This window comes from Choloepus didactylus, chromosome 4, assembly GCF_015220235.1.
Source record: "Choloepus didactylus isolate mChoDid1 chromosome 4, mChoDid1.pri, whole genome shotgun sequence".
Lineage (NCBI taxonomy): Eukaryota > Metazoa > Chordata > Mammalia > Pilosa > Megalonychidae > Choloepus > Choloepus didactylus.
Window position 1 is genome coordinate 56011150 of NC_051310.1, and position 288358 is coordinate 56299507.

General features: G+C 39.1%; 1 protein-coding gene across 1 annotated transcript; it reads right to left on the reverse strand.

The window, feature by feature from the left end:
• Positions 1-11098: 11098 nt before the first annotated feature.
• PELI2 (pellino E3 ubiquitin protein ligase family member 2) lies at positions 11099-202577 on the reverse strand. The gene is made up of 6 exons (XM_037832643.1): positions 202055-202577; positions 133297-133426; positions 36153-36254; positions 24517-24714; positions 17516-17704; positions 11099-11758 (listed from the first exon to the last, which is right to left on the reverse strand). The coding sequence occupies exons 1-6, from the start codon at positions 202129-202131 to the stop codon at positions 11192-11194; spliced, it is 1263 nt and encodes a 420-aa protein (XP_037688571.1). The 5' UTR covers positions 202132-202577; the 3' UTR covers positions 11099-11191.
• Between the last annotated feature and the right edge of the window lie 85781 nt (positions 202578-288358).

A 288358-nucleotide genomic window follows, 5' to 3' on the forward strand; every position in this document is an offset into this window, starting at 1 on the left:
TGAGAATCTGAGGATCACTGCTAAACTTTGACACTTGGGAAGAACATTTCAGAGTAAACACTACTCAAAAGCTCCAGTCTACATTGGCACACTATTCCTTCCTAAAAATGCTCATCTTTTCATAAGTTTATTGAAAGATCTTGTTAAACCAATGAAGAACTTAACCCAAAATATATATATGGGATAAATGTACATAATATGGGATAAATATATCTAAGGAAGGCAAATGTCATGAGATGAGAAAGGGCAATTCCTGCTGTTCAGGGACTGGAGTCGAAAGCAGGAAAATCCACTGTGCTGAACTGGATGAAGTCTTGGATTACATTTTCGTTGATAGCTAGTGGAGACTCTCCTTAAAATTTTTGCTGCCCTCTTCCTAGTCCCCTGTAGAATTGTCAAATCCTGCTTTAGGCACTTAGTTACTTGATTACATGCTGAAGTCCTGAAATTGTCACAGTTGTTGCTATTTTACCGCCTTGAATTTATGATTACCAGTTCACCCCCCTTGCATCTGCTTCAACTATTACTTTGGAAATGAGCAATAACAGGGGGATGGAAAGGGGAAACAGCCCAAACAGCTCTGTTGTACTGATGGGAGCTAAGAAAAGGAGCAACTCTTCACTTTGTGATTAGAATAGGAGCAACCGAGAACATTATATGTGCATATGTTTCTTCTGAGGAATGCCAAGTATTTTTAAAAAGAGAATCTTGACTCATCTCCCAGAAGCACAAGGTCACATGCTAAAAATAGTACTGTAGTTTATAACATCTAGATGCTCCACAGAGGGGTGGTGGGACATTTGCTTTTTAAATAGAGGGGTAACCCTATGGAAGGGATCCAGTGACCTCTCTGGAGGAGCCTGTCAGTTCAGGCAGATTTTCCCTTCACGTAACAGTAACAGCAGGGATGAAGGGTAGGGTATGTGTGGACATGGCGGGAGTGGTATTGTTTCAATAAGATTTCCCTTTTCTTTTCCTAACGGAAATCGTCGTCTACTCTGGTTTCCTCAAAGTCCTAGACAAGGTGATTTTAGGCAAGCAGCAAGCTTGTCAGACCCCTTTACAGATCCTGAACTCTTTTGGATTTTGATTTGGAGAAATCTTTTCCCTAGTTGCCTAACCTTTGCCCTGCCTCAGTATTGCCATGGCCTCAGAGGAAGGCCAAGCACCAAGAGAGTTCATTAAGGATGATAAAATACCTTCTCCATAGTCAGATGTCTGGGGTCTTGATAAGTCCCACAGTTGGGCCCGTTGTCTGTTTATGCACAAGGGATTGGATGCACTGACTGAGGATCCTCAGAGGGAAACTGAGCATCTCTCCTGGTGCCTGAACCACCCAAGCCTGGACCAGCTCTTTCCATGCACAATGGCTCCTTCAGAAGACAGAGGGAGAGGATGCATCTCCCACCAAAATAAATCCCAGTCAACCCCAAGTAAGTTGACAAGTGCCATTAAAATAAAGTTGATTTATGAAAACATTACTGAGAATCGCTGAATGCTTAGATTTAATATTTTTGTAAGAAGATAAAGTCCTAATTTTGAAATTAGAAAGAGGACAAGGATTAACCTTGGGTATGTAGTTGTCAAATCTTGAGGAGTTTCTGAACAGAGAACAACTTGGCTGAGCCCTGAAATAGAAGTTTAAAGTTGTTCTCTGCTATCTTCATTCCTCAACTTAGGAGGAAAAAAGGGTTTGATAAGCTGAACGGATCCTTTTTAAATTTTCAGAGGCTCCAGATGAAACACTGTAAATTGCACGTGCAGTATGTGGCATGTTAGACCACTTTTAGCAGGCTCCTGGAGACTGGAGCCAATTGTGAGTATGTTGTACACAGGACTCTGCCAACGTTAGTTCTTCACAAATTTTCTTTTTTTAAAATTCAGACCTGTAATAAAGAGTAGCACAGGTCTATCCACTCAGTACCTGCCTACACTTATATGCTGTGCAAAGATATCATACTACAGATGTTTTACACTTACTTTCCTATTAGGTGACTTTTGTCTGACTCAAATGGAATATAATTTTCAGTGCTCTAACTGAACAAATTTCTATTACTTTTCTTTCAAGTTTCTGGTTTAGATAAATTAAAAAATATTAGAACTGCAGGTGATCTGGTATTTTAAACAACTATGATCTTCTGTAAATTATGCATATGAATCAGGGTTTTCTTTCCCTATATAGTGCAAACTAAACCAAACACAGAGAATTGATATGATTGCACCTGTTTTCCCTAATTCTAGATTTTATGCTTTTTTCTCCTTAAAATAATGTTATACATTTCAGCTTATAAAATTTAGACTATTAAAACAATGCTTTTATCTATCTATATATAGGAAATCTTCATGAGACTTACTTTGATATTTTAAAAAGTGTCCCACACATACATCCACACATTGAAAACCATTGATTTAGTCCAATTTCATCATCTCCCAGGGTAGGGAAAACATGCAGGGAGGTGAAACAACTTGCCTAGATCACACAATAAATTAAAGGCCACACAATTACCAGAAACTGATGCCCAACTCAATGTTTTTCCCCTAACCACACTGGCTTTGAGTTTTCCAATTGAGCCATGTTGATTCAGACTCAAGTCATTGCTGAAAACTGCATTTTCTACAGCAGTCTTTCATCCTAAAACTTCAGGAGTGTCTAAGTGGAGAAATCAGACCTGTACAGAGATCTAGCTATTAAGAGTGGTAAATCAAAAACTTTCATCCATTGGTTGACTGTAGGGACTTGAAATTTAGCCAGTTTATTGGATTTCACAGCATAAGTTGTGGCAGTTTAAATGAATTTTTACTCTTACTCGATACATTAAACTAACAGGAGAACTGGCCAAGCAAACTGGTGCTTTCCATCAGCAACATCAGGTGATAATTCAGCTTGGTATCCATCCAATCCAAGAGGTGCACTGTTCCAAACAGAAAAAAATTCCAACCCAATTTCTGAAAGAATAAACTAGCTTTAATAAGTAGAATAGTGCTTCAAAGCTATATGAAAGAAATTAAATACATTTAAATTGAGAAAAATTTAGCAAATGAAAGGGTGGTATATATATATGTCAGTCTTAGATTCTCAAATATAGTTACTAGTATATTTGCTATGTATTTCTTTTCTTGAAATTAAATGATCATTGAATGGTCACCAGAAATGGCATATTAAGTTGTCTTAAGTCATAAAGGCTGTAAAATACAAAGCCATGCATAAGTAACAACAGTATTTCCCTTAAAAAATTAGGGTTTAGAACTACATGAATAGCAATGGCCAACCTTGGGCTCATGCTCATTTGTTTTCATTTGAAATAAACGTAATTTTGAGAATGTCTCAATAGATCTATAATGGCTAAAGTCAACCAATTTTAGCATTCCCCAAGAATTTAAAATACATTACATGGGAAAAGAGAGGGGAGTCTGTGGTCAAATAAATTTGGAATGTTGTAGATTCTTTTCCAAGGTTATAAGGTTATATGACCTTTTTTGCAGAGCATTTTCTGGGACTCAAGTTCGAAAGAATATACTTTGGGGAATATAACTGCAAGTGAAGAATATAAACAAGCATTTTTGAGCACTTACTATATTCCATAGTGCATATTTTAACTTCACAATTCTAAAGAGCACTATTATCACCTCTATTTTATAAAGAAGTACTTGCCAATACATTTAACCCAAAAATCTAAATAGCAGAGCATGTTCAAAAATAATGCAGAAACCAAACTCTGAAATTAAAAAAAATTTTTTCCCAAGTTGTGTTATAAATACATCACTAGATGGTAGGAACCCAAAGTCTGTGAAATGCGCTCTGATGTTATCTCTTTTCCTGACCCACAGCAAGTTTCCATCATACTTATGACAATTCTGAAAACTCAGCAAGCTCCCAGACTGATGTATCAGTCTCACCTTTAACACTGCCCTCCTTCAAACCAGCTTGAGAATTTCTGGAGGTTTTTCCCTTGTGGGTGGAAACGGCTACAGGCAGGAATTAAAGAAACCAATGGCAAGGGATAGGAACTGCAAGTTCAGAAAACAGTCATCGAGGTTGAAGAGTCAGGTCCTTTCATGTAGAATTATAGGGCAGGAAGGTAACTTGACTGGCCAGGCCATCTAAATCCATCCTAATGTGGGGCCACATACTTTGAGTTCCCAGGAAACCATGATGGGTCTGTCAAAACTAATGAGCACAGTGGAGATTTCAATAACTTGCCCAGCAGAGGCATACAATTAATACAGTCATTTAATTAAATAAGGATTTCCCAAAGGATGGGATATGGGTCACCTGCAGAGCCATCTGCTCTGTCTATCCAAGTGCAAATTCCTGGAGAGAACCAGGGAACTAGAACATCAACCTTGTGGATGATGCTACAGCATCTGCATTTTTTAAAGCAAACACCTTATTTTTTAAAGTTTACTCTGATGTAAACTCAGACTTGGACCTAGAGTTAGGTGAGAAAGAATCCATTATTCTTCTTTTAACTAAGAGGAATAACCTTAATATTTTTTTACTAGAACTTGTTTAGAAGATAAAAGAAGGAAGTAATGCTTAATAATAATCCATTTGGGCATTTAAATGTACACACCACAGTTGGTTATGAGTGTTCAGGGTGGCACAGCAATTTGAAAACAGTTTGTTGAGGCTTACAGCTCTGGCTGCCTTAAAACATGCCAAGACCATGGTCTCATTTTGCCAGCCTCGTATGCATTCTGTGCTCTTGGAGAGAGAACTTCCTTCTGCAGATGTTCACTGAGAAACCGTCTGCAGTCATACAACTCCACTTTTCACTCTGTGTGCAAAGCCACACTGAACATACATAGGAGTTTTGTAGGTTAAATAACTAGTTAAGTAATTGAAAGTAAGACCAGAATGAAATTGATGTCACAATCAAAAATTCCTTTTTAATTTTAGAAAGATAAAGCCCCCAATATGAACAGGGGTTATTTCTGGGTTGGTGGGATTATGACCAGCTTTTATTTTATTCTTGTTACTTCCCAGAGTTTTAATATTTTGCAATGACTCTATATTTTTTATTTTGATTATAAAAGAATTTCCATTTACAAAAGTATTTATTAAAGAAAGTAGATTTTAAGGCCTTTCAGAAAAAGTATTCAATGTTTTAATCCTAACAGAAAAAAAGGCAGTAGAGCCTTAAGAACATTAAGTTCTCCTCTCATCTTTTTGACAGGTTTATGTGTATGCTCTTTTTATCTATTGGCAAGAGGAAGCGTGATAGGAAGGAATGAGCTTAACTATGTTGTAAGATCTTGGAAAATATCACCAGGCAGGCGAAAACTGGAGAATTTTCAATCTTTTCATCTGAAGGATTAAGAAAAGATTTTGGTATTGTATTTTAATTCTAAGAGGCAAAATTTTCACATTCTAACTTCTTGTAATAAATTTTGAGATATAATCACATACCATAAAAATCACATACCTTTTAAAATGTCCAATTGGGTAGAGTTGGAAATCCACAACACAGAGGTATGCAACCATCACCACTGTCTAATTTTAGAACATTTTCATCTTCCCCCAAATAACCCCCAAACCAAGTAGCTCTTGTGAATAATGCTATGGAACATTCATGTACAAGTTTGTGTGTGGACATGTTTTCAATACTCTTGGGTAATTATCTAGGAGTGGAATTGCTGGGTCACATGGTAACTGTGTATTTAACCTTTTGGGTAACTGTCAAACCATGTCTCAAAGCATCTGCACTGTTTTACAATCTCACCAACAATGTATGAGGGTTCCAATTTTTTCACATCCTTGGCAACACTTGTCTTTTTTATTGCAGCTGTCTTAGTGGGTATGAAGTCATTCTCTTTTGTGGTTTTTATATTTCCCTGATGGCTAATGATTTTGAACATCTTTTCAATGTGCTTATTGGCCATTTGCCTATCTCTTTTCAAGACATGTCTTTTCAAATCTTTTGACCATTATTTTTAGTTTTGTTGTCTTTTTATTGTTGAGTTCCAACAATAAGGGACTGGATACAAGTCCCTTACTGTATATATGATTTCCAAATATTTTACTCCATTTTGTGGGCTGTCTTTCACTTTCTTGACTGTGTCCTTTGACATGCAAACATTTTTAATTTTGATGAAGCCCAAATTATCTATTTCTTCTTTTGGTGCCATATTTATGAAACCATTGCCCCTAATCCAAGGTTTTGAGGAGTTACTTCTATGCTTTCTTCTAAACATTTAATAGGTTTAGCTCTTACATTTATATCTAAGATCCATTTTAAGATAATTTTTTGTGTATGGTATGAGGCAGGAGTCCAATTTCATTCTTTTGCACGTGGATATCTAATTGTCACAGCTCCATTTGTTGAAGAGACTATTATTTCCCCATTCAATTGTCTTTGCACCCTGGTTGAATGGGATATCTTACAATTTTAACTGGATGTGTTTTTCTATAATAGCACATCTTACAATTCATGGCATTTTAGATTCAATAAAGTACGGAAAAAGTAACCACTGAAAAAAAGCCTAAACAAATGTGTATTTTCTTTTTTTTGGAAATTAATAATCTATTTCTCTCAATAATACTAAGATTCCTGAATATCAATTTGATGAGGAAAAAACTCATAAATGTTTGATGCATTCTCTTATGATAGCTACTTCAGTTTCTTAAGGCTTGAAGGCTTGTCACGCACAATTTTTATGTTGTTATAAGTGAAGACTGTCACAAAAGTAGCAATATGACCATTAACAATCATGAGGAAAATCCATTAATTTTACAAGCCAGGTTAAATTCTCCTAGAAGTTAGATTTATTTTACAGTGATGTAATGTCACAAGAAGTGGTAAGATAAGCACCAACAGAATTTCTCTAATAAAAAATTAAGGGAATTTTCAGAGTTCAGATATAAATAAGCATTTTACAGAATAGCTCAACTGCTTGGAATTAACTTGGAAATTTGAGAAAAGCAAAAATCAGTCTTCTTTTGTATCAACTTCCTATTGGATGTTCTTATGAACCCAGTGACAACCAGAGTCTGAAGACAACAACTCACAAATATACTGAGATCTGTTTAATAGTTTTTTGAAGATTTTCCCTGTAAAATGGCTTGTATTTCCACAGGTACAATAGTGAAAAGAAATAAACTTTTCAATTTGACATGAAATATAAAAGAACAGTTTTACAAATAAATCCACAAAAAATTTAACTGCTCATAACATTATACATGGTAAATATGATCACCTTCCCTTAACTTCTAGACTATTTCATACAGAGAAGCAATCTGTCATCTCAATTAAAAAGAAACAACTTCCCTTTCATGAGTTTATTTTTCTCTGTTTAGAAATGTGTTAAGTAGAACTGGAAAAATATCTGCTTTTCTCTATCTTCCTCTAGGTATTCTTCATGACAGCTATAATTCTTTTGAGAGGAAATAAGTTTTACTAAAAAGAAAATACTGAAGCTTCTTTTGTTTTTCAGCTTCAATTATACTTGCATTATTTTAAAAAGATCCTGAAGTTGTCTCTCTGGCCTTTGACTGGGCCTTAAAGGAACAACGACAACAGAGCTGTGCTCAATTTCCGGCTGCGTGAACGTGGAACTTCATACCCTCAGAGGTTAAAGCCTGGGGATACAAGATCGACAGCCAAGGGAATGGAGCTAGATTTGGCTTAAAATCAAGGTTCTGTGGTTTGTCTACCAGAAATTCCACTGTTATGAGGCAGGATTGCATGAAGATAACTAGTTTTTCCCCAGCCCAGTTGTGTGCTCATATACCCTTTCATGCAAATCCAAAAAACAGAATGGCTTTAAGAAGAAAAGATTAGCAAATTCATAGAACTGCAGGTAACAATTCTGTAATCTATGTTACACTTAAATTAAGAAGAAAACGTGCTCCTAAACCCTAAAAAGTGCCCAAATAACGAGTTACCAACTAACAGGGGTTTGAGTTTTTCTATGTAAGCAAAAATAAAAGGCATTGAAGCTTTCTGAAGAAAAAAGTTCCCCTCAACTTTCCTAATACAGTATATGTAATAACTTAAAATAACTTCCCTATTGATACCCGAAAATAAAATCTACTATAGTCACGTTCATGCCAGTTCCTGGCATATTTTTGCATCCAGATTCATTAGTCTCCTTAATGGAGCCCATCAGTTTTCCAATGGCTTTCTCCTTCCTTTAAACCCTACCCCTGAAATTCTATAACCAGTTTTATCGCGTGGCTTCCCTGAGGCACAAAGGTACCAAACTCTATAATTAACTATCGAGGAATGATAAATAAGCTCTCTATTTATATTAAAAGATTTTAATTCTTTTGGGCCACAGTTGGGGGGAAAAAAAACCCAGAAAGCATAATACTTAGTCTGCAGTGTGAACTGTAGCCCTTTTTACAAAAAGCTGAACCAAATAAGGAAATGTTCAGAGTTGCAGCATGCATGACCCAGCAGCACCGATTATTAATAATAAAAAATTCCAGACTAGAAAAATACTCAGAGTTTTACCCCATCCACTCTTTTTTTTTCTTTGTAGTGCACTGACAAGAAAAACTGAAAAAAAGATATCATCTACAGAAATACATCACTGTGGCCTTATTTTTGGAAACCTGCTCGCCAAGGCATCTTGCTCAGTCTGAGACCAGGATAATCGGTTGTCAATTTCCTATATATGCACACTAGGAAATTAGACTCACCCTTTAATGTGATGGTAAGCCAGACATAAAAACAGAAATAAATTTTGAGAAGTTGCCTTTTCTGAATTGTATCACACTACTTTAGTGAGCAAGAGCCCTTTATTCTTAAGAACTAGACTACTCACAGTTCTGAAAAAAAAAAACTCATCAGGTAAAATTATAAGGGTTCTTTCCAGAAGGGGCCAAGCTGAGCATGGTTTCCTTTTTGCAGACCTTCTGTAGTTCCTTAGATGGGGTGAAAGGGGACCTCACCTGGAAGCCAAAGGAAAAGATAAGGAGCCGATAGTGGGTAGTTGGTTGCTACCCCTTCCGGAAGCTTAGAACTTGTTACCAAAATTTCAACTCACGTTTAACTATCTCAGTTTACTAAAAGTCGGAAACTTTTCATGTTGGAAGATCTTTTTACTTTTGGGCATATGTTGCCTGAAGAATGACTAGAATTAGAGTCCTTGTAATGGGAAAATCATGATATCAGAGCAAAACTTTTTGGAAAAAATATTTCTTTTAGATAGGTAAAATTCAGCCTTTCTCAATGCAAGACCATTTAACTTACAGGATGCTATTAGGGTATCAAGAATACACACATCTCTAGCAATACAGTAAGAAAAGGGAACTTGTGCTTCCTTTACAGTTTTGTGAAGTCCAAAGAATCACAAAATGACAAAACACTACCAGTGAAAGCTAGTCATTGGAGACTTGATAAATCAAAAGGCATTAGACAGATTATTGTAGGCATTCCACTTATTCTTTTCTACTTTCTCTCTGCAGGTAGAGTAAGCTACACAGAATAAATAGAGTGAGTTATCACTAAGAAGACTGTTGGATTTTTCACATCATTATAAATGACCAAAAAAAATAAAAAATAAAAAAAAACAGAAAATACCTTATCCTATGAACTCCATTAAAAAATAAAGCTATTTTAAAACTGAGAGGCTGAACTTTTAAAATATTAAGCCAAATTAAGCAGCAGCAATCAAGAATAATATATCTTACCACTTTAAGGAAAATGGGTTAGAATAACTGAAACAATTTACTGGCAAAATATGAAAAGACCAATTCAAGTAGGAGTATAGTATATTAGAATCATAAATTATATTCCTTTACACGGTTAAAAAACTATAGCACAAATCTGCAATGGCTGATATTAAGAGCATGTACGTAGTCTAAATAAACACTTGTTGCATGTGGCAGGGATGTATTTTATCTCACCCAGCTTCTGACAGTCTCATTTCCTAAAGATCTTCAAATACTGGGAGTACCAAGCACAGAGAATGAGCATCCAAGAATTACTATTCAAAATGAAATGAAACTAACTGAGAGGGATGGTGGAGCTCATATGAAATTCCGATTTAATTATTCCTCAGTAAACACTCATTTGCTCTCTCAAAATCAGGAATTTCAAATTATCTCTGCAGATGTATCACTTGGTGTTGTGTATATCCAATGATCACATTTAAATTTAGTTTGATTTGCAAATATTTTCAAAACTTGCAGGGCTCCTTAAGCTACAAGTGAACATGACAGATGGCGGAAAGTGAGTGAACAAAAACGATTGTATCATTGTGATATGTTGCTTTTAGGCTAACAGAATCTTGGCTTTTTTAAGGAAAAGGAAACCCAAACACATTTACAAAACCCCAACAAGTGGTTTTAAAAAGTAATAGCTTATTTTTAATCACTCTTAAATCTTAAAAAATTTAGTATGCAAATAAATTTGATAGTATAGTACCTAGGCCATGTCTACTGCTGCAATATTAGCCTCACTTAATGAATTTTTAAGAACTGCTACATTTTAATCAACCAAACAGTTCTGGGCATGCAAGATGAGTATCAAGTTCAAACTGTACTAAGGAGAAATAAGAAAAGGCAGACTAAAAAAGTTAAGGAAAATTCTTTTGAAATGCCAAGGTTTTTGAAGAATGTGGGTATAAAGTAATTAAATTCCACCAAAGGAAAAAAAAATTAAAATATATGAATATTCCCTCCTAAATAATATGAGAAAAATAAACCAGAAAAAAACCCCAGATTCAAAACAACCACCTGGGCATAAGGCCTCCTGTCAATCAATAACATTTTATAGCGCCACCCCTTTGGTATCGGGTCATATTCTAGTCATTATCAAGTATTTCCAGACATTGTGTTTTTCAATTAACACCTACACCATGTAGCACTGAAGCCTGCACATTAAGAGCCAAGGACTTTCAAATAAGTTTCTTCTACATTTGCAAAATACGATTTAAAGGCTGTCCAAGTTTTTTAACTTGGTTAAAAACCCAAGGTTGAAATAAAAGCATAGCATTTAAAATCCAATTATTACAAAGATACCATGGTTTAATCAAGCAGACTTCAATGACTATGCCGCTGTTTCGAGCATGCAACACACCATGGATATCTGTTAAATTCCTGGCATGTTTCATCAGTGTCCCCTCTTTTTCCCCAGCCCCACCCCCTCCCCTTAATAAACATTATAAAAAGGTAAAATCTAGAATTAGTGGCAAAATCTTCACAGTAACTTGTTAATAAAGACGTAGATGGCTGTCGAGGGCATCAGTCAATTGGACCTTGGAAAATCAATTTGATGCAGTTTTGTTCCCCAACCAGCTGCGTTGCACAGAAAGGGCAGGCAGCGTGAAATGCATGAGTTCCATGAGGCAACGGAATCTGAGACCAGTATTTTGCAGACTTCTCTGAGCACACATGTCCACATGGGGTAAAAGCATGGGTTGGCGGTCCTGCGTCCACATAAAATCCTGCCTCACAGCCAAGCCAGAGAGGGACGTAGGGGCCCACAGTCCTGCACATGGGGCACTCCCTCTCGTTGGCCTCCGTGTCGCTCCGGTGGCCCCAGTTGTGGTACCCGTGCACGTGGCCGCAGCTGAGATACGCCCAGGGCTGCTTCTCCTCCACCACTTCTTTTCTGTTGATGCTGGGGAAGGCCAAGGTGTTGAGCCCCACAGGACACTGCGGCCGGGCGGCGTTGATCTCCTGCCGGAGAGCTTCTATGTGTTTCTGAGTTGGAGTATGAAAAAGGCCGTCTGCTGTTCTCCAGAGAAGAGTGGCCCCACACAGATCAATGAGGGAGCCGTCCTGCAGCACGTTGGTTTCACTTTCCACCTGCAACAAGGTTTCATAGACATGCCTTTTAACAGCAAAATTTGGCAAATCACTCCAACATTCTTCCTTCTCAAAGTCAACAAAAACCATCTTTGAAGAAAACACAGGATGCAGTTCAGTGTAAGTTGGGAGGCAGTCTAGCCCCATAATGACGGGACTGGGGAAGTGCTTTATCTTCCCTTAGCCTCCACAGTTTCCTCATTTGAAAAGTGGATTTAATACATCTAGGACATATGCTCAAAGCCCTAAGTACAGTGTATCTAGCTGTACGTGTTGAATTCATGTAATGATTATTTCAACGAACTTTACAAATCTCCTTAGATTTTGATTTTTCCTGCTTAGCTAAATAACACTCTTATTCATTGGTCTCATAAGAGATGGGAGATGTCCCAAGAGGACCCCCAGTGAAGGCTCAGACTCAAGCAAAGCCAATCCGGAGCCCCTTGCAGGGGTCTTGCAGTAATTACCACACTGTTCTAAAAGATTCCTGGTGATCTTAGCTTCAGATGCACCTTGAATCTATCTCTTGTCCTTCATTCCTAACGTCTGAAGCAGGAGCAGTCACTATTAACCTTCATTTCTAAAAGCCTGGCTGGGTGAGGGCACCATGCGCCTACACGTCTGGCAAGGACGTGGTTGGGGGAAGTCCGATCACTGCCTCCGTGTGCCCACAGGCTCTAAGCCCTGGGTACAAAGACCAATAAAACCTTTGTCCCATCCTAAAGAGACTTGTTCTTTAGTAATGGGGGCATGCATGCCTAGAGCTAGAAGCTAAAGTCAACAGACTACTGAAAGGGCTGTGTGAGGCCATACCACCAAACGGGTTAAGAACATAGACTCTGGAGCTGGCCAGTCTGGTCCTGAATCCTGGCTCTGTCACCTGGTAGGTGTGTGACCTTGGGCAGGTTACTTAAGCCCTCTGTGCCTTGATGACCTCTTCTGTAAAATGTTGACAAGGTTGTTTTGAGGATTAAATAAATTAATCCAAATAAAGTGCCTAGAACAATGTCTGCACATGGTAAGCACTATATAAATATGTGTTATCTTAACCTGATGATAGACAGAAATGGTTTCTAAAAGGGTTTTCCTTTAAGCAGAGGTTCAAAAAAAGATGTTGTCAAGAGTTGGTGGGTGGCAGAGGTACCAGTCTCTTAAAGAACATCAACCAGTTCAATTCTTCTAGCCCATAATGTCAATACCCCTTTAGTACAAAGAAGTGAGAATAGTCATTGCCCAGAGATACTGAAGATTGAAAGAATGATCAAATGAGAGGGAGGAGTTGTCACAGAGAAGTTAGGATTTAACAAATGATTATGACTACTGACTCATTATATAGGAACTTCTTTTTAGTTTCTGGTGTATTAGAATAGCCAGAGGAAATATCTGAAAATGTTGAACTGTAATCCAGTAGCCATGATCATTGATAATGGTTTTATAACTATATAGCTTTTATCTTGTGACTATGTGATTGTAAAAACCTTGGGACTGATTCCCCTTGATTCAGGGTATGGGTAGATAATAAAATAAAGACATGCATAAAAAAATAATAGGTTGGGAATACAGGGAAAAATACCCTCATGTCAACTATGGACAATATTTAATAGTACTACTGTAATAATCTCTCATCAATTGTAACAAATGTAACTACTGTTAAAAAATAGCAGAATTACAAAAATGTGCTGTCATCAATTGTAACAAATTTTCCACACCAATGCAAGTACATGGGAATCCTGTATTTCATGCATGATTGTTCTGTAAACCTACAACTTTTCTAAAAAGAAAAACAAAGAGTCAGTGGGTGGGATGGAAGGAAGACACTCCAGAAAGAAGCATGAAAAGGCCAAATGGTATGTGCACTGAGGGAACAACCAGGGCTTCAACAGAGAGCTGAGCAAGGCTGGAACACAGGGTGCTGGTGGGGCAGGGCAGGACACGGGCTGGAGAGGGAGGCTGGCCTCCTGCATCCAAGGGTGCCCATGGGGAGGTTTAGGCAACCATAAAAATACAGTTTTGCCTTTAAAAAAGGTCACTTCCAGAATTTTGGAGGATGGATTAGAGGGATATAAGAAAAGAGGTGAGGAAACAGCTGGGGTTCTCTAACTAGGCAAAAGAGGGCTGGTGCCCCTCAACAATGAGAGTCTCAGTGGCAACAGACAATAGGGACAAACAGGTATTAGATGTTAAGGGGGCACGCAATGGGCCTCAGCTCCTGATCTGAGCAGGAAAGACGTTCACATATCTGGCTTTCTTGTCTAGGGAGAATGGGACTTTTCACAGATAGGGAATATAAGAGAAAAGAGAATTGGGGAAAAGAGAGTAAGTTCAGTTTTGGTGTGGCATTATCTGCTGTGGTAATGCATAGAAAGCACGTGTGACTATAGCCTGGGAGACAGATGTGGCCTGGAGAAACATCTCTGGGATTTGTCAGTAACTAGGTGAAGCTATGGAAGTAGAGGAGACTTCCCAGGCAGCACCCATGCAGAGAGGACAAAGGACACCCCATTCATAAGGCACAGAAAAAGAACTCTGTAAAGGTGAGGGAGAGATAAGGGAAGAACTAAACATCTGGTCTCTCTCTGGCTCCCCAATGCCCTCAGACTCAAGCCCAAACGTCATTCATGACATGGTTACTCCTGGCTTCTCTAGCCGTTGCTTCTGCCTCTCTGACCTTGAGTGAGGACTTCCCCACCCTGAGCTGGAGGAAGTCCCCATCTAGAATGCACTGATTTGGATTGCTGCAGGTGTCTGCACCACTGGACCTGGCCTAGAACCCTCCAGCACAGCACAGCCCACCCCAGCTCTACCCCTTGGCTTGGCAAACTCCCACTCAATAGCCTCCTATAAATGATACAATAAATGCTACCATATGTTATCATTAACTAGGTAAATGAGCAGGACTCGATTTACAGTCTGTTCATCTACTGATGGTACGTTTGTGTCAACTTGGCTAGGCTATAGTATCCAGTTATTTAATCAAACACTAACCCAGACATTGCTGGGAAGGTATTTTGTAGATGGGGCGAACATCCACAACCGGTTGATTTTAAGTAAAGGAGATTATTCTCAATAATGTGGGTGGGTCTCACTGAATCGAGCAAAAGGCTTTAAAAGTCAACACTGAGGATTCCCTGAGGAAGAAGAAATTCTCCCTCAAGACTGCAGCATCAACCCCTACCTGAGTTTCCTGTCTGCTGGCCTGCCCTGTTACTACATGAGCCAATTCCTTGAAATAAATCTGTTAATACATATATACATAATACATGTAGCTATAGATACAGACGTGTATCTTATAAGTTTCTATTTCTCTGGAGAACTCTGACCAAGAACAACCTATTTACTAAATGGGGGTTAAGCTCCTACATTATTTACTTTAAGTGTAAAGTACCAAGTTTCCATCATTTGCTGTACTAATGAGAAAATACGGCGATTTGTTGTTAAGAACACATTAGCATGTTGATTTATATTAAATGTGGAGTATATCAATACAAAACCTCCTATTAACACTAGCTCCACTCAGTGAGGACAGGGGACATCTAATACTGTTATAACAAACAAACATTCTGGACTTTGAGCTGATCACTTTACTCCTAATATTTCTTGTGCTAGACTGCAAATGGAGAGTACTGCCAGAGACCGTCCTCCAGATCTAATCTCCAGATAGACATAATTTATACCAAATGCTACCAGCAACATGTACAGGACCCAAGGGTCATAAATTGAAACAGAAGCTCAGAGAATCAGTAGGCTTTTATCTCAGACAGAGACAAAATGTTTTTCAGAGGTTAACAACTGGGGATTGGAAGGATGATGTATCTGTTCAGCATCTCCCAGGAGCCCAAGAGGATACTGGCTGAAATCTTTATAACTGGTCAGTTCAATGTTACACAATCAAACATACAGCACAACTCTACTTAGATCTAAATGTAACTTACAGGGATTAACTTAATAATTAGTCTGTATTTCGTATAACCCATTAACTCATATTTACTCAGATATGATGCTCCAAGACCAGGCTTTACTATAAAACAGAGAGGCTATACCTGTATTTTTGGAGTTCTTTTTGGTAGTATGGTAAGATCCTCTGGCACACACAGCTGCCTGAGCTGGGTCACTACATAATAATCAGAGTGGGCATGGAACTCGGGCTGGGATGTGCTTATCTGGACAAACAAGCTCCCCATGGTTTCCAAGGTGCTGCTTTAGTTATACCCAGAGGCAAATGCTCTGCTGCAAACCACCTCCGATGAGAGCCAGGTGTGCCCCCACCTCCCACCCCCAGGCAGTACTGAGTGGTGACTAGGAGTCCACACTCTTCAAGCAGGGAGACCGGAATCTCAATCCCCAGCCGCCGCAGCGCCTTTGACTCTGTGACACTATTTAACCTCCCTATGCCGTATCTTCTTCACTTTTAGAATGCGGATGATTCCACTTCCCTGACAGGGCTGCTGTTCAGACTAGAGGGATTAATGCCTCTGAAATGTTCGCGCAGTGCCTGCAGCCAGCAATCGTTTGCTAACTTCTTACTGTTGCTATTGTAATGATTACAACCAGTCCATACAGTCTAGGTAAGTTTTGTGTAAAATTATCCAATGATTGGAAACAAAAAGTTATTTGGAAAAAAATGCTTTTACATTCCCTTCCCTATTTACAATCTCTTGAAAAGTGTTTAAACAAAGTTTATTGAATTTGCTTGGCCTTTCATAGAAAATGCTTCTCATATTTACTCAGATATGATGCTCCAAGACCAGGCTTGACTATAAAACAGAGAGGCTACACCTGTAGGTGAGTAACGGTATAAAATAGTAATAAAAATAACAATTCCCTAAAACCAAACATGCAGTAGAGAATAGCAAACCAGTTTAGCAAAACAGTTTCCCATATTCTTTTTCCATCTTAGCAATATTTGGTTATCATCGTTCTCTCTGAAAAATGCTAGATCCTACCTTCTATTTCCTGTAAGTTTTTCTATGTGGGTTTGGAAGAAGACATTTGCTCTCTTCTGTTCTAGCCTCTCCCTAACAATTGGCTAAAAATACAGGGTGTGGAAAATATACTAAGAACCTTTTAGTGACTGAGCCATATAATGGCAAGATCAGAAACCCAGTGCTTCCCATTTACGCTATGATAATTTCTCTCTGGAAGAAGAGAGGGTTAAAAGACCAACTGCTTTAAGGCATGGGAATAAGTGGGGATATTTACAGGAAAATATTAACATGCCAGGTTAATGAAGTACATGAATCATTTCAAGTAAAAAGCTGTAACTATGATTTTGGTGAAGAACATAGGCAATTCTGCACTAATTTTTTACTATGAACTCAAGAAAAAAAAAGCTAACATAAATATCTTTTAGTTCCAGGAAAGTCTAGAAATTAATTCTGTAATCCATATTTTAACTAACCAATCTTGGACTGCTCAGGATTTTTCCAAATTAGTAAAGTTCTACAATAAAAATCAGTTTATTTTTCTTCAAATGAATTAAGGTGGGATTTTGTGGTGAGGTATAAAATAAAAGATTATGCTCTTAAGGAGGTAAGGGGTAAAGGATATTTACTTCCACTATGTGAAAGCTTAATCATTAAAGAAAATAAGGCCATTTCCTTCTTACTTTTAGGTGCTTGTAGAAATTTCATTCTCCTTGGTCAATGGTACATAGCATCTGTACCTGTATAAAGGTTCAGAATTTCAGGGGAGGAAAATGATAGTCCTCAAGTTGTGTTTTTGCAGTTCAGTACATTCTGCAGAGCGAAGTCCACTCACCAGCTTTCCCCTTTGCTGGGCCGACCTGGTTTCTCGCAAGGTATAGACATCTCCGCAGACCGAGATCTCGCGCCAGACCCCAGGCTGGGACTCTTCAGTGAAGCCCCCTCTTGGATGCATCACCAGGACACCGTTTGTCGTGAGTCCATCCATGTGGCCATCAGGGTTTTTCCATTTTGCTGCCTTTTCCTGGAGAGCATGCCACGGAATAGAAAATGCATGCTAAGGCTATGTTCAAAATGAAGGGTTTCTAGAATCCCTTTAAAATACTGGGTAGGGGTAAGGAGGAGGAAAAAGTGATGAATTTTCATTTCCTATTTAAAGCTAGAGAATCAGGAAGTTAAAATGCAATTATTCTGACAGTACAAAAGAAGTGCTAAAATGGATGAATGATTTATCACTGGACTTTACATTCATCTAGGGAGTTACACACACACACACACACACACACACTAAAAAACTTGGTGCCTGAGCCTCTCCCTCAGAGATTCTTTTTAAAAACTCCCAAGTGAGTCCAAAAATCTGTGTTCTTCAGTTCTATTTGTGTAGCGCTTTCATTCTACCAAAAAAAAAAAATGCTTTATATGCCCTCATTATCTGGGAAATATACAGAAGGAAGGATAATCATTTAAAAAAAAACAATTTTTATTAATAGTACAAAATTTCAAAAAATGTCAAGTCAACAAGCTGTGGCATTGTACTTCCATACAAATCAACGTTTATATCCTCAAAGGTGGAAGGCACAAGCAGCAAGACAGACACTTGGTTGCCTGTACCATAGCAACTTCCCTCATCTTCCTTGGTGACAGAGCTAGGATACTGTTCACATGACTCAGGGATATATCCTGATTAGTGTAGACCAATTATACCAATCCCAGGCCCCTGCCCAAAGGATGGCTTAGCGGTGGGCATGTGACTGAGCTCTGGCTAATGAGACAGGATAAGGTCTTCTTGGAGGCTTCCAGGAAAGGTCTCTTTACTCTAAAAAGAGATGAGGAGCCAAGTGCCTCTGGCATATCTTCTTCCACTGGAAGTCGTCATGTTGCAGGGGATGTCTGGAAATGCAGGAGCCAGCTTTCACTATGAGCAGACCTCGCCTGAGGACGAAGCTCATGTGCAGAGGAAGGCAGAGGGCAAGACGGAAAGAACCTGGGTCCTTGGATGTAGCAGACGCACTGAAGGAGCTAACCCTGGAGCTGGCCTTCCTTGCATCTTCTTGTCATGTGGGACAATACAGTTTGATTGTAACATATAACACATATATAACATATATGTGTTATAATTCATGAAAGAACATTCTTACATTGAATGCTCCCTGCCTCCCTGCAAAAACTATCTTGATTCAAATGGGAACTATATTAAAACTGGATATTTACTAAATTTTTGGGTTTCAATTACATGGAAACTCCATGAGGATGGGGATTTTCAATGTTTTGTTCTTGTGATATCACATCTACAGTAACCAGTATGGAACACTCAGTAAAAATGTGCTGAATGAATGAATCACTAAAGTTTGCCTCTGGACCCTAATTATCCAGATATGGCCATTTCTCACTCCTCTGAAGTAAACCCTCTTAAGCCTACCATCAATATATAATATAGACTATTAATTTATGTATTTTTGATTATTGTTTTTAATTAGAGAAGTTGTAGGTTTACTTAAAGGTCATGTAAAAAACACAATGTTCTCATGTATCCCGTCCCCCCATTATTGAGACTTTGCGTTGATATGGTACCTTTGTTACAATAGATGAAAGAATATTAAAATATTCTTGTTCACTGTAGTCCATAGTTTGCATTAGTTGTACTTTTCCCAATATACCACCCTATTATCAACATCTTGGAATAGTGACATATATGTGTTATAATTCATGAAAGAACATTCTTACATTTGTACCATTAATCACAGTCATTGTCCACATCAGGGTTCACTGTGTTATACAGTCCCATGTTTTATCCTCTAACTTTCCTTCTAGTAACATATGTGACCCAAACTTCCCTTTTCGATCACATTCACACTCATAACTCAGCGCTGTTAATTATGCTCATAATAATGTGCTACCGTCACCATTATCCATTTCCAAAGATTTACAATCGACCTAATAAGAAATTCTGCAGAAATTAAGCATCAGCACCCCATTCTATACTCCCATCATATCTCCTGGTAACCTATATTCTAGAATCTAATTCTTTGAGTTTGCTTATTATAATTAGTTCATATCAGTGAGATCATACAGTATTTGTCCTTTTGTGTCTGGCTTATGCTTTGGAGTGCAACCTAATGTCCTCAAGGATCATCCATGTTGTTGCATGCATCAGGACTTCATTCTTTCTTACAGCTGAATAATATTCCATTGTATGCATATACCACATTTTGTTTATCCATTCACTGGTAGATGGACACTTGGGTGGCTTCCACCTTTTGGCAATTGTGAATAATGCTACTATGAACATTGGTGTGCAAATGTCTGTTCAAGTATCTGCTTTCAGTTCTTCTGGGTATATAATTAGTAGCAGGACTGCTCTAGATCATATGATAATTCTATACTTAGCTTCCTGAGGACCTGCCAAACTGTCTTCCACTGCAGCTGCACAATTTTACATTCCCACCAGCAGTTAATGAGTGTTCCTATTTCTCCACATCCTCTCCAACACTTGTAGTTTCCTGTTTTCTTAATAGTGGCTCTTCTAGTAGGTATGAAATGGTATTTCACTGTGGTTTTGATTTGCATTTCCCTAATAGCTAGTGATGTTGGGCATCTTTTCATGTGCTTTGTGGCCGTTTGTATTTCCTCTTTGGAAAAATGTCTATTCAAGTCTTTTGCCCATTGTTTCAGTTTGCTAATGCTGCCTTTTCTCAAAACACCAGAAATGGATTGGCTTTTATAAAGGGGGTTTATTTGGTTACAAAGTTACCATCTTAAGGCCAAAAAGTGTTCAAGGTAAGTCAACAACAATCAGGTACCTTCACTGGAGGATGGCCAATGGCGTCCAGAAAACCTCTCTAAGCTGAGAAGGTGTGTGGCTGGGAACTGCTGATCCCAGGTTGTGTTCTAGCTCCTCTCACAGTTCCTGTGGGTTCTTCAAAATGTCCCTCTTGGCTGAAGCAAGCTCGCTCCTTCTGTCTGAACTTATATAGTGCTCTAGTAAACTAATCCAGGCCCACACTGATTGGGCAGGGCCACGCCTCCATGGAAACACTCAATCAAAGAATTACAATCTAATCAACACTAATACATCTGCCCACACAAGATTGCATCAAAGATGATGGCACTTTGGGGGACACAATACATTCAAACTGGCACACCCATTTTTAAATGGGGTTGTCTTTGTATTGTGGAGTTGCAGAATTTCTTTATATATTCTAGATATTCAACGCTTATCAGCTATGTGGTTTCCAAAAACTTTCTCCCATTGAATAGGCTGTCTTTTTACTTTCTTGACAAAGTCCTTTGAAGCATAAAAGTTTTTAATTTTGAGGAGGTCCCATTTATCTATTCTTACTTGTGTTGCTTCTGCTTTGGGGGTAAAGTCTAAGAAACCATACCCTACTACAATATCTTGGAGATGCTTTTCTACATTTTCTTCTAGTTTTATGGTCCTGGCTTTTATTTTTAAATTTATATCCATTTTGAGTTAATTCTTGTAGCTAGTGTGAGATAGGGGTCCTCTTTCATTCTTTTACATACGGATATCCAGTCTTCCTCGCACCATTTGTTGAAGAAACTGCTCTGTCCCAGGTGAGTGGATTTGGTAGCCTTGTCAAATATCAATTGGCTACAGATCTAAGGGTCTATTTCTGAACTTTCATTTCAATTCCATTGGTCAATATACCTATCTTTATGCCAGTACCATGTTGTTTTGACCACTGTAGCTTTGTAATATGCTTTAAAGTCAGGATATGTGAATCTTCCAACTTCATTATTCTTTTTCAAGATGTTTTTGGCTATTCAGGGCTCCATACCCTTCCAAATAAATTTGATGATTGGCTTTTCCATTTCTGCAAAGTAGGCTGTTGGAATTTTGATTGTGATTGCACTGAATCTGTAAATCAATTTGGGTAGAATTGACAACTTAATGATATTTAGTCTTCCAATCCATGAACATGGATTATTTAGGTCTTCTTTGATTTCTTTTAGCAATGTTTTATAGTTTTCTGTGTACAAGTCCTTTAAATCCTTAGCTAAATCTATTTCTAGATACTTGATTTTTTTCTTGATTTCTTCCTCAGGTTGCATGTTACTAGTGTATGGAAACAATACTGACTTTTGCGTGTTGGTATTGTATACTGTTACTTTGCTGAACTCCTACATTAGCTCTAGTAACTTTGTTGTAGATTTTTCAGGATTTTCCATATACAGGATTATGTCATCTGCAAATAGTGAAGTCTTTCTTCCTTTCCAATTTGGATGCAGTTTATTTCTTTTTCTTGCCTAATTGCTCTAGCTAGAACTTCTAGCACAATGTTGAATAATAATGGTGACAGTGGGCATACTTGTCTTGTTCCAGTTCTTAAAGGGAAAGCTTTAAGTCTTTGACCATTGTGTATGATGTTAGCTGTGTTTTTCATATATGTCGTTTGTCACGTTGAGGAAGTTTTTTATTCCTATCTTTCAAAGTGTTTTTTCTGTGTCAGTCAAGATGATCATGTGGTTTTTCTGTAAACTTGTAAATTAACAAATTCCCATTATTAAAAGCCAACTGATTTCTGGTATATTGCATTCTAGCAGCTTTAGCAAACTAAAAGAGGTCCTTGGGTCCAAGGTGAGTCTCTTGTAGACAGCATATAGATGGATCAAACTTTTTTATCCATTCTGCCAATCACTGTCTTTTGACTGGGGAGTTTAATCTATTAACATGCAATGTTATTATTGCAAAGGCAATATTTACTTCAAACATTTTATCCTTTAGTTTTTATATGTCATAACTTATTTTTGCCTTTTTTTACCCTTTTAGTTACTGTTACTGATAATCTTCATTTCTCCACTCTCTTCCAACCTTCTTTCTTCTGTCTTTTCCTTTCAACTTGCAGAACCCCCTTTAGTATTTTTTGTAGATAGACCTCTTGTTGACAAACTCTCTCACAGTTTCTATTTATTTGTGAATATCGTAACCCACTCCCCTGATTTATAAAGGACAGTTTTGTTGGATAAAGAATTCTTGGTTGGCAATTTTTCTCTTTCAGTACCTTAAATATATTATATCATTGTCTTCTCGCACCTATGGTTTCTGATGAGAAACTGGCAGTTAATCTTATTGTGATTTCCTTGCATGTGATGAATCACTTTTCTCTTGCTGCTTTCAGGATTTCCTCTTTATCTTTGGCATTTGACATTCTGATTAGTATGAATCTTGGAGTAGGTCTATTAGTATTTATTTTGTTTGGACTTTGCACTCTTGGACCTATATATTTATGTCTTTCATAAGAGTGTACAAATTTTCAGCCATTATTTCCTTAAATATTCTTTCTGCCCCTTTTCTCTTAACCTGTCCTTCTGGGACAATCACGATGCATGTTTAATGCTGTCATTCATGCTCAAAATTTTCCATTCTCTTCTCTATCTGTTCTTCTGTCTGTAAGATTTTGATTATCCTATCTTCTATGTCACCTCTGAAGTTTTAGTTTATTCCTTTGACTGGGCCATATTGTCCTGTTTCTTAGTATAGCCTGTAATTTTTTGCTGGTATTTAGGCATCTGATTATCTTGATTTTACTCTGAGAGTCTGTTTCTCTCTCTTGCCTAGGGTTTTACTGTTGATTGACTTTGTGTCAAGGCTCTTCTTTGACACTGGGTCAACTTATTCTAAACCTTTAGAATTGCCTGTGTTTAACTGATCAGATTTTCTAGCTCTTCTTCTTCTGATTCTTCCCCTGGGTATACAGTATAATTTTTAAGCTTGCAACTATTTGTGAAATTGTTTCACCCACAGGAGAAAGCTTCCTTTCCTGTGTTTCTTCTTCAGGGATCTTGATCTGTACTGTTTGTTTGTATTTTACCTCTCTATATATATATATATATATTTTTTTTTTTTCCTCTCCTTTCGTTGCCTCTGGCTGCTTTTGCCAGGAGAGCAAATTCTGGGAGGATTGTCACCCTACAGAGGACTTTCCCAAGTCAGTATTTCTCAGCCTAAACAGGGCTAGGGACCCACAAAGGGGATGCAGACCAGTTCCAAAGAGCCCCAGGGAAAGGGCTAGGAAGACACCAAAAAGCCTTCTTGATGGCTGTGCTTTCTCACCTGCCCAGCAAATGCTGCTCTTTAGCAAACTGTTCCCCACTGCAGTAAGGAGGCCCTGTGTCTTTAAAGTTCCACTATTTTCACCCCTCTTGGGGATGGGGTTGAAACAATGGCTGCAGCAGTCCGAGGCAGGCTAAAACAGTGTTTCAGAGCTGGGACTCAGCGATCTAAACTTGCTGATTCAAAGTCATGTTCGGTACTCAGCTGTGTCCCCACCACATTCTTGGAGAAGAGGGCTTCCACATTCCTCTCTGTCCTCAACAGCCAGCCAGTGACCGGACCTGAGGCAGCTTGCCTCTGGTGTGGGTGATGGGTGCTGGCATCCTCCGCAGAGTGAGCCACTCACAGTTCTTTACTGCAGTTTCTCCACCTCCTCCTCCTGCTCTCCCCTGGGTGCTGTACAGTGCTCCTCTGGCCTCTTGAGTCCAAGAACAGTAATTTCAGACCATTGCTGCCTGTCCACTATCTTTTGGAGGAGGAGTGAATCCTGGGGCACTCTACTCCATCATCTTCCCTGGAACTCCAATATACATAATTTTTAAATAGGTACATGTTATAATTAATATAGTTTATATAACAACAAACATGGTTCAATTATTTTCAGAATTTTTAAAAAGTTTTTCAAACTGGCCATCTGAGGACTAAAATCTCAAAATCTAACAAGAGGCAGCATGCAAAGCAAATGTTTTGCCACATTAAATGTTCATCATCATAATCATGGCAGCTTTTCTTGTGACAATATACTTTTTAAAAGTACTTACTCCAAGAAATATATTTTTGGAAGAGTCAAATCCTGCTGCGAATATCCGTGCTGTGTAAGGTTCATTTCTGTCACAGACAATCCTGCAGGCAAACCTGGATATGGTGCTTTGTGTGATCTGGGCTTCATCGTTACTCTGACTGCCAGAAATGGTGTCTGTGACGACAAAGTCAATAGGGCTTTCTGTTGATCTGCCCACCTAAATAGATCAAATATACTCATGATTCACTTGAAAAATATCATATTGCCATATCTTTGCTCACATTCAATGAGCACTCAAAATTCCTTTAACATTCATTAACTCTGCTCTGAGGGTCAGAATTTAATGAAAAATTTTCAGTTGTTTTCTCTTTCCTGTTTAACTAAGGGAGATATTATGGTACCAATCATCAGATTTAAAATATTAAGAGAAGGTTCAATTTTCTATTCTGGGGGAAATATTATATCGCCCTCCAAACATCAGATTTTATCTCTTGGATCAGGTAGAAATATGACTTTCACAGCAAATCATTCTTTTTTCTTCTCCTGTTTCTGAGTGGGTAAAAGCAAGAAAGATTTTAAAAGAAGCTAACAAAGACTCACATTCTCTCCCTTGCCCAACTCCAGAGAATGGTTTTCCTCACTAAATAAATCAACGGTCACTCATAGCACCAAACAAGAAAAGGCCTAACCCTGACAGAAATAAAATGTTTATTACCACTGCTCCGCGCAAATGAGAATGATGTAAAGGGCTTATACCGGTCAGCCTAACATTTCGGATATAGTCAAATAAAAGATTTTCAAAAAGCTGGTCTTAACATTTCAGCTTTGTGTTTTTTTAAAAAACTCTCTTGGGAAAGTCTACAAAGTTGCCAAAAATATTATATTTGCTTACTTTCCTTGGTAGGTTTAAATGCTGCCAGAAAGCATATATTTCATTAGGAAATCTTAGTGTTTTAACAAAGCTTTTCAAATTCCATAAATCCAAAAAAGACAGGTACTGCTTTTACCTTTGAACTGAGGAGATTTAAGGATCTGTTTACAAATAAAGAAATCCTCAAATGGAATAGTAAAATATTTATGTAATGATGCTCTACAAATCTCTAACTGAAAAAAAGTCATCAATGTTATAAGTGCCAACGAGTCTTCTTAAATTAAAAGTCATTTATATGTAAAGGAATCATTTCTCACAACATATTAATGTTCTCTGCTTGCATTAGCGACTTTGATTCCAAAGGCCCCATGGGAGGAATGCACACAGAACCCCTGGGTGTGAGTACAGCAGGTTCCAAAAATGCCAGTTTCCCAGGTATCTTTATTTTGCTTTCAAAATTCAATCTAAAACATAAGCAACATAATACACTTTTTATCCCCTTGAATAAAAGTGAAAAAACATATTTTCTATCATTTAGCTCTGCTTCCTTCCTGGAACAATATTATTAAATTTCTTTTGTGAATTTCACAGATACATTCTCATGCATAGACTATCTCTGTAAAACCACAGACAAAAGACCTCTATTTTCTCCTATTTTTTGCAACCCTTAATTTCTTGCCCTAATGAAATGCTCTTGGAATAAACTAAACTGCTGGGTTCACTGAAACTATCAACTTGAATAGATGCATATTGCCTGAATATATGCATTTCAGGTTTAGAAAACATGGAACTTGTTAAAAAAATGCAACATGAAATCTAAATTAGAGGTATTAAAAAATCTTTTCATACAGTTCATCTTTCTAAAGTTACAAAATCTCTCTGCCACAGGATTCATTTAACGGCAGGGAGTATAGCCCCTTGGAGGCTCTACTCAGTCAGACTGCTCTCTTTAATTTTTTTTTTTTTTTTTTACAGATTTTTTAAATTTGAAAAGTAACAAATATTCAATGCAAAATACTTTACAAATACAGAAAAGTATACAGGAGAAAATAAAGGCTACCTTAAACTTGGGAAAAAAACAGTCCTGAACCTGTATTCTAATAAAATTTAGAAGTGAAATGTTAAAAGTTGTGAAATTGCCTAGTCATCCCACAAAACCTGAAGCCCCATGATGGCCCATCCTCTGCCCTAACTTTTGTCACCCTCCATGGGAAAGGGCAAAGACTTCTCAAGCTCTGTTAAAAGCTCAAAGTTAAAAACCTCCCTCTGCTACACTGTCACACAACTGCTCCTTCTTGCCTGCAGAGATTATTTTCATCTGGAAGGTCCACATTCTGAGTTCATCCCAAAGTATTACATTAATCTCCTGATGAATTAACTGAAATTGACCGTAAAACATGAAATTTTATTCCAACTGTAATATACTGCTAGGATCAATTATTTCAAGTTATGATTCTTATCTGACTGGTCATATAAGGTTTGCTTACCAATTCATTTCCATTTAAATCTAATCTGTAGAGTGCTAGCATAATTTTACATTTTAGGGCAAGAGTCTCATATTGCTTTTGCTAAGAAAAAATATAACCCACTTTCCTACTAGAAATCAATCAGTGTAGAAAACTTGGAACCTGTCCTTTCTTTTGACTATTTGTGCCGGTTTGGATACATTATGTCGCCTCCCCATCCCCAAAAGCCATGTTTTAATCCAATCTTGTGGGATATTTGGATTAGGTTGTTTCCATGGAGATGTGACTCACCCAACTATAGGTGATACTTTTGATTAGATTATTTCCATGGAGGTGTGGTCCTGCCCATTCAGCGTGAGTTTACTGGAGGGCTTTAAAAAGAACTGACACAGGCCCAGATGTTTGTTGATGCTTTGAGATGCTAACCCCGAGTTTGCTCCGGAGAAGCCAAGAGATGACAAAATGCCCCAAGAGCAGCTAAGAGAGATGTGTGGAGAGACACTTGGGAGCTGACAGAGATGCTCAGAGATGCTTGGAGTTGTGGTCAGGAGGATTTTTGGAGATGCTAAGCTAAGGATGCACAGGAGCTGAGAGAGGAGCTAAAACACAACCTGGACTAGCAGATGCCAGCCATGTGCCTTCCCAGCTGACAAAGGTGTTCTGGATGCCATCGGCCTTTCTTCAGTGAAGGTATCCTCTTGATGCCTTAGTTTGGACACTATGGTTGTAGAACTGGAAATCTGTAACCTAAAAAATCCCCTTCATAAAAAGCCAATCCATTTCTGGTACTTTGCATAATGTCAGCATTAGCAAACCAGAACAGATTTTGGTAACAGAGAAGTGGGGTGCTGCTGAGCTTGCAAACACTGAACATGCTGGGATGGCTTTTTAAATGATTAAATGGAAGATTCTGGAAGAATTATGAGACGTTTGATAGAAAAGGCCTAGATTGCTTTGAAGAGACTGTTGGTAGAAATATGGACCCTAAAGAAACTTCTGATGAAGTCTTAGACAGGAATGATGAATTTGTCAGTGCCAACTGGAAGAAAGGCGATCCGTGTTTTAAAGTGGCAGAGAATTAGGCAAAATTGAGTCCTGTTGTCAGATAGAAGGTAGAATTTGAAAGTGATGATCCAGGGTACTCAGCTGAAGAGATTTTGAACTAAATATGGAAAATGCAGCCGGGCTTCTCCTTGTGGCTTATAGTAAAATGCGAGAGGAAAGAGATAAACCTGAGAACTGAACTCTTGGGTATAAAGAAACCAGAAACTGATGGTCTGGAATACTCTGGGCTTCCAGAAAGTGAAACCCCAGAGGTTACAGCCCGAGGTGAAGATTTAATGAAACCTGGAAAACCAGCTAGCCATTTCAGTACAAGTTGGGATTGGAGATGGAGCTATCCAGGAAGGATTTGTGAAAAGTCCTGTTGTCTGATGGTTTTGACCCCTGTAAGCTGAATGCCAAGCCAACACATTTTTTTGGGAGATTTCTATAAACAGAACCAGTGCCAGTCTGGACTAAAAGGGATGGAAAAGGGACAGATTGAAGGAGAAATTTCTTCAAATACATAACATGGAAGCTGAGGTCTGGAGTCAAGAAACCTTGGGCCAGGAGAGCAGAGCAACCCATGCACATGGAAAGGGTTGAGTTTGCTCTGGAGGAAGAGGGTGGGCCTTCCGCCTCGATGCTCAGGAAAAGTAATGCCACCCCAGGCGCAGAGAGGATGAAGCACATTCCCCAGGGACTGGGGAGAGCCTGGCCACCACCCCTGTTCTGAAGGGGTTGAGTGTGTGCCCTGGAGTGGCAGAGTCTGGATAGTGCCCCGATGGCTAAGGAGGGTGGGGCCGAGAAGAGGGTGGTTTCCCCAATGCGTGGGTATGTTGGAGCACTCCCCCCAGCATTTGGAGAGAAACGGGTTGCTGCGAAGACCCTTGGAAAGGGTTGGACTCCTCCTTTCTCAAGCCCCAAGGATAAAATGTCATCAGATAGATGACTTTCAGACTTTGAAATCTAATGAATTATGCCCTGTGGGTTTTCAGAACTGTTTTGGTCCCGCGAACCCTGTTTTCCTTTCAGTTTCTCCTATGGCAATGAGAACGTTTATCCTATGACTATCCCTCCTTTGTATATTGGAAGCAGATAACTTGTTCTGAGTTTCACAGATCCACAGCCAGAAGGAAATTTTGCCTTAGGACAGACCATGCCTGTAAGTGATTTTGATAAGTCCTTATACTAACCTATCATTACTGAAATGATTTAATTTTTTATGATATTGTGATGGGATGAATCTATTTTGTATATGGAAAGAACATGTCTTATTGGGGTCCAGGGGGTGGAATGTGCAGGTTTGGATATATTATATCCCCCCAAAAGCCAAGTTTTAATCCAATCTTGTGGAATATTTGGATTAGGTTGTTTCCTTGGAGACGTGACTCACCCAACTGTGTGTGATACCTTTGATTAGATTATTTCTATGGAGGTGTGGTCCTGCCCATTCAGCATGAATCTTGCTTAGTTTACTGGCAGCCTTTAAAAAGAGCTGACACAGGCCCAGATGCTTCCTGACATTTTGAGATGGTAGCCCAGAGTTTGTTCCAGAGAAGCTAAGAGAAGACAAAATGCCCCAAGAGCTGCTGAGAGAGATGTTTGGAGAGATGCCTTGGAGCTGACAGAGATGCTCAGAGATGCATAATGTCAGTTACAGACATAAGGACTTTTGGAGATGCTAAGCTAAGGATGCACAGGAGCTGAGAGAGGAGCTGAAACACAACCTGGGACCAGCAGATGCCAGCCATGTGCCTTCTCAGCTGACAGAGGTATTCTGGATGCCACTAGCCATTCTTCAGTGAAGGTATCCTCTTGTTGATGCCTTAGTTTGGACACTTATTGCTTTGGAAATTTGGAAATTTCCAAATAAATCCCCTTCATAAAAGCTAATCCATTTCTGGTGTGTTGCATAATGGCAGCATTAGCAAACCAGAACACTACTGCATCAAATCTACATTACTATTTTAAAGCCTGTCATGTACACAAGGGAAGATGCTTTTGAATGTCATCTAATATTCACATAGTGCTGACATTCATATAATAGCTACAATGGGAACTTTATTCCTTACTATGGTCACTTACACACATAGTAAGGATAATTCAGCACTTGTAATATTATACATATGCAAGAAAAGTTTGGATATGCCAATAGAAGGTACTAAAACACCTGGAAGGTCCTCTCTTACCTTTTCCCCCACCAGTCTTACCAATCTCTGCACCTGAAACCTTATTTTCTGACTTCTCTCCTATGATATGGATGAAGTACTGCTGCCCCTAGCCAAGGCGAACCTCTACACTGATGCTTGGGATACCAATATTCTTCCCTTCTCAAGGATTCTGCTCCTGATATTGCCTTCTTTCCCCCCTAAACCACTGTTTTCTCCCTCTGTGTTGGATCACACCATCAGCACTTAAACACACTCTGGAGCAGTGCTTCTCAAACTCTCTGTGGTAAAGGACCAGTGTTTTTGTTTGAAAATTTCAATCTGATGCTGATGGACACCTAAAAAAATAGAATAAAAATGATCACCTGCTTGGATGTTTCAGCAATGCCAAATTGCTATAAAAGTTTCCAGAGACCTCCTCTCAGTTTCTATAGTCATCTCACTCTACAGTGGTAAGAACTATTTTGCTGCTCAGCAGACCACAGTTTGAGTGGCACTGCTCTCAACTTGTCCCCTGTCTTTAAAAATGCTGACCCTTGCCTGCAAGCAATGTCAAGCTATAGCACTATTTCTCTGACTCACTTAAAAGTGATACTTCTTGGAAAACCTGTCAATGGTCACTACCTCCATTTCCTCACCCCTCTCTCAACTTCTTTCCTCAGCCCACTCAACTGAGCTCCCCTCCCCATGACCCTACTGAAATCCATTCTTGCTAAGGTGATAGCAATCAATAACATGCTAAATCCATGGTTTATATTCAGCCAGGATATCCTGGTATGCCCATACCTGGTATTAAAATAATGAAACACTTCCAGGTTAGTTGGTAAATAGTTCCTTTCCTTTTTTTTTCTGTTACCTCCCTCGGAAATCTTATCAAGTCTCATTTATCAGCCAATGACACCCAGATTTACCTTGGGAAATACTGATCTCTCTCCTGAACTTCAGAATAGTACATCCCATCTCTACCTGAATGTCTAAAAACCATCTCAAATGTAATGACCCTAAACAGAACTTGGTCCCCAATCAAGCCCCAGACTTCCCTATTTGCTCAAGCTAAACATCAAAACCCAAGAATCATCCCCTCAATTCTTCTCTTTACTCCACACTCACAATTAACCCTCTGTAAAACCTGTCAACTCTACCTCAAAACACACCTTCCATCCTTCCACTCTGCCCCACTTTAGTTCCAGTTATCATCATCTCTTACTTGGATTACACTAGCTTCCAAACTGTCTCCCTGCTTTCATACTCGCCTCCTAGAATCTTTTCTACACAGTAGTTGGAATGATCTTTTAAGAATATAAATCAGATTATACCCCTCTCCTGCTTAAAATCTTCCAAAAGCTTCCTAAAACTCCTAGAATAAAACCCAAACTGTTTACCTGGCCTAAAAGGCCCTCCTGACCTAGCTTCTGCTTACCTCTCTAAGCTCATCCCACTCTACTTTCTTCCCTACGGTTGGAATGCTTTCCTCTGCCTGGAATGCTTGCTTATTTGTTGTCTGCCTCCTCTAGAGGCGGAGAGGGGAGCCTAACTGTCCATCCACAGAGACCAGCAGAGTATATGGCAAATCGCAGGTGCTCAAGAAATACCTATTAATGAATGGAGGATGATGACAGTGACCTTGAACCCTGTGAGATACACACGCACACACACCATGTACGATGTTTCAAGAAATAACTATTGAAAGAGTGAAGATATTCTTTAACATTTTTCTCTTAACTAAATAGACATTAAATACCTAAAACTACTATAAACTACATTAAAAATCAAACAAACAAAAATCAAAAACATAAGGCATCACAGCACCCAGGCTCAGAGCTGATGAACTGAGAATCCAAGGAGGAAAGACACTGTTCTGGCTTTGGGACCCAACAGGTCTCCCAGCCTCATGGTCAGAATGTATTTGGCATCACACTTCACCTCGGGGGTTTTCCAGGACATTCCGTCACTTCCTTTGATTCCCTTCATGAACTATTTTCTTCTCTTTTACTATCTCAATAGATAGACTTTTCAGTGTTTCCTTTCTTTATTTACCCTACTCTAGAAAAGGATTAATAAGATCTTATTCTGAATAAATTAACTCAGAATTTCTCACACTTAATCCCGCCTTTAAATTCAGATCTAGCTTTGATTATTTCTCAGATAATAGTATTTCTGAGTTTGGGGCCTACTATCTGATTCCACTAAGGGAAATTGGCACAGGGCCCTTTTTTGGTTTACTCTGTTATTCTGCATTTAAATGCTCAATTAACTTAGAAATCATTTTAATGGGTAATAACTAAATTGAACAACTTTCAACATTGAGGTCCGTAATTGAGAAATGTGAATGCCGCAGAGCTTTTTGCTCAGTGATTCTTGCGACTGATAGGTTCTGGACAGAAAAAAAAAATGCGTTAAAAGGAGGACAAATTAAAACAATCTTGGCTTTTCAAGACCTTCTAAGAACTAATTCTACTCTGCTTCAAGTAATCTAACATTAATTTTTCAGTTTGTCCAGATAGTCTTGAACAGAATCAGATTACTTTAGTAAAAATGACAAATATGCTTTCTTAATAAATCTATAAATTCTTATTTGAATTAAGATGCTTTATTTAGAGGTTAAGTTGAGAATGTGTAGAGAATGAAGAACTCAAGAGACCTAAATCTTAGTTTGGTCACTAAATGACTTCTCTGTCCTTAGTTTAAGCTACTTTTCCTTTTGCAGACCCAGATTTCTCAGCTTTGGAATGAAGAGGTTGCAGTTCTCAGAGAGTGTGGTCTGTGGCTCCCTGAGGGTCCCCACCTGCCCAGGTGTCCATGAAGACAAAAATGCTTTCATAATAATATGAAGTTGTCATTTGCCTTTCCCAGTGTTGATCTCTGCACTGATGGCGCTGATGCAATAATGGGTTAAACCCAACAACAACTGGCACCAGTGAAATGGTAGTTTCAGTTAGGAATGAAGGTGAGAGAGCAGATCTTGAATCATATTCTGTGATGAAATGGGATGTATACATCAAATACTTAGAACTAAATAACAGGAAGCTGAAAAAATCCAAGTAAATCTTTAATTCATTCTGTGTTTGCAGAGATGAGAAGAAGAAAATGAAAAATCTGAGTTGAATGTGATTTTACATAGTGAAGAATGCCCTATGTCACAACACATCACTATAGAATAATAGGCGAAATTTGGAAAACATACTAAGAAACAAAATTCTCCTTAAGGAAATTCAATGCCTCACACTTTAGTAATACATGACTTATCTATTACATGTGCCAGTTAATTCTAAGCAGTAAAAAACAAATCACTAACAGTAGTAAAATATTCTTTATTCACTTTTTTTAGTATAAAGAAGATTCTCTGGCTACCTACATGATACAGTGATTAAAAACTTTATAAATTTGAAATGCATGATTTTAGAAAATAGTAAAAAGAAGAAATCATTAGGAAATCCCACAAAAATATAAATATGGAAGTAAATGCATATAGTTATTTAGGAGGGGCTTTTCTTTAGCCGCATGAGAAAAAAACACATTTAGAAAAATTATATGATGGAATGGCATGGTGAGCAAAACCACTATTAACATTTTGTCCAACTACTATAAATCTTACTTTTGACTTCAAACTGCACTTAAATATCTATGTCTATGTCTAAATAGAGCTGTCACATTTTTTTCTAATAACTGACATATTCACATGGGTCAAAAGTAAAAAAAAAATGTAAAAAAGCATAGTAAAAAATCTCCCTGTTCAGTCCCCTTCCCTACAAAGGCAATTACATGATCAATTTTTACTAATTTTAATGTGTGTATTATTTAAATAATTTAATAATATTAACTCAATATTTTATAATAGTTAATACTATTCAATATTAATCATTTAATTTATTAATATTTAACACTAATTATTCTTAATTGAATGTAGTCCTATAGTCATAATAGGAATACTTAATATGTTTTGGAGCTCTTTCCATGTAGTATGTAGAGCTTTTCCTTGTTCTGTTTTATAGCCATGGAGGACTCTAATGCAAGGCTATGCCCAAATTTATCAAACTGATCCCCCACTGAAGGATACTTAGGTTGCTTCCAACTTTTGCTATGAAGCAGTAACTTTGTACAAATGTCATTTTGTGTGTATGTAAGGATATCTCTAGAGTAAATATCTAGAAAGCCTAAAAAGAGAACATAATTTTGCTATAGGCTGGTTCTTATCAGTGTGAGGTGCTGTGGTTTATGATAATCATTTGTTAGAATAGATATATATAGAATTTAATCTCTCTCTCTGGATAAAAATTACTGATACAAGCAGTTCAGGGCAGGCATGCACTTCATGGTGTTACAGAAAACAGGATGAAAGAGCTAGGGCATTTTTTTCTCAATCTCTTCTCTCATATATGTGTATGTGTGTGTGTGTGTATATATATACACATTTTTATATATAATATATATATTTATGCATGCATACAAAAAATAAATTATGTACTGGGCATCTGCCCTTTTCACTTATTTTTTTGTGAGCATTTTGCCATTTAATAATCATTTACTAGCTACGTGGTGTTTTGTGTTTGAATTGATGATACTGTAACCATTCTCACTGACTGCTGGAAGTGTAGATCTATTTCCAGTTTTTTCATTAGTTTATACAACATTGTAATGAACCTCTTTGTGGTTAAAGTTTTGTTCATGTTCCTAATTATTTATATAAAAAAATTCTTAAAGGGCAAATTACTGGGTCAACAGTCTAATTGATTAAATCCCTGGTGACACTGTAATTCTGCCTTGTAGAAATGAGGCACACAAATTCACGTGTCATCAACAGTAACCGATTCCATACAGTGCTTTATAACACTATATTAATTAATATTGTAAAATCAATATATAATAAAGATTATTTTATTAGGGCATTTTTGTATTTGTATATTATAATATTTTTACATATTTATAAATATGTAAACCTCAAATTTCTTTCTTTTTTTTTGAGCATTACACATTTTGTTCTTTGTCCACTTTTTTTTAAAGTGTGGGAAAAATGATTAGTGTGTTACAGGTTTCATTCTTTTGCCTACTAGATTTGTAGCCTATATTTTCCCTAATTTGTTTGCCTTTTAATTTTTTTGACATTTGGAAAGAAGCTAGAATATGTAAAGTAAAATCTATGAATAGTTTACTGCATGAGATTTCTTTATTTGCTGATGTGCTTAATCCTTCCCCACCCCAAGAATATGAACTCACCTAAATTTTGCTCTAGGACTTTTGTTCCTTCATTTTTACATTTATATCTACTTTCTCTAGCATTTATTATGCCATAGGCATGTTAGCATAGGTTAATAGTTTTTTGACATTTGTATCATTGCCATTTATTTAATAATTCACCTCTCCCCATGGAAATGAAAAGCCTTATCATTTCCAACTTGTGTTGGCTTTTTTCCTTTATTAGTTTTAATTTTACTTTTCTGTTGTTTTAAAGTTCCAAATATAAATCTTGTTTTTTAAAAAATTCATTAATTGATGATTTTTAGAATTACTCCCATTCTTCCTTCTTTTGATACATTTCTGGATTTGACACTTTATACCACTAAAACTATTCTTAAATCTTTTCTGCAGTTTTTTAACGACTGTCACTTTTTAAAAACAATTTTTTTCAGGTAAATGTTTAGTTTCTTGATTTTCATTCATTTTTTTTTTTTTTTAAATAATGAGAGCACTTAAGGCTATAAAGCTTCTGAGTGTGATCAGTCACATCTCATGAATTTTGCTATAAAATGTTTTCCTACTTATTTTTGAAAAGGCCTATAATAGTAGTTTTAATGTCCTCTTAGATATAAGTGCTATTTAGGAAGTATTTTGAACCTGTTGTCTTCTTAACATTGTTATTCTTGTTATAATCTCAATTTTTAATACATTGAGATCTGAGAACATAGTATTTAAAATTTCTTTTTGCAATTTAAGATTTTTTTTTGTGAGTCTTTCAAAAACCAAATAGAAATAATTTTTATATATTATCCTCACCTATTTCTTCCCAGACATTATCAAACACTACTGTATTGGAAGTTCTAATTACATATTTAAATATAAAACTGAAGGGAAAATGTGTTAAAATTTCCATTTTAAAAAATGACATTACCTGAAACATATCTGTATCTTTATCATGTGTGTACTCGACCACCACAGTCTGATTTCTTGACAAAGTGTAGGATATACTGTGTTGACCTTTGCAGCTGATAGCCTAATAATGAAATAAAAAAATATAAGAATTCATTAGAATTCCATTTCCACAACTTATTACAATTCTGGTTGTAATTAAAAGTCATCACTCTACCAGCAAAAAGCAACACAAGCCAGCACTGTTCTAACAAATAAAGCCTGTCCCTGTGCTCTGTGCCCTGAATCATAGAAGAGCCAATATTCAAAATTTGGGATCTGCCAAATATTCTAAGTGGATGGTATTTTATTAAAATCAAAGTTAATTTACTGGTTTGTAAGACTTGATTTAATATCTTCCAAAAACCATATTCTCTCTCCATTATTACCTTAACTCAGTGACAGAATTTTAGACCAATATAGTGTCTTATTTAAAATTCTAAAGTTTATTTTATACTATAATAGGTAAGCCAATAACATTTCAGTATAGTTTTTTTCCTGGGTGGTAAAGATTTTAATAAAAATACTGAGAAAGGAATCATCTTCAATTAAATAGGTTAATGATAATTTTTACACACTTTAGTAGTAATAAAATAATTATAATTCAAACCAGTAAGATTAAATATTCTGCATATTTTCATTGACAAATAATCATAATAAAAATGAACAGAAAATTGTAAATGTTTTATAAAGATTTCTAAATAATGATAATGGACTATTTTAGCCAAAGATAATCATACCTGGACTATGTTCTACATTTATTTAAGGTTTGTATACAGTCGTTGCTTAACCCAGATATTTACTGAATTAATAACCAAGGTAGACATTTTTCTTATTTCCTCCATAATGATATACTTGAACACAGTTTAATTTGTGGTCACATATTTTTAATATTTCAAAATTAACAAAGAAGTTGGTTTAAATTGCACTCCAATTTATTTCAATTACATTTTATCCTTTCTGTTTTAACCTAATTTATCTTCATTTCCATCCTTTTACATTAAGTACAATAAATAAAACTTTAATTGCCTTTTTATTAAATATTTATTGAATGACAACACTGTTATGAAGACCAAGAAAGTATTTAGAAGTAGCTGGGCATACATAGCATGTTAATGAAAATGTACTCTGAACCCTTTATATTTGACTAATATAACTGCTTAGAGCAACAAATAGTAAAACATTCCAAATCAACTTTGAAGTTAGCCTGGTTAATCTCATGGTTATTTAATAATCTACCCTGAGGAACTTCATGATTGAAATGTTTTATTGTGTATGCTTCACTGCCATAAATCTAAGTATTAGAAATAATACTTTATATCTCTCACATGGTTAGGAATAAAAGAAATACTTAAACTACTCAACTCCATTAACAATTACAATCTTAAATTTCCATTGGTTTAAGTAAGATAAATTCAAAGACATTGGTACATGCATGCTATTTCTTGAAAGTCAAATTTATAAAAAACTATTCCCAATTAAAGATAGGTTGTTTATCTTTGCAGTTGTGGAAAAAACCCACTTAAGAAAATAATTATTAAACTTAAACTTACAAAAAAAAAGAGCTAACATGTGCCAATGCAGAATACTTTCTAAACAGCTATACATTACTACTTTGTAAGTACAGTGTTTCTCAAACTTCCACCAAAGTAGCCTTACCTGCAGGAGAGTTACCTGAACTCATTGGGGAGGTTTGGGAGAACATTTAAAGTGAAGTTTTTCACGCCTAATATATTTTACCTTAAAATTCTTATAATTCTGTATTCTACTCAATAACATGCTTTTAAACATTTCTTCCAAATTTTCTAGGAAACCCATGCTCCAGGAAGACAACTGTGTTCACATGAGGCCTGGCCCAGCCCTGGGCACAGTGCCCTGGAGACAGTCCCCGGGCCACTTAGGGAAGCACCAGACAAAACCCTTCTACAGGCCCTAAATTGTTCTTGGACCCAGTGCTTCCAAGTTGCGGTATTCTAAATTTATTCTTGTGACCTATGTAACCCATGGAAAAGGCTATTTATAGGAAAACACTGCCACACCTGGGAACTGCCCATGGCAAAGAGGGGTAGGGCACAAAGATTTATGGCTGAACCCTGCCTTGCTCAATCCCCCAGGCAAGGAAGGAAATGCTAGTACTTTGAACTCTTCAATGCCTGATCCAGAACACCTTGAATGCTGAGCCCATTTTAAGAAAATTTATAATTTCAAACATCTGTCGGTTTTTTATGTTGCTAAATGTGAAAAGTCAGGGTTGGGCAAGGTGAATACTTCTGGGTTAGGAAAACACTTTATTGGGCCTTTTGGATTAAGTAAGAAAGTCCTAGCTATAGGCTATATTCTGGAAGCCCCTAGATTTCAGACAAGGAAGGGGGAAAAGAGATTCCATAAGGAGAAATAAGTCCCAAGAAGGTGATGAGTGGCCTTGGGGCAGCCCATAATGCACTCCCCTGCAGGAGGGTGGCTGGGAGCTCTGGGTCCTCCTGGCAGTGATTTCCCTCCTTCACACTCAGCCAGGAGAGGAGGCCTGGTGCCCTGCAGGGAGGGTAAGCAAGGTGATGAGCTGGCCCAAGAAGACAGATCTACGTCAGGACTGAGATCTGGAGCAAAGGGCAACAGCCAAAACCTGCACACTCAAGGCCGCCACTGGGATCCTCAGAAATAAATGGAGAGGGGAAGAAATTCCCTCAATTACATGAATTAGGGCTCACACCATCTTGTTTGCATATGTTAAAGTCTGGCGGGGTGGGGTGGTGCCCAGATTGGGGAAGGTAATCAAGAGAGTTTTTAAGCTTGTAATTAATTTTTGCTTTCTTTGCTGGGTCATACCTTAAACAGAAGCACATTAAGCTTCTTTGTTAGAAGTATCAATTTTCAACAGTATTTTCTTAACATTTAAAAAAGGATGTTCAGAAATACAGCTTCTAGTAAATTACAAATTCATTGACTTAAGCCAGTCATTTTAGGTATTTTGGAAGTAAAAAGTTCCACAAGACAAGTTGTTTTGAAATTACTTTCTGAAATGTCAGAAAGAAGAGTAAGGGAGGACCTTCTCTTGGCACTCACTATTCCTTATCTCAAGCACAATCACTGTAACATAATGCTGAGACTTTACTACACTCACTCAAATTTGGAAATAAGCCCTTTAAATGTGTAAAGAAAACCAGTCCAACCAGCTTGTCCAATAGGCAATATTGATTCCCTAAATTCATTTTGCTTGTGGTAAGACATTGCAGACCCTGCTATCCTGACACTGTGAGCACCTCTGGACTTGTTTACTCTTACAACCCAGCTCCAAGAACATGGTAAGCATTCGATGAATGTCTGATGAAAGAATGAAAGAATAGTTACAGATTCAGTGCTTCTTTCCTTGGGTCTTCCCTTTTCCTCCCCTACTTCTCATTAGCAAAGGTCCCACGGTCCCAGTAGTGACCCTGTCAGCTCAAATGTTTAGAGTCTACAAAAGCCACTTTAGATTAGTGTGAATTTTATCAGGCTAAAAACATACTATTAGAAAATAATAGGTACACAGAATAAAAGATTCCAACTTTCTCCAGCTTAAGAAGTGAAGCGTTTACTTTGCAATCCCAGATACTCAAACCAGGCCCTTTCTGAACCAGGGCATTTTCTCCTGAGCTGACAAGCTGATTTTCTTAGTTCTACCCTACTTGTTCTGCAGGCACAGCTCAGCTGAGTCATTCTCTGCATTCAGGAAACTAGTTAGAATTAGTTGTCCTGGTTCAGGTTAAACTAAATAATGGGAAGTTCTCTGATTCTCCCTACTCTAAAATAAATATGGGTTTCAATGTCTACAGAGTTTTCTTCCTTTTAAACACCCACATGTACACACATAAAGGTTCTTGTATAAATACATAATATGTCATTATACCCAGAAAGGCAATCCTGAAACGTGCATAATAGGGATGCATGTCTATAACAGTCAAAGAGCTTTCATTCAAATTTTAAAAGTATAAGGAAGTAATTAAATTTTTTATTTGTTAAGAAGCAGTAGGGGTAAGCTCTCAACCACAAAGTAAAAGGCAAAAAACAAACAAACAAACAAAAATGCACAGAAAAACTTACCAGTTTCTAGAAAATACTAATTTATTATAGCTATGATTTAACCCATTTAATTAAAGTTCTATAAGGCCACTAAGTGAGCCTGTATCAACTGTACAGGAAGAGAAAATGCAGTTCATCATTGTGGCAGACATGATTGGGTGCCTACCAACACCTTTCTCCCTGCTAGCTGAGTTGGCTTCCCACGAAAAAGCCTGATAATACCAATATTAGCTTTCCCAGTCTCCTCTGAAAGTAGCGTATGGAAATGTAACCCAATCCTAGCCAATGGGACTTAGGGGAAATCTGGTGTGGGGAGAAACAGGGAGAGGCTCCTTCCCTTCCCAGTCTTGAGAAAAGTGGGTTGGAACTAGGCAGCCCTCTTGCAGCATGAGAAGAAAGTCAAAAAACTCGGAAAAGCTGAATGAGAGCCCTGGAACCTTTGAGATGCTGAATCAAACCTGGAACTACATGACTCCAGATGTCTTCTTTGAGAAAAATGAGGGTTTTAGGCTACTTTTGGTTAGGTATCCTGTTACTTGGAGTCTAAAGCATCCTTACACTGTTTGGCCCAGACTCTCCCTGCTCCCAGTTTCCTATTTCAGCCAATGGCACAAACATATTCCCAGTCATTTACACTTGAAAAGCTTCCAGTCATTTCTGCACCCTCTCTCACCACTGTTGTCTATACACAATCAGCACTGTTACCCTCATAAGTAATCTGATAGGGAGTCAAAGCCAGGCTCACCGATTTCACTGAACGAAAGCAAAAAGCTAATACAAAGCACAGTAAACAATGTACAACATTTCATCCTTTCTCCTCAAATAAAAACTAGTTGTTGGGCAACCAGTACTTACACAACTGATTCACCTCCCAAAGCAGTTTTACAGTTTTATTATCAGCAACTTTGTAGCCCGTAACTGTCTGCTCTGGAGATTATTAAGTGGAATCTAATTCCCCTTCACTTGAATCTGGTATGGCCTTACTTGCTTGCCCAAGAGTATGCAGTGGAGGTGACAAACGGGACTTCTGAGGCCAGATCAGAAGCAGCCTTGCAGCCCTGTGGCTTCCACTTGACTCCCTGGTAACATTTACTCTTGGAGTCCTGAGCTGTCACAGAAGAAGTCTGACAACCTGGAGGCCACCATGCTACAAGAAGCCCAAGCCACATGGAGAGGCCCTGGAGGATAAAATGCCATGCTGGGAGAGGAAGCCCAAGGGAAACCAAGATACGAATATGTGAGGGAAGAAGCAAGTATGGAAGCGGACCCTCCAGTTCCAATTGCTCCAGTATCCACTGTGTGGATCAGAGGTGAACTGCCCAGCTGAGCCCTTCCCAACTTCCTGCCCCAAAAAATAGTGAACAAAATCAAAATTTTTTTTTTTGTATTTTGGGGGTAGGTGGCTACATAGCAAAAGACAACTAAAACAATCAGTTTTCAAAGCTTGTTGATTCCAGGGCATTTTTTTTTCTATTTTATGTGATTTATTGATTAAGAGATTACGGGTTATTTGTGTGTTCACTTTACCTATACCTAATGCCATAGTAGGTAGCATAGCACCTTTGCAAAGGGCAGAGTCTTTGTTTTAGAGGAAATTTAGTGTTCCTGAATGCATGATAAGAGGTTGTCTGTGGTTAGAGCAAATACATATTCTTATTGTGACTATCTTTACTTGTTGATGACTGAGAAGAAAATATCTTATTAATATTTAAAATGAATATTTGTAGACTAACTGTTCTAGTTTGCTAATGCTGCCAGAATGCAAAACACCAGAAATGGATCGGCTTTTATAAAGGGGATTTATTTGGTTACACAGTTACAGTCTTAAGGCCATAAAGTGTCCAAGGTAACAAATCAACAAATCAACAAATGGGTACCTTCATTGAAGAATGGCCAATGGTGTCTGGAAAACCTCTGTTAGATGGGAAGGCACGTGGCTGGGGTCTGCTCCAAAGTTCTGGTTTCAAAATGGCTTTCTCCCAGGACATTCCTCTCTAGACTGCATTTCCTCAAAAACGTCACTCTTAGTTGCATTTAGGGCATCTGTCCTCCCTTAGCTTCTCCAGAGCAACGGTCTGCTTTCAACAGCTGTCTTCAAACTGCCGTTCCTCTCTCAGTTTCTGGGTGTTCTTCAGAGTGTCCCTCTTGGCTGTAGCAAGCTCGCTCCTTCTGTCTGATCTTATATAATGTGCCAGTAATTTAATTCAGACCCACCCAATGGGCGGGCCAACACCTTCATGGAAATTATCCAATCAGAGTCATCACCCACAGTTGGGTGGGGCACATCTCCATGGAAACACTCAAAGAATTACAATCTAATTAACACTGATAGGTCTGCCCACACAAGATTACATCAAAGATAAAGGTGTTTGGGGGACATAATACATTCAAACTGGCACACTAATATATACAAAGAATTTTTAAACTGTTCAAAGCATTTGTCAGAGGAGGCAAAAGCCACCAAGTATGTCACATGGACATTTGTTAGTCCTTCCACATTTGGAGCAGGAATAGAGGGGATACCAGGAAGGCCAGTGAAGAAAATAACTAGTTGTATTAGAAGTTACGAAGCCACACTTTGGCAAATCACATGTATTACATATACCAATGAGAGGCATGTCTTACTAGAGTCTCCTCATTTAATGGAATACAATACTTGTGTGTGTGTGTGTGTGTGTGTGTGTGTGTGTGAGAGAGAGAGAGAGAGAGAGAGAATCTGAATTTCAAATGAAATGGAATTCTTTTTCTTCAAATCTATACCTATTTTTCTATTACTTTATTTTTCTTAGATCCAAGCCTTCTTGTCCAGATGCCCTGAGGATGCCAACTATTTAGACCTGTAGTTATTACTCCTGGGCCACACAGCAGTCCAACTAAATCAAATGAATGCATTTTTGGAAGCAGCAGTACCCTGTATCATCCTCTCTGCGGGTAGATATAATCAGTGTTTCTTTGCCTCTCCCAAGAGAGGGCAGGAGAGCAGGTGTGGCTTACATACATGAAGGAATCTTTTCCAGATAAATCCCAAGTTTGCACAGAGCTGCTCTGAAGTGTCACCTACATTACATTATCATCTCATTTTTTAAAGTTGAAATGTTTCATAACCATTTTAAGAAACAGTCAGCTTTGCATGATGTACCCAAATGTGGTGATACTCTATGATGCTGCTCACTGCTCACTGTCTGTTCCTGACAACAGAGCACATGGGGCTGGTTGTGCTCCAGGGCTGAGCACTCCTCTCTGCACTCTGCTGCTGCCCAAAGAAGCCAGAGATGCTCCAACAGCCCACTTGATGGAGACAGTCCTAGGAAATGTCCTGCACACTCTACTCAGGGGTCAAAGATCCCTTTGTCTTTTGAGTTCCACCAAAAAGCATAATACAAGCTTGTGTCGTCAATATGAGATCTAAATGATGTTGACAACACAGCACTCTTTCATAATGCACAGTAGTAAATATGGGCTCCCCTGCCAATTATTCTGCATATTTTAGGCAAATTTATTTTCAGCCATTGTAACTGTTAAGTCTAATTTGTAATTTAATATTTCAATCCACTATACAATTTAAACAAATAGCCATACAAAATGATTGCTGCAGAAAAGAACTGATGAAATTGGAAAAATAACTGTATTGACCTCTCACAGCCATTCTGGTTACTAAATGAAAGCATTCTATGATAGGGTATTTGCTGTAGAAACAACATTTTAATTAGTATGGGAAAACTTAATAATGGAATCTATTTTGGGGTAGGTCTGAATGAGTTTTCTGTGCATTATGCAGCATCCTGCAAATGACTGCTTAGTGACGTTAGTATCCCAAGGGCTGTATACATTGTGATGCCAGGGCAGTGGAAGGTGAGCATTAGGGGGTAGGCCAGGCATTTATGGAGCATATAATAGCTGCTCAATGAAATCACTGTCGGTGCATCTATACTTCCATGGCCCCACTGCAAAACCCACTGATAATCCAGTACATGGCTGAACAACAGACAGAGGGAGACAACGTTCAGGTCAAATTGGCTCTCTCATATGACTGACTAGTTTATTTTGCTGAGCTCCAACTTTACATGGACTTTGGGAAAGGAGAATAAGACCACAAGTGGACCCTGAGAGTCAAACCTGGCTAATGGATTTTGACATTGGAAAAACAATACACTGGACCAGGTTTGAATCCTTTTCAGACACTCACCAACTACAATCAAATTACATAACCTCACAGATTCTTCAGTTGTTACCTTTATAAATCTTCAACAAAGAGCATCAAAGCTAGTCTCACTGATTTCACTGTATTCAAAGCAGAGAGTATAATGCATAACATGACATTTTTTTTCCTCAAATACAAAGTAATGGTTGGGTAACCTGGATTTATCGTACCGCTTCTTACCCCAAGGGGTTTACCATCAGCTCCTCCTAGTCTATAACATATGCTTTGGAGAATAAAATTCTGTTTGGCTTTAAATACATGCTAGATATTGACTGTATTAATTAGAGATAACCCTGTATGACAAACATGTTTTTCCAGAACTAATGACTTTTATGTCAGGCTGACAAGTATAATTAGGCAATAAATCCTCAATCAGTCTCTTTCAAATTGCTACAGGGAAGATGAGGTCTCTGCCATCCTTGTCAATTTATGTATAAAATATGTATGAGTGCTATTTCCAAAGACAGGAGGTGGCTAAAGGAATTCAGAATTTATTTTGCATGAACACACTCTTTAAAATATTCTATCTTTCTAAGGAGTCATTTTTCAAACAAGTGCCCAAACCATGGCTACTCTGAGAAAGTCACAAAGTGCTAACTTGGATTTCATAAAAATCAACAGTACTTCGCAGCAAATCAAAATGATTAAGTCTTATTTGTTAGAGGCAATGGTTTTGAACTTGGCATTGGGTTACTCCTACTCCTGTCTGGGATCAGCTCACTCACCAAGCCAGTCAATAAACACAGAGCTGGACAGGGGCTAAGGCAGATGCGGTCGATCAGTTCAGCAAACACAGATGCTAGAAAGGGAAAGAATATTGGAGGAGAACCTGTTTCTAATTTGGGGTCATCTTCTAATTATGGTGGAGCTAGATTTGATGATGAAGTCACAAGAGATCACCTGACCCTAATATTAGTTAGGGTCACAGTTAGAGAGGGCAAAGTCATGTTTGTGTGCCTTGTAGAGATCTGTGCCCAAGAATTCTACCACTTAGAATTTGATAAAAATAAACAACAACCCTGGAAGACAAAAACTCCTGCCTTTTAACATCAGCCTTCAACTCAGACTGTATATTGTGTGATTCATAGTACAGATTGGGCTGGGTCCCAATACCCACTCCATTATCTCCTGGCTGTGGGACCCTGGGCAAGTAATTTAAGCACTTTGAGCTTAGGTTTCATCATCTGTACAAGTGTGGGTCTCATGTTTCCAGGAAGGTCATGGCTATCTAAGGTCAGAGATATTTCAGCTTCTCCTATGGGCTGCCCAGTTCATCACAAAGTACTGACATATGAAAGCAGTCAAGTTTACACGGGTTGTTTTATTGTGCTTTAGAACCTGTTAAACTAATCTAATGTGTTATCTCCACTTTTGTTTAGTTTCATCTCTTTTGAAAAATAGGGGGAAGTGAGGTTTTCTCACTTAGGACATGTATTTATACATAAACTTGTCTGCATTACGACAAGTGCATCATAAATGACTTTTTAAAGTTCTACCACCTTTTGGTCTCAGCTTACCAAGTACAAGCTTTAATGCAGACCCTGGAGACATTTCCTCAACCTAACTCTCTGCATGTCAGTGCCCAACAAAGCACGAGAGGAGGAAAGGGTATGGTCCCTACAGATTCATATCCCGGCAGTGCAAGGTAACACTCTGGAATCTCCCCCATCTCAGAAGTGCTGGCCACCCTGGGGTCTGACCCGGCAAGCAGGGCTGCAATTATTTCCAGGGTCATCTTGGTAAGTGTTGGAGAAAGTGATCCTGATGAGAGTATTCTACCAAACAGCACTGCATTTGCTTTTGAACATTTTATGGTTCTCAACACAACCAAGAAAGGGGATGGGGAGAAACAAAGAGGACACAATACACTTTCAAAATGCCAAGTGTTTCAGTGAAAATTAAAACAATGATGGAATGTCCCACTGCTAGACATCTTAAGACTAAGAGAGAGTGAAAATCTAATTGTAATTTCAAATAAGAAAAAGAATTGGTAAACTTTAGAGGGAGGTATTTAATTAGACAACACACATTGCTTTAAAGGATGTGTGTGAATCTGTCTGCTGTGATGTTCTTACATTTACTTCTCTAAATATTTAAGTATTTGTATAACATAAACTACTTGTCACAATGAGGAAAGGAAACAAAGCTAATTCAAAGAAGGAGCCCTAATAAATGTGAATCAGAAATAAACATAAAGTATCTTGCAAATGACCAAGTTGAGAAAATAAAATTCATTGTTCAACAACTCTATTTACATATTTCTCTTTTAATAATGCATTTATTGTGTAAAACAAGTTACACCTTAACTGTTCCTAAAGAGTACTGGAGAAGAAATACACAGGCATCCACCATAAAACCATGTGTTCCAGTGAATCAGTAGTAAATGCAAGCCCTAATTTGTTGCCATGAGCAGGCAAACTTCCAGATACTATAAACTGAATCTGACATAAATTGATTTTATACTAAGATACTCAAAGACCTGCCACATAATTATTTTAATATGTAGGCCAGTTTATCAGCTGTCAAAGCAATCCCTTGAGCAATGAAGAATAAAAAGACTGAAATTTACCCTTACCCAAAAATAAAACAAATTGCAAAACTCTATTGATTATTTATAATGTTAGCAGCAAAAATTTTCATTTAAAAGATGTTAAGGGGTAGGGACAGGGATGTTTTCAATTTTTTTCATTTTACTTGGATATATATATATTTTTTTTCCTGAAAACTTGCCCTTGATTTAAAATTTGTCCATCTGCAAAGAATCTCATTTTCTTTATGGAACACAACCAGTCCAATAAGGCCACATCCTAATTTTATAGAAACATAAAAATATTTACTCTCAAAAAGCCACCTTTGTCTTGGCAATTATTATTTTTAAGATGTTGAACCTACAGAATCATGCAAATTAACCCTACAATACAAAACTGTGAATAAGACAATGGATGATTTCCCTTGCAAGTATAAGGCAGTTAGTTCCAAAAACGTACCTGCAGCTACACCAAGTCATTCATAATGTTTCAGGTAAAGATTGACTATTACTTCTCAAGTCTCACTAAACTGAACTTCTTAAGAGCCCCTTATTATCTGTGTGTCCTTGGGCCATATTCTGAATCTATTCTTGTACTATAACTTGTACTACAACTACCTTGAAGGGCTGCTGAAAAACTCAGATGATCTTTCTAAAGTATCCAGAGTACAGTGTCCAGCACATAATAATTACAGTTATAGTCAGTTATTTTGGCTACTGTAACATTCATAATCTATAAGATACTTTAATACTTAATCTTGTAGTGTCCTCCAGGTTCTTGCTTGTTTATCATTTAAAGAATATTTTAAATTAGGCAACGTGTACAATGTAACAAATGTTACCAGTGAACAGTTGATCCTAATTACAGTCCTCCATCACAAAGAGAGCTACCATTACCAGTGTCTTGTGCATTTGTCTAGAGAAAAATCTCTGCATGTACTAGCAGATATATATATATATACACACACACACACATATATTTATATATATATTTAAAAAATAACAACATACTATACACAATGCTTTGCCCATTGTTCTTTCACTTAATATAACTTGCAGGATGGTCTATATAAGGTAGCTATAATTCTGTCTCGCTCTTTATGATATATGTATATAACCTGATTTATTTAATAAATCACTTTCGATGGACATTTAAATGGTTTTACAAGCAATGCTACAATACCCATGTATTAATTTTGCATATGGGGGATATTTTTGTAGGATGAATTCCTAGAAACGAGACTGCTGGATCAAATGGTACGTACACTTTTAATTTTTAAAGTTATTGTCAAACTACTTTTCATTGAAGTTATACCAGTTATAACAATTTATATTCTCATAAATTGTTTCCCCATACCCTCACAAAACACTAGGAGTGATTAAATGCTACGTTCTCTACCACCTGATTGGTGAAAATGCTCTCTCATTGTGCTTTTAATTATCATTTCTATTATTAGAGTGAGGCTGAATATGTTTAAAAATACTTAAGAGACATATCTTTTTCTTTACTGTGAACTGTTTGTATCTTTTGCCCATTAATCTTTTGGATTATTGGTCTTTTTTCTCATTTATTTACAGGCAGTCTTTATATATTAAAGAGATTACCCCACTGTTTGTGATATGAGTTGCAAATTCCACCACTCATTTGCATTTTAACTCTACTAAAGGTGTTTTGTTGCCACACAGATTATTTTGAGATCCATCCACGTTGTTCTGTTTATCAATAGGTCATTACTTGTTATTGCAGGGTAGAATTCCCACATGGGGATATGCCACAATTTGTTTATCCATTCACTTTTTAACTGATGGACATTGGGTTATTTTCAGTTTTTGGCTATTACAAAAAAGCTGCTATGAATATTCATGTACAAGTGTTTCTATAGACGTAAGCTTTCATTTCTGTTGGTGTATCAGTTTCAGGGCTGCTAAAGCAAATACCACAAAATGGACAGGTTTAACAACATGAATTTACTGGCTTACAGTTTTCAAAGGCTGTAAGGCTTGCTTCCTCCCAGGGTCGGTATGTTCTGGCTGGTTCCTTGGCTTTTCTGTCATGTGGCAATGCACATGGCTGCATCTTCTCCTTTCTCTTCTGGTTACCATTGACTTCTTCCAGTTTCTGGCTGCTTCCCATGGCTTCTCTTTCCATGTCCAAGTTCCTTTGCTTATAAGGACCTCAGCCATACTTGACTAAGGCCCACTCTCATTCAGTTTGGGATCACCTTAATTAATAACATCTTCAGAAGTCCTATTTACAAGTGTGTTCAAACTCACAGGACCAGGGGTTGGAACCTGAACATGCCTTTTCTGTGAGACATGATTCAAACCCCAATAGTTGGGTAAACAGCTAGAGTGGAATAGCTGGACATATGGTGGGTGTATGTTTAACTTTTTAAGGAACTGACAAATTGTTTTTCAAATTGATTTACCATCTTGCATCAGCAGTGAATATGAATCCCAGTTGCTCCACATCCTGCCAACCCTTGGTATTGTTAGTCTTCTTAATTTTAGCCATTCTCCTAGGTATGCAGTGATACCTCATTGTGGTTTTAATTTGTGTTTCCCTAATGACTAATGATATTGAAAATGTCTTCATTGTCCAATCTGCTATATGTATGTCTTCTTTGGTGAAGAGTCCAAATCTTCTGCTTTCTACTAAAAAATTGGGTTATTTTCTTAAATTATTGAGTTTCGTGAGTTATTTATATATTCTGATTACAAATCCTTTAACAGATATATGATCTGCAAATATTTTCTTCCAGTCTGTGGTTTTTCTTTTCATTCTCTGAGCTATGTTTTTTGAAGAGTAGATGGTCCTAATTTTGATGACATGTAATTTATAAATCTGTTGTTTTATGGATTATGCTTTTGGTTTTGTACCTAAGAAATCTCTGCCTAACCCAAAGTCACAAAGATTTTTCTATGTTTTTTTAAACGGAAGTTTTATATTTAGTCTATGATCCATTTTGAGCTAATTTTTACACATGACGAAATGTATGGACCCAAGTTTATATTTTTGCATATGGTGTCCAAATGGTCTAGCATCAACTGTTTAAAAGGCTACCCTTTCTCAATTGAATTGCACTTGGCACTTTTGTAAAAAATCAGGTGACCATATATGTGTGGGTCTATTTCTGGACCCTCTAGTCTATTGATCTATTTATCTGTCTTTACACCAATGGACACTTCCTTATTACTGTAGCGTTAAAGTAAGTCTTGAAATCATTGTGAGTTCTCCGACTCAGGTCTTCTTAAAAGTTGTTTTGGCCATTCTAAGTTCTTTGTATTTTCAAATAAACTTTAGAATCAGTTTGTCAATTTCCACAAAAAAAGTCTAATGGAACTTTAATTAGGATTGTGTTGAATTTACATATCAGTGTGAGGAGAATTGACATCAATATTGAGTCTTCTGATCCATAAACATGGTATATCATTTCATTTATTTAGGTCTTTGATTTTTCTCAGCAATGCTTTATAGTTTTCAATTCACAGGTCTTACACATCTTTAGTTAGATTTATTCCTAAGTATTTCATATTTTTGATGCTATTCTAAATGGTATTTTCTTTTATTTCAATTTCTGGCTTCAGTTGCCTTTTAAATAATGAGCTTATTTATCTTCTTAATTATATGATTACTTTGAAGGTTTTATATTTACACTCTGTGGTTACTTTATACACACAACTATAAAAATATGGCCATACCCATTAACTCTTTAATAAAAGCAATGATGAACAAAATATTTTCAATTTCTACCATTCTCCTTCGTCCACTTTTAACTGATTTTATAATATTTATTGTAGTTTGTTTCTTTAACCTTTAAATATACCTGTTTTAAATAGTTTTTTCTCCTATTTGTAAAATCTGATATTAGCATGCTTACATTACCGCTCACCTTTTATTCCCTTCCTTTCCCATCTTTTGTTAGTTTATTATTTCAACACTGCCTAATTTATAACATCTACATTCTACTCTGTGCCAATCATTTGAATCGAATCCAATGCTTAACTCCCAGTCCCTTTGCTATATGTTCTCCATTCACCTCTTGTTTGGCTGAAGTTTGTCTTCTGGTAGTTTCTTCATTAAGAGCTCATGAAAACCCTGAATCATGAGTTCCTGCATATTCATCAATAAACTTTTGGCTGTGTATTTAAAAGAATTTGGGGGTAAGTAAAGAAATCTTGCACTGCTAGATTATGAAATCTTTAAGCAAACAATCAGAGGATCTAGCACAGTGTAGAAACCTTATGATTAATCCCAGATGTAACAGATAACCAAAAAAAAAGGCTAAAAGATATTATACCAAAAAAAAGAAATGTCTTCCTCTGTGATTATTCTATATCAAAACTTCTACATTCTGGCTATATTTGGTGAGAATGTGATCCAAAACAATCAAGGAGATGAGATATTGACAAAAGACAATGAGACAACAGTGACAGACCAGGATATACCTTATCTGTGGAAAGAATATCAGATCAGGCACAAGACACTTAGTTTGAGGTTCAGTCCTTATACCAACTAACTGTGAGTCCTTAGGCACGTTACTAAAACCTTACAAATCTGGTAAAAGCAGATTTTCCATTGTAAGTATACATTCTATCCATGGTGAAGAATTATCTTTATTACCTCCTTCCTTGAGAAATTAAGGGCTGTAAGGCGAGAATACAGAGTAAAGGACATCTCAGAGAAAATAACCTGACATGAAAAATCTGTAGATAACCCATTAGCACATAAAAAAAAATCAATAGGAAAGGTAATATGGCTTAATATTGAATACATTGGGGATACAGATCTGATTTGGTCATTAAGTTAATAAGACTACTATTATTGATTGAAAGGTCTTTCCATGCAGTGACTAACAACATAATATTTATTCCTTGGGTGATGCTGTGGGAACAAACTCCTAGAACTGCAGCTAAAAATGACCAGGGTCAATGTTGTATTATTATTCTTGCTATCTAGCTAAGGCAAGACAGATGAAAAGACAGATTTGCTTTTATACTCTGCCTGCAAATTTCAGCTTAAAATAAACCTGCCCTGCCTCTAATCCTTTTTGGAGACAGTATATAAATAAATTCAACAAATAAAATAAACGTGTTGCTAGCTAGTGGATGCAGCCTGTGTTGAATGGTAAACGCTACAGACGTCACCCTATCAAAACAACTTTCAAGTAAATCTATGTGACCAGACCAGACAAGTCTCATTACTGGTACACAGAAAGTTAGCACTCTTCAATCAATATACTTATGTGATAAATTTAATTAGATTAGCAATCTACATGCATAAAATCCTCTGCTTGGATAACAACTCTAGCTAAAAATAAGGACCTCAAAAGATTAATGCAAACTAAGATCTATAGTTAACAGTAACATTGTAATATTCTTTCTGCTACTAATTTTTAGTTTAATTCCATTTGGTTATAGAATATACTTTGGATGATTTTGATTCTTTTAAATTTATTGAGACTTGTCTTATGGTCCAGAATATAGTCTCTCTTGGTAAATGTTCCATATGCACTTGAAAGTTCAGCTGGTTCAAAGTATTGTTCAAGTCTTCTACCAAGTACTGAAATCCCAACTATAATTGTGGATTTATCCTTTCTCTTTTCTGTTCCATTAGTTTTTCCTTATCTTAGGGAAGGTCTGTTATTAGGTGCATACACACTTAGGATTGCTATGTCCTCTTGATTAATTGGCCATTTTTTCATTATGAAATGTCACTCTTTATCAATAATAATATTCCTTTTTGTGAAGTTTATAGTGTCTGATGTTAATATACTCCCTCCAGCTTTCTTCTGATTAGTGCTTGTTCTAGTTTGCTAATGCTGCTGGAATGCAAAACACCAGAGATGGACTAGCTTTTATAAAAGGGGGTTTATTTGGTTACACAGTTACAGTCTTAAGGCCATAAAGTGTCCAAGGTAACACATCAGCGATCGCCTACCTTCACTGAAGGATGGCCAATGGGGTCCGGAAAACCTCTGTTAGCTGGGAAGGCACGTGGCTGGCGTCTGCTCCAAACCTCTGGTTTCAAAATGGCTTTCTCCCGGGACGTTCCTCTCTAGGCTGCAGTTCCTCAAAAATGTCACTCTTAGTTGCACTTGGGGTATTGGTCCTCTCTTAGCTTCTCTGGAGCAAGAGTCTGCTTTCTACAGCCATCTTCAAACTGTCTCTCATCTGCAGCTCCTGTGCTTTCTTCAAAGTGTCCCTCTTGGCTGTAGCTCCTCTTCAAAATGTCACTCACAGCTGCACTGAGTTCCTTCTGTTTGTCAGCCCATTTATATGGCTCCACTGATCAAGGCCCACCCTGAATGGGTGGGGCCACGTCTCCATGGAAATTATCTCATCAGAATTATCACCCACAGTTGGGTGGGGCACACTCCATGGAAACACTCAAAAAATTACAATCTAATTAACACTGATAGGTCTGCCCATACAAGATTACATCAAAGACAATGGCATTTGGGGGACATAACACATTCAAACCGGCACAGTGCTCATGTGAGATATCCGTCACCATCCTTTTCCTTTTAATCTATGTATGTCTTTATATTTAAAGTAGTTTCTTATAGATAGCATATATAGTTGGCTCTTACTTTTTTTATTAATCCAATCTAGCAATTTTTGGCTTTAACCTAGAATGTTTACCACTTACATTTAATGTGATTATTGATATGGTTGGGTTATATCTACCATCTTGTTATTAGGTTTCTCTTTGCCCCATCTGTTCCACATTCCCTTTTTCCTGCTTTTTTTTCAGATTAACTGAGTAGTTTAATAATTCCATTTTATCTTCACTATTGGCTTATTAGCTATACCTCTCTGTTTTACTTTTTAATTACTTTCTCCAGGGTTTACAAAATACACCTTTAATATATCACAGTAATTTCAAATACCAGTGTACACATGCAATGCAAGAAAACTTACAATTTCCTCCTTGACTCTTGATGTTACTGTCATACCTGCATTTTTATGTCTACTATAAACCTCATACATCATTATTTTTTCTTTAAACAGTCAATTATCTTTAGAAGAGATAAAAAATAATAAAAGATATGTCTTTTATATTTACTTTCATTTTAACCATATCCGGCAATCAGAACTTTGTATAAACCCAAATTTTCATTTGGTATCTATTTTCTTCTGCCTAAAAAAATTTCTTTCACATTTCTTTTTGTGCAAGTTTGCTGGTGATACCTGGTTTTAGCTTTTGTCTGAAAAAAAAGGTCTTTATTTCCCTTTCATTTTGAAAGATAGTTATGCTAGGTATAGAACCTAGTCTATTGATAAAAGTCAAACAATTCTCTCAAAAATGCTTCCCTGGCCTCAAAAGTATTTAAATGACATCAAGATTACAATATTATAGTAATATTCTTTCATCATTTGTAACAAATGTGCCACACTAATGCAAGGTGTTAGTAACAGGGTAGGTGTATGGGAATTCCGTATTTTCTGCATGCTTTTTCTGTAAACCTACAGAAACTTACTTCTCTAATTGTAAAAAGAAAAAAAAAAAAAAGATTCACCTACTCACAGGACTTTCAACAGCTGATGACCCACAGAAGGTGCACATGACTGAATCAATGTGCACCTTCTACTGGGACAGAGCAGTAAGGAGCACACTCCCCATCGTCAATCCTTTCCTCTCCGCCCTCTCCGAACTCCCACCGAACTGGACACCCAGGCCACATATTTTGTCAGCCATAGGCTGCCTAAAATGCTTTTTAGCTCTTGGTGTTATCTCTGTATTGCCTCCTCAAGGAGACATAAGCCCTGTATGTCCTTAAAGACATAGCTGGAGCCCCTGCTATGAGCCTAGCACCACGTTCAGTACTGGGGACATGAAGATTAAGTTAGGCACAGTTCTTGTCCCCAAGTTACTCACATAGGTTGTCTAACAGATTGCTCCATAAATATTTGTTGATTTGAACTGACTGTGGCTTGGAAGAGTTGGTAAAGGATTCCGGTCTGCTAATGCTGCCTTTTTGCAAAACACCAGAAATGGATCGCCTTTTATAAAAGGGGGTTTATTTGGCTACACAGTTACAGTCTTAAGGCTATAAAGTGTCCAAGATAAGGTGTCAACAATCGGGTACCTTCACTGGAGGATGGCCAATGGCGTCCAGAAAACCTGTTAGCTGGGAAGGTGTGTGGCTGGCGTCTGCTCCAGAGTTCTGGTTTCAAAATGGCTTTCTCCTGGGATGTTCCTCTCTAGGCTGCAGCTTCTCAAATATGTCACTCTTAGTGCTCTTGGGGTGTTTGTCCTCTCTTAGCTTCTCCAGAGCAAAAGTCTGCTTTCAAAGGCCGTCTTCAAAATGTCTCTGTAAACTGGAGCTCCTCTTTTGGCTCCGGTGTGTTCTTCAAAGTGTCCCTCTTGGCTGTAGCAAGCTCGCTTGTTCTGTCTGAGCTTATATAGTGCTCTAGTAAACTAATCAAGGCCCAGGATGAATGGGCAGGGCTACACCTCCATGTAAATCATCTAATCAGAGTTATCACCTACAGTTGGGTGGGTCACATCTCCATGGAAACACTCAAAGAATTACAATCTAATCAACACTAATATGTCTGCCCACATAAGATTGCATCAAAGATAATGGCGTTTTGGGGGACATAATACATTCAAACTGGCACAGATTCCGAGAGGAAATGGCACTTGAGCTGGCTGTCAAGGCATCAGAATTTAGACAGAGGGGAGGAAAAAAGTATATTAGGGGAGGGTGTCCACAGAGAATGACAATAACCAAACACTTGTGAGGAGGGCTAATGACAATTATGTAACATATGTTAACGATCCTAAACAAAACAGGTGGGCAATTAACAGCCCAGTGTATCTGGGCTTATTGCTTTCCCCCACCCCCACAGTGTCCGGCATAGAGTTCAATACTGTTTGAATTTTAGCAGACTTTAATTCCTTAAGCTTAATTCCCATATGTGAATTTCTGGAAAGTAAAAGACACCCATATCAATCTTCTGAAACCAATAAACATTTCTGAGCACTAAATAATCTATCTCCCTGGCAATATCACAGTTCTACCACCAGGGCTTAACTGATAAAACTATACAAACTTTAGTGTAAAAGGCCCACTAAAAGCTTAAATAATTATCATACGCATAAATAATTATCATACAGAAGTCCAGCTAAAAATTGGGAGAGAAGCCTGGGCATTTTATCTTTTGATTGACATTAACCATACTTGCCAAGTATTCACTCAAAGGAAAACTGATGTCCTCTTACAAAGTAGCATGGTAAACACAGACAACTAGCACACTGACTGTCCTTCACCACTGGCACTTAGGAAATGCTTGTGGATTTGATGCATCAACCAAGTCTAGGAATAACAAGTGGCAGCAACAACACTCTTGGGTCTCTACTCTTTATCCAACTCTGTTAGAGTCATCTCCAGCTTCTGATTCTCTCAATTGGCTCTCCACTGTCTACAGATTCCAGCCCAAATTCCATAGCTTGGCATTCAAGACTCTGTATTCTGGCCTCACATTGCCCTTTTAGTTCAATCCCCCAATATGTCCCAGCCACAAAATGACTTGTCTCTACTTTCCAAATCTTCCTGGTTCTTTCATGCCTCTGCACCTTGGCTCACTGCTCAGCCTGGATGACCCTTTCCACATTCACCGCTTAACAAAGTATTAAGCCCTGGTTAAAGACCACCTCTTCTGTGAATCTTCCCATGACTTTCCTGATCAGAACAAATCACTCCTTTTTTTCTGGGAAGTTATTTAATTTCTCTGCATTTCAATTCTTTCATCTAAAAAATGGGAATAATGATCTGTATTCTATTACTTCAGAGTTCTTGAGAGGTTCAAATGAGTTGATATACGTGGTTGTTCTAATCTCTAATATCTTGAAAAGTCAAAGAATGTTCAACACTAAACAATGTAAACAATGTTTAACAAAAAAGTTAAAATATTCACAAAACCTAATTTTCTCATTGTTTACTATATTCAATGAAGCCACATATTTAGTTGGCTCATATGACATGCTAACTGCATAATAAAAAGTTGCATAGAATACACTAAAAATTTTTGCACTCCATTTTACAATTCTTCAACTACTTTAAATGGTTTTAATTCAATATTCTGAAAGTATACTTTAATTGATTATATCAAACCCAATCTAGCTAAAATTTTCCAAATGGAGAGTCAACATTGGTGCCAGTCATGTTGCAGCTAGCCCACTGCAATCAAAATAGCACTCATACATTTTTTTTCAATAAAACTGAGGTCATTTTTAGATACTTTTCAGACATTTCCCAAACTAGAGACATCTGTTGTTTATATTTCAAGTTTCTCCAAATATAGAGTACAGTGTCATCCTTCCAGACTGCACAGGAAAATACTACTCAATAAATGATTACTCTCTCAAGATTCCATGAAGGCATCTAACAAAGTCTGTAGACACATTTTTATATATACAATGAATTAATTTGTTTAGAAGATAATTACCTTAAGTATATTTATATCTGCTTTAATGACTATACCTAAAGGATCAATTTCAAACTAACAGGATCCCTCTGGTGGCAACTGCAGAATTCTGTCCTAAACTCTGCTGAATACAAACTTTTAATCTATGGTTTTCAAGATGTCAAGGGGAGTAGGTTGATCACAATATAAAAATAACATGAATCAGAGATAGCAAATCTACTAGACAACAGAGTCAAAATCTAATAAAAAATACGTTACAAAAACAGGAGGAACCTAACAAGATTAAACATTTCTAAATGTGTAGATTCAAGCAATCAATTCTCAAGAATAAAGACATATGCACGAGATTGTTCCCTAAACTATTACTCCTAATAGCACGGAGACAACCTAAACATTCATCAATAAGGGAATAAGCTAAATAAATTAAATGGGTATAGTATATTTTGCAGCTGTAAAAAGAAAAAAATAGTGTATTTGTACATAATGATATGGCAGAATGTCCATGATAAATTTGGGGTGATAAAAGTAGGCTGAGGATATTATATAAAGATGGTTCCACTCTTGTTAAAAAAAATCCACAAGTTTGTGTGTTTATTTATATATACACATGATTATACATGTGTTTGTGTGCTTGTGTATATAGGAACAACCAACATTTGAGCTCTAACTATGTACCAGACATTATTCTACATGTGCTTTATATATATTAACTCATTCAATCCTTATAACAAGGCAGGCAACAAGTTCATATCTCCATTTTATTTAGGTGTAGAAAGTAGGTTGTGAAACAGGAAATGTACAAAGGCAATCACATATCATATGACCAGCATGGGAACTGGGATGGGCTAGGGTTTTCTTTACACATTTTTGTATAGTTTGGATGTTTCCAGAAAGCATGGAACACTTTCTTAATTCAAAAGAGAAAACCAGTAATACTAAGAAATCAACAATAAATTGCAGGATGAAGGAAATGGGCTGAGACAGTAGGTGTGAGGAAGGCTGTACAAATATGAGTCAATGGTGCAAAGAAATAATAAAAGTGAATAGTAAACACGGCTCTGTGACTTACTTGGTAAGTCACCTTGGGCAATTTACTTAACACCTGAGTCTTAGTTTCCTTATCAGTGTACTGAACATTGGCCAACCTGCAAAGTTATATGGATTAAAGAAAACAACACAAGACTGTGCCGAGCCCACACTTCCTGACACAGAGTTAGTCTGTCTCGCTACACACTACTTCTTAGAGAACAGAAAATTACTGCAGTCAATATAGGTAGACCACATTTGTCCTGAAGAGCACTCAAATGCAGAGACACAGAAGGGCCAGAAAAGAGAAGGGGATGGGAAACAGACAGAAGGAAGAACTGGAGCAATTTGCCCTAGAAATGATGCATTAGTAGCAGATTTTAAATAACTAATGGGCTACTAATATAAAAGAAGAATTTGATTGTTTTTTCTGCATGGCTTTGATGGAAAGAACCAAAACCAATAAATAAAAGTTACAGGGAAGGATTCAGGTACAAATATATAAACCTTGTAAGAGTTACAGCTGTTGAAAATGGGTGGTGTGTCTATGTTCCCAGTACTGGACTTGCCATCCTCCCCAAGTCATACCAAGCTTCACATTCTCTGCTCCCCCAACTAGGGAAAGTTCACCAGGAGAATGCAGTGAGTGTGTCACACAGGAGATCTGTGCTTCTTGAGGAAGGAGGAACTAGATTACTCCTCAAGTCTCCTATAACTTTAATAGGATCTATGACATTCAAATGATTTAGCAACTTAAAAAAAGTCTGTCATTTCAGTAAGTATTGATATTTTGATGAGTGAAATTGTCTGACTATTCTCATTTTTATAGACTGAGAAATAGTTTCCAAAGGAAGAAAATTTGCTTGTACCGAGTCACATAAATCTCAGACCAGAATACCAACTCTCCAGCCTCTTAGGCAGTATCTCTCAAACTTTCATCAACTATGAGTTCACTCAATGGGCATATGGTACACCTGCAGATGATTAACTGTAATCAATAATTTTTATATGTTCATAATTTTTAAATATCAATTAAGTGCAATATTTTTCAATTAAGTATTCCATATCAGTATAGTCTTTCACCTGGCCTCAGTGACATTTAGCTTGAGCCATCATCTGGCTCCATACACAGGCTTATTAATTTCAAGCACTTTAATTTAAATAATTTAGAAAAGCATACCTCATTATGCTGTACAGACTGCTGAGAAAGGCAGCCATGTCTTATTCTGGTGGGTACTACAGATATTTGCACCAAGAATGAACCCAGAGATTATTAAACACTTCTCTTGGTGTCCACCAGACACTAAGCCATCCTTAAGAGCTGGGAGATGGAATGTTTCAATTTGAGAGAAAGTGGAGGATGAATTCCTAATTCATTTTTTTTTTTGTTTGCATTTGGTTCAGATTTTTATATATGCCCAACCTGTCACTGCTTTCCTGATGAAAATCAGCAAGTACTGGTAGTCAAATTCTAAGTGATCAAGCCATCAACATCATCATCCAGTTTTAAAAATTTCTCATTATCTTATTTCTGTCATTAACCACGACGAGAAAGATTAAGTTAGAAAACATAAAAATACTTTTGCAATATGCCACCTGACTATGCCAACTGGTATTACAGAAATGGTCTTTACTGGCATCAGGTCCAGGAAGAAATATTTTATCTCACACCTTATTTGAAAAAGATTTTCCTCAACAGCTAGCAAAATTCAGCATGGAAAAGCTGAGATATTTACTTGCTGAGTATTTCTTCGTATAGCACAGTGGAGAACTACAAATTCAATGATGGAGTAGAGTCTGGATAAGTATCTGCAGAACAATCTCTTCCTTGCTGCACACTCAGCTGAGCCTCTGTCATTAGGAATGTCAAGAAACCTTTCAATTGACATTAGAGCTCACAAAATAAGCAACTAAAAATATCTTTCTGTAGCAAAGGTTTTTGGTGACAAAAAGAACAAAATGCCACTGAACACTTCCTTATAAATGCTATTCTGCATATCAGTGATTTCAACAAACTACAAAGTAAAAATGCTCTTCCATACTGCATACCATTGATATTATGCAGCATTCAACAGCAGCATTTGATAAAGGAATTTTGCCAAAAGCTTGTTCCCCTTTGCCACTGAGTATGTTTGCTCTCAGCTTTGAAGCTGGTTTTGCAAACTTTTCAGCAAATCTGCTTCTGCTATGATGAATGCAATTTTGAATGATGCCTCTGAGGTTCTGTTCTCTTCTGGACTGGCCCTTAGCAAAAAAAAAAAAAAAAAAAAAATCATCCATTTTACCCTGGAAAACATGTTTTTGTAGTTGATATGGGAAGACCCAACTGGTTTTACTAAGAGAGCCACTGTACTCTGTCTGAAAAATGACTCAAAAGCTTCGAGGGTTTCATCCCACTATTTGACAGTTTTATAATAGAGAAAGCACTGGAAACCATGGACAAATAAATCTCCTGTCAAGTAAAATCCAATTTTCAGAGAGCCACTGTGATACTTTCTATTTACAATGCATCTTTTTCTGTTACTTGAGTGAAATTAGCAACCTGGCAGATTCTCTGGTCTCTGAACATTAAGATTCAAATTCTATAATTACACTAGATTTCTGTTCACTATTTGTGTTTATGATGTTATTCTGAGCTGAAGTATTTATATTCCTATTTTTGTCACTTATTTTATGGTTCAATAAACCATTTCTGAATCACTGATCCATTTTTTGTGAACTGAATTAAAAAAAGCACAATCATAATGACATAAAATACAAAGGTAAACAATGGCACATGACAGTGTGCTCACAATATGTATGAAGGAGTTCACACATATTAACTGATTTACTCTTTACAACAACTCTTCTCGACACCCAGTTCCCTCTCAAATGAGGAGAAAACACATGTGCAAAGGTCAGTGCCTCTTAGGTGAAATGGATGCACCGAGGCACTCCTTGTTACTTAAGAATACAACAGTCACTAAGGAGCATGCTAAAACAAGCTTGCCCTAAGATGTTTTGGACAGCTGCATCTGGGACTGTACTGCAATAAAGCCATCCCTCCTCCCACAGAGGGTGGAATTTAGTTATAGAAGTCAACACCCATAAGGGCTTTGAAAGACCATACTCCTGAATGGTAGCTCTCCACCCTGTGCCTTAAGTCACACAAGAGTAGAAATCAAACAGACTTCCTTGGCAGGCTGGTTCAGTTTTATATAACCTACCCATTAATCTCTTTCATGATTTTTCATTTATATGTTATATTTTACTTTCTGTTTGCAAGGTGAGATTAGGCTTTCTCAGAGACTCCCCTCCCCTACCCTGTCAATCTAAAAGAATTTTTATTAAATTAATATTCATTGTTTTTATATTTATGGCTGTCTATAAAGGTTCACAGCTGAGTCTGTATGAATCTATTTCCTTTCTTAATACCTTTCTTTCTTCTGGAGTTAATGGTAACTTTATTTATATTTGCTTAGTTTTCTACTGTCCTGTCACTAATTAAGCCCTAAACCTTCTGACACAACCATAAAACTCATCTCTAGAGAAACCCATTCTCTCCGTGGTTCTTCCTGTCCCCACACTCCTCTCATGGAGGCATTACTTTCAGAATATTCTACCCTCCATCTGGTCAGGCTGATCTCTAGGATTGTTCTACAACATATGCCTTTTCACCATCTGGTGGACTCCCTTTGCTTTCTTCTTGCAATGCATCTTCTGTTTGCTGATCTCTTATCTTCTGCTTACTTTGCTATTTATTATTCCTAGGGTTAACTGAAGCCCAAATCACTAGAAAACTCTGTCAGTAAATGCAGTGCATAACTTTTCAAATCATCCTTGTCTCTTCCTTCTCTTACCCCCTTAGGTAGTGATTTACCAAGCCAGTCCATTCTACCTCCCACTCATTATAGGAATCCATCCTCTGCTCTCCATCTCTGCTGTCAGGAGCCCATCACCTCATCCTGGGTTACTCTACAGGCCTCCAAACTGGCCTCCCAACCAAGTCTTGTCCTCCATACTGCACCCAGACTGACTTTCCTAAAACATAAATCTGATCATGCCACATATCTGCTTAAACTACTTCTGCAGCACCTCAGAATTTGGAAATAACATTCCAAATCCTCAACAGAGTCTACAAGGCCTTCATGATCAGTCACAAGTGTCTAAATGGAAAAGGAACTGGAAGCACAGAGGGGTCAAGTGACTTTTGCTGTTACGTGGTTCACCAGTAGTGGAAGCAGAGTTTGAACCCAGCTTCTCACTTCCAAATTTCACCCCTTTCTGCTATTGATGAATTATTTCTTTTCTTACCTACTCTGTATTGTCTATCCTTGCCATTTCTATTAAGAAATGTAGCAAGATCTGATTACAGATGGAGAAACAAGGACTTAATTACCTTGCTGAACATCATGCAGTCACTAAGTGATACATCCCTGACTTGACCCTGAGCTCTGTCCTCTGCTTTTCACAGGCACACAGTGGGGGATGGGGAGACATCTGCAGAGCACTGAACCCCGAATTATAAGACCTGAGCTCTAGCCTGGATCCTCTACTTATTGTGTAAACATATTCAAGTTCTTTCACTTAACTGAAACTGAGTTTCTTGATTTATAAAATGGAAGTATGATACTGTCCTAAGTGACACATACATACACACACACAATAAACATAGTGCTTGCTCTGTCCCTCAGGACTGCTGTGAAGATCAAATAAGAAGAGAAACAGGAAAGTACTCTACAAACACATTGCTATTAGGATGAATAAAGGCAGGCTGAAAAGTTGAATTCTAGAGTGTGCTTAACCAAACAGAGCATAACAGTACTTTCCTATTTACTCTCTAATAAAGTCAGGTCTTGTCTGTCCAATAGGACTACCAAACTCATATAGCTCAAATCAAGTTGGACAGAGTAAGGTGTCCTCCTGTAAAGTCCATCAAGAATTTTTAAAAGCTGATATTCTCAGATATTCTCTTCTTGAAGATAATTTCCTTATTCTCCAATTTCAAAGAAAGAACACATAAATATCCTTAACATTTCTACAATATCTACAACTGATAAAAGCAAGTGTTTTGCAGGTTTGAAATTGTACATACCAAGGCAAGAGATGAACATCATTTGTGGTTTAGTAACTATTATTTTCATTATTTTAGCTTTTTTATGAAGATTAATTTATACTTTAAAATAATATGTCCAGGTCACTGGCAAAAATAAGCATTAAAAATCCTTTCTGAAAAATATGTAATAAGATGTAGAGCTAATTCATGCTTCCAATCAAAACCAATGAAAAACCCATTTTCCACTGTGGATTAAAAACAAAACATATTTAACATACTGCTTGGGTTGGTGTCATCATATCAAGCAAGTTTTCAGCTACCTTCCTAATTTGCAACTCTTCTAACCTCTTTTATGTCTAAGGAAAGGGTTTTTTCCTAGTGCACTGAACACAGGCTTTCATGTGAACCTTAAAATAACTTTAACCCATAAATCCTCCTGGCTCAACATCTTTGTCAAATGTACTCACAGGTGCTGACCATGTCACCCATCAGCTTGCAGGCACAGGATTTATGCCCCTGCACAACTTGTTTTATGAATCATCCTAATAATTAATTACACACCATATTCACTGCTTGAAGTTTAGACCAAATCTTGACATAAATGTTATCACAATAAGTATACAACCTAGTGAGCCCCACAGTCAAAAGTCAGGGAATAACAACAGGAAAAATTACTTAAGACCACAGAGGAGAAGAACAGAATCACTGTATAAATGGATTAAGAGGACTACACACCTTTGACTGCTATTACCATTGTTAGAACAGCCTTCTAACATATTTATGAGAATCTAAATTATACCTAAGAGATTTTTTGATATATTATGTACTAGAAGACTGCAATCAGCAGGAAATCTAATTAATACAGTCGATATAAATGGCAATTGACATCAAATGTTGGCTAAAATGGATTTTAAGAATTTTAATCTCTTTTCTTAAAGACAGTAAATGAAACTCCTCTCTAAAATATAATCTTTTAAAAGTGAATATAACTACAAGAGCCATGTTAATTCAGTAGATTGGTTATTATTAATTATAACTGAATAACTTCTGCAGATAGAACTGACTGACACGTTAAGATTAAGCAAAGCAATAGCCTTTTGAACCAACAAATTAGGAAGTTTTGAGATTCTAGATAATTTTCTACTCAAGGAAATTATTCAAATGGTATTGTATCAGGGACTCAATACGCCCATTCAAAAAAGAATCATATAAAAGCAATTCATTTACCTTTATCTTCATTTGTAAGGTGTGTTATTTTGAAGAAATATTATAACTACTATTTTCAAAACTTTTAGAAAATGTAAGTCAGACAAACTTATTTTTAAAACCCAAATGATAATAACAATTACAGTTAATTATTTAGCTGCAATTTGTGCTTAGAGCTTCTGATTCGGTAGGTCTAGGAAGAGATTTGTTTATAAAAAGCTCCCCAGGCTTTACAAAAAGCCATCAGAGTTGAGAGATCCACTGCACTTAATCTCTACAATATTCCTTAAAGGTAGTTTTCAATATCTTCACTCTATTGATGGCGAAACGATAACTTGCCCAAGGCCATAAAATAGTGAGAGTGAGTGAGACTGTAAACGAATATGTGCAGTGTAAAATGAGAAGGGGGCTAAAAGAAAACCAGGGAAACCAACACTCAAAGGGTAGAAAACAAAAAAGGACCTAATCAAAGGGACCAGGAAAATAGTTCCAGAGATTTTAAGAAAACCAGAAGAGAGCAAGTCATGATAAGGGAAAGAAAGTCTCAGGGGAATGGGCTAACAGTCTCAAATACCCAGAAGAGTTTATATAATAGAAAGAACAGCAGAGTGTCTATTATAGATCTTAAAGAGTGCAATTCCAAAGAAGTATTGGGAGAGGAAGCAAGATAGCGGTGGGGAAAGACTTTCTTAAAGAATTAGAGCAGTGAGCAGGAAAGAGGAGTTACTAGAAAGGGTGTGTGGTAGGTAGATTGTTTTCAAAGGTGGCTACAACAATTCCTGCCATGCTCCTCTGCAATATGACTTTGCTGATTCTCACTTGGAGAAGTGGCTCAGTTTCTCACTCACCTGATGTGTCCAATAAAATGTGATGGAAGTGATGCTATGCAAGTTCTGGAGTCTGGGCTTCAGAGGAAATGGTAGTTTCCACTTTAATCTCCCTGGATCCCTGCTCTAGACTGTTATGTCATGAAGAAGCCCAGAATGAAAGATCTCAGGGAGTGAGGCTCAGCTGTCCTGGCTGACCTGCCAGCCACATAAATAAATAAACCCAGCAAGACTAACAGAAGAACTACCCAGTCAATCCACCAAATTGAGAGAGAGGTTTGTTGTTTTAAACCTTTACAGTTTGTCACGCAGCAAGAGATAACCTACCCAGAAACTAGTACCTAGAAATGGGGAACTACCATAACAGAAACTTAAAACATTGGGCACTTGCTTTGGGACTGGTAGGGGGAAGAGATAGGAAGGGTTACGAGAAGCTGGAAGAGCAATGAGGAGACTGCAATAGAGTAGGAGAAAGGGCAACTGGAGGAACAATTGGCAAGACTGTTAACATAAGGTAACTTATTAGACAGAAAATATACTTAATGAACTAGTGGATCTGTCTAAGATTTCCAGGCACAGTACTGCAGGTGTCAGTTTTCTTTTTAAAGCTGTATATGATAAAGTATGGGAACAGAGATAAACCAAAGATAGAACTTGCAGTTTGCAAGTGGAATTTAGAGGAAATAAGAGGGGCTGTAGAACATCTTGGGTTATAAAATCAAATATTTCACATTCTTAGGTTTTCCAGCAGGCAAAAACATCTCAAAGTAAGAAATGGCCTCAAGGTAAAGACTGAATTAAAGGTGTGCCTATAAGACACTTCTGTAGGATCTCATAAAGATTTATGGTGATGCCTAGTAAACCCTCTCACTTGACAAAAGGGCCTCAAACAATCTCAGAAGTGTTGTCCCTCAACATTCAAAAATGCTTCAAGAAGAAAGAAGTCTATCTAGAGAAGAATTGTGGCTACAGCATTGCGGAAATGGGGTAAATATCAATAAGATTCATGAAAAACCCACAGTTTATAAGAGAATTGTACCAGGAAGAACACTGTCAAGTTGGCCTAAAGGGGACTGAGAAAATCCAAAATGTAATAAGGCCCCTGTGCCCCAACTTTCTATGATCAGGAAGCCAATTTAGAATGCTATCAGCTGCAGATACAGGCCATTTCTTATGGAAAAGGAAGGACGTCTTACAGAACAGGGCCAAGATCCCACAGGCTAGAGCAAAATGCCAACAACAAGAGATAAGGGAATAAAGCCAGGGAGCAGAACCAGGCTCTAATCACAGAACCTTCCCTGCTCCTGGAGTAGAGTCCTGAAAACATGTGCCTCACCGGAATTTTATTATGAGTTACTGATGGCTGTGCACTTCTTATTCCTTCCTTTTCTGAGTGGGATGTCTACTGCAGTTTTCCTGTTACTATCTCATCATTGTACCTTGTGTGTGTATGTGTGTTGGGGCATGTCTGGAGACCTGTAAACTCTCAAGAGGAGCTGAACCCAAGGAACCTCATCCACATCTGGTCTTAGTTGCCAGGCTGATGTGACAAATACCATGTAACGGGTTAGCTTAAACAATAGGAATTTATTGGCTCGTGGTTTTGAGGCTTAGAAGAGCCAGCCCTTATACAAGTTTGTTGCCAGAAATAACTTGAAATCTTAAAAATCCCATGTCGAGAGCACAGTTTCGAGTGGTCCTGGAGGTTGAGAGTACCTATAGTAACCTGGGAGAAGCACAGGCAATTCCTCACCGGAAGAACCTACCTTCCACTTTGGTCTCAGAGAATTCCCACAGATACGATGCCAAGAAATATGAACTCAAAGTAAAAAACTAAAAAAATACACACAAAAGCAAGGCACCATGAGTGACAGCCAGCAAAAACAACAGAGAGTAGAATTAGAAGTAAAAGCTTTAGCTACTGCATTTATCAAACACAGAATTGAGACTGAAGGCAAGAACATGCATATACGACCTGCAGAATACTCAAAGCTGGCTAGGATTCTGGATATGCTGAAATCTCATTCACTCTTCAGAAGCATCTTAATAATAGGGCCACTGTAAAAGGTACTATATGAAGCATAATTAAAACCAGAGATGTCTCCGCCTAGTATTTATCAGACTAAAGCTTACCACTGTACAAAGAACTGCAGCTGGAATGATGCTACGTAAGTACTTGTACATTTATGCCTATGTACATGTGTTAAGTCAATGCAAAGTATGTTTATTTCAAAACTTGCTAGATTGGTTAAAAGTTTAAAAAACTATTAACACTAGAGATTTAATCCTGTAATTCTATCAACCTTACAAGAATTGACTAATATAAAATTGCAACAAATGCAAAAAATTTTAAGTGATAAATGAACTCTACAGCAGATATTACCACTTGGAAACTGTAATGTTCTACTCTCAACCCATTCAGCACTTTCATTACAAAAAACAATTGAAGAAAAGGCAGGAAATGGTCTTATCGATATTGGTTCCAAGTCAAATACTCCAGCTTAACTGAATGTGAGATTAAATAAAAATTAAATATTGGGAAATTTTGCTATTAAATGGAGAGGTTAACTAAGGTTTAAGACACTAAACAAGTATCTTTATTTTCTTCGTTGACTCTTCATTGTCCTAAGTGTTCCTGAACTTTCGTGCTAAGATACATTTATGTAACATGTGTCAGGCAAAAACATCTAAGAATGGTACCACTCTCATTCCACTGGTTTCAATGACCTAATAAAAAGGTATCTGATGCTGCTAGAAAATCAGGCCCCTGGGATTTTCATTTGTTTCCTTCTCTAGAGAGACCTGTCAAGGTCTTAACCCTACTATTAATTTCATATTTGATAGTGGTGAATCAGAGGGCTTATAAAGCAGGCTTATCTGATGCAATATACATGGAAACAAATGTTATTAAAGTAGAGCGCCACACTTTTTAAAATGTTCACTTGAGTTTAAAGGAACATCCAGCTGCAGCTCCTAAAGCAACTGCTTCCAATATCCCACTAAATATCTAGAAAGATGCAGAACGGGTGGGGGGTTGGGGCTAGATTTCCACTACCAAAACAAAAAGCAAAACCAAATTCCAAGGACCAAGAGTTAAACTACTGCATGAATTTGATTCCTTCTAATCAAAAGTTAATGAAACTGAAACAAAAAACACAAAGCAAAGACCTAATCTCACCAACCAGAAATAGGATATGCTTCTGTGCCTGACTGTAAGCAGAACTGCTGCTCCGTTCAGTCTCTCCCACGGCTTACAAGCAGACATGGGATGTGCCAACAAGAAAACTGAGCAAGCAGCTCTCTTCTAGGGTAGCTAATTACATATTAGAAAGGCTAGGTTCATGAAGAAATGAAAACATCCATCTTCCATCCTTCCATAATATTGCAAGATTTAGATCGCCCATGAACAGGGATGCTCTACTTACAAGTACAACTTGTTCTACTACTGCCCTGAGTGGTCAGGCTTGAACTTCACACAGGTGATCACAGCAGGGCAGGCAGTCTGGTTCTAGGGCATTTAGCTCACAGGCGGCCAGTGGCTCAAGACCTAGCTTGAGAAGATGAAGCATCAGTGTTCATGGCAGATGAGAGAGGCCCAGCTGCAGGTGAATTCTCCCCAAGACTTCAGCAATATCTTTACAACCCCTGAACCTCTGCTCACCACACCCAACCTACCTCCAGTGAATTTCTTCTTGCAACATCAAAGAATCGTAACCAAAACATGGCAACCATCTCAGAATTGTGGCCTGTTTCTGTAGCCATCACAAATGCCAAGGGCATCATCAATTGACACAGCTTAGTTGGCATCAGAGTATTCTGTTCAAGTAAGGGGAGAGAAGGGCCAGAACAAACACTTAGGACCCACTAATATTCTCTTCAGTGAATGTGGGAAATTATCATCTGCTAGAAAGCAAAAACAAATATTCATGTTATCTTTCAGTAAAGAGAAGATAATTTATTTTGAGAACAGTCTCCTTAGAATCATGAGATAATTGTACAAAAATTCCAAAAGCAGTATGCTGTGTCAAAATTATCACAGCACTACTGAGGAGAGAGGATCATGTAATCAATTTGTACTGATCATAGGGTTTTCAGTCTGCCTTTAAGAGCAACATGCATGTTAAAAGATTTCTGCGGAAGTCATGGAATATTTGGGGGATGTACCTTGCACCATATTTATCATCATTTTTTTTCTTAAGGTCTTTGTATTACTAACAACTTCTGGGGTACGTAACATTTCATTCACTAAAACAATTTTTTTCAGGAGTTATAGGAAAGGTATGTTAACTATCAAACTTTGAGGTAGAGATTATCATTTTTTTCTGATATACTTTCCTAGAGTTTATCTTAGACTGTGAAACAAATAACATACCCACAGAAAAGTGAAGTGGTAGAAAGGAAAAAGCGTACATGCTAACCTTTACTGGGAAAATCACCCTTCCTTAACCCTGACATCAAATATGAACAATTAAAACTGCCTGTAAATACTCCACACCCATCAACTTTGATGGGCCCCCATTCATATGCTCTGCACACCCCAAGACATCTCCATTCTCCATTTCCTTCTTCACTTTCATTTCCAACTTCCCTAACCAGATGGCAGAAAGCACACACTTCCAGGTCAACTTTGCTGTTTTGTATTGCTTTGTTTTTAAATCTTAACTAAATGTGAATTTAGTAACTAATTTTTTTAAAATCCAGTTTTTAAAATTTAAGTATCTAATTCTGCATTTTCCTGTAAAACATAAAGTCATTGAGTATTTATTTTAGTCATTTATTTGCAAAAGCAGGATTAACTGTGAACAAAATACAAATGAATAAAAGATATTCAATTTAGGCATGCTTGGGGAAAATTTTGTAGGACTTTTTAATATACAGGAAAGATGAGAAGTCTAATTCTTCAGTTGTAGTTTTTTTTCCTTCCTATATGCATAGCTTACCCAGAAACCCCCAGAGTGGCATTAACAAGTGGCTGCACATGCTGAAAACAAGGGAATGAAGACCACTGCAAGAAAAGGCAGTATGATGAATGAGGATGTCCCTGTCACCCCTAAATTAAACAAACTGGAAATGTTTAAATATCAATTTTTAATAAAAACATTACATTTTACATGCAACTATTATTTTCTGTAGCAAATCTTGAAACAGTTCTTAATAAGGCAGGGGGCTTGAGAGCATGGCCTTCTTCGATTCAGATCCAATTATTAAAACATTGCACCACACATATTACAAGCAGTAAATTAGTGTGGACCCCCAGAAGCAACAATGAGGTAACCCCCTGCTTTCTACTTCCATCCTGAGCAATGGCACAGATCCACTCCACAAGTTGGATTTGCATTTCTACTGGGAATTTTAAGAACACTTAAGCTTTGTATAAATATTAAATCATGTATTTGCCCTTAAATTTTAATGAGACATTTTAAGGAGAAAAGTTAGTATCAGAGATTCAAATTATATTATAGATTCAAAAGAACTTATTCAGAGATAAAATTGAGGATAAAACCTGGGTGAGTTCTCAGTTTAGGAGTGGTTCTCAAGACTCCTGAATTAGAATCACCAAAGGGGAAGCTTTTCAAAAACCCCCATGCAAGTTCCCCACCCCCCAAACCTTGGATTCAACTGGTCTGGGGTTGGGCCAGGGCGTGTACTATGCAGAGGGGTTGAGACCCTCAGCTCTAGGGTAACAGAAGGAGTGCACAGGGCTCTAGCAGTCTTAATGGTTTATTCCAAAATGAAGGAGAAATAATGAAGAGAGAGCTCAACTCAGTAAAGACACACAGAAGCAAAGTCACACAGCAGCAACCAGACCACAGCTTTAAAGGATTTTGTCTCCTGCCTACATTAAAGCAACAGTGTCCCTAACCCACTGGTCTTCCTACTTCCACCCTTGTTTCCTTCAAATGTCCCACTCCTCCCACTCCTGAGAATGGGTGACTATCTCAGAACACTGAAAGGTCCTTAACTTCAGGTGAAAACGCAAAGCCTCCAGTGGCTCTGGCAGCATTCCCTAAGAGGCAGGGCCTGCATGGTTTGGGGTCTCAGCCTAGGCTCCCTGAATCCCCCCTGAACTGGGGTCAGAGCACCAGCGTCCATACCCGTGCAAGGAAATACATCAAACTTTTTTTTCCCCTATACGTAAGGCAAGTGACTTAAACTTTTTAATCAATTCTTATTTTTTTCATTCAGAGTTCCACAGTAACAACCAAATTGTTCACAGTGATTTAAAATGCTGAATGCAGCAATAACTAACACATGTGATTGTCTTTAAACAAACATCTAGCATATGACAACTTTTCCAGCATTACATACTCAGAGGTAAATGAACATGAATGTTTTCTTTAGAGAGGGGACAGAGAAATAAGTGAATGAAACTGTTACTTCACTACTACCAAAAATAATATTATTTAAGTTCTGAACTGTTTTTGTGGGTTGATAATGAAAACAAAATTCTGACAAACTACAGTGGGTGGAACTTGTCTATAGGCTCAGTTTCTAAAAGGAAATAGAGATACTTTTTTTATGCTGTGCAATTGTCTATCCTTACTGAACTGTGAACAGACGACCCTTTTCTGAAGAGCAGCAATTTTACCATTTAAGTTTCAGGGTAAACTATTAACTAGTTTTTAAAAAGCCATTAGAGGGCAAGGCCATGATGAACTTTCCAAGTTAGGCGATTCCAACTTAAAAAAACCTGTGCATAAATCAGAATACAGGGCAAAGGATGATAATGTCTATATTTTAAAACTTCAACTTCTGTGTGAGACCAAAGGAAGAGATATTTATTTTGTCCAAAATTTAAATTTTCTGTAGCATACTATCTAGAAAAAAAAAAGTTACTGTTTTATATAATTAATATTTGTTCATTTCAGAAAAACTGGAAAGTATAGCTAAGTTTTTTAAAATTTAAAATTAATTACATTTTCATACTATTTCGTATGTGTATTGCATAACTTGAATTTTTACTTCAAGTCTTATGAACATCTTTTTGTATTAATAAATATACTTCAAAAATGAAAAAAAAAAAAAAAAATACCTGTGCCGGCCACACTAAATCATAGTCAGCATGTGGTAGGACAGAAGATTTGAGGCAGCTTAAGTAAATGGATGGCAGAGCAGAGAGTCACTTTTTGCTAAAAGCACAAATCTCTACATTTGAAAGCAATATTAAATCATCTTATGAAAGCAAGTATACCTGAAGATAGAGCCCTTTGCATGAAACTAGTCTATTCAAATGGATATCTAGAGCCACCCAGACATTATTCCGGATATTTCTGAAGCAATCACTATTTCTAAACCAGAACTTTAAAGTACATACACACATTTGTCGACTCACTTTCCTTTCTCCAGATGTTAAAAGAACATGGGGAGACGGAAGAAGATGGCAGCATAGAGAGGAGTGGAAGCTAGTTTGTCCCCCTGGAACAACTAACAACCAGAAACAACTAGCAAATAATCTGTAATAACTGTGGGGTGACAAACATGACTGTCCACTCATCATACACTAGCCTGAACTGGGAGGAATGCCCTAGATCGCAGCATAAAATCTGTAAGTAAACTGCAGATCCAAGCCGGGAGTTTCCTCTCCCCATGGCCCAAACTGCAAAGCCTCAGGGTGCTAGAGAGCAGCACTCTCCAATCAAGTGAATACAGCTCAGCTGAGCTTCAACTGGGGTTTTAATTAACAAACGTGGACTGCTTGATACAAGCTACAAATCCCCAACAAGCAGACAGAGGCTTTGGGTGTCGACTGACCTTGGGGAGCCGGAGGGTCTGGCCCTGAAAGGGGCTTTCTGTCCCTGTTTCAGCTCAGTGGAGAAAGCCTCAGGCATTTTCAGTTCCCAGTGCTCTGACCCAGACAAGGGTGGAGACAGCACAGGCAGAGTCTATTCAAATGCTAATGACCTCTCCCTAGGGTGGGTATCTTCCCTAAGATGAAAGAGGTGGGGCCCAACTCTACTACCCACCTTCCATTCAGAACCAGACCCCAGAGCATGGGGGAAAACAGCCACAGGCCACACCTCCTTACACCAGTTGGGAGCTACAGGCTGACAGGCACCACCTGTCAGGCAGAAAAGCACAGTGACTTGAGGCCTCACAGGGTGTACCAATCTTCTAAGACACCCTCAGGGAAACTGAATACTATTCCTTCCTTATAAGACCTGAACCCATTCTGGCCTGGGAAAACCTGATTGGGGTAAGCAAGGAAACCAGATGCCTAGACAACAGAAAACTACAACCTACACTAAGAGAAACGAAGTTATGGCCCAGTCAAAAGAACAAACTTACACTTCAACTGAGATACAGGAATTGAAACAACTAATGCTAAATCAATTCAAAAAGTTTAGGGAAGATATGGCAAAAGAGATGAAAGATACAAAGAAAACACTGGGCAAACAAAGTAGAAACTGGAAGTTTGAAAAAACAACTGGCAGAATCTATGGAAATAAAAGGCACAACACAAAGAGATGAAAGACACAATGGAAACATACAACAGCATATCTCAAGAGACAAAAGAAAACACTCAGGAACTGGAGAACAAGACACCTGAAAGCCTACACACAAACAAACAGATAGAGAAAAAAATGGAAAAATACAAGCAACATCTCCGGGAACTTAAGGACAAAAGAAAATGTAGGAATGTACATGTCATTGGTGTCCCAGAAGGAGAAGAGAAGGGAAAAGGGGCAGAAGCAATAATAGAGGAAATGGTCAATGAAAATTTCCCATCTCCTATGACAGACATAAAATTATGGATCCAAGAAGTGCAGCGTACCCCAAACAGAATAGATCCAAATAGACCTACGCCAAGACACTTAATAATCAGATTATCAAACATCAAAGATAAAGAGAGAATCCTGAAAGCAGCAAGAGAAAAGTGATCTATCACATACAAAGGAAGCTTGATAGGACTATGTGTGGATTTCTCAATAGAAACCATGGAGGCAAGAAGGAAGTGGGATGATATATTTAAGATACTGAAAGAAAAAAACCACCAACCAAGAATCCTATATCCAGCAAAACTTTCCTTCAAATATGAGGGAGAGCTTAAAATACTCTCTGACAAACAGACAATGACAGAGTTTGTGAACAAGATACCTGCTCTACAGGAAACACTAAAGGAAGAACTGCAGATAGAAAGGAAAAGATAGGAGGTAGAGGTTTGGAGAACAACTTTGGGAGATAGTAGCACAGCAATGTTAGTACACTGAACAAAGATGACTGCGAGCATGGTTGAAAGAAGAAGGCTGGGACCATGTGGGACACCAGAAGGAAAGAGTAAAGATAAAGACTGGGACTGTATAACTCAGTGAAACCTAGGGTGCTCAATGATTGTAATAAAAGGTACAAACATGTTTTTACATGAGGTAGAACAAATGAATGTCAACATTGCAAGGTGTTAAAAGTAGGGTGGGATTTGGGGGGAAAATACAATCAATGCAAACTAGAGACTATTAAAAAAAAGAATATGGATGTTCCTCCATATTCCCACATAAGACCAATTTATATTGCCCCATTATTTTGTAGGCTGTATAAGTCAACTGCTCTCAAAAATGCACTCTATAAAGTGAATCAATCTGCATCATCCTTGTATATTTATATCTGCCAAAATGGGGGGTAGGTGGAGGGAAACGAGGTATTATGTGGTAAAAATGGAAAATTATTCTCCTTCTGGAATTTTTGCAAACATCTAATTCTTGTGACTTTAAAATGAATGATGTCTAAATAACAAAAAAGAATAAAAAAGCCCATTCTTCTCTTTCATCCTTCTGCAATTTCAGAAAGTTATACTAAACATGGTATTAAACTCTGTATCTGGCCCTCAATGCAACTAATAATAGTAAGTGATCAAACTTTTCTAGCATGAAAAGAAGAAAAATAATCAAAGTATGTATCCAATATATAAATAGGCTCTTTTACAACTAACTTTTCTTTTCCCTACATCCAATACATATCTGCTTCCACAATTTGCTTTCCTAATATGATGACTGTATCCAACCCACAATTTTAGCCTTTCTTGGCACATCTGTTTTTCAAAGACCAAGGGTCCCCACCTAGGGACTGAAGAACTCTCAGTGGCAGGGAATCAATCTGTCCCGGAGATCCCCAGAATGAGGGACATAAATCGGGGGGAGAGTGTCAAAGGTCCACCAAATTTCACACCATCCCTCCCATGTCTATAATCTATAACCTTAGGAGCCTAAAAATAAGCTATGACCCCATAATCTGCAGTTAGACAAACTAAGGCCAATGAAGGAAGTTACAGGTAAATGAAAGAAAGATTTCCCAGGCAGCAGCTGCTCTGGTGTGACGAGGCACAGGGACAAGACTGGGTTTTGCAGAGCACTCTTCATTTCTTTGGGTTTGGCCATAGGCTCTAGAGATGAAACATGAGCATCAGGGGTACTCACAAGACCAAACTGCCTTACCTGCCCTGAGCAGAGGTCCTCTGCAGCCCATTTCCCCCTCTACTCTGAAATGATTCCTTCAATTGCTTGCCAATTCCCAAACTACCATCTGGCCCTGTACCTGCTCCCTTCTACTACATTCATTCTCGGCCCCTTCTCCAGCCACACCTTCTCGGCTGCCATGTAGAGTTAGGACAGACTGTATAATGCAGAAGGGTGCACAGGGGGTTGAAATCTGGCTGCATCCCAAGAAAGGGAGGCCTTTTTCTATTTTTTCACAAAAGCACCCATCCTTTCAGCAAGTGTTGTGTCCAGGGGCAGTATCTGCCAGACAAGGCACGATTTTCTAATGTGTGTGGACTGGATGGGCTGGCTCTGCTCCCCACCCTCCTCAGAATCACTGTGAACAGACAAGATAATTATCCCATTGAAACAAATAATTTTCAAATTGCTTTTGATAGAAATATTTTTCATTTCAAGGCATGATATTACATTAGTGTGTATTTTCCCCTGGACAAAAAGTTCCTCCTTAGAAATCAAATAGAGTTGTTTTAACTTAAATACATGAATAAATAAAGCATTTTGGACAGTATCTGACACACAGTGAGCTCTGACTAAGTGTTAGATGTTATTACTATTACCTTTGTAAAGTGCTATTCAATGCTGGGTTTACCTAGAGACTCAGTACTTTTAATGGTGATGTGAGGGAAATGGAACTTAGACAAATCAAAGGAACAAAGGGCAGGTCTCTCCTGCTTTTGATTCATATCCAGCAAAAACAACTTCTGGAATTTTAAACCATTTACCAAAGTTGTAAAATGTATTTAATTAAGCCACATATATACAGACCAATGGAAATGACATCTTGCTATGGGGAGTAAATAAATTGACACAGATAACAGTTTCTAGTATACTATAGAGGGAGTTCAGTAAACTCTACAAAAAAAATGAGGCAAAAAAATTATTTAAAAAGGCTAGAACTAAAAATGGATAGTAGCCTGGGCCATTATTTGTAGAGGAAAATATACCCTAGAAAATGATACTTGTTATTCAAATCAATGACTTCTTGCTCTGTATTTTTATATGGGAGGGCAGAGGCAGGAAGTTAACATTTATAGAGTTCCTTCCATGGTGGCTACACGTTCTCAGGGTGTGTATGCTAGCTCACAACGATTCTATTAGCTGGGTACTATTACTTTTCTTTTACAAGAAAAGGTAACAAAGCAATAAAGGACATAATCACCCAAAGAAGGTTAAAATAAAATTTGAGTGCTTAAACCATCAACTATTTATAAAACTCATCTATTTAGAATCAGTCATTCACTGATGATTTCAGATAGCTGAAGCTTTCCATGATTAAAATCTTCCTTTGCTCCCCTACACAAAGGAAAGGGAAGACAGGAGAACTCTTAAAAATAGTATCTATAGCACCTATGGGTTTGTTCTTTAGTCTCATCCCTATAACCGTTAAAGGCCTTGTTATCTTGGCAGTTAGTCAAGGATATTGTAGAGAAGATACTCAATTGCAATTTGAGATCTGGCAAATAAAAGTTTTCTGCAGTTTGCTCAACAAAAATAAAATGATCTTATGAGCACCGTGGGTGCGTGGAGATTGGGGGACTGAAAATGTGTGTCTGTTCCCAGAGCTCTGCTTCCACTGCCGGGAGGTGAATCCCTGGGATCTGTTGCCAGCACAGCAGGTCCAAGGCAAGTTGAGCAGCAAATCCATTCTTGCTCCACATGCTCAGTGTGAGCGTCTCCCGTCTTCTCATCTTAACCTGCTCCTTCGTTCTTTAGTCCAGCCTCCTGCACAGTTCCTTTTAACTTCCTGTAGACAGAGTAAAGCATCAAGGACCCAGATTCTCTTTAGCTAGGCCTTTTCTCTCCTTGGTTGCCTCAAATAAGTGCCCCTCATGATGTCTGTTCTTTGGGGGATCAGATGCTACAAGTCTCAGGTACAGTCTATGAAAGGCAACTTGGGAAGCATGGCCAGTTTTGAGGGTGGAGGCATGCACTTTGTCTCAGCTCTGTTATTGCTGTACATGTCACAGAATCTCTTAAGACCCAACTGTCCATCTGATTTATAAACTAGGCATGTATGCTTCATCTCCTTCACAGCACTGTCATAAGGATAAAATAACGTGTTTCTGAAAACTCTGAATAAACCCAATGTCTGCATAACTTTATGTAGTTGTATATATGTCCCGAAATCCTCCTTACGGGAATTGTGGGGATTGCTCACCAAGGTTGGCACCATTTGGTGGGTTTCATCTTCCCTATTACCCATTTTCATGTACATTTCCTCTAGTTTGGCCTCATTTCAGCAGTGGGCCTCTACACATTGTCTACCTACAGACCTGGATTTTCATGATATACTACCACCCTGTCCTCTTCAAGTACGGCAGATTTTAAACCTGTCTCCCCCACCCCACTTTTTTTTTTCTTTTACATTGAAATGCTCTTAAAATTTTCAAATCAAAGAGCAGCCATACTGAATGATCATCTCATGATTTTAGCAAAATCAGCAAGCAGTACAGGAATCACTTTATGCAGCGCTGTCCTTTTATATAAATTGTTAAATAAATACCAAAACACATGGAAGGCGCTGCTTGGTTTTGGGATGTTTCCCCCGTGGTGAAAATTTTGACTGTTTTTCAGAAGAAAACTATAGATACATGCTGTTTCTTATAATTACGCTGCCTGAAAATTATCATTTTGTTTTCAGTTATTTTCCCCCAATACTAGCTTTCAGCCAGATTGTCCATCTGTGTGTCAAATAGTAAAACACCTCCTGCTGATGTGCCTTTGCACAAATGGAATTAATCTGATTCTGAAGCTGCAGAGAGTTGAACCACTATTCCCATGGCGTGCCCACTGCAGTCACACTGGCGCTGGTGACTGCGATGTGTCACGGGGAGTCAGCAGCTGGGACACGTCTGCTGTGTGCCTCTTGTCCAGAGCCTTATGAAGACAGCAGAAGCAAGGAACAAGCTCAGGCTCCATGTCTGCAGCCTGTAGATAAGAAACATGTTTGGTGAAACAGGAAAATTCCCAGTGTCTGTGGTTAACTTATTGTTTACCTGCAATCCTTGCTATATGATTCCCATGGCAGGCATTAATAGAGCAACAAAAGGTGTTCACAAAACACTTAAATTATCTGTTCTGGAGCCTGAGTTTTTTCATTGCTGAACTTCAAGGAGGCTGTATCCATTAAAGACATAACAAGGGAGACTTTCTGTAAGGATGTCAGCTGACTCAAATCCTTTGTGTACTGGGGCAAGTTGTAAACATGTAAAAATAAATAAATGAATCTAACTGAATAAACAGCATATGTCAGGTCAATTTTGAGTTGGCCAACTTAAGTGTAATTTTCCCCATTTAATTTTCTGCTTTTCAAGTGGCTACAGAAATGGAAATGGAATAATCAGCCAGTTAAGAATTGTCTATAAACAAGGCTGAACAGGTCTGGGAGTAGGGCTAGGGAGGCCTGGTAGGAGTGTGTGGTGGCTCAGAGCCCCCTCAATTTATCTGCTTGCTGAGCCTGACTGTTACCACCCATTCAGGGTTGATGGTGAGGTTGCTGCAAACAGGTGAGATATGACTGTAACCCCTGAGTGCTAAGGCATTTGTAAAACTAATCATCTTAGAGCTACTGAGAGAAGGAAGGATGATAAAAAAGTGGGGACCTGAACATTTAAAAGGAACCAGAGTATTATTAACTTTAGGCAAGTCAACATTAATAGAAAAATCTTTGGAAAACTAAGACAGAAGGATACCTAAAATGCCCTGTATTTAAAGATACCTTCACTTCCCAGGATTCTATTTACATTTAAAAAAAGAAAGGTGAAGAAAGAGAACAAGATATGGATCTGGCCATGCCCCGCAAAGTGTAAGGACCAGACATCTTGTAAAATCCTGGCAAAAGCAGCATGATGGTTTCATCTGCTGCTTTAATGTGTGCATGACATCACCAACCAGACCCCTTCTATTTACGATCTGCAAGAACTAAGCTCCCATACGGTCACAGTTAATTTTGACCATGTTTTCTGTGCCTGTGGATCTTAGCACATTCTACAGGCAAAGCCCAGTTTCAGACCAATAGCTCTCTTACTTTTTGTAGCTAGTCTGTAATCTTCTTGGTAAATTAAACATGACCCCGGCCCCCTCTTAGGATTTGCTTTTCTTAACGTATTACCCTCAAGGACAAAGCAGAATAACATTTCCATCTCCTGGGGAAAATAAAGGGCAACTTCTGGGAGGTAGAAGAATAGGCAGCAATAAATTAACCTTAAGAGTTTGGACAAAACATTAACTTGCATACACAACAGAAGGTTTCTACACAGTTCTCGAACACATCAAAATCAGCAACAATTAAAGAAGTAGCAACGTTAGCTTCTAACACCAATCATTTTTATTATCACAAGATCCACCTGGAACTCCCTGCTCTGCCTTAGGACCATGAAGGTATAAATAAGAAAATAAAATTATTGGCTTGGATTTTAAGCGTCAGACTAATTTTGCTTAATTGAATGTCAGAACAACAACAAAAAAATCTGTTCAAAAAAAAAAAAAAAATAGGTTACACTTTCTGAAGGTAGATATTCCAGAAAATAATGAGAGAGCCTGGCTACTTAACCTGTCAAAAGAAGGGACAGAATCAGTGAGCTTTTATTTTAGACTACAGACTATGGAGTCAGATGAACAGGGCTCAATATTCCAGCCTTGTCACTTACTCACTGCGCAAGACCGAGCAGGTTTCTTCTCTTGACCTTAATTTTTTTATCTACAAAACAGAGATAGTTAGAATATCCATCTGATAGAGAGGTTAGTGAGGAATTGTATGAGATAATATGTGAAAAGTGCTTAGCACAGTACTTGCCTGACAGAGGACCCTTAATAAATAGTAAGCTGATCTTTATTAGCGAGCTGAGCGAGCTTGAGTACACAAGTGATGTTTGCTAAAAGACAGGCATGATGGTAAAGACAACCACTGGTAAGAACTAAGCAGATAGTAAAGGCAAACCTACGAAGGAGAAATAACCCAGGAGAAAGAGAACTGAGAGATGCCTGCCAAAATACTAAAATCTCAAAGGTCAGAGAATGGCATCATAAATAACTTGTCTTTTTCTATTACATGTATCTTTTTTCCTCTAATGAAATATACCTGTAGTTTTCAGTATGGAGCAGAATAAAAGATTTAATACAAACTTCAAAAACTGCTGTGCATCTGAAATGCTTCCTGATGCCATGAGGGAAAGGAAAGAATGACACCAACCTCTGGTTTAGTCAAAAAGCGGCAGACTGTGGACTCTGGACCAGGTGGGACACCCTCCCCTCAAAGCCAGGAGGCCTCCTTTTACCTTAATTCGTAGAAAATGAGTCTCGTCTACAACGTTTACTGCCTATACAACCTTTGGTGATATTCAACTTAACACTTTAATTATCTTCTGTTTTCTAGCTGTTCTGCATGCTGATTTCTCTCCCAAAAGATTGGAAGCTGGGAGGGAGTGAAGCGGTAGCATGGGCGTGGGGTGTAGACCTTGCTGCAACACAAGCTGTGTAAACCTGGGCAAAAATGCTTCACCTCCCAAGGCCTCAGTTTCCTAATCTGTGAAGAAGGGAGACACACTGCTACTATTCCTGCCTCACAGGACTGTTATTACCATCAAATATGTGTGTGAAACTACAAAGGCTCAAAGGAATGCAAGGAGCTCTATCATTAGAAACAACAATCTCTTTGGAAACAGTTTTCTTAATGTAGTTAACATACTATCATGCCCTCAATGAATGCTCAATAAAAATACTTCTTGGACTGAAATGAGATGCTGACAAAGGACCGAGAAACTTAGAATATGTTTGGAAATTATTAAATTCCTAAATTATTATATAGGTAAGCAAAATTATTCTTGGGGACATTGTAACATGCATGTTAATCAGCCTCAGAAGAAGCAAGAGTTGTCAACAGCTCATGGCAGAGAGCCAACTGTCTGCCTGCTGGGTAAGTAAATGCCTAAAGAAACTGAATTAGCTTTTTCAGAGGAGCCAGAAGACTGAGGCATGATGACATGAATTCTGATAGCAATGGAGCTCTGAGCAGAGCCCCTGCCTGCAGAGTTTTGATTCCTTTCTTCCCTCTGAATTAGGTTAAAATGAATGCAATTGCAATTGGTTTATAACCACCTAGCAGTGTTCACTGAAAAACTATCACTGAAGATATGAAAACTCATAGACACTGCAACTGAGACAGAGAATTATACATTTGACAGAAATGATATAAATTCTGTGAAATATCTGCCTTTAGGGGCTACTATGTTTGCAGCATGAAACAGCATATGTCAAAAATTGTTGGGTATGAATATATGTATTTTACAAAATAACAGACCTGCTTGAATATCCAACAACCCTGTTCACACTCTGCTGAACAAGTAGCTTAATATGCCTTTATACTACACCTGAAAATGAATCTAAAGAATAAAATTGAGAATAGAGTAACTCCATATCTGGCTTAGAAGAAAGAAAAAAGAAAATAAAAACAAACCTTAACAGACAACACAAGCAAACCCAGCTTGAACAGCCTCTACTCCATTCCCCAGCCAAAAATCAACCTCAAATACATGAAACCTGAACCAAACAAAAGATGGATTATTTGATGGGTACATAAAAAACAAATGCACTAGCATTTGCATATGGTTTTTTATTTTTATTTTTCTATGATGTTGATTAACAAGGAAGCAAAATCAAATGCTACCTCAAAAGCCTAGAGATGCATCTTTGCAAAATAAATGCCAGATTAAGCACATTTCTGGGAAGTATTCACATGTATTTTCCACATAAGAATGAAATTATAGCATAAGAAACAATGCAGGATATCTTCCACAGCATCATAACAATGTGAAATGTGACTACAAAATATAAAGTCACATGATTTGTATAAGGCACTGCAGCATCATTACTTTGCAGTCACAGTATGTATGTTTTAAGGTACTGACTGACGCTCACAAATATTAGGGGACCTGAATTCCACAGCACTTTTGAGAGTGACAAGATCTGACAGGACTAAGTAAACAACAGTGAGTTCAATTAAAAATCTTATTTGCAAAACTAGGCTATATTTCAAGACTCTGATTATTTCTTAAGATCAGGTTAATTGTGAAATGCTCTTTTTCTCATGCATTCTGCTACTGAAATGTAGAGTTCAGTTAACGTAGTATTATAGTTTAACATTAAAAACGAATTTTCAACAACTGCTTTAAATTATTTTGTTTCTGATCACTTCTCTTTAGTCTTGGTTCATGAACTAATAATATCTTTAAAAAGCTATAAATAAAGTCTTAAACATAGAAAACAAGTATTATTTCCTTCTACTTCCCTATCGGGGAAACTCTAAATTGTGCTAAGAGAACACCAAGTATATTCACTAACCACACAATCAGCAACATTTCTCTTCAGCTGGAGGCTTTCTTGTGTGCCAGGTTTTGCTATAGTAAGAGCATAACAAGGGCAACTAGCCCCAAATGTCCCCTTCTGAACCCAATCCCCTTCTCCTGCTCTGGGAAAAGGATTTCACCTACAAGACTCGTTCACATCTATCACAATGGAATTATTTACTAACGAGTAAATAAACTTCTGAAGGTAGGAAAGGAAGCCATTACAACCACTAGGTCAGGGGACACCTGAGACAAACGGCATCTGGATCAGGGCTTCTTACCGAGCAGATGCTACAGCTCTGTGCTCTTCTGAAAGTCAACCTTGGTAGGGGAGCTCAGGGGGCAAGAACGAGAATTTTTTATATGAAAAGATAAAACACAGCACGGTAATACTTGAAAAAAAACCCCAAGTGCTTTAGAGTAGAATTTGAAAAAGAGCTTATGTGCAGAACCTAATGACATGAGAGAATGGATTTTTTTGTAGATTTCATATGCCGGCCCCCAAGAATGCTTCTGACACAAACTTAATTTCCTACAACAGTGCCTCTTTCCTCCTGTTTTTTCTTCAGCTGACTTTACTGCCTTGCTCTTCTTTGGGGATCTCTAACCAGACCAGTTCTCTGTCCCAAACAGTGAGCACCAGGGCTATTGACACATAACAGGCTCTTAATTCCACTGCTGTCAACTAAACGAAGGACCCCCAGCCAGCAAGCTGACTCCGGGTCTGTGATTTCCAAGTTCCACTGAATTACACCTCTGCTCCTGGAGGAAAACCAAAAAATGCATGCATTTGTAGGATTTTGAGTTTTGGAAGCATGGAAATCTCCTTTTAAAAAGGTGAACCTAGATAATTCGAAAACAAAACAAAACTAACTAAAGAGCTCTTTCGGTTGTATCCCCACCCAATCCCCCCTACTTGGAATTCGGTCATGCAGCAAACTTATTGACCAGTTGGAAATAATAAATACAACAATAAACATCTGTTTTATACTTTCATAAGTTAATTTCTCTAAAATTTTTATATAAGCCAAATGCCTTTCTAATTTATATTCACATCACTCCATGGAAGAAAGACACACTTCCTAGTAGATGTCAAGTACTACGATTAGAGCTGAAGACACAGACTCAAGAAAATATGTTCTCTACCCTAACAAGGCTGGAAAGCCTATCTGAAAATCTGTACAATACAAAATACCAGATTATCTGTAAGAGGAGCTTGCTAAGCACTACCCAAGTGTTTAACTCGGCCTGTGGATGCTGTGGGGAGGAGTGGCAAAAGCAGGGCAGGCTTTGCAGGAGGTGACAACGCTGTGACATCTTGACTGTGACAGCTACCTACCAACTGGAAAAAAATCATCTCTTGACCCTGTGACCACCTTCAGGGTGACCACAATCAGTCAACCACCAACAATAACTAACTGACATTGCCTCAGGACTGGGAGCTATGTTTTCCATGATTGGGAGGGGACAACGTACTCGACGGGTTATGGAGCAAATGCCTAAGATTTTATCTTCCCTTATTGTAGCTTCTCATTTGATTGTGTGGCAGGATAAATAATCATAGGCAGTCTAAAATGCTTCCAAACTGCTTATAAATCTTGCATATATAACACACTCAAAAGGTGTGAGCTGAACCCAAACACTCTTGGTAGTTACTTAGAACCAAATGAGCAATACCTACCACCAAAAAACATTAAAAGGTTATTTAAAGGCTCACGTTACAAATATGTGGAAGGAAAATTGCAAGGATGTTTCAGCCACAGGTCAGACAGAAAGAGCTGAGTCCTAGCCCTTCTACTGACCGATGTGGGGCTCCATGACTGAAGACTGACTCCAGGCACTGTCTGCCCGGCACTCCAAATTTTGCCATTTCTGTGGACAATTTTAACACACTTGGTGGCCAGATGAAACCTTAGCATTTCTGTTCTTTGACCTCATTCATTGCAAAGACTTTCACTGCATTCACCTTCGTGACTCCACTTACCCACTCTCAACACCATTCTCTGGGCCTTGTCACTGCTTTATGTCTGGAAACCTTGAAATTGAACCTATCTGATCACAAACTCCTAGTTCAGCTCCTTCACTTGGTAATCCCACAACATTGGTTTTTGCAAGTCATCAAATCCTCCAGGCCTCCAAACTTTCATCTTCTTCCTATTGGTCTCAAGCATCTTATTTGTCTTATTTTTATTTGAGAAACAGATGTACATAGTCTAAAAAGTCAAATCATTCTACCAGGCTTAAAATGCAATAAGGAAGCCCCTGCCCCACCTCTTCTTCAAGACTGACTTCCCCATCCCAGAGAAAATCATTTTCAATAGCCAATAAATGGCTGTTTCTTCTGTTCATTATTTTTGTAATTCTAAATAGCAAGCTTCCCAATTTCAGACACTATCCACTGACTAATCTCTTCCTCCCCTCTTCCTCCTCTGTGGCCCCGTCTCCACCATTCAACATTCAAATATTTTTCATTCTTCAAAAAGAGTTATACCACAACTTTTGGCTAAATCAATATTCACTGTTGACATTATTTTGACTGTTAACACTGATTAAACCTGAGCCCTGCAGCACACTATGATTCAATTTCCTTTACTTCAACCTTTTGTTTTTCCTGGAGATTTGCCTGTCCTTTGATTTGCTTAGTTTTGTTTGTATGTATCATTACTTAATTTCCAGACTCTCCCACAGAAGTATAAATCTCTCTCAATACAGTCATATGCATTAGGTAATCCATTAGCTTTGTATTTTTTCTTGGAGATTCCCTCTTATAAAATCTTCTGGTTCCTGCCCTAATCTGGAAAGGTTACTGTCTAGGTCTGCCCTACAGCTGTCATCCTGGGATCTCCTTCATCATCATGGGAAATACCATTGCCTCTCTCTTCTGTTAGATTTCCTGGATGCCATGTGTTGTGCTTCTCTTCAATTACTCCCTCACTTAGAGCACATTCTCTAAGTAAGTAACTTCATGAGAAAGAGCACAGAGCAGTTAAATTTGTACATCCTCTCATATTTGAAAACATCTATATTCTACTTCCATATCTGACTAATAGTTTGTCAGGAAATAGAATTTTAGTTTGGGGACCATTTTCATACCCAGTTTTGAAGACACTGCTTTGATGTGTTGCTGGTGAGAAAGCCATTGTCTCTGTAAGTCCTGGACCTCTCTATGTGATGTTTTTCTCTGGAAGTTATTAGGATTCCTTGTTTATCTGGGTTTTGAATTTTACAAAGATATGCCTTGATGTGGCTCTTTTTTTTCAATCACTATATTGGGCACTTTAGTGTGACCTTTCAATCTGGAGATTTATTTCAATTAGTTCTGGGATATTTTATTCCCTTATTCCTTTGATAACACCTTTCCTTACAGTTTGTTTCCTCTTTCTACAGCTCATATTAATTTGATGTTAGACTTCTGAGACTGATCCTCTAATTTTTTATTTTTTCTCCTCCTTAATTTCCATCACTTTATTTTTCTCTTCTACTTTCTAGGAGATATTTTTTCTTTTATTTTCCAAACCTTGGCTTGATTGGTTTTTTCCTGGCCCTCATATTATTTTCCCAAGATTTTATTGTGAAGAACTTTGAACCTACAAAAAAGTTTTTTAAAAGTACAACTTACATCTGTTTATCCTCTTTTTATATATACCATTTTTTTTGCCAAACCATTTGAAAAAACCTTGTATTTTACCCCTAAATATTTAAGAATGCTTCTAAGAAAAAGGATATTCACCCTACATAATCACAATAGTTATCATACTTAAGAAATTTAACATTAATATAATATCATCTAATATACAGTCCATATTTAAATTTCCCTAATTTTCTCAGTAATATCCTTCATCATTTGATCATTCCCCAATCCAGGCTCCAATCAAGAATCCTGTATTACAGCAACGTCCCAATTCTTTGAAAAGCAGTGGTAAACCTAAGAGTTAGTGATGACTTTCTCTGATCTTGGCTTCTCCAGCTGTTACAACAGTTTGGTGCACCTAATTCCATATATTAAATCCTATCCAGGAATAAATACATAGATCATTGGTTCTCAAACTTTTGGCTTTCAGGACTCCTTCATACACTCTGAAAGTTATTAAAAATCCCGAAAAGCTTCTGTTCATGTACACTATATCCACAGACAATTTTACTGTATTATAAATTAAAACTGAAAACTTTAAAATATTTAAGAATAACAATAGTAAACAGCAAAAATTAATACAACATATTTTATGAAAAATAACTCTTATTTTCTACAATGAAAAACAATTTACTGAGAAAGTAACACAGTCTGACTGGATTTTCATATCTGCTTCTTAAATGAATCTGTTACAATACATTGGTTTGGTTGAAATATATGAAGAAAATCCTGCCTCACAGGGTTATGTAGTTGGATAAGGGAGGAGCATTTTAATGCTCTTTTCACCTAATTATAGATAAGTCTTTTGTGATACTAGACCAAAAGTTGACAACTGGTAGTTTCTTAAACATTACTTGCGTTGTGGAATCTGAAACCACGTCAGTGAATGCTGACACATTTCATTATACGTAACAAGAAATTACATTTATTAGTATCATCCCCAAGCTCATTGGAAAAGTCTGTGAGTACTGTGAACTGTCAAGAATTGCTGGCAGATTCAAGTAGTTCAAAATCCTAATTTTTGCTTAAAATGCTGAATTTTAACACTGGCAACAAAATCTCTCCATCCTTTAGAAAATAGATGCCAAATACTCAACTCTGAATAATAATATGTATAAGTTATTCTTTTAAGTCAAAATCGTGTTCTATTTTAAAAGTCGCTAGTTCAGCTTGTAACTCAAATAATAGCACAAGTCCTTTTCTTAGAGACAACTGTCATACTTTGGTATACAATAAAAGTGCTTTTACTTCCCATTTCATTATGCATAATAAAAAGATGTGTGTACCAAGGGTCAAGATTTAATAAAATTAATGTTTACTGCTTCAACAAATAACACTAGCTTTTGTTGTTGTTTTTTTAAATTGAGGTGCTTTGTGGCAATGAAGAATAAAATGACTACAGTTTGTGTCATTGCTTGATTTCCACTAAGGAGCCTGAAGTTTTCCCCACCATTGCTTTTGTACCATTAGGACAAATGTTATGACAGTGAAAAAGTCAAATACTGTATTATTATGAAGACAATTTTGGCCTCGTGGACCCTCTAAGATAGTCTGGGGTCCTCTAGGGATCCACAAACCACACTTTGAGAACTAACAACTTCGAGTGATTCCTGTTTTCCTGACTAACACATAATGCATTAGATTACTCAGCAAGGCCATCTTCTGGCCTCTTGTAAGCCTGCCTACCAGCCTGCTACAAGACAAGTAGGAGAGGAGTGGTCTGCCCATACTTTTAAAGTACAGCTTCTTCCCTGTGAACTCAGTTCTACCTGCTGTCTCCAAGTTGGAAGCCTCTATGCTCAATCACAAGAATATCTTTGAAATGCTAGTAGAAGGGCAAGCAATTGGCTGTATGGTGAAGAAATCTAGGGATCTCATACATTTTTAAAAATGAGCCTATTGGAGGATCTCAGATGGCAGAATAGAGAGGAGTGGAGGCTAAGCAGCCCCCCGAAACAACTAAAAAAAAAACCAGAAACCACTAGTAAATAATCCGGAATAACTGCGGGGGGACAAACGTGACTGTCCACTCATCATACACCAACCTGAACTGGGAGGAATGCCCGAGATCACAGCACAAAATCTGTAAGTAAAAACTGTGGATCCACGTCGGGAGCCCCCTCCCCCCACAGCCTGAACTGCAAAGCCTCATGGTGCCAGAGAGAAGCTCTCTCCCAGCAAACAAATACAGCTCAGCTGAGCTCCAACTGGGGTTTTAATTAGTGAGTGTGAACTGCTCACTATGAGGTATGAATCCCCAACAAGCAGACAGAGGCTTTGGGTGACGACTGACCTTGGAGAACAGGAGGGTCGCCTCGGACTAGCTCTGAAGGGGACTGTTTCTTTTTCGGCTCAGTGGAGAAAGCCTCAGCCATTTTCAGTTCCCAGTGCTGTAACCCAGACCAGGGTGGAGACAGCACAGGCAGAGAGAGACCACTGAAATGCTAATGACCCCCAACTAGGTGGTCTATCTTTTCTAAGAGGAAAGGGGTGGGGCCCAGCTCTACTACCGCCTTCCATTCAGAACCAGACCCCAGAGCCTAGGGAAAAACAGCCACACCTCCTTACACCAGTCAAGAATTACAGGCTAACATGCGCCACCTGCTGGGCAGAAAAGCATATTGACCTGAGGCATCAGAGGGTGTACCAATTTTCTAAGACACACCTTCAGGGAAACCGGATAGTGAATAGTTCTTCTTTCTGGGACCTGAGCCCATTCTGGTCTGGGAAAACCTGATTGGGGTAACCAAGGAAACCATGCCTAAGTAACAGAAAACTACCACCTACACTAAGAAAAATGAAATTATGGCCCAGTCAAAGGAACAAACTTATACTTCAACTGTGATACAGGAATTGAAACAACTAATAATAAGTCAATTCAAAAAGTTTAGGGAAGATATGGTGAAAGAGCTGAACCGTACAATGAAAACACAGGAGGTACATAAGGTAGAAATTGAAAGCTTGAAAAACCAACTGGCAGAATCTATGGAAATGAAAGGCACAAAACAAGAGCTGAAAGACACACTGGAAACATACAAGCAGATCTCAAGAGGCAGAAGGAAACACTCAGGAGATGGAGAATAAGGCACCTGAAAGCCTACACACAAAAGAACAGATAGAGAGAAGAATGGAAAAACATGAGCAACAACTCTGGTAACTTAAAGACAAAACTAAAAGCAAGAATTTACATGTCATTGGTGTCCCAGAAGGACAAGAGAAGGGAAAAGGGGCAGAAGCAATAACAGAAGAAATCATCAATGAAAATTTCCCATCTCTAATGAAACACATAAAATTACAGATCCAAGAAGCACAGCGTACCCCATACAGAATAGATCCGAATAGGCCTATGCCAAGACATTTAATAATCAGATTATCAAATATCAAAGATAAAGAGAGAATCCTGAAAACAGCAAGAGAAAAGTGATCTATCACATACAAAGGAAGCTTGATAAGACTATGTGTGGATTTCTCAATAGAAACCATGGAGGCAAGAAGGAAGTGGGGTGATATATTTAAGATACTGAAAGAGAAAAACCACCAACCAAGAATCCTATATCCAGCAAAACTATCCTTTAGATATGAGGAATAGCTTAAAATATTCTCTGACAAACAGACAATGACAGAGTTTGTGAACAAGATACCTGCTCTACAGGAAACATTAAAGGAAGCACTGCAGACAGAAAGGAAAACACAGGAGTGAGAGGTCTGGAAAACAATTTTGGGAGATAGTAGCACAGCAATGTAAATACACTGGAAGAATGCTGGGCCCATGTGGGACACCAGAACAAAAGATGAATGATAAAGACTGGGACTGTGTAACTCAGGGAAACCTAGGGTGCTCAACGATTGTAATAAAAGGTACAAATATATTTTTACATGAGGTAGAACAAATGGATGTCAACACTGCAAGGTGTTAAAAATAGGGTGGGATTGGGGGGAAAATACAATCAATGCAAACTAGAGACTAGAATTAACAGAAACATTGTATTATGCTTCTTTTAATGTAACAAAGGCAATATACCAAAGCTAAATGCTTATCGGGGTGTAGGGAATAGGGGAAGGGTATGGGACTCCTGGCATTGGTGACGTTGTCTGACTCTTTATTCTACTTTAGGTTAATGCTCTCTTTCCTTTTGTCGTTTTCTAGCTATCAAGTTTTTTTTTATTTGTTTGTTTTTCTCTCTTTCTCTTTTTTCTTTTGCCTCTCTGCCTTCTTTGACTTCTCCTCCACCTTTGTGGAGGAAATGGAGATGTCCTTATATAGAGAGTGGTGGTGCTGAATACATAAATACGTGACTATACGGAGAACCAATGGTTGTTTACTGAGGACGCAATGTATAGTGTGTGAACAAAACCATCTTAAAAGAAATGGGTTGATGAAGAAACCTTGAGGGCACTATATTGAGTGAAATAAGACAGACACATAAAGGCAAATATTGCAGGGTCTCACTGATATGAACTAATTATAATATGTAAACTCATAGACATGAAATATAAGTTAATGAGGCTAAAGAATGGGGAGCGGTTGCTTATTAAGAGCAGAATGTTCAACGAGGGTGAACTTAAATGTTTGGAAATAGACAGGAGTGATGGTAGCATGTTATGAGAATAACTAACAGTGCTGAAAGGTATGTGAAGGTGATGGAAAGGGTAAGCTCAGAGTCATGCATGTCACCAGAAGGAAAGTTGGAGGTTAAAAGATGGGAATGTATAAAACAGTGAATCTTGTGGTGGACAATGTCCATAATTAACTATACAAATATTAGAAATCTCTCTCACAAACTAGAACAAATGTATGTTACTATAACTAGAAGTTATTAATAGAGGCATATAGGGAAAAAATATATACCTATTGCAAACTATATACTAGAGTTAGTAGTATTTTAACATTCTTTCATCAACCGTATCAAGTGTACTATACCAAAACTATGAATCAATAATGGAGGGGGGTGTGGTTAGGGGTATGGGAGGATCTGAGTTTCCTTTTCTTTTGTCTTTATTTCTTTTCTGGGATAGTAAAAATGTTCTAGAAATTTGAAAAAAAAATTAATTGTGTTGATGGATGCACAGCTGTATGGTGGTGCCATGGGCAACTGACTGCACACTTTGGATCTTTGGATAGTTGTATGGTATCTGAATAATCTCAATTAAAAAAAAATACAACAACAAAAAATGAGCCTATTGTCCACCATCTTTCTCACCACTTACCTTCAAAGGGACCCCAAATTCTTATGCAATGGTACCCTAAGTAGTTCTCTCTCTCTACACCCTCAAGTCAAATGGAAATAATTTGAGCTCCTGGAACAGATTTTCATGTCTCTGTCTAAACAGCCATTTCCCCTCATCTTCCCCTCAATTCATTTTTCAGATTTTTGGAGTCATCTCCTTTGGGAAGCCCTTCCTACCTCCCTGAGACTGGGTTAGGTTGCCCTCCTAGCACTTCCATAGCACCTGTACATTCTCTGCTTTCATAAGGAGCTCTTGAGACAATCCATTCCCACTGGTTCCTGACTCCCATCCTGGCAAGCGATGGAGAATGATTATTTCTTTGCTCATCAGACCAACTCCTAAATTGTTAAAGGTCTCTCTATAAAGCTGGCCGATGCAAGCTGATGACACAGCACTTTGAATTTAGGTACCAATGCCATGTCTGCCATGTAAGAGGTGTCTGACTTAAACTGCCTATATATCTGAAAAAGACTGGAGCTCTGTGTCTGCCTCGTGAGTCCCAGCCCTGAATAGCTGACAACCCCAATGTGACTGGCATTTGGATAAAGGTCTAGACTTCATCCAGAGAGAAGGTGTGGTGGCCATCTTTCCAGCACAGCCAAAGACAACAGGGTCCACTCCCTGTTGGGGCGGCTGCTCTGTACTACCAGACCTGCCAGTGCAGGTGCTCCTCTCTACCTCCTAGCCAGACAAGAAAAGCCTCAGCTCTCATGACAATTCCAAGCCACCTCTTTCAGCCTGCAGCTGGTGCTGAATCCCACCTGCAGTGACGGGACTCTATAGCTCTTACCTTCCTTCTTTGACCAGCAATACCACCACCCCTTTACCCACACTGGGTCTAGGTGACAGTATAGCTTAACTGTGCTTTATACACACTGTGTATGTCTCTGTGTTTCTGTGAAAATACCATCAGCTGAAGGAATATCAATCTGCTCTAGCCACCTCTAGAGAACTACAAAAACAGTCCCTTTTCCTAATACATCAAAGCAATATCAGTTTCAGGGACTTCTGATTTTCTTGCCACTATCTCCTATTAAACTATAAGTTTCTTGAGGGTAGAGAACATAATAACCCTAGTTATCAACCACAATAAATGAAACAATAGAAGGTGCTCAAAAAATGTTTTGACAGAATTAAAATGATAGACTGTATATAAAGTTCTTAGCACAGTAACTGGGATATAATCAGCAGTCAACTGTGGAAGCTATTCTGATTCTGATGATGTGATGACAATGACATACAGAGATTATACAGTAATTTTTTTGCTCTACTGGCCTTGTTGGCAATGTGCAAAGTATACTATTTATTAGGATCTAGTAATGTTAGCATCTAAGGGCAATGAGAAACAAAGCAGTTTATGAATATTAAAATCCTGTTTTGCTCTGCTCTTGGGTGGTAATTTTTGTTATTAATTTCTGCCGTCTCCCCATGATTCCATTGCAGACTTACAATTCAACAGTCATGTAATCACTGAAAACTAAGGGCTCTTATTTGATAACCTGTTGAGCACATTTTGATTAGGCACAGCCAACATGCTTTCAAGAACAGGAAGTCATTTTCACATAACATGTAGCAAATCCCTCTGAGGACAGTACCAACAAGTTTAATAAAAAGGATGCAGTGATCTTGGAATTTCAGAAAACGCTTGACAGAGTTCCGTATCAACGGTTAATAGCCAGTGAATGAGAGCCATATACTGAGAGGGAAATTGGTATTAGATTGATAAAACACTAAGCAGCAGGAAACAAAGAAAATGTTTAAGGAGGAAAGAGAAAAGTCAGAGACTACTGTGAAAACTGGTGATAAATTCCAAGATTTTTATGTTATTTTAAACATCTGAAGGGAAACCACTCTGAATGTATATTCTAGGAACAAAGAACTATTAGAAAACAAAGTGGCCTTTAATGGAATACTAGAAACAGAAACATTACACCTAGTACATGCAAAAATTCATTTACTGAACTCTGAAACAACTTACAGACAAGTGCAGTATGACCAAAGCAGTGATATTAAACTGGAAGGACACTGTTTCAAGGTTGACAAAGTATAATCCACTTGGCAAAGGGTAATGTTGCAATTTGGGGATAAGTAGAAGGGAGATGTTCATGAAGCATAACTTTTAAAAAAAATTTCCTTGAAAGTGAAATGAAACCTGCACTCTAATGTCACTTTTGTTTTTCTGATGAATTTTAGTAACAAGTCACAACTAATGTTTTAATCAAGCAAATGTACTGAAGTAATGTGAGGTACTGACGCTGTAATAGGCAGACAAGAAATTTCCTGAAGTTACCATTTGTTTTAATTAGGTCACCTTCCTACTGAAAATACCCTAGCAAATAAGGTGTGTCACTTCAGTACTCAACCTTTGCAGAAGATAGTAAGGTTATGAATAGCTACTGCACTTCCTGCTGGGGAACATTTGCTCTAAAGTTAACTGCTATTGGGTAGGTTATCTGTGGTCTTTTTGTGCATCAAATAATGGGTACTGATTAGTCCACAGGAAAAACAAGATCTAACTCTCCAATTACTCCCTTAAGCATGCATGATACTTCGAATAGCCTTTTAATCCAACTGCATTTAATTAACTGCTCCCTTGTCCCCACCTTCCTAATCCCCAGACCCAGTGCCCAGCACAGGGGCAGGTGTACACAAATGGGAGCTTCTGGAGCACAGGTACACCCCAACAGCTATCCAAGGGTCCTTGTATTAGCCCCCTCAGAGTGATGCTGTGCTGGGCGCAAACATCCACATCTTTGGCTCCAGGAGAATACTATTTGAAGGCTCAAAATTGTATTTACTCTCAAAACCACTCCATGCTTTACCTTTCAAAATATTCATTTTAATCTTCTAAAGTCACCGCCTTTCTTATGACCTTTCCTCCTTCTTCCTCTCGCAAAAGGAGAGGACGGTATGCGTCCTCGGGCCAGTCCCAGCTAAGCTCAGGCCACTTCCTCCTGACTACTCTAACACCCTTCACCCCCCACCTCAACCATATTTTTTATCCTACCCTCCCTTTATGCTCATGTACTTTAGCATTTAAATATGTTCAAGACTTTTCCATATTAAAAAAAAAAAAAGATATGAATAAACCCTTCCTTGGACTCTACTATCCTGCCAATAGCACATTCTTGTCTCCTGTTCACAAATTTTACACGTTTCCTACACTTGCTGCCTCTATTTCTTCCCCTCCCATCACCACACAGTCCATTCACTCTCGTTTGTACCATCACCACCCCCACGCTTCACATTCCACTGAAAGTTGAAGAGGGGAAGTTAATGCTCCCCATCCCTGTCCCCTACCCCACCCTGTCAAATACAGTGGACACTTTTCAGTCCTCTCTTTGCTTAACTTTTCCACAGTCTCTGAGCCTGCTGTCTATTTCCTGATCTCATAGCCCCCTCAGATCTTCTTCCCATCCTCTGGACATTTCCTCATGGAATCCTCCTTTTCTAACAGACCCTTCAGTGTTGGGAGTTCCTCTAGACCCAGCCTTCTCTTATCAGTCTAAAAGCTCTTTCCAGGAAAGCCCATTCTCTCCTTCTCCATCCTCTTTACACCAACAACTCAGTAGTCTTGCTCAAACCACACCTTGGAGCATCAGACCCACACATCCTATAGCCTTCATAACACCAGATACTGTAGGCCTCTGTTTTAGTCTGCTAGGCTGCTGAAAGCAATAAAACAGAAATGTGTTGGCTTTTATGAGGGGAATTTATTACAGTTCTGAGGCTGAGAAAAATGTCCAAATCAAGGCATCATCAAGGCGATGCTTTCCTCCTGATGACCGGCTGCTGGTGACCCTGGACTGCTTGCTCTGTCACATGGCAAGACACATGGCGGTGTCTGCTGGTCTCTTCCTTCTCTTCGCCTTTTGTTGCCTTCAGCTTCTTGTTTCCATGGTGTCCTCTCTCTCCTGTGACTTTTGCTCTCCGTATTCATTCCATTTATAAAGGACTCCAGTAAGAGGATTAAGACCCACTCTGGGCCATGCCTTACCTGAAATAACCTAATCAAAAAGTCCCACCTTCAACAGGTTCACATCCACAGGAATGGATTAAGAACAACATTTTCTGGGGTTCATTCTGCTTCAGACCATAACAGCCTCACCAATGCCTCAACTCCAACATGTCCAAAACTGAAATCATCTTCTCTTACTTTTTCCTGTGCTGGGATTTGTACCAACCATCCATTTCCTCAAGCCCAGAGCTCTCTTCCCTGCCACTTGATCTAAGCATTCATCCAAGGATCTTGAATAATCAACTATGTGAATATCACTCTAATCCTGTCCACTCTTTCTGTGTCCATTGCCCCAGCAATGAACATCATATCCTCCTGCCTGGATTGCTACACAGCTCCTAACTGCTCTCCAGACACTCATCAATCTTTGAAATCTTGGATCATTTCTACAATGCAAAAGTCACTGCCAAAGTGACTGTTTTAAAATGGAAATTTGATCCCATCGGTCCCCTGTTGAAAGTCCTTGAATGTCTGCCTCCTAGTCAAGGTTGATGAGGGCTCTTAGGAGCTCACCTGTCCAGTCTCTATGCCTAACCTCCCAGTTAGAGGACTCAACAGCATCCTCTCCTGCCACAAGGCCTTTACACAGGCCATTTCTTCATTCTACACTTCCACGTTCTCCTTACATCCAATTTCTTTAACACAGTTAACTCCTAATCTTTCTTCATGAGACTCAGGGGAATGGCCACATTCTCTTCAGAGTGGGGTGGGAACCCTTGTTATAAACAGCTATATCCCTTTCTCAAACAACATCCATAATTACTTGCAGGCTTTTACACCAGAAGGCGAGGTTGCCTGGGATGAGGACACGGTCTGCCTTGCTCACATGCACTGAATGGGCACCCTTAGCAGGTGCTAAATAAATCTTTGCTGAAAAGTATAAGGCCAGTAAGTGGTCTCACAGACATCATGCTTTAATTTTTTCACTGCCCTTTAAATCACTGCTTTGTCCTTCACTGTCCACCTCTGAAGAATAAGCATAACTGTTTTTACAATAAATTTAAAATTATCAGAATAAAATGTTTACAGACATTGAGGACAGACATATAAATCCTTTACCTCAAAACGCTGAAGATCAGAGATCTGAAACCCACCCAGCATCCCTGTCTTCTCTCAATTAGAAAAGGTGATTTCATATTTCTCTTGTTTCTGAGTCTGATTTGTGGGCCCTTTTAGCCATCATCTCACTAACAAGATAACCAGATTATTTGTTCAGTGGAATGACCCACAACTCTAAAAAGTCAAAACAGAGCTAATAAAATACACACCAAAAATCAAAATCAAAGGTTTCTATTTAAAAGCAGGAATCCCTCAATTACAAATGTATATAAGAAACGAAGCTTTACTGTTAGCTTCATGGTCATTTTCACAACAAAAATCAGACTAAATCTGATACAGTACAAATCTCAAAAAATATCCCTCATTATCTCAGAGGAAAAAGTTACACAAATTAAATCACACATTGAGTCAAAATAGCCCATTTACTAATGTATGCACTCAGCACTCTGCTGAACTTCTTCTGTGTAGCAGGCATTGTTGTCAGTACTCAGCAAGACAAAGGCAGCCCATCCTCACGCAGACAGCAGTCAAGTTCCAACATATTCAGGAATCATGTCTTCCACTAAACACTATGCTGCACCCAGTGTAATACACCTTTTATTGTTGGACACACCACGATTTGATGCGCTACTAAAAACAAACAAAACACCAGGCCTCTAATTAAATGATACAATATGAAGATGCTAAAGACTGTAAAATCACAATCCAATTTCAGAGATGCTAAAATGTGAAAAGTATGCTTCTTTAGAATCACTGAAATCTGGTGTTCTAGTAGTTTCAAAGCTTTAACTCTTCTACAATTTCAACAGCAAGTTGTGTTTCAATTTTCTTCATAAATGTGTTTTACCTTGCAGTCAGAGCGCATTTTAATCTCAGAATTGACCTTAGGGTGAAAAGCCATATGACTGAACAAAAAGTTAGGCCAGTTCTCAAAAGCCCTATTTCTCTCCACCCCAATTGTTTATTCTGAAATATTTCAAACCTACAGAAACATTTAAAGAGTTGTATAATGAACACCCTTATGCTCTTCACTTAGATTCATAAATGTTAACATTATGACACATTTGCTTCCCTTCCCCTTTTTTCTCCCTAACCTCCTTCTCTCCCTCTCCCAGAATCTATGTGTATGTTTGTGTGATATTTATGTGTGTGTGTGTAGAGAAAGATACCTATTTGCACATGCACTTATATTTTCTTATTATTTCAGCATAAGTTACAGACATTATACTTCTCCCCTAGATATTTCAACAAAATTCTACATAATCACAATACCATTATCTCACACAAGAAACTAACCTTAATCCAATTATATACCTTATTCCATATTCAAGTTCCTCCAATTGTTTAAAAGTGTACTTTATAGAATTTCTCAAAAATTCAGGTTCCAAGAAATGATTACACATTGCATTTGTTGTCCTTTCTCTTTAAATTCCTTTAATATAGAACAGTTCCCATCTTTCCTCTTTTAAAAATTTTTTGTATTTCATGATTGACATTTTTGAAGCATTCAGGCCAAGTGTCTTGTAGAATGCTCCACAATCTTGATTTGTCTGTCTGTTTCTTAATGATTAGATCCACGTGAAAGAGGTTGTCAAGAGTATTTCACAGATGTTTTGCTGTGTACATCCTCCTGGTCTCTACTCAATCATAGCCCAGTCAGGCCCACCAGTCAGAAGCCCCCTCCCCTTCCGCACACCCAGATTCCAACAGGTCTTACATGTGAACAAACATCCAAGCATCATCAGACATTTAAGGAAAAACTCCGATGAGAAAAACAGACAGAGAAAACAGGATGCTTGCTGTGGGCAGACAGGGAAAGCAACAAGTTCTGAGTGGAGCAGATGAGTGGAGGGTTCCAGGAGGGTTGTCTCCATGAAGAACAGAACCAACAGATAACTGACGGGTCAGAGGGTTCTGAGGGAGAAAGGAGGTATGACACCATCCTAGAAAAACTGAAAACTAGGCACAAAGAATGAAAACAATTATCAACTGAAGGATTGTTTTTCTATTTAGGGCAAAGTTCCTAAAAAGAAAATATATATATATACATATATATATATATATAAATTATTCCTAAAATCTCTCTCTATATATATTTATTGAAGGGATGATGCCCTCTCTATTTTTCCTTCAATTTATAAAAGCAAATGGTACAAACATCCCCATGTTACTTGGTGAGAGTAAGAGAGCATTTCTTTGTAAAAATACTTATATGGCCCCAGATAGATAATTTTAAATTGGCTAAGCTTTGGAGACCACTGTTACCTGCTAGCTGTGTGACACTGGCAGGCTACCTCATGGATCTCTGTGCCTCAGTTGCCTCATCTATAAAATAGAGGAAATAGAGCTTACCTCATTGGGTTATGAGAATAAGATGAACTAACACATGTCAAGTGCACTGAACAATACCTGGCACATACTAAGTACTAAATACATTTTTGCAATCATAGTAGATATTATTATTGTAAACTTGTCGGTTAAGTAGCCTATTTTGACTTTAAAATGTCTTGAGCAATAAGTACGTTAATTAATAATACATTTCAGTCATGGTAGGAAAAGCAAGTGAACTGATTAACCATAGGTTCGTAAGATTATTGTAAACAGTTAGCTGGCAAAATCATAAATCTCAGAAAACTAAGGTGCAACTTAGCCACCCACCAATATAGCAAAGAAACATCTAGCAGTTCAAAAGCATCACTTCACCATACTCTGCAATTTAACTGGATGAGTGCCTATGAGAACTGAATGCTTGCAAGTGGAGTTTAACAATTCAATTCAGCCAAATTATATAGGAAGAAGTAATTTTTTCTTCAAAAATAACGTCATTATGGTAGGCCCTTAATAAATGTTGGTTGAATGGATGCAAAATTTTCTTTACCCAGGAACACAAACTTAAAAGTAGAGCACCAGTGGTACAATTTTTTAATCCCTAGGCCTTTCCTAGAGAACAATAACTAGATACATTATTGTCTAAGTCACCAGGATGAAAGACTCTTACATTAAGTGGAAGGTAACTTGCAAGCCTAATTAAAGTAAAACCAAAAAAATGTGTTACAAGTTCCAGCTTATTTATATATATATCGTCTACATTTTTCCTAAGTAACAATTGCATGGAAAAACAACCAGCAAATCCAGAATCATTTTTGACACAATTATGAAATGCTAAGAACTACATGGAAGCAGGAATTATTTACAGTTTCATTTTACAGACTCCTCACAAAGTCTCAGAGAAAGTAAATCATTTATCTGGAGTTATACAGCAGGGAGCAAGTTCCAGGCTTTCAAATTCACAGGTCAGCACCTTCCTTTGGTTTGCATTTGAACACCGAAGCTTAATGTTATTTTCATTGGTGTTTTCATGCCTAAACCAGAAGTATTTTAATATTAAGATGACTATGTTTTGATGTAAAAATTAGGCCTGTGAAATCCACACATACTTGTGAAATCCTTTTACAGTTTCATTTAGTAATGATCACTAATAGCCACTAAACCAGGCAAAATCTGAGCCAAACAATAAAAAATAGTTGTTTGAAATGCAAATGAAAGGTAATTAATGAAAATGCCAAAAGTTCTTCCACTAAAGCCCACTACTGTATTAAAAACTAGACTAAAAGAACTTCAATAAAGAGATCTCAATCAAGAATTCAGTTACTCTTTTCCTTTGTAAGAATCACCTTGGCCTGGGCCTGAACTGTAAGTTGTTCACTTACAAGCATCAATACTCCCAAAATCTAAAATCCAGTTATTTCAATACATAGTAACATATTTTTCATTGACTGGGGGAGGGAGAATAGAGTGGTTATTTCACTGTCTTTTAGTAAGATTTCCTTCATTCGTACTTGTCACTTCTAGCTGCAGATCGTACCATATCTGGCTATAGGAGGCAAAACAGCACAGTAGTCATGAAATCAGGCTTGGGCATTAGAAAGCCATAGGTTCGAGACCCCGCTCCACCTCTCACCAGCTGGGTGCTCTTGGGGAGGGTACTGAATCACATTGTGCCTCAGATTCCTCAATGAAAATGAGAAAATTCCTACCCTGCGGGACTATTACGAGGAAAGATAAGGAAATACATGAAAAGCCCTGAGCACAATATGCTGCACACAAGATTACACTCTATATTTTAGATTTCATCATTATTATGGCTATGTGGTGTGACATTAGAGGAGAAAAACAGCTAAAGGTACATCTTGTTTTCCTCAAACAACAAGAATAACAGCAATAAGTATTTGGGAAATGAATTATGACCTAGATTACAAAGAATATAAACACTTATATTGAGGTCTGGAATTCTGGCTTTAAATCATTGATTCCTGTTTTGTAAGAACTCTTCATTAACTGCATAAGCTGCTGACTGCCAGAAAACCAAAACGGACCGTTGTCTACCAGGTGAATATACCTAGCGTTGTCACACATAAAAGGTATATTGATTTCTAAGTGAAGGTACAGAAAGCAACTCCAGGTACACTCAAGCAACCTCAAGTCAGCAAAGACTCATCTAGCGCCATTTGTGTATAAAGCGTGACTATAAACAGAGCATGCGGTATGGCATAATTAAATCCCTGGATCTAGGTAAGTTGAGTGAAAATTAAGTAAATACTGGAGAAATAGCTGAGAAATTGGTTGACCATGTATGTTCACACATTTTAATTTACCCAAATATTATCTACGTAACCACCAGGGTGTATGTTTAAAACAAGGTGAATATATCAAACTGGCTATTAAACTGAATTATTTATAATGAGTTTTTCACTCATATAAACAAGTCATAAAATTTGTTCATTGCTAACCACACCCTGAGAAATCAACAGGAGGAACTCAGAAACATTGGGTGGATTTCATTAATGCATAATTTAAAATATAATCTTCCATTTTAATACCCAAGATAATAAAGAACGTTTTCTAGTTAAGTTTGGAAAGCTACCACTGGTGATCACTTGGACACTTTCATTCTCATGGTTCCTGGTTCTTAAGCCGGATGTCGTCTCAGCAGCAACATATGAGGAGGAGAAATAACCCCAGTTAACCCCTCCCTTGTACACACAAAAACAGAAAAGAAGTAAATGGCTTCTAATAGAGCCCAAGCAGAACTGAAGCATTTAATTTCCAAACATGGATATGTGGAGACACTCAGGACAATCACTAAAGATGATTCAGAAACACCATGTGATCACTCTCATGAGAAAAGGCTTGGGCAGCAAGATAGAAATTTTTGGTTCACACACAAAAGAAATAAAATTGCTCTTATTTATAGAATTATTTTAGGAAGAGAGGAAAAAGATATGAGTTAAAATTAATGAAATTTAAGAAAATAAACAACAGTTAAAAAAAAAAGGAAATGCAGTCCAAAGCTGGCTCTTTGAAAACCTGAGTAAAATAAAAAGACAGTATCAAAGCGAAAAGAAGATTAAAAAGGAAAAGAGAACAAAATATATTAGGAATAGGAGATCTAATTACAGGTATGAATAATTACAATAAATATAAATGTATATGGTGTATAACTCTGTCAATAAATCTAGTAGTGCAAAGAGAAAATTTCCTAACAAAATTACCCAAACTGATGGGAGTAGAAAATACAAACCAATGATTATATGCATCAACATATAAAAATCAACAGCAAATCTTTTTTTTTACCAAAAAATAATTCTAAACTATAGCTTTAAATATGTATATATAATTTATGATAGCAATTGGACCTATAAGTTACTTATGAATATATTTTTAAAAACATATGAAAATTTTTTAGAGTTAAACTTTGCTGAAGATCATAAAAGGTGCCCTAAATAAACTGAGATCATATTAATAAAAATTCAGTATAATAAAGATAAAATTTTTACCCCAAATTAATCTATAATTTACATGCAATTCCCATCAAAACTCCAGTATGTCTTTGGATGAAACTTCTGGCAATTTGATCCTAAAATTCCTATGGAAGAGAAAAGGGCCAAGAATCGTAAAGGCACTCCTGAAAAATGAGGTGGATGGGACTTGCCTTACTAGAATTAGGATTTATAATAAAGGTGTAGCAATCAAAACAGTGTGATGTTGAGAGAGGGACAAAGAGACCAATGGAAGAGCACAGAGTACCACATTCATTGGCCCACAGTTTTATGGAGGGGTTTTGTGTATGGCTGAGGAGGTACTGCAAATTAGTGGGGTAAAATGGACTATTTGATAAACAGCGCAGTCCTACTTGTCAATCTCCTTTAATCCAAGCTTCTTCTTTCTCCACAGCTGCAGCCAAGAAGTGAGATATTTACACTGGCAAAACGCAAAAGGGTAGCCGAGTTTCACTTAAATCACTATCCTAGCAATTCTATGCCTCCGGTAAACTTTCTTCCCCACTCTCGACCACTTCTCCTACCTCTTCCTTCAAACTTCCTTTCTACCACCTTGTTTCCTCTTCTCAGATGGGAGCTACTTCATCCTTCTCAACAGCAAATATGCAAATCTGCCTGCAGCTGGACCTTCTCCTCCGCCCCCTCCCCCCTCCCCACCGGAGTCTCCTGACTCCACATTCACACAGTTACATATACTCGGAGACACCTCTTTTCACTTTCTCAAGGACCCATTCCTTGAGTTACATCCTCTCTCCTCCCATCATCAATCTCCCACTCTACAGGATCATCTCCATCAGCATATAAACATGCTCTCCCAGCATCCATCATGAATAAGTAAAAACAACAGTAACGAAAACCCCACCTCCCTTGACCCCTAAATCCTCAACTATCCTCTGCCCCAGTTTTGCTATTCCCCATCACATCACACCTTTTCCAAAGAGTTGTCCACAAGGAGGGATTTTCACTTCCTCATCTTGTGTTTACTTCTCAACCCACTTCATTCTGGAGTTTGCTCCCTCTAATCTATCAAGTTTGCTCTAGCCAATGTAACTACCGATCTCCATAGCTGTCAAATCTGTCGCTTATTTTAATCCTCATCTTATTGTACCACCCAGCAGCACTGGATATTGTCAGTGACTCCCTTCTGCTCTAGAGACATTGTCCTCTTGTTTTCCATGCTGCCAAGATCTCTTGGTTTTCTTTCTAGTTTTCTGGTCATTCCTGTTCAGTCCCTTATAAAGGGTACATTGTCCAGTGCACAGTCTTCTGCCCCTCTCTACACTGTCTCAGTGGGTTAATTTTACCCATTCACACGGCTTTAAATACTGATGATTCCCAAATTTACTTCTATAGCTAAAGCTTCTACTATGAACTCTGGATCTATGTATCCAATTTGTGTCTTCAACCCTTTCATTCATATCTCACTGGCACCTCAACCTAACAAGTTTCAAACCAAACTCTTAACTTTCTCCCTAAAACTACGCCTCTCTTTAGCATTTGTTTCAGTAAATGGCATTCTATCCATTCAGTTACAATTTATCCTTTTTCTGAGAAAGCCCTCTTATTTCTTCCTCAAAAATAAGCTCACTTCTTGGCATCTCTTCAGCCACCACTTTAGTCTAAGTTACCTCATCTCTGGTCTAACCTATTCCAGTGGGCTACTAACTGGTCTCTCTGCTTCCATTCTTATCCTCCATTATCAAAGCCAGAATAATCTCTTCATTCATAAATATCTATTACCCCAGAAACCTCATCTCATCCCACTAGCCAAACCCGAGGTCTGTTTCAGGGTCTTTGACTATGCTGCCAGTTACACATCCCCCATCCTTTGCCAGGCTAAATTCTATCCCTTCATAGCTCACCATAATTTACATTTGAGTCCTGGTCCCCAGAATATTCATCATCACGGTTTGTTTCCTTGGCAGAACCGAGAACAAATGAAAATTATATATTAATTCATTTGGTTACTTATTATTGCTTGCCTCTGCCACCTCTCTAAGTGCAGGGGCCATGTCTGTTTTATTTATCTCTGTGTAGAGCATGGTGGGTGGTGCAAGTTGATGATCAATTAATACTAATTTTAAAAGTAAACAAATAAAATTAAATTCAAGTGGAAAGAAGATCTAGGTATAAAAAAAAAATCCTAAAATTTGAAGAAAATATTGGAGATGTGTAAATCTTGGGACAGGTGAGTATTTCTTAAGCAAAACAAGAAATTTAGAAATCATAAATGATTTCCAGATTTGATTTCATCAAAGTTAAAAAAAAAAACAGAAAAGAAAATGTATGCAACATATATAACAAAGAAGTCCTACAAATTAAAAAAAAGAAAAAAGTTCAAATAGTCCAATTTTTTAAAAAAAATGATTCTATTGGTTGTTTTTCAAATGGGCAGTAGAGTACAATCACAGTGCAGAGAGCTGATGGCTTCTGTGAGAGGAATGTGGGAAAGCAGGGATTGGAGATTTTCTTTCCTTACAGCCACATCTGTGACGAATCCACACACAGTTTGTTTGAAGTAGAGAATCGGACATTTTCCAAATCAAAGACTGCCAACCCAGAGAGGGTGACATAATTACTCTCATTACTGGATAGCAAAATATCAAGGACTGAAATTTTTCTGTGGCTCAAATTTCTCAGTAAACATACATTCTGAAGTACCTTTTCCAGAAATGAATGCCAAACACATCATTTTCAGGGTTTATAATTGCTGCACTTGCATCAAATGCACATGTGGGCACACGTGCACACACATACACACAATGCTCTCTATATATTTTAGGGGTGGGTGGAAGCAGACATAGTTATTTTAAGGGGATAAATTCCTCCTAAGGAGTCCTTTTCTTTCTTTCTAGCTTTCAAATTCACTTGGTATTAATCCCATTAATATAACATAACCTCCCTGATCCTGGAAATTGTGCTTTAAAAATCACAGTCATAACATTTTAAGCATTCCGGTACTCTATCATGTCAAGATGAATAAAAACCTAATCTTATCAGAGTTGTTTTCCCCCAATAATTCATAAATTGACACTGTGGAGTCAAATAAAAGATATTCTGTCAACTCGGAATAGACGTGAGGCAGTGACAGCCCCATTCTGCCGGCAACCACACGTGCACGCTGCTGCTCCTGCCGACACACGGCCTCTGAGAACTGTGTCCAAAACTGCCAGCTGGATAACTTAGATATTTTTGACATCCAAGTCACACTGAAACAACCAAAAAATCTTAGTGCTGTGGAACCACTCCAAAACCCAAGAAGCGGTTTAATATAAAATAAAGCAGCAAAGGTAGAAACGCTTCTTCCAGTGAGTGTCTCCCGGTTCTTTAATACAGAGGTGGTGGCGCTCATAGGAAAGGTGCCCCCACGTTTCATTAGCGCCAATTTTCCTACACGAAAATGTCTCCACTGCCTCTAAAGCCTTTAGCTAAATTGCTGAAAGGTCTTTTCACGCAGCAATTCTCTTTTATGGCCATAAAAATGCCCAACTGGCTTCAGAACTGATAGTGAACAGATGCTTCTAAAACTGCTTCTGCCTCAAACCAGCTGTGATGTGAGAAATGAGCACTGCCACGGCGCCAATGACGAATGAGAGGAAAGCACCTTGGGGAAGGCTGCACGTGGGCAGGTGAAGCTTGGCTCTCTCCACATGTTCCCACGCCCATGTCACTACTAGGAAACGAAGGAATGGGGAAATGGCAAGAATCAAATATAAAGAAACCCAAGTAAATAGTGTGAAGTGAAGACTGAGCCTCAAGAGATTTAGAAACATGCCTGGGGAGCCACCCCGTTTACAGGGACATTTACAGGAATACCAGAGGGATTGTGTTCATTTTCTGGACCTATTTACCTCTAGCTTGCATGCATCCTTCCACCTGCATAGATACTTTAAAACATTTTATTAAAAGCTGCAGAAACAAGTATCAAGGAAAAATATTAAATTAATAAGCATCCAGTTTATGGTTTTAGATTTAATTCTTGTCAGTGGGAAGTAAATTCTCCTGCATTCAATAGGATGGGTCCCCACGGCTCACAGTGAGTGCTGGGAGGTTTGAATGCCAAAAAGCTGCCTGTTGAATAACAACAGGGACCAATACTCATCTTTATTTTCATGTATGTAAAGGATGAGACCTTAAACGTAACAATCCTTACGAAACTCCACTGACTGAAAGGGGCACTGCTGGATAAAAGGAGGCTGGAAAGGTAAGGGGCCACTCTGTGAAAGACTCCATGTGCCATTCTCTGGACTTGGGGTCTTAGCTTGTCTATGACTGACAGTTATTCAGGGTTTTCAACTGGGCAAAGTGGGTCACCGAGCAGACCAGCAGCAGTGTGAAGGAGAGAGCTTCACGTTAATTACCTTAAAAGCATATTTAGCATTTACGAGTCGCATCTAATGGGCATGAAAAGAAAACGTGTGGCCTGGAGTGGAAGCAAACTATTAGGGATTCCACCTACTAGTCCAAGAACCATTGAAAACATTCACGCTGGGTAGGACTCCTACGAGCCTGTACTGCAGCAATGGGGAAGGGGAGGAGGGAGCACAAGGTCGGTTTAGGAGTGGGTTCTGCAGGATCTGGGGACTCACAGGGGTGCATGAAAGGAACTAGAGAGTCAAGCATGATGCCAGGTTTCCCACTTGGACGTCGAGGTAGGTAATGGTGTGACAAGACAGGAAGTACAGAAGAGAGTCGGAGGGAGAGAAGCAGGCTGAGGACAGAAGCAGAGAGGGGCTGTGGTAGAGAGGAGTGAGCAGACATGCTGGATAACGACTACCAAGCAGTGGGAAAGAGACTGTGTGCTCACAGTTAATGTTCCACATTTCTGGAAAGAAAAATCTCTTACACTCAGCTGGATTTTTACTAGCGCTCTGTACTGCATAGCAGTTCACAAAGTTCAGAGACAATTACTACTTTTAAGAAAGAGCAAAGTGGTAGAAGATTTTATCAACTTCTCAAACTACATTAAGAATCCAATATAAAAACAATTAACAGGAAAAAGAGTTCAGTATTTGGCTCAAGCGAGCCACGCCATCCTAGAAAGGTCCTGTAACTCTAGGCCTCAGTTTTCTCCCTGGGAAAAACTGAACAGGTGGGACTAGAATCTTCCTAATGTAACATTCTAAAACAATGATATCGTAACTAGGGGCAAATTATATACTCTTTTATTGTGACCAAACATGGGGGCACACTTACTGTTTTTTTTTTTTTACACTTACTTTTAAAAATTTTAAGCTTAAAATATTTTCCTAAAATTGAAAATTCCTGTTCTTTATCAGAAGTGTGTTTTAAAAGTCACTTGTCATTTTTCAAAGATTTTACATTTTTAAAATTTTAAAAGAGAACTTGTCATTAATATATTTTGGATTAACTCAGAGTGGAATTATTTTTTTAACCTATAAGCTAGTGAGTGAAATTCCAGTTCCATCTATCATCAGAGGAGATACTTTGCTGATATAAATTATTTCAAGTCTGTTTTGGTATGCATGACTCCATATATTATATTTTGTTTGCAACTGCTTCTCCTCTTTTTTTTCCATTCTCAGATTTAGGGGAAATTGTTTTCTTCCATATAATCTCTGCTGCTCCATCATTCTCCCCAACCCCATCAGGCTGCCCAACCCTGCTGTTTTTATTCTATGAAATTAGCAACCACTGCTTCAGTTAAGGTTTTAGAAAGATGAGTTCATCCCTGTCAGATCAGATAATAGGTTAAATTCAAGGAGGAGGTAGCATCAAGCTTGCCACTGACAGGTAATAGAGAAAATCCGCTATCCTTCCAGCCCATATCCCTTCAGGAGGTCTTTCGCTATCCCATGTCCAACTGCTGAATCGGGGGCATGAGGTCTTGAAATGTGCCTCAAATCCTGGGAAGAGAGAGGCAGAGTACTGAAACTAAAGCTATTTACAGACCTTCTCAATCTAGGGCCAAGAGAAATTAGCCCCAAATCAAAAGTCAATTTGTAAAGCATCCCCCTCTATCTCCACAAAGCCTGATTTAGTTTCTGCTATGCAGCATAGAATTACTGAAGGAAAGGGAACTTGTCAGAAGATTCAGACAGCAATTCACTTTGCCACACTGCCTGCCAGAGGATGCTGCAATGCAGCTTTTAAAAATGAAGATTAATTTGCTGAAAAATATCCTCAATTATGATATCTCCTTAGCTCTCTACTCTGTGATATGATAAAAAAATAAGGAAAGATGTAAGATTATACATATTAATCTTATGAGTAGTGAAAATAATTAACATCTATTGAGCACTTATAATTTGCCAAGTGCCATTCTAAATGCTAAGAACTTTGCAAGACTCATTTATTCCAACTCATGAGTTAAGTAATATTATTTTCCCCTGTTAGCAAGATAAGGAAACTGATACACAGAGTGGTTAAGTTATTTAGCCTAAGAAAAGCTGGGATTTCAATCCAGGCAATCTGACTCCAGAGCCTGTACTCTTAACCACGTTTTATACTGACTAGAGTCTAAGAGTTTAAATCAACGCTTCTCCACTGGGAGAGAATCTGCCCCCCAGGGAGTTTCCGTATTGTCTGGAGACATTTTTGGTTGTCACAACTGGGGAGGTGGGTGCTACTGGCAGAGAGTGGGTATAGGCCAGGGGTGCTGCTAAACACCCTACAATGCACAGCAGAGCACCCACAACAAGGAATTATCTGGTCCAAACTGTCAATAGTGCCACGGTTGAAAACCCCTGGTCTGAAACAAGTATCCTAAAATTCTTAACAATCTTTCCCTCTTTTTGCCATTGTTTAGTGACTCAGTTTAAGGAACAGTGAAGAACAAGAAACACACAATACTAGAAACACATCAGTGTAATAAAAGACTAAGTGGATGAAAAGTCAGTAAATTGATGCTAAAAGTTTTATTCAACTTTTCAAAATCAAAAAAACCTTCTCATTAAACCATAAAAAATACTATATTCTTTAAAGAACAAAGGCAGCAACTAATCAACATTTCTTAAAAAATCTGATCCTGCATCACAGCTCATGCAGAAAAGACCTCAAAATTACAGTTTGGGTTGCCAAGTTCTGAGGGTTATCAGAGGGTAGTAACTCCACCAGAGGAATTCATGCTGTTGTCATCTAATCTCACCAACAACAAAGAGACGCAAGGAAAAAAGGAGGAGCCCCTCATGGGAACTAGGATCCCTCTAATAAGTATCCTTCTACCAGCTGGTTGTGTACACCTGATCTAAAATTGGCATTTCACAATCCTCCCCTCCTGCCCGTCTCCTTTACTGCATGCCCACCCCACTCAACATTCCTCAAGGCTAAACTCAACTTCCATTCACACAGCAAAGTCTCGGCCTTGGCTGACCTGGCCTCTGTGTAACTAATTACTGCTGCCAACCTGCTGCACTTCGTTTTTTCACTTACAGACTCCATTCGGGTGTCAGGTAGAGATTAATTTTCACAAATAAAAGGAAGATGTGTCTGCCAATTCAACTGTCTGCAATGTTAAAAATATGTATTTTCTGAGAAAAGCTTCCATCTGTCTCCAGTTAAAAGTTATTAACGCACTCTGGACTTTCATGGAAAGCAACAGATTCTAAAAATCATAGATGGCTGTTGTTCTTTTGCATTGGCTACTCAAACATTCTTCACTGGGCATTCTTCCTGCAAAAGTCGGTCTTGCCATTGTGAAAACCTTGTGGATCACACCCCCCTTATCTAATGTATGGATGGATGAGTACAAAAATGGGGATACAAACTAAATGACAAATAGAGTGGGATGGGGGGAATGGTTTGGGTGTTCTTTTTTCACTTTTATTTTTTATTCTTATTCTGATTCTTTCTGATGTCAGGAAAATGTTCAGAAATAGAGTGTGGTGATGAATGCATAACTATATGATCATACTGTGAACAGTTGATTGCATACCATGGATGATTGTATGGTATGTGAATATATTTCAATAAAACTGAATTAAAAAAAAAAAAAGAAAAAAAAAAGTCAGTCTTGCCCCAGACTTCAATTAGAGATAAGAATAAAGCAGATCTGGTTAAGACTAGAGCAAACCGGACCAAAGGGTAAAGATTGAAACTGACTGTGTTCAAACTTCAACTTCAATGTGAGACCAAGGGAAGAGATGTCTATTTGGTGTAGGATCTACATTTTCTAAACAATATAACTTCTACAGTCAGTTTATTCAAACACTTGGAATTTTGAATAGGAAGTGAGCTATGGTAGGTCTGTATAGATTAGAATTAAAGAGCAACACATCCTAAAGTAACCTGGGTGGAGAGTAAAAGTATATATTTGGGGCCCCCCGTAAGAGCTGGGGGAGAATGCAGAGGTGTTGGACTTCCTCACCTGGATTGTTGCTGATGTTCTCACAAACATTGGGGACTGATGACTTGATATGCTGAGTATTGGGGCTGGCCCCTATGAAGCTTGTTGCTGCAAGGAGAGGCTAAACCTGCTTATAACTGTGCCTAAGAGTCTCCCCCTGAGTGCCTCTTTGTTGCTCAGATGTGGCCCTCTCTCTCTAACTAAGCCACCTTGGCAGGTGATCTCATTGCCCTCCCCACTATGTGGGACCTGACTCCCAGGGGTGTAAATCTCCCTGGCAATGCAGGATATGACTCCCAGGGATGAATCTGGACCCAGCATCATGGGATTGAGAACATCTTCTTGACCAAAATGGGGAAGCGAAACGAAATGAAATAAAAGCTTCAGTGGCTGAGAGATTTCAAATGGAGCTGAGAGGTCACTCTGGTGGACATTCTTACACACTATATAGTAACACTTTTTAGGTTTTAATGTATTAGAATAGCTAGAAGTAAATACCTGAAACTACCAAACTCCAACCCAGTAGCCTTGACTCTTGAAGACGATTGTATAACAATGTAGCTTACAAGGGGTGACAGTGTGATTGTGAAAACCTCGTGGATCACACTCCCTTTAACCAGTGTATGGATGGATGAGTACAAAAATGGGGACAAAACCTAAATGAAAAATAGGGTGGGATGGGGGGGGTGATCTGCGTGTTGTTTTTTTATTTTTATTCTGATTCTTTCTGGTGTAAGGAAAATGTTCAAAAATAGATTGGGGTGATGAATGCAAAAAAGAAAAAAAAAAAAGTTGGTCTTGCTCTCAGGTTGCCGCTGGCCTTACAGAGACTTGTTGGGACCAAAGCAAATGCAAGGAAGGGGGGGCTGACATTGGAGCAAGACAGATTTCACAGATGAGGTGATATCTGGGGACACTCACCTTTCAGAATAAAGTTTTAAGGATGCTGCTTTTTTGAGTGTGAGACTGAGGATTTAAATCTTAAGGCATTCTCTTACATTTTTATATACTCAAATCCAGCTACACAGTCAATGAGAAGGAGCAGCTATGGCACTCAGAAAGGGGAATCACGCTAAAGCTGTCTCGAGTCACTGATTACATTTATGTTGGTGGTTCTGTTCATGCTGAGCAAAAGCTGTTGCACTGCAGAGTATGGAGTGGCTTTCAAAAGATTATATGGGTCCATCACATCTTTGCAAATTCCTTGAAAAGTAACAAAAAGAAGTTACCAGTTCCTGAGAGCCTGCCCTGGCTGGGAGGTGTAGACATCATTGCACATTCTGTCCGATCCTCACCTCACAGCTGTTCTGAAAGATGGGGTCACACTCAGAGGGGCCACGTGGCTCACCCTGGTCACAGGATGGTAAAGAAAAGAGCCAAGACTCCAACCAGGCCTGGCCAACCTCACAGTCCCTGCTCTGCCCCCTCCCCTATTTTTACAAATGTGAAAATTGAGGGACATTGGTAGGCAGGTCACCAGCTGTATCGCAGATACATGTTTTTCAATACAGGTGTACGTTTTTCAGGAAATGAAAACAACACACCACAAAATTCAGAGTTTAGTATAAAATTAAAGTTTTCACCCAAATACTCAATTCTGTAAAAGCGTTACTGTTTTAGCAGGCTAACCATTTTTCTAAGTGAGGATACTTTTTTTTTTCACTTGTGTATCAAGTAGCTTGAGTTTAAACTACTGCAAGTTATAAATGTGAATGTAGGTAGGTATTACTGACTTTCATTTATTTTGATTTCACCTATTAAAATAAAATAGGTAACTTGAAAAAAATACCTTTAATAATTAAAAAAACTTCAATGAAGTTTTAGTGGCTTATGAAGATCTTTACAACTACAAGTTTAAAATATATTGAAATAAAAACTAAAAGTTTAAAATATATTGATAAAATATATCATTTAATCATATGGGAGAATGAATTTTCCTACAGCAGGATGCTATATAGCAATGAACAAACAATTGTTATACCCAATATGGGATACTTTGCTCAAAAATTTAATGCCAAGAGATAGACATCAGAAACAAAGAATACAAACTGTAGATGCCATTTATATAAAGTACAAAAACAGAGGAAACCAGAGTATGGTGTTAGGATGGTGGTTACTTGTATCTCTTGGGAGTGGAGGAGAGATGGGGAAGGAACAGAAGGAGGTCTCTGGGGTGCTGGTAATGTTTTATTTTTTGATCTGAGTTCTGGAGACATGAGTGTGTTCACTTAGGGAAAATTCATCAAACTCAAACACTTATGATGTATGTACTTTAAGGAAAGTTTCTTTAAAGTAAAAAAATGCAGGGAAAGAACTATTTACCAGAATTTCCATTCTTCTGCATTTTAAGAGAACTGAATTTAACAATAGTTCTAACTGGTTTAGAAAACCTAAATATCAATAGCATTTAGAAGTTTAAAAATGTGGCATACTTGGATTTATGATACTAGATTGCAGAATAAAAAAAAAGTGATTTTTAAATGCTGTAAAAAAATCACTGGTATTCATGTTAACAATTTTAACCAGGCACATGGAAAGACTTAGAAAAAGGTTTTTTTTTTTTTTTTTTAATCTAATCATCCATGTGAAACAAAGGTTTAACTCTAAATTGAAAAATACAGAATTACTCCTGTGTTTCAAAAAGCAAGGAAGGAAACGAACACTGCCAGGAATGAAGCTAGCACTGGCAGCCTGAAGAATGCATAGGGAACCAAAAACAATTTAGGCCAGGTTCATTTTCACACACAAGTGCCTTGCCAAAGTGATCTAATTGGCAACTATATTCTCCAGTGAGGAAATACACTGATTTTCAAAGTTAGTGGATTCAATAATTCGGAAACTATTCATTATTAAAACTTCATTGCCATGATCAAAAAGAAAACAAATTTAAATTATAAATACAGAAGAGACCATATTCAAATCATCAAGATGCAGTTTCAATTTTAATCTATCAGTGCATTTTAACTAAAAATTCTTAATGTAATCAAACTGCCAATGATTAAGTATAGACACTAGGTTTCTTACCATCAGAGATACACATAAGTTTTTGTGCAAAGCTCGTTATCACAATGATATTTATAATAGAGAAAAATTGGAAAAAAAAACTTTCTAACAATGAGAAGAGTTAAATACATTTTTACACATTAACACAATGAAATACTACACAGTAATTAAAAATCAAGTTTCTCAAGTTTCCAATGATCATTAATCATATGGAGGAATGTCACAATATAATAGATGGGAAAAAAGGATACAAAGTTAGGACTCTCTAGAACAAAAATTATGAAATGTGCTTGACACTATTAACCGATTTGCACGTGTCTGTGGGATAACAGAATACCAACACATCAGTTACTGAGCGATTAGAACAACCAGCTGTCCCAGCACATGCCCAAGGCAGATGGCACTGTTTGGTTACTCACTTGACAAATGATGCCGGGCAATGGGAATGCAGAGGAGAAAGACAGCCCCTGCCTTCAAGAGTAATGTCTAAGATGACAAGACAAGTAAACCAACTCGACACAGTCCCAGAACACTTGTGGGGACAGAAAAACAGTGCTTTAGGAGTTCAAAAAAGGAGGGGCGGCTGGGAGTGAAGGGACTGTCTCGAGGGAAGGTTCAAGGGGGAAGTGGCATTTGGCTATGTTTTTTTTTTTTTTTTTTTTTTTTTCCTGAATTCAGTCCAATTTATTCAGCTTATTTTTTTTTTAATCATTTTATTGAGATATATTCACATACCACGCAGTCATACAAAACAAATTGTACTTTCAATTGTTTACAGTACCATTACATAGTTGTACATTCATCACCTAAATCAATCCCTGACACCTTCATTAGCACACACACAAGAATAACAAGAATAATAATTAGAGTGTAAAAGAGCAATTGAAGTAAAAAAGAACACTGGGTACCTTTGTCTGTTTGTTTCCTTCCCCTACTTTTCTACACATCCATCCATAAACTAAACAAAGTGGAGTTTGGTCCTTATGGCTTTCCCAATCCCATTGTCACCCCTCATAAGCTACATTTTTATACAACTGTCTTCGAGATTCATGGGTTCTGGGTTGTAGTTTGATAGTTTCAGGTATCCACCACCAGCTACCCCAATTCTTTAGAACCTAAAAAGCGTTGTCTAAAGTGTGCGTAAGAGTGCCCACCAGAGTGATCTCTCGGCTCGTTTAGGAATCTCTCTGCCACTGAAGCTTATTTCATTTCCTTTCACATCCCCCTTTTGGTCAAGAAGATGTTCTCCGTCCCACGATGCCGGGTCTACATTCCTCCCCGGGAGTCATATTCCACGTTGCCAGGGAGATTCACTCCCCTGGGTGTCTGATCCCACGTAGGGGGGAGGGCAGTGATTTCACCTTTCAAGTTGGCTTAGCCAGAGAGAGAGGGCCACATCTGAGCAACAAAGAGGCATTCAGGAGGAGACTCTTAGGCACAAATATAGGGAGGCCTAGCCTCTCCTTTGCAGCAACCGTCATCCCAAGGGTAAAACTTATGGTAGAGGGCTCAACCCATCAAACCACCAGTCCCATATGTCTGTGGTCATGTTAGCAACCATGGAGGTGGGGTAGGCGAATACCCCTGCATTCTCCACAGGCTCCTCAAGGGGGCACTACATCTTTTTTTTTTTTCCTTGTTTTTCTTTCTTTTTTTTTTTTTTTTTAACTTTCCCTTCTTTTTTAAATCAACTGTATGGAAAAAAAAAGTTAAAAAGAAAACAAACATACAATAAAAGAACATTTCAAAGAGACCATAACAAGGGGGTAAGAAAAAGACAACTAACCTAAGATAACTGCTTAACTTCCAACATGTTCCTACTTTACCCCAAGAAAGTTACCTAATATAGCAACATTTCTGTGAACTTGTTCCTACTATATCCATCAGAAATTAACAGACCATAGTCATTTCTGGGCATCCCCAGAACGTTAGCTTATCTGTTCTTCTTGGATTATTGTTCCTCCTTCCTTAATTGCTTTCTACTGCTAGTTCCCCTACATTCTACATTATAAACCATTTGTTTTACATTTTTCAAAGTTCACATTAGTGGTAGCATATAATATTTCTCTTTTTGTGCCTGGCTTATTTCGCTCAGCATTATGTCTTCAAGGTTCATCCATGTTGTCATATGTTTCACCAGATCGTTCCTTCTTACTGCCGCGTAGTATTCCATCGTGTGTATATACCACATTTTATTTATCCACTCATCTGTTGAAGGACATTTGGGTTGTTTCCATCTCTTGGCAATTGTGAATAATGCTGCTATGAACATTGGCGTGCAGATATCTGTTCGTGTCACTGCTTTCCGATCTTCCGGGTATATACCGAGAAGTGCAATCGCTGGATCGAATGGTAACTCTATATCTAGTTTTCTAAGGAACTGCCAGACTGACTTCCAGAGTGGCTGAACCATTATACAGTCCCACCAACAATGAATAAGAGTTCCAATTTCTCCACATCCCCTCCAGCATTTGTAGTTTCCTGTTTGTTTAATGGCAGCCATTCTAACCGGTGTTAGATGGTATCTCATTGTGGTCTTAATTTGCATCTCTCTAATAGCTAGTGAAGCTGAACATTTTTTCATGTGTTTCTTGGACATTTGTATTTCCTCTTCAGAGAACTGTCTTTTCATATCTTTTGTCCATTTTTTAATTGGGCTGTCTGTACTATTGTCATTGAGTTGTAGGATTTCTTTGTATATGCAAGATATCAGTCTTTTGTCAGATACATGGTTTCCAAAAATTTTTTCCCATTGAGTTGGCTGCCTCTTTACCTTTTTGAGAAATTCCTTTGAGGTGCAGAAACTTCTAAGCTTGAGGAGTTCCCATTTATCTATTTTCTCTTTTGTTGCTTGTGCTTTGGGTGTAAAGTCTAGGAAGTGGCCGCCTAATACACGGTCTTGAAGATGTTTTCCTACATTATCTTCTAGGAGTTTTATGGTACTTTCTTTTATATTGAGATCTTTGGTCCATTTTGAGTTAATTTTTGTGTAGGGGGTGAGGTAGGGGTCCTCTTTCATTCTTTTGGATATGGATATCCAACTCTCCCAGCCCCATTTGTTAAAAAGACCATTATCGCTCAGTTCAGTGACTTTGGGGGCCTTATCAAAGATCAGTCGGCCATAGATCTGAGGGTCTATCTCTGAATTCTCAATTCGATTCCATTGATCTATATGTCTATCTTTGTGCCAGTACCATGCTGTTTTGGTAACTGTGGCTTTATAATAAGCTTCAAAGTCAGGGAGTGTAAGTCCTCCCACTTCGTTTTTCTTTTTTAGAGTGTCTTTAGCAATTCGAGGCATCTTCCCTTTCCAAATAAATTTGATAACTAGCTTTTCCAAGTCTGCAAAGTAGGTTGTTGGAATTTTGATTGGGATTGCATTGAATATGTAGATGAGATTGGGTAGAATTGACATCTTAATGACATTTAGCCTTCCTATCCATGAACATGGAATATTTTTCCATCTTTTAAGGTCCCCTTCTATTTCTTTTACTAGAGTTATGTAGTTTTCTTTGTATAGGTCTTTTACATCTTTGGTTAAGTTTATTCCTAGGTACTTGATTTTTTTAGTTGCTATTGAAAATGGTATCTTTTTCTTGAGTGTCTCTTCAGTTTGTTCATTTGTAGCATATAGAAACATTACTGACTTATGTGCATTAATCTTGTATCCCGCTACTTTGCTAAATTTGTTTATTAGCTCTAGTAGGTGTATCGTTGATTTCTCAGGGTTTTCTAGATATAAGATCATATCATCTGCAAACAATGACAGTTTTACTTCTTCTTTTCCAATTTGGATGCCTTTTATTTCTTTGTCTTGCCAGATTGCCCTGGCTAGCACTTCCAGCACAATGTTGAATAACAGTGGTGACAGCGGGCATCCTTGTCTTGTTCCTGATCTTAGAGGGAAGGCTTTCAGTCTCTCACCATTGAGTACTATGCTGGCTGTGGGTTTTTCATATATGCTCTTTATCATGTTGAGGAAGTTTCCTTCAATTCCTACCTTTTGAAGTGTTTTTATCAAAAACGGATGTTGGATTTTGTCAAATGCTTTTTCAGCATCTATTGAGATGATCAATTGATTTTTCCCTTTTGACTTGTGAATGTGTTGTAATACATTGATTGTTTTTCTTATGTTGAACCATCCTTGCATGCCTGGAATGAACCCCACTTGGTCATGGTGTATGATTTTTTTAATGTGTCTTTGGATTCGATTTTCAAGTATTTTGTTGAGGATTTTTGCATCTATATTCATTAGGGAGATTGGCCGGTAGTTTTCCTTTTTTGTAGCATCTTTGCCTGGTTTTGGTATTAGATTGATGTTAGCTTCATAAAATGAGTCAGGTAGTGTTCCATTTTCTTCAATGTTTTGAAAGAGTTTGAGTAAGATTGGTGTCAGTTCTTTCTGGAAAGTTTGGTAGAATTCCCCTGTGAAGCCATCTGGCCCTGGGCATTTATTTGTGGGAAGATTTTTGATGACTGATTGGATCTCTTTGCTTGTGATGGGTTGGTTGAGGTCTTCTATTTCTTCTCTGGTCAGTCTAGGTTGTTCATATGTTTCCAGGAAATTGTCCATTTCTTCTACATTATCCAGTTTGTTGCCATACAGTTGTTCATAATATCCTCTTATAATTTTTTTAATTTCTTCAGGATCTGCAGTTATGTCACCTTTTTCATTCATTATTTTGTTTATATGAGTCTTCCCTCTTTTTGATTTTGTCAGTCTAGCTAGGGGCTTGTCAATCTTGTTGATCTTCTCAAAGAACCAACTTTTGGTGATATTTATCCTCTCTATTGTTTTTTTGTTCTCTATGTCATTTATTTCTGCTTTAATCCTTGTTATTTCTTTTCTTCTACTTGGTTTAGGATTGGTTTGCTGTTCATTTTCTAGCTTCTTCAGTTGATCCATTAGTTCTTTGATTTTGGCTCTTTCTTCCTTTTTAATATATGCGTTTAGTGCTATAAATTTCCCCCTTAGCACTGCTTTTGCTGCATCCCATAGGTTTTGGTATGTTGTGTTCTCATTTTCATTCGTCTCTATATATTTAGCAATTTCTCTTGCTATTTCTTCTTTAACCCACTGATTGTTTAGGAGTGTGTTGTTTAACCTCCAGGTATTTGTGAATTTTCTAAGTCTCTGATGGTTATTGACTTCTAATTGTATTCCATTGTGGTCAGAGAATGTGCTTTGAATAATTTCAATCTTTTTAAATTTATTGAGGCTTGTTTTATGTCCCAGCACATGATCTATTCTGGAGAAAGTTCCAAGAGCACTAGAAAAGTATGTGTATCCTGGTGATTTGGGATGTAATGTCCTGTATATGTCTGTTAAATCTAATTCATTTATCAGATTGTTTAGGTTTTCAATTTCCTTATTGGTCTTCTGTCTGGTTGATCTATCTATAGGAGAGAGTGATGTGTTGAAGTCTCCCACAATTATTGTGGAAACATCAATTGCTTCCTTTAGTTTTGCCAGTGTTTCTCTCATGTATTTTGTGGCACCTTGATTGGGTGCATAGACATTTACGATTGTTATTTCTTCTTGCTGAATTGCCCCTTTCATTAGTATGTAGTGGCCTTCTTTGTCTCTCAAAACATCCCTGCATTTAAAGTCTATTTTATTTGAGATTAATATTGCTACACCTGCTTTCTTTTGGCTGTGGCTTGCATGAAATATTTTTTTCCATCCTTTCACTTTCAGTTTCTTTGTGTCCCTGTGTCTAAGATGAGTCTCTTGTATGCAACATATTGATGGTTCATTTTTTTTGATCCATTCTGCGAATCTATATCTTTTAATTGGGGAGTTTAATCCATTTACATTCAACGTTAAAACCGTGAAGGCATTTCTTGAATCGGCCATCTTATCCTTTGGTTTATGTTTGCCATATTTTTCCCTCTCTCTATTAATATCCTTTATTGTACCCATACCGAATCTCTTTAGTACTGAACCTTTCTCCAAGTCTCTCTGTCCTTTCTTTGTTTCTCTGTCTGTAGGGCTCCCTTTAGTATCTCCAGTAGGGCAGGTCTCTTGTTAGCAAATTCTCTCAGCATTTGTTTGTCTGTGAAAAATTTAAGCTCTCCCTCAAATTTGAAGGAGAGCTTTGCTGGATAAAGTATTCTTGGCTGGAAATTTTTCTCACTCAGAATTTTAAATATATCGTGCCACTGCCTTCTCGCCTCGATGGTGGCTGCTGAGTAGTCACTACTTAGTCTTATGCTGTTTCCTTTGTATGTGGTGAATTGCTTTTCTCTTGCTGCTTTCAGAACTTGCTCCTTCTCTTCTGTGTTTGACAGTGTGATCAGTATATGTCTCGGAGTGGGTTTATTTGGATTTATTCTATTTGGAGTTCGCTGAGCATTTATGATTTGTGTATTTATGTTGTTTAGAAGATTTGGGAAGTTTTCCCCAACAATTTCTTTGAATACTCTTCCTAGACCTTTACCCTTTTCTTCCCCTTCTGGGACACCAATGAGTCTTATATTTGGACGTTTCATATTATCTATCATATCCCTGAGGTCCATTTCGATTTTTTCAATTTTTTTCCCCATTCTTTCTTTTATGCTTTCATTTTCCATTCTGTCATCTTCCAGGTCACTGATTCGTTGTTCAACTTCCTCTAGTCTTGTACTATGAGTGTCCAGAATCTTTTTAATTTGGTCAACAGTTTCTTTAATTTCCATAAGATCATCCATTTTTTTATTTAGTCTTGCAATGTCTTCTTTATGCTCTTCTAGAGTCTTCTTGATTTCCTTCATATCCCGTACTATGGTCTCATTGTTCATCTTTAGTTCTTTGAGTAGCTGCTCTAGGTGCTGTGTCTCTTCTGGTCTTTTGATTTGGGTGCTTGGGCTTGGGTTATCCATATCGTCTGGTTTTTTCATATGCTTTATAATGTTCTGTTGTTTTTTGCCTCGTGGCATTTGCTGAACTTGATAGGGTTCTTTTAGGGTTTGTAGACCTATTGAAGTCCTTATCTCTAATTTATCAGATCTACAGCTTCGTGGAGTACACTTTCTCTAACTAACCAGCAGGTGGCGTCCACGAGCCACCTGTTCTCCACAAGCCAGTTCTCCCCTGCTTAGCCTTTTTTTTGGTGAGTGGGGGAGTGAGTCTTGTGGGGCCCAATTGGTGTACCAAGCTTGCGTGTGTAGTTGGTGTTGCCTGCCCTGTATGTGGGGCGTGTTTCTGGGCAGTCGGGGAGGGGGGGTGGCCCTAACAATCAAATCTCCCTGATGATCCTAGAGTTTTAAAGCTGCTGCAATAGTCTAATCCTTCAGTTCAGTCCTGCCACAGTTTGTCTCTGCCACTGACCCACAAGTCTTTGGTATTGGCGTATGGCTCCTGAGACTTGCAAGTGGGCCCCTCTTCCAGGCCGTGCATCCCAGGTCCTCTGTTGAGGGATGACTGTGCTATGTCACAGGTGAGTGCCGTCCCCCCAGGGCAGTTCTGGGCTACTGGGCTGTGTAGGGAGGCTCCCAGTCTGCTCAAATGTTGGCTGAATGGGGCTTTGTTAATTCACACTGCTCCACCTTCCCAGCTCTGGGACAATCAGCTGAGGTTGCAGGGAAGGCTAATGTCCACGCCCAGTTTTGTGGTGTGTGCCTGTTATTTGAAGCACTTCCGTCACACTGGGTTGTCTGGGGCAGCTCTGGGCTATGGGGCTGGCGATGGGCAGGAGTGTTTCCTGTCCACCAGCATGGTGGCTGTGAGCGGACACCCCCCTTTTCTTGGGAAGTTGTGGTGTTTAGTGAATTTTCTCAGCCACTGGATTATTGCCTTTTGTCTCAGAGCTCTCTTAGTTCTGCTCTTGACTTGACGTGCCCAAATTGCAATTCTTTGAAGCTTTCTGTATTGGGCTTCTTAGAGTAATTGTTTTAGAAAAAGAAAAAAGTATTAAAAAAAAAAAAAAAAAAAAAGGGCCCTCCTCAGAGATCTAATGGGTTATTGAAATGCTAATAGACAAAGCAACCAGGGCCATTAAGGAAAGGTCCACAGGGCAGAGAGATCAGCTTTTCTTCGGGATTTGCATATGCGCCTCAAGGCCTGAGCTCTGCCCTTCCCCTTTCTGTGTTCACCAGAACTCCAAAAATCCTCTGCTTTTATTTTGGAGTTTTTCGTGTTATTTTTTTTTTTCTATGCCTGTCTCCTCTCTGCTGGGCTGGCAGCTCTCAGATTCTCTGGTGTCTGGTCTCAGTCTATCTATGGTTGGAGTTTGAATCAGTAGAATGAGTTTCCGAGAAGGGCTACCACTGCAGTTCTCCCTTCTCCTTCCCGGAGCTGGCAGCCCCTCCTCCCACGGGACTGAGCCTGGCAGGGAGGGGCGCGGGTCCCCTGGCCGCAAAAACTTACAGATTTCGCTGATCTCAGCAGTTCGACATTTTCATGAGTGTTGTATGAAGTATGCCCAAAGACAGATTGCTCTGTGGTGTCCAGTCCACGCAGTTCCTGGCTTTTTACCTACTTTCCTGGAGGAGTAACTAAAACTCACAGCTCACCAGTCTGCCATCTTGCCCCGCCTCCATTTGGCTATGTTTTAAAGGATAGTGAGAGCAAAGGCTAGTTTAGGAGGCCAGAGCACATTCCAAGCAATGAGAATCTCATGATCAAAGGCGTGGAGGCAAGGGAAAACATGACCCGCTGGGGAATTTAGCTTGCATGGTCAGGCTGGAGTACAAGGACAAAGAGAGGACAGTTCTGCAGGGTTTGCCTGGCAAAATAAGGATAAACAGTGGAGCAAGAATTAATTGCCCATGAGAGACTAGCTCCTAACCCAGGCTTCACTATGCCCTCCATTAACTCACCTGTAACATAGGTGTGATCAATAAAGAGCTTGTAAGAAGGCATCCTGTGAATCAGTCAGCCACAGGAGGACTTCGAAGCAACTGAAGTACTTTCTTACAAAAGATTAGGCCAATCAATTGTGCACTTTAATGCGGAAGGCAAATGGTGTAACAAGACAGGCTATAGGGATTAGAAGTCAACGATAACTCTGCAATTCTCCCTTGCAGTCTACAACTCCTTTTCAGCTGCCCAGAATTCATTTTGATGTACCTTTCACAACTTGTTGTCATAACTACCACTGCAAACAAACCACCTGCTTCAATTCAAGCCTCATCACTGTTCCTTTTGTTGAAAGGCTTCTCTGCACAGCACCTATTTCAGACTGACAGTTTACCACATCCTGAGAGTGCTACAAATTCTTAAGTCTATAAAACAACTTCCATTTCTACTAGTAAGTATCATGTTCATTTATTTTGCCCTTACCTCAATTCTAGTTCAGAAATAAATGGGTTTCCAAGGTGACACTCTTGGGAGGCAGGAGACCCAGGAGTTGAACCCAGCTTTGGTGCCAATCTTCAAAGCACTTTCCTCCTGCTCCTTACAACAACAGACCAATCTTCCTGGGCCTGGGCAACACACCTGGCTTAGTGACCTGAGACAACTGACATGGCGTCTCTGAACTTCTTTTAGGTTCCTCCTTTATAAAATGAGAAGTCAGTCAGAATGTGTTTTTTTCCAACTCTATTGTTCTGTTTTTAAAAAGGAAAATCACAACAGAAGAGTCTCTTCTTCCATGAAAAAATGGGTACAACTGTATGAATCAAGGTCCTAATTCAAATGAGTAAAGAGATAATTACATGTATAAATATAAGCATTCTTTCACATTCATGTGTTAAAGGCAACTCTTGTTTAATAAAATTGTGCTTTAAAGATGAAGCAAATTAAATACACATTTTTCCAACTAATACAGGTACCTGGTCAATATTATACTATTTATCAGCTATGCAGGCAATTATACTGATAATTAAGTTTTTGAGTGTTAGGGTCAAGATTTCCTGCTCAAACACTCTGATTAAAAAAAAATTTTTGTTTAAAGAAAAACAAAAAGCCTCTTTCCCTGCTTCTCAATTCTTTCACCCCATCCCCATCCTCTCCCCAAATACAAGGTTAAGAGCTGCTCAGTAATATTTTGTATTTAACTTCCCATAAAATTACTATGGGAAGTTTACTGTTGCTGTAAAGGAATTACCACAAACTAAGTGGCTAAAAAGTCTCAAATTTATCTCATAGATCTGCTGGTCTGAAGTCCGGTGGGCTGGGCTGGTTTCTCCTGAGTCTCCCAAGGCCAGAATCAAGGCTGCACTCCTTTCCGGAGCCTCTAGGGGGGATTCTGTTGCCAGGGCCATTCAAGCAGCTGGCAGAATTGAGTTCCACGTGCTTGTAGGACGAGGTCCCCATTTCCTTGCTAGTTGACTGCCAGGGTCATTCTCAACTTCCAGAGCCTGCAGGCCCCTTTCCCCAAACCTCAAAGTCAGGAACAGCAAGTGAAGTCTCTCTCGTACCGAATCTCTACTGCCCCTTCTTCCCCCAAATCTTTCTGAGTCTCCTGCCTTCCTCTTCCACCACTAAGGGCTCACGTGACTACATTGAGCCCACCTGGATAATTCAGAAGACACCCCCTAACTTAAGATCCATTACCTCAATTCTACCTGCAAAGTCCTCATGCAATACAATGTAACATATTCACAGGTTCCAGAGATTAAGGCATGGACATCTTTGGAGGAGGAGCATTATTCTTTCTACCACATAGTAAATACAGGAACACACTACCAAGTAAAACAGGCTTATTGTGGGACTCTATGACAATTCTTCAAATTCCAGATTGATGAAAACTTTCACAAGAACAACACCCCCACATCCCTTCTGATGAAGGTATAACAATCAGACTGCCAATTATGTCTGAAATTAACACGAATATTCTTCATACCAATGATATTAGTATCTTCTACTAAAAAAGAAAGAAAGAAGTAACTCTTGGTATTAACAGAAGGAAGGGGGAAAAAGGCTAAAAATCAATGAATAATTCTTTTGCCCACACCATACAGCAGCAAAACAGAGATACATGTTAAATGTCAGTTAACACAAAAGAAGACAGAAATGACCTTGTGATTATTCTGTACACAAAAAACCCCACCAATTATTGGCACTTGAAAAGATGAAACTATATATGGTAGAACGGTTGGAGAAAGCAAAAACGTTAGTGTCAAACTAAATTATTTCCAGATATTAAGAAAAATGTTATATTCTGAATCAACTTCTCATCTTTCTAGAAGTATTCACAGTGGACACTGTAAATCATACTTCAAAAAATTTTAAATATCCTATCAAATATCTTTAAAACCTACCTTAAATCCTATTATACAAATCTGAATGGAGAAATGGTGATAAAAAGAAACCAAAAAATAAGAAAAGAACAGCTCATGAATTACCTTACCCTATTTATAATAGCAATGTTATCAAAAAAACTTTATAAATACATAAAAGTATAGATTAGTCAAAATCAGAATTAAATGCAAGCAATTTACAAAAATGTCACAGATGGTTAACAATAACCAATTCCTGATGTTAAAATTCACTCTCTGTAAAATATCAGTGGGATAATCAGATATATTTGTAAAAATTATTTATGGCAGGAGTGATAACATTTAACAGTCAGAATTTTAATAGCAGTTATAAGTATATAAATCAAATTTTAAAAACAGTCCCACTTATTCCCTAAATAAGAACTACACATATTATAAAACCACACTTAAATGATGCAAATTATAAGCCAAACACTCATCAAATCATGCTAAGAATTTCCAAGTCATAAGTTAATTAATTGTTAGAAACTATTGGCATGATCCTTAATTTGAGGTATCTAAGCAATGTCTGAGTTATGATTTGATATAGGAAACCAGACTCTTCCAATAACTTCCATCATTTAATTGAAGGTAAATGGATGAATTGAGTTTTTACAATACATACAGATTTTCCCATTATATAATATCATTCATAGTAAATCTTCTTTTATCTTCTGCTGAACTAACATCAATTAATTCAGAATTTAAGGCCCTAAAAATACTGAGATTTTTATATTCATTATTTCTATTATAACCTAAGCCATGAAAATCACATATCTGTCATGTTTAATTATCTGGCCTAATTTTATTAAATTTTGTTCACCTTCATTCTATGGTGCTTTGAAGATATCATCTGGTCAACTTCCAAAAATCAATAATTTGAAAGAATATTTTAAAAAGTTTATTATATTTCTCAGATTTGTTATAAAATAAATGCATTTTCATGTAATTTGTTGAAAAATTTGTCTCTTAAAATTATTTTTTTCATGTCAAATTTTTCTCTAATATCCTTTCCTTCTCTATTACATTTTCCCATGTTATTTGACACATTCTAGCACTTACCATTTATCAAATAAATCTGTCCATTTTAATAATTGAAATGCTTCTTTCTTGTAAAACCAAATAAAACTCTGATATCACTTAGAACATCATTTAATAAAGCCAAATTTCTAAACAATTTAACTGCCCAAATGATATCTCACAATTTCTATTAAAGTGAATTTTCAGGTCTTTATATGGTTTCCAAACTGACTTCTCAACAATAGCACCAAAGGCTTCCCATCAAGGTCCAAATACTTCATTATTTCAATTCCAAGTTCTCTGGCATATTTGATGTGAAAAAACAAACGTAATAAAAAATGTTAAGTGACTTACTTGGCTTTCATCTTTCTATTGCATCATCCAGAAAGAATTAAATACAACAAGTGAGACAGAATCAAATGAAAACATCCAGAAGTTTTTCTAGAAACACCTTATTTCTCCCTAGCACTACATTTGCACCATCTGTACAAAATCCGTAAGATTTTCATAGAAATATTTCTTATTGAAACCGTTTTTCCTGACTATGACAATGAAGTTTAATATATTTCAGATGTTCTTTCCAGCTCCATAAAATCAACAAAAACCATCAGACTATCTCGAAAGGCTTGAATATTGTATTTTAAATAAATTATTAAAATACTTCTATGTGAAATAGTTGAAGCTTTGTCAGTAATGATTGAAATTTTGCTGCCCTGATTTATAAGTTTTCCAACAAGTTGTTTTCTTATCTCAGTAAATATATGTTTTGTAATGATCAGGACCATAAATCTAAACTGTGGTAATATATTCATTTTAAAACTATTTTTTAATTCTAATAATATTTTACATCAGAAAATCATTTTAAACCATTCAGTATAGTGTGTTTTTACTTCAGAAATGTATTTTCTTTGGCTTTATCAATACTCTTTGGTAAAATATTTTTGGAAGTAATTATTATTTCAATATTTGTGGAAACTGATGTTCTTTTAATATTTCCCTCACTGATGACTGTAAATTCTCTTTATTTGCATCATGAGCTTTGTAAAGTGTTTAGCACTTTTAAATTTTTGAGCCCGCTGAATATACATTTAAATTATTAGCAGTAAGAAGACACTGGTATTTTTGTCAAAATACTCAAGTTGTTTTTCATTCTAGAAATACAGATTTTTAGTTTTATGTTTACATCCTTGCACAGAATCAAAAGATTTCTGGGCTACAGCTCATTAATATCATCTCCTTTCTTCTTCTCTCACAGATTCAGAATATGCATGTTGATGATATCTAAACAGATCAAACCTACCCAAACTTTGTTGCATCTTCAATTATAATAAGATATTTCATTAAATAAATTCTTGAGCTTATAAATATCAGAACACCACACACTTACTACTTACCCAAGAATTATAATGCACTAACAATGAAACCAAAATAAAAACGATTTAAAACTCATCTAAAAGCAGTAGCAGTCTGAGGATAACAATAACCTGATGATTCTCCTGAAACACAGAAGGCTCCAGCCTGTACGGAATACACAGTGGAAGGCCCCTCACTGCTACCAACAGTCAGACAGACAGCAGAGAGTGCTGCAAATGTAAATCCCGCCACATCCTACAAAAATTAGCTGAACCAATAAATTCACAAATTTATATCATGAGTTTTACCACTTCTCAAAAGACTACTATTACATTATTCAGTGGGCAATAAGGAAGAGTTTCAATATTTTATCAATCAGTCAAGCCATACCAGTGCAAGGAGGGTGATGAGCAGCCCTAGTGCAGCAACGGGATTAAATAGCCTAATTTTCCCTTTAAACTATCACTCAAAGACCACAGATATTTTCCATTCTGAAATATGCCAACTTGTTCAAACTTGTATTCAGTTACTTTAGAAAACTGGGGGTGGGATTTCATTAAAGCACAATCTAAGACGGGGAAACCATGATGGAGAGTTTACCTTTCTAATGTTGCCAATAAACCATGCTGCCAGCCAAATACTTACCTATCAGGCCCTATCACCACCATAATCCACCACCACCCCACTCTTTACTGGTTGTATAAGAGCAAAATAACTGCCCCACATCATAAAAAAATAAACAAACACACATAAATCAACTTAAATTCCACTCATATCATGCCACTCCCCCCTGTTTAACACCCTTCAATGTTCTTCCTTAGGGAAAAAAACAAACTTTCCAACCAGGACTCCCGAGACCCCAGATCTCTTTGCTCTCCTGGCTAACTCCTCTTTACCCTTCACCTGGCAGCTCAAACGTGATTGCTCAGAGATGTCTTTACTCTATCCAATTTAAACTTTGTGCCCCTTCTCTCACAGCACCTCATTCTTTTTCTTCACAGCACTTTATAAAAGGTGTGGCTAAGTATGTATTTACTTAATTGTTTGTTTATTATTTGCCTATACACAGACTCTCAGCTCCTTATAGACATGTTTTGCTCACTATCTAATACTTAGTACAGTGGTTGGCCACTGAAGGTGCTAGATAAATATTCATTGAATAAATGAATGGGTGAATAAACTGTCAAATGCCTACTGCCTTTGTAACAACTGTTAGAAAAGAAATAGAATTTTGGCTTTTCAAAATACATTAATCAGAGAAATACCTGTGAACATTATTCTAAGGGCAACTGTGTACACAAAGATTACGCAAACAGAGATCACTCAACAGCAGTACATTCTTGCCTTCCTCATCGGGCCTCACTTGGACACTGACGTGCACAGTACATGAAGAAGTCCAGATTACCGTCTGCCGTGATCCCACCAAAGGTCTGCTCTCTGTTCTGCTTCCAGAGAGGGTGGAGCTATGATTGTGGCAAAAGGAAGAAGCAACAAAAGGCAAAGTGCTCAAATTCTAACAATGGAAAACCAAATGGACCCTTCTAAGTCTCCCTTCCACAACTCCAGTAAAAGGTGACCCTTTCATGACCAATACTACAGAGTCAGAAATTTCAGGGCCTAATGAATCACTGCCAATCCAAGTCAGGTTTTGCCAAGTACCACCAACCTCACTGGTACCCTGAAGGCAAAGGGGGTGAGCAACAAGGAAGACAAGAAAAACAGTCCAGCAAGGCCTGAGAAGGCTTGCCCAGAGCCAGACACTTACAAGGAGGGAAAGGGAATCTGAGGTGGAGCCAACACATAACTGGAGAAGCCAAGTGGGCTAACAACCATAGCAAATAAGGACAGGCTAAAGGGTTGGATGTCCTGAAGAGATTAGATTAAAAATTCAGTGGAAGTATATATACACACGTAGAATGAAATGTAGATTATACTCAAAGGGGAGAATTTCAGAGTCTGTGACCCTGGTGCTGCAACACTTTCAAGAGGCAGTGGGCTGTAAAGTTCACTCTATCAGGGGGAAAAGTGGAACAGAAATGACCATTCCTGAAATTTAAAGCTTTAAAGCACCATGAACTGTCATGTGGGACACTTATGGATGTTTACAAGGGTCAAGGAGAAACAGAAACAGAGAATGGACTAGGTACTGAAGTCAGTGAAATGCGTGGAAGACTGAACCACAGGTCAGTAAGGGCAAGAGAAGCTGGGACAGAGGTCCCAGGATTGTCATAAAAAAGTACCATAACATGGGTGGCTTAAAACAACAATAATTTATTATCTCATAGTTCCGAAGGCCAGAAGTCCAAAATCAAGGTGTCAGCAGAGCCACGCATCCTCTAAAGTCTGTAGGGAAGAATCTGTTCCATGTCTCTCTCCCAGCCTTCAGTGGCAGCTTGCTGGTAATGGAAATCTCTGCCCTCTATGTGGTCTGACCAAATTGCCTCTTCATATAAGGATACCAGTCATATTGGATTAAGGGCCTACCCTACTCCAGTATGACTACATTTCAACTTGCCCAATTCCATCTGAATGACACTATTTCCAAATAATGTCACATTCTCAGGTACTGGGGATTAGAAGCTCAACATATTTATTTGGGAGACACAATATAATCCCTTGCAGTAACTTAAATTAATAATGTGGGATTAAAAGAAAGGAGACTAGAATTGAAGCAGGAGAATGACATCATTTTTAGTTTCGTGAACTGGAAGAGATGGAAAAATGATTAAAAAGACAATCCATTAGGAAAAAAACAAGATTCAGTCAATGTGAGCCAGTGGGAGGAGTCCCTGAAGCAATATGGAAGGCATATTCTCAACTGAACAGGGCTCAAAGTAGAAGGGGCCAACAGAGCAGCTGGCAGCAGAAGCGGCAGAACAACATTGGTTAGGATGAGAGTTTGAGAGGGAACAGGAGTCAAGGATTTGTGACTAAGGTCCTAGATTCGAGTAGGACACAAGAGGTAGGTTTAGCACCCATTCACTGTACAAATCATTATTCAGCAAGTACAGTGAACGAGGCCCTCAATGTAAAGGTACCAAGATGACTGAGGTACAGGCAACATGGTGGGAGAGGGGGGTGGTTGTTGACTGGTTCCAGTAAATACGTCTGTTCTACCCAGCTCCCTTGGTCACGGTTGACTGACCTATGCTGGGCCTATCAGATTCTCTCTCCAGAAAATCTGAAACCTTTAAAGGAAGTAGAAGGTGGATAAAGCCAAGTCATCTTATGACACTCTTGAAAGAATATCCATGTTAACTCCTGTTGATAACTCTGGTTGTTTCTCCTCTCTCAAAAAGCCTGGTTACTCAACTTTCTCCCCACTTCTGAGAGCTGCTCCTATCCTATCTTTTAATAATTTCTCCATTCTTGTTTTTGTTTTTTTCTAAGGTAGAATCATTTCTGTTGCTAATAACCAAAGTATCTTATCTCAGTCAACATGGGTCCCAGCCGTAGCCAATTTGCTCATTTTATAAATGAGGAAACCAAGCCCTGAGAATACATTTTTCCCAGGTTACAAGATGAGAAGCTCAAGATCAAAACCCAATTTGCCCAGCTCCTATTACCTGGGTGATATTTTTAACACAGATTTAGACAGACAACTACCAAAAGGTTTATATTCTTAAAATGGAAAATCTGGGTATAAAGGTAAAACATAAAAGGCTAAAACTGGAACCAGTGGAGGAGGACAAAGAATAAGGAAAAGCCACTAATCATTCAATAGAGCCAATTTTCATATTCTATTATACCACGAAACATGGGTAATCAAAGTGAGATTTCCATAAAATATCTTAAGCCACTACAGTAAAATAAAATCTGAGATTAAAAAAAAAAGTAAAGGTAAAAATATACAGATCCAAAAGAAGGGGGAAAAAAATCAACAAATGGAGAAAAATATAAGGACCACATCTATAATAGCAGAACAGTTTCAGCACTCATTAAATGATTAAAAACATTTGTCTCGGTATCCTTCTGAACCAAATATTTTTGGACATAAAATGTTTCTCGTGTTTTCTTGACCTTCCAAGATCCTGTTGCTATTTCACCTCCTCTTTCCTCAGAATCGTTTTAAGGCTGGGTTTCCTTTGTTTTCCTTATAAAGTATCCTTCCTGTTTTCTCCTTTTCTTCTTTAAAAAAATTTAGTTTATTCATCTTTCTCTATTCAGAACCTTGACAGCTAAATTCTAATCTTTCCTTTCCTGTTTCCTTGGTTTTGATATTTCCCTATCTGATCATTTCCATATTAACACAAGACAATCCTAATGGGTATATTCTAGCAAATTCTTTTCATGGTATTGTTCCTTCACGTTGCTTCAAAAACAACAGGAGATATATATATATAAGCATTAACAAAGGTGATCTAAATTCCTAAGACTGGGTATAAGTATCATACTGATTCCATGAAGACATTCATTTCTCTTTGAACATGGGCTCTCAATAAAAATGGGAATCGAGTATTTTATTGATTCCAGATGGTCCAAACCCATTATGATATATAAATACGAAAAGCCAGCGGCCCCAAATGAAATACTCAGGTAAATATAATTATTTTATAGAAAAGGAAATTATGCTATACATTAAGGAATTTATTTAAAATAGATAAAAATGTATCAATCAAAATGGAAACTCAGGTTTTTCTCCCATTTAGGTATCAGGAAACAAACGAAAAGAAACAAATTTTTGTGACTGTTTAGCCTTTTATTCGCTTTAATTTTATGAGAGGAAATATGTATAGTAGACTTCTAATAGCACATAGCTCTGTTCACCCCAATCCTTCTAATATTCATACGAAGTCAGTTCCATGTACATGTACGTTAAGTGAAAAAAAACCCACTGCACTCAATGAATGGAAGGAAAATTAAAAAAAACAAAGTTATGTATATATGTTGAAGTTCACCATAAAAAATGCATTTAAAAAAAAAGCAAAGTGAGGTTTATATCGACTTTAATACAAAAACTCTCTTTAGAATAAAGAATATCATTTGTCTTTCAACCACAACTATCCTAAACTGATATAAGCTGGTTCCATTATATCCTAATGGGGAGGAGGAGGAATCCCCGCCCCACCCCACCCCCAGGACATTTGGGGATGTCTGGAGACATTTTTCATTGTCAGGACTGGGGGTTGGGAGAGCTACTGGCATCTAGTGAGTACAAGCCACGGATGCCTCTGAACTTCCTACAGTGTCATGACAGCCCTTCACAACAGAGAATTATCCAGCCCCAGGTGGTCTGGAAACCCTGTCCTAAGGAAAACAAGACTGAAACTTAAGAAAGCAGTTGACAAGGAATAACCCTGAGTCCTTACTGGCTTCCTCTAACCCCAAGCCACTTACCTTGGACGCCTGGGGCGTTGAGATCACATGAACCGTGCTGGGTTTGACTCCGTTAGGCTTGGGCCGCTTATAGAGAGCAAATCTGCTTTTCCTCCGGCCTCGGTCTCCATTAGGTAAAGCACCATTGTACCTATAAACAGAGATGAAAGGGTTCATTCATTTGCAAATTTTAAGAGTTTTAAGAATAAAAGTTTGGCTCAAATAAGGGAAAAAACAGGAGTGGTCATAAAGCTTGCCTACTAAACACCCCCACAAAAGGAAACGGCTGCAAAACAGACTTCAGCTGTAATGAAATTCAAATCACTTCCAGAAACTTAATTTAAGAGTGATGTACAAGTAATTATAGGTTTCCTGTTCTATAAAGTCAGACTCTTCAAATCTTTTTGGAAAGAGACTAAGTATAAATAAGTAAATGAGTATTCTGCAGAGACCATATTAGTGCTGGCTCAATTCAGCAAGCATCATTCAACGGACCCCAGAGAAACCACTCATGAAATATTTTTAAATGAACCAGTTAGAAAATAGCACTCTAATTAAACCTCATCTCTCATTCTCAAATCAGATTAATGTTAGCTACAGGATCTTTATAGTTGCTTGCTTACTTAAAAGTTCTGAATTCACTGCATTCATTTCCATTTCTATTTGAACCCTACACTGTTATGTTAACAAAAACTAACTTGCAAAAATTAAAACTAAAATATGACTTGACAAGAAGGGTGCCCATAAAAAGATTCAAAAGCAAAAAGATGAGTTTTAATCCATAAACTGTCAACTTTAAAAGACACCTGGAGAACATCTTCTTGACCAAAACGGGGATGTGAAAGGAAATGAAATAAGCTTCAGCGGCAGAGAGATTCCAAAAGGAGCCGAGAGGTCACTCTGGTGGGCACTCTTACGCACAATATAGACAACCCTTTTTAGGTTCTAAAGAACTGGGGTAGCTGGTGGTGGATACCTGAAACTATCAAACTACAACCCAGAATCCATGAATCTCGAAGACAATTGTATAAATATGTAGCTTATGAGGGGTGACAATGGGATTGGGAAAGCCATAAGGACCACACTCCACTTTGTCTAGTTTATGGATGGATGAGTAGAAAAATAGGGGAAGGAAACAAACAAACAAACAGACAAAGGTACCCAGTGTTCTTTTTTACTTCAATTGCTCTTTTTCACTTTAATTATTATTCTTGTTATTTTTGTGTGTGTGCTAATGAAGGTGTCAGGGATTGATTTAGGTGATGAATGTACAACTATGTAATGGTACTGTGAACAATCGAATGTACGGTTTGGTTTGTATGACTGCGTGGTATGTGAATATATCTCAATCAAATGAAGATAAAAAAAAAAAAGAAAAAAAAAAGACACCTGGAAAACATATAATGACACTAAGCAGATTTCTGTATTCAGCTAATACTGTTTACAAGAAATGCAGGATTTTAGCTTTTCAATTTTCAGCTGTATTTTCTAACTCCTGATTAACCATTCCTTGTGTGTTCTAACTGCTGTTACATGTGAAAACTGAAAAAAAGGATGGGAACTATGTAAAATCCACAAGGATAAAAGTGACACTTCCAAGATTCCCAGAGAACACCAAAGTTAGGGGACAGCACATCTGGCAGCTTGTTCTTGTCGTAAGGGTCTTGCACAGCAGATCCCTGGGTTTCTGCCACTTCTTCACACAGAGAGGAAGACCAGGGTTGCAAGTGTGACAAAGAGGGGAAGTGAGACTCACTCAAGAAGAGTAGATGCTGAAATGAAGGGGTTTTATGTGTTTGCTTTACAATTCTGTAGCTACAGAATGACAATGATTTAAATTATCACCAGAAGTTATTCCTGCTGTGTTTTTAATCTGTTTCCATTTCCATCACAAAGGAATTCTCAGCTATTTAAAAATGTCTCTAGAATAAAGAAATAAGATATATCAAGTTTTATTTCTCTCCTTCCCAGGCAAGATCAGAATAATGTACATTATTTTCTTAAACACATTTGTGATCACTACTATAAAATATCCATGAGTGAACAACCATTTTACACACATTTTGTTTTAATATATTTCCATACCACTTAAATCGAGATAAACCATTCTCCATTAAAAGGAACATATGTGAACCAATTAAAGTAGGACTCTAAACAACTTAGAGAAACACTTTTATCACTGTGGCCTAGAGGCACTTAGTAAAAGATCTGGTAAGGTTTCCTGTGTCCTCACTTTCCCCCAGCTCTGTGCTGCATCTTTCTCTTAGCTATACACTTACCATACATGCGATCTAATCTAACAAGTGTGTGGCAGATACTATTTAGGGCTTCTGCTCACGACAGCCTCCCCTTCTCTGGAATCCATCCCTCACCTCACAAAGGTGAGCCCTCATACCCTGTTTGAATGCAGTGACCATGCCTGCATCCTCCTTACACCTTGGAGCAGATTGGCCAGAGGTGGACATCTGGCCCAAGCTGGCCACTGACATTCTCCTCCCAGAAAATACAAAACTGGGGCTGGAAGACAACCAGCCAGGTTCTGTGGATGACTGAAGCTGTAAAATGTAAACTCAAGAGCTGTGGGGAAGTGACAATTATCTACGTGAATAAAGAAGCAGAAAAAGTGATGAATGATGCAGAGGAAGAGACACACAGCAAAAAGAGATGGAAAGAGTATCCCTGAGGGCCAGATGTACTCTGACCCTTATCATAAAATTCTTTTTAGTTTCAGCTACCTATGGTTGGTTATTACTACTTAACTACCAAAGAGACTTAAAGAAAAAGGAGAAAAATAATAAAGAAAAAGAAAATTAAAGAAAGGAAATAAAGGAAAAACAACCAGAAATGTTAACCTCAACCTTAAATGCAGAAGTTTCATTTAAATTGCCTGAGCACAGATGCACCAATATTGCAGGTTAAGCAAATAGTGGCAATCTATTTACACACTGCCTACTTAATACGTCTAAATGATGATCAGTGAAAAATGCTATTGGAAATAATTAAGGTAACAGTGGAAAAGGCAGTGTCAATATGAGACAAGTTTCTAGTCAGGTTAAACAACATGATCATTCATTCAATATTTATAATGCTAAGTACTAGGGCTACAATGATGACTATCATCATCCCTGCCTTCACAGCGCTCCCTGCTTAAAAAGAAAGAAAGGCACAAACACAAATGCAGTAAAACACCTATGCAATAAGATGGACTCGTGGCACAGAGCACCTGGGAAGAGGCATAGGATCACTCACTGCTAGAAGTGTCTTGAAATCTGAGTAAGTCTGTGCAGAAGGGGCATGAAGGGATATAGCCAAAGCAAGGAAGACCACAAGATAGTGTGGTACTGAGAGAGCGTAATGTTCAAGAGGAGAAGTAGTAGTGGGAAATTTGACCAAAAGGTAGGCAGGGGCTGGATTCTAAGAACCTGGTACTCCAGGATAAGAAGCAGAGCTTTTTACCCTAAGAGGAATAAGAAGTCTGGTAAAATGTAAACAAAGGACTAACATGACTGGATATACATAAAAATCACTAGGGCAAGGCAGGGCAGGGTGGACTACAGGGGATAGACGATTAGAGTCAAGAATATCAGATGGGAGAACTATCATATTCATGGGGAAAGAAACTATATATAAAAGCCTAAACCAAAGCAGTGGTGGTGGAAATGAGGAGAAGGATTAGAGAAAAATTTTGGACAGTTGTTTTCAAGCTAGATGAGAATCTAAATCACTTGGAAAACTTTATAAAAATACAGATGCCTAAGTCTCAAGAGATTCTGATTCAGTAAATCTTGGCTAGGACTCAAGGTCTGCATTTTTAAAAAGCTCCACCAGCGAGGTTACACATAGCCACAGTTGAAAAGCCTGATTTTAAAGGCAAAAAATCTACATACAATACTTGGGGACCTATGTGGCTGTATGGGGTGAGGGACAGAGAAAGGAAAAGTCATATTGGCTTCTGGTTTAGGGCAGGGGGGTGGCACTATCAAAAAAGGAGTAAAAACTATAAAGACATCCAAGGCACTGAATATACAAATCTGGCGCTTAAGAGAATTTACAGACTTAGGTGTTTTCATCATATGAGTGCTGGTTAAAATGATGAAAATAAATGAGATTACTCAAGAAAAAGATGTAGCATAAGAAAGTAAGCAAGACAAGGGCAGACCCAGGGAAATATCACCATTTAAGGAAAGAAACCCTTGTTAGTCAAAGGAGCAGAAGGACTACGGGAAAGTGATAACACCAGAGAAAAGAGAAGAGAGAATTTCAACAGTGTTTAATGTCCCAGAGGTCAGTTATCAGTATGAAAATGCACAACCATCACTGGTGATCTCATCCATTTTAAAAATAAACAAACGAACAAAGCACGAACAAGCAAACCCACTCCAACCCTAAACCTTCCTGTGAGCCTCCACTCTAGTTACCTTTTCCTTACAACCAAGAATCTTAAAAAAATTGTCCATACTATCCCACGTCCAAAAATTCCTGACTCTTCAACCCACTGTCTTTGGATCTTTGCCTCCAAATCATACACTCAAATATCCTCCATAAAATTTCCCAAGGTTCTCATATCAAAGAACACAAGAGTGGTAGACTAAAGATAGCTGCAAATTCCTCACTACTTCTCTCTTGAACCTGCGCTGGCCTTCATGATTGGCTTCCCAACAGGATAAAAGGAAGTGATGTTCTTGGCCTTCCAAATGAGGTGTGAAGAGGCCTTGTAGCTTCCATCTGGGTCTCATGGGAGCCCTGCCATGTAAGAAACCTGACTACCCTGAGACTGCCTCGCTGGAGATACCACGAAGAGGCACACTGGTCAGCAGTCCCAGCAGAGCCCAGCTTTCCAGCTACCAAGGCTCCACACATGTGGGTAAAGCCACCATGGACCCTTCAGACAAACCGATCCATCAGCTGACTACCACCAAGTGATCCCAGTTGATGCCACGTGGGGCAGAAGAACTGCCAGCTGAGTACTGCCCAAATTCCTGACCCATAGAATCGTGAGATAAACAAAATGGTTGTTTTAAGCCATGAAGTTACGGGGTAGTTGGTTATGCAGTAACAGGTACCTGGACTAACAAACCCCAAGCCTGCAGTCCTCCGCCTGCCTCGGTGCCTCTCCATTCCTCCCCTGATCTAATTCAAGTCAAACACTGTCACCTACTCCTGAAAACTATCATTTAGAATCTTCCTCTCCTCTTTCCACCTCCTAATGTGGTCCTTCTTCCTGTCCCACACTGTGAATTCCGTATCTCCAGCACCTGGCACAGTACACCTGGGACACACAGCAGGAACTGAAAGCCTCCCGGCTGACTAAATGACAGAAGGACCAGCTTTTGCACAGTGGAATAGAGCCTGGACATAAAGATGACATTCTGCTTGTAAGGGAAAAGAGTTATTACTCTATAAATAATAAAGAGGTCAGAATGGTCCCTGGCCTGGCCAGCTTTGCAGCCAGTAAGTTTGCAGAAATAAAATGTCCAAGTACTGCTAACACTGTTCCAGCTGCTAAATGGAATATTCTGATTCAAGCTCACAAGTTGTCTTCCAAGCTTTACATTTTTTATTCTGCAGACTTAAGAACATACACTTCTTTAGTAAATGTGTGATGAAAACTTAACTTTCCATATATGCAGAGCAAATAGTAAAAGGTATTCAGAGACTGCAAAGGACAATGAAAAACCTGTGTAACAAACCTCACAAAGTAATAAAGAGTTTTTCCTGATTTAAAATGTGAAATTCACATATTAATCTTATTTTAATAACATTTACTGAGCATTTACTATGTTCCAAGAAACTAGGGAGACGTTATTACTCCCATCTGACAGATAAAAAGGCTTAGTATGGTCAAAACACATGTGACATTGCACAGGTAGGAAAGGGTAGGACCTGAATTCAAACCCAGTTTTGTCTCATTCCAAATTTCATACTCTCTCCAGTAAACAATACTGACAATTTTTAAATTCAAGGCATTTCTTGGCACACAACACTATAATACTGTCTTGAGAAAAAGCCTGCCTCCAAAAAATATATATTTGCCAAAAAGAATTTTCTATAGGAAACAATAGTAAAAGAGGGAGTGCTGGGGGCTCCCAGCCACATTTTGGATACATCACATTTATCTTAATGAGCCTGAGCCTTATAACAGCAACCACATGGAACAGAAAAGGAAAAGCTGTACCGCAGAAGTAGAGGCGCCAAGGGCATCAGGTTTCAGAGCAGCCTGGTTTCTCATTACACATTGGAAAGGAGCATCCCTGTCACTTGCAACAATACATCATCAGTGTGGACTGCGCACTACAGATGATCAACACAGTGACACTCGAAGGCAGGGCAGAGTTTGCCATGTGGCCCCTACTTGAGGCGGCCCACACTAACTGACCAAATAATGCACTGCTATAGCTGTGTGCAAGAAACTGTGCATAAACCACTAAGGGCCTGGCATTCGTTTTCCAAATTACAGGTCCAAGTCCCTTGTCATTTAACTTATCATAAGTGCCTGGACCTCTTCCCTGCCCACATGAACTATTAAGCCCAAGGATATAACGATGTTTATTTTTCTGTGCCCAAGAAAATTTGTATATTGTACAGTCTCAAAAATAGTAGGCTTTGATTTCCAGCCAGAGAACTCATTACGGAGGCACCATAACACATCTGTTCCCTTTGGAGATGACCAGTTTTTTAAACAATTCATTCAGGAAATCTTCCTGGGCTTGGCTTTAAAATGAAGATTCTCAATTCCTCGTTTCTGATTGGAAATGGTTTTCCCTCCAGAAAGAAATCTATCAAACATGAAAAAAACATATATTCAAGAATGTATCAAGTGCAGGCCCCAGGACCAGGGGCTAAGGCTACAAAAAAACAAAACAAAACAAACAAACAAAAACCTGTCTCTTGAGGGACTCAGGTAGGGAAGACAGAAGGCAACAAACACTTAAAAAACAACTATGGTAAATGCTAACAAAAATGAGTTACAAACACAACAACAACAACAAAAAAGAAATCACAGCATTGAATTTTGAATTAGAAGACTGCCTTGATATATTTGTTGGCCTATGTCCTCCATGTGTGACTCAAGTTGTAGAACCTTAATAAAAGAGGCTGCTTCTAGGTATCTAGGCAGGGGGTAGGGAGATATGGGGATATGCTGGAGCTCTCTTATGGGGTTTATATTATTTTTTAACTGTAAATAGTAAATTTTTGTAAACTGTAAGTTTGAATATATTTTTTAAAAGTGGGGGGGGGGGGGAGGCTGCCTCTAAAGAGTCTTCTACACCAGGCCTGTGGGAGAACACAAGTCAATCTTCTGATTATCTTACACCACTTGGACTGAGTGGTCTTTAAGAAGTTTCAATTTCTTTACATACCCCCCTTCACCTCTACATAGTACCTTAAAACAGAAGAGTGCTCAATAAAGTAGTCACTACATTTTGTGAAAACTGATAGTGGTTTGGGGATCAGGGGATAGGAATTCTAACTCCTAGCTCTTCCTAGCTGGTGCTTTGAACTTACCAAAATCCTAAGATGGGCCTCAGTTTCATCAGTTACAATGAAAGCAACACAAAGTTACAGATTCAATTTTACAAACACATCTTTTTTCAAACACTTCAATTCAATACGGAGACAGAAAGCATTTCATCCCATGAAAACACTGGCATCCTTCCTAAGGTCAAAGGCATCAGAAACCTCAGATTCAGTGACAATTTCTTGAACATCCATTTGATGCCAAGAACTATAACTGATTCTTTCATGTGTACCCTGGAATTAGCTGGTATCATCTCTAGTCTACAGATGAGAAACCAAACGCTCCAGAGACATGGCATGAATTAAAGAAAATCTAGGTGCTAGGAAGAAGAAACAGAGGGGTAAATAACGATGCTGCTAGTAGCGGGGAGGGTTGCAGTTCTGCACCCCCTCCGCTGTATCCCCTCATGCCTTGATTCAACAAGACACAGCATTTCTGATTCCAATGAAAAGGGTGATGTCCTTTCCACATATCCCTTCCCCTCTGAAGCCCCCTCCCACTCCCATAACATATCCAACCCTGATCTCCCAGGACACGTTCTCTGACACTGCCTCCTTCCAGGTGACTTTCATTAAATCAAGACACAATCAAAAAGAAGAAAAGGCAAGCAAATCCTGCTTGCATTTGTGATCTTTACAATCTTTTTTTTAAATTTAATTTTTTTATTTACTAATTTTATTGAGAGCCTGCTGTGCAACGGGCTCTGTACTAAGTGCTTTCCACACTGTTAAACCCTACAAAGCATGTACTATCACCCTGACTTCAGAGATAAGAAACACAAGCCGAGTGAAGTTTAAGATATTTCTAAGTTCAGATAACCAAGGAGGAAAGTCAGGACTGGAACCAAGGCAGTTTGACTCCAGAGCTATGTAGCCTGCCCCCCAAGTACTCCACACCAAGAGTTTCCCAACCCATACAGCCCAAAATACATCATAAACTACACAGGGACAAAGAGAAAACCTCCAAAGAAGGAAAAGGAGGTTAAAAAAACAAACAAACAAAACAGCATCTTGACAGCTGACTTTCAGTAACAAAGGAGACCAAAAAATTATGGAGTTTTATCCCCAGCAACATCTTTCAAAAGCGAAGGTGTGAAGGTAAACTAATACTATTTTCAGACAAACACCAAGAAATTTAATTTTCATTGGCAACATGGTCACACTAAAAGAAGTTACAGAAAATATATTTAGGAAAGAAAGAGAACCATCTTGATGGAAGGGTCTAAGTTGTAAGAATTAAGAAAAATAAAGAAAGTGGTAAACATGAAGGTAATTGTAACTGAATATCAATTGTAGAAAACAATAATAGTACTGCTGATTGTGGGTTTGGGTGAAATACGTTAATTAAAACAAAAGACAACAAAAGCATAAAAAACAGGTAAAAAAGTAAATGTAATTAAAGTGTTCTAGGATCCCTCTATTTTCCAGGACCTGGAGAATAAAGAACTTGATTAACATTATGCTTGATAAACTAAGGAAACATGTTTTAGTATCTAAGGTAACTAATAAAACAAAGTTAACTAGTACAGGGGGGAATAGTAGTAACAAAACACAATCAAGCCAAAAGAAAGGGGAAAAAGGAGAATCAGAAATAGAACAGGGGCCACAATGAGTGTAACAGTTTATATATATTATGCCCCCCAGAAAAAGCCATGTTCTTTGATGCAATCTTCTGGAGACAGATGTATTAGTGTTGATTAGGTTGGAACCCATTGGTTCAATGTTTCCATAGAGATGTGATTCAATCAACTGTGGGCAATACCTTTCATTGGACTATTTCTATGGAGGTGTTGCCTGACCCATTCAGGGTGGGTCTTTATTGGATCACTGGAGTGCTTTAAAAAGAGCCACACAGGCCCATATGCAGAGTAGCTGTGAGTGACATTTTGGAGAACAATTGAGAGTGACATTTTGAAGAGGAGCCGCAGCTAAGAAAGGACAAAATGTCACAAGAGCAGCATTTTGGAGAACACCATTTTGAAACACCACCTGGGAGCAAGCAGACACCAGTCACATGTCTTCCAAGCTAACAGAGGTTTTCCGGACACCAATGGCCATCCTTCAGTGAAGGTACCCTGTTGTTGATGCCTTACCTTGGACACTTTATGACCTTAAGGCTGTAACTTTGTAACTAAATAAACCCCCTTTATAAAAGCCAATCCTTTTCTGGTATTTTGCATTCCAGCAGCATTAGAAAACCAGAACAAAGAAAAATACAAATAAGATATAAACACATATATAACCAATAATTACATTAAATGTAAATGATCTAAATTAAAGACTGTCAGACTTAAAAAAAATCCAACTATATGCTGCTTTTAACAAATACATTTAAATGAAACAGGTAAAAGTAAAAGAATGGAAAAAATATATACCATACAAATAGAAAGATGGTATAACATCAGACCAAAAAGAGAAAAAAAAAAAGCTACTGGAGATAAAGAGAATAATTTCATAAAAATGTAAGGTTCAGCTCATCAAAAAGATATGAGTCTAAATTAGTATTCACCTGGTAAAATGGCTCAAAATAAATACAGCAAATACTAACAAAACTACAAGAGCAAACAAATCCAAAACTGTAGGATATTTTAACACACCTCTTTCCATAATTAACAAAACAATCAAACAAAAACATCAGTAAGGATATGGAAGAGTTGAACTAACTGATTAAGAAACTTGACCTAATAAACAGACACCCAAATCAATAGCTGCAGATTATAAATTCTTTTCAAGCACACATAACACTTACAAAAACCAATCATATATTAGACCATAAAACAAACCTCAAGAAATATCAAAGGTCTGAAGTCACAAAAGAATTATGGTAAGAAATCAGTAATAGAAATATTCCCCTGCCAGGAAACTGAAAAAATATCTTGCTACCCTAATCTAGAAAGGAGAAAAAGTACTCTTCATTTATATTTCAATATCTTCCAAATTTTGCATTTACTTTGTGATGCCTCAAATATTTTATTTCATCTTATATCTTCAATCCCTATCTAAATGTAAAGTGAAATAAAATGAGAAATAGTATATTAGGTTAAAGTTTATTTTAAGAAAATAAAAATACTATCCGTTCTATACCAGCATGGATAAACATTTACAAAGAACCAATATCACATAATAGCTTCTGATGATTCTCAAACCAAAAGGCCCTCACATGCAAGTTGCAACTGGGCCATTCCTTTGCAAATGGATTGGTTCTGGATATAGCATAAAACACAAATGTTATTCCTAGCAATGCACCCTTTGACATAACTAAGGAGCTGCTTCTACAGGCCTCACTACGTGCTTTTGTTTTTGTTGTCGTCATTATTGCTGAATTACATGATTTCATATGCTGCTACAGTTCCAAAGACTCCCAAATAATTATGGCAGTTGAGAAGCTGAATTGTTTTTTTCTTATCTTGATGTTTTCTAGCTTCCCTAGACCAAAATATTTCCCAATGCTAAGCTTAAAAAGTTCTTTATATCAGGAGCACAGCATTAAATCCATTATCAGTTGTTTTTAACCTGTTCTTTCTGGGTTTGCAGGTCCACACACTCTCACTTAGCCCCCTGCGGAAAAGATATGGTGTGAAGGGAAGCGGAAGCTACATCCTGGCTCTGCTTTCAATCCCCTGTGTAACTTTGCACAAGACCCTTAACTTCTCAGAATTTCCGTTTCCTTCCCCATGAAGGAAGAAGGCATACCATTCCACGGTTCGGTGTGGTACTGGGACAGGAGGGCAAAGCTAACCAGCTCAGGGGTAGCCCTGACTCCTGACTCAGCCTCATTAGCACAACACCCGCACTGACCCCGCGGCCCCCACTCTGCTCTTGCTGGCCTTTATTCAATTCCTATTGACTCTTGGGGGTCAAACTTCCCTCTTGCTTCTTCCCTCAATCTGGCCACACAAAAGAAAAGAGCACAGAAAGCAAATCCAGTCTACCTGAAAGACAAAGGAAGCGTGTATGAAAACAATAGTATTTATTAGCTAATATCTAGCTGTTTTGTTTCTTTGAAGTCTTTCACCTTCCTTTCTCATTCTAAAGAGGTGTTGTCACTGAATTATCTGAGATAAATTTCTTTAATGTATTGAATCTTTGATTTTTGAGCATTGCTGCAGGGCCAAGAGCAGAGCATTTTTCACTAAACACTCAAAAGTAGGCAAAGTGCCAGGACTAGGGAAGACTATGTTATTCTTAAGACATTTAAGGCTCTTTTATTCTGCCATTGGCTTCAGCAATCCAAAATATCTCCAATTAAGTATGTTAGTGTTTTATGTCAAAGAATCTATTTTTTGCCCTTCGGGTGAAAATTATTTTTTAAGTATTACCCCACAGTAATTTCTGACTCCTGAAAGAAGAGAAAACATCGCACCAAGAGAAAAAACCAAACTGCAGCAAGAAATGGATTTGATACAGTTCAAGTATAATCAGCTAAAGGTTTATAATTATATTTTATGCCATCTTACACTCTACATTTCTTTGTATATTTCACCAATTAATAATTTTGAAAAACAGATTAATTGCCATATCTTCCTTTTTCGTCACTTTAACATTTGACTATTTTAGCCTCTAATGACCTAAATTAGGATAGTCAGTTGCGTAAATACATAGTGCAGTCACTAAACTGTATGGGGTAAAGTTAATTATCGGCCCAGCTCTTCACCTCCTGCTGACTAAACACCCTTTGCCACATAACTTTTCAGTTCCCAGTTAACTTCCTCACCCTGGGCTTTGGGTTAGGCCATGTGACTTGCTTTGGCCAGTGGAATGTCAACAAACGAGGCACAAGCAGGGGCTTGAAATGTGCTTGGTAGTTGGCACTATTCTCCAGTATCTTTTCCATGGCCAGAGGAAGAACATGTCCCAGCTAACCTGCTATTCCAAGGAGGATGAGAGACACCTGGAGGAAACCCGAACCGCATAAATGCAGAGTGAAGCAAAGCCACTCTGCCACAGCCTAAAGCAGAACCACCTCAGGCAACCCACAAACTCATGAGAATAAATGACTGTTGTTTTCAACCACTGAATTTTGCAATGATTTCTTACACAGCATCATATGGCAATAATGAACTGATACTAGGTATTTCAAAGGCAAATTAACTTAAGCAGCTCCCTTAGTACCTGAAGACTCTGAGCTAAATACATATAAAATATCAACTACAAACTCAGGAAAAGTTGAATACATAAAGAATATTTTTTCATTCAAGGGGAACAAATCTAAAACCAGATATAATTTCAAATCCATCCCATTTTAAATGAGCTATAAGAAAATAAATTTTTTAAATGCATACTCATTAAACAAAGGAGGGATGGTAATATCAAATTGTTATGTCTTTTATTTCTCTTTTCAAAACATCATTAAGTCCACTAAAATCTGTGGTCCCTTAAATAACACAAAGGCTTAATCACCAATAATTAAGTTCAGACATAAAGGAATTAAGAGAAAACTACTAATCACCTGGCAAAGCAGTGATTCTTTTAAATCTGTTCATAAACAATTTCTGCTGTAGTAAGAGACCTCTAAAAAGTGAGCATATTAAGGCTGCCTGAAAAGGCAGCATTATTACTAGCACTGAACACATCACCTAATGTATATTAAGCTCTAAGCATTTCAAATAAAAGAACCTGGTGGTAGAGAGAGCATAAGATGGCGGCTAGGTGAGACAGGGCAAAAAAACACCTCCAGGAAAAATACTAGATAAAAAACAGAAAGTGACCCAGAACACCAGTTCCAGCGATGCACCAGCCAGACAAGGTCTGCTAAATCCACAGGGACTGTCCATTTGGTGAAATCGGGAGTCTGCATTCTGAAACGAGTGAGTGAGCTGGCTGAAACTCTGGCGGCTGTGATGCAGTGTGGGGAAACGGTGGGTTGGCGTTTGGAGACAGACTGGTTCTTTTAAAAAAATATACGACAGGGAGAACCGCGCAGTGAAGCACAGCAGGAGCAAGCTGGGCCAACACCTCGGTGTCTGGCATGGAGGACAGCCCTCCCCACACCCACTGCTGATTGTCTTGGGGCCAGGGGAGCAGAGGCGAGCCAAAAGGAGAAAGAAACTGCACCCCTTGCAGCTATCTCCCTGGCAGGCTGGGGACACTCCTGCACAGGGTCGACAGCCTAGAGCTGCGCAAAGAAACCCAGTGAGACGGGGAGTCTTTCCTGTAGCACCGTGCACACGCCACAGTGTCGGCCGTGGACACTGGCCTTTAGTGTACCCACAGCTAACTGTCCCAGAGCTGGGAAGGCGGAGCTGTGCAAAAAGGGGTAAATTAACATGTCCCATTCAGCCATCTTTACAGCAGGCTGGGAATGTCCTTGCACAGCCCGGCGGCCCAGGGCTTCCCTGGTGGGCTGGCGCGCACTTGTGACGTGGCGTAGCCTTCCCTCAGCAGAGGTCCTGGAAGAGCACGGCTGAGAAAGGGGGTCCGCTCAGAAATCCCAGGGACCCTACGCCAATACCAAGGACTTCTGGGTCAGTGGCAGAGACAACCTGTGGCAAGACTGAAATGAAAGCTTAGGCTCTTGCAACAGCCTTAAATCTCTGGAAACACCTAGGAGGTTTGATGATTAAAGCTGCCCTGCCTCCCTACCACCCAGACACACACCCAATATTCAGGACGGACAGCACCAACAACACACCCAAACTTAGTGCACCAATTGAACCCCATAAGAATCAGATCCCCACACACCACAAAGACACAGTTGGGGAGAACTGACTTGAGGGGAATAGGTGACTCATGGACGCCATCTGCTGGTTAGTTAGAGAAAGTGTACGCCACCAAGCTGTAGTTCTGACAAATTAGAGATCAAGTAAAGCAAATGCCAAGAGGCCAAAAACAACAGAAAATCTTAAAAGCATATGATAAAACCAGACGATATGGAGAACCCAAACCCAAACACCCAAATAAAAAGATCAGGAGAGACACAGTACTTGGCACAATTAATTAAAGAACTAAAGACAGACAATGAGAGCATGGCACAGGATATGAAGGACATTAAGAAGAACATGGCACAGGATATAAAGGACATAAAGAAGACCCTAGAAGAGCATAAAGAAGAAATTGCAAGAGTAAATAAAAAAATGGAAGATCTTATGGAAATAAAAGAAACTGTTGGCCAAATTAAAAAGACTCTGGAGACTCATAACACAAGATTAGAGGAAGTTGAACAACGACGCAGCCTCCTCAAGGACCACAGAATGGAAAATGAAAGAAAAAAAGAAAGAATGGGGAAAAAATCAAAAAAATTGAAATGGATCTCAGGCATATGATAGATAAAATAAAATGTTCAAATTTAAGACTCATCGGTGTCCCAGAAGGGGAAGAGAAGGGTAAGGTCTAGAAAGGGTATTCGAAGAAATTGTTGGGGAAAATTTCCCAAACCTTCTACACAGTATAAATACACAAAGCATAAATGCCCAGCAAACTCCAAATAGAATAAATCCACATAAACCCACTCCAAGACATCTTCTGATCAGACTGTCAAATACTGAAGAGAAGGAGCAAGTTCCGAAAGCAGCAAGAGAAAAGAAATTCGCCACATACAAAGGAAACAACATAAGACTAAGTAGTGACTACTCAGCGGCCACCATGGAGGCGAGAAGGCAGTGGTATGACATATTTAAAATTCTGAGAGAGAAAAATTTCCAACCAAGAATACTTTATCCAGCAAAACTCTCCTTCAAATATGAGGGAGAGCTTAAATTTTTCACAGACAAACAAATGCTGAGACACTTCGCTAATAAAAGACCTGCCCTACCTCAGATACTAAAGGGAGCCCTACTAACAGAGAAACAAAGAAAGGAGAGAGAGAGATAGAGAATTTTAACAATCATATACAGAACATTATATCCCAGGTCACCGGAACACACATTCTTCTCTAGTGATCATGGATCTTTCTCCAGAATGGACCATATGCTGGGACATAAAACAAGCCTCAATAAATTAAAAAAAAAAAAAAAAATTGAATTTGTTCAAAGCACTTTCTCTGACCACAACGGAATACAAATAGAAGTCAATAACCATTAGAGACTTGGAGAATTCACAAATACCTGGAGGGTAAAAATGAGGGGGAGATGAAAACATTCCCAGATAATCAAAAGCTGAGGGACTTCATCACCAGTAGATCAGTCCTATAAGAAATGCTAAAGGGAGTTGAGCAGGCTGAAAGCAAGGGACACTAAACAACTGACTGAAACTACATGAAGAAATAAAGATTTCCAGTAAAGATCACATGGTAAATATAAATACCAATACTACTGTATTTTTGATTTGTAACTCCACTGTTTACTTCCTACAGGATCTAAAATACATAAACTGTAATGATAAAAAAAAAAAAAAAAAAAAGAACCTGGTGGTACAGAAAAGTTTAATTACTGGTCCAAAGTTTGAGAGTAAGTACCAAATCTGGAAATTGAACCCAGCATTGGAATCTCTCCTCTATTGTAACTTATAAGTATTCCTAATTACTAAAACAATTATTTACAAACTCTTTTCCGTTTTATAAAATTTCATGTCATGTTGCTGACTACTCTTAAAAGTATTTGCACTAATGTATGTTTACTAAACTTTTAAAGTATGCATTGAAAATTTTTAGAAACTCCCAGAACTATAGACACGCCAGAGGCAAGCAAATCCTCTTGAACATTACTGGTCAATGTCTTGATAAATTACTTACTAAAGCGTTACTCGGTTGATATTGTATGCAACAATAAATTCTCAAGACAATTTGTTACAAGGATATATTAGCTTTAATTACCCACAGCAGAGTTTTGGGGAAAAAAGTGATTTTATACCAAATTTACAGATGTTTAATGATTTTACCAAGCATAAAGCTGTTAGTGGCTCTACATCATGCATCATGATGCTGTGTTCTGTCATTTCCTTTCATGGCTTTTCTGAATATGTTGCTCATATTTCCAGAACACCTACACATAACTATTTACCTGAGATTAGGAAATATTAGAAATAAAAATTTATACAAAATCAAGTATATTTCAGAAAACAGAAGCACTCTCTAAAAGATACATTTTATAACAACAGCAAAGTAGTAGGTGATTCAGGTCAATTACACAAAAGTGTTTCTGAGCCTTTCCATAGTAAATGATTCTTGCATCAATCTCAGTGCTACAGAAGCATTTTATCTAAAAGTTAATTTTGGCTTGGAGCATTAACCCACCAGCTGGAAAAAGAAAAAGAACAAAAATCCTTCCTATTCACCATGAAATACATTAACTTGCCAATTACCACAAACAATACATTATCTTTATGACGATACTAGGAGTCAGTCAACATCCATGTACATAATCTGAACACAAGGAATATGTTATAAAGAATTCAAGAAATCAGAACACATAAGAGAAGTTGTCCCCCAATATCTCCCAATTTACAAAGTCTTAAAATACAAGATTTGTGGGAAATTTCTAGCCATATTCAGAGAGGCACAGAGTTTGAGAGCGACAAATGACCTTAGAAATAACAAAAAACCCAATTCGTTGTATGGATCTGCACTGCCCAATATAATTTGATAGCCATTAGCCATGTGTGGCTATTTAAATTTTAATTTTAATTAAGCAAAATTAAATAAAACTAAAAATTTAGTTCTTTACACTAGTCACATTTCAAGTGATCAACAGCCACAGTTACCTACCATATTGGACAGCAGAGATACAGAACATTTCCTTCATCACCAAAGTTCGACTGGACAGTGCTGGTATAGATTCTGTTCAAGCATGAAGTCAAGTGAAGAGACTTCTTCAAGGTCACAATGTCAATCAGTAGTAGCATCAATACCAGGATTCTGCATCCTAGTTCAATTCTGCCTCAGGATTTGCAGAATCTGACAGTTTTTAGATATTCTGTATCTAAACCCCTTAAAATAACTCCAGAGACTGGAAGACACCCCCAAACATCATATCTCTGCCTGAAGATGTTTTTCTATATATCTAGTAATTAAGAAAATGTCTTACTGCCTTTTGAGGGAAAAGCAGCCTTCAGACATCAAAAATATATATTTTGCTTAGGCCCAAAGCATTTTCTCTAGAGACACAATTTGAAATTTGCAATGTCAGTTACTGGCAAAGTATGAATCACCTACAAAAATTCACTTTATAAACAACTTCCAAATTCAGACTTCTCAAAGATACTAAAAAGGCATTTGATGAAATTCCTTATCCATTCCAGATTAATGTTTTTAAGAATCAAGAATCAAAGAATATTCCTTCACATAATTATTTAAAAAAACAGTAAAGGCATTTGCATTAAAAATCAGGAAAAAAATGTCTACTATTACCATTTTTATTAAACACTGTTCTGAAAGTTCTAACCTAATCAATGAGATTAAAATAGAAATAAGGAGAATTAACTCCTAGAAAGGGAGATGTAAAACTATAGTGTTATTTCTCTAACAATTAAAACAGTGTATTACTTGGGAACAAAACTCACAAGGCAATAGAACAGAAATAGATCCTTGAATATATAAGAAGGTAATGTAAGATGAAGAAAGTACTACTAGGTCAATGGGAAAGAAACTAGATTATTCATTATTCATATTCAGTCAACTGTACTGGGGAAACTGACCAGCAACCCTGGAAGGGAAAAAAAAAAAAAAAAAAATTTGGAGCTTTATCTTACATTCTACTACAAAATACATCCCAAAATACTCAAAAGAGTTTACTATTTATCTTATCATTATGTGAAACTTGTACATGTTAAAAATTTAAAAATTACATGTCAACAAAACTAGAAAAAATGTTTGCAATAATATGACTCAAGCTTAATAATATCTTTAATAGAAAATTTTTTGCAAATAAAGGAAAAAACAGACACGCCCTTGCAGACACACAATAGAAAAATGGGCAAAGAATATGAATAGACAATTCACAGAGGAAAAATAACAGTGGCTAATGAACATATTTTTAAAATGTTCAATCTCACCAGTAGACAAAAAAAAAAAAAAAAATTAAAACAAGATCCCATTATTTGCCAATCAAATTACCAGACTCTGTTGAAACACAGTACTCTAATATGCCAAAGGTGAGCATGTTAATTGGCACAATCTTTCTGTAAAATAATTTGGCAATATGTATCAACAGCCTTATAAAAGGAACAATCTACTTTGACCCAGTAATTCTAATCAAGGGATCTGTTCTAAGGATAATTTTGAAATGTGGGTCAAGTTTTATCTATAAAGGTGTTAACTAAAAGATGTTAATTATGTCATTAATAATAATAGTAAAAAACTGCACACAACCCAAATGTTCAGTAATAATGGATTAATTAAGTAGATCATCTAACACTCCAAGATGAAATTATATTTATCATGAATTCCTAACAGCAATGGAAAGGGTTATGATGTTATGAAAAGAGAATGTGACATGAACATATGGGTATCATCTGACATACATTCAGAATATTTAATATGTGTAAGAAAACCTGAAATAAGTACAACAAAATATGAACAGTGGTTAGCCCTAGACAAAATATTAACAGTGATACAATTATGTGATTTGATCTTCTACTTTTCTATATCTTTTAAATTATATACTGAATATATTTTTAAATCAGAATTAAACATTTTTAAAAGTATATATTTTGTTAAATAAGGTGACGTCATTGTTTTAACTTCTAATCGTGTAGTATTGCTCAATTTACTTTTGGAAAAAGACCTCAAAGTAAAATCAACTCAAGATGGGAAGAGGATTCAAATATACACAGAGCAGAGGCCTCATGTAGCTAAACTGTTAGAATAGCCACATTCACAAATGCCATTTATGCATGAAGTATGTCTGACATACAAATAAATAGAACTGGGTTTTTTATGAGGCAGAGTGATGCCTGTCCTCTGTTTTAAATATAGAGCACAGCTGGAGAAGCTGTTACTAAATAAAACTCTTTGCACCTATCACACTTGTACTTTTTTTAATTAAATAAAAAGTTCCCATATTTTCTGCTTCTACCACAGGTATTCTTGGCATGGATATACTTAATTTTTTTCTATATAGAATCTTAATTAAATGTTTAACTCATGTAATTTATCATTAGAGTAAAAATTGGTTTCTAGGGCCTAAAGAGACACACTTCCGAAAATTTTAAAACTGAAAAGTTTGTTTCTGTATATTAATTGATAAAAGAAGAGAATTCTCAACACCACTGACCAGGTAATGTCAAACTTCCATTTCTCTCTCATGTGGCCATCTTCCTGTTACTCCCTCGCTTTGTGTATAAGGGTATTAGGCTTTATAGTTACACTCTGACTCGGACGACAGAGAAGAACAGGAGTTACAGGGAACTTACAGAATTAGCAGCCTATTGCATACTACACTTTGGGGCAGATCAAGATTTCTCAACTGTTTTCTAGAACAGTTAAAAAGCATCACTATTCAAAAACCAACAAAGAAAGTTCATTTTCAAAAGTTTGGAGGGCAAACAAAATAAAATTAAACAGGGTTTTCTGCTATCATCCGTCCCAAACCCTTTCATATGCTAATATGCCCTACTGCATTTCTATAAATAGACCAAGGTAGGTCTATTTAGACAATGCAGCCCACTATGTTACATGGGATAAAGGACTGTGTGTGAATCCTGAAGGTAAAACAGGAGCTAGAAATAACTGGATTGCACGTTGCCCACTTCCTCACTAATTCATGTTTTCTAATTAACATCAACTGGAAATGGATTTCAATATATGAAACTTCACTTCACTTTATGATCGTCTCTACTACAAGAAAGAATTAATGGGTATTTATAAATATAATGTTTCCTTTAATTTACTTCCTTGTTCCTTGGTATGTGAATGACAAGCTACAGTGAAGGAAGAGCTACAAATGAAAAATTAAGAGGTCAAAACCAGAAACAGTAACAAGAGCCCAAATGTTCCTGGGACGAATAACAATTACATAAAGCTGTGTCCACCAGAAACCTCAGGTAATGAGGAAAGCTGGGGAGCCCCAGTCTCTAGTTTTCCTACCATGGGAAAAACTAATTGTCCCCCAATACCCGATAAGTGATATACACAACTTCTGGCTCCTCTCCTTAAAGTTAAAACCACTTTTCCTGGCCTTTATATTCCCTGAGGCTGGAACACAGACTGGAGATAGGGCAGCTTCCATCACATGAGTGAGACCAACTCCCTGGAAATAACCACAAGAAAAGAACCTGGGTCCACAAGTGACCCTGCAGACTAGAGGAGCCGTGGACTGCTCAGCTTGGGACTATTTCATGAGAGAGGAACATCTATCAAATTTCAGCCATAATATTTAGGTGCCTTTTTGGGTATCTTTGTTAATAGCAGCTTAACTCATTTTGTTTTGTCCCAAAACTTTCTTTGCCTTCTTATATAAACTCTACTAATAATTTGTTTCTGAATAATTTCGTTCACAGCTTTGGTACAATGGCTAAAACTTACTGCTTACTGGACATTGCTTTAAACAGTTTACATGTATTAACTGATTAAATCCTTTTAACCAAACTATGCGGGAGGCCTTGAGAAACTGAGGCACAGGTCAAGGAACTTGTCCAACATCCCAGAGCTAACCAATACACAGTTGCATAGCAGAGCTGGAATGGAAACCCAAATAATCTGTCTTTAAGTCCTAGCTGAATAGGTATTATGGTTGCATTATTACCAAATTCATGCAACATGTTCAGCAAGTTTAGTCCTGTGAAGAACACACATCACACATCACAATATAGTAATTGTTATTCTAAGACAGGTCTGCATAAATTACTAAGGGAGCACCCAGGATGAAGCACATAGGGCCAATAAGGGTGACCGGTTAGGTACCTCACAGAAGGTAACTCTACAGCAATGCATTGGATGAGAAAAAAAATTCAGCAGGTAGATGGTGGGGATAACAGAAAGAACTGTAAACAAAGAGGCTGTGTGATATTAAAACCCTAAAATTGCTCCCTGAGTTACTAAAAAAGCTTCAAAGAGACTACACCTTGGTGTGTGGGGTATGGTTGTGTTCTGTGCTTGCGTGTGTGTTTTCTGTGACAATGCTGCTAGAAAATAGGTCAGAGGCACCCAATTTATTGTCAATCTGGTTTTTCACTTTTTCTAAGCATCAGCTCCAAAAAATGCCAGAGTTGCTTGAATGCCTCATTTCCTTAAGTTCTGAAAATCCAAAATGCAAAATAACATCACTTATAATTTCATTTTTAGATTTCAATCTTCTTGTCTGTGAATGTATATCAGATTTGTTAGGACCTAGGGTAGAAAGGAACCTTGGACATCATCTGGTGCAGTCTCTCCAATCCATTCTCAGATCTCTAAGCTAAAGGGTCAGCTAGACAATCACCACTGGAACACAGCCACATGGAAGACCACAAGTCTTCCTGTGTTAAGTTAAATTTGGCTTCTTTATCAATGTTTACCCAATGTTGTGTCAAGTTTTCTACATCAAAAGCAAACAAATATGCCCCCTTTTCTACCTGATAACCTTTCAAATATTTAGGGTCTTAGAAATAAAAGACTATAAGATACTTTGCAAGTACAATAAACATACGTAAACAGATATTTAAATATTCTTACCTATGGGAAATACTCAATCCTAAAATTCATTAATAAAAATGCTCCACTGCTCAGTATAGGGTCAGATAAGGACTAATCTGAAAAATTTACTTATCTTAGAAGTGACAATAGAATGTATCTAAAATGGCAAAATACTAACACAAAGATAACAGGAAATAGAATCAATAATGGGATAATATGGGATCAATCAAAATTCTTGAACTCTGTTTAGATGAGTTTCTTCACTTTGGTCTATATCCAGGGAAATGGCTGCCTTCGAGGCCAGCTGGCAGTTAGCACTGGTTCTTAATGCTAACCATAAGACACACTTGATAGTTATACAGTCCTTTTTACCAGAGACTTAATTCCCATATTTCCTCCTTAAACTATTTTGCTTTTAAGAAGATCAAAGCTCATTACCTCATTTATCCTTACACCTGCCTTGAGAAGGAAGGTAGCAACATAAAAGTTATTGAGGGCTAAGTTATTAAAGTTTCCTCTTAAAAACATTATTGATAATATCTACCCCAGAGATTTTTAGAAAAGCCAACAATTTTGTGCACAACACAGCCAGAGTCAGCATAGAAAGTTACTGGGGAGCAGGATCTATTGAGTTCCCCTCCCCCAGAAAGGAATAAGGCAGGAAAAATGTGTGTCCTGTACATGAGGGGAAGGATGTGAAACATCCCTTAAAAATATGCAAAGTAATACACAAAATATTTGTATTAGCCTCCAAATGATACTTGAGCTCTTATACCAAGAACAAAAATATAAAATAGACAATATTTTAAATAGTGATCTTATCACATTATTCACAAAGACTTGAAAGACTGCTTACATCTATGCTGCAAGGACAAGAGAAGTGAGCAAATCTGGAAACAAACTGAGGTGATACGACTCCTGAAGGTCAGGAACAAATTAATCTAGCAGAATGGCAAAAAGACTCTTTACAATCACGGTACAGTTTTGTTTTGTTTTTTTTTTTTTTTTTTTGAAAAAAAAAAAAAAAAGGAAAAGGCGGGCTCCAATCTCTAAAGAGTCTGGAATTATAAAACCACACAGAGAAATACATGGTGATGAGATATGTTCTTTCATTTTCTTCCTGCATAGCATTTTCTTCATGGGCTCCCATGCTCCTTCAGGCAGGCACTGTTATTTTACAAAGCATAATCCCACATGCACTTACACTTGCCAAGTTGCAGAAGTAAAAAATGACAAAGAATGAATTACAGCATACAGAATACATAATCAGAATACTTAAAGCAGAACTATACATAAAAAGAGAGTTAAACAGGAAAAAGTATCTTGTATGCAAAGCCCTATTTGTTAATACTCATGGATATGTGTTTAAAGCTTATCTGGTGGGTTCACACATCTTGGCATGCAACTTCATAACTCATTTCGGTTATGTTACAACGCTGGTTGAAATGTTTAATTTGCCTTCGCAGAAGGATCCATATATTCTACGCTGGAGTAAAGGCATAACCCTACTACAGAGGACTTGGGTGAGATAAAAGCATAAACCATTTTCTGAGCCTGAGGGCTTCTGATTACTGCAACACGTAACAGGAGGTAGTATCTGCTTTGAAGCTCTTTGAACCAGGGAACGCGTTTGTGTCTAAGCCAGCCTGAAAGATCTGGGGTGACCCAGTGTGTTTCCTCCTAAGATTCATGGATCGCTTCTCACTCCTCTCTAGCAACTGCTGCTCCCACCCACATTTAGATCCCTCTTGCCTCTTCACCTGCAAATCCTTATTGAGTGCATGTTTCATGCCAAGCATTGTACTAGACACTGGGGTCACAGACATACAAGAGAAGTCCCTGCTACCTGTCCAGCAGGGGAACAGAGAAGCAAACACACCATTACCATCCTCAGAGACAAATTCCACCAGGAAGGTTTGTATGTGTCCTATGAGAACATAGGTGGAAAGGGAGAACAGGGAAGAGGTGTCTGGGAAGATTTCAGGTAGCCTGGTGTTCTAGTTTGCTAATGCTGTGGAATGCAAAACACCAGAGATGGATTGGCTTTTATAAAAAGGGGGTTTATTTGGCTACACAGTTACAGTCTTAAGGCCATAAACTGTCCAAGATAACACATCAGTAATCGGGTACCTTCACTGGAGGATGGCCGATGGCGTCCAGAAAACCTCTGTTAGCTGGGAAGGCACGTGGCTGGCATCTGCTCCAAAGTTCTGGTTTCAAAATGGCTTTCTCCCAGGACGTTCCTCTCTATCAAGCTTGCTCCTCTTCAAAACGTCACTCACAGCTGCACTGAGTTTCTTCTCCTTGAGCCAGCTCATTTATATGGCTCCACTGATCAAGGCCCACCCTGAATGGGTGGGGCCATGCCTCCATGGAAATATCCCATCAGTTATCATCCACAGTTGGGTGGGGCGCACCTCCATGCAAACAACCTAATAATCCCCACTATTATGTCTGCCCCACAAGATTGCATCAAAGAATATGGCTTTTTCTGGGGGACATAATACATTCAAACCAGCACACTGGGCACCTACACTAAGTCTTGGAAGGATGAGGTAGGTAGGGTCTCCCAGACAGCCAGAGGAGGATGTGCAAAGGCCTGGAAGCTCGAGGGGGTGACCATGAGCAGTTCCAAGAGGCTGCAGGCTGAAACAGAGAATGGTGGGGGTGAGGCGCTGGGACCGAACCATGAAGGCCCTTCCACCCCTGAAAAGTTTGCACTTGATCTATATGGTCAACAGGGAAATCAAACACACACACACACACATACACACACACACACACGTGCACTTGCGCACACATACACATTTTTACATAAATTGTAACAAGGTTACATAAATGGCTTTTCATCATTAACACATCACTCCAACAGCTCTGTGAAGGATGACTAGAATGGAGAGGAGAGTGAAAGGAATTAGGAAGCTACAGCCGGTGGTGGAGACAGAAGAGAAGTTAGCTTGGAAGTTCAGAGAAAAGTCAACAAAACATAGTGACTCATACGATGTGGAGGGTGAGGGAAGGATCTAGGCTAACTTCCAGGTTATGGTTGCATGGCTTGTAGTGCCAGTAACCAGAGAGGGAACCAAGAGTTAAGAGGGGAGATAAGAGACAACAACCAAAAGGTAGAAGTATTCCGTATGTCCCACAAAATGTTATTCAAAACACCAAACCTAAACCTGTCTATTCCCAGGATGTTTACACACAGAACATTCAATCTTTCACCAGCTCTGATTCCGAAACAACTTGTCACACTAATAAAGCTGTGGTCAAAATACTGCATGGGTAATAATGTAACCAGACCCTAGATTTCTTTTTGACACACACACAAACCACAGACTTCAAATTATCTGCTCATCCTCCAACACATTTATGGCTTTTCCCTGACTTCCTGAAAGCTGTGCCAGAGAATTCCATCACAAGATTACAGTCCTGGGGGTGCTGTTTTAGCTCAGTTAGGCATCACTGAAAGGGAATTTTTCTAGACTCCAGTATCTGACAAACAGTTCACGTGAAACCAGAGCTCATGAAAAGCAAAAGAAACAATATTAATATTAAACAGAAAGAAGTAAGCAATATCCACATCTTGCCATTCCAAGCAATTTGGTGCTAGTGGAGGGACAGAGCATCAAGGAAGAGATCAAGAAACAGCCCATCCCACAACAGTGCATCTCCCTTCTTCTCCTTTCCTCTCCCTACATGCACATGCTGCCTGCTGGGCACCATTAACTACTGAGTGACAACGCTAAGCTTCCTGCCAATAAGACCCTACACTCAGTAAAAGGGTACATGTTCTTTGGAAAACAGTTTGGCAGCTTCTTAAAAAGTCTGTTAAACATTCTCATACCATAAGACCCAGCCATTGCACTACTATCTACCAAAGAAAATTAAAACACACAACCAAAGACTTGCTAGTGAATGGTCATAGCATTTATTCATAATAGCCAAAAAGTGGGAACAATTCAAATGTCCAACTGGTAAATGAACGAACAAAATGTGGTATATCCATAGAATGGAATGTCATTTACTCATAAAAAGGAATGAAGTTCCTAAGATGAACATGCATTACTTTTACAAGAAACAACACCTTAATAAATCATAGTTTTAAAGAATTTAAAAAAGGAATAAAGTACAGATATATGCTACTACACGAATGAACCTCAAAAACATTACGCTAAATGAAAAAAGCCAGACATAAACGACATCATACTGCATGATCCTATTTCTATGAAATCTCTATAGAAGGCTACATTACAGGGACAGAAAGCAGATCAGAGATTGCCCAGAGCTAGAGTTGGGAGTAGGAATTCACTACAAACTGCATGAGGTAACATTTTGGGGAGATGAAAGTATTCTAAAACTGGACTATACTGATGATGTGTACAACTATATAAATTTACTAATCCATTAACTGTACATTGGAAGGGGTAAATTCTAAGGTATATAAATTATATCTCAATAAAACTGTAAGAAAGGAAAAAAGACTATATATTCATCAACAAAAAAATGAAGGCATTAATCACAAAACTTTTAGTGTTATAACACAAGCAAAATTTACCTCTGAGAATGTAAACATAAGAATTCCATAATAATTGTGTTACAATGCCATCTTCAACTTCAAAGTGCTCCTCTGTAGTATATTCTGACAGTACTGAATTACCTGTGACTCCAGGCTCCCATGACATTGCCCATGCTATTAGTTCTGCCGGAAATGCCCTCCCCTTCTTGCCAATCTGGCAAACTCCTTCTCATCCTTTAAGTTTCAATCTAAATGCTCATACCTTCTCCTTACATCCACTGCACCTTTACATACCTCTAATACAGAAACAAGCACATTACATTGTAACTGGGTATTTGCACGTCTCTTTATTGAATCAATGTTTCTCTAATAAGGATCTATGGACATATTGATGGGGGTCCAAAATATGTCAAGTAGCATATTCTTTATCTCCTTATTCAGAGCCCAAGTTTGTACTGCATTTAGAATCAGGATACAGCAAACTATCACCACTTAATTGTCTTTCATGGAGAAGAAACCAATAGTGGCAGACCTACTATGCAGATGATGTATCTGGGCCAACAGAAGGCCAAATGAAATCACATCAGACTCGACAAGAACACAGACTTCAGTATTACTGACACAGAACTACTGGTGGGAAGACTAAGTCATCAAATGGCAGTAGAGGCATGCTGAACTCAAAAACCTCAACCCATGAGTCAATACAGTGTTTGTATCACAGTGTTTCCATTTTAGCAAAAATCATCTGTCACAAGAAATTAATACAGTTCATTTGGATTTCAATGATCCTGTAGTTTTATATTGCAATGCAAATTGCTTTGGCTTTATACCTGTAAAAGAGATAGAAGCATATGCACCCAGAGTATTATGTTTGTACTTACCTAAGTGTGCTGATTTAAATCTGTCATGTACCCCAGAAAAGCCTATGTTCTTTTAATCCAGTCCTGTGGGGGCAGGCCTACTGTGAGTGGGACCTTCTGATCAGGTTGTGTCCACGGAGATATGACCTTACCCAATAAAGGTGGGTTTTAATCCCTTTGCTTGGAGTCCTCTATGAGAGGATAAAAGGGGCAGACATTTTGGAGAGAGCTCAGAGCTGAGAGAGTTTAAAGAGAGAAAGAAAACACCCCAGGGAGAAGCAAAAAGGACCCACAGGAGCTAAGAGAGCCATTCTGAAGCCAGAAGTTGGGAGAGAAGGACCATCAGACATCACCATGTGCCTTCCCATGTGACAGAGGAATCCCAGATGCCAGTGGCCTTTCCTCTGAGATGTATCTTCCTCTTGATGCCTTAATTTGGACATTTTCATGGCCTTAGAACTGTAAATTCGTAACCTAATAAATCTCCATTGAAAAAGCCAACCCATTTCTGATATATTACATCCCAGTAGCTTTAGCAAACAAAAACACTAAGTAACATTATAATAAAAAATAATATACATAAACATTGGGGATTCCAGATTTTTTTTCATTTGAAAGAGAAGCAGGTTACCCAAGAGAAACAGTGCACTAGAATATGCACCCTTTAATGGCAGAGTACATATCTTTTCATCTCTATAGCCCAAATGTAATGGCATGTAAGAAACTTACAAAACATGATTTAATAAATGACAGTCTGCGTTATGCTACTACTCCAAAAGAGCAAAAGTGTGATCTGCTACGGCCTGGGAATACACTCACCTGACCTATTTTGAAGATTTTAAATGATGGAGAGTTATCCATCTCTTTAAAGTTAGCATAAAAAATAACCAAGCAGTCCTGGTAGAGGAGGGATGGAGAAAAAGTGAGGAAAAGCAGGCTTTCTGTGAAAGGAATAGGTCTCTGTCTTGCAGTGAACTATTTTGATATTAACCCAAAGTAAAGAGAAAAATTATCAAATGTTCTCAGAGTCCAGGAATTGACCTAACACCTTTTTGCTCTGTTTCTACCTCCTTCCCAAGTGGGTCTCCCACTTAGTTCTTCTCACTTAATGGAAGCACTGGCAAAGGGAAAAGTGAGTGATAAAGAAATATTAGGATGGATGGCTTTATATATTCTATTCATTCAACAGCTGTTCAATGTACTAAATGCTGGGAATACAGGGCAAGACTGACAGGGTCACAGTGAGGAAGATAAAAATAAACAAGAATAGAAATAAAAGGGACAGTTAGAGAGTCTGACGAGTGCTAGTGTATATTTACCATCATGTCTATGAATTTTACATGGAAAACAGAGTGCTTAAAAATCAAACTGGGATACTGTACTGTTTCTCACAGAGGTATGGGTTAGAAATTCTGTAACGACCTTATACATATACCAGGTGTGATGATCAATTTTATGCATCAGTTTGGCTAGGCTACAGTGTCAAGTTATTCAAACACTAATTTAGGTGTGTCTGAAGGTATTTTGTAGATGTGATTAAAGTCCCTAATCAGTTGACTTTAAGCAAGAGAGGTTATCCTAAGTAATCTGGGTGGGCTTGAAGCAATCAGCTGAAAGGCTTTAAGGGCAGAGCCGGGCTTCCTTGAAGAAGAAATTCTGCCCATGAGCAGCAGCTACAGCCAGTGCCGGCAAGTCGCAGCCTGCCCCTCCTGATGGACTGCCATATGGATTTTGGATTGACCTAGTCAGCCCCACAATCAATAAGCCGATTCCTTGCAATGAATCTCATATTTAATATATATCTTCTACTGTATTTTTTCCCTCTGGTGGAATGCTGACTGATACACCAGGATAGAATAAGCGTATATGCTATAGATAATGAGAACCAGGTTTCTCACTGTCTAAGAAAGAAGTTACAAAGAGGAAAAAGGGAAGTCTAGAATGAACCTGGTGGTGTCAGACTAAATGGGAGTTTTTCAGCACAAACTCACAGTTTTTAAAATATATATATATATTTATAAAATGGATATAGAAATAAATACAGATGCATATGCAAACATGTTAGTCTATACGTCTGTTTCTCCTAGCTCTGCCCACTGCGAGGGGTAGGGGCAATGACACCCCAGTAGGAATGAGCTTATTCAACACCAAGATCTTGGTTTCTAAGTATCAGTCTCCAAGGAAAGAGACCAAGTCTCCTCGGAAAAGTGACTGATTCCAGGGCTGGGGCAGGGAAAATACAAGTCTGACACATCAGAAAATCAGGAATTTCTGGATAAAGGAGAGGGGCATGTCAAAAGGACACAGAAGCCAACCTGAGGAAGCTCCCAATGGCCAAAGCTGGAACAATTTGAACAACAAAAAAAAATCAATAGTTTTGGACTACAACCCATGGAATAAGATAAATACCCATATGTCCACATTGATATAAATAAACAACTGAATAAACACACAATTGGAGGAGAAGCAACAGCTGGTCTTTATAGAAGAATTCCAGTAAGTATAGAAGGAATGAGGGAAATACATAATCACATTAGGCAAACACTCCAATAGCAAGTATTGCTGGCAAGATCCACTGATAGGTGCTAAAATCAGTAGAGAAAAGTTTAAGGAGGAACAAACCACTTGAGTTTCAAAGTGTTGGCCCCAAGCTATTCATCAATCACAAAGGGAAAAACAGTAACTTTACAGAGGAGAAATTCAGCAGACATCATCTTTCCAAGTTAAGACATTTCATCATCATGTACCCGTGGCAAGATGCACTGAGAAGGAAACACTACTTCTGTAGCATTCTTGACAAAATGCATATCCTGAAACTAATCAGGAGAACACATCAGACCAATCCACATTAAGAGATTATCTACAAAGCATCTGACCAGTGTTCGTCAAGAGAGTCATGAAAGACTGCAGAACTGTCAAAAGCTGGAAGAGACGAAGAAGATGTGATGACAACCAACGCAACATGGGATCCTGGACTGGATCCTGGAACAGAAAAAAGACATTACAGGAAAAGCTAGTGAGATTCAAATGAGGTCTGTAGTTTAGTTGATGCTACTGTGTCAGGATGATTTCCTGGTCTTGATCAACGTAATATGGTTATGAAAGCTGATGTCAATAAAGGAAGCTGGATGAGGAAAATACATGAACTTGCTGTACTTTTACAATTTTTCTGTAAGATTAAAATTATTTCAAAAGAAAAAAAGATGCAGTTCAAAAAAAGATACCTAAATCTGGCCTTATTTGTTTAAAAAAGTTTTTAAAATACTGTAATAGTTTGGAACTGTCTGACTTAAAATCGCAGGACTATAAACATCTGCTTTTAATTAAAATAAATATTACAAATATCAATCTTTAGTGCTTTTTTTTTTTTTTTAAATTCAGTTTTATTGAAATATATTCACAAACCATACAGTCATCCATGGTATACAATCAACTGTTCACAGTATGATCATATAGTTATGCGTTCATCACCACAATCTATTTCTGAACATTTTCCTTACATCAGAAAGAATCAGAATAAGAATAAAAAATAAAAGTGAAAAGAGAATACCCAAACCATCCCCCCATCCCACCCTATTTGTCATTTAGTTTTTACTCCCATTTTTCTACTGATTTTTTTTCAATTTTTTAACTTTGTTTATCAAAAAATTAAAAACAAACAGGCAAACAACAACCAAAAAAACCCCACAACATTTCAAACAAAGCAATGGATTAAGGAAAACAAATAACCTAAAATAACTACTTTGCTTCCAATATGTTCCTACCATACCCCAAGAAAATTAATAAACCATGTCCAAACAGAGGAGTAAGAAAAACAAATAATCTAAAATAACTACATTGCTTCCAACATGTTCCTACCATACCCCAAGAAAATTAACAACCCCTAAGAAAACAAAGGAATAAGAGAAAAAAAAACCTAAAATAACTCTATGGCTTCCAACATGATCTTACTATATCCAAGAAAGTTTACAAACCATAATCATTCCTGAGCATTCCCATAACATTGAGATTACCCTCCATAGTTTATCTGTTCTTATTAGACTATCATTCCCCCTTCACTAATTGGTATCTCTAGGTCCCCTACATTCTACAGTATAAAACATTGTACATTTTTCACAGAATTCACATTAGTGGTAACATACAATATCTCTCTTTTTGTGCCTGGCTTATTTTGCTCAGCATTATGTCTTTTTTTTTTTTTTTTTTTTTAATCATTTTATTGAGATATATTCATATACCACGCAGTCATACAAAACAAATCGTACTTTCGATTGTTCACAGTACCATTACATAGTTGTACATTCATCACCCAAATCAATCCCTGACACCTTCATTAGCACACACACAAGAATAACAAGAATAATAATTAGAGTGAAAAGGAGCAATTGAAGTAAAAAAGAACACTGGGTACCTTTGTCTGTTTGTTTCCTTCCCCTATTTTTCTACTCATCCATCCATAAACTAGACAAAGTGGAGTGTGGTCCTTATGGCTTTCCCAATCCCATTGTCACCCCTCATGAGCTACATTTTTATACAACTGTCTTCGAGATTCATGGGTTCTGGGTTGTAGTTTGATAGTTTCAGGTATCCACCACCAGCTACCCCAATTCTTTAGAACCTAAAAAGGGTTGTCTAAAGTGTGCGTAAGAGTGCCCACCAGAGTGACCTCTCGGCTCCTTTTGGATTCTCTCTGCCACTGAAGCTTATTTCATTTCCTTTCACATCCCCCTTTTGGTCAAGAAGATGTTCTCCGTCCCACGATGCCAGGTCTACATTCCTCCCCGGGAGTCATATTCCATGTTGCCAGGGAGATTCACTCCCCTGGGTGTCTGATCCCACGTAGCGGGGAGGGCAGTGATTTCACCTTTCAAGTTGGCTTAGCCAGAGAGACAGGGCCACATCTGAGCAACAAAGAGGCATTCGGGAGGAGGCTCTTAGACACAACCATAGGGAGGCCTAGCCTCTCCTTTGCAGCAACCGTCTTCCCAAGGGTAAAACCTGTGGTAGAGGGCTCAACCCATCAAACCACCAGTCCCCTATGTCTGTGGTCATGTTAGCAACCATGGAGGTGGGGTAGGCCAATACCCCTGCATTCTCCACAGGCTCCTCAAGGGGGCACTGCATCTTTTTTTTTTTCCCTTGTTTTTTTTTTTTTTTTTCAACTTTCCTTCTTTTTTAAATCAACTGTATGAAAAAAAAGTTAAAAAGAAAACAAACATACAATAAAAGAACATTTCAAAGAGACCATAACAAGGGAGTAAGAAAATGACAACTAACCTAAGATAACTGCTTAACTTCCAACATGTTCCTACTTTACCCCAAGAAAGTTACCTAATATAGCAACATTTCTGTGAACTTGCTCCTACTATATCCATCAGAAATTAACAGACCATAGTCATTCCTGGGCATCCCCAGAACGTTAAATAGCTTATCTGTTCTTCTTGGATTATTGTTCCCCCTTCCTTAATTGCTCTCTATTGCTAGTTCCCCTACATTCTACATTATAAGCCATTTGTTTTACATTTTTCAAAGTTCACATTAGTGGTAGCATATAATATTTCTCTTTTTGTGCCTGGCTTATTTCGCTTAGCATTAGGTCTTCAAGGTTCATCCATGTTGTCATATGTTTCACGAGATCGTTCCTTCTTACTGCCGCGTAGTATTCCATCGTGTATATATACCACATTTTATTTATCCACTCATCTGTTGAAGGACATTTGGGTTGTTTCCATCTTTTGGCAATTGTGAATAATGCTGCTATGAACATTAGCGTGCAGATATCTGTTCGTGTCACTGCTTTCCGATCTTCCGGGTATATACCGAGAGGTGCAATCGCTGGATCGAATGGTAACTCTATATCTAGTTTTCAAAGGAACTGCCAGACTGACTTCCAGAGTGGCTGAACCATTATACAGTCCCACCAACAGTGAATAAGAGTTCCAATTTCTCCACATCCCCTCCAGCATTTGTAGTTTCCTGTTTGTTTAATGGCAGCCATTCTAATCGGTGTTAGATGGTATCTCATTGTGGTCTTAATTTGCATCTCTCTAATAGCTAGTGAAGCTGAACATTTTTTCATGTGTTTCTTGGCCATTTGTATTTCCTCTTCAGAGAACAGTCTTTTCATATCTTTTGCCCATTTTATAATTGGGCCGACTGTACTATTGTCCTTGAGTTGTCGGATTTCTTTATATATGCAAGATATCAGTCTTCTGTCAGATACATGGTTTCCAAAAATTTTTTCCCATTGAGTTGGCTGCCTCTTTACCTTTTTGAGAAATTCCTTTGAGGTGCAGAAACTTCTAAACTTGAGGAGTTCCCATTTATCTATTTTCTCTTTTGTTGCTTGTGCTTTGGGTGTAAAGTCTAGGAAGTGGCCGCCTAATACAAGGTCTTGAAGATGTTTTCCTACATTATCTTCTAGGAGTTTTATGGTACTTTCTTTTATATTGAGATCTTTGGTCCATTTTAAGTTAATTTTTGTGTAGGGGGTGAGGTAGGGGTCCTCTTTCATTCTTTTGGATATGGATATCCAATTCTCCCAGCCCCATTTGTTGAAAAGACCATTATGACTCAGTTCAGTGACTTTGGGGGCCTTATCAAAGATCAGTCGGCCATAGATCTGAGGGTCTATCTCCGAATTCTTAATTCGATTCCATTGATCTATATGTCTATCTTTGTGCCAGTACCATGCTGTTTTGGCAACTGTGGCTTTATAATAAGCTTCAAAGTCAGGGAGTGTAAGTCCTCCCACTTCGTTTTTCTTTTTTAGAGTGTCTTTAGCAATTCGAGGCATCTTCCCTTTCCAAATAAATTTGATAACTAGCTTTTCCAAGTCTGCAAAGTAGGTTGTTGGAATTTTGATTGGGATTGCATTGAATCTGTAGATGAGTTTGGGTAGAATTGACATCTTAATGACATTTAGCCTTCCTATCCATGAACATGGAATATTTTTCCATCTTTTAAGGTCCCCTTCTATTTCTTTTAGTACAGTTATGTAGTTTTCTTTGTATAGGTCTTTTCCATCTTTGGTTAAATTTATTCCTAGGTACTTGATTTTTTTAGTTGGTATTGAAAATGGTATCTTTTTCTTGAGTGTCTCTTCAGTTTGTTCATTTCTAGCATATAGAAACATTACTGACTTATGTGCATTAACCTTGTATCCCGCTACTTTGCTAAATTTGTTTATTAGCTCTAGTAGCTGTATCGTCGATTTCTCAGGGTTTTCTAGATATAAGATCATATCATCTGCAAACAATGACAGTTTTACTTCTTCTTTTCCAATTTGGATGCCTTTTATTTCTTTGTCTTGCCGGATTGCCCTGGCTAGCACTTCCAGCACAATGTTGAATAACAGTGGTGACAGCGGGCATCCTTGTCTTGTTCCTGATCTTAGAGGGAAGGCTTTCAGTCTCTCACCATTGAGTACTATGCTGGCTGTGGGTTTTTCATGTATGCTCTTTATGATGTTGAGGAAGTTTCCTTCAATTCCTACCTTTTGAAGTGTTTTTATCAAAAAGGGATGTTGGATTTTGTCAAATGCTTTTTCAGCATCTATTGAGATGATCAATTGATTTTTCCCTTTTGACTTGTTAATGTGTTGTAATCCATTGATTGATTTTCTTATGTTGAACCATCCTTGCATGCCCGGAATGAACCCCACTTGGTCATGGTGTATGATTTTTTTAATGTGTCTTTGGATTCGATTTGCAAGTATTTTGTTGAGGATTTTTGCATCTATATTCATTAGGGAGATTGGCCGGTAGTTTTCCTTTTTTGTAACATCTTTGCCTGGTTTTGGTATTAGATTGATGTTAGCTTCATAAAATGAGTCAGGTAGTGTTCCATTTTCTTCAATGTTTTGAAAGAGTTTGAGTAAGATTGGTGTCAGTTCTTTCTGGAAAGTTTGGTAGAATTCCCCTGTGAAGCCATCTGGTCCTGGGCATTTATTTGTGGGAAGATTTTTGATGACTGATTGGATCTCTTTGCTTGTGATGGGTTGGTTGAGGTCTTCTATTTCTTCTCTGGTCAGTCTAGGTTGTTCATATGTTTCCAGGAAATTATCCATTTCCTCTACATTATCCAGTTTGTTGCCATACAGTTGTTCATAGTATCGTCTTATAATTTTTTTAATTTCTTCAGGATTTGCAGTTATGTCACCTTTTTCATTCATTATTTTGTTTACATGGGTCTTCTCTCTTTTTGATTTTGTCAGTCTAGCTAGGAGCTTGTCAATCTTGTTGATCTTCTCAAAGAACCAACTTTTGGTGATATTTATTCTCTCTATTGTTTTTTTGTTCTCTGTGTCATTTATTTCTGCTTTAATCCTTGTTATTTCTTTTCTTCTACTTGGTTTAGGATTGGTTTGCTGTTCATTTTCTAGCTTCTTCAGGTGATCCATTAGTTCTTTGATTTTGGCTCTTTCTTCCTTTTTAATATATGCGTTTAGTGCTATAAATTTCCCCCTTAGCACTGCTTTTGCTGCATCCCATAGGTTTTGGTTATGTTGTGTTTTCATTTTCATTCGTCTCTATACATTTAGCAATTTCTCTTGCTATTTCTTCTTTAACCCACTGATTGTTTAGCAGTGTGTTGTTTAACCTCCAGGTATTTGTGAATTTTCTAAGTCTCTGATGGTTATTGACTTCTAATTGTATTCCACTGTGGTCAGAGAATGTGCTTTGAATAATTTCAATCTTTTTAAATTTATTGAGGCTTGTTTTATGTCCCAGCATATGATCTATTCTGGAGAAAGTTCCATGAGCACTAGAAAAGTATGTGTATCCTGGTGATTTGGGATGTAATGTCCTGTATATGTCTGTTAAATCTAATTCATTTATCAGATTGTTTAGGTTTTCAATTTCCTTATTGGTCTTCTGTCTGGTTGATCTATCTATAGGAGAGAGTGATGTGTTGAAGTCTCCCACAATTATTGTGGAAACATCAATTGCTTCCTTTAGTTTTGCCAGTGTTTCTCTCATGTATTTTGTGGCACCTTGGTTGGGTGCATAGACATTTACGATTGTTATTTCTTCTTGCTGAATTGCCCCTTTTATTAGTACGTAGTGGCCTTCTTTGTCTCTCAAAACATCCCTGCATTTGAAGTCTATTTTATCTGAGATTAATATTGCTACACCTGCTTTCTTTTGGCTGTAGCTTGCATGAAATATTTTTTTCCATCCTTTCACTTTCAGTTTCTTTGTGTCCCTGTGTCTAAGATGAGTCTCTTGTATGCAACATATTGATGGTTCGTTTTTTTTGATCCATTCTGCGAATCTATATCTTTTAATTGGGGAGTTTAATCCATTTACATTCAACGTTATAACCGTGAAGGCATTTCTTGAATCAGCCATCTTATCCGTTGGTTTATGTTTGTCATATTTTTCCCCTCTGTCTATTAATATCCTTTATTTTACCCATACCGAATCTCTTTAGTACTGAACCTTTCTCCAAGTCTCTCTGTCCTTTCTTTGTTTCTCTGTCTGTAGGGCTCCCTTGAGTATCTCCAGTAGGGCAGGTCTCTTGTTAGCAAATTCTCTCATCATTTGTTTGTCTGTGAAAAATTTAAGCTCTCCCTCAAATTTGAAGGAGAGCTTTGCTGGATAAAGTATTCTTGGCTGGAAATTTTTCTCACTCAGAATTTTAAATATATATTGCCACTTCCTTCTCGCCTCCATGGTGGCTGCTGAGTAGTCACTACTTAGTCTTATGCTGTTTCCTTTGTATGTGGTGAATTGCTTTTCTCTTGCTGCTTTCAGAACTTGCTCCTTCTCTTCTGTGTTTGACAGTGTGATCAGTATATGTCTCGGAGTGGGTTTATTTGGATTTATTCTATTTGGGGTTCGCTGAGCATTTATGATTTGTGTATTTATGTTATTTAGAAGATTTGGGAAGTTTTCCCCAACAATTTCTTTGAATACTCTTCCTAGACCTTTACCCTTTTCTTCCCCTTCTGGGACACCAATTAGTCTTATATTTGGACGTTTCATATTATCTATCATATCCCTGAGGTCCATTTCGATATTTTCAATTTTTTTCCCCATTCTTTCTTTTATGCTTTCATTTTCCATTCTGTCATCTTCCAGGTCACTGATTCGTTGTTCAACTTCCTCTAGTCTTGTACTATGAGTGTCCAGAATCTTTTTAATTTGGTCAACAGTTTCTTTAATTTCCATAAGATCATCCATTTTTTTATTTAGTCTTGCAATGTCTTCTTTATGCTCTTCTAGGGTCTTCTTGATTTCCTTTATCTCCCGTACTATGGTCTCATTGTTCATCTTTAGTTCTTTGAGTAGCTGCTCTAGGTGCTGTGTCTCTTCTGGTCTTTTGATTTGGGTGCTTGGGCTTCGGTTATCCATATCGTCTGGTTTTTTCATATGCTTTATAATGTTCTGTTGTTTTTGGCCTCGTGGCATTTGCTGAACTTGATAGGGTTCTTTTAGGATTTGTAGACCAATTGAAGTCCTTATCTCTAATTTATCAGATCTACAGCTTCGTGGAGTACACTTTCTCTAACTAACCAGCAGGTGGCGTCCACGAGCCACCTGTTCTCCAGAAGCCAGTTCTCCCCTGCTTAGCCTTTTTGGTGAGTGGGGGAGTGAGTCTTGTGGGGTCCAATTGGTGTACCAAGCTTGCGTGTGTAGTTGGTGTTGCCTGCCCTGTATATGGGGCGTGTTTCTGGGCAGTCGGGGAGGGGGGGTGGCCCTAACAATCAAATCTCCCTGGTGATCCTAGAGTTTTAAAGCTGCTGCAATAGTCTAATCCTTCAGTTCAGTCCTGCCACAGTTTGTCTCTGCCACTGACCCACAAGTCCTTGGTATTGGCGTATGGCTCCTGAGACTTTCAAGTGGGCCCCTCTTCCAGGCCGTGCACCCCGGGTCCTCTGTTGAGGGATGACTGTGCTGTGTCACAGGTGAGTGCCGTCCCCCCAGGGCAGTTCTGGGCTGCTGGGCTGTGTAGGGAGGCTCCCAGTCTGCTGAAATGATGGCTGAATGGGGCTTTGTTAATTCACACTGCTCTACCTTCCCAACTCTGGGACAATCAGCTGAGGTTGCAGGGAAGGCTAATGTCCACGCCCAGTTTTGTGGTGTGTGCCTGTTATTTGAAGCACTTCCGTCACACTGGGTTGTCTGGGGCAGTTCTGGGCTATGGGGCTGGCGATGGGCAGGAGTGTTTCCTGTGCACCAGGATGATGGCTGTGAGCGGACACCCCCCTTTTCTTGGGAAGTTGTGGTGTTTAGTGAATTTTCTCAGCCACTGGATTATTGCGTTTTGTCTCAGAGCTCTCCTAGTTCTGCTCCTGACTTGACCTGCCCAAATTGCAGGTCTTTGAAGCTTTCTGTATTGGGCTTCTTAGAGTAATTGTTTTAGAAAAAGAAAAAAGTATTAAAAAAAAAAAAAAAAAAAGGGCCCTCCTCAGAGATCTAATGGGTTATTGAAATGCTAAGAGACAAAGCAACCAGGGCCATTAAGGAAAGGTCCACAGGGCAGAGAGATCAGCTTTTCTTCGGGATTTGCATATGCGCCTCAGGGCCCTTCCCCTTTCTATGTTCACCAGAACTCCAAAAATCCTCCGCTTTTATTTTGGAGTTTTTCGTGTTGTTTTTGTTCTATGCCTGTCTCCTCTCTGCTGGGCTGGCTGCTCTCAGATTCTCTGGTGTCTGGTCTCAGTCTATCTATGGTTGGAGTTTGGATCAGTAGAATGAGTTTCCGATAAGGGCTGCCACTGCAGTTCTCCCTTCTCCTTCCCGGAGCTGACAGCCCCTCCTCCCTCGGGACTGAGCCTGGCAGGGAGGGGCGCGGGTCCCCTGGCCGCAAAAACTTACAGATTTCGCTGATCTCAGCAGTTCCACGTTTTCATGAGTGTTGTATGAAGTATGCCCAAAGTCAGATTGCTCTATGGTGTCCAGTCCACGCAGTTCCTGGCTTTCTACCTACTTTCCTGGAGGAGTAACTAAAACATACAGCTCACCAGTCTGCCATCTTGCCCCGCCTCCCTCCTTTAGTGCTTTTTAAAAGTGTGCCATCATCTCATCCTCTTCATTCAAAATGAAAACGAGCTTACAGATCTGAGAAAAGGAAAAATTAAACTGGGATTTTGTGAAGGACCTATATTTATACTTACATATGTATGCAAAGAGAAGGCCCTGAAAAATTCATTCATTCATTCATTGTATAATATATTTCTACTAAACCTTTCCAATATTCCAGGCATTTGTCAGGTTGCAGGCATAAAACTGTGACATCGTCCCCACCCTCACAGAGCTCATATTGTAAGTGTGGGAGACAGACAAAAACCAAGAAAACAAATATAAAATAAAGACAAATTAGAGTACTGTCTCTAAAGGACACAAGATGCTATGAAAGAGACTCAGGTGTGGGGGAGAGAAGAACACATACGCATATGCCAGATCAGCAGGGAATGGGAGCCACTAAACAGCTGTAAAGCAGGCATGTGACATGATGTGATTCACGTTTCTAAACGAGTCCTACAAGATCGGGAGACCAGTCAGGGAAACACTGCAAGTACTACAACTGTCTCTTCCAAGTGGTAGGATTGTGAGTGACTATTTCCCCCTCTGTAATTCTTCTGTGCATTTTCCATATTTTCAACAATGAATATTTTAAAGCTTAAATAATAAAAGGCAATTATTTATAAAAAGAGATTAGAAGGTACCTCAATTTGCTATCATTGTATATACAGATTTCTAGTAACCTTGAGATTTCCTATTATAACCCTTTCTTCTAACAGTATTGTTCAGAGAAATGACAGAACAGAAAATGATTTCATTTTCACATTCGGGAATAAACCGCTCTACATGAAACATACTACAAAAGTTTCTGAAGTCCAATATCTCTTGGCTGAGAAGCTCAGATTTAGCGGGAACAGCTATCACTTCTAAGCATTAAATTCCTATCTTTCTCGATATTTAATGACTATGAGTCCCTAATGAATGTGAGCAGCAAATACCTGGTGTAAGCCCCACATGTTCCCAGGCATTGCGGTGAGACAGAGCCCCAGAAAATCTTGTTAGAGACAAAAGCATTCAAGATGTACCATGGCTCAGTTCTGCCCCACAGATGAATAAGTGGGGAATATATCTGCGGCTTATTTACTTTAATGAAAATTTAAGTTTAACTTTAAAAGGTGAGCCAACATTTAAAAGATAAAATAGAGACAAACTGGTGTCAATATCAGAAGTTCTGTTCATGAGCCAACAGCTACCCCTTAATACCAAGGCCAGTAGGGACCACCTTCCAAAGAGGGATGGGAGAGTTCATGTCACAGTAAACTGGAGCGAACTGCTCATGAAAGAAAACTCTAGCGCTGGGAAAGATCAGAATTACACTGACATTGTTCTGAATACTTACATGTAATACACCTTGCATTTATTTAAGCTCTGCTGATGCTTTTGCACAATGCCAAAAGCATACTTCAAATCCATGAATATTGTCCATGAAATAAATCATCTCCTAAAAGCTGTGAGGCAAAACTCACCTCTGAAAAATCTTACAAAAGAGGATCAGGGATTTATTTGTCTAACTGGCCATTTACATCACAGCCAGTGCTGCCTTGCTAGTCCACTAAATACCTTCCAAAGCAAGCAGCACTGAAAGCACACATGCAACATTCTAACACCATCTATCCCTACATTTCATTTTCCCTGCTCTGTACAAACAGTAATGCTTGAGTAATGTCAAAACATTTTAATCATCAGTCAAATGATCACTTTGTTTTAAATCAACTAACACAAGTTACAGCTTTATCTCATCCAAGAGAACCCCAAATATACTAGGAAACACTTCAATGTTATGCAACACTATCCAGTCTGATGCTCCAAGCTTTGCCACCAGTCATGTGAGTTCCAACCAAACCAGACAAAACCATTGTTCTTATATTACTGGACAATTAAATGATAAAGATCAAGGTAAAAGAGGACAGAAATAAACACTCAGTTAATGCAAAAAACTTGGACATGCTCCAGCCAGCAAACCTCCAAGTTCGACACATCCATCCCCATTTTATAGGCCTTCCCTCCTCTGCCCATGGTCCTATGACATCAAGTCAGCTCTCCATTGTACACTACATCTCATCAGCTCTAGTTTCTGGGTCATCAATTTTTTCCCTGTGTTACAGATCATTCCCTTGCTCTAATACATCCTATCTTCATTCAAAATAAAATAAAAAAAAAAAAGAAGAAGCCTTCCTTGCCCCCATATCCCCTTCTAGCCCCTGCGCATCTTCCATTCCTAAACAGTGAAATGCCTACCAAGAGTTGTCTATACCCATCATCTCCAGTTCTTTTCCTTCCATAATCTCAAATCTATTCCAATTAGGCTTCCATCTTTCCCACTCCTACTCCCCTCTACTCTTGAAAAGAACGCCAAAGTCCGAAAATTGCCAAATCCAATGGTCATTTCTCAGTCCCTGTGCCGGTTTGAGTGTATTGTGTCCCCCAAATGCCATTATCTTTGTGGTCTTGTGTGGGGCAGACGTTTTTGGTGCTGGTTAGATTTGCTTGGAATGTGCCCCACTCAGCTGTGGGTAATGATCTTGTTGATGAGATGTTCCCATGGAGGCATGGCCCCACCCATTCGGGGTGGGCCTTGATCGGTGGAGCTACATAAATGAGCTGACTCGGGGGGGAGGAAACGAGTGCAGCTGGGAATGATGTTTTGAAGAGGAGCAAGCTTGCTAGAGAGGAACGTCCTGGGAGAAAGCCATTTTGAAACCAGAACTTTGGAGCAGATGCCAGCCATGTGCCTTCCCAGCTAACAGAGGTTTTCCGGATGCCATTGGCCATCTCCAGTGAAGGTACTCAATTACTGATGTGTTACCTTGGACGTTTTGTGGCCTTAAGACTGTAACTGTGTAGTGAAATAAACCCCCATTTTATAAAAGCCTATCCATCTCTGGTGTTTTGCATTCTGCAGCATTAGCAAACTAGCACAGTCCCCATCTTACCAGACTGGTCAGCACCATTTGACAGAACTGTCCCTTCCTCTCTCCTCAATCACTTTCTTGACTTCACTTCTAGGAGCTTTTGGCATCCCTGCCACCTCAACGATCACTTTTGTTTGGTCCCCATGGCTTCTTTCTCTTTCCAACTGTGCTGCTTTGAAGCTGTTATGTACTCCAGAAAAGGCCATGTTCTTTTAACCATTCCCGTCAGTGCAGACCTATTAGAGGTGGGACTTTTGGATTAGGTTGTTTCAATTAAGATGTGACCCACCCAATTCACAGTAGGTCTTAATCCTTTACTGGAGTCCTTCATGAGGATAATAGATACAAAAAGCCCAGAGAGCTCAGAGAGAAACACCCACAGAAGTCTGGAGACAGCTGAGAGAGAAAAGCCCCAGAGATACCGAGAGAGGAGGCCACAGGAACCAGGAACTGAAAGCAACAAAACCTGGGAGAAAAGGATCAGCAGACACCAGCCATGTGACTTCCCATGTGACAGAGGTGTCCTGGATTCCAGCAGCCTTTCTTCAGAGTCCAGGTATCATCCTGTTGATGCCATAATTGGGACATTATGGCATCCTAAGAATTGTACATTTGTAAACTAACAAATCCCCATTGTAAAAGCCAACCCATTTCTGGTATATTGCACTCTGGCACCTTGAGCAAACCGAAACATCAACCTCTAAAGAGTTCATGGCTCTGTCGACAGATCGCCTCTCTTCTCTAACTGCATCAGTTCCCTCGGCGTTGCACCCAGTCTCAGAGCTTTCAACACAGCCCATACCCTGCCAACACCAGCCCAGGCCTCTCCCCTGAGTTTCAGACTGGCACATACAACAGCCTCCTGGGCCCTCTGCTTGGACCTCTGACAGTCATCTCAAAATCCACAGGTCCAGGACAGACCCTTGGTTTCCCCCTAAATGTTGCTCATCTTTGTACCATTTATTAATAACACTCTATCCTTCCACAATTGTGCAGGCCCCAATCAGGGAGTCATCCTTGACTTTTCTCTCTCCCATACTACATGCTCCAATCTACCAGCAAATCCTGTCAGTGCTTCCTTTCAAGTCCATCCAGATTCAGAACACTTCTCACCTTCTCTGCAGCCACTACCAGGTCCAGGCCACTGTCATCTATTAGGGCACTAAGGCAATAGCCTTACTAGACAAACTCCCCATCCCGTTGCAAGGCTGACCCCTAAAGTTTATTCTCCACATTTCAACCAGAGTGATTATTTTCAAAAGTTAAGCCTGATATCATCATCCTTTGTTCAAAATTGTCCAGATGACTTATCTTCTCACTCCAAACAAAAGCTAAAGTCCCCCTACAGCTTAAGAGGACAGATATGATCTGGCTGCCCCCTACACCTCACCCCACTTTTTTTTACTTCATCTTCTACAGCTCTCTCTCTTGCTCAACAGCTCCAGGCACACTGCATCCCTTTCTGTTCCCCAACTTGCACACTCCCACCTTGGAATCACTAGCTCTTCTGCTTGCCTGGCCCATTCTTCCCCAAGACCCTCTTCTTCCAGGTCTCAGGTCTCTCAATATTCTTATCAGAGAGGCCCTCCCTGGCCACCTGTTTTGGTTTCTTGGGGTGCTCAAATAAATACCATGAAATGGGTCAGGTTAAACAATGGAATTTATCCGCTCACAGTTGAGGCTGGGTGTGCTGGTTTGAATCTATTATGTACCCCAGAAAACCCATGTTCTTTTAATCCAATCTTGTGGGGGCAGACTTATTGTGGGTGGGACCTTCTGATTAGATTATTTCCATGGAGATGTGAGTCCATCCATTCAAAGTGGCTCTTAATTAGTTTACTGGAGTCCTTAAGAGAGCTCAGGGAGAGAGAGTGTGCACTCAGAGCCGACATAAACCCAGATGCTTGGAGATGCAGATAGAAAGATGTTTGGAAATGGAATTTATTCTCATCAAAATTTCTCATTCAGTCTTTGAGTGAGCTAAGAGATGAGGCACAGAGTTTGCCTGAGAGAAGCTAAGAAAGATAGAAGCCCAGAGACTTTTTGGAGAAAGCCATTTTGAAACCAGAACCCAAAAGAAGGACTTAGCAGATGTCACCATGTGCCTTCCTATGTGACAGAGAAACCATGGATGCCATTGGCCTTTCCTCAGAGAAGGTATCTACCTCTTGATGCCTTAATTTGGACATTTTCATGGCCTTAGAAATATAAACTTGTGAACTAATAAACCCATATTCTAAAAGTCAATCCACTTCAGGTATTTTGCGTTGCGGCAGCTTTAGCAAACTGAAACACTGGGAAAAGTCCAAACCATGGTATCCTCACAGTGATGCTTTCTTTCTGAAGACTGCAGGATTCTGGAGCTGGCTGCTGGTGATCCTTGGTCCTTACCTCCTCTGTCACATGGCAATACACATGGCAGCCTCTCCTGGCCTCTCTATTCTCCCCTGGGTTCTGTAGAAATTAAGCTTCTGAATGCTCCCTGTGGCTTTCTTTCTCTCTCTATCTAAATTTCATTACACTTATAAAAATCTCCAGTAATAGGATTAAGATGCAACTTGATTGGGCTGGGTAAAACCTTAGCTGAAGTAACCTCATCAAAAGGTCCTACTTACAATGGGTTCAAACCCACAGGAATAGATTAAAGAACATGTTTTTCCTGGGCACATACAGCTTCAAACCACCACACTACAACTTCTTCATTCTTTATCCTCCTTAAGCCCACTTTATTTTTCTTTCTAGCACGTGACCCTCAACCTGATGTTATATGTTTATATGTGTCCAGTTGTTTATTCTCTCACCCACTGAAATGTGGGCAGGGCTTTGATCACTAAGTAATCCCAAAGCCTTGAGAACTATAACTTGTATGTAGGCAGTTCTCAGTAAATTTTTGCTAAATGAATAAATAAATGCAAAGACGATGCTATAAATTCCGGTTTAAACACCATGTTCATGCAAAAAATAAAACAGGACACTTCTGAGGAAATAACTTTACAACAATAAACATCACTGCTGGAATAAACGTGCAGCAGCCAATTTTCTTTAAAGGCATTCTATGAAGCACCAATGGAAATGTAAACTGGTACAATCCTTGAAATGTAAACTGGAACAATCCTTTTGGAAAGCAATTTATTGATGGGAATGAAGAGCCATAAAAAAGCTCATGCCCTTTCCGTAATACCTTTTCTAGGGATTTCTTGTAAAGAATAATCCCAAGTTCTGAAGATATTTTCTACACAAAGATGTTTTCTGAAGCATTATCTATAATAGGAAATAAACAAAAATACTCAAAACAAAAAGAATTAATCTAAGAAATAGGAAAACAGCAAATAAAATAATAAAACATCCACCTGATGGAACATTTGCAGTTAACTCATCCAAAACAATTTTGAAGTGTCTTCATTGAGCCAGGCACTGTGCTAGGTATATGCTCAAAAGATGTTTTTTACTAAAAATTTTCAGCAATGTGAGAAGATATTATGGTTTAAAGCTACATGGAAAAATGGACATTAATCAACTGTAGATTATGTACAATCACAAATTGTAACCCAAAGCTGATACCCAGAAAAGATGAGAAAGAAATACTCTGAAATATTAATAATAATTGTCTTTGGATATTGGAACCATTGGTGATTATCCTCCCTTTCTCTTTACTGTGTTACAATTTCCACATATTCTTTAATAAACATGTATATTTTATAAAGGATAAAATTGTGCTTTCTTTTAAAAGCTTCATTGTTGCTATCACCTTCTTCTGAATCATAATTTGAGTATTTTCCTCAAAAATACAACAGGTTGAACCAAATTTTCAAACTAAAAACATTATTGAGTCCTTGGCATGAAGTTAAAAACTGAAAACAATTTTAAGCCTTGAACATTCTCTATTCCTGCTATTAATACTTCAAGGGAGGTTTACAGAGACCCTCTTATTGAGGACTGAGCTTCATCTGCACATAACCCTTTAATGTAAGCCTTGAATTAGAAACTTTCAAAAATACCTTCTTTTCAAAGAAGGGTCCATTTTCAAAGCTTGCTTAAATTTAATGTCCTTTTCTCTTTAGTTCTCATTGTAAATACAGGTAAAATAAAATTTAAGAATACATTATTTTTATATTTACTACTGTTCTTACTACTTCTGAAAAAGCAGATGAATTTACACTGAACAAGAATATACACAAATGGATCTCTCACTAGCAAATACAAAGATAATCCAATATTTTTAATCCCACTGGTATTGTCTGAAATCACTTTAAGAGGATAACTAGGCTTTGAGGGAAGGAGTCTGTTTGTATTTTGGGGGAAGGGAGTTGTGATTATTCTACACAAGTTCTGAAAACATTAATGGGGAAGATGCATCAGTTTTGTAAAATTACAAACCTTTCAGATATAAGTACACTTGACTGAGGCAGCCATCTCTAAATTACACATGCTTGAGGCATTATGCATGAGGTACTTAGCCATGACCAACAGGCCACATTTTCACTTCATTCAGACAAGCACTAAGGGAGGAAAAACAGAAGAGGAGGAGAGGTTCATTTTCAGACAATTCATCATTCCTTTCTCATGAAAGCCAATTTAAACAGTGGTTACATGACCTACCAATGACAATCCTTAAACACCAAAATCCTACTGATCCTTTTTAATAAAGAAGTTGGCTTGCACCACCCTTTCCAACGAAAGGAGTCTCGATCCTACCACCTAGAAAGCTTCCCAAATGGGAGTGGTGTGTGATATGATGACGCTGAAACTCTTCCTGGCCCCAGTTTTTCTGTTTTTCTTCTGTGCTAGTAGAGATTCACTGGCTACCAGTCTTATTTTTTAGAAAATAATTAAAAAAAAAAAAATCTCTGCAACATGGAAAAACCAAAAAGAAAAAGGCCGGGGTGGGGGGGGGTGGGGTGGCTGAAACACAAAAAGCAGTAGGCATAAAAAAGGTCCTCAAGCACTTGGCTCAAAATAAACGTAAGATTTAAAACATTAATCAAAATTAAAAAGTACCCAAAGAAGAAAAAAGAATAGGAAAGGTAAAGAATGGTAAAAGGAGAAACAGATGGTGAGGGGACGGTGAGCCAGTTTCACTATGAAATGAACTTTAATATTTTAAACAAGAAACTACAGGGCATTCTGCTTAGAAAATAAGCAACTGCATACAAAATACAAATATACCAATCGCTTTCCATATAGTTTCATAAAGTCTAAGACAATTAAATCTTGAAACTAGCAAATACAAAAATAATCCAATATTTTTAATCCCACTCTCCAGCAGCCATGCAAGTCTCTTTCCTCACCCAATCTCTCATCCTCTCCTTCCTCCACTTCCTCCTCCCACCCCAGCCAGCACCAAACCAAGGAAGTGATTGAGTACCTAATGCCCTATCATTTAGTGTGTCTGAGAAGCAAGGCGTGCAGTCAGTAATTAAGGATTCTGTGGCTTGTCCAAGGAGTCCACCTCCACCCAGCTGTCGCTGCAACTGTGCAGCCTGCATTCTGAAAATCCCTCCAGCTCCCTGCCGGCTGGACCAGTTTCAATCCCATGTAACCCCTATTCCTCCCTACTGCCTCCTCACATGTTCATCAACTTTGTCAGCAGGAAAGGCATGAAAGCCAGGCTGGGAAAAGGCACCAGAGAAAACAAATACACCAACAACATAAGAGAAATAACTGTTTCAACATAAACCAAGTATTTCCATAATCACGCTATTTAGTCTTCAAACACAACTCAAATGAATGAACAATAGACATTACTAGACTGGCAATATATCAAAAATAATTTGTTCGCTATGTATTTTAGTTATGCCACAAATCAATTACAGTCAGAAATGGAATTAATGCTAAAATTAGCTGGGTGGATCAAACCTTTAAAAAGTTAATATTCCATCATTATTCACACATCTAACAATGAGATCTAACTTTTTCTTAAATGTGCCAAATTAATCAATTTATACATATTCTCAAGTCAGAAGTTACAAATTCAAATTTGGTAAATACCCTAATATATAATTTTCCTGTTAAGCAACTGCCAGTTTGCAGTCTTTTCCTGAGTAGATACTATAGGAAATAATAATTTACTAATATCTCTCAGTTTTTGAAAGACAAAAAGAAACATGGAACCACCTGCATTTTGATTTAATTAAAAAGTTGCAGGGGGTTCCAAAGAGAGGAAATGTTCAGATCCTGAAAAATGCCTTTTTTCTTTTTGAGCTCTAACTCCAAACATGCTTTATGTCAAAACCCATGTGAAAGTACACTATCTGTTTAGAGGCTAAGAACTTCTTCCTAAATGCTTGCATAATTCTCATAGAATATTCCTGAAGTTTCTTTCACCTCTTCATAAAAAATGGCTAATTTAAACAAAAACAGCCAGTTCTTGGAGAAAGCAATTTTTCTGAGCACTGCAATGCTCTAGTGAGCACATAACAGATGCAGGCTTACAGTGGCGAGCTTGCACAACAAGAGCTGGCCGGGCACACGGTCAGGCTGATCCTTGTCTCAGAACATTTGAGATCCACAAAGCAGCCACCCTGAGGGTATGTCTGCAGCAAAGGCAGGAGCCACAAGGCTGCCTGTGGGAAACACAAATCCTGGAGCCTCCCATAACCGGTAAGTAAAGAGTGATGCCAGGCAAGGAATTGTGGCTTGGGGCAGATCAGCTCCTTGTCTCCACTTCAAGTTAAATATCTGGAATCAAATAACATTTCCAAGAGACTTGCCAAGCTTTACTCTATCAGGTTTCCGAACAGTTCTGCAAAGAAGAATCCATTTTTTTTAACTTCCCAATGCACATCAGCAACTTAAACTCAGCCTTGAATCTGATCACACATGCAGACAATCCTACAGTCATTTTACAAACGTTAACTATACTGCTTAAATAAGCCCAAAGAGGGGAAGCGCACACAAAACCACCTTTCTTACACAGTTCCTTCATGTATGCATGTACCTAATCCTCAGCAAAAGAATCAAGCCAAAGACACTGGGATCACCAACATTCTGGAGAGGTCAAGGAGGGGGCCTGGAAAAAACCCTGCCATCCTGGCAACAGGACAGCTTCCAATGAGGTTTTCAGCGTTTGGTGGCTGAAGTTTTCATTCTTCTCCACTTTAACCCATATACAAAGCAATCAATGTTAGGTGGTCCACAGAGCTCTTTATTCTCTGTTACCCACTCCAATCACCAAAAAAGAGAAATTTCTCAAATTTCACATATGAAAATCATCTAACTTTGCACACCCAATAGCTGTTCCTCTCCTAAGGAAAGAAAAAACGTGGGATTCTTTTGTTAATAAGACAGAAGCCATTTTCCGAAACCCCATCTTTCATGATTCCTCACTGTAAACTTGATGCTGCCACCTCTGTGCCATAAATAATGAAAACAAGTTTCTACTGGATGGGTGAAAAGTTAGTTTCAATAACACCCAACCAAACCTTTCCAGTCAATATAGTGCCAGCCTGGCATAACACCGTCATCTCTATCCGGAAGGAAAGGAAGTGTGAAGTGTTTCTTAAAGCTGGAAAACAGACTAATTCTATACTGATGAGTTCTTCTCTGTACGGAACTCCCAGAGGAAGCTGCCAACGGAAACTGCCAAAATCTACCTGGAAAGGAATGGTCTCAGAGTGCACACCTCCAAGAAGGAGAAGATAACAAGGAGGAGGAGGAAGAGAAAGATAAGAAAGACATACAGTCACCTTTAGAGCAGGACCACTGTTAGGAGACCGGTATAAATTTCATGCTTTATACATCAATTAAAATACTTAGTGCTCAATAAACTACACTAATAAATTACTCAGAGGATGTAACAATTACCAAGGTCAGTGGGCTGAGGTAGTCAAGTACTAGTTTTATTCTTATTTAAAGAAAAGGCACCCAGCCAACTGAACAGCCTCGGCAAATGATATACCACGCATGACATGCCTAGTTTTGCTTTTTGGTCCCAATTCTCCTCAGTTGAAGACCTGATTTAGTCTTATTTTCAACAGCCCAATGCATTATAAGAAAATTCCTGTTTAAAAGGTTAAAAATATAATCTGGCAGTTGTCAGTGATATTCTGAATTATATGCTTTACCAAGGCACCAAGCAAATGTTTCTGTTGCCACTCTATCAAAATCTCTGCAGAGCCTCTAGGAATGATCCAGAGGACTTCAAAGAAACTATAGATGTCAACAATCTCCAATTCTCCATTGCAGACACAAAAACTCAATTATGCCAAACTTCAGTGAACCAGTGGTCCCTTGACCAATAGAAATACCTTCTCTACATTCTGCCCTAACAGGAAACTATTTAAGGTACCTTTAAAATATGATTTATAGATGGAAATAAAACTTTGTAAGGGATTTTCAGAGGATCCCCTTGGGTCCCGGTTTTCTTTTTTAAATTTACAGCATTATTCAATGATCACTAATGTTCAGTAGGATCAATGAGGTAAGTCTAAACAAAGAAAGAAAGACTCAACTACTCTCGAGAAAATGTATTTGGGAAAACAGAATCATAAACTATAATTTTTTTTTAATTCTTTAAAGAAATTTCTGCTTAATCATCAGTTAACCTAACATTTCGATTGTCCATCAGTATGCCATTCCTGACGCGTTCTGGTTATTTGAGACCTTTACTGTATAAAGCTTAGGCTGTTAACAACTTGGCTACATTATCTTAGTGGGCAAAATATACAGCATATTGTTAGTCTTTTTTAACCCAGTTACTTTTCGTTCTAAGGACAGGAGTTCCAGCTTTAAAAATAAATTCTATCAGAAAAATAAAGGTTGCTTTCACTTTAATAATAGCTTCTACGTGTGAGAGATCAACTTATGTACCCCAGTTTAGACATGTTCTTAATCTTAATGCACATCCCTATGGGTGTGACCCCATGTAAATACCATCTATTGAAGAAGTTATTTTTAGTTAAGGTATTGCCCAATTGAATGAGGTGGGGCCTTTATCCGGATTACTGGAGGCCTTACAAAAAAAAAACCTTGAAGTAACAGAAGCTAGAAAGGAGAGGGGATCACCATGTCATGGGAAGTCAGGATAAAAGCCAAGGAAACCCCAAGGACTGTCAGCCGCCAGCACCAGAATGCCACAGCCTTTGGGGAGAAAGCAAGCCTTGCCAATATCTTGATTTTAGACTTCTTTTAGCTTCAAAACCATGAGCCAATAATCTCCTACTGTTTAAACTAACCTACCATGTGGTTTTTGTGATAGCAGCACTGGCAAACTAACACCATGTATAGCTAATGTATTTGTAGCAGAAAGACAAAACAGTCAGCTCTTGGAGAAATCTCACTTAATAGATATCTGCAAGAATAAATTGACTCATCAACCACCAATATTCCACCAAAACTTCTAAGCTAACCTCCCTGAGCATTATTTCTCATTTTGTATAATTTCTGCCATTTCTGGATCACTTTTTTATTGAAAGCAGATGCCCATAACACTAGAAAGAAAATCTACAAGGCAAAAATAATCAGCCAAATACTCTCTACTAAGAGAGCCTCTTACTGTAATTCAATCAAAACTAAATCAAGGAATTCATTAAGCCCCTTTGCAAAACCACAATTCACAAATCACTTGGACTGCAGCTTACTCCCAAAGACTTGTGCGGGCACACCAAACAGCAGGCCATTTCCCAGCTGCCCACTGGTAAGTTGTGAGGCAGCATACATTGTTGCAGATTTGTGCCTGTATATGTTTTGCACTTAGAATACAGCCTTGGGGTGGTAGAGATGCCACTTAGAATAAGGGCCTTAACTCATAATAATTTATGCCACACACTGCTCTAAAATGTGTATATATTTTTAAACTATCAGCACATTTCCCTTTTGATTTGTTATAAATCCCATGAATAACCTAAATTTTAGGCATTTCATTATCTATTATAGTTCCTATAAGAATTGGAGTGGGAAAGAAGAAAGGAGAAGAGTATTTATTTGAGAATGCTACAGGCTGAAGCAGGGTGGGAAATGGGCTGGGGGGAAGGGAGTATAAAGGAAAACCGGGAAGGGAAAACAAGGGAAGAAACATGGCTCATATCCGCCTGCTATATAAAACATAGCTTAAGGATGAGCTCTCTGGTTCCTCACAATGACTAAAAACAAAAAGGAAAGAAGGAAAAACTAAACTCAAGTAGGTTTTCAGAGAGCACCCCAGCTGTCTTGCCTCAAATACATAACAAGCTATGCTCAACTTAGTAGGATGGAGGGAAAATGTCAACAAACATCAATTAAGTGTGTAGGGACATGAAGAAAGAATACAAAGAAACTGGCTGAACAGCAAGCATCATATATACTATAAGCATAAAGTTCTTTAAGAAGCAAAGGAAAGAAATGGGAAAGTAGAAGATGCAGAATGAAAATGCACACAAATAAGCTGCCCAGCCCACACAAACACAAAAGCCAACTGGGATAAGAATCAGGAAAAAATAATGGAAAGAATATTTATCTGTGACTTCAGAGTGGAAAAGATAAGAAACCAGAGCAACTAATTTTGAGTAAATATAAAGATTTATCACTGTCAAAATATGTTTGAGTTTGCTGGTTTTTCTAAGGAGATTTTTAATAATACATACTAATAAAGATCATTTAAAGCTTCTGAGACTATTGTCAGCTTCAGGCCACATCCTTTACTCACCCACTTTAACCCCTTCTCTTCCTTGAAGTTGAGAAGAAAAATCTTAAATTCATTGCGATCTCAATTCAAGGCCAAATGGTCAATTGTCAATGAACACCCATCATGTTTATGTGCTGAGGAACTTTACAATCTACTTTGGGAGACCTAAACAGAAGAATACTTTTAGCAAGCTAACTAGAATATAAATAAACTAAATGCATTTTAAACAATAAATCATGTATTCTTGCAAATGGGGGCAGGTGGCAAAGAAAAGGGTGCAGGGGCTATCCACATTAGAAGGCGCCTATTTCCAGGGCAGCATTTCTGCATCCATTTGATAAATCTCACTGACCATCCACTCCATACCAGGTACTAGACCAGGCAGAGGCTGGGGCACAGTGGAGCTAAGTGAGACACAGGACCAGCCCAAAGGTGCCCTCTAATGTGGAAACATTGTCAGGCACAGAGGGCTACATTAGAAATAAGCACAAGGAACTAAAGGATCACCTAATTGTTCCTGTCTGGACAAGAAGTCAGGAAAGGCATCATGCAGGAGATGACACCTGAGCTAAATCCTAACAGTTTAGGAGGAATTCAGCAGGTGGAGACAGCTGAACTGCAGGCAGACTGAGGGAACTGTATGTGCAAAAGCAGAGAGGATGAAGAAATGAGAGGGAAGAAAGTTCCATGACTCTGTAATGGGGGAAGGAAATAAATTTGGCAAGGAAATAAATTTTCTTAGGCTTGACTGGGCAATATCTTAAGAAGAAGCATATATATCATGTGTAAAGTGAAGTATATAAAATATGTATGTAGAAGGACAATAACTAGGTGTGAATGTGCAAAAAAGACATCAGCATCATGCGGGACTCTTCTTTCAAAATTTCCATTAATATTCTTTAAATATCATTTTTTAGAGTGCAGCTTTTAAGATTACTATATTACCCAAATACAAATAGTTTCCCTTAAAAATTTCCATTTACAAATTTATCAATGCAAGAAAGTTAAACAAATAGTGCTAATGATTAGTGCTAACATCTAAAAGTCCTAAGAATATATGACACACAACCTAAAACCAGTTTAACCTAGAAGAAAATTGGGGTGAAATAATTTCACAAGCAAAATCCATGAGTATGTGATTAATGGTTGAGTATTCATGTAGATAAAAGACCCAATTAGATCAGCGAAAGATTCATTTAAACTGAGCTAAAGGGCTACATAAAGCCCTTCTCCGGAGTGAGTGAAGCACTATTGTCTGAATTTGATCTGAACGGAAGTAACAGGAAAAACAGGGGCAGGAGTCATCTGACCCTTTCCGGTGGGCCTAAGGGAGAGGAACACAAAGGGAAATGTAAGCAGACAGAGCTGTCAGGCAGTGCAGCTGGAGGGGCTCCCGCAGGCTGTCAGCCACAGCATCCTCCAGCACCTCCCAGCCAGTCCGGTGGCAAAGTCTCCAGTATTTCTAGAGTGACAATCACATCTTCAGAACCTAAAGCCAAACATTAACGGTTGCATCTGCTGATCTTTATCCAAAGTTATTATTAATGATGATAGAGCCTTCAATAGGTCTCTCCAGCCTTGGAAAGCCCTGGTACAAGCAAAATATTATTCATAGGTTTTGAGAAGTTGAAGATGCAAGAGTGTTAGAACTGGAGACCAGGACTCAAATTCCCATTGTACCCCTTACTAATGCACAGCTCGTGCAAGTCACTCAATCTCTCGGCACCTTCACAGGATGACATCACCTCTTCTAGGACTGCTGTAACAAAGCACACAGCCCATGGCAGGGGCTCAAGCACCCTTGCAAGCCTCTCACGCTATGCAAGGGCCCCGAGGTACTTTCTTTCTCCTACAGTCAGTAAATTGTACAGTAGTCAAGAAAACAGTAAGGAAAAAACAGTGAGCCCCTCTGGTCAGACCTCTTTTCTACCTACAAGAGGAAAAGCTACTCTGCATGGTTGTGCGTGAAGACCCAGATTAAGAATAAAACTAGGTTCTCTTCCAATGGGGTTTTGTAGAAGCTGGAGAAGCATGGTAGGCTTGCCATGACAGACTGTACTTGGCACAATCAAGAAGTTTTATTTCTTATACAACACAAGAGTCTGTATGTTTATTCAGTACAAGATTTCCAACTTATAAACCCAAGGCGTGAGCTTTGACAGTCATAAGGGGTGGGCAGTGAGAAGAAGAGAATATAAATTATTAATGTGATGAAGGTCTGTGTCTTTTCTTTCCCAACTGGGGAAAAAGTGAGTTTTTTCTTTAATATTTAAAACAGTAGTACATGGGCAGACAACCATTATAAGACAGTAATTCAATTGAAAGGGATTCTGGTGTGTGTAAACCACTCAAGTTTCACCCTTGGGTAGTTTATTACATTACCAGAATCTCCTGATTGAATTACATCCCTGCAGTGCTTCCAAGTCTGTGCTTTTTCTTCATATAACACCTAATATTGCTTAGCAAGATGCTATGTTTGTCCTTTGGTGTTTTACCACTCGCTATATTAGGAGGCCTATTTGCTTAAGAACATTTTTCAGAAACCGTGGGTTGTATGCACCTCACCACAGATGTAACCAAAAAGGCTTAACTGCCTCACAGAAAGGCTGAAACTGTACTGCACAGAGCTATGCCAGCTTTCAGAAGGGTCCAAGTCAACTGAATTTCATCAAAGCCTTAAAACTGGCATTGGGTATAAGGTAACACTTAAAATAAGCAAATAAAAGGCACTTCTAAACTGTTGTTGGCCTGTGCTTTTCAGATTAACAGCATTAAGTACTACTAGTCAGGAGATGGTGAGATGCTGTAAAGGACTTTTCCCTTAATCAATACTAACAGGAAGATCAAGAGACAGGAAAGGATAAATCAACCTTCAGTGACATTAGTATCCAGGCAAAGACCGACCTTTACTTGAGAGGACAAGTGCTTGAAGCCCCCTTTCCAAGCTATAAACAAAATACAAACAGTAGCCTAAATTGTCACCAACAACGGCAGAAGAAAAAAGAAAGATTTCAAGGCTGCTTGCCATAACTATGCTAGATTAGAAAGCTTTTCCGGAAGGAGGAAATAATTCAGTTTTGAATATAGAGAAATGAACTCTGAATTACTTTGGATTATACAGGCAGGTCTTCCTTGAAGCATGAATTCAACTGTAATACACTCAGGAAAATAAGAAGGCAGATTTGATGAAGATTGATGTTTTTATTTCATATAGATCATCTATTTTGACTGTCTGAAAAGACACTAGGATACACAAGTGAGCAAAGCATATACGTGGGCAATTTCCCCCAAAAAAAGTTGTAAACAAGAAAAACATGTAACCTTCATTAAATTAGTGAGGCTTTGTGTTATTGCGTTCGAAGGGAATACCCAATATGGCAAAGGTTTGACTTTAAAAAAAAAAAAAAGTACAAAACTGCTTCTGAACACGTGGTAAAGCAGGATTTAAGGACAAGGGTGTTGCAGTCAGAATGGCTTGGGTTCGAATCAGAGTTCTGTCGCATCCTAACCCTGAGATCCTCAACCATGACTCAGTTTCCTTATCCATAAAACGATGAGTAATGAATAAAATGATGAGAACTTTAAATTCCTCCCCAGTTGGGATTTAAAGAGAACATGCCCGCGCAGCACTTTGCACAGGACTGGGCCAGTAGTGGAAACTCGGTCAAGGCGAGCCAGCCCCTATGTGCACCTCTTCCAAAGAGAGAAAGATCTGGGTCATTATGTAGCAACAGTGTAGCCAGAATTCCTCATCTCTTGGGGCAGGAGGAGGACAGCCCAGATCCTGATGCTTCCTCTAATGGTTTTAAACCAGCTTCCTCTAATGGTTTTAAACCACAGTCTTCAGACCAGGAACCGCCACTTAATTCAAAAGGATTGGCACATCCAGAAGATGAGGCAGGGGTTAGGAGAAAAGCATCAGGCCAAGCAACAAGCAGCTCCTCGGAGACACACCTACCTCCTGCAAACATCCCAACAATATAAATCTGCTCTTTTTTCTCCTGGCAATGGGATCAATTACACCTCTGGGGGACTGCTCTATGGGCAAAAGGCCACTTCCACACTTTTCTGGCTGGTACAGCTCAGAAAAAGCCAAGAGCCTGGACTAAAAGAAGGGCCTGGAGGGCGAGCACACAGAATCCCTTCCTCCTGGGGATTCGCTAGGTGGTTGGCATGCTCAGGTTCCTCCTCAGGGATGGGAGGGCCGGGGTCTGCAAGCCTCTAAGCCAGGTGGGCAGGGCACACACACCGCACTGAGCAAGCAGCACTGTGGCCCTCCGGGAAAGCCAGGCTCCAGAGGAAAGCTGGCCAGGAGCCTCCACGGAAAGAGTTCTGTGATGGCTGACTGCTCCGCCAGTGGGGTTCAACCCAGAAGCATTCATCCGTTACAAAACAAGCTACCAAGTGAACAACCGCTCACTATCCCATGAATGGAGAAGGGCTATACCCTCCATTAGAAACTGTCCCAGGACAGGGGAAAGGCTCCAAAATTAAGGGGGAAATGAACTATGAGAGAGAGAGAGAGAAAGAGAGAGGGAAAAGGCAAGCATATCTGGAGATTTCAAGTAAGATCTGGTCCTGAAAATTAGTTAACTCACTTACTCAGAAAGTGTAAATTGTGCTGCAAAATGTTTACAAGGCTTTCCACTCCCCGAGGCCTAAATCTTCACAAGACCCACATGGCCCTTCCTTTCACGTTTCTCTCTCACCTCCCTGCCCCTCCAGCCCCTTAACTTCCAAACTCACTGGATATCTCCTAGCTCCTCAACTTCTAAAAATGTGCCTTCACTCACTGCTCGCCTCAGAATTCTCAGCCTTTCCATCTCAGCTTAAATGGAATCCTTCCCTCCACAAAGAAACTTGGTTTTGTCCCCCTGGTACACCCTCATAAAACCCTGCACCTCTTGGCAGCACTCTGCTGGGTTTAATTTGTTTCAAGTCCTTCTTTCCTGATAGACTATAGCTCCAGGAAGGAAGGGACTACTCGGCTGTTATCTGCAGTATCCCCTGCGTGAGTATTTGTCGATTAGCTGAGAATATTCCAACCTAGCTTTTCAACTCCATCGCTTCCCCCAGCATTTCACCTTCTAGCCAAATCCCTCAAGTTCCTCTACTCTATTGCTTCCTCAGCCTAGAACATCCTCCCTCACCCTCTCTATAAAAATTCAGGTGACCCTTCAAAACTGCTAAAAGGCGATCTCCTTCAGGAAATCTTTCCCAATCTCCCAGCAATAGGCATGCCTCTAACCTTCACCCTGGTGAAAAGAATCAAGTTTCAGAGCAATACAGACCTACCTTCCAACCAGGTGCTGCCAATGATTAGGCAAGTGGCCTTGGACAAGTCACTAAACTGGAACCTCATTTTCCAAATAATAAAACCTAATTCTTGGGGCTAAGAATGTAAAACACTAACAGAACCTGGCACATGGTGTACCCAATAAATAAGCTCCTACCAACCACCCCGCTTCTACACCACGTATAATTTTTTGCTAATTCCTCTGCCTTGCCCTTAGATTGAAGGTGGCTGAAGGCTTTTCCTTTTGTGGTCTCCAACACCCAGGGTCCTCTAACGTGTAATCATCATCGTCCAAAGAGAGCAGTAACAGCATAACCTAACACTGACTGGTTAATGTACACTGTGGATGTTTATATAGTGCTTCATCTTCAGCATGTACACTTCATTCCATTTTTAATCAAATTTATCCAAACAGAATATACATGCAATAAAATATATATGTGGGTGTGGTGTCCCAAAAGTCTTACTACAGTTTTTAGCTTTAAAACTATAGAATTATAAAAGCTACAAACTCACAACACACACCATTTGAAAGTTTAATCATTTAAATTTTCTTTATACTTAGTTTATAAATTTTGCACACAAAAGTTCTCACTGAAAATTTTTCAGTCCCTCTGATTAAAACTGGCAAATGTTAAAAATCACCAAGCAGAATTTTGGGAAATTTCAGAAATTACATTTACTTCAGCTATTAGAGAATTTTTTTTTAATTTATTTTTGAGGTGGGGGTGTAGTTCTCTCCACCCTGATCACTGTGGAGGTGGTTGGCAGCTGTGGCTACTTTCGCACTGTCTCTTTTTCTGTGGAGAAGACAACAGACTGCACCATGCCAGAGTCATCTTCTGCCTTAGCTTGCTTACCTGGCACATAATTGGTCTCCACGGTGTGGCTGAGACATATAAAGTATTTCAGGAACAGTATTCCCTTCCTACTGTTGCACATACAGGTACAACCAAGTAAATGAGCTTTTCATCCTGTCACTTCACCACCCAACTGCAGCGCTGAAATACTGTTCTGGTCTATTCGTCGGCCAGTACCTGCAGGATGCTCGGATGGACCAGCTCCCCTACTCAGGGAGTTAGTTCTAGCATTTCATGTCAGGTGGCCTTTAAACGCCTGAAAATCTGTGTCATGCATTAGCAGTCCTTGGTTAAAGCTGCTTATGTTGAGTCTACCAGAAGCACGGTACTCAGCTAAGCTGAGCCATTCTTCAACTGCTGTGCTGGCCAAAAATTTCAGGAGATAATATTGATTATGGAGATTAAAACATGCAAAATGATTCTAGATGACATAAACATGATAAAGTTATTATTCCACAAATGCCTGTGTTAGCTAAGATTTTCATACAGTGCAGTATTTACTTTTCAGAACAACTCATCTGAAAGTCTGAAACTGTGCTTATTAAAACAATCGATATGCTGAAGGCAACAAAAAACAGCCCAACAAAAACTCAGGGAATTTATTTTGCATTAGTCTGTCAAATCTAAACTGAAACATAGCATCGTGGAATTTCAGTTGTCCATTGTGGTGTAACAAACCATTCAAAAAGTTAGTGGCTTAAAAACAACCACCACCGTTTATTTGCTCACAGTTCTTTAATTTGAGCAGGGCTGGGTGGAAGAAGCTTCTCTCTGCTCCATATCATATTGGCCAGGACAAGCTTGATGGGCTAAAATACCCAAGATTGGTTTCACGTGTGTGGGCGCCTCAGCTGGGTGGCTGGAATGGCTGGGGGCAGACCCAGCCTCATTCTCTCTCCTTTTGTAATCTTACCCACCAGAGTATCAGCCAGGAGATCAGATTTCTTTACATGGTGGCTACCTTCTAAAAGGGAGGAAATGGAAGCCACCACACCCCAAGGCACACTCAAAAGTGTTGGCCAAAAGGTCACTTGTACCACACACGAATGGTCAAAGCAAGTCACAGAACCAGTCCAGATTCAAGGGAAGGGATAAAAACGGCGCCTCCTGATGGGAGGTCCAGCATGCACATACAGGGGTGGGAGCTGCTGGCATTATTTGCAGATAAAGTGGGAGGAGCATGATATTAATTCAAAATTCTTGAGGTCTCTTATCTGATCTCCAACTGGCTGCATAACCTTGGGAAAGTCAGGTAATCTCTTCACCCACCTCAATTACATGGGCTTTTAGTACAATTCTTTCATTGGATAGTTTAAAGGGTCAAACATTTGAATGGTTACTAATTAAAATAGTTCAAGTACATGAGAAACTGTTCTGAGAAGTGTAAACTGCTGACAAACACCAATTATCTGTACTGTAACTCTGTGGTGCACTTTTAGCTATAAAGCAAAAATATAGATTCCATTCTGAATTCTATCCAAGACACTGTCAACAAAAGCATCCCAAACATAACATAATCTTACATACTACAGCAAAGATCCAGGCTGCGTAATTTTCTGGTATCTGGTGTGACAGCAGACTCCTTGTATTTATGTGTTCATGATCCTTTTGCAGAAAGGGCCTTTCCTTGATTATGTAATTAATTAATCAATCAATTAAACACTCCAGAAAAACCTAATTGCATGTCCATCACAAGTTCTAATTATAATTAGAGAGTTCTATAACTGTGTAGCAGGAAGAAAGAGAAGGCCAGGTATGGATGGGAAAGGAGGAGGGGCCCTGAGTCTCATCTAAAGTGCTTGGTAATAGTAAACAGCCGCTTTATACCAGCAACCTAGAAGTCAAACATACAACTGCCTGGAGACTTAAAACAGTATGAATTAGAATGGAAGTATGAAGGTTGAAATAACGGTTTCTTATCCTAAAAAGAGATTCTGCATGAGCAGAAAAACATGGAGCAAGCAGAGTTAAGTGTCTGAGAGTGGGAAGCTTTATGTGGATGGCTGGAAGTAAAACCTCAATCGAGAATGACTTGCAATAGCCTTAAACCTGCTGCTGAAAATACCCCTGATGCATATTTATTAGGTTTGTCATCCAAGAGGCTGGTATTCCATGGTATTTCCAGCCATCGTTAACAGGCATTAATGACCGCAGCCTTTCAACGCCACCCTGGCGCACCGCAATGCGGCTCAGGGCAGCTGGTGGAACAGGAGCAGATGGTCTGCTCCCCTTCAGGGCAGAACTTTCTGCAGGTGACAAAACGACCGTAAGGTGACTGGCAAAAAGAAAAACAAAAGTTGAAACCGGAATATCTGATGTCATTAAAGTGTGTGTTTTAGTATCTCAGGGAGCCTCTAAGTTGGGTCCTGAAGGTTGGTAGGATTGTTCACAAAACTGCAGCTGTGCGACAGAATCAGCGGCTTTCCTCGCAAGCAAGGGGGCCCTAGGGACACCTCTGTGCCATGGGAAGCCAGGAGGTGTCACAGAAATTCATCCCTTCAAGATGCTCAGAGAGTGCCTACTGTGTGCCAGAAAAGGTGTTGTCTAGTGCTGCACAGTGGATAGAAATGCAGTGTCTGCGCTCAAGAGGCAAATTTCCAGTGAAAACCAGACAGTTTCAGTGAACTCTGGTAGACTGCAATTAACACCCTGGGCACGTGGCAAGCAGCACATTGGACTGAACCATGTTTATATCTAGGGATGTTGAATATATGTCCTTGTATTTGTTTAAACTTCTATTTTCTCTTTGGTAAACTGTTTATATACATTGCCTCCTTACTTAACGGAACACTCAGGAATCCTTGGGCTGTAAGAGCAGAAACTAATCAAGGTGGCTTAAGCAGAAAAACAGAAATAAATTAAAACTGAAAAAGGTGAAGGCTCTCAACAGAGATAGGATTATTTTCTAAAAATAGCTTTTCCCTATTATTCTATCTAAAGGACCCCCTACCACCTTATCTCTAGCACTTTACCCTACTAGTCCAGCAACCCTACCCACCCAATCACTCTCTCCCCACTTATCCTGCTTATTTTCTTCGTAGGACAATCTGAAATTAAATTTTTTATCTACTTGTTTGCTTATTCATTTGCCACTATCCATCTCTCCCATTAAAAAAGTAAGCTACATGGAGGGTGAGGGTATGCTGGAGTTCTCGTTGCGGGGTTTGTATTATTTTTGCAACTGTCTGGTAAGCTCAAAAATATTTCAAAATCAAAAGTTAAAAAAAATTTAAAAACAGCTGTGTCCTTCTTTGCAGAAGTGCTTCCTCCATTCCCATCTCATAGCTGGAAATCCTGCTACAATTCCCTATGCTCTTAGAATAAAGTCCATAAAAACCCTTCCTATAACATATAAGCCCTTCATAATGTGCCCCTCCACCTCCCCAACCTGAAGTCTCACAATATTTCATTCAACCACTTGTTTCTAGCCATATGGGGCTTCTCTTGGTTCCTCAAAAGAGCAGTGCACTCACCTCAGGGTCTTAGAATATTGTATATCCTTTTCCTAGACCACTCTTTCCCTGTCACCTCCAACTACTCATCCCCTTCTCAACCAGGCATGGGGCTAGGTGACCCTGCTACACCCCCCATCACAATCCATACTCTGTAAATTGCTCTTCATCTCCCCAATTAGACTGTGAGCTCCACAGGGGCAGGAACCATATCTGTCTTCTTCATCATTACATCCCTTAGTGACAAGTACAGATCTGACATGTAGTAGATGCTCAAATATTTGTGAAATAAATAGACAGACTGTATGCTGGTAATAGTTGTTCATTAAGGGGCTAGGACGAGAAAAACTTAGGCTACAGGGGTGGTTCACGAGGAAAGGGAACGTGTCTGCCTTGTCCATGCTCTAATCGCCAGTACCTGGAAGAGGAGACACCCAATAAATATTTGTTGAATGAATAAATTCGTGGCTTGCCTGATGTAACTCCATTCATTCTCTCCCACTGGCGAAAACATACCAGAAAACCAGTGGGCGAAAAATGGACACCTCTGAACCATCCAAGAGAGTCACACTTTATTACTTGTCATAACTTACTGGTCACACACCTCAAAACTCATCACTATGAGGCAGTTGCAACAGTGGTTGAGAACAGCTGATTTAGACAAAGCTAAGAAATATGAAAACACAATTTCTGCTCTTATTTAATTTTCCAGAAGATTAGAGTGACAATAAGCACAATGAAAACTAATAACAGAATCATTCTAACCCTCCTTTTCTCAGTTATTTTTCTCCCATACCAATGAGGTATGCCAAGTTACTGTAGTCTCTGCTGAAATGCCATCCCACAGCCACAAGCTGATCCCTGCACAGCAGACACAAAACCCCTGCCCCAGTGTGACAATACTGGTTGTCCTCGAATAAAGCAACTGCTATGTTTTTGTCTTTTTTTTTTTTTTTTTGGTCTTTTGTGTGTGCATGCGTGTTTTATATGTTTAGGACAAGATGTGCTCAGTGACGTTGTTAGGATCTAAATCAACCTGGTTTTATCTTTGTTTACATAAAGAATCCCCAAATATGGATCACATAATGAAATGTGACCAAAAATGAAAAAGTTCTAAGATTTCAGTCTTCATGTGTTAAAAAGAGAAATAAATAAATCTGGGAAAGCCAGACTGCAAGCCACAAAGCAACACAGACAGCCACATACGCCAAACGAGGATAAAGTTAGTAAAAGAAAATATAGAAACCCAAAGCCAGTAACATCAGGACCCTTAACAGCCTACAGAATTAGACACTCCATCCACACAGACAGATCTGAACCTTTCAGATCTCTCCACATACTGAGTGACAGTAAATATTTTGTTTTATTAAAATAAAGGTTCAAAGACCTTTTAGTCTATAAAGGATACTAGTGTCTGATGTCTCTGAGCCCAAATTAGAGAAAAGGAAAAGTGTTAAGGGATATTTTAAGGTTTCTTATTACTAATAAGAAGAGGGGTAGTCAAGGCAAAGTGCCAAGGTTAATTTAAAGAAAAGTATATGGACATTGGCAGCTATTTTTTTTTTTAAAGACCATAAACTCTTCAAGCAATAGTCCTCTTTCTCTGATCTGACAGATTGCTATACCATCCAAAATTATAGACAGGTAACCCCTTGCCCTTTTTCCTTTTGCAGACCTTAATCAATTTCCACTAATTACAATACTTTATTTTTCAGTTATTTATCTAAAGCTTTGATTGTACAGGTTGTTAACGTGTGTGTACACATGCCAAGGATTCCTTTACAATCTGGTAAGCCGATGGAGCCCTTCTCAGAAAAAAAATTTTTTAATGCAGAAAATAAAATACAAATTATTACAAATGAAATTAATTATAGTCAGTCGTCAAAATAGCTTTAAAATTGTGACATACTAATAAATGTACTTCTGTATTAATGCATTAAATAAAACAATCTAGCAGCAGGTCTAGTAGCTATTATAAATGGTATTTTGAGATATCTGTACAACTATAATGTAATATGAAAATATCTGCAATTATATATTAGCCAAAAAGTTGCAGGTACTGCTAATTGCTACTGTGTTTCATCACCTACACACAAAATTGGGTGAAACACTAAATTTCAATGTGAGTGTAGTGAAAATAAAGATGTATTTTTCCCCCATCCAAGATCAAGAACTCCCTAAATTCCATCTGTAGACACTAGGCTAAGAACCCTTGGTTGAGACAGCCAATGAAAATATATTTTTGTGAAATATCAAGTGAAAAATATAAAGCCTTGAAAAAATGCATTACCCCTTCAACTGTGAGGTGAGGGGAACTAAGAGAGTAGGCAATATTTTTCCAAAAACCATAATGGAACATTAGCAGGCAAAGAGCAGAGCCACATGCTTCAAATCAAATCCAGAAAGGGTGCCAAACTCCCCTCTTGCAAGTTACAAACAACTGAAGCTCTGAGGAACTGACACTGCTAGAATTTGCCCCTACAGGGGAGAAACTGTGACCTGGAACTTGCAGTCCAGTGATCCAGCTCATGCTCCCAGCTCTGCCTGGCTCAACAAGGAACCTAAACAAATCTTCCTTCCTGGGGCCTCAGCTTCTTCATCAGTAAAATAAAGAGGTTCAACATGTACTATCATCTCTTAGCCCCCTTCCAGTTCTAAAATTCTATAATCAGATTATCTCCTCCTTGTGCTGGTTATTTCAGACAATTTAGCTTAATTTTCAACATCACTGCCCTTCTTAAACTCAGAAGTTTTACAAATCTGCATGTTATATACAACATAACACCACTGAGTCAAATATACGTATGTCCTTAAAACTTAAAAAGAAAAAAAAAAAAAAAAAACTCAGTCCACTCTGCAAATATTTACTTTATAAAAAGCAACACAGCATTGGCCTTTTCTGCTATTAAAACACAAGTATGTGTAAATATTTGAATTCTAGCCCTGTCACCACAAGAATATACAAAACCAACAAATGCCAGCCTACTTAGAATACGTAACTATACATTTGCCTTCATTTGAGCCAATGAACAATATTACGGAGTATAGATCAGGTAGGGTCTAAGATCAAGAAATAGGGTGAAGGACTAAGCCAAAATCACAAAGTCAGCAGGTAGGTAAAAGAGCAGAACTTAAGTTCAGGTCTTCTGACTGTAAATTCGTGCTCTTCCCACTACACTGAATTGACTCTCAGATCCTAACACAAACTTTCCCAACTTTAAAATTTTAGCCATGTTTAAACTTAATAGCAAAGAAGACCCAATGGTTGGACTTAATAAACCAAAGGGAGACCTTTGTTCTATCTTCAATTAACCATGGAAATAACAAAACATTATAACTATGATACATTAACTAGTTGGAATTATGAAATAACTAAATTCACCAATCTGCCAAGAAAGGGATGACCCCATTAAATTCTAACTACCTGGCATTCTCATGATACTGTGCAACACACAAAAAGACACAGAAGTATTTTTATATGGATGTACACAGCTCCTCATTCTGCTCTCCAGGATTTTTCCTATTAACATTTTACTACAAAATTTAGAAAACAGCAAAAAGGACAAAGTCATACAACAGTATAAAACATTATAATATATAATGTTTTATATATATATATATATTTCATAAGCAAAAGCTTCTATCAATATCAGCAATTTGGCATTTTTAGACCTCAAGAATAATTTCATCAATAAGAAAACCTGCTGGAAATTCTCTATAAACCATTAGTTATGTCACATATAACATTTTTACTTAATGGTTATTGCTTTAAAAGGGAGGACACAATCTCAGTTCCCAAGGGTGGGATATGAATTAATAAAGGTTCCTTTAAAATCTACCTACCTACTCACTCGTTTACCAGCATTCTTCAATGTTCAATATTGCTAAAGGGTCAGAAACCTCTCAAAAAACAAAACAACAACAACAACAACGATAGAAAAAGACTACAATCCGTCTCAAGAATTCAAAAACCAGACTAGGATCTTTGCAACAGTCTGGTCTCAACTCACATTTCAACTCCTCAGAAAGACCTTCTCTGACCTCCTTCCTGAAGAAAGCAAGACCTAGCTCAAGCGGGAACTCAGTTAACCAACTACTTTTTAGAATTGGAAGGGCAACAAACTTTGTTTACAAGTTTGTTTCTGCTTATGCCAATCACTCTAGATTAAAATGAAAGCTCTGTGTTCACTGCTGTCTGTCCAATGTCTAAACAGTGCGAGCACATAGTAGGTGCACAAATAACTGCTGAGTATCTAGCCCCAAAGAATAAGGCAAGTGCCAACTATGTCATACTCAGTTTCTCCTAGAAAAGCACATGCAATTTGCAATGCATTTACAAAGCCTACTTTAGAGTAAGTTTATGATACTAGGACAATCCCAGTATAAATCCTTTTCATGGCTTCGGAATGTCCTGCACTTCCAGCTATGAACACAAAACTTCTCCAGGCCCACGCACAACACATCGCTTTTCTGAAACATCTCAACAATGATTTCCTCAAAAGGAAATAACGAAATAAAGTTCTGGCACAAATTAATCTTTCCTGTCAGGTTCACAATGTTAAACATACTTGGAAGACAGCCACACAAACAAAATCAAACTCCACAAAATTAAGCTGGATTGAGGTTACATAAAAGAGATGGAACTCCAGTTTTTTTCCTGTCATTCAGGCCTCCTTCCAAAGGACCTTGCTACCTGTCAATTTTAAGTGCAATTACAATGTAGGTGAAAAAAATGCTTATCTTCCAAGAGCTTCAAAACAGGTAACAAGATTCTAATAATACTCCACATACTGCTATAGCATTATATAGAAAGCATCAGACAGGAAGCATTATATTATAGCATTATAGCATATATTATAGCATTATAGAGGAAAAATTGAAAACTGAGTTGTACTGTGTCTGGAAGCTTCTCTGAAAAATTCTTCTCTTTAAAATTAACTTTATGTCGATACATACCTCAAGGTATCAAAACTATCAAAACCCCTTTTACAAAGTTCCCTAAATTTTCCCATTACCATAGCTCCTCATACGTGTGCTTAGCCTACCTATCAGCGCACACGGTGTTCTGAATAGTCTTTCAACTGAGTGGGACAAAAGCGCGGGTTCCCATGAGCGACACATCCAAAGGAAAAAATAATCCTTTCTCCTCTGATGCTAAACCCAAGTTGCTTCTTCTCCCGAGTTTCCTGCACCCTCCCCCCTCCCTATTCTACTCCTCTTTCATTGCCCACTTTATCCAGCTTTAATCTGGCAAAGCCTCTCTCCTGGCTTATTAAGAGTAAACAATAGAAATGTCACAAGGAAACTCAGGAAGTTGATCAAGTCCCTAATTGTTGCCGTTTAACGATTGTAGATAATTACTATCTTCAAAATGTGGTTTTCACAAGAGGAAAGGGAGCCGAGGCGGGCAAGGCTGGCGAGCTTCCTGCGTTGTCCCCGCCGCCGCTCGGAAGGGCATCTCTGAGGCCGCGGCCAGGGACAGAGGTACGGAGGGAGATGCGGCCTCGCAGCCTGGTTCCCAAGTTCCCGGCAGCCGCGTCCCTCTCCCCACAGAACACTACCAGCGGATCGGCTGGCCCGCTTGGGTCACAGACAGTTCAGTGCCCTCGGGCTACGGCTGTCCGCGGCGGTCACCATAACAATATGCAAAGCGCAGCCCCAGGACCACCGCCTCACAGAACCGAATGCCCGCGGCGGCCCAAGCCCGCAGCGCCACGCTCGGAGTTCCGGGGCCCAAGGCTCACAGTCCGCGGGGACACAGGGCCCCCGCTGGCGAACAGGACGGCCCTCCCAGCTCGGCGAAGTGGGGGGTCTCCTCCGAGACACCAAGGTGTCCGCGACAGCAGCGCCTCAGCCCCCGCGGTACGACCGAGGACTCCATCCTTCAGCGCTGCGCCCCGCGGGATGCGGGGTCGCCCGAGTCCCCGCCACCAGGGCCGTTCTCGCCGCCCGCGCCTCCCCGGCAGCCTGCTGACCCTGCTCCGCCACTTCCTCCGATCCCGTCTTCGCGCGGACCGCGCGTCCCGGAGACCGCCGCAGCCCCACGCGCGTGAGCTGATGGGGGCATCCCGCCCCGCCGTTCCGTCCCTCCAAGCCGCTCCCGCCGCCCCAAACACCCCGCAGTCCCCAGAGAGCGCCCCAGACACCCCCGCTGGCCCCACTCGGGGATGCGGACGCCCAGCGGCCACCCCCGCCTGAGGCGCTAGCTGCCCTCACGGCTGCCCGGGGCTGGAGGTCTCCGGACTCACCCCAGCACCACCAGCTCCCCGTATTTCACCGGCTCCTTATTGGGGGCGCAGTGCTCCTCCTGGCCGGGGGAAAACATGGAGCCCCGCTCGGCCGCTGCCGCCGCCTCCGCCGCGATTCCCGCCGAGTCCGCGCCGCCGCTACAATCCCATCCCGAGAACGGGGTGAGCGCGCCGGGGAAGGGCACGGCGGCGAAGGGAGCGCGGGGCGGCCAGTCCCGTGGCTGCTCCGTCGTGGCTGCGCGGCTGCTCTCCCCGGCTGCCCGGAGCTCCGCGCGCCGCGGCAGCCCCGAGCCAGACCCGGTAACAAATGGGACTGGGCAGCAGGGGGACCTGCCCGCACCGAACGCCGCCGCCGCCGCCGCCGCCGCCAGAGCCCCGCGGGAGAGGGGGGAGCGAAGGAGGGGCGGGGGCAGAGAACGGGGGAGGGACGGGGGCAGGACCGCGAAGCCGCCCCAGGCGGCGCGCGGGCAGGTGGGAGCCGCCCCTCCCTCCCCAGTAAAGCCTCACTGCTGCTGGGGCGCGTGGAGCCGCCCGCGCCCACTCCCCACACCCCCTCGGGCCCGGCGGTGGATCGGCCCCCATGTTATGTAAACATAGAGTAGAGGAAAAAGAAGTTCTTAAAGGGGCAGCTCTATTTTTTTTTCTTGCTTCCTCTCCAAACTTATAGCGCGGGGTCCTCAGCCCCGGCCGCCGAGTTCAGCCGCTGAGGACTTGCGGCTGGTGATCCCGAAAGCGTCTCGGTCGAGTTCCCCAAGGCGAGCTTGTGTTTTCCCGAGTTTGGTTGAATGTAAATAAAGAACTTCCTCTCTGAGTATAAAAGCATTTGGTTCCCGTTGCCACTGTGTCGCGTCATACACATGGAGGTGTCGCACGCACGCACCTGGCTGCTTCTTCCATAACCAAGTCCTTCAAAGCTTGAAGGCATCTAGAAGCTTGGAGGGCTTTCCTAAATAGTGCTGGATTGGAGAAAGTTTTGACCCCACCTGGTTGTATAGGACTTGAGTAACCACCCTGTTTGTCGTCCCAGCAGAGCTCCACATGGTAGAAACAGACTGAAGGATTTTTTTTTTTTACTTTGTTTTGTTTTTAAATCTATATTCTGTCCACGTTTCCCAGGGCTGCTTTCATTCTCCTAAGGAATTTAAGAGGAAATTACCTGCGTTGACTTTTGGGTGAATAAATACTCCTCTATTACCGTGATTTAATCAATTCACCATGTTTACTTTTTATGCCTTTCTAAATCGTTACTACTATGGCTCTAAAATATTTGGAGTTATAATAGCTTTATTGGCTGCTGTTTTTCATCATCCAGGATTTCATTGTTTTAACATTTATTAAGCACTCATAACATTCTAGAAACTCTACATACTATTACCAGTAATTGCCAGTCAAGACCATTAAATATTTAAAGAAATAAATACTGCCATAGCTACCCTATGTTTAAACAGTGACTGGTTGGCTATGACCCTAAGTAAAGGGCTAGGAATAAAGTAATTGCATCTGTAACCTTCCAATCTGCTGTTCAGCCCCCTTTGTGTAACATCATCTGACAGGTTATTATTTTAGTGACAACATGCTTCCGGTATTTATTTGTTAGTAATGATTTTTTTTTTAAATTGGTGCTTGATAAAGAAATTATTCCGAAGTAAGGAAAGCCATACCATTGGTACACCAAAAATAAAATTTTATTGAACAATTAACTTATTTCAGCTGATAGAAATTCCATACTTCAACTAAATACAGCTAGTCTGTACATTTTGCATATTCTGCATATTTGTGCGTGTGTAAAACTTTTATGATTTTATCAACAGTCCTTCACTAAAGGGCTGACTTCTTTCTCATCCCCAGTGTCTTGGTGTGAAATTCTCCCTGAACTCCTACTTGATTAATGTTGTCTTTATCTACTCTATACTCCTACTTACCATATAGATGTGTGATTAACAAAAATCTATCAGAATCATGCAGCGATTACACAGTCCCCCGTTATTATAGTACCTAGTTCTGTCATCCTAACTTCTCTAGGTCTATTCAGTTGCTGCTACAGCTTTCTAGGCTACAATTACCTCCTTCCTCCTTCTCTCTTGGCATGCTGTGCTTTTGTGCATTACATTATACTGTTCTGTCTCTATTTCCTCCTTGCTGTGCTCTGCATCTGCTCTTAGGAGGATGGAAACAAATATTTATTAACATCCTACTAAGTTCCTAATACAAGACTGAGAGTTTTCCATAGGATGCCCCAGTGTTCGAAGGCCATGCACTCTAGTTACTTGCCCACACCGCCCCTGACTTCCCAAGGTGCATCCCTTCCTCTCTACTCTTCCAGCAGGTCTTCAAGAATTGTTACAGTGCTTAATCAGGTCTGTCTTTATCATAATCACTTAAAATAAGTGTTGCCTCTGGTGAGTTTTTGAACCAAGGGAGGTTTTTATCCTAGGCAGCTCAGGGCTACTATATCAGTTCTGTGAATCACTCTGAGCACTGAAAGCCCCAACTGGGGAGAGTGATTCTATTAATCAGGAGCAAGAATGCATTCAGGGGCCAGGCATGGAACCCCAAATGAGCAAATGGTCTGAGAGAAGACTGTGGCAAATCCGTGAGCCTGTGCTGTCTAAAGGGGGCATCTGCCACTCAGCTCCAGCCGATTGTTGCCAGGCCAGCTCATGGTTGCTAGATTTAATTTTTAAGAGAAGTCGGAAATCCCTGTTTTTATATCAAATCTCCTAGTTTTTAACTGTCAGCAACTCATTCAAGCTTTTTTTTTTTAAAAAAAAAATTTAAACAGAGTGTGGGCCGACCAAAAGCATGTCTATTTTGTCCAAGGACCCAAATTTTCTTTCTCTGATTTCAGGAAAACATGTATGAGCAAAAGTAAAAGGACGTTTCTCAAATGGAATCAAATGGCAGAGCTGGAGGGTGCAGAATGGTGGGGAATAAATTTGCTTGTCTCAGAAAGTTGGTGGCTTGTGTCCCTAATAATTTTGCTCTGCCCCCCCCCCTTTCTCCCTCATGAGAGTTACCTACTCACAACTTAAACCACTTAGAACATTACCCTCACCATCCCCAGATAGTATGAGGAATCTGATTGCAACATGAGTTTATCCCTTCTTAAATGTAAATGTTTTAGTGAGGAGCTCCGGTCTGGTGGGACAATCTGGCCGTACCATCTGCCAGCCTACTGAAAGCCTGGGTGGGTTTGGCTGACCTGGCTGCCAGGCCAGACCTGCCACTCCCTGCTTGTCAGTCCATTTATGCCACTCCCACCCACCCACCCCCAAACCACTCTCCTGAAGAGGAACCCACCCACAGCATCCCAAAGGGAGTTGATGCCATTTCTTGGGCTACCAGAGGCCATATGGTTCTTCCGCAAATAAATAATGTAAAGCTTTCTCTTGATTTCTTCCCCTGCTACATCTACCTCTTTTAAGCTAGAATTAAATGATTCAGTGAAAAAATTTATTTTTGTCTTAACTATACCTTAATTAAAACCAATTAAACACCTTCCAATATTTCTAGAATCAAGAGTTTAATTTTTGGTCATTCTACTTGCTACCTTACATGTTTATGTTCGCCAAGAATAAAGAGTAAGAAGACACTTTCAGAGATACATTTGGGCAGAGTGATTAGGGCACAATATTTTTTTAATGAAATCTTAACTACATTGGGTTTTTTAAATTATCTATTTCTTTCTGATTGGAAGACTAAATTGAGCTCTTTGTAAAAATTTGGAAACCATAAAAAAACATATTTAAAAAATCTTGTTTTAAATCCCCATAATCTCATTACCCCAAATATATCCTATTTATCATTTTTTTATATTTCCTTTTTTCATTTTTAAATTTTGACATAGTTGTGACAATACTGTGCAGTTTGTTATCCAGCCTTTCTTCACTTAATATTATTTTGTAACATTTTCTCTTGCTATTAAAACCTCATAAACATTTTTTTGTGATTTCATCGTATGTATCAAAATTTAATAACCTTTCCCCTCTCATGGAACACTTGGAAAATTTCTAATTTTTGTTCTTGCAAATAATAAATATATTTATGTTTGTTATTACTGTATGAGAATCCACTCCTACAAGTGAAATTATTACATCAAAGGGTATAAATATTTTTTAGACTCTTTGATGAAGATTTCTGAAGCATTTTCCAAAATGGTTGTGCCTGCCAATTTATAGTATAACCAGCATGAATGAAAGAACCTGCCTCAGGAAACTCTGAGCATTTTTAAATCCTTACTAATTTGACAAATGATAATTTTTTTTTCATTTATTTCATTGTTAGTAAGGTACATTCACTTTATACACAGCCAAGTGACTGGGTCATATTGAGCTTGCGGTCAATGAAATCTTAAGTGTTTGTCAGGTGAACTGCTTTTAAACAGGATCCACCTTACCAGGACTTGTGCAATTGATTTATTGAATCTAAGTGAACTATTAAGTATTTTTTCCAGTTATATTTCCAGTTTGTTAGTTTCAGACAATCCAGTGAATTCTCTTTTTTCTCATTATTTTAAAGATGTCTTAATTATTTTAATGGATAATACATCCATATGGCAAGCAATTCAAATAACACAAAATAGTAAAAAATATCTTTATCCCACCTTTGTCCTATAGTTCTCCTCCCTAGTGGAAACTGCTGTTATCAATATCTTGTGTATTTTACCAGTGATATTTTATGTGCTTGTGTGTGTGTGTGTACATAATCTTTAAGAAAATACAAAGAAAGGGTAGCACACTATACACATATTCTTAACCTAGCTTTTTTTTTAATTCAGTTTTATTGAGATATAGTCACATACCATACAATCATCCATGGTGTACAATCAACTGTTCACAGTACCATCTTATAGTTGTGCATTCATCACCCCAATCTATTTTTGAACATTTTCCTTACACCAGAAAGAATCAGCATCAGAATAAAAAATAAAAAAGAACACCCAAATCATCCCCCCTCATCCCTCCCTATTTTTCATTTAGGTTTTCTCCCCATTTTTCTATTCATCCATCCATACACTGGATAAAGGGAGTATGATCCACAAGGTTTTCAGAATCACACTGTCACCCGTTGTAAGCTACATTTGTTATACAATCATCTTCAAGAGTCAAGGCTACTGGATTGGAATTTGGTACTTTCAGGTATTTACTTCTAGCTCTTCCAATATATATATATATTTTTTTATTTTGAAATAAATTCAAAGTTATAGGAACAGTTGCAAAAACAATACTAACCCCATACACAGAATTCCATCATACCCTGACCCCCTTCTCCCGATAGCCCAATCCACCAACTTCAACATGCTCTCACATTGCTGTTTCTTTCCCTCCCATCCTCCCTCCCTCCCTATCTATCCTCCATCATCTATTGCTGTCTTCTTAACATATGACAGCTAGCTGCACACATCCTTGAATATACACTATAATTCATGTATACACTTCCCATGAACAAGAACATTCTTTTATGCAATCCCTTTAAGCGCAGCTAAGAATTACAAGAGATTCAACAATGATACAAAGCTTACATTTTATATTTCCTTTTCCTTATGTCTCAACTGTGTCCCTTTAGGCCTCCAGTCCTCCATCCTCCAATCCCATTCAAGTCCATCCTTGGCATTCAATTGTCATCTATTTAGACTGTCTTTTTTTTTTTTTTTCAGTTGTGGAAACATATATACAGCCTAAATCTTCCCATTTCACCCCCTCCCTAGCCTTCCATTAGTGGGATTAATCACCTTTAGAATGTTGTAATGCTCTTTCCCACCATCCATTACTAGAAATTTCCCTTCACCTCAAATAGCAACCCTACACTCATTTCTTAACTCCCCATTGCCCCTTCCCCCATTTCTCTTTACCTGTACTCTACTTTTCATCTCTATGGTTATATTCTCTGGTAATTTCTTTGGGTTTACTGTGGGGCTTAAAATTAACCTCTTAAATCTGTAACAATCTTGTTTTTCTTTGATACCACCTTCACTTCAATAGGACACATAAACTATGTTCCTATACTTCTCCATTCCCCCACCTTTATATAGTTGTCTAAAATTAAATATTTTACCTTGAGTTCAAAACCACTGATTTGTCATTAGAGGTTGTGTATTTTATATCATGTAGGAAGTAAATAGTGGAGTTACAGTTCAAAAATTATTGACTTCTATTTGTATTCCATTGTGGTTGGAGAGTGTGCTTTGAGTATACTCAATTTTTTTTTTTTAATTTCTTGAGACTTGTTTTATGTCCCAGCTTATGGTCCCTTCTGGAGAAAGATCTGTGATCACTAGAGAAAAATGAGTGTCCTGGTGATTTGGGATGTAAGGTACTATATATGTCTGTTAAAATTCTCTATATCTCTTTCTCCTTTCTTTGTTTCTCTGTTGGTAGGGCTCCCTTTAGTATCTGAAGTAGGGTAGGTCTTTTATTGGCAAACTCTCTCAGCATTTGTTTGTGAAAAATTTAAGTTCTCCCTCAAATTTGAAGGAGAGTTTTGCTGGATAAAGTATTCTTGGTTGGAAATTTTTCTCTCTCAGAATTTTAAATATGTCATGCCACTGCCTTCTTGCCTCCATGGTGGCCGCTGAGTAGTCACTACTTAGTCTTATGTAGTTTCCTTTGTATGTGGTGAATTGCTTTTCTCTTGCTGCTTTCAGAACTTGCTCCTTCTCTTCAGTATTTGACAGTCTGATCAGAATATGTCTTGGAGTGGGTTTATTTGGATTTATTCTATCTGGAGTTCACTGAGCATTTATGCTTTGTGTATTTATATTGTGTATAAGGTTTGGGAAGTTTTCTCCAACAATTTCTTTGAATACTTTTTCTAGACTTTTACCATTCTCTTCCCCTTCTGGGGCACCAATGAGTCTTAAGGTTGGACGTTTTATTTTATCTATCATATCTCTGAGATCCATTTCAATTTTTTAGATTTTTTTCTCCATTCTTTCTTTTGTTCTTTCATTTTCTGTTCTGAGGACTTCTAGCACACTGATTCATTGTTCAGCTTCCTTTAATCTTGTATTGTGAATATCCAGAGTCTTTTTAATTTGGCCAGCAGTTTCTTTTACTTCCATAAGATCTTCTATTTTTTTATTTACTCTTGCAATGTCTTCTTTATGCTCTTCTAGGGTCTTCTTTATGTTGCTTATATCCTGGGCCATGGTCTTCTTGATGTCCTTTAAATCCTTTGCCATGTTTTCGTTCCTCGATTGTAGTTCTTTGATTAATTCTGCCAGGTACTGTGTCTCTTCTGATATCTTGATTTGTGTGTTTGGAGTTGGATTCTCCATATCATCTGGTTTTATCATATGCATTAAGATTTTATGTTGTTTTTGGCCTCTTGGCATTTTCTTTGCTTGATGGGGTACTTTCAAGTTGTAAAAAAAAGATACCAATCTAATTTTTCAGAAACACAGTTTGGTGGCGTACACTTTCTCTAACTAACCAGCAGATGGCATCTGTGAGTCACCTATACCCCTCAAGTCAGTTCTCCACCTTGTTCCCGTGGTGTGTGGGGAAATGATTCTTGTGGGGTTCAGTTGGAGAACTCAGTTTGGGTGTGTTGCTGGAGCCGTCCGCCCTGAATGTGGGGTGTGTGTCTGGGTGGCCAGGGAGGAAGGGCAGCTTTAATATTCAGATCCCCCAGGTTCCTGGAGATTCAAGGCCACCGCAAGAGTCTAAGCCTTCATTTCAGTTCAGCCCCAGACCCTCTCTCTCGCTGTCCCACAAACCACTGGACTTGACATAGTATCCCTCGGTTCTCCAAGTGGGTCCCCCCGCCCAGCTGTGATCCTCCAGGACCTCTGCCAAGGGAATACCGTACTACATCACCAGTGTGCGCCATCCCTCAAGGGAAGCCCCAGGCCGCCGGGCCATGCAGGGGCACTCTCAGCCTAATGCAAAGATGGCGAAACGGGGCATCTCCACACCTGCCTCCACACACAGTTCCTCCTTCCCAGCTCCAGGACAACTGGCGGGGCTCTGGGCTGTGGGCACAGCCCCGGGCAGGTGTTTATCCAGCCCTCCAGGGAGCCAGCTGCCGGCTGCAGTGTTTCTTTCTGTTTCCGGCTCTCCCCCCCATTCCCCCAGCCCTGAGGGTATCTGCAGCGGGCTATCCTCCAGGCCAGACACTGAGAGGCCAGTCCAGCCCCCTCTTGCTGTGTTTTACTGCGTGGTTCCCACTATCACAACTGCAGCCGCTCCTGGGTTTTTCCTTTTTTTTTTTTTTTTTAAAAGAGCCAGTCAGTCTCCAAACGCCAAGCCCTGGCTTCCCCAGACCGCCGCACAGCTGTGGGTCTTCCAGCCAGCTTACTCACTTGTTTCAGAATGCAGACTCCCAGTTTCACCAAGTATACAGCCTCTGTGGAACTAGCAGACCTCGTCCAGCTGGCGCATCGCTGTAACCAGTATTCTGGGTCACTTTCTGGTTTTTATCTAGTGTTTTTCACAGAGGTGTTTTTTTGCCCTGTCTCACCTAGCTGCCATCTTTTAATATATTAAAACCTAAAAAGTGTTATTTATGTAGTGCATAAGAATGTCCACCAGAGTGACCTCTCAACTCCATTTGAAATCTCTCAGCCACTGAAACTTTATTTTGTTTCATTTCGCATCTCCCTTTTGGTTAAGAAGATGTTCTCAATCCCACGATGCTGGGTCCAGATTCAAATCCTGCATTGCCAGGGAGATTTATACCTGTGGGTGTCAGTTAACCTAGCTTTTTTAATTCATCAAGGAGACCAGGAAGGAAGGCCTTTTCAAGAAGGCCTATGAGCAGATGACTTGATGATAAGGCAGAGCCACCTGTGCAAGATCTGAGGGACTGGTGTTCCGTACACAGGGGACAGCAAGTGCAGGTGCCCCAATGTTGGAATGAGATTGGCATATATTAGAAACAGAAAGAAATCCATGTTTCTGGAGCTTGCTGAATGAGCAGGAAAAGAATACAAGGTGAAGTTGGAGAAGTAGGTAGGAGGCAGATCATATAAGGTTTTGAGGGTAATGATGTGAAAAGTTAGATTTGCTTCTTCTTGATATTGAAAGTCACTGGACAGCTGGATGTGGTTGTTGAAACAATTTAAAAAATTATCTAATAATTATACTTACATAGATATCATGAAAGATCATAAAATGCTTTGCTGAAATCAAGATATAATTTTTAGAAGTTACATAATAAATGATTTTTTGGTAAAAAAAAATTCATTATTCCTGTCTTAGTCCAAGGCTAGAGCTCCTATGAACAGTGACCAAAACCTGTAAGAGAGATATTCCTGGAAAGAGGACCTCCCTACTCTGATTTACCACTGAGAGAGGGGCTGAAAGAAACAGTTAAACTGATGCACCAGACAGGCATCTATGAGACAGGCATTCTAATAGAGCAGAGAGGGGTCTAGATTAGAAATCAAAGACCTCAGTTCTATATCACTTAATCACTTTATGCCTCAGTTACCCCATCTGTGAAAGAGGAATAATGATTTCTTGCCTATATATCTTTGATTTTTTGAGAAAATCAAATGAGATAATGCCTGTCTCAGTAACTTGAGTACTGCAAAATACCAAAACACATGCAGTATTATCATTTTGAATAAAACTGCAGGAAGGGAGGATGTGGAAATATTAACTAATAACAAATCCAATAAATATGTGTTGAAGCCCTCCTGTATTTGTCTTGTGCAGCCCTGTAATAACAATCAATGTGATAAATATTTATTTAGAGCTGATGATGTCCAAGTTTCCGTAATAGATGCAGCAAGTGATATGGCTATGCATGAGTAAGAAAGTAGAAAACCAGGAATCACAGAGGCTAACACTCTGGAATTGAAAGTCTTGATCCCAGAATCAAGGAAAATGCAAAGCTACCCATTGGGGAGGGTGTGGGACTCTGGCTGCCAGACTCCACACAATCTGTAGCTATCCTGCTACTTATTAAACGTTCCAGAGTGTCATTAAACCTCAGGATCCAAATGAGAAATGAACCAAAGTGAGAATGCTTTCTAGACTGTAAGGAGCTATTCAATAGTATGAGGGAGTACTAAAAGATCAGCTTCTATCAGGAAGTTAGAACTAAAATGTTGATCTAATATTTCAATCATCTTCAACTAGCTTATCAATGTCCATTCTACCTTAAATTACACACTTAATTATTACCTTTTCATAATCTTTTAAATTCAGCCATTGTTATTGCACATGTAAAGTGATTGGGTTTGTTTAGCAGCAAAATCAACACATGAAGCAGAATGACCTAATCTCCACTACCATGTGCTAGTTTAAACTAAAACTCCAAGGGCAAGCCCCCATACATGGCTGAGCACAGATGGAATCGACCTCCACAGTCAACAATTAAAGTGGAAAGGCAAACCAGATAACAGGTAGAAATTATAAAAATAACATTTTCATTCCTTTTGAAAGAGCATGTCAAGGTTGCAGCTTAATGGGGGAATTAAACACGTTAAGACCCACAAAATCAAAACTCGTAAGTCACAAAATATCCACATGCCTGGTCAAATTCATTCCTATTAACCTTTCTCTTGACTTGGTCACTAGTCAATTATATGAGGGGTCTTTCCCATCTTGTTTTGTTTGGTCCTTCAGGGATCCAAGGTTATTGTGATTGGCTAAAGTCAGCATGCCAGTTGACCAAAAGCACACCACAAATACAGGCATAAAATATCTTAACAAACATCCAATACTTAATTTTTTTTTAACATTTTTTTATCTTCATTTTATTGAGATATATTCACATACCACGCAGTCATACGAAACAAATCGTCCTTTCAATTGTTTACAGTACCATTACATAGTTGTACATTCATCACCTAAATCAATCCCTGACACCTTCATTAGCACACACACAAAAATAACAAGAATAATAATCAGAGTGAAAAAGAGCAATTGCAGTAAAAAAGAACACTGGGCACCTTTGTCTGTTTGTTTCCTTCCCCTATTTTTCTACTCATCCATCCATAAACTAGACAAAGTGGAGTGTGGTCCTTATGGCTTTCCCAATCCCATTGTCACCCCTCATAAGCTACATTTTTATACAACTGTCTTCGAGATTCATGGGTTCTGGGTTGTAGTTTGATAGTTTCAGGTATCTACCACCAGCTACCCCAATTCTTTAGAACCTAAAAGGGTTGTCTAAAGTGTGCGTAAGAGTGCCCACCAGAGTGACCTCTCGGCTCCTTTTGGAATCTCTCTGCCACTGAAGCTTATTTCATTTCCTTTCACATCCCCCTTTTGGTCAAGAAGATGTTCTCCGTCCCACGATGCCAGGTCTACATTCCTCCCCGGGAGTCATATTCCACGTTGCCAGGGAGATTCACTCCCCTGGGTGTCTGATCCCACGTAGGGGGGAGGGCAGTGATTTCACCTTTCAAGTTGGCTTAGCCAGAGAGAGAGGGCCACATCTGAGCAACAAAGAGGCATTCGGGAGGAGGCTCTTAGGTACAACCATAGGGAGGCCTAGCCTCTCCTTTGCAGCAACCGTCTTCCCAAGGGTAAAACTTATGGTAGAGGGCTCAACCCATCAAACCACCAGTCCCCTATGTCTGTGGTCATGTTAGCAACCATGGAGGTGGGGTAGGCGAATACCCCTGCATTCTCCACAGGCTCCTCAAGGGGGCACTACATCTTTTTTTCCTTGTTTTTCTTTTTTTTTTTTTAACATACCCTTCTTTTTTAAATCAACTGTATGAAAAAAAGTTAAAAAGAAAACAAACATACAATAAAAGAACATTTCAAAGAGACCATAACAAGGGAGCAAGAAAAAGGCAACTAACCTAAGATAACTGCTTAACTTCCAACATGTTCCTACTTTACCCCAAGAAAGTTACATAATATAGCAACATTTCTGTGAACTTGTTCCTACTATATCCATCAGAAATTAACAGACCATAGTCATTCCTGGGCATCCCCAAAACATTAAATAGCTTATGTGTTCTCCTTGGATTATTGTTCCCCCTTCCTTAATTGCTCTCTACTGCTAGTTCCCCGACATTCTACATTATAAACCATTTGTTTTACATTTTTCAAAGTTCACATTAGTGGTAGCATATAATATTTCTCTTTTTGTGCCTGGCTTATTTCGCTCAGCATTATGTCTTCAAGGTTCATCCATGTTGTCATATGCTTCACGAGACTGTTCCTTCTTACTGCCGCGTAGTATTCCATCGTGTGTATATACCACATTTTATTTATCCACTCATCTGTTGAAGGACATTTGGGTTGTTTCCATCTCTTGGCAATTGTGAATAATGCTGCTATGAACATTGGCGTGCAGATATCTGTTCGTGTCACTGCTTTCCGATCTTCCGGGTATATACCGAGAAGTGCAATCGCTGGATCGAATGGTAACTCTATATCTAGTTTTCTAAGGAACTGCCAGACTGACTTCCAGAGTGGCTGAACCATTATACAGTCCCACCAACAATGAATAAGAATCCCAATTTCTCCACATCCCCTCCAGCATTTGTAGTTTCCTGTTTGTTTAATGGCAGCCATTCTAACCGGTGTTAGATGGTATCTCATTGTGGTCTTAATTTGCATCTCTCTAATAGCTAGTGAAGCTGAACATTTTTTCATGTGTTTCTTGGCCATTTGTATTTCCTCTTCAGAGAACTGTCTTTTCATATCTTTTGCCCATTTTATAATTGGGCTGTCTGTACTATTGTCATTGAGTTGTAGGATTTCTTTATATATGCAAGATATCAGTCTTTTGTCAGATACATGGTTTCCAAAAATTTTTTCCCATTGAGTTGGCTGCCTCTTTACCTTTTTGAGAAATTCCTTTGAGGTGCAGAAACTTCTAAGCTTGAGGAGTTCCCATTTATCTATTTTCTCTTTTGTTGCTTGTGCTTTGGGTGTAAAGTCTAGGAAGTGGCCGCCTAATACAAGGTCTTGAAGATGTTTTCCTACATTATCTTCTAGGAGTTTTATGGTATTCTTTTATATTGAGACCTTTGGTCCATTTTGAGTTAATTTTTGTGTAGGAGGTGAGGTAGGGGTCCTATTTCATTCTTTTGGAGATGGATATCCAACTCTCCCAGCCCCATTTGTTGAAAAGACCATTATGGCTCAGTTCAGTGACTTTGGGGGCCTTATCAAAGATCAGTCGGCCATAGATCTGAGGGTCTATCTCTGAATTCTCAATTTGATTCCATTGATCTTTATGTCTATCTTTGTGCCAGTACCATGCTGTTTTGGCAACTGTGGCTTTATAATAAGCTTCAAAGTCAGGGAGTGTAAGTCCTCCCACTTCGTTTTTCTTTTTTAGAGTGTCTTCAGCAATTCGAGGCATCTTCCCTTTCCAAATAAATTTGATAACTAGCTTTTCCAAGTCTGCAAAGTAGGTTGTTGGAATTTTGATTGGGATTGCATTGAATCTGTAGATGAGTTTGGGTAGAATTGACATCTTAATGACATTTAGCCTTCCTATCCATGAACATGGAATATTTTTCCATCTTTTAAGGTCCCCTTCTATTTCTTTTAGTACAGTTATGTAGTTTTCTTTGTATAGGTCTTTTACATCTTTGGTTAAGTTGATTCCTAGGTACTTGATTTTTTTAGTTGCTATTGAAAATGGTATCTTTCTCTTGAGTGTCTCTTCAGTTTGTTCATTTCTAGCATATAGAAACATTACTGACTTAAGTGCATTAATCTTGTATCCCGCTACTTTGCTAAATTTGTTTATTAGCTCTAGTAGGTGTATCGTCGATTTCTCAGGGTTTTCTAGATATAAGATCATATCATCTGCAAACAATGACAGTTTTACTTCTTCTTTTCCAATTTGGATGCCTTTTATTTCTTTGTCTTGCCGGATTGCCCTGGCTAGCACTTCCAGCACAATGTTGAATAACAGTGGTGACAGCGGGCATCCTTGTCTTGTTCCTGATCTTAGAGGGAAGGCTTTCAGTCTCTCACCATTGAGTACTATGCTGGCTGTGGGTTTTTCATATATGCTCTTTATCATGTTGAGGAAGTTTCCTTCAATTCCTACCTTTTGAAGTGTTTTTATCAAAAACGGATGTTGGATTTTGTCAAATGCTTTTTCAGCATCTATTGAGATGATCAATTGATTTTTCCCTTTCGAGTTTTTAATGTGTTGTAATACATTGATTGATTTTCTTATGTTGAACCATCCTTGCACGCCTGGAATGAACCCCACTTGGTCATGGTGTATGATTTTTTTAATGTGTCTTTGGATTCGATTTGTAAGTATTTTGTTGAGGATTTTTGCATCTATATTCATTAGGGAGATTGGCCGGTAGTTTTCCTTTTTTGTAGCATCTTTGCCTGGTTTTGGTATTAGATTGATGTTAGCTTCATAAAATGAGTTAGGTAGTGTTCCATTTTCTTCAATGTTTTGAAAGAGTTTGAGTAAGATTTGTGTCAGTTCTTTCTGGAAAGTTTGGTAGAATTCCCCTGTGAAGCCATCTGGCCCTGGGCATTTATTTGTGGGAAGATTTTTGATGACTGATTGGATCTCTTTGCTTGTGATGGGTTGGTTGAGGTCTTCTATTTCTTCTCTGGTCAGTCTAGGTTGTTCATATGTTTCCAGGAAATTGTCCATTTCTTCTACCTTATCCAGTTTGTTGCCATACAGTTGTTCATAATATCCTCTTATAAATTTTTTAATTTCTTCAGGATCTGCAGTTATGTCACCTTTTTCATTCATTATTTTGTTTATATGGGTCTTCTCTCTTTTTGATTTTGTCAGTCTAGCTAGGGGCTTGTCAATCTTGTTGATCTTCTCAAAGAACCAACTTTTGGTGATATTTATCCTCTCTATTGTTTTTTTGTTCTCTATGTCATTTATTTCTGCTTTAATCCTTGTTATTTCTTTTCTTCTACTTGGTTTAGGATTGGTTTGCTGTTCATTTTCTAGCTTCTTCAGTTGATCCATTAGTTCTTTGATTTTGGCTCTTTCTTCCTTTTTAATATATGCGTTTAGTGCTATAAATTTCCCTCTTAGCACTGCTTTTGCTGCATCCCATAGGTTTTGGTATGTTGTGTTCTCATTTTCATTCGTCTCTATATATTTAGCAATTTCTCTTGCTATTTCTTCTTTAACCCACTGATTGTTTAGGAGTGTGTTGTTTAACCTCCAGGTATTTGTGAATTTTCTAAGTCTCTGATGGTTATTGACTTCTAATTGTATTCCATTGTGGTCAGAGAATGTGCTTTGAATAATTTCAATCTTTTTAAATTTATTGAGGCTTGTTTTATGTCCCAGCATATGATCTATTCTGGAGAAAGTTCCGTGAGCACTAGAAAAGTATGTGTATCCTGGTGATTTGGGATGTAATGTCCTGTATATGTCTGTTAAATCTAATTCATTTATTAGATTGTTTAGGTTTTCAATTTCCTTATTGGTCTTCTGTCTGGTTGATCTATCTATAGGAGAGAGTGATGTGTTCAAGTCTCCCACAATTATTGTGGAAACATCAATTGCTTCCTTTAGTTTTGCCAGTGTTTCTCTCATGTATTTTGTGGCACCTTGTTTGGGTGCATAGACATTTACGATTGTTATTTCTTCTTGCTGAATTACCCCTTTTATTAGTATGTAGTGGCCTTCTTTGTCTCTCAAAACATCCCTGTATTTGAAGTCTATTTTATCTGAGATTAATATTGCTACACCTGCTTTCTTTTGGCTGTAGCTTGCATGAAATATTTTTTTCCATCCTTTCATGTTCAGTTTCTTTGTGTCCCTGTGTCTAAGATGAGTCTCTTGTATGCAACATATTGATGGCTCATTTTTTTTGATTCATTCTGCGAATCTATATGTTTTAATTGGGGAGTTTAATCCATTTACATTCAACGTTATAACCGTGAAGGCATTTCTTGAATCAGCCATCTTATCCTTTGGTTTATGTTTGCCATATTTTTCCCCTCTGTCTATTAATATCCTTTATTGTACCCATACTGAATCTCTTTAGTACTGAACCTTTCTCCAAGTCTCTCTGTCCTTTTTTTGTTTCTCTGTCTGTAGGGCTCCCTTTAGTATCTCCAGTAGGGCAGGTCTCTTGTTAGCAAATTCTCTCAGCATTTGTTTGTCTGTGAAAAATTTAAGCTCTCCCTCAAATTTGAAGGAGAGCTTTGCTGGATAAAGTATTCTTGGCTGGAAATTTTTCTCACTCAGAATTTTAAATATATCGTGCCACTGCCTTCTCGCCTCCATGGTGGCTGCTGAGTAGTCACCACTTAGTCTTATGCTGTTTCCTTTGTATGTGGTGAATTGCTTTTCTCTTGCTGCTTTCAGAACTTGCTCCTTCTCTTCTGTGTTTGACAGTGTGATCAGTATATGTCTCGGAGTGGGTTTATTTGGATTTATTCTATTTGGAGTTCGCTGAGCATTTATGATTTGTGTATTTATGTTGTTTAGAAGATTTGGGAAGTTTTCCCCAATAATTTCTTTGAATACTCTTCCTAGACCTTTACCCTTTTCTTCCCCTTCTGGGACACCAATGAGTCTTATATTCAGACGTTTCATATTATCTATCATATCCCTGCGGTCCATTTTGATTTTTTCAATTTTTTTCCCCATTCTTTCTTTTATGCTTTCATTTTCCATTCTGTCATCTTCCAGGTCACTGATTCGTTGTTCAACTTCCTCTAGTCTTGTACTATGAGTGTCCAGAATCTTTTTAATTTGGTCAACAGTTTCTTTAATTTCCATAAGATAATCCATTTTTTTATTTAGTCTTGCAATGTCTTCTTTATGCTCTTCTAGGGTCTTCTTGATTTCCTTCGTATCCCGTACTATGGTCTCATTGTTCATCTTTAGTTCTTTGAATAGCTGCTCTAGGTCCTGTGTCTCTTCTGATCTTTTGATTTTGGTGCTTGGGCTTGGGTTATCCATATCATCTGGTTTTTTCATATGCTTTATAATTTTCTGTTGTTTTTGGCCTCGTGGCATTTGCTGAACTTGATAGGGTTCTTTTAGGATTTGTAGACCAATTGAAGTCCTTATCTCTAATTTATCAGATCTACAGCTTCGTGGAGTACACTTTCTCTAACTAACCAGCAGGTGGCATCCACGAGCCACCTGTTCTCCACAAGTCAGTTCTCCCCTGCTTAGCCTTTGTGGTGAGTGGGGAAGTGAGTCTTGTGGGATCCAATTGGTGTACCAAGCTTGCGTGTGTAGTTGGTGTTGCCTGCCCTGTATATGGGGCGTGTTTCTGGGCAGTCAGGGAGGGGGGGTGGCCCTAACAATCAAATCTCCCTGGTGATCCTAGAGTTTTAAAGCTGCTGCAATAGTCTAATCCTTCAGTTCAGTCCTGCCACAGTTTTTCTCTGCCACTGACCCACAAGTCCTTGGTATTGGCGTATGGCTCCTGAGACTTGCAAGTGGGCCCCTCTTCCAGGCTGTGCACCCCGGGTCCTCTGTTGAGGGATGACTGTGCTATGTCACAGGTGAGTGCCCCCCCCAGGGCAGTTCTGGGCTGCTGGGCTGTGTAGGGAGGCTCCCAGTCTGCTCAAATGATGGCTGAATGGGGCTTTGTTAATTCACACTGCTCCACCTTCCCAGCTCTGGGACAATCAGCTGAGGTTGCAGGGAAGGCTAATGTCCACGCCCAGTTTTGTGGTGTGTGCCTGTTATTTGAAGCACTTCCGTCACACTGGGTTGTCTGGGGCAGCTCTGGGCTATGGGGCTGGCGATGGGCAGGAGTGTTTCCTGTCCACCAGGATGATGGCTGTGAGCGGACACCCCCCTTTTCTTGGGAAGTTGTGGTGTTTAGTGAATTTTCTCAGCCACTGGATTATTGCCTTTTGTCTCAGAGCTCTCTTAGTTCTGCTCTTGACTTGACCTGCCCAAATTGCAAGTCTTTGAAGCTTTCTGTATTGGGCTTCTTAGAGTAATTGTTTTAGAAAAAGAAAAAAAGATTAAAAAAAAAAAAAAAGGGCCCTCCTCAGAGATCTAATGGGTTATTGAAATGCTAAGAGACGAAGCAACCAGGGCCATTAAGGAAAGGTCCACAGGGCAGAGAGATCAGCTTTTCTTCGGGATTTGCATATGCGCCTCAGGGCCTGAGCTCTGCCCTTCCCCTTTCTATGTTCACCAGAACTCCAAAAATCCTCCGCTTTTATTTTGGAGTTTTTCGTGTTGTTTTTGTTCTATGCCTGTCTCCTCTCTGCTGGGCTGGCTGCTCTCAGATTCTCTGGTGTCTGGTCTCAGTCTATCTATGGTTGGAGTTTGGATCAGTAGAATGAGTTTCCGATAAGGGCTGCCACTGCAGTTCTCCCTTCTCCTTCCCGGAGCTGACAGCCCCTCCTCCCCCGGGACTGAGCCTGGCAGGGAGGGGCGCGGGTCCCCTGGCCGCAAAAACTTACAGATTTCGCTGATCTCAGCAGTTCCACGTTTTCATGAGTGTTGTATGAAGTATGCCCAAAGTCAGATTGCTCTGTGGTGTCCAGTCCACGCAGTTCCTGGCTTTCTACCTACTTTCCTGGAGGAGTAACTAAAACATACAGCTCACCCGTCCGCCATCTTGCCCCGCCTCCTCTAAGACTTAATTTTAAAGAGATATTCCTTTATAAGAGAAAAGAACCAATTTCTTTCCTCTATGAAATGAATATTTTATTAAACATTGAACATTTTATTAACTGTCTTCTTCTATGTCTAGTCCAGCAGATGCTTAAAACCCAGAAAAAAAAAAAAAGACTTGGAAACTCCAATCCCTTGCCCTCTCCCTCCACCTCTATACATTTTAAAATTCACAATCTTTCTGGCATTTATCACAGACTTACCATATGTTGGGTACTATACAGCCTACTCAATAGAGAAATCTCTTGCATTATATAATCTTATAATAAACTCACAAGGATATTAAGGTGAAATTTCTGTAGCTCTAAATTTGTTGTTCCATTCACAGAGATTTTATTCAGCAACTTTCAGGGATAATGACTGTATCAGTTATCTATCATTGCAAAACAAAACACCCTAAAATTTAGTGGCTGAAAATAACAACCATTTATTTGTTCATGAGTCTGTGTGTTGGTAATTTGGGCTTAGTTCCACAGAGCAGTTCTGCTCCACCTGTTTTTGGCTGGGCTCATTCATGCGTTTGTAGTCACTTGGTCAGCTTAGGGCTAGATGAGCCCAGATACCCTCATTAATATGTTTGGATCTCAGTTTGGATCGCTAGCAGAGCTCAGATAGCTGGGCCCCTCTTTCTCTCCCAATGTAGTTTCTTTCTCCATATGATGTTTCAGCCGCTAGCTGGTCTTGTTCACAAGTTCCAAAAGAGTGAGGGGTGAAGATGAAAGTTTAAGGTTTAGGTGCTACAGTGGTGGGATACTGGCACCGAGAAGTGGGCTGCTGGTAAATAAAAATCTAAAACTTCTGCCTTTGGCTTTGGGACTGGGCAGTAGCAAAGATTATAAATGCGGATAAAGTATAGTAACATTACAGTTCCTTTGAGAGACAATGAAATATGCAAAGTTTGGTTTCTTCGTAGGTTATGAAGAACCTTCTACAGCATCAAATCAGAACTTGTGTTCCTTCTAAATTTGTGATCACCATATGGCCTCCAACAGGTCTCTATCTCTCTATGCCTTATTCTTTTTTTTTTTTAAATTCAGTTTTATTGAAATATATTCACATACCATACAATCACCCATGGTATTCAATCAACTGTTCACAGTACCATCATATAGTTACGCATTCATCACCACAATCTATTTCTGAACACTTTTCTTATATCAGAAAGAATCAGAATAAGAGTAAAAAAATAAAAGTAAAAAAAGAACACCCAAACCATTCCCCCCATCCCACCCTATTTGTCATTTAGTTTTTATCCCCATTTTTCTACTCATCCATCCACACACTAGATAACAGTGTGATCTACAAGGTTTTCACACTGTTGCCCCTTGTAATCTACATTATTATATAATCGTCTTTAGGAATCCAGACTACTGGGTTGGAGTTTGGTAGTTTCAGGTATTTACTTCTAGCTATTCCAATACATTAAAATCTAAGAGGTGTTACCTATATAGTGCATAACAATGTCCACCAGAGTGACCTCTCGTCTCCATTTGAAATCTCTCAGCCACTGAAACTATTTCATCTCATTTTGCATCCCCCTTTTGGTCAAGAAGATATTCTCAATCCCACGATACCAGGTCCAGATTCATCCCCAGGATTCATATCCTGCATTGCCAGGGAGATTTACACCCCTGGGAGTCGGGTCCCACGTAGCGGGGAGGACAGTGAGTTCACCTGCCAAAGTGGCTCAGTTAGAGAGAGAGAGGGCCACATCTGAGCAACAAAGAGGTACTCAGGGGGAGACTCTTAGGCACAATTATATTCTATGCCTTATTCTTAAAGAGCAGTAGATATTAATAACTTCAAAACACTTATTAAAGTTTATTATGTGTCAGGCACTACTCTGTGCTTTATACAAATTAGCACATTTAATCCTCACAATAACCAAATGAGGTAGTATATTCATTTCTTAGCTGCTGAAACCAATCCCATGCAGTGGATTGGCTTAAACAACAGGAATTTAGTGGCTCATAGTTTCAGAGACTGGAAGACCTTCGTCCTCACAGGGTTGGTATCTTCTGGCTGCCCAGCAATCTCTAGGGATCCTTGGATTTTCTGTCACATGGCATTGCACATGGCAGCATCTTCTCCTTTCTTTTCTGGGTTCCACTGACTTCCAGCTTTTGGCTGCTCCCCATGGCTTATCTTTCTGTCCAATGTCCTTTGCTTATAAGGACTTCAGCTATATTGGATTAAGACCTACCCTCATTCAGTTTGGACACACTTTAACTAATAACATCTTCAAAGGTTCTATTTACAGATGGGTTCATACCCATAGGACCAGGTGTTGGGACCTGAACATATCTTTTGTGGGGGACATGATTCAGTTCCCAAAAAGGAGGTACAGATATCATCACCCCCATTACATAGATAAAGAAATCGAGGCATAAAGAGTTTAAGTACCTTGCCCAAGGGTACATAGCAAGTGGTGGGGACCTAAAAAATCTGATTCTGGAATCTCAGATTTCTTAACAATATGCTATGCTCCCTCTTGATTTTTTTTTTTTTTTTTTTTTTTTTTTTTTTTCATTAGAGAAGCTGTTGGTTTACAGGAAAATCATGCATAAAATATAAAATTCCCATATACCACCTTATTATTAACACCTTGCATTAGTGTGGTACATTTGTTACAATTCATGAAAGAACATTTTTATATCTCAATCAGCTTTTTTTTTTAGTTTTAATTTATAGATATTGCCAACATTGTCTGAATGTCCTTTTATATGTCTACCATGGTCAGCAATTTTTGTCACATATACGTTCCTAGCATGGAGGACCACTTAACTGACTGAATGTAACTCCCTGCCCCAAAGAAAAAGCGCTGGGCCAAAATTGCCTATTCCCAATGTACTGTAGGGGGGACATCCTACCAGTGCTGGCCAACCCTCCGGAAAGAGCTTCAAAGCTTTTGAGGCCATTCAAGGCACCAATCACTCTCCCTGAGCATGCAGGAGAGCAGTTACCCTTCTGGTGGAGGCCACTGATTTAGAGGCTCATTATCTGCTCACAGCTCTGCTGCCTCAGCACCACACTCACAGCACGCACACACACACACACACACACACTCTCTCTCACACACACACATACACTCCTTCTTCTATTCCACTCAGGGTGGAAGAGACATTCAGATTCCTCACAGCCACAGAGGGACTGGCACAACAGCTAGCTTTCCCCAGGGGCACTTCAGCCCTAGATACCAGAATGACTCCACTGTACACAAGGTCACTACGAGCTTGCTTCAACTTCTCAGTCCCTTTCCAACTCCTCAAAGCTGAGGATGGAAGAGCGTGGCTTTGCCAAGGCACCACTCTGCTTGTCCAGGGGCCGACAAGGCATCCAAATCATCCCCCAACCTTCTCTTGAGGGACCCTTGACTGTAATGATCCAGTCACTTCTGAGCAACACACATTTGTCATCCCTCTGACTGGGGGTGTCTTCCATAGCTGTATTCTTGGCCTGCATCAGCATGCGTGAGGGAGAGGTCCAAGCTCACTGCTCTAGAAAGAAGGCCAACATGCAACTTCTTTGTATCTCTGCTAACCCCAAATTTGCTCAAACTTAATTATTGAAAGGACCATTGTCAGTGTCATGAATATGAAACTATCAGGTTTCATTGTGTAATGTTAGTTAGCAGCTCTTAGCCTTTTTACATGAATGCTGGATAACTTGGTGTGAATTCAGGCTTTTTCAGTTATAAGAAATAGAGAGCTTACTCGTGTTACTTTAAGAAAAGAGAAGTTTGGTGTCGTCTCCACATGAATTAAAAGTGGTACTGGGCAGCTCTGGGTCTGGTGAGCTGTCCCTCTCTCAGAAGGTGTTTGCTTTCTAATGTGTTGCTGCTTTTCTCTTTTTCTGTCTATATTTGGGCTTTCTCTGCTGACTCAAGCTTTCTTTCCTCTGATTTTTGCAGAGCGCATTGAAAATCAAGTCCCTCTATGTTGTAATGGTTTAGCTTCTGCTCCAAACAATAGTTCCTAAGTTCCTTCTCTTGGCATTTCTTAGTTCACATTCCTAAGAGAGGGAATCTGATGGGTTCTGCATATTTTTTGCACATCAAGTCAGGGACTGCAGGCCAGAATTGGGCTGGGAGGGCTCTCCTGGTCCAGTCAGCTGTGATGGTGAGGAAAAGTCACCTGGTAGAAAACATGGCTCCTGCTGGCTGGCTCGCTCTCTCCTTTTCTTTCTTGTGCTCTCACTCTCTCTCCCTTTTCCTTTCCCTTTCTCTCTCCCTCCCTCTCTCTCTCCCTCTCTCTCTCTCTTTGTCTCCTCCTCCTCCTCCCCCCCCCCAGTAGAAATTGCCTCATTAGAAGATGTTGTGGCTCAGTTGGCACTTCACACAGGTCCAAAGTAAGTGTGATATTTTTGGCAAAATTAAAGCAATATCTTGGTAACAGGGTATTAATATTATCAACTTTATACAATTAAATTAAACTAGCACCATTTAAAAATAAGAATGTTCAAATTTGTAATAATTTTTAGTCGATTAGTCTTCATTTTGCCTTCAAGATACACAACTATCCATATTTTCCAAAGTTAATTCTCCAGAAAATTCATGTATTACTTTTGGAAGGAAGCAGATTGTTAAATAAGCAAATTATCAAAGATTCAACACTACTTGCAACCTCTTTCATCTTTTTAAATTTCAAAAGTATTCTCAGCTTTTTTGACCTTTTCTCTGGAGTTTGATTTCCCCTCTCTCCAACCTCACTTTAATTTAGGCACAAATAATAATTTCAAATGAAACTACCAGAAGCAATAAGAAATGTTTGAAGGATTTATCTTTGTTGTTTGGCCTCTAACATAGGACCTACAAGAGTCAAGTTTCACAAAATTGTCCCCTAAAGATAATTTGTGGGAGAGACATAGCATATTTGGAGATCGTGGAGATATATTTTAGCAATATATAAAAGGTGAAGTAATATTAGATACAAAGAATGAAAATGAATTTTCATCATTTTTATTTTAAATGATCCCATGACATTCTAGTCAAATTACCTCCTACTTCTAAAAGGTGGGCTTTCTTGGTAATTTTTGAAGATTCTTGTCCTATATATGTCCATCTTTTCCTCTTGCCCACATGCCCTTCTTTGAGAACTTTTCCAGCTTACATCTATAGGAGTGGTCCTCGGTCATCATGTGACTCAAGCTAGTCCAATCAAATCATCTCTCCCAGAAATTTTGGAACTTGAAACCTAGAGACTAAGCTAATCAGACATTTTAGGCTCAAGAGTCATAAGATTGAATAGAATTAGGACTAGAATTGGCTTTATGGCAACCCAAAGTTATAGGCAAGCTGAAGTTATGGGAAAGCAGAAACTAAAAGGCCTGTAGGTGAATCTAGTTTTCAGGAAAGATGGAGCAGACATGCAAAGAGAAGTAAAGACAATATACTGAGAGAGACCAAGAGAAATTATGTGCTAGAAGACGTTTGAGTGTCCACAAGTACCCATTTGCATGATTAAACCTACTGGATTTCTTCATATTCTTATAATAAAGTCCTCTTTTCTTCAACTAGCTTGAGTGTGTTTCTTTTCCTTGTAACAAGAGTAAGATGATTCTGTTTTTTGTACGCATATTTTATTCTGGATGAAGATCACGTTTAGGAGTGCCGGAAAAGACAGAAAGGGACGGCCTCCATCCCCTCCAGCACTCTGAAGAAAATTGAAGGCAAGCACCAAAGAGTATGTGTATCATAAGTATTTACAGAGAACAGCAGTTTCTTCCAGAATGGTATTTGGTGAGTAACTTCTGTGAGCAATATGGAACTTAACTCATTTTCCCAATAAGATGATGGTTCAGTCAGTGAACTCATTCAGCAAATTATATTGAGTACCCACTATATGTCCCAAGCACATGAACAGCCCTGGAACCTTCAAGGAGATTAGGCGAATTATAAATAAGGTTCCCAGTAGGACAATAAGAAATCGCAGTTATTATGTACTTCCTGTGGTTCAGACAGCCCAGTGGGTAGCTAAGAATGATTTCAAATGGAGAATTTGGGGCTGGAGTATTGAGGAGTTTCAGTCAAATGGGCAATGATGCACTTAAAATAATTCAACCTTTTTTCCCTTGAGTTTCTCTGACAAAGGATTAGACGTTTAAACAAAGTCCTGCCAGCAAATTTCTGATTCAATTCTGAACAAGTCATCTGTTAAGCACCTACTATGTGCTAGGCACTGGGCATACATTAAGATGAAAGTCTTGGATCCTTGTCAAGAAGCTTTCGCTCTAGAAAGTGAACTAAGACAAACTCATCCAAGTGGCTTTTCCATCCTAATAAGAGACATCATGTCACTCACGGATTCACTTGTTTGTGTTAATGCCCAGATATTGTGCTGGTGGACCCTGTGGCTGTCTGAGAACTTTGTGACTCTTCCTGATCTCCCATCATTAGTCAAAATTCTATCCCATTAAGAACAGGTGTGATTCCAAGTGATGTTATCATAATAGTAATATGTATAATATGTATAATAATATAGTATACTATTAATAGTATTAATAGCTAAAAACCTCAGTTTGTTGGGGACAAAGTATAGGAAAGTCCACTAAGTCCTAGCCCTGGGAAGCATGTCAATCTTTCAACAATAAAGTATTTGTGCCATTTTGTCATTGAAGCAAAAGGCAAGTAGTACAACCCCCCTGATCACAGGTCACGAGCAAGTTTAAAACATCAGTGTCGGCACAAAAAGCAAGTCAAAAGAGGATTTGACTATTTGTGGGCTATCTGGCACAATAGTTGAAGTGTCAGTCTCATTTACGGCATAAAGAAGAGTAAATAAATATGTTTAGATTTCAAAATTAAATTGCCTCTTCCTTCCATGGCAGTTGAAGGAATGCTCCCTGAGTTTGTTAAGGACTCCAGCACACCCAGAATTGGAGGCTTAGAAGAAGAAGCACAAGATCAGAGAAATATTTAGAAAGCATCTTGCAGATACATAGTATGCCTGAGTGCTTCATAATCAAAGTTATGGTTGAGTGCCTATCAAATTATAGCTGAAGACCAAGCAAAACACAGACCTTTACAGAGCAGTTTCTGCTCCCTTAATGATTTGATAAGGCAAAGGATAAACTCTTGAAAATGTCATGTATTCAAGAAGTCATATTCTTTGAAAGAAAAAAAAAATCTTCCAGAATTCAGGCGTATTACCCAAGATAAAAGTCATAGTCCAGGTCTAGCAGGAATTTACAAAGACAAACACAAATGTTGTAACATTAGTCACCAAAGCTCCATGATCAAACCAAGGGATTTTAATCATCTACATCATTTAGCAAGCCCCCCACCCCCCGAATGTTACACTATCAATACTGAATGATCTCAGCTTGGATTCTGATGGATTCTGACATGAGAACTTCCCGAGAGGAGGTAGAGTGTTGCTGTGGAAGATCAGATAAATTGAAGTCAAATGGATCTGGCTTTGAACCCCAGGACCATCATTTGCCAGCTCTGTGACTTTGGGAAAGTTACTTAACACCTCTAAGCCTCAATTTTCTCTTCTGTAAAATGAGGGTAATACATACCTTGTAGAGTTACTGTGAGAATTAAGAGAGGTAACATGTGGAGCATAATGCCTGACATGTGGTGGGCAAACAATAAAATCAGCCCCCTTTTGTAGTACTTTCTAGAAAGAAATGTTACCTTCTAGTTTGTTTTTCCCTATTTCTCTCATTGGCTTGGAGATTCAATATAGTAGAGTGGTTAAAGTACACAGCAAATGGAGTTAAATTGCCTGGGTTCAAAGCCTAGTTTTATTGCTTTCCAGATGTGCAACTTTGGGCTAGTTACTTACCCTCCTTGTGCCCCAGTTTCCACTTAAGATAAACAGAATTAAGGTAGGTAAAGCATTTGGAGCAGTGTCTTGGAGAAGATCTAGTTAGTATTACTCTTCCAGTTTGCTAATGCTGCCGGAATGCAAAACACCAGAAACGGATTGGCTTTTATAAAGGGGGTTTATTTGGTTATACAGTTACAGTCTTAAGGCCATAAAGTGTCCAAGGTAAGTCATCAACAAATGGGTACCTTCACTGGAGGATGGCCAATGGTGTCCGGAAAACCTCTGTTAGCTGGGAAGGCATGTGGCTGGCGTCTGCTCCAAGTTCTGGTTTCAAAATGGCTTTCTCCCAGGATGTTCCTCTCTAGGCTGCAGTTCCTGAAAATGTCACTCTTAGTTGCACTTTGGATATTTGTCCTCTCTCAGCTTCTCCGGAGCAAGAGTCTGCTTTCAATGGCCATCTTCAAACTGTCTCTCATCTGCAGCTCCTGTGCTTTCTTCCAAGTGTCCCTCTTGGCTGTAGCTCCTCTTCAAAACATCACTCACAGCTGCACGGAGTTCCCTCTGCCCATCAGCTCATTTATATGGCTCCACTGATCAAGGCCCATCCTAAACGGGTGGGGCCACACCTCCATGGAAATATCTCATCAGAGTTATCACCTACAGTTGGGTGGGGCGCATTTCCATGCAAATCTAATCAGCACCAAAACGTCTGCCCCACAAGACTGCATCAAAGAATATGGCTTTTTCTGGGGGACATAATACATTCAAACTGGCACAATTACTATTACGATTGTTGTTACCTGTGTCCTGTATAAAACACATACCTCTTCAGGGAGCGTATTCCAAATTAAGTTTTTCTCTTTAATTGTCAACTTGTTCATGTCTGGCTAATGTGCATTTTGAACTGCTAGGGCATTGTGCCGGTTTGGATATATTATGTCCCCCAAAAAGCCAAATTCTTTAATGCAATCTTGTGATGGAAGATTTATTAGTCTATTGATTAAGGTGGAAAACGTTTGATTAAATTAGTTCCATGGAGATGTGGACCCCACCCATAGAGCGTGGGTCTTAATTAAAACACTGGAGTCCTATATGAGAGCTCACAGACAGAAGGAGCTCAGAGCAGCTGAGAGAGACTTTTGCAGAGAAGCTAAGAGCTGGCACTGCCACCAACAGTTGGAGATGCTTGGAGACATTTTGAGATGCTAGCCCAGAGTTTGTTCTGGAGGAACTAAGAGAGGACCCCCAGACAATTAGATGCACAGGAGCTGAAGAAGCTAAGAGAGAAACCCAGACATTTTGGAGAAAGACATTTTGAAACCAGAACCCGGGAGCAAAGGAAAAGCAGACACCAGCCACATGCCTTCCCAGCTAACAGAGGTATTTCAGATGCCATCAGCCATTCTGCAGTGAAGATATCCTCTTGTTGATGCCTTAGTTTGGACACTTTATGGCCTTAGAACTCTAAATTTGAAACTTAATAAATACCCTTTATAAAAACCAATCCATTTCTGGTATTTTGCATAATGGCATCATTAGCAAACCGGAACAGGCATTTTTAATCCTTCCTATGGCAGATTGTATTTTTCCAAAGACAACTGCAACCGTAACTCCCATCTCACATGCTTTTCCTTTAGGAGGTTGTGTTCGCTCCCTGGAGTCTGGGTGGGCATTTGACTTTGACCAATAGAGTGTGGAAGAAGTGGTCCTCCGGGTCATACAGGCAATTCAGCTTCCACTGGGTTTCCACCTTGTTTGCCGGAGCACTTGCACTTGGAGCCCTGAGGCCACCATGCTTGTGAGGAAGCCAAGGAGCACGGAGAGGCCTCAAGTGGGTGCGCCAGTCAATGGTCCCGCTCTCCAGATCACCTGAGCCCAGGTGCCAGATGGGTAAGTGAAGGGACTCCCAGACAATTCCTGACCTCAGCTTGTGAGTCACCCTCAGCTTCTGAGCCTTCCTAGCTGAGCTCTCAGACATCGTGGAGCAAAAACAGGACATCCCTTCTGTGCTCTATCCAAATTCCTGACCCACAGAATCCATGAGCATGTTAAAATGATGTGCTCATGGAGTAGTTTTTTATATAACAGCAGTGACAGGAACACTTTCTCAAGGAGAAATGGCCATTATTTTAAACTTCTGGGGTTAACATGAAAAAGAATTTTTTTTTTTTTTTGAAGAACAGAAAATATGGTTTTCTTCACAATAATTAATGGAAGTGACTGAAAAATAAACATTTTTAATTTTACTTTTCTTTTATGACTTGATGGGCAGGGCCTGGAACTGGAGTTTATATATTACATGCCAAAAAGACCTGCATGGTTTTCTTCCTCCAACACATTTACAATTATTTCTCTAGAACTAGAGTTTCCAAGAAGAATTTCTTTTTTTTTTCTTCTCTCTCTTTTTTTTTTTAATAACTGGAGCAACCAAAATCTCTCTGGTGTTTCCTAATGCTGAAATAGAAATCATTTAGAAATGTTCAAATGTCTACATTCAATTATTTTTCAGTGTTTTAAAAAGTTCGTGGTCTCAGATACAGAACAATTCATGACAGCTTATTAAGGTGGTGGTGAACGGGTCTCTATCAACTAGCATTTATTTGAATTCCTGCTAGCAAGCTGTGTGGCTCTCAACACAGTATCACTGTTGAGAGGCCAGTCTTACATTTTCAAAATTTTAATTCTTGTAGGCAGGTTGAGATGCAAAAGACACAAAGGGTTTGCTCTATGTTAAATAAGGACACGGAATCCCATTTCTTAAAGGAAGCTTTCCCGAGAACAACCATCTGTTCCGTTTGTTTGGGTTTTTTTTTTTAAGCTATCCTGATTTCAAACCAGAAGTTCTAGTAAAAGCAGGCCTGAAACATTTCTATATTTTCAACTTCCACCACCTTCTTGCAGGTGGATACATTCTGTTCAATTGGTGTTTGAGAGGGGCTGTGTTCTGACAGAGGAGAATACAGGGGGTAAGGGTGCTGAGAAGTGTCAAAAACCCTCCTTGTCACATGGTCTGAAATTCCCCCTTCTTGCATCTTAGGTCTTTGGGCCTTTCTTCATTGTAAAAACTTTTTTTTTTTTTTTTTTTTTTGCCTGGGTAGTTTACTCTGATCATCAGTTTCCTAATCTTAGAAGTGAAATTAACAACATTCCTTCCTTACAAGGTTCTTGTGGAATTAAATGAAATAATGCATCTTAAGCACATAGAACAGTGCTGAGAACATACCTGAATGTTCCCTGCCTAGTAGCTATTATTAGACTTATATATATATATAATAGATATTAGAACAGGAAAGGCCTTTAGACTCCAGGTCCTTCTTCCTTAGATGCCTTTTGGATAAAAGATTTTCCAGGAGTGTTGGGGATAGACAGAGTGTTGAAGGCAATAATAATAACCCCCGAGATTTCCTAAGGTTCTGCTCGTGGACTTTGCAGAGGGCAGGGCCCTAAGGGATAGTGGATTGTTGGTTTAAAAGGTGCTATGTGTCAGTTGCAGCTTCCCGCAGGATTAGGTTATGAGAAAGCGTGGGCTAATGGATAGCAGCCTTCTACATTCTCAAGAGCATCTGTATATACCCTTGCTTTCTGTTCATCACAGTGACAATCTCACCATGATAGTATAGCATATTAATTGTGTGCAAATATATCCTGCCTGCCATAGGAGTTGGCAACCTGATTCAAATGTACAGTTGTTCTTTGGGCCAGTCCTCAGATACAGATGGCACAGTGTGCCAAGGGCAGCAGCACTGAAATGATTCTCTGGGGCACACACAGCAGCAGCCAGCAGAGCCCTGGGAATGAATGTAAGGATGGTGAGGCTTGTCTTTATTTTTACATTTCACTTTTCTCCCCCTTTCCCTCAATGCCAGGACAGAGTGTTCCAGCTGCCATCAGAATCCTCAACATACCACCCAAGCAGGTATTCCACGCTCATCTTCCCTCCTCCAAAATGTCCCAAGCTCCAAGATGACTTTCCTTCAGTTCTCAGCAGAGCAACACTCGTTATTGTTTGCATACATTTCTTATCTTCTATCTAACTCACAGTAGACATCAGTGTCCAAAAGATCTAAGACTCCTTGGGACTTAGAAACCCAGTATCATGGGTTGAATTGTTGCTCCCCAAAACAGAATCTGTGAATGTGACCTTATTTGAAAATGGGTCTTTGCAGTTGTGCCGAAGCTGAGGATCTTGAGGAAGGCTCATCCTGAGTTAAATGGTTGGGCCCTAAACCCAATGACAAGCATCCTTGCAATAAGAAGAAAAGATACAGACAAAAGAGGAGAAACATAGGGAAGACAGTCATGGAAAGATGGAGTGAGGCAGCCATGAGCCAAGGAGCCACCAGAAACTGAAAGCGGCAGAGAAGGTTCTCCCCCAGAGCCTTTAGAGAGAGTGTATCCCTGCCAACACCTTGATTTCAGACTTCTAGCCTGTACAACTGGGAGAGAATAAATCCCTGCTGTTTTCAGCTATCCAGTTTGTAGTAGGTAATTTGTTATAGAAGCTCTAGAAAACTGATACGCTCAGTAACCCCAACCACCGCAATCCCAGGGGTCTTGCTGGGCACAGAGCACTTTCCCTGTGTTATTTCAGTAAATCTTCACAAAGAAGGCAGAAGTAGTATACAGCTGATCTTGCCTTGACAAATGACGAGCCTGGAGCTTGGAAAGGTTTGGTAACTTGTCCCTGTCACAGAGCTAGAACTCAAACAGAAGTTCAATGTCTCTCCAATCTGCTTGTTTCCCTAAGTGATTATTGTGGTTGGTTTTATTTTTAAAGAGAAGTCTAGGATCCCAAATGCGTCACTAACTGGTAAAAATGTTTCCCTAGGTCCTTCTGCTTACCTCTCTGTCACTTTTGTCCCCAGACCCCAAGGGCCCTAAGTCACATCTTTCATGCCTTGGCTGCCTCAGGAAAGAATCCAGCTTTGTCCATGCGCAACCCATACCACGCCTAGCCCGCCCTCTCTAATTTGTGAATGAATACTTTAGCACTGCTATTAATTCCATTATTGTTATCTGTGCTTAAGTATATTTTTAAATTAAGTGATGTTATCAAATTTTGGCCACAATTCCCTATCCTCCAATTTTCAGTAGCAGTTATGCCTCCAGGTATATATTTGAATATGTTTCAGAAACGGTTTCTTTCTGGTGGATCCAATGAGTTCCCCCCTTAAATTTCCCATAGCAATCAGAAACTGCTGTCAGCACACACCCTCATAACTTAGAGAGGCTTTAGCAGCTAAGATATCAGCAACAAGCCATCACTTTTTCCTTCTTGTGCTAGTTCTCATCTACCTCTCTTTGGAGCTGCTCAAATATCCCAGCCTCTTTGCAAGGCTGAGAGGTGCTGAAGCTGGCACATACTTAGTGAGTGGCTTCCCTGTATATAGCACAGTATTCCAGTTGCCATAAAAATAAATGAGAAAGTCTAAATCTGGATTCTTATGTCTTACGTATTTGAATTTAAGTGATCCGTAACATGCTGACCAACAATTGTATCATCATCTGTGAGAGAGAAACTTGGTTCTTTAGATGCATAAAGCAGTCATGTAAAGACAGAGGAAGTTATTTATCTTTTGCATTTTATTTTAAAGACAGAGGAAGTTATTTATCTTTTGCATTTTATTTTAACCAGACTTGTGAGAGCTTTATCGGTAGTGAAAACTTAGTCCTGGGCACTCTAGCTGCCTTGAAACTGAAAAGAGAAGGGGAGAAAGATGGAAGGGAGAGGGTTACAACAGAGTGACATGGTGCATTTTTCTAGTGCCTGAAATGACAAACTACTTTTGTTTTTCTAATATTTTATCACATAAATAGAATTCACTTGGAGATTGGCCAAGACAGAGGCTATAAAGCCTGAGAAGGCATGCAGGTGAGGCTGTAGTCCAAAATGTGGAAAGAGATTCAAAAAAGAAAACAAGCACTGAGTGTTGAGAAATAGGTGGACTGCTCTATTTCTGATAGCCCTTCTTTTCAGTCATGTTCTCTTTGTTTTTCTTGAAAAGGAAATTGAAAATCAATCTAGCACACATACCACACTTTAGCTTTTTTTACTGTAAAAGCACATGTTCCATTTAAAAGTGGTATTGCTGAGAAGGAAGCCATTGAGAAATGCTAAATGGAATGGGGAGTGGGCAGAGAAGAGAAGAGAAACAGGAGAGCATAAAAAGTTTCAGTTCATAAAAGACTTTAAAATAGTATTTTCCCTTTAACCCATGACAACTAGAAAAGCCTACACTTGAGGAAACACCTGAATAAATCATTCCTGAGTTAAATTACAAGTCACATGTTGCAATATTTGAAAGGGAAATTGATTTACATGAGAACAGTAAGATAGACTCGCATATTATTTCTCAGTGATTTGCTCCCTTGCATTTAAAATCACTCAGTTTATGGGTCTGGCCCTTTATTTTCGTTTTTTTTTGTTTTTGTTTTTGTTTTTAATTACGGAAGTTATAGGTTTACTGGAAGCCCATGGAAAAAATACAGATTCCCATGTATCCCCATTATTAACACTTTGCATTAGTTTGGTACTTTTGTTACAATTGATGAAAGAATATTATTATAGTTGTTCCATTAACTACAGTCCATGGTTTATTTTAGGGTTCCCTGTTTGCATTGCATGGTTGTATGGTTTTTGTCTTTTTTTTTTTAACTTTTTATTCTAGTAACATATATAGAACCTAAAATTTCCCTTTTAAATCATGTTCGAATATATAACTCACTGCTATTAATTATGTTCACAATGCTGTGCTACCATCACTGCCATCTATTACCAAAACTTTTCCATCACCCCAAATGGAAACTCTGTACAATTTAAGCAATAACTCCCTATTTCCTGCCCTCACCGTTGCCTCTGGTAACCTATATTCTAGATTCTTATTCTACGAGTTTGCTTATTCTAATTATCTCTTATCAGTGAGCTCATAAAATGTTTATCCTTTTGTGTCTGGCTTATTTCACTTAGCATAATGTCTTCAAGGTTCATCCATCCATGTTGTCACATATATCAGAACTTCATGCCTTTTTAGGATGAATAATATTTCATTGTAGGTATATACCACATTTTGGTTATCCATTCAGTGGTTGGTGGACACTTGAATTGCTTCCATCTTTTGACAATTATGAATAATGCTGCTATAAACATACTCAAACATATAAAACACGTTTGAGTACCTGCTTTCACTTCTTTTGGATATTTACCTACAAGTGGGATTGCTGGGTCATACAGTATTTCTATACTTACTTTTGAGGAACTGCCAAACTGTCTTCCACAGCAGCTGCACCATTTTACATTCCCACCAGCAATGAATGAGAGTTCCTATTTCTCTACAACCTCTCAAAAACTTCCAATTTTCCATATTTTTTAAGAATAACCATTCTAGTGGGTGTGAAATGGTATCTCATTGTGGTTTTGATTTGCATTTCCCTAATGGCTAATGATGTTGAGCATCTTGTCATGTGCTTTTGGCAATGTGAATACCATCTTTGGAGAAGTATCTATTCAAGTATTTTGCCCATTTTTTGATTGGGGTTTTTGACCTCTTGTTGTTGAGTTGAAGGATTTCTTTATGTATTCTGGATATTAAATCCTTATCAGATACGTGGTTTCCAAATATTTTCTCCTATTGTATAGATTGTCATTTTACTTTCCTGATAAAATCCACCGATGCACAAAAGTTTTTAATTTTGATGAGGTACCATTTATCTATTTTTTTTCTTCTGTTGCTTGTGCTTTCGGTGTCAAGTCTAAAAAACCATTGCCAAATACAAGATCCTGAAGATGCTTCCTTGTGTTTTCATCTAGGAATTTGATAGTTCTGGTTCTTATATTTAGGTCTTTTATCCATTTTGAGTTGGTTTTTGTGTATGGTGTAAGGTAGGGGTCCACTTTCATTCTTTCAAATGTGGACATCTGGTTTTCCTGGCACCATTTTTTGAAGAGACTATTCTTTCCTAATTGAGTGGACTTGGTGCCCTTGTCAAAAATCAGTTGGCCATGGATGTGAAGGTTTATTTCTGAACTCTCAATTTCATTCCATTGTTTTATATGTCTGAACTTATGCCAGAACCATACCATTTAGCTACTGTGGCTTTATGATAGGTTTTAAAATTGGGAAGTATAAGTCCTCCAACTTTATTCTCTTTCAAGATGGCTTTGGCTTCTCTATTAAATTTGATGACTGATTGTTCCATTTCTGCAAAGATGACTGTTGGAATCTTGATTGGGATTGTGTGAAATCTGTATATTTCTTTAGGTATAGTTGGCATCTACATAATATTTGGTCTTCCAATCCATGAACACGAATGTCCTTCCATTTATTTAGGGCTTATTTGATTTCTTTCATCAATGTTTTGTAGTTTTCTGTGTACAAATCTTTTACATCCTTGGTTTGATTTATTCCTACATATTTGATTCTTCTAGTTTCTATTATAAATGGAATTTTTTCTTGATTTCCTCTTCAGGTTGTTCATTTGTAGTGCATGGAAACCCTACTGAATTTTTCTTGTTGATCTTGTACCCATCCACTTTGCTGAAATCATTTATTAGCTCTAATAGCTTTGTTGTGGGTTTTTCATGATTTTCTGTATATAAGATCATGTTATCTGCAAAAAGGGAGTTTTTACTTCTTCCTTTCCAATTTGGATGCCTTTTATTTATTTCTCTTGACTAATTGTGCTGGCTAGAACTTCCAATAAAATGCTGCATAACATTGGTGAGCATTTTTTGTCTTGTTCATAATCTTAGAAGGAAAGTTTTCATATATTCCCTTTATTATATCGAGGAACTTCTCTTCTATTCCTAGTGTTTTAAGTGTCTTTATCAAGAGGGGTGTTGGATTTTGTCAAATGCCTTTTCTGAAGAAAGTAGACCCCTACTTTATTCCTTATACAAAAACCAACTCAAAATGGATATTTTGTCAGGAATATCAGAAATTTGTCAAATTCTTTTCTGAATCAGTTGAGATGATCATGTGTTTGTTTTTTCCCTTTGTTCTGTTAATGTGGTGTATTATACTATTGGATTTTCCTATGTTGAACACCCCTTGCATACCTGAGATAAATCCCACTTGATCATGATGTATAATTATTTTTGTGTGCTGTTGGATTCAGTTTGCTAGTATTTTGTTGAGGATCTTTGCATCTCTATTCATAAGGGCTATTGCTCTGTAATTTTCTTTTCTTTTGGTAACTTTATGAGGCTTTGGCCTCATAGAATGTGTTGGGGAGTATTCTCTCCTCTTCAATTTTTTGGAAGAGTTTGATAGAGATTGGTGTTAATTCTTCTTGGAATGTTTGGTAAAATTCCCCCGTGAAGCCACCTGGTCCTGGGCTTTTCTTTGTTGAGAGGTTTTTGATTACTGAGTCAATCTCTTCCCTAGTTATTGGTTTGTTGAGATCTTCTATTTCTTCTTAAGTCAGTGTAGGTAGTTTGTATGTTTCTGGGAATTTGTCCGTTTCATTTACTTTATCATATTTATTGGCATACATTGTGTTCTCTTATAATCCTTTTCATTTATTTCTGTGGTGTTGGTAGTAATGTCCCCCCTTTCATTTCTGCTTTCATTTCTGATTTTAGCTATCTGTGTCTTCTCTCTTTCTCTCTCTCTCTCTCTCTCTCTCTCTCTCTCTCTCTCTCTCTCGTTCTCTCGGCAGTATAGCTAAAGGTTTGTCAATTTTGTTGATCTTTTCAAAGAACCGTCTTTGGTTTTGTTGAATCTCACGATTGTTTTTTATTCTCTATTTCACTTATCACCGCTCTAATCGTTGTGATTTCCTTCCTTCTGCTAACTTTGGGTTTAGTCTGGTCTTCTGTTTTTAGATCCTCCAGCTGTGAGGTTAGGTCTCTGATTTGAGATTTTTCTTTGTTTTCAATGTAAGCAGTTAGAGCTATACATTTCACTCTCAGCACTGCCTTTCCTACGTCCTGTAAGTTTTGGTATATTGTGTTTTTATTTTCATTTACCTCAGATATTTCCTAATTTCCATTGTGATTTATTCTTCAACCCATTGGTTGTTTAAGAGTACATTGTTTAAGTTCCATATATTTGTGAATTTCCCAATTCTCCCTCTGTTATTGATTCCTTGCTCCATTCCATTGTGTCCAGAGAAGGTATGCTGTATGATTTAAATATTTCTGAATTTATTGAGGCTTGTTTTTAGACCTAACACAAGGCCTGTCATGGAGAATGATCCTTGTGCACTTGAGAAGAATGTTTATTCTGTTGTTGCTGGGTGAAGTGTTCTGTATATGTCTATTAGGTCTAGTTGGTTTAGAGTATTGACCAAATCTTCTATTTCTTTACTGATCTTCTGTCTAGATGTTCTATCCATTATTGAAAGTAAAGTCTCCTACTATTAATGTAGAACCATCTATTTCTTCCTTCAAATCTATCAGTATTTGCTTCCTATATTTTGGGGCTCTGCTGTTAGGTGCATATATATTTATAATTGTTGCATATTCTTGTTGAGTTAACTATTTATCAGTATATAGTAACTGTCTTCGTCCCTTATATCAGTATTTGATTTAAAATCTGTTTTATATGATATTACTATAGCTGCCTCAACTCTCCTTTGGTTATTATTTGCATGCTATATGTTTTTTCCCTCCTTTCATTTTCAACCTACTTATGTCTTTGAATTTAGGGTAAACAGCATATGTTTGGGTCATGCCTTTTTGTTCATTCTGCCAATCTTTGCCTTTGTGACCTAATGTATGGTCTATGCTGAAGAATGATCCATGTGCACTAAGAAAGAATGTGTATCTGCTGCTGTTGGGTGAAGTGTTGTCACTGCTTTTGTGTATTGCAGGTTATATGCCTCAACTGGAAAGCTACCCAGATATTGCAATGTGAAGGGCCTTACCAAGAGTTTGATGGGAGCTTGGAGGTGTTGAATAAGGAGGTATAGAGACAGTAACACTTATCTTTGCTTCTATATTCTTTGAAGAAGAAAGGGGGTCATATTTATTGAGCTTCTAATTGCAAGGGGGAAGTGACAGCTAGAGTTTGAAAGGGCAGCTTGTGGAATGTAAGTTGGTTGTTAAAACAAAGGAATGGTTACCCCCAAGAAGCTGGAGATGTTATTTAAGAGACTTTCAGATGATTAAAACATTGGCCGTGGCTGCCATGTTGGCTGTTCCTTTTCGTACATGTGTTTCTATAATATACGGTAGAAGTATTCTATAGAGAGGCAGCAAAAGGAGTGGTTAAGTACTTTCATTTTGGAACCAAATAAATGGAAGTCCTACTCTCAGATGCACTGCTTGCCAGCTGATTAAGCCATGCAAGTTATTTAGCTTTTCTAAATTTTAGTTTCTTCAATTTTAAAATTGCACCAATAACAGCATATGCCACCTGGGCTTGTGGAGAGTCCTGAGTGAGATCATGCATATTAAATCTTAAGCCTCATGTCTGGAACTTAGTATTCAATATTATTAATATTCAATAAATATTAGCTAGTATTGTTGCTATCCTTATCATTACTTCAGCAGTAGTGAGATAATAGTCCAAGCTCCTGCCTTCTTTTCCTTCCTACCTAACACGAGCAGTGTACCAGTATAATCATACCTTTCTCTCTCCTGTTACTACTTCAGTTCTCCAGCAATTACAAATGATGTCGACTGAGCCTCTACTAAGCTGCCTACACATTTCTTGTCCAGATTGACCTTTAACCTGGTCCTACAATATTAACCTAACATGCTTGCCCTCTGCAACACTTCAGTGGACCACTATCAGCTTGGGCTTCACATCACCAGAAACGTACTACCTTTCACTGCTAATTTGCGGTTTCTCTGAGGTCTTAGGACTTTCAAAATTGGCTATGGTCAATTTCATTACTAGTGGTCTGTAGAGTCAATTTTAAAATCATTAATCTTTGTAAACTCAAAGGCGCACAAATCAGCAAAGCTTCTTGCAGAGTTTTCATTATTCTGAGCTACAGAATGGATGGAGAGACTGGCACAATCCCTCTCATAGCAATAAGAACATAATGACTTAATTAACAAAGAAATGGTTATCTGGGGCAAGTGGCATGAGACTCTTGCCTTCTTGCTGGATTTTTAAAAAAAAACATATTGCTGAAAATGAGTTGCTAGGTGTTATTAGAAGCATCCAGCTAATGAGGGTTATGTGTGAAAGCTTTAAAAAAGTCAGGAAGAGATTAGGTGACACAAGAGCAACCACAACAAAAAGGGAGTGGAAGCTTCTCTGCTTGGGCCTTTAAAGAGAGGAGAGAAATGATAAAGGTCTGCACCTTTGTTTACTTACTTATTTTTTGAATTCATACATGGGAATTTGAGAAAAGCCAAACACTGTTTTTTTTTTAATTGTTTTTTGTTGTTTGTTTTTCCATTTATTTATTTACTTTGTTCTGTTTTTTGTTTTTTTTTTTAACCCCAGGTAAACATTTTTAAAAAAGGAAAAAGCAAACAATTGTTGCCTGACTAAAAAACAGACAAACAAACATAGGAACAAGAAGAAATGAGCTTGCCAGTTCTGAAACTACTGTAAGAACAGGGAAGGTCTCCTGACATTTTCTCCAAGAAAAGTCAGCCTCAATAAATCTCTTGGAGGCAAGACTTCTGTGAAGCAGTTAGAGATGAACAAAGGCAGATGGAGTCATCGGAAGCTACTTTACCCTGCAGAGCTAACTTTAGATCCTGTTTTTAAAAATCTTTTCCAAAGGCTTCAGGGTTTTGAGGGAGAACAAGCTTAACAAAAGAAATGGGGAACTCCACCTCAGATTTGGGGTGCTCCTTCACCAGTCCTATAATAACCATGCCGTGGAGAAGCATCCCTTTTCCATGAAAGCAAAATAGAGCCGCAATTCTTCTTAGAGCATTTTTCTGTCAAAGACCAAATAGGAGCTCCCTATGAAAGAAAAGCCTTTGCTTAAAATTCAGTTATTATTTTCAGGGCAGATGGGGCCAGCATCAGTGCATGCTTCCTCACATGCAGAAACTGGCCACATTTCCCACTAATTAGCCATGCGCCACACAGCTAAATGGCCTTCCCCTTCCATTTGCAGGCCGAGCTTCAGTGACCTGTAACTTCACCACCTGAGACCACAGGTCAGCAATCGCTGCCTATAAATTGTCCTCCTGTCAGTCTCCTCAAAGGAGGCCAGAAGGGAATTTTCGCGTTGTTTTTGTTCATTTATTTCCATTTTAACCTCCTCCAAAGGAAATTCCAATTTGTCAAAGGCCCAAGAAATAAAAATATATTCTTGTCTCACCAGCTCTTTTCTCTCCTTAGTATTTCTTCCTTCTCTTTCTCACAGAAAGGAAATGTGAAGAATATTTTTTTTTCTCTTAAAATAAGGGAAAGGAGAATCACTTCTGCTGCTGCTGTGCCCGCGTGGTGATTTTCAAGAGCACGTGTATTTGTAATTTGCTTTTCACTCATTTACAGCATTTGAGGGAGAGGATGTCTGGTCAATCCTTCTGCCAGGGTCTACTGCGGCTGCCCCATGCTTCTCCTCTCCTCTGCCTTCTCAGTCCAGCCCTTGGCATTTGGATTAAACCTTGGTCCTGACAGATCAATAGAAACTGGGGGCTTCCAGATTTCCTCTCAGCTACAGAGGCCCCCAGGCTCCATCCCCGGGCCCCCAGGATAGACTGACTCTGTAAAGTCTGGGAAGATAAAGCTTTTACTTGTTTTAATCTCCTTTTCAAAGGCACCACTGTTAGGAGAAACATTTCAGTAAATTTAGGGATTGCACAAAGAGGAAGCTATTTTGGGCAGAGAAAAATTTCAATTCTACTTTAGACTTTTTTTTTTTTTTTTTTTTATGATTGGAAATGTTTAACTTATACTCTATCTTCCCAGCAGTGTCCAGAAAGCACTTTTTAGAAGCTTTTCTTGCAACCATAAATTCAAAGTAAGAGTAAATAAGTAATGCTATGTTCTACTATAGTAATCCTAGAACAAGCCATATGTTAACTATCAAATTAAAATCTCTTTTCATTTCTAATTGGCCCTTGGAATTAAAATCTTGGATTTTGAAAATGTTATATTTTTAATAGAGGGATTGGTTTATCTGCATCTCTGAAAACATGGAGAGAAGCACCCTTCAACATTATCATGCTTTTTCCTGATTTTCTAGTCGCCAATTACTAGGAGCAAATGTGAACATTTCAGATAAATCAGGTAATAATAATAGTTAACATTTATCAAGCATTTACTATGAGCCTGAAAATGTGCTTAGAGTTTTGTATTCATTACCTTATTTAATTCTCAAGATAATGTTGCATTAGATACTAGTATTATTCTCATGTTAGAGATGATGAAACTGAGGATCAGAGAGATTTAGTAACTGCCTAAAGACACACAGCTAGTAGGTGGCTTAGGTGGATCCATCTAATCCAAGTATCTGAACCCTTAACCATGACACCTACCTGCCTTTGACAAAGGGCAAATGATTGTCTCTTAGAACTTTTAGAGGAAACACTTGCCTTGGACTTGTCTGTGAATCTCATTATAAATAAATAAAGGGCAACACTGGCATGCTTCAATCAATCCCTTCCCACGTTTTTTAAACACAGGAGTATAGTCACGCCCAGTGATGGATCTCTTAAGGAGAGCCACTGGTTCTGGCTGTGAGGAGACATTGGAATAAGGTGGAATGTTGTTTTTGAGACTTCATTGTTAACCAAATTTATTTCTAGAAGATCTGGTGGCAAATATTTGGGGACAAAATTTAGCAACCACACAAAGAACAAATTCTCCAGGAAGGCCAACACTTGGCAAGGAAAATAATGTGTCCCCCAAGCCTTAGGGGTTTTAAAAATTCCTTTCTGTTCTTTAATCTTGCCTTCATTTAAGGGATTACTTTGGTGCCATATTAGATCAAAAGGCATCACTATGAAGGTAGAAGAAGGCAAGATTGTTTCACCACTGCAGACCTTGATTCTTATTTCCCAATATGAAATATGGTGGGAAAAACCATGATTTGGCTAACAAGAGCTCACTTGGTTATTTTCACAGATGTGGGGTTTCTCCCAGAATCTGTAGAAGCAGCTTTCTGTTTTCTCCTAAATGTTCACAAAAAATAAAGTCTTTGAGATGGGATAAAGGTCAGCCACCAATCTAAACTCTAATCTCTTACCTATCTCCCTTCAGGCAGTTAGATTTTTCCTACTTTATTGAAATGTTGTGCTCAGTGAGGTATAAACAAATTGTAAGAGACCATTTATTTAACAGTCTGACAGCTTAACCCAATCTCCTTGTAGCCAGGCTTTCATTATAAAATTCAGTTCTCATAAGCCACAGAGTAAATTCATATTCATAGGAGAATGTAATCTCATGTGAAAACCTGTCACGCTGATGGTACATCCTCCACAGTTAAGCTGTTTACAGGGTTTGTAGTGACATGGTTACATTACCATATTTATCCTGAGATCCCCCATCTCTTTCATCTTGGGAAATCTCGAAGTTGAATAAAATAATAGAGTTGATCCTCTATGCAAATACAACCAGTAAATATGGACCATTAGAATGTGTGCCTTTTCTTGCCATTCAGAGCATTAGAATTGGAAGCTGTGCTTTCTGCCAAGAACTCTGGAGTCATCCCGTCAAGAACTATTAATTCAGAGATCAGTCTTCTTGTTGGCAGCTAACCACCAAACCCACAAAGTTGTGTTTAATTTGCTCTTGAAGGATAGACTGCATTCTCCCCACTGAACTGCGTGAGAGACTTGTCTCGCTGCGGTGTCCGGGCAAACATCCATAGTGAAGCTTGTGAACGATACAGTGCTTTTCATGGTTGTCAGTGGTATGGTTGATCAGTTCCAGCCCGCCTCACCTGAAAGCAAGGACAAAACAAACACAGCCGTCTGCACAGACTCTTGAGGGAGATTTGGCTCTATTCTGCAAACTCAGAGGTTTCTATTAATGAAAGTTAATATAGTCCCCCAATAGCCTGCTTGTTTGCACAGTAAATGGTTGTGCTGCTTTCTTGGCAACTGGAGATATTACATAACAGCAATGGCAAGAGTCAATGCCTATCTTTTTCTTAGGAACAGCTCACAAGTGGCCTCCTCAGCAACAACTCTCCCTTCTTGGGTCAATGGACCATTTTTGGTTGGGGGGTCCACTTCTTACTCATTGCTAGTCCAGGGATGTTGGCCAGGGCTCCACCCCTGGCCTTAGGTAGCATGCTCACCCAGCCCCAAGCTAATCGGCATGTTGCATTTCTCTTGGTCACAGAAATTGGTTCAAGAGGTTCACCTGTGGATCTCTGGATTTTTGCTATTACTGAAGGGATAAAGGTTTTTGCTTTTTCCTGTTGTATTCAAACTTGGAAGAAGTATCCCTGGGAGCTGCTAAAGATACCTTATGACTACATAAGCCTGAGAATAGACCTGATATGAAGGAAGCTGATCTGAAGAATAGAGAATAACAAGTTTCTGGTTACATCATTTAAGCCTGATCAAGCCACACCTGAAACTTATTTCCCTTGAAATCTCCAGTGCTGTTTTTTTTCTTCAAGATTTTACATGGGCTGATTTATGTTATCTGGCATATACAACCCAAACAATCATAACTGACACAGCTTTTTAGAGAAATGATACTTTTTAAAAAAGTCAACGTACACTTATCCAAGTACTTTATGTCTTAGGATAATCAAATTCACTCTTCAATAGAATGTTATATTTTTCAAACAATATCTTGGGGACAATAACATTCTATATGCATCTTACTAAATAATAATTATTTTGCATGTGCAGAGTGTTTTAGTTTACCAAGAGTTTTCAGAAACATTATCTCTTTTGATCCTTGCAAGCAAAATATAAGGTGCATAAGACAAGGATTGTCTTCTTATTTTACAGGAAAAATTAAAATGGCCACAAGAAGCTTAAATGGTATTACGTGAAAAGAATGTTTAGAGCAGAAATTGACCTTGGTGATTACATAGTCCAGTCTACCATTTACAGAGGCAGATACTGTAGTTTCAAACAGCCTAGAGATTTACCTAATATCACATAGCTACTCATTTAATTAATGTTTTTTGGGGGAGATATTTGTGTTTCTTTCAAGTTTAGCTACTATATCGTATTTATTATCCATAAATCTCTTGTAGCTTGGGGCTTGAACTACAGCTTCCTTACTTAAAAAAAGAGGCCATGTTTCACCCATACAAAAGAAACTCTAAATCTAATTCAGTTCACGTTTCTGAGACCCAGAAATGTGAGTGGGTCACAAACTTGACATAACAAATTTTCCCATCCATAACCATAACCATAACATAGGGCCTTTCCTCACTGCCCCAATATATTATTGCACTGCTTCGATGCAATAAATCATTAAGGAGTGACTCTACTCTGCCCATGATTGCTTGCTGGATGAATGTGGCTGCCATACTTTTACACTTAAAGCTAGAGCCACAAAGTTGGTTCTTCATTGGCAATGGGAAGCTCTGTTAGCTGGAGTCCTGCCACCAACCTGCAACTAAGAAAATGCTATCCTTGATAACCTCACTCTTGATTGTGATGGGTAAGTTTACTCCTGGGTGATATCTTACCTAGGTTGGGCATGCATTTAAACTCTCCAGATCACTAGATTTCTGCAACCTTTCCCCCAAATAACTATTTAAAAATGTGATGACAATCTATTTCATGTTTAAATACATTCAATTTACAAAATCCATTCATTTCGTCTTTCAACAAATATTTCTGTATGAGGAAATATTTCAGTTGTTGGAATAAAGTTGTGAACAAAACAGAAAAATCTCTGCCCCTGTGGAACTTAAGTTCTAGTAAGGTAAGCAAATAAAATATGTGGTTAGATAGGGATAAGTGCTAAGGAGGAAAAAAATATGAAGAAGTGAGGGATCTAGCCATTGGGTTATCATGCAGAGGAAAGAGCAAGTGCAAATGTCCTGGGGCAGAAGGAGGTGTGTTTGAGGAAAGCAAGATAAATGTGGTTACAGTGGAGTAATTGGGGAAGAGATCAGTAGGAAATGGGGTCAAGAGATAACAGGGCATCATAATGTGGACTTTGGCTTTTATGCTGGGTGAGATAGGAAGCCACTGGAAGATTCTGAGTAGAGGAGTGTCATGATCAGACTTTACATTTAACAGGGTAGATCTGGCTGCTAGATTGAGAAGACACTAAAGAGGGTGCAGTAAGGGTAGAAGCAGGCAGACCAGTAAGAGGCTCCCACAGTAAGCCACCTGCGGGATGATGGAGACTTGGATCAGGATGACAGCACAGGGGTGCTGTGAAGAGTTTGCAGGCTGCACATATTTTGAAAGTAGAGCAAACAGGATTTGCTGCTAGATCATATATGGGGTGAGATAGAGAGGAAAAAGTTAAAGAAGCACCTCAAGATCTTTTGCTGGAGCAACTGAAAGAATTGCATAGTCATTAACTGAGGACAGCAGGAGAAGCTAGCTCAGGGAGAATGCTAGGAGCTCATTTTTGAACATATTAAGTTTGAGATACCAATCAGACATCCAATTGGAGATGTCAAGTATACAGATGGTTCTACAAATTTAAGGGGGAGGTCCAGAATGAAGATACAATTTTGGAAGTTATCAGCACATAGATGGTATCTAAAGCCCTAAGACTAGAAATGCTCACTAAGAGAGTGAATGCAATTAGAAAAGCGAAGTATCCAAGGTCTAAGCCCTGGGAAAGTCAAGTATTTAGAGGTTAGAGAGATGAGGAAGAAGCAGCAAAGGAGACTGAGGAGTAGACTAACCAGTGAGCTAAGAGAAACACCAGGAAAACCTGGAAGCCAAGAAAAGAAAGTGATTCATGCAGGAAAGGAGGAATGCTGCTTGTTGGTCAATTAAGATGAGGTCTGAGAAGTTACATTAGATTTAGCAATACTGTAGGGCATTGGTCACCTTGAGAGAAGTAGTACCAGTGGAGGAATGGGGGCCCAAACCTGCCTTGAATGGTTTCAAGAGAGAAGCAACTGGAGGTCACAAGAACAGATGCTTCTCTTGAGGGTACTTTTGCTAAAGAGAAGGAGAAAGATAGAGTCGGTAGAGGGGTATGTTTAAGATCAGAGAAACAATAGCATGTTTTTAAGTTGATGGGAGCAATCATATAGAGAAGGAAAACTTGAAGATGCATGGGGGAGGGGAAGAATTATTGGAGCAAACATCCTTGAGCAGGATGAAGGGATAAAATCTAGTATCTAGAAGGAGAACCTGGCCATGGGCAGGAGCAAGTCCAGTTCTTCATAGTGACAGGAGAGATGGTAAAGACCATGGGCCAGCTGAAGGTAGGTCAGTAGATTTTTTGTGATGGTTCTCAGATTGCTGTCATTCTCTTGCTGAAATAGTGCACACTTCACGCTAAGATTTTAATGCTCAACATTTTTGCGAAGCTACGGAAGGTCAATGTTGAGAATTTTGTGACTCAGAAACCTAACAAGCGTTGTGCTGCTGTTATTAGTTTTGTAACTTAACTTTTCATACTCAGAAGACAGATTGCTCAGCTATCTTAGGACTAGGCCCGTCTTTCTGGAAACAAGTGCCCAATAACCTGTATAGATGGTTTTGAGGAAGTCTCACATATCTGATTCTGTCACTCGTGGAGAAAAGGGGCACCAAGCCTTCCATTACCTTGATTTTATGAGTGCCTGGCTTCTCTCTCTTCCAGACGGTTCCCTCTCTCTGTCAAAGCTCTTTTCACATGTCCAGGAGAGCATGTTATGGAGGCAATAGTAGTGGAAATAGACAAACAAGAAACATCAGGAGAATCCCAGGCAAGTGCTTGCATCTTAATGGCTCCCCCAGATTTACACTGGAATTGTCCCTGATAATTTCTCAGCTTAAAAAAAACAAAATGGGTTGTGTCATTTTTTAAAAGTCATGCTTTAAATGTCTGAGAGATAACTCTATATAACTATGGCGGATGGCATAAATAAACACTTTTCCACAACTTGAAATTTGAGATTTTCAAAGTGTCCATGCAGGGTAGGGAAAGAAAAGGAAAGTGCATTTGTTTACCGCATTCAATTCTGACGTTCTGTGCTGTATTAATATCCCCATGTTATAGGTGAGGTTTAAGAGATTAAGTAAATTGCCCAAAGTCACACAGCAGTAAGTAAGGGACCCAGATGTGAATCTGAGCTTCTTTGAGTCGAGAGGCCACGCTCTTTTCATTATGCTTTTCTCTACAATCAGTTAGCAAAGGCAAATGCTGTGTCAGTAAATGATGAAGGATTTCCCTGCCCTATCCCTAAGCTGGCTCTCCAGGTAGTCCAGAAATGCCCACCTCAAGCCTTTTGTTATACTGTGGGCATTCAAAACATTGCTTTTTGCCAAGGTGACTTTTAATTTATCAAAGGTCTCTATGGTAGTTGGATGTCCAAACTATTTGGTCTACTGTTTTCTTAGCCAAAAAAAAAAACAGTAGGGGAAGAAACTAGGCACTCAACTGGAATGTCACTGTGCTCTTTTGTCTTTGGGATCCTATACTTTCAAAAACAGCCTCTGAAGCAGTATTATTCTCCTGCTCTGTATTTTGGGTCCCAAATAGGCAATCCAGGTAGACATTTACTACTTTTTATGGATCTGCTTTTCTAAGCACATCATCTGCAGTGGCCACTCTATTTTTTATTTTCAGAGTTCCTGGTCCTTTTTATTTAACAACAGATGTTCTTATCTCCTACTTTAGTGAGAAGATGGAGGCCTCCCAGGCAAATTTCCTCAACTCTTTTACCCTTTGCCTTAGATTTGCTCAACACTCATCTGGTCCTCCTTCTTATTTCAGAGGCAGGAAGTGGTATCCCTGCTCCTTTCTAAGATATTCTTTCTATCTGTGTTCTTGATCCTCTCATCTACTTCATGGGCATCTCCATTCACATTTTCAAGCCCATATTCCACCTAATATCTTCTTTAACTAGCCCATTTCTCACTTAAGTTTCACTGCCTCACTTTTCGGAAGATACTAAGCTCATACTTTTACTTCTTATTGCAAACTATCTCAATCATTCTGCTGAAATCACCCACTTGGAAGGTCACCAGTGGGCCCGAAAGGCCTAGTCTAGATCTTCATTCTGTTTAGCAGCTGCAGAGGTAGTTGCATTGGCATGAGTCAGGCTGGAGTGCAAGCCTCAGCTCGGCCACTTCCAGGCCTTGTGGGAGGCGTTGGTGTATAATGCCTGGTACAGAGTACAGAATCCACAAATGTCTGCTATTATTCTAATCCTAATTATATTAGCTACCCCTTCTTTTGGAAATTGCTTCATCCTTTAGCTTACCTGACACTGAACTCTGAATTCTCCAATTTCTGATGGTTTTCTCTAAGCCCCCTCACTGGCCTCTTCCTCCTCTCTTCCTTAAATATGGACATTCTTCAAGCTTCTGCAGTCTCTGTTTCTTTTCCCCCTGGCTCTTTCCCTCAGGGGTTAGACTCACTCCCCTGCTGTCCCTGTCTCCTGGGTGTGGACGCCTGCAGAGGGCTCACATCTCTAGCCCCAGGCCATGACTGCTCTGATTGGCTGGAGGTCTCTCTGGTCCTGTAGTGCCCACCTCTTCCTTCCCAGAGCCTTCCAGGCTCATCCAGCCTCCGTCAGAATCCAGCATTTCCCCAGGAGGCCTGTCTCTATTCCAATCCCCATTTCTGTACTTAACTCTTATGTGCATCCTGACTTTGAAGGATGGTTTGCTGTATGCCTCTCTGACTCCCTCATTAGACAGTAAGCTCCATCGGACACGACCATATTTTAGTCTCTCTTCTATCCCACACACGCTGAGTGTGGTGTTTTCTCGCAGTCGGCTGGATAACAGAGCAAAGGAAGGGCAGGTGGGGTCTGGCAAGAATTCTGAGCACCTCCTGAACTTAACTCCAACTTATGAGGTGGCTCAGAAAAGGCAGGAATGTTAATGTTAAAGAGGAATCAAAGGGAAAAAAAAAGCTTTCAAATGGACTAAGTGGAGGGATTGAGGGGGTTACAAAATTTTGGGAAGAGAACTGAGGCAGGAGAGCCAAAGGAAGTTTCAGGCAGTGAGTGTTAGGGAAGGAGGAAGTGAGGAGGCAGGGGTGGAGGTAACCGAAACTGGGGGAACTATTTCCTCTGTCTCATGACTTTGGGCCTTATTTCTCTAATGTTATTTCCTTGGGGTATTTTGAAGTTTATTATTTGTGAAGTTTTGGAAGACTGTCAAACAAAGTATGAGAAAGAGACAGGAATTTCATTGTTTCTTATGTAATCTTTAAATATTAAAGTGAGACAAACGTCTTTAAATACAACTAGAAAATATGCCGTAAGACTTTCCTTTATATTTTCTGATGAGCCATTATACATAAGATACGCTGACCACATTGACTATAAAGAACTTGTGAATGAATGTGTTAAAAAATCAGATAAGAAATTATGATAAATTATACATAGAACATATATTTGTGCCTCTTTGCTTTACTAACCCCTCAAAAAGGGGAGAAAAGCAATACATTAGATTCACTTTTAATATCAGTTTTCCTTTCTTCTGTTCTTCTTTGAATTAACTTTATATAGCTTCATTATATAAGCAAAAATTCCACTGACTGCCCTACTATTGGTTCATTTAAACACAGGCCAGAGGCCTAACACAAACCCTGCTTGGACAAGACCTTCACCACTCTTGCGATCCCTCCTAGAATGCTCCATGAACAGTTTCCGCATTTTTATTTCTGAACACTGGCATACAAAAAAAAATTTCCAGAATAGAAAAGAAACCAGCAACCTATTATTTGCAGCACAAGAAAATTCCACTGGGATAAATCCTTAAAAACACATTTGGGTGATAGCAGATAAGACACTCCAGCTCTGAACTCAAGATACCAATTTTCAGTCAAAAATCTATAGACTGAATATGAATAAACTCTCCTGAAAGCTCACCCTTCTCTACTGGCTGAGGATTCAGATGGGGAGATTAGTAACACTTGCAGATGCCTACAGAGAAACAAGGATCCCATCTGCAGACAGAGGAAAAGAATGAGGAAATTTTTCTTGGGTGCTTTGCTTGAGATGTGTTAGAAATAAAATAGTCTATCACATCTTTCTAACAACATAGGCTGGTACTTTCCTGCCAACAATTCAATTGGTTTAAATGTTAAACTTGGAGAATTGCGTCATCCATCTCAGAGTTCTGCAGGCTCACTCCTGCCTAAACAATACTAAAATGAAGACGTAAGTGTTCAATGACACTCTAGCATCAGCAGCCCATCACGTGTGCTTTGTTTTGGCACTCACTTGCAGAAGACGGTACAGTGAGATAGGCTAGGCAACATCGTTTCAACCTGTAGTCTCCATCAGATATGCCCCATTATCCCATCCTGATCTACTCTGCTGTCTTTCCACCCTGCTCTGTGCACCAGGGAAACTGGTCAGTATAGACTGCATCCATGGGGTTTGGTCAATGGGAAGCACTGGCCTGAGACTGCAGGGTGGGAGGAGAGTGAGGTCTGGGCATTTATTTACCTAGCTCCCTCCCTGCCAGATTGCAATAGCTTGGCTGCTTCCCTCCACCAAAGCTACAGCTCCCGTCCAGTGCCCTCTTCCTATACCTACTCTTTCTGGATTCCGGCGACCATTTGTCCCTTCCAGCCTGGGAGTAGTAGACTTTAACAATAGTCCCTTTACTGAACTACCCTAAAATTACCAGTTTGAGTATACCATTTTCTTCCTGCTGGGTCCCTGTCCGAAATGTGGACCAACTGTGATGAGTTATTGGCGGCTGCCACCAGTATGCCGTATCGAACACCTGAAGGCTGGCATACAGATCGCGGTAATGAGTGCTGTGGTTATTTGATGTCATTTAACCTTGGGCATGGGAGGAAGGGGAAAACAGCAGGATACCCATATATTTCCTATTCCTGCCATAGACCTTTATCATAGTGGATAAAGACTGGGCCACACGTTACTTCAATCCAGGGTCAAGCCTTTGATTTTATAATTTGGTCTGGGTTTATTGATGGATCTCATTTGCATGTTCCAAATACTCAAACATTACTGCCAATATTAAGAAAGGGAATTATTTATAATTAGGATGACACTTTCAACTTTGAAACTGTATTGCCCATAGGACTCACAACTGACAGATGAGATTTGAAAAACATTCAATTTTCTTTCCCCAATCTATCCTTGGTTCTGAGGTTTAATTTTTCTCCTTTGGTCTTACCATTCACATAATAACAAGATCCTTATTTCTTTAGCAATCAGTTCCCTTTATTTAATTTTCCACCTGAAGTTATTTAACCCTCCTTAAGAAGGCATATGTGTGCCAGAAACCAGAGCAAGAATAGGTGCACACTGATCAAATTCCTGTCTTTTTAGTCAAATTTGACTTTTCTTGTGCCTAATTTGTCTTTTGGCAAAGTGAAAGATGATGACAGTTAATGCTCTGCACCCTAATAGACTGAGTCACACAAAAAACTTGACAGCGTCTCAGGATTCATGGTGATCCCAGTTTTACCACAAAAATGTTTTGTTGTTGTATCAGGCAGCACCGTGTCCTTTAACTGACAGTTGCAGCAGAAGGTGTAGACCCAACAATGATTCTTTAATATCAAAATGTATTTGATTATAAATGAAATAAGAGGAAATGTATTCATCCAGACCTGAGACATAAATACAGACTGTTATTAAAAGAAACGTGTTCCCCTTGAAGTGTCAGTACCCTTTTAGCCAGTTGTTGTTGGACCAGCTTATGGTCCTAACTGTCAAGACTCTGTCTAGATGATTTATTTGTTTTTTCTTTTTTTTTTTTTTTAAACACTGAAACAAAACTTTTACTGTTAATAAGAGAGAACAGGGATTTGGATCACTGAAATAAAGCCTAAGACTGCAGAGCTTAGCAGATGTGCTCCACAGGCTTTTCCCATTCTCAGTAGGGCTGAAATTCATTCATTCATTCATTCATTCATTCAAAAAACATTTATTAATATACAGCTCACTATAATACAGTGTAAGTATTATTAAGGTTTGTCCAAGAAGCTTTTGGAGCACAGATTGTGAAGCAGTGAGTTCAAGAATTTGGGTGGCCCTGTGTGAGGGGAGGCTCACATTTATGTTGGGTATTGAAAGATGAATAAGAGTTCATCAGACAAGTGGGTGGGGAAGGAATTCTAGGCAGAAAAAAACAGCACATCTGAAGGCCCAGAAGTGTGGGTACACCTGGTATGATCAGGGGTTGGAGATTGAGCCCAAGGTCAAGGGTCCTACGTGCTGTGCTTTGGAGTTGGGACTTCATCCCACGGGCAAGGGGGAGTCTTTAAAGGGCTTGACCCAGGGAAAGGGCACAATCACATTTGTATTTTTAAAATACAAACGACTTCTGACTCTAACTATCCAGAGTTAGGTCAGAGTCCACAGGGTAAGAGTACAGTCCCCACAAGACCGCAGCTGTGAGTTAAGGGTTTCCAGGCAGTCTGTCCTCCTGACCAACGGGCTACACATTCGGAGGTGCCCACAACCCTCTCAGGTTTGATCATTCATTTGAATGACTCACAGAACTCAGGAAAATGCTATACTTACCGTGACAGTCTTATTATAGTGAAAAATACACAAATCAGAAGGAACCAAAAGAAGAGATGCATAGGGCAAGGTCTGAGAGGATCTCAAACATGAAGCTTCCATGTTCTCTCCCGGTGGAGTCAAGACGCATCACCCTCCAGACACACCGATGTGTATTACCAGTCAGGGAAGCCACCCAAGCTTAGGTGTCTAGACCTTTTATTGGGGTTTTGTTGTATAGGCATGATTGACTGACTCAGTGCCCACCTGGGGAAATGCAATCTCCAGCCCCCTTCTCTCCTGGAGGTTAGGCTGATATTGCATGGCCCAAAGCCCCAACCCTCTAATCACATGGTTGCTCTTTCTAAGGTGACCAGCTGGAACCTAAAGAGCCCAGGTGTGGCCAACCCCACCCTGAGTCCTCTCATTAGCCTAACCTATCAGGTGTACTCTGAGGACCTACCATAAATAACAAAGTCACTCCTATCACTTGGAAATTCCAAGGATGTAGTGGTTACTCCCCAGGAGTGGGACAAAGGCCAACCCTCTTTTTGGAGGCCAAATTCCTTACTATATTCAAAGGTTATGTTGTTTGAAGTTTGGATGGTTGGGAGGAGCTTGGAAACCAAGTAGGGGGTCACTCCAAGTGTCAATGTATGAGACAGAGTAGGTTTCAATTAGGGCAAGTGGCACTGGAAGGAAAGGAAAGGGATATATCTGAAAGATATTTTGGAGGCACAAATCAATAGGACTTGGACTTGATGACTGGCTGGGTATGTGGGAGTAGTGAGGGAGTGAAATGAATCAGAGATGACTTTGACATTTCTAACTAGTGAACCAGAGGAACAGGCTCCGGGGAGAGAGAATGAATTCGGTTAACGACACGCACAGTTTGTGGCTGCTGGGGGGCATCCAGATGGAGATATCCAATTGACAGGTGAAATATGAGTCTGGAACTCAGAAGTCAAGTCAGTGTTGAAGACATAGAGTGTGGAGATCATTATTTCATGGGCATCGCTGCCTTGGAGATGGGTGGGATTATATAGAGGAGAGGCATGTAATGAGACACGGAAAGGAGAAAAAACAAAACCAAAGTCTAATGGGTATGTGTTGTTTTCAACTGTGCTGCATCCCTAATTTCTTCCCTTTTCTCTGATGCTAGCTCTTCATTTATTCTTTGGTCAGCCATGCCTCTCCACTCAATGCAGTTCTAATAAAGTGAATCTTCATGGTGCCCTGCCTAAACTACATCCCTTACCCCATGTTGGCCAGACTATCCAACCCATTGCTCTGGCACAGTGGTTTGATCAGGGATGTGGCGGTGGTGGGCTAGAGACAGCTCCTACTAGCTCACAAGGGACATCATGTGGTTAGCTTGGAATCAGCCATGGTGGAAATATTTACACCATTGAAATGGGCAAACACCAGAGATCAGGCCTCCCCTGGCCCTTGCAAAGAGTCTGTTTACCAGCACACCACTGGATGCGAGCATAAAACTCACACAGAGCCAATGAACATCTTCTCTGAGATTTGATACTCAGATCTCAGCAAAAGGGTGTCCCTTTTCATTTTGGATTGCAAACAGTAAGGCTTGCCCATGGCAAACTTTCCTACCATGGAGAGACCCTGCCTGAGAAGAAAATCAACCCACATAGTTGGGGAGGAAGGAGGAATAGAGAAGAGACAGAACCCTAAGCAGAGAATTTGCTGCTGTTGTTATCATTTTGCTTTTTCAATTTTTTTAACATCTTAACATTTTAAAATGCAACATAAATATAGACAATTCTACATAACATCGTTAAATAATAAGAAAACAAATACCTGAATGGCCACTGCCCAGGTCAGGACACAGAATATTATCAATTTGCCAGAAGCCCACTGTATGCTCTCTTCTTGCTCTGTAGGAAATGTAATCATTATTTCTTGGCTTTTGAAAAACAGTTATATGACCTATGTATGCATTCTTAAGAGCAAAGTTTCCTTCCTTCCTTCCTTCCTTCCTTCCTTCCTTCCTTCCTGTATTTAGGGAAGCATTTTTTTTTTCCCTTGGGGTGAGAAAAACTTGAATATATTTATAGGAAGATGTGAAAGAGCCAGTGGAAAGAGAAAGACTGAGGACTTAGCTTTGGAAGAGAGTATGCAGAAATGCTTCTTTCTGATACAGGAAAGAGGACTGGCATCAACTCATGCATGCCCTTGGCCTCTTTAACATATACAAGTTACAGTTGAAAAATAGTCACCTCCTCCAATTTCATCTCAGCCTGCACTCTGTATGTTCTGAGCCTTTCTTGGAAGAGGCTTTGCCTCTGTTATACCCATGGCCTGGCATCTCTGGGCAGAGCTCTTTGTGCCTGGCTCTGACTTGTGCAACCAGGTACTCCTTGACTTTGTGCCTGGCACAGGGCTCTGGCAGTGGCTTTGCCCCATGAAATCTTAGCCTGTGGTCCAGCACCCCTCCTTGCTTCCTTTAGAGTGTCCAACACCCTGGCCCAGTTGGCATTCTTACTTTCTCTTGCCCTAGTTTTATCTCTCAGGCAACCAGCTCCTGAGATGGGGGGTCAGGGTGAGTGAGTGGGGGAAGGGAGGGAGTGATGGGAAGAAGGGTAAAAGCAGGTAAATGTGAAGGTGGAGCTACAGGAAGTTGAGAGAGTGCACCCCTGTGACCTGCCCTGCTGAACTTTCATCCTTAGCCCACAAGACCATGTCCAGAGAAGATTCTGGGGCCCTCTGAAGGATATTCTCCCAAGAATTCAGATCCTCCTTCTTCCTTCTGATAGAGTGTGTATTTAAACTGCCTTGGCTACATCAAAAACAAAACATTTTTTACAAATTAAAAACTTTCTTGGTTCCTTGCCTTGTCTCTGAGCTTGCCTTTAAAGTACTAATTAGCCAGAGAAATATATGCTTCATGTTTCCAAAAATGAGAAAGGGGAGACCTTGCTCAAGATAGCTCTGGTGGCAGATTTATTTTTTTTCTTTAAGAAGCTACAACTAAATGTCTTGTATTCCAACAACATTTAGCAAAAGCTGTCTCCTGACCTTAAAAGTATGGAAGGCATTGAAGTCTCTCATGGGGCAGGCAACAATGAAAGGCTTTAGTCTTTAGAAACTAGAGACTGGATTCTATAAAACACTCCTCTGTTTAGGAGCAGAAACCTCAGTTGGCGATACTCCTGGCAATGCTGTGACTCTGACTCTGATTTGAAAGGCTGGGCGTGGGTATATATCCCGTTTTAACTGAGCTTACACCAAAGATTTTCATCTCATCCTAATGGATGGCAAAGGTCACTCTCTCCCTTCAGTTGATGAATGACTGTGGCACCACTACATTTGTCTTCTAACTGGCAGCAATTCTCAAGTTAGTGATAATGAGAGTCTTCCTAACAAGGAAGCCAAATGCTCTAGTGAGTGAGCCAAAGGCCACTGCTTCTGCCCACCTAATTCACACACAGTTTACAGCCAAAGAAGAATCCTGTTGGCCAAAGGCACACAGTAATAGGATGTTAACACAGTAATGTTTCCAAAGCTAGCCATCCCCAAGTAATAATAAAAACTACCAGGCAAGCCTCCTTTTTTTTTTTTCTTTATTGGCCCATAGAATACTAGACTGAGCATAGAACTGAAAATAGCAAAAAGGTCAAACTTGCTTCCTTATTTAGAAGAATTCCAGAAACCTAGAGTTCCCTATCCCACACCTACTGTACACCACTTGGGCAGAAGTTCTGCAGCACCAATAGATAATTGCATAGATAGGTTAGTACTGTCTAGTGGCTATTTACAAATTAATGTTGTGGATAGAGAATAACAACATATTTTTAAGAAGAAATATTGGGCAAAGAAGGGGGGACGAAATATTGAGAGTGGGGGTCCAGATCATTAAAGATAGAATGTCATGCATTTGGCTCTAGAAGATGGAAAACAGAGATCTGATAAAGCAGAAAGCCAGAATTATTTTGTTCTATTAGCCATAATGGGACTTTTACTTAATGACCTCTTGGCCTCCTCACCATGGAACTTATGTTAAATAAGAATTGGAATTCCCACTCACTGGCAGGAAAACAGGAGATCCTGGGGCCAGTAATGGCTATACTTCCTGGGAAGTCAGCATCCACACCAAGGACGAGTCCTGGATTGTCTCTCTCCAACTGTCTTGAGATACAAAGCATTCCTTGGTTCCTCCATCCCTTAGTTCCCTCATCTCTGAGGTACATGCCCAAGAGAATGGGTAAGGAATAAATGTGATTGCAGACGTTTTGTGTTTTACGCTCCATGATACTTTTTAATAGTGGTCAGATACCTGCTACAATTGACACTTTATTTAAATGCAAGAAATTATAGGTGCACTTCTTCCTTCTCATTTATTCATTCATTCACTCATTCATTTATCTCAAAAAAAGAAAAATCCAGACATTTATTAAGTATATTCTATGGGCCAGGTACTATGCTGGATGCTAGAAAAATGAAAACAAAGACGAAAACATGATACTGGCCTTTGAAGGACTCTTAGAGTTGTGAAGGGAAAGATAGTCAGGTAAAGAAATGAGCCAAATCAACTCTTACAGTTGTTCCTAATAGAAGGATTTACTGGCTATGGAGAAGAATCAAAGGAGAAAATGGTCCTTATCTGTGTGTGTATTGGTGTGTGTGCACGTGCGCGTGCGTGCGTGCAGGGGTGGGGGGATGAGAGAGGGGTTGATAAGGAAAGATTCATGTAGGAGATGGCACTGAATGAAGTCTTGCAAAATTGAGTGAGCAACTACCAGGAGACAGGGTGGCAAAGGGCATTTCAGGGAGGGATCCCTGGAAGTGTGACGCATCCTGAAATGTAAGCCTTTCCTTATGGGGCCTACAGTGTTGGTGAGGGAACCAAGTGACAGAGACAAAAAGGTGGCAGGGGCCTGACTGCAGAATGCCTTCTATTCTACACTGAGAATATTGGATCCCATACTACAGTCACAGAAGGGTTTTACGTTTGCTAAGACTGTGCGCATATTGTTGTTTTGGAACAGTCAACCCTTCTGTAGTGTGGAGGACGGATTGGAGGGGCAGGAAGAAAGACCAGGAATCCAGGTAGAAGACTCTTGCAAGGGTCCATCCAAGTGAAACTGAACTAAGGGACTAGCATTGGAGACGGAGAAAGCAGCCCTGGGTCAAACCTAGGTCTTGGGTTTGAATGATGGCTGGTACGTCTATGAAGTTAGGGAGTGGAGGAATGAAAGATAAATTAATTTCACTTTTTGCAGTTGAGTTGTTTGTAGAACATTAGGGTGAGAGTCCAGCAGAAAAGAGGATATGTGGGTCTAGAGCAGGTGTTCCTGGTCTGAAACATTTAGGAGTCTGCGAAGTTGGATGGAAAAAAATTGCATCTTAATTTTCACTAATTGCTAACTAAAATTTTGCATTTCCTTCCATTATGTGTGTAGACGACAAACCACAGTGACATTAACAATTCTTATGAATTTGTCATCAATAGAAATCACAGATATATTCTTATCACTTTTTTAGTTATTGCAAACATCTTAAAATATTTTTACACTTATGACTTTTTCAAAATACAGTAGTTATTAGACCTGCTACTGAATGTTATTAATGTTAATAAAGAAGCATGCATATTGTTACATAAATTTTATTTCTAATGTTTTAATAAATGTATTTCAATATAATTTGTTTCACTTGTAATCCCATGCATTTTAGTTTAAGCATTTAAAAACATTATTCTAAGAAAGCATTCATGGGGCTGCAGCAATCTGCCAAACATATCCATGGGCCAAACAAAGATTAAGAACCTCTGGTACAGAGTTTGAAGTTATCAGGATTGGTCAATAATTCACAGACTTATGCTGAGCAATGATATGCTAGATGTGACCTATTCCAGGGGCTCCATAAATAGATAGGGAACTAAAGGAAATGGTTGGCTGCAAAAGAAAATGCAGTTCATACTTGTTTGGTTAGGAAGCCTCTGGCTTCCTTCCTGAAATTGTTGGCCTGTATAGATCCAGTCTCCTACTCAAAATGTGGCCTGGGCTGGTTTCTTTTCTTGCTCTTGGGAAATGGTGAAGACGAGAACAGTGAACCGACCTGGGTGATATAGACTGATCCAGAGGGAGGCCCTCTTAAAATGAACATCACTCAGCAGAGGGTTTGAATTGTTCATTATAAAACCAGTTATGTTAAGAGCAATGGAAAGCAGACTGCAGAATTGCATAATCGTCCCTGGGAAAAAAGGCAAAGGAGTTGAATGAGGTCTTTTCCTTCCCTGATTCCAGATCCCAGAATTCATTCAGGCACAAAGAAAAAAGTTGGACTGCAAAGACATTTGGTGGTGACCAGCCCAGCTGGCCACAGTCAGATGTCCACCTTCGGCTCTGTCCCTGCACTGGACCCACAGTGCTTCCAGTGCTCATAAAGCACCCCCTTTCCAGCCTTCTAAGGCCAAGAGATTGAACTGGACACTTGACCTTCGTGTTAACCCCATCTCACCCCTTAGTTCTGCCATCATGGGAGGCAAAACAACCAAATGCTATGTGACTTTCAATCCTAAAAAAAATATATCAAACTCCACTTTAGAAGGTAAAAACCCTGCAATTTCACTTCTAGAAATCTATCCCATCAAAATCTCACTCATGGGTGCAAGGTTGTTGATTAAAGCATTGTTTATGATATTGAAAACTGGAAACAACCTAAAAGACTATCAAGAAGGAACGGTTAAATAAGTACTCCATACTTATGGAGCACTTCAAAGTGGCTGAAGAGAATACAGCAATAGGGGCACACATTCATGCTACATTGTTATGTAAATGAAAAAATAATTGCAGAACAATATGCATAGTAGGACCACATTTTAAAAAAAGTGTGTGGTCCTCACATAAGTTTGTAAATGCATATGTCACAACCTAGAAAGATGATCCCCACAGAACAGTGCTTAATTTTGGGGCAGAGAGTTGGGAATGGGGTGGGAAGGGGAGCCGTAAAAAGAAATGTTCACTCATTACTACGATATCTCCATATTGTTGAAAAGTACAAAATGACTTTTATGATTTAAAATATCATAATATCAGCTCTCATCATGTAATGGTAAATGGTTTGCAAATTTTAATTTGTTAAGGAAACAATGCTCTGTCAGAAAACCAAACTCTGTATCAATTAGGATTAACTTTAACTATGAGTAGCAGAAAACAAAAATAACAGTGTCTTAGACAAGGAACATCTATATTTGTTTGGCAGTAGATAATACACAGTTAATTTGGTAGCTCTATTTCCCTGCTGGCTCCTTCCCACTCTCTTTCCAACTCCTCAAAAGTGTGTGGTCCAAGTCACGGCCCAAGATGGTGCCTATAGCTATAACCACCACACCCTTGTTCTTGGAAGCAGAGGGGAGGCAAGAACAAGGGAGAAGGGAGTCATTTAGGGGAAGACCCACTGTCTGCTTGGTTTTTCTCTAGATGATTTGCCTCAGTGTTGTACGAAAGTGCAATACACAGATGAAACTTGAGGTTCCTAACTCTAGACCAAGGCAGCAGTATCTGCAGCCTCTTCTCAGGGACCTCTTTTCCTTCCTTCACTCCACCACTCTTCTCCTTCTGCATTCCCTTTCCTCATTCTCCCCTCCCAAGTTTGCTGGTTGCTGCTTCTTGGGCCAAAGGCTGCCTTGGGGAGTGCTAGATCCCCACAATAGAATGGCAGGGATCACAAATGAAAGCCTTGTTTTTTCCTGAGCAGCATTTGGAGAATAAGCTCTCAGAATGTGAGTCAGAAAAGACACAAAGGAGAAAAGATGCAACCATTAAACCAAATAGGGGTTTTGCTCCTAGCGACAGAAATAGCTAATTCTGGTATGTCTGTGTGCGCGTGAGTGTGGTGTGTTGTTTATGTGACACTTGATCTCTGTCTTATCCAAACTCCTGAAATGCTTTTCTAGCACCTCTCTCATGACATTTTGCTTTCTCTTTTGTTAGAGTTCTTTGTGAATCTATTTCATCTCTCCTACTAGACTGTAAGTCTCTTGAGGGCAGACACTATGTTTGATGAAACTTTGTATCTTTGAGATCTAGAAAAGTGTCTGGCACAAGGCAGGGGCTCAGTTGTCAATTGAAAGAACAAGTTCACCAAACACTGTTGAAATCTAAAAGTGGCAGACGTGTTGTTCGCCTTCCCAAAAGACAGGCTACAGTTACACAAAGATATAGTGATGCTTTTCTAAAAATGGGTGTGTTTAAATAGGAGGAAAAAGTGAAGAAATAATATCACATTCAGGCATATACTTCTGACTCTCCTCTGGAGTCTTCCTTCATTACTGGATTTACACTTTTCTCCCCCTTCCCCAAGCTCCCATGGACAGTGTGTATGAGGGTTCTCTCTGATTAAATCAGGTGTGCTCATCTTGACCTTCCAACCATATTGTAAACTCCGTGAAATCATGGACCTCGCCTTATACTTTTGAATCCCTTCAACATAGCACATCATCAGTAAAAGATTTTCCCTTAGTGCCCTCTGGATATGTTAAATATAAATATGGTTAGAAAAAGATAAACAGGGACACATAAATGAAAGCAATCTTTGAAGTTAAGTGTCCCTATCTTCCTTCCCATTTTATTTTTTCTATAGCAATTATTACTCTCTAAGATAATTTGGATATATAATTTAACTTATTTATTGTATTTATCACCTGTCCCTCTTTCCACTAGCAACTGGAATCTCATACATTGCTGGTGGGTGTGTGAACTGGTACAAACATTTTAAAAACAGGAAGTGTCTACCAAGGTTACTAAAGCCTACAAATTACTAACAATTCTTTTCCTAAATATATACACAAGAGAAATGTGTGTATAAGTCCACCAAAAGACATGTATAAGAATGCTTATATCAGCTATATTTATGTCTAAAATTATAACAACACAAATATCTGTCAACAGTAGAATGGATAAACAAATATTAGTATATTTATTCAGTGCAATATTGAATTAAAAAGAACAAGCTGGTGATACGTACAACAACATGCATGGTTCTCACAGATATTTGTCTTTAGTAAAAGAAGCCAAATACAAAAGAGCAACTTGGAAGAGTACATACTGTATGATTTCATCTATATGAAGTCAAGATTCTACAGTAATTGAAGTCAGAGTTGTGGTTCCCCTGAGTCGGGGTGGGGTGGTATTGCCTGGGTAGAAGCATGGAAAACTTCCTGGGATTCTGGAAATGTTCTATTTCCTTATCTGGATGGTGGTTACACTACTTACACATATGGAAAAATGCGTCAAGCTTTATACCTAATATTTGTGCACTTTTCTGTATATATGCTGAACCGCTCTTTTTTTTAATATTTTAGGGGGAAAAAACTCTCTAGTGCAGGTTTCCTCTGTTTTGTTCATCATGGTATCCCCTTCATCCATAGGACTTGACCTAGTGTAAGTGCTTAGGTTCTGGATATTTATCAAATGAATAAAGGTACCAAGTCTGAGTTTGCATCCTATTTTATTCGCATTTATTTCTAACCATGAATGTTTGTAGCTCTTGGTTAAGTAGGAGTATGTAAAAACTGAGGCTCAGAGAAGTTGAATAACTTACCCAAGATAGCCCAGCTAGTTAGGACAGGAGGCAGGATACCGTTTGCTTCCCAAGTCTGTGTTCTTAAACCACTATTTTAATGCTCTGTTCTCTGCTTCATGAAGGAACAGGTGGGAATACGTGAATGGAGCTCTGAACAGGAAATGGAAGAGATATATTCTTGGCCTAGGAGCTGTACAGATAACAGGCGAGGCAGCCAGAGAGAGGAAATTGTCAAGTTCTAGACTCAGAGGAGCTGCTGTTGGACTCAGGCTGTCCAGTGAGAGTTCTCTGATTCTGGGGTCAGTGTCAGTGGTCATTGTCACTGGACAAATGCAGTAAGGTCCAGAGCTTAGAGGCTCAGTATTCCTTGGAAGTCAAACAAACTGGTATTAAAGTATAAGCCAGCCCAGCACACACTTCACCTTATGCCAAGTAAATGGTAGTACAGATGATGAAAAAGCATGCAGGCTCCTGAGAAAATGAGAGAAATCAGATACCTCTTTACTGGACCCTTCTTCCTTTACCTTTGCCCAATCAATTTCTTTTTCTAACACAACCTAAGTAAAATGAAGAGATCCTCTCCAGTTCACAAGACACAGCAAAGGGCTGTTGGGATCTTTGGGTCTTGCAGCGTCAGGTATATACAAGCTTGCCAGTCCTGAAGGCAGGACTCTTGATCTGAAATTTTCCTTCCTACTTGCAATGGGACAAATCCAGATGCAAGAAGGAAGTAGACTCAATGGAGACTGCAGCAGGGTGTCTTCCCCATTTCAGTCTCTGCCCTTGTGGGAAGAGCTAGTTGAAATGGCCATGGGCTCTGTTTAATTGTGTTTCCTGCCTTGCAATCTAGAAGCTGCAGTTGGGGAATAATACAAGTTAGACGGCATCCTCCTTGACTTAACAATTTCCCTCAGCCCCCTTTCAATTCTTCACTGATTCCTATCAATTATAACCTCCAAAATGTATTTTGAATTCCCACTTCTCTCCAAGCCCACTTCTATCACCTAGTCTTAGCCATCATCTCTTAACCAGAAAATTGCAAGATTATTCTAACAGCTCTACTGCACTTTCTTCCACATTTTCCTTCCCACTCCACCCCACACTCACACAGCAACCAGTGTGATGGCTTCTCTTGTACCTAGAATAAAATCTAACTTCATTACCAGGGTGCATAAGTTCCATCTGATGTGGACCTGCCTGATAATTGCCAACTTTATGTTACACACTCTCTACTATCCCTGCTCATTAGGCTCCAAATAGTAGTTTTATCTTATATATATATATATATTTGTTTAAACTGATATATATCAGCTTTATTGAGATATAATTCACATATCATACTACTCCACCATAATTGATTCAAAAAATATTTTCATCAACCCCAAAGGAAACCCTGTACACATTAGCAGTCATTCCCCTTTCCCTCCAACTCCCCCAGTACTAGGCCACCATTGATCTACTTTCTTTCTCTATATATTTGTCTTGTCTTATTTTTGGCTCCTTGAACACACCAGGATCTTTCCTGCATTAGGTCCTTGCACATGCTAATTCCTCTGCCTGTCTGTAAAGCTGTCCAATCTACTACTACTCAGGACTCCCACTCCCCCCCTCCTACACCTTCCTTGTCTGGTTCCTCATCTTTCATGCCTAGACTGAAATGTAATCTACTCAGGTCTCAGATACAGTGTAATGACCACTCTAAGACTGAACTCCCAATATTTTCCTTTATCATGGCTCTGCATTTGCTTTCTTCTTAGTATCCCAATAGTTGGTAACCATACACATTGGCTTATTTTTTATTGCCCGGCTCCCTCCAGTTTATTATATGTACCACAAGGGGAGTGACTATATCTCTCTTGTTCTCTGTTCTATCTCTAGTGCTTACTGCAGGGCCTGGCGCTTTAAAAATCCTCAATAATTATTTGATGATGAATGAATGTAAACTTCAGTTATCAGACACTGCCTGGAAATAAGACTACTTGAATATTACAAGCAGCAGATAATGCAAAATGGAACATGTAACTCTAATTTTAACAACTAACTCTTCTACCAATGCAAAACCAGAGTCCTAGATCAAGCTTCTCCTCAAATCATCTTTAGGAGTTGGTTGAAACTGATTCCCCCCCCCCCCCCAAAACAAGGGTAATTAATCCAAGGAAGTCTTATCAGACTGTTCAATTGCAAAATGGTAGCAGAAGGCTTCCATAATGCAAGGTTGGTTTATGTTTCAAGGTTTTACTTTTCCTCCTCTTCTTAAGATGGCATTATTGATTGTTGTTCCTTACATAGATCAAGATTCAATAGTCAGTTCTGGGCAAAATCAGACTGTAAACCCTGAAGGAATGGATTATATTCTCTTTCCACTTGTAATGGATGCCTTCCTGCACCCAACCACACACATATCCAAGAAGCTCACAAGTAGTAGCTACCTGTGAACGTTTATTGAATGAGTGACAATTGATGAGGAAGTAACTCCTGTCTTTCTTTCCTGCTTTCATCTTGCACTTCCCCATCCCCTTTGTTACCCCTCTCAAGTCCTGAGCTTTCTGGCAGCTCAGATGTCTCAATAACAAAGAAAACCAGTCTGACTGATCAATGCACTCTATGATGTTGTTAAAGGCCTAAGCCCTGGTACGCTGGAGCTGTTCCTAATGGTTCACAGGAGCCAGTCTCTCTCCAACTCTACATTCAATGGTAGCTTGAAATCAGTCATGACTGGAGAATTTACATCACCGAAATTGACAAATGCCACAAATCAGGGCATTGGTTTTTGAGAGCCAGTTATTAAACAGTTACCAGTATAGCAATGACTTAATAATGTATTAACATGGTCCCTCCTCCGCCCCCACTTTTTTTAAAGAGAATTCTGGATTCGGCTTAATTAAAAGGCTGACTCACCAAGAAAGACTGAGTACACATAAGCACAAAGCAAAAACTTTTATTCACTTTCCTACTCAGATTCTTTCACAGCTTTCACCACTTACTCTCTCTTCACAACTTACTTCACAGTTTACCACAACAGGCCAAAATCAAGTTAGAATGTTTTAGGGAGGTTCTAGCTAACTTTTTAAAGTTCATTTAGAGAGAGTGAAAACATCTTCATCCTCAGATTGGACCAGATTTAGTGCTTAAAATTGATACCTGCTTCATTCACTTTCTTAATACAATGTGTGTGTGTGAGTGTATTCCCCCCCCCCCCCACCGCCCCTTTTTGCACTTCTGGCTTCTGAGACAAAAATTATCCTAAATTTCTGTACAAAATTACCCCTTCTGGTTTAGCCCAGACCACTAGAATTTTAGATTTACCAGAAAACTAAGAGAACATCTGTCCTAATGTGGTGATCCTCAACCTGGCTGCACCTTAGCATCACCTGGGGAGCTCAAAAAAAATTACTAGTGTCTAGGCTCCACCCCAGACAAATTAAATCAGAATCCTCTGGGTTGGGAGCAGGGCATTTCTATCTTTAGTACTCCCCAAGTGATTCTAAGGTGTAATCAGAGAACTGTGAATCTAATCACTCCTACATTTTCAAATGAGAAATCCCAGCTCCAGTTCTAAGAGCCCTGCTCAGAGTCTCCAGATGGCAGAATAGAGGCAGAGCTAGTCTAAGACTCAAATCTCTTTGACTCCCAGACCCCCAGTCTTTCAAAATCATGCCCCAAACCTCAGGACTTCCCCATCCCTGTTTGATAAGCCCCCAACAATAAGTCATAGCAATGAGGAATTTTCCTATGGCAGGACTCTTACAAGGCCTGACCCTGAGCAAATGATTTCTTTACATTTTTCCAGTGTTTCAATATCTCTAAAATTAATATGAGAATCTTTGGTAATAGGGTAATATAAACCAAGCAAAGCCAGGGACCAACTGTGTGGCCCATAGGGCCTGATCAGGGGCCACATGCTCATTCATTCATCCATAAATATTTGCTGTGTGAAGTGCCTTGGCTAGATGTTTGGAGTCATTTGATCATACCGGTTGAGGTGTGGAGCCTGGGCCCAAATCCTGTTTGCCACCCTGAGACCTTGAGTAGGTTCCTTAACCATTATGTGCTTCAGTTCCTCACCTGGAATATAGGGCTTCTAACCACATGGTTGCTGTGCTGATCAAAGAGGTAGTATATATAAAGCGCTTAGAGCATTGCTTGGCCCAGAAACACTCAACAAATATTAGTTATTGTTGTTTCATAGCATTAGCCAATCCTTACCTCTTCACCTGAAATGTGTTGGGAAAGGAAAGGAGATATAAGAGGGATGAGGGGCCAGGTAGTGGCAGCCTTTGAGCACTTTTGTCCTAAGTTTGTCCGGCTGCTATGATAAATGTCACGTAATGGGTTGGCTTCAAGAAATGCATTTACTGACTCACAGTTTCAGAGGCTAGAGGTTAAAAATCAAGGCATAAGCCAGGTTTTGCTTTCTCACTGAAATCTAGAGCTTCTGGTGCTAACTTACCACAGTCCTTGGCTTTCCTTGGCTTCCAGCTCTGCCTCCCATCACATGGCCATCTCTCCCTCCCCTGCACCTGCTTTTCCAGCTTCTTCTGACTTCTGCTTTCTTCCTGTGTGGCCTTCTCTGACTGTGTCTGAATTACTTCTGCTTATTAAGGCTTCCACTAACAAGGATTCAGGCACACCCTGATTCAGTTGGCCACACCTTAACTAAAAATAACAATTTTGAAAGGTCCTGTTTACAAATGGGTCACACCAACAGGGATGTCGATTAAAATTGGGAACATGTCTTTGTTGGGGTACATAATTCAACCTTGAACTGGAATCTCTCCTTTGCTTTGAGGATTACCCTTAACTGACCCCATTCTTCCTCCCTTGGTAAGTGGTGTTGACTCTCAAGGGTAGTGGCCCCAGTGAGCCTCCCGTTCTCTCTCAACCTTCTAACTGGGCACCCGTCTGCAGGCTTGAGCTGCCCAAGCTGTGGCAAGTGCTGGTACAATGCCAGCTCTTGGCAGCCAGTCACCACCTCCTGCTTCCCTCCAACCCCAGGGCTGTTTCTCAGCTCGAGTTTGCTTTTCACCCGGCATCCCAGTTCAGCAGGCCTCTCCCTCCCAGCCTGGGTAGGAGATGCTATCAGAATCCCATCCCCATTCATAACATTGACATATTTTCTGCTCCTCAGATCAGTTTTAATGAAAGACCCCATGAGATTAAAGCAGAGCAGAAGAAGGAACAGAGAATGATAAATGTCCTAAAGCAAAATGAGATCCTGTTCAGAGATGGTTGGGTTGCAGTTGCTTTTTCAGACAAACATTTTATGAAAGACATTGGCAAAGTGTCAAAAGCCTTCCGTCTGAGTTTCAAATATTAGCACAGGATATTTCCTTCTGGTCATTATCTGAGGCAGAAATGCATTCCCTCTCAGGGTCCCACGTGGGACCTTTCAACTAGAGCGGCTTTCAGAAAACTGACTTTAAGGAAGCAGAATGAGGAATTTGAGGCAAAGAAGCATGCAGAGTGATATAAATGTGGTTGGACAGGGCTTTTAGAATCTCATTAGGTGAAAAAACAAATTTACAAAATACTTTAGCATACAACTATTTACTTTTCGAAAGAATTCACTATCAATCTAGGCAGGGAAGAATGCATGTGTATGTGTATATATAAATATTTTCTTTTTCCATTTTCCCCTCCAGTTTGTTCTGGAACAGCCTTTTTAGTTCTTCTTAATAGATAGCCCCCTAATCCCCACTCCTGTTCTCAGAAATTTATCCATGCTTAAATTTCCTAAAAACCAATAACCTACAAGCAGCTCAAAATAATCCTCCTCTCCCAGCTCAAAATAATCAGTTTTCTTATCCTGATAATATGTTTGAACTGGTGAGAAGGTATCCTACCCTCATCTATCATTAAAACTTTTACTACAGAATTTGTATTAAAGGCAAACTTCAATATTACTTGACTTACAAAAAAAATATTTGCACATAATATTTCAGAACCATAAAATTTGGAACTAAAGGTTAAGGTATTAGCCAGCCCCAAACCTTTAATTTATAGATGAAGAAATCAAGGTCAATGGGATGGAGGGGATTCTCCAAGGTCACAGAGCTCTTTAGAAGCAAGATATGAATTAAAACCCAGGACCCATGATGCATGATTCATTCATTCATTCTTTCTTTCTTTCATTCATTCATTCTTTCATTCATTCAGGAAATAGTTATTGAGCAATTACAATATGCCAAGCACTGTGCAAAGTACTAGAACAATTGAACAAACCAAAAAGGTATAGCTCCTACCCTCATATGGTAGTAGAAAAGCAGATCTATAACTACAAACTTAAGGGTTATGAAAAGAAGATAACAGGGGCCTTGGTCTGGTTCTGGGGAACAAGGATGGCTTCCCGGAGGAGTAGCATTTAAGCTGAAATCTAAAAGACAGACGAGTAAGGAGTTGACTGGATGAACAAGTGTGGCCTTGTAGAGCAGAAGAAGATACCAGGTAGAAGACACCACGTGTGCAAAGGTCCTGAGCATTTTTAGTATACATCACTACTTCTTGACTATTGAATGAAGCCAAGTATGCCTATTTTTTTTTCAGCCACACTGGTTTTATCTTTCCTTTGGTTTGGTAGGTATAATACAAGAATATGCAAGTCCAATCATCAGTCTCTGTTGGTAACAAGAATCAGTTGGGCTTAGGAGGAAGGATAAAGTGGAGTCTACAGTAACTTTTGTGGTATGATTTTTAAAATTATGAAAATAATTTATTGGAACTCATTCTAAACTCATCAAAGCTATTGGTTTTTGGTCTTCCTTCATAGAATTCCAGAACTGGAAAAGATTCCCTCTACCCCTAGTCTCTTGATTTTCTTTCAATCCCCATTAAAGTCAATCCCTTATTTATACTTTTCCACTTTCTTTTCCTGAAATATAAGGAAAAGAAAGTAACTCTGGAAGCTTAGAGATCATGATGCCAGATGGGAAATAGGAGATTTAGAATCATTAGGAAAACTTCTATATCTTGCTTTAATCTTAAAAGCAAGGAAATTTGAAACTCATAAGATGAGCTTTGCATATGGAAGGCATAAGGAAGAGGTAGGAAACTATTAGTTTTGTTACTAAAATGGCTAGAATAGAGGAGTCATTAGGAGAAGGGACACCAGGAAATAATACGCCAGGACTTTTAGTGGTTTTGAGTCCATTCTTCGAGATCTGAACTGCTACAAACTGATTTGAGCCCTTCTCTTGTCTGGTCTCCCAGCTCTCTTTTCAGCTTCTCTCAACAACTCAACCCACTAAACTTTCTTAATTGAAAGGTCTGGTGTAATTAGAAGTAGTAGTGAGACATGAGAAGTGAATGGGCAAGTTCTCACATCAAGTCAATTCATGGCTATGGGGTTCCAAGCCTAATCTCAAATGGGGAGAGCAAGGGGCTTTGGAGCTATAAAAGAGAACACCTTCTTGTGTTGGAAGGGTGAAACACGCTTCTGTATTGGCATTGTACCTACGCTCTTGTTTGCTTTTGATGTGCTAAATCTCAATGGGAAATTGTGGTTCATGTGGATTCTAAGTGTTATGGTTTTAAAAGAAATAAAGCATTTTTAAAGGTTATTTCTAGTTTGAGTCTTCAAAATGCATGTAAAAATAAATGCTGAAACAGTAGACTCCAAGTAGTTTGTAGACTCCAAGGCTACATGGGAACACTGGTTTAGGAAATCCTCAACTCACAAGAATGTCAGAATACCAATGGAAATCTTTAAAAGTGCCCCTCAAGACGATGTTATAATTACACAATTAGACTTTACAGATGAGCTCAACAAATGGGACTAGCTGAAGAAGTTATCTTCACAATGGCCACTAACTTCAAGAATGATTAAAGCCATCCATCCCCATTAATATGGTCACACAATCTTATTTCAGTTTCCACCTCTCTCAGTTCTCATATCTCTCAGCACTGCCAACCTCTCCTCAGGATAAAAGCCTGGTGTTAGCTTTTTCCATTCCCCATCATTAAATCATCTGTGTTCATTCAGTCCATCACCAAGTCTGTTTGTTTTTTCCTTCATTAAGCTCTTAGATTAGTTCCTTTAGTTTCTTTTTCTTTGTCATTATCCTACTCCAAGGCCTTGTCACCTCAGCTGAAATACTGCAATAGTCTAGCTGGCCTATGATCAGCCAACTCCTCCTCTTATGTCTAGAGAATTTTCCATGGTGCGAATCTTGGTGGGAGACAGAGGTCACCCCCTGCTGTAGAAGCCAAAAAGGGCAGACGATCTATTTCCCAGCCTCCCTTGCCGCTAGAGCTCAGCCTCCTGCACCTGAGTGCGGCCAGTCAGAAACATCCGTCCTGGACCGTGGCTGCCTATCGTGCCAGGGGCGGTCTGCAGTTCCACATAGGGGATCTTTTGCCCAGGACTCAGCAACTGTGCTAGTGGTGTCTTCACCAGACCAGCTCCACAGTGTGGTTTAGACTGCAGCTCTCTGTGTCACCTTCTTCATTTCTGCTTATTTTCTGAACTGGGTACTCTAGCCTTCCTGGCCTTTCTGTGAGTTATGCAATAATCCAGTTCAAAAATTCCTTTCATGCTTAAGATAGCAAGAATTGGTTTTTGTTCTAAGAATCTTTACTGATATTCTAGTCTCTATATCCAGCTTCCTCCACCCAAGCTGTCATTCACACCACTGCCAAACTCTTTGAAAAGCATAGCTTTTATCTTATCATTTCTCTGCTTAAGAAGGTATACCATGTCAAGATCCTTAGATTGGTTTTCAGTATCCTGAATAATCCAGCTTCTTTCCACTTAATAGAAACTTTCATTTTCTACTAAGACATTTTCTTCTGCAGAAACTAACCAAACATGTGTACAAGTCATTGCTGACATTTATCAAATAGATGAGCTAGACAGATTAGTAAAATGAACCAAGGCAAGGCAACAAGAATGGGCATTAGGGGTTTCAAATGAACTGTTAGAACTGCAAATTTTGTTTTATTGAAGTCCAAAAGTTGATTTGGGAGATGGAAATGGGACTGGGAATGGGGATTGGAGTCTAGAAACTGACTGAGACTGAAAAAAGAGTAAGCAACTCATGGGTGAGTTCCTGTCCCAGGGACATCTCACCAGCTACTGCCCATTCACAGTTTACTACTGGCTTCCGATGGGTTTCTGATATCAGTGCATTTGGTCCTTATACTGTCTGTATAGCCAGTAGCTTTCAATTTTTATGAGATCCATAGAAATAAACAAAATTAAGAACTATTATACACATACATACACAGAACTGAAACAAAATCCAACCCTGACCCTCCAAATTTTTTACTATATTCTGTACACTCTGGTATTTTCTATTCCATTCTAAATATTTTTTACTTTTAAAAAATGCTGGCTGCCACCCATTAAATTGATTCATAAAACACTGGATTAATCTCTGTTAGTGGTTTTGGGGTCACCCGCACACACTCTGATACCAGTTCAATATATGGGCAAGAAGTACATAAAGAAATTAACTCAAAACCTACTTTTCCCACTAGCGTTTCTTATGTTTTCACTAATCTTGCAGATAAAACTGGAAAATCTGCATCACGACAAAGAAGGCATAAGAAAAAAAAGTATCATAAAACTACTGAATAATACTTGAATACATAGTTAAATCAATTACAAAACATTTTTTTCCAATTTTTTTGTTTGATTTTGCCCTAATACTGCGGCAAAGCGTTTTTCATTCCACACTCACAAAAGTGTTTTTTGCCTGGAGTTGGTAACTTGGAAGGAGCCGTGCTTCCCTTCCAAGGTTAGGGCACTGCCTACACTGGGTTGGCCCAGGACATTTTCTTCTGCAGAAACTAACCAAACGTGTGTACAAGTCATTGCTGACATTTATCAAATAGATGAGCTAGACAGATTAGTAAAATGAACCAAGGCAAGGCAACAAGAATGGGCATTAGGGGTTTCAAATGAACTGTTAGAACTGCAAATTTTGTTTTATTGAAGTCCGAAAGTTGATTTGGGAGATGGAAATGGGACTAGGAATGGGGATTGGAGTCCAGAAACTGACTGAGACTGAAAAAAGACTAAGCAACTCATGGGTGAGTTCCTGCCCCAGGGACATCTCACCAGCTACCGCCCATTCACAGTTTACTACTGGCTTCCGATGGGTTTCTGATATCAGTGCATTTGGTCCTTATATTGGATGGCCTGTAGCCTTCGTGCTTTGCAGCTCATTATAACAATCTGTTTGCCTTTGTGAATTTCTAATAGATAGTAGATGTGGTCCCTTGAGGTTAGAACCATAGTGAGGTAAGAAAGAAAAATGTCTTCTTTCAGTTAATTCCACAATGGTTCATCTTCCATCACAATGTTGCATTCATCCATGTTTATGGGCTGGAAAGCTAGCCATATGTAATGAGACACACAGAGGAGATTCTTCCCCCATGAGCTGCAATCTCTTAGACTCCTGGCTATTTCCAATAACTTTGGAGTTCTCTGCAGCTCCCCGCTTCACAGCTTCCTTTCTCTACATTGAAAGAAGCACAGAGCTGCCAAGCTAAGGAGACCCAACCAGAAATTCCTGGGTAAACAAAAAAATGCATCCTGCTTCCTGTATCCTGAGTATTCCATTTTTCTGTTCCTTCTACCTACCCCTGCCCCCTGCCCTAACAAGGCTTTTTAGAGCTTCAGAGTTTCAGTGCAGTGAAAAACTGCTGGTATTGGGGAAACAGGCATTTATTTATTTATCTCTGTATAATGCACGGGGACATCTTTGCCACTCTCTCATTACCATTTGGGGGTAGGGTTAAAGGAAGAGAAGTTGACTGATGGATCATGGGAATGAATTCTGGAAATCGGAAGCAATTTCAAATCTTCCTAATCTGCCCCTCCCCCATCTACAGTGAGAGTGTCAAATAGGGTTAAAAATCTGTAGTCAGAAGACTTGGGTTTAAATTCTGCCCTGCCATGACCTACTTGTATGATCTTAGGCCCATTACTTAACCTCCCTAAGCCTCATCTTCCTCCTCTGAACTCTAGTTACTATTATTACCCCCTGCAGGGACAAAGGTGTGTGCCTTACCCTCCAGGAGCTTGCACCGAAATGGAAAGAGTACTCAAGCCACATATTCTGCATTGCTGTCATCCCAGTGTTTCATCACCATGGATGCTGTGGGCATCAGGTCCCTGGAGAGAATGTGGGTCAACTGCCTTCCTTATCATGATTTAGTGATGGGGACTAGGGAGCTCGCCTTTGCCTCCACGGTTCATCCCGTCCAAGACAAAGGATGCCCTTGGCCCTACAGGTTGGCTTATTTCCTGTGATGTGACACCAACCTGAGGTTTCAAAGCAGAAGCTTTGCTTGTCAACAGCATGTATGGCCCACAGCTGGCATCCTATTTGGAAGCAGTGATCTGTGTATTTAAAAATGATACTTTTGGTGGCAGATGAATGCATTTCATTTTCCAGCAAAAAATTTCTTTTTTTTAAATGAAGGGAACAAAAAAATAAAACAAACAAATGAAAAAAGAAAACAAACAAAAATAAAATGAAAGGAAGTTCTCTCTCTATTTTTCTTCCTTCCTTCTTTCCTTTTTTCTTTTTTTCTTTGCCTGTTTGCTGAAAGAACTCATTGGATCATTTGGAACATCTGTATTTTTATTTTAAAGTACGGGTTGTTGACATCAGCTCAAGCTAGATATTATGACTTCTTGCAAAATATCCAGATAGTGTATCTAATTAGATCCTGGCATAATAACAACTCATAGGCCCATTTTTTTTACAAATCTGGAGGACATCACAGTGGACTAAAATAAATTTTACCATCTGCAAAAGATTTCACAGACAAATACTACTTAAGCTGAGAAATCCCTTGATAAATTTGCCAGTAGAACAATTCTCCTTACTGGTATGAGGGAGGTTTATAACAAGAACCCTTTGTGCATTGTAGAAGGCAAACATACGTGCATTTTACATGAACAAATTCTACACCAACCGGCCATGATTTTTTTTTTACTTACACTTTCCCCAAAATAACCTCCTTCAGAGCAAGTTCGCAAAGGTTTTCTCTCCATGATTGTAAACTTCCCTTGGAGCCCTCAAATGGATGGAGAGGGAAAACTGAGCGTCAGAGGTTTCCACAAAACCACAGTTATTTCTTGCCTTGGAAGTTGCCTATTTTTGTTCTCTCTGGAGAGAGAATTGCTGAAGATTTTTATGACTGTCTCAAAATTGATTATGTGTTCTTAGTTTTACCAAGTTCAGGCTTAAAAAAAAAATTCCAACAAAAGAAATGCAAAAATATCACTTCTCATCCTTTTCCGCTCGTGTCAGCGAGTTTACTCAGCACTTGGGCATCTTGGAGTAACATCGCTTGCTGGCATTTACTGTGAAATGCTGCAAAGTTACAAGTAGCAACAGGAGGACAGTGGGAGGACAGCCTTGTTCTTTGTATGGATTCATTCATAAATTAGCTTGACCTTTGGGTCAGTTTTTATTTTCTCAGGTGATAACTCAGTGAAATCTGGTTCTAAACCACTCCAGTGAGTACTACCATTTAAACACATTGTTTGAAGTCTGGCTTTCACTTTTTTGGGGGGGGGGTGGTGGGAGATGAGGTTTAATAAAATTATACTTAATATCATAAAACCAATTCGTAACTTAGTCTTTATTCTCACATAGTTAGTGACCCTTTTACCAGGGAGAAAATGCTTCACATAAAAAAAAGTATTTAAGTCAATAAAGGCAGAAAAAGTATAGAGAAACAGAAAGTAAGCAGAAAGAGGCATGGAAGAGAGGGAAGAAAGAGAGAGAGGAGAGACAGAGAGAGAGAGAGGGAGAGAGAGGCAGGGAAGGAGGGAGGGGGAGACAGAGTCGGGGGGAGAGACAAGGAGAAGGAAACTGGCTTTGTGAACTTTTACAAAAGAAAGGAATCTAATGACTGGACTTATGTCATCATGGAATCCCGTCAGTGAGTACAGCATAACAGGCAGTGAGAGTTTATTCAAAAGGTCCTTTGAACACTGATACAAAGTTTTCAAAGGCTTACCCAAACCCAACGAGCCACACTAGAATGGCCTGGGTGAAGATTATTCTTAATACAATCCACATGGTAGCTGGGCTCTCTCTATCCTTGGGACTTTGCCAAATTTGGCTTAAACCCTTATTCTGGGTTTTGTGTAGGTTCATATCTCCCCCTAAGATTTCTGTACTCCTTAGGGAGGAGGTGGTGGAGAGAGGTTATGGGGGAGTGTAAGTTTGTGTTCCCATTTTTACTGTTGACTCTGAGACCGTGTCCTTGCTGAATTAATTCAATTTATGGTTGATCTCACTAACTCAGATATGTTATTTTCTTCTATATCACAGCAACCCTGCTATGAAATATTTCAATTTCCAAAAAACAAAAACTACTTATACCAGGATTAATACATGGAAGAGACTTTATTGAACATTTGAAGCAAGAAAGGAGATTTTTTAAAAATCAACTTTATTGATGTATGATTTATACATAATAAAACGCATGCACAGTTCAACGAGGTTTTACAATTGTAGTTATTTTATAACCACCAACACAATTGGATATAGAAGATTTCCATCATGCTAAAAAGTTCCCTTTGCCCCACTGTGGTCAATCCCTACCCCTCACCCCCCACCCCCCACCCTCAGTCCCAGGCAAACACTCATCTGTTTTCGATCATTGTACACTTGTTTTCACCCATTTTAGAATTTCATATAAATAGAATCATACAGCATGTACTCTTTTGCATCTGGCTTATTTCACTCAACATGATGTCTCCAAGATTCATCCATGTTGTCACATTTATTAGAACTTCATTCCTTTTCATGGCTGAATAACATTCCATTGTGTGTATTTACCCCATTTTGTTTACCCATTCATTGGTTGATGGACATTTGGGTTGCTTCCATCCTTTAACAATTGTGTATTATGTCACCATGAAAATCTGTGTGGAAGGGTAAGGTGCCCTGAATAGCCAAAGCCATCCTAAAAGAGAAGAATGAAGTTGGAGGACTCACACTCCCCAGTCTATTTTTTAAATAATAGCCAATCTAGTAGGGGTGAAATGGTATCTCATTGTGGTTTTGATTTGCATTTCACTAATAGCTAATTATGTTGAGCATATTTTCATGTACTGTTTGGCCATTTGTACATCCTCTTTGGAGAAATGTCTGTTCAAGTTTTTTGCCCATTTTTAATTGGGTTGTTTGTCTTTTTATTGTTGAGTTGTAGAATTCCTTTATATTTTTTGGATATTTTAATATCCAAGGGGTTTACCCTTATTGGATATGTGGTTTCCAAATATTTTCTCCCATTAAGTAGGTTGTCTTTTCACTTTCATAATAAAGTCCTTTGAAGCACAAAAGTTTTTAATTTTGATGTGGTGCAATTTATTTTTTTCTTTTGTTGCCTGTGCCTTGGGTATAAAGTCCAGGATTATCTTTTCCTTGATTAAAATCTACAAGGTGTCTAGCAAACAAAATGTTTTTCCAGAACAGAGTTGTAATTGTAAAGGACAATTTTCGTCTTCTTTACATTATTGAATCAACTCACACTTCTGGCCAAGCATCCCATTAAAATTCTGGAATTTTAGCTAAACTCTTATCTTTTAATGAACTAATCCCTAAAGGCTTCAACATCCGGAGAACTAAGAAACTTGCTCTCTTTTCACCTATTGTGAGCATACTTCTGTGCATGATATAACGTGGCTGAATAAGAAATGAACAAGCGTCTTCCCTCTTTGGGTAACACTTGTCTTCTGGTCTTATGACTTTCAACACAAATCTTCCCACAGCCCAGAATGTAATCCTGGTGACTGTTCCTCTCATTTCTAATCCATGAGATCATTTCACCATGTCTATTTGTGGAAAATCCCCAAGCATTACAGAGTTGTTTTATAATATGGGGCTTAATCTTCTAGAGTTGAAATCCAACATTATAATCAACATTTTCTTTAAAACTATCTTTTGTTGGACTTCAAACTGTTCTCTAATCTCAAGTTCAACATATCCCAAAGAGCATTTGTCTTCCAAAATGCCCCCCCCCCCCATTCAACTGCCCTAACTATAGCTGGTTCAAATCCTAGGTACTTTGGACTCTAACATCTGCATTATCCTATCTTTCTAATCTGTTACCATGGGCTATTCTTTTGAAATCCCTCCAAGGTTTGTCCTTTTTTGGTCCATCCCCAGGACTTGCTTGCTTGAGTTACTGCACTAATGTATCTATTCTCCCTAAATTCTTCCTCTCCTCTCATTCTCATGACCCTGTCATCAGTCCCACATCATTTGTATACCAGGCATCTTTCTATAAGATTCCTTGTATTTGCTCAATAACCTACATCTATCTGGTCCACCAAATTCTCCTCACTTTGAAGGCCCTTGGAGAAAGACCTTGCCTCACTTACCCATATTATTTCCCAATTTCACTTTGTCCCATGGGTGTAGTCTCTTTACTCTCTCCCCAGGTGTACTAAGCTCATTCTTGGGCTGTTGACCCTCCCCCAAATGCCACTTTTCACACCCACTTTCTAAAGCCTTATCTTTGAAAACCTGGCTCATCTTAACTTCTCTGACTAATAATTGCTCTGTTCCCTGAACTACTAAATTACCTACAATTCACTGAACATAGTTTGAAGTGTCTGGATAATATTATCCAGCTCACAGAAGTGATGGGAGAATCAAGTGAAAAAGCAGGAAAAAAGATGATAAGCTTATAATACAGTCTCCATTGGCAGGAACTGAGTCCTTGAGACCTCTAAGTAGATTTAGACTCTGCTCAGCCTCTTGACATTTCCTTTAACATCCACTTATTTACATGGGAACTGAAAGACTCCTGAGAGAAATAAAGACTTTTATCGTATCCACTCTTGGGGATCAGACATATACAGACATGTCTGATGAACTAGGTTGGACCCCAATAGAAGCAGAAGGACAAAATGTGTCGTTAGAGAGACGTTATCACAGGAAGTGGAGTCTGGCCCAATGAGCTAGAATGGAGAGGTGATTTCAGGAGTGGTTCAGCAGCTGACACCAGAATCTTCCTGTCCTAGTCCAGATGACAGCAGTTGCCATTGTAGAAAAAGGGCTTAGTTGTGTGAAGTGGAACAAGCTGTATATTAAGTACTGTAGAGATTTGGGGCTCAATAAGTCTTACTGAAAATCTTCCCTTCTCTTTTCCTATCCCCCAGCCTGAGCTAAATACAGAAGGAGCATTATTCTTTCTTTGCCAGAGTGGTGACAAGATCTTTGGCCTCAAGGTACAGTGGCATTATTCCAAATTCTCCAACAATGGGTGCAGTGGATTCCCAACTCCACAGGTGGCTACGGGACAGGAGCCAAGTTCTACTCCTAGAGGGGCATTTTGTTAGACCTGCCAGGGCCCTGCGCTGCAGATGTCTGGCTTGGCTTGACACCGATGTAGCTGTTTGAGTGAGCGAAAGGCTGGATCACACGTTAAGACTCACTCATTATTGCTGCTGGGCCCCCCACACCCAACTAAATCTCTCATTATTAAGGTTCATTTTCCAGTTCCAGAAATGAAGCATGCTCTTTTCCTCTAAAAGTGTGAACTTTTCACAAAGCCAGAGATTGACTCACAGAGTACACATCAAGCAATAGCACACTTTAATACCACTTGCTCTACTTCCATGACCAAGTAAGAGAAGAAGGGCTATAGTTTCTTACCAATTCAGGCAGGGCCAGTGCAAGCCAATGGTAAAGTTATGATGGCCTATCAGTTCAGTTCCTGGGCATGTGGGTTCTTCTTCATTCATTTGGGGGAAGAAATAGCTGAAATGTTAAGACATCTCAGGGGTGACAACAGTAATAGCACAGATCAAGTGATTTCTTAATTCCTCGGACTACTCTGGGAAGTTTAATCTGTATCTGAAAGACAGTACTTAGTCATGAAGGCTGGGCTGCCTTGTCACACTGTAGTTGACCAAATGAAAATAACTCACTCGTTCTTTAAAATCATATGACTGGCGCAGTCAATTTCCCTGTGAATGCGATGCCTGCCTGGCCTAAGAGAACCATCATGATCTCTTCATGACTTCTCAGCCTGTTGGTAAGCCCTGAATAAAAGTTCATGTATCAGAAAATGCCCGGTGTCTTCTTTGGCCTCTAGATTGGCAAAGCCCTCATGGGTTGCGACAATTGGCAGAGCCAGCCAGGAGAATCAAATAGCTGCCAGCCCAGAGACTAAAGAAATACCAGGTATTGATGACATGAACTTGGGGAGGGGAAAGGAGAAGGCCCCAGGCAGGATACCGGGATGGCCTGCAATGTCTATGTGGGAAGGTGTGCCCACCCTCCCAGAGGAATGGATGTCTATGTGGGGAGGGGTGGCTACCCTCCTAGATGAGTGGAATCTGCCAAGGGAGTATGGAAAGTTTATAACCCTCTGGCTGGACTATTAGCCATCCTGCAGCAGGCTGCAGGAGCATTGGCCCAGGGAGGGATACCGGGGTGGCCTGGAACTTCAATGTGGGGAGGAGTGGCTACCCTCCTGTATGGATGGGACCTGCCAAGGGAATATGAGGGTGCTTGCCCCTCTCCAGTAGGACTAGCAGCCATCCTGCAGCGGGCTGCAGGAGCATTGGGGATTCAGAAAGAAAAAAAGGGCCTCCAGATTGCAGCTGCAGTGGGCTGGCCATTGTTAGAGGCTGTATGCACCACTACTGAGGAAGCTTTAGCAGCTAAGGTGGCCATAAGGCACCTGGGAGAGAAATTAAAGCTAGAAAAAGATATGAAGCTAGCACAAACAGAATTGAAAGATGCTCTGAACAAAAATTTAGAAATACTGGCATGCCAGCACACTAGAGTAAGAGGGCATATGCTGCTCAAAGGGCAAGCTAGGCGTATCCTAGCTTCCCCTAACTGGGACCCTAACGTGTTGGACCCTGTTGATTCCTCATCAAAAGATGATGAGCTCCTGTCTAACTGGCAAATGAAAAGTAAGGAAAGTAAGGATGCTCAACCTCTGGTCCAACAAAGGGTTAAAACAGAAAATTCAACACCCTGATCCCCCACAGAAGGAAGAGGGCAGGGCAGAAGCAGCAGCTTCTAATCAAAAGGTGCTCATTTCCTCCCAGGAGTTTTCTCCAGCCCAGTTAAGAGATATTAGTAGGAGCTGAGACGGCGGCATAGAGAGGAGTGGAAGACAGTCCCCCTGGAACAATTCATGAGCAACAGAAAAACTAGTAAATAACCTGGAATAACCACAGGGAGACAAATGTGACTGTCCACTCATCATACACCAACCTGAATTGGGAGGAATGCCCGAGATCACAGCATAAAATCTGTAAGTAAAAACTGTGGACTGCGCTGAGAGCTGAGAGCCCCTCCCTCATGGAAGCCTCGTGGTGCTAGAGAGCAGAACTCTCTAAACAAGCGAGTGTACCTCAGCCCAGATCCAACTGGGGTTTTAATGTTAACTGCTCAACACAGACAGCAAATCCCCAACAAGCAGACAGAGGCTTTTGGTGATGACTGACTTGGGAGAGTCAGGGGACATATCTGTCTCAGGACAGGGAGCTCAGAGGATCAGGTGCTATCTCTGGCCAAAGGGTGAATCTGGGGCTTTCTGTCTCTTTCTCTCTCTGTCAACCTGGGTGGCTCAGTGGAGAAAGCCTCAGCCATTTTAAAATCACAGCACTCTGACCCAGTCAAGGGTGTAGATAGCAGAGTCAGAGAAACAAAGAATCTATATGCAAATAACCTCTCTCTAGGGGGCATAGCTTTCCAAGAGGAAAGGGAGGGGCCCAGCTCTACTACCTGCCTTACATTCAAAACCAGATCCCAGAGCCTGGGGGAGGAGAGCTGTGGGACACACCCCCTTACACCAACCTGTGACAGGCTGAAAGCACACCTGCTGGACAGAAAAGCACAGGGTGTGTCAATCCTTTACGAAAAACCATCAGGGAAACAGGATACTGAATATTTCCTCCTTCTGTGACCTGAGCTTGTTCTCATCTGGGAAAACCTGATTGGGGTGCCTAGGATGTCAGATGCCTAGACAACAGAAAACTACAATCTACACTAAGAAAAACAAAGTTATGGCCCAGTCAAAGGAAGAAACTTACACTTCAACTGAGATACAGGAATTTAAACAACTAATGCTAACCCAATTCAAAAAGTTTAGAGAAGATACGGCAAAAGAGATAAAGGTGATAAAGAAAATGCTAGGCATACATAAGACAGAAATTGAAAGTTCAAAAAAACAACTAGCAGAATCATGGAAATGAAAGACACAACACAAGAGATGGAAGACACAATGGAAACATACAACAGCAGATCTCAAGAGGCAGAAGAAACACTCAGGAACCAGAGAACAAAACACCTGAAAGCCTACATGCAAAGGACCAGATGAAGAAAAGAATGAAAAAATATGAGCAATGTCTCCGGGAACTTAAGGATGAAATGAAATACAAGAATGTATGTATCATTGGTGTCCCAGAAAGAGAAGAGGAGGGAAAAGGGGCAGAAGCAATAATAGAGGAAATAATCAATGAAAATTTCCCATCTCTTATGAAAGACATAAAATTACAGATCCAAGAAGTGCAGCACACTCCAAACAGAATAGATCTGAACAGGCCTAAGCCAAGACACTTAACAATCAGATTATCAAACGTCAAAGACAAAGAGAGAATCCTGAAAGCAGCAAGAGAAAAGTGATCCATCACATACAAAGGAAGCTTAATAAGACTAGGTGCGGATCTCTCAGGAGGTAAGAAGGAAGTGGTGTGATATATTTAATATACTGAAAGAGAAAAACCACCAACCAAGAATCCTATATCCAGCAAAACTGTCCTTCAAATATGAGGGAGAGCTCAAAATATTTTCCAACAAACAGACAATGAGAGACTTGAACAAGACACCCACCCTACAGGAAATACTAAAGGGAGCACTACAGAGTGATAGGAGAAGACAGGAGTGAGAGGTTTGGAACACAATTTTGGGAGATTGTAGCACAGCAATGCAAGTACACTGAACAAAGATAACTATGAATATGGTTGAGAGAAGAAGGTTGGGAGCATGTGGGACACCAGAAGAAAGGAGGAAGGATAAAGACCGGGATTGTGTAACTCGGTGAAACCTAGAGTGTTCAACAATTGTGATAAAATTGGCAAATACATTCTTTCATGAGGCAGAACAAGTGAATGTCAACCTTGCAAGGTGTTAAAAATGGGGAGGCATTGGGGGAGGGATGCAAGCAACATAAACTAGAGACTGTAATTAACAGAATCATGGTATTATGCTTCCTTTAACATAACAAAAGCAATATACCAAGGTAAATGCAGATAAGAGGGGGTTATAGGGGAGGGGTGTGAGACACTTGACCTTGATGGTGTTGTCTGACTCTTTATTCTACCTTGATTTAAGGTTATCTTTCCTTTTGCTGTTTCCCAGCTGTCATTTTTTTTCCTCTTTCTTTTTTCTTTTTCTTTTGCCTCTCTACCTTCTTTGACTCTCCCTCCTGCCTTGTGGAAGAAATGTAGATGCCCTTATATAGATAGTGGTGAGGGTGGTGAACACATAATGTGACTATACAGGGAACCATTGATTGTTTACTTAGGATGGAATGCATGGCATGTGAATAAAACCGTTTTAAAAAAAAATGGGTTGATGATGAAACCTTGAGGGCAATATGCTGAGTGAAATAAGCCAGACGTATAGGGACAAATATTGCAGGGTCTCACTGATAGGAACTAATTATAATATGTAAACTCGTAGACATGAAATATAAGGTACCAAGATATAGAATGAGGCTAAAGAATGGGGAGCAGTTGCTTAGTATGAGCAGAATGTTCAACTAGGATGAACTTAGATGTTTGGAAATGAACAGAGGTGCCAGTAGCAAGATGTGAGAATAACTAACAGTGCTGCATGGTGCATGAATGAAGTGGAAAGGGGAAGCTCTGAGTCATATATGTCACCAGAAGGAAAGTTGGAGGTCAAAAGATGGGAATGTATAAAACTGAATCCTATGGTGGGCAATGTCCATAATTAACTGTACAAATATTGGAAATCTTTTCCATGAACCAGAACAAATATATGACAATACAACTAGAAGTTAATAATAGAGGGGCATACAGGGAAAAATATATACCTACTGCAAACTATATACTACAGTTAGTAGTATTTCAATGTTCTTTCATAAACAGTAACAAATGCACTATATCAATTCTACAAGTCAACATGAAGGGGGGTTGGTTAGGGATATGGGAGGATTCGAGTTTCCTTTTCTATTTCCTTTTGTTTTTTTTTTTTCTTCTTTTGCTTTATTTCTTGTCTGGAGTAATGAAAAAGTTCTAAAATTGAACAAAAATTAAGTGTGGTGATGGATGCACAGCTGTATGAGGGTACTGAGGGCAATTGATTGTACACTTTGGATCTTTGGATAATTGTATGGTATGTGAACAATCGCAATAAAAATAATAAAAAAAAGATATTAGTAAGCAATATTGACAAAAACCTAGAGAGCCGTTAGCTGAACTGGTTGCTACGAATATGGGACAGTACCTTGCTTACAGGACATGAGATGATAAGCAAACTGGCCAAAATCTCCACTTACCCTTCCCAATGGCAGCCTTTATACTCACTGGGAGCTAACATTGAGACCATTCACTTTTTAATTGACTGGTAAAGCAATACACAGTAGTGTGGCTGCAGGAAGGGGACTTACCCCATAAACTGTGGAATAAATTACCTAAGGAACAAAAGTTTGTTAAGCTAGGCACTAAAACCTTGGAAGAAAGGGCTGCTCAAACACAGGATACATGCAGAGAGCCTTCTGCCCCAGCTGGTAAAGAAATCTGATGGCTCTTGGAGAATGACTATTGATTGTAGAGAGATAAATAAGGTACCACCCACCTTTGTTTGCAGCTGTGCCACATTGTTCCAAGATATTAGCATGAAGTTAGGCCTGTTTCATTTTGTGTTAGATATTGATGATGCCTTCTTTAGCTTTCCTCTCGATTCTTTCAATCAACCCTGCTGCAGTAGGGTTGTAGGGAGGTGGAATGCTGCCTTGTTGCAGAATATGAGTACTCAATTAAGCCAATTTAACTTTGTGCTGAACCTTTCTGATATGTTATTTAGCATATTTTTAGATTCTTCCAGTCAACCTATGTTAGCCTTCATGTGGGGAAAACAACAACGGATGTTTGCTGTGCTTCCACAAGGATACCTTCAAATGTGAAAACCTCCAGAAGAGCCTGACTACTCTATCAAGTTCTTGGGTATTATCTGGTTGGGTGAAACTAAGGCTATGCCTTCTGTTGTTGTTAAAATACAGTTATCCCTCATTGCTTGCTTCTGAACAGTGATTAGCTTTTCTTTGTTTATTAAGTTATTGGAAATTGTTTATACTCTGTTTAGTATGAATTTTAAAACCTTTGTACACCCTAATTAGAAAAGGAAAAGTGTGGGAATGGGATTTTCCATGGCAGGCTGTGTTTAAAAAGGCTAAGCTAATTATTGCACAGGACAGGCTTTAAGGGGGGGTGGACTCCAATATACCCTGTGTGCCGGTTTGAATGTATTGTGTCCCCCAAATGCCATTATCTTTGTGGTCTTGTATGGGGCAGACCCTTGGATGCTGGTTAGATTTGCTTGGAATGTGCTCCACCCAGTTGTGGGAGATAATTCTGATGAGATGTTCCCATGGAGGCATGGCCCCACCCGTTCAGGTGGGCCTTGATCAGTGGAGCTATATAAATGAGCTGACTCAGCGAGAGGGAACTCACTGAGTGCAGCTCGGAGTGCTGTTTTGAAGAGGAGCAAGCTTGCTAGAGAGGAGCGTCCTGGGAGAAAGCCGTTTTGAGGCTGGAGCTTTGGAGCAGACGCCGGCTGCCTTCCCAGCTAACAGAGGTTTTCCGGATGCCATTGGCCATCCTCCGGTGAAGGTACCCGATTGCTGAGGTGTTACCTTGGATGCTTTGTGGCCTTAAGACTGTAATTGTGTAGCGAAATAAACCCCCGTTTTATAAAAGCCTATCCATCTCTGGTGTTTTGCATCCTGCAGCATTAGCAAACTAAGACACCCTGTGATTTGGATGTGGCCAGTGCTGACATTGGCTTTGGGTGGGGTTTGTGGCAAAGGCAACAAGCTAAATGTGTACCTATTAGATTCTGGTCCTAACTATGGAAGGGCACAGAACTCAGAAATAGCCCTTTAAAAGAGCAGTTGTGTACATCTTATAATGCTCTGTTACAAGTTAAAAGTCTAACTCAAAGGTGCCCAGTGACCTTACAGAAGACCATACCCTACAGGTATGCAGATACAGGACACTATAAGTGAGTCCCATTTGGGGAGTGCTCAGGTGGGCACACTGACAAAATGGAAAGCCTACCTCCTATGATGTGGCATTTTTAACAATGGCTTTTTAAGTACAGAGAAGCATGAAATTTTAGGACCAGTCTCCCATGTGGAAAAGCAGCATGCCCTGCTTCCTGTCGATCCTCCCAAGATGACACCTCCCATGCCCACTGTTGATGGACAAGAAAATATAGCTGACTCTACATGGAGTGGCACATGGGCAACCTGCTACCTGGACAGCCGTGACTGTCCAGCCAGTACTAACACCATCTGATGGGAAGACATCTGGACTGCCTGCCACAAACGTAAGGTAACTGTTTTTCATGTCTCTACCTACAACACCAATTCATTGCCAGGTAACATAGAAACGGATGCCCTAGTGAAATTCCACAGCCTAACACTGATGACTGCACTGGAAAACCAGACACTGAGGACACCGGATCCCTGTCACCTGGTGGCAAGTAGACTATATTGGCCCCTTTCCTCTGTCCAAAGGGGCACAATATGCCTTCACTGCCATGGATATGGCTACAGGACTGCTACTGGGCTTCCCAGTGGGCAAGGCCAACCAACGAGCTACCATATGTAGTTTAGAAAAATTAAGTGCCTTTTTTGGGGTCCCCACCCATGTGGACAGCAATGGAGGGACACCCTTCACCAGGCAATTAACCCAGGCCTGGGCTACAGAACATGATGGCCTTTGGACTTTTCACTTGCCCTATAATCCCACAGCAGCTGGGTTAACTGAAAGAATGGATGGCCTTTTAAAGGAACACTTAAAGGATGACACAAACTGGACAACTGTATCAGCATTAATGCCAGTCCCAAAGTGGCCAGCTTCCACCCCTGTGGGCATGCTAACTGCTGGGCCCACGCAGGCCTTACTAATTCAGATAAAGGGGCTGGCTGCCTTCAAGCCGCAATGGGGCAATGATAACAACTTACTCTTGCCTGTGCCACAAACACTAGAAATTGGGGAAAACAAGGTCAGTTGGCTCTGGTTCTGGCCCATGCAGGCACGCTGTTTGAGAATCCTAAGCCCAAGGATATTAGAATTACATAGGAAACTAACTGTAGATCTGACCCCAAAGGGCTCTCTGCAGGGGGAGAAAATATGGTATTTAAAACCCCCTCACCTGGAACTCTTCTATCTACTAATGAAGACTCAGCTTATATACTGTTAAACCACTCAGCTGTCAAATTTAATGCTTACATGTGTTTTTAATTCTTGTTAAAAAAATGTGTATTACTATTTCAATAATGTATTAACTAAAATGTTTTGAGTATTTAGCATTATTCTAACAAGTTTAATTTTAATGGTAATAATATGTTGTGAAATGTTTGCTTAAGAACAATTTCCAGAGTTCTTTTGGTGACTTGAATGTAGAGGGTATGAGAGATGTTTTTATTGAAGGAAGAGGAAAGTGTTTTGTCCTAAATGACTAGTTGTTTCAGAATGAAGAAGAAGAAAAAAGGATGTGGAACAAAACCTGAATGAATATAGAAAGTTGCAGAAAGTTGGTGGAAAGGGAAATTTATTTCTGTGGTCAAGGTTGAAAAATGATAAAAACTAGTGATATCATTGCTTAATGATGAAACCTCACAATGGTCAAGGTTGGAAAATGGTAAAAACTAGATATAGAATAAAGCAGACTGCCTGGTAGTTTTATCCTTTAGCTATTTTAGCCCCAGGTGGTACTTGTACTCTAATTAATATTCAATGTTATAAGTATGT

Bases quoted from the DNA above. Each gene is read 5' to 3' on its own strand.
- PELI2 (XM_037832643.1), bottom strand. From the start codon at position 202,131: ATGTTTTCCCCCGGCCAGGAGGAGCACTGCGCCCCCAATAAGGAGCCG. The intron at 17,705-24,516 runs GTAAGTACTTTT...CATGCTCTCCAG, and splicing joins CCAAAAATATATTTCTTGGA to GAAAAGGCAGCAAAATGGAA. The intron at 11,759-17,515 runs GTGAGTGGACTT...ACCTTGTTGCAG, and splicing joins CCCAGCAAAGGGGAAAGCTG to GTGGAAAGTGAAACCAACGT.